Raw genomic sequence first — 288,358 nt, 5'->3', positions numbered from 1 at the left:
ACTTTTCAGATAAGAAATTGACTTTTGAAAGAGTTAAAGACTCAAGGTCCCAAGAATTGTGAAGGGTAGAGCTGGGTAAGAATTCAGGTCACCTGACTTCCAACCGAAGAATGTTTACTCACAAATGTAGAGGGTTCTCGGGAGAAGATACAGTGAGTGGCTCAATGAGGGGAAGCAGATCATAGAAGGAAGGAGACTTGAAGTGTAGCTCAAAGAAGGAAAGAGGAGGTAGGTTCCCTGCCTGGCTCCTCTTCCCTGCTGCCAAGCCAGGCTAATGCCTCTGTTTTCTTTCAGTCACCTCTTTATTACTGTAGAAGTCATATGGGCTCATGGTAAGTAATTCAGTCTGAACAGAAGGGTAGCTGGTAACATGTCAAACTCCTCTGCTCCAACCCATCTCAAGAATCCTCTCAGAATGTCTCAACTAGTGTCTGGTTTAATGTTGCCATCCTTTCCATGGTCCCTGACATGGGTCATGTACTCTTGAAATGTTTGTGAAGATACTGAGGTCCATCCCACATATCCTATACTTCAATTTCGGGTGGGATTTTAGGTCATAGTATGTGTCTCTTATCCATCCTGGGCTTCATTCAGCTATTAATGGAAGTGGGAACCACTTCCATATATACTTAGCATCACATGTGTAAGAGTGCACAAGTAGATGTCACCTGGAATAAACATTGCAGAAGGAAATTGCAACCCATTCTTGCTTGGAGAATCCCAGGGACGGGGGAGCCTGGTGGGCTGCCGTCTATGGGGTCGCACAGAGTCGGACACGACTGAAGCGACTTAGCAGCAGCAGCAGTTCTGAAAATTGGGGAAGAGCTTCCTATTCCCTCTTTTCTAAACTGAAGGTAATTGAGACTGCAGAACCTACACATTTCCCTTCCTCCTGCAGTTCCAGGCAGACAAAACAGGATGGTTGACCAGAAGGACAGTCAAGCCTGAGGTAGGGAGTAGAAGAAGGAGTTGAGCCCAGACTCTCACCTGTTACAAAATACGGTCACTCTACCCACCCGTGGCCACAAGGCTCAAGAACGCCCTAGGCTTTGGACAACTCCTCGTCCCTCAGGAAGTACTCATAATGTGCTATTTCCTCCTTATGGGCAAAAGTGAATGTATGAGTAAAGTAATAGAAATATCCTTGTTTTACATATAACTGAAATTTCTCCTGTTTGGGAAAAATGACACTTCTTATTTAGAGCACAATAGCCTCTACTTAAATGTACAAACACCCTTTGAGCAGAATATATAAATACCTACTGTGTTAGAGATTGGGAATCAGAGATGACACCTGCTCTCAAGGAGCTTGCAATCCAGAATGGGAAACAGACACCCACCCAACTTTTGAAATAAGTGTAATAATAGCAAGGACAATAGCTAAGTGTCCATGGAATAATTACTCTGTATAAGTCACGATTTATCTTGTTTAGTCTTCAATGCAATCTTAACTAAGGTAATTTTAGTAGTGCCAGATTTCAGATGAGGGAGCTGAGGCTTAAAGAGGTTAAGAGCTTGCCCAAGGCCACACGGACAACAAGAGGCAGAGCCTGGAGTCGCGCTGAGTTCTGACTAACATCTCTGTATACGAGCGCTTCATCATGTTCTTACAAGACAGGAACACGGGAGCTCCTGGAACCCAGGGAAAGGCGGCCACCCTGACTGCTGAGGTCAGGAGAGGATCTCAGAGGAGCTCACACACCATTCTGGGAGTGCTTGAGCACCTCTCAGGGACTAGCCAGGCAAATGAGGGCAGAAAGAGGGAGCATTAGTAGGTCAAGTCTACACAGGACACCTCAGTGGGAGAGGGAGGGGAGGACGACGCTGAAAGGGGCAAGAGCGGAGTGGAAAGGGGTGATAAGAAGGCTAAACTTCACAAGTATGTATCATTAAGCTCATTCACCTCAAGGTTAATCCAGAAATGTTCAGTAATGACCGCTATTGAGGCGGGCTGACAGAAAAATATTTATCCCTGAGGAGAACACAAATGAAAATATCTAGGAGAGGAGGGAGGGGGAGGCATCAGGGCATCAGGAGCCGGAATCTCAACCATCTGGAATCCTACTGAGATTTGGCGGCCCACTCCAGAGTCTCAGGTATCTTGCCAAATTATTTTTTAAAGGAGAAAAAAACAATAATGTTGCCTGCTATAATAATGCACCGGAAACTCCTCACATTGACATTTACAGATTTCCTGCCAGTGGCCTGGAGAGCACATAATGGATGGATAGCAAAGACAGCAAGAGAGAAAGAAGCAACTGAGTGATTGAGCTGTGCCTCCTTGGGTTTTTTTAATTATCATTGCTGCCTTTAGCCATATGCTTTTCAAAGGCACTGACAAGCCTGGACCGATTTCAAAGGAATTCCTAAATCTCGATTTCAAAATCATCATTGCATCTCCGAATTGTCAGTGCTCTGTACAGGAAACACAAATTTATTTAAGTTCTGAAATGTTTCTCTATAAATGTTGATTAGCCTCTTCTGTCATTATACGAGATGCCTTGGATGTTGAAATAGATGCTAATAAATTGCCAATCCAGCTTATTGATTGCCAAGTAATGAAAAGCATTTCTCTTCCTTGGAATAGGATGTCTTACCATTTGAGTGGCTTCCAGAAGCTGCATTAAAAAAAGGGAATAAGATGGTTTCTTTTTTAGTCTGTCTGGTTGTTCCTTACCACTCCCACCCCCACTGCCACTTTTTAAAACAAAATGAAAACAGATTCAATCTGCTGGGAACGCTGGTATTTAAGTACAGGATGGACTCTATCTGTGCTACAGCTGTCATCCAAGACTTTTGTCATTCTTTGCCACCGCTGGATATCCCATGTGTATAATTCTCTGCTCACTTCAGTTCTTTCTCTATCCATTTTTCTTGGCCCCCTTCTCCATGCCAATCTTGTTCCATCTTACAAATAGACCAATTAAACCAGAGGCTGATAAGTTAGGTGGCTGATGAGTCAGGAACAGAGTCTGGGAGAACCGACAACCAAGTGGGACTCGAACTCTTCAGTGTTCCTGGCTCCATCTCCAGCCCAAAGAACAGCATGCTGCTTTGCAAGAATGGTGTCATACTAAAGGCTCTGGAGAGCTAGAAGCCACAAGTACCCTGGATATTTCTGTAAAATTTGTGTGAACAGAGCAAAGCAAAGAGATAAATCCTGTGAAAATACAGAAGTCTTTTACTTTAGAGAAATTCTTGGACGGAGTATGCAGAAATCTGGAATATTTTGGTATATTCCATCCAAAGTGAAAGACAAGTTTCTCTACTGTGTGCTTCATCCCTAAGAAGAAGACCAATGTTTCAAATACACCCTTGAATTTTGGGGGCCGAATAATAATATATTTAGCTCTTTATTCCATACCACTAATTGGATAACACAGAATACTCCCTGGGAACCAATACAAAATCATGTTCAGCACCTTGAGATGAAAGTGAAAAGTGAAAGTGAAATGAAGTCGCTCAGTTGTGTCCGACTCTTTGCGACCCTGTGGACTGTAGCTCACCAGGCTCCTCTGTCCATGGGATTCTCCAGGCAAGAATACCGGAGTGGGGTGCCATTTAGATGAAAGCATGGGACTATTAAATTCTTTTCTTGAGCCCATACTGTGAGTCATGTATTTTTTTTTTCAAGTACTTTATACATGTAGTCCTCATAGGGCACATAGATTGCATGGCAGAGTGAGTATTTAGACCCAAGTGTGTGGTTCCCAAGTCCATTGTTCTTAACCACCATGTTCTCCTGTTTTCATTTTCAGAGCTGCTAGTTAATCTTCGACACTGCAGTTTCCAAGTGATGCCCATTCCTCATCTAGTCTACCATAATTCCAGGATCCTCTGACCTAGGAAATGAATGATAAATTTAACTACCGCCTACACACCCACTTAGAATAGTGAGAGGTAGAAATGAGTAAGAGGAAGAAATTGCCATAACTAGTATTTTAAAGAAGGGGAAAGGAGAAAGTAATTGTTCAGTCTTCAAGTACTCAAGAAGTAATACAGAAGTATGCAGTTAATTAAGAATATGGTAATTGACACATATTTGTTCCCCTTTTCTTCACTACCACAACTGGGGAAGCATATAATCTCCAGAATTTGGGTATGAATCCAAAAACGGATACCTTCTAAAACACTGTTTTTTCAGCATTTTCCCTTCAGAAATCTAACTTCAGATAAAGCAGTGCTTCTTGTGCGTGTCTCACATGGCCTTGAGTACTTTAAAGCTCTGGTGAGATTCTTCCTCTGGCTGCACTTCCATCCTCCCCATGTGAGAACACACTTTGCTCTCAGCCTACAGCTACCTCCTCAACTTCCCCTTCTACTCATCAGTAAATGGAGGGTCCCCAAAGTCAAAATTCAAGGCTTATTCCGTAGAACTCTCAAATGTGGTAGAACAAAAATTTCCTATTATTTTTAAATCTCCCACTGCCTCTAGATATGATGGGATCTTTTGTTTGCTAAGTCCTAATGATGTCATCATCCTTAGTATAACAAGTATATTAACAATATCTATTATAAATTATATTAATATAATATAATAACATATTATCTTAACAAGTATATTATACTTAGTATAACAAGGATACACATATATACTTGTACAGTCTTGAAGATAGAATGTAAATCCTGGGAGGGGTATATGTACTTTTTCATTGCAATTGAGATAACTGTAGATTCACATGGAGAAGGCAATGGCACCCCACTCCAGTACTCTTGCCTGGAAAATCCCATGGACAGAGGAGCCTGGTAGGCTGCAGTCTATGGGGTCTCAAAGAGTCGGACATGACTGAGCGACTTCACTTTCACTTTTCACTTTTATGCATTGGAGAAGGAAATGGCAACCCACTCTAGTGTTCTTGCCTGGAGAATCCCAGGGATGGGGTCACACAGAGTCGGACACGACTGAAGTGACTTAGCAGCAGCAGCAGCAGTAGATTCACATGCACTTGAAATAATCCAGAGAAATCTCATGTACCCCTGACCCCATCTCCCTCAATCGTAATGTTTTCAAGCCTAGTGAAATATCACAGCCAGGACATTGTCACCAGTACAACCACCAATCTTAATCAGCTTTCCTCAGTTGTTTGAATGTGTGTTCCTTCTAATAATTTGGAAATTAGACATTTTTATTCTAGTTTTTAGCTTTAATTTTAAATAACTATCTTCAAAAAATTGATATGTAATCAACATGCAATGTTGTTTTAGTTGTACCACATGATGGTTTGATACTTGTATATATTGCAAAATGATTATCTAAATCAGTTTAGTTTAGTTAACATCCATCACCCCACGTAGTTACAAAATTTTTTTCCTGTGATGAGAACTTTTTAAGACCTATTTTCTTAGCAACTTTTAAATATCCAGTATAGCGTTGCTAGCTGTGGTCACCACGGTGTACATCACATCTGCATGACTTATAACTCAAGTTGATACCTTTTAACTACCTTCACCCATTTTGCTCACCCCACACTGCTACACCCACCTCTGGCAACCATTAATCTGTTCTCTGTAAATGTGAATTCAGTTTTTTTAATTGCTTTATATTTTAAATAAATTTTTTGGCTGCACCACACAGCTTTTGGATCTCAGTTCTTCTGCCAGGGATTGAACACGGGCCACAGGAGTGAAAGCCTGGAATCCTAATCACTAGGCCACCAGGGAACTCCTAATTCAGTCTTTTAAGATTTCACATATGTGAAATCATACAGTATTTGTCCTTCTCTCTGTCTGAATTTCTGACTCATTTTGCCTTCAAGGTCCATTCAAGTTGTAGCATGTGGCAGGATTTCTTCTTTTTTATGGCTGAGTAATCTTCCGTTTTGCATATCTTTATTCATTTATCCACTGATGGACACTTAGTTTACTTCCATGTCTCCATTATTGTAATTAATGTTGCAATGAGCATGGAGGTGCAGATGGCTTTTCAACATAATGATTTTACTCCAAATCAGATCAAATTTAGTGAAGGGAAGTCCACATTGTTGAGTCATCCCCACCATTAGGGCCAATTTGTTCAGGTGCCCATGCTCTGGACTGCATTCTAGGCACCTGCTACCATAGAAATTTTCTGCTTCTCCACTAGTTCCATGAGCTACTACTTTCCTCTCCCGAAGTATTAATTGGAATCTCACTACCTTTTGCCTTATATTGGTCTGATGATCAACTCCAAATACCCCACATGTCATCAAAGGCCTTTTGCTTGGAACATGCTGTCAGGTAACAATTTCTGTACCAGTTGGTGTTCTTTGATTATAAACAATGAAATGACTAGTCAACTTAATTAAAAGAGAAATTTATTGAAAAGATATAGTTTAGCTCACATAATACATGAAGCAAAACTATCCAGTCAACTCACAGAACTGTGAAAGGCAATAAACTGCTGTTTTAAGCCATTGACATTTAAAAATTTTTTTTTTTATCTTTTGGCCACGCCACATGGCATGGGGATCTTAGTTTTTCTGATCAGGGGACCATGCTCCATGCTGCATTGGAAGCATGGAGTCTTAACCAGTGGACCTCCAGAGAAGTCCCTAAATTATTAAATTTTGAGGTTGTTTGTTACCCAGCATCAGATAACAAGCATTCACCTTATAAAAAATAGTAAAGAAAAATACAAGGAAAATTAAGATGTATAACTCTAAATAGATATTTATTCACATATATATAATTACATATGCTGCTGCTGCTGCTAAGTCGCTTCAGTCATGTCCAACTCTCTGCGACCCCATAGACGGCAGCCCACCAGGCTCCCTTGTCCCTGGAATTCTCCAGGCAAGAACACTGGAGTGGGTTGCCATTTCCTTCTCCAATGCATGAAAGGAAAAGTGAAAGTCGTGTCCGACTCTTAGCGACCCCATGGACTGCAGCCTACCAGGCTCCTCCGTCCATGGGATTTTCCAGGTGAGAGTACTGGAGTGGGTTGCCATTGCCTTCTCCATAATTACATATGCATATACATAATTTGCTGGATAGGGGCATGGCACCCCACTCCAGTATTCTTGACTGGAGAATCCCATGGATAGAGGAGTCTGGCGGGCTACAGTCCAGGGAGTCACAAAGAGTCAGAAACGAATGAAGTAACTGAGCATGCATGCATGCATGCATAATGTGAGGAAGATAAGATGACTCAGTGTCTTCATTTCTGTAGCTGGGCACAAGTTACCCAGCACTATAATGATTTGATAATGTCTATTTCATGTTCCCTTTCAGTGGGCATCTCAGCCAGCTGGATTTTTTACTCTTGGGGTGACCCCAATCACCATTTCTGAGGAGTCTTTCCCTCAGAGTTTGCTATAAGTTTGCTATAATCTTCCACTGAATTTTATTACAGCATATGTCATTGTTCGCAAGTGTTCCAGACATATCCTTCCCTCACCCAGTGTTGTGGCAGTGTTCCTATTTCTCTTTGGTAATCTGCAGCCAAATAGTAACCTCCTTTTTGTCCTATTAATCCAGGTGTATAAAGAGCACAAAATTGTCAGGTGAGTTTGGACTTTCAGTTCACTGGAACCCTTGTTTCGTCTACAGTGGTAACACTCATTCTTTGGGTACTAAGACCTCTAAACCAATAGAGCCAAAAATGGAAGGAACAGGAAGCAAACATTTAAATACGATACTAAAGAGTAACACTACAACTTTCAAGCCTTTGACTCTCAGATCCATGTATTCTGTCCATAGGAGAAAGCCCTGTGTATTAGTTACTAGTTTAGAGCAAGTATGGCACCCACCCCTTTCCCCTGACTGGTTCAATAACTGAGTCTTAATTGGTCAGTTAACTGTTCTATAAGCTCAGATGTTTCTGAGTGATGAGTACATGATAAGACCACCAATTTCTGTATGATTAAGCCTGTTGCCTTCTTTGCTAGCTAGAAACAATGTTGTGCAGAATACCATGACCAGGAATAAGGCATCCAGTGATTTCAAGGATGGTGTTTGTAGCAGAGGCTTGATAAGTAAGAAAGACAAGTCTATGTCTTTTAAAATAAATGTCTATTCTAGTATGGACACTGCCCTGGCAGGGACCCGACAAAATCAATCTGCTATAGTTAACTGACTGGTCTGCTCAGGTTATGTTACTCTATTGCATGCTTGCCATTGGTTGGTTTGGTTGGTTGGTTTTGTTCTTTATTCCCCTAACTTTATTGAAATATTACTGACATATAACATTGTGTAGGTTTAGGTGTACGCCATGATGATTTGATACACATATACTGTAAAATGATTACCACAATAAAGTTAGTTAACAAATTTATCACCTCATATACCTATCACTTTTTATATATGTATATAACATTTCTTTATCTGTTCATTCATCAGTGACACTTAGGTTATTTCCATGTCTTGCTATTGTGAATAATGCTGCAATAGAACACTGGGGTGCAGATATCTCTTCAAGATAGTGGTTTCATTTCCTTCAAATTTATACCCAGAAGTGGAGTTGCTGGATCATACAGTAGTTCTACTTTTAATTTGTTGAGGCGCCTTCATCTCCATACTGTTTTCCATAGTGGTTACGGCAATTTACATTCCCATCAACAGGGCCCAGGGATTCTGTTTATTCCACATTCTTGCTGCATTTGTCATTTCTTGTCTTTTTTATATTTATATAACTATCTTAATTTTCTATTTTTCTAAATAGAGTATTAATTCCACACTATGAGCAATGGTGAAATTAGAATATTTCTACTTCCCATTTCCTCTACTCCCCTCTCCTCCCTCCTAAATGTGAATTGATAGTTTTATTTTTATAGAGTTAAATTTTCTATTGTTAATATACTTCTCTCACTTGATTTGGTAGCTTTGTAGCCCAAGCTATTAAAGATGAAAAAACACATTTATGCTGCAATGTATTTATACCTCAACCTACCTTTGTATACCCTTCTCAACAGAGCTTTTGTCAGTTAGATCATTTCCAGATCATTTCTAATCTCTTCTTCAGCCATATTCACTGCATGTGTTTTGTCTTGGTCTTTGGTGACACACAGGCTTCCCCGGTGGCTCAGTCGTAAAGAATCTGCCTGCCAATGCAGGGACACAGGAGATGCGGGTTTGATCCCTGGATCGGGAAAATGTCCTGTGGTAGGAAATAGCAACAAACCCACTCCAATATTCTTGCTTGGAAAATCCCATGGACAGAGGAGCTTGGCGGGCTGCCGTTTGCAGGGTTGCAGAATTGGCACACACACCCAGTGATATACATTCAATATTCTCTGCCAGATCTTTTGTTGCAGCTTTCTCATCATCTCTTGGTAGATCCGAGTTTACACTCCCATAGAATCCTTCATTTGAACTGATAGAAATTCTCAGAATTCCTTTATGTTCGAATCTGTTACCTACGTATTTGAACAGCAGTCTGGCTTGGAATAAGATGTCATGTTTATTTTGCTTGAGGCTTTCCTGATTCTTTCTTGTCTTACAGCATTTAAAAAGTTGCAGTGAAAGCAAATAATTAATGAAAATCAAGTTATTATCTTCAAGGAGAGAGGGAAAAGAGAGGAGAAAAGAAGGCTGGAAAAAAGTAAAAGAGGTTATTTAATAAAATGAATAAAGAAAAAGATGCCATTAAAAGAACGAAACAAAAGTTGAACAATACTGTAAAGCAATTATCCTTCAATTAAATAAATAATTTTAAAAAAAAGAAAGCTGAGTAGCAATCTTAGTGTCTGATGAAATAGATTCCTAGATAAAAATAATAATAAGAGACAAAGAGTATCATCATATGCTGGGAAAAAGAACCACAGGACAAAAACATATAGCCTTCATGAACATGTATGCAGCAACATATGAAATATTTAAAATAACAACTGACAAAACACTGAGAGAAATAGATTATCAATTATCATCAGTGATTTTAACTACAAGTTGATAGATCATCAAGCAAAAAATTATCAGAAATGTAGAAAATCTGAATGCCATTAATATCTAGCTGCTAAATGTATATTGAACTCTACATTAAACAGAATATATTCTTTTATAGTATATGTGTAATATTTATAAAACTTTACCATATACTAGACAACAAAGTAAACCTTAAAAAATTCCATAAAATCAATATCATACAGACTATTTTCTATAAAGGACAGATAGTACTAAACATTTTTGTCTTTGCAGGCCAGATGGTGTATGTCTTAACTACTCAACTTTGCAGCTGTAGCACAAAAACAGCCATAGATAAGCGAATTGATGTGCTCCAGTATCTTTTTTTTTTAAGGAACTGGATGAATATGATGCATGGACTTTGGTTTCCTGACCCCTGGTGTAGGCTAATATGGACATTCTAGAGAGTAATTATATAATCTGGGGTTTAGTGATCCTGTACGTGCGTGTGAGCTCAGCTGTGTCCAACTCTTTGCAACCCCATGGACTGTAGCCCACCAGGCACCTCTGTCCATGGAATTTTCCAAGCAAGAATACTGGAGTGGGTTGTCATTTCCTCCTCCAGGAGATCTCCCCAACCCAGGGATCGAACCCACGTCTCCTGTGTCTCCTGAATTGGCAGGCAGATTCTTTACTGTTGAGTCAGCTGTATGTCACAAAAAATTCTCACATGGACTCATAAGAAGGGGGCATATCTGGAAATTTCAATCCTCTTTGCAGGGATCTGGGGGTAATCTAAGGTGGATTTCTCGGGAGTTGGATAAGTAAAATGTACTGGACATGCCCCAGGGAAGACTATGTAGCATGTAGAAGAAAGAGATTGAATGTGCTCAAGCAGTGTGAATATATACTAATATTAGAGTGCTAAGTCAAAGACATGAGAAATAGGGGACTTCCTTGGTGGTCCAGTGGTTACAATGCCATGCTTCCAACGCAGGGGACACAGGTTCAGTCCCTGGTTGGGGAACTAAGATAGCACATGCCATGCAGTGCAACCAATAAATAAATAAATATTTTTTTTTTTAAATGAGAAATAGAATGAATCCTAAAGCATATAATTTTTAAAATTTCAAAAAATTAGGAATATGGGATTAACAGATACAAACTGTATAAAATAGATAAGCAACAGAGATATTCTGTATTGCATAGAGAACTACATCCAATAGCTTATAATAATCGATAATGGAAAATAATCTGAAAAATATATATAACTGAATCACCTGAAACTAGCACGATATTGTAAATCAACTATTCTTCAATAAAAAAATACACAAAACAAAAAATGTATGTTCTGTGAGACATGTATACAAAATGTATGTTATACATGTGTATAGGTTAAACACTTGTTTGTGTTATACATACTTTATACAGGCATGTTATATACAATGTACATTTTTAAAAATTTATTTATTTATTTTAATTGGAGGCTAATTACTTTACAATATTGTGGTGGTTTTTGCCATACACTGACATGAGTCAGCAATGAGTGTACATGTGTCCCACCATCCTGAACCGCCCTCCCCACTCCCTCTGGTTGTCCCAGAGCACCAGCTTTGGATGCCCTGTTTGATACATTGAATTTGCACTGGCCATCTATTTTACATATGGTAATATACATGTTTCAATGCTATTCTCTCATATTGTCCCACTCTTGCCTTCTCCCACATAGTCCAAAATCTGTTCTTTACATCTGTGTCTCTTTTGCTGTATTGCATATAAGGTCGTTGTTACCATCTTTCTAAATTCCATATATATGTGTTAATATACTGTATTGCTGTTTCTCTTTCTGGTTTACTTCACTCTGTATAATAAGGCTCCAGTTTCATCCTCTTCATTAGAACTGACTCAAATGCATTCTTTTTTTCTAGCTGAGTAGTATTCCATTGTGTATATGTACCACAACTTCCTTATGTGTTATATATAACTTATTTCTCTCTGTGTAGGAAGGATATATTATAATCTTATTAGAATACTTGCCTATGTGTGTATATGGATGGGGGTTGGGGATAGATAGGCTTTGGCGAATAAACATTAAAAAAAGAAAAAATTAGAAAATACTTTGCCTAGAACAAGCATTATAATGGCCATGAACTGATGGGAATTATTAATTCTGCATCTGAGGTCCAGAATGTTACAGATCAGTTGTAAAGGTAGAGTGTTTTCAGCTACTTACACTCATTTGTCTTTGAATGCATTGCTGTTTCACTGTCTGCCCATTTAGCAATTATAGTTTGATAATTACAATTGGGACAATGTTATAATGTAATTTATCTTTTGATAATGTTTTGCAAATAGCTAGTTTTGCAAAAGCATTACTTGTTTATGACTTGTATCTGGTTAGAGCCACATAATCAATTGCTCTGTTACACTGCAATCCAGGAAATATTGCCCCAAATATGAACAGCCCCATGAACAATGTGAAACAAAAGTGTTCAAATTTTAAAACTTGGATATACACTTTAAATACCTTACACTTTTATTTGTCAATTATACCTCAATAAAGTTGAAAAAAACTTGATAAAAATCTTACCGTCAATCTCAAATTGTACTTTCAACATTATTGTATGTATTTGTTTTTGTTGTATTCAATGACTAAAATATATAAGCTACTATTAAAGTCCTTGAAATAAATATTACCATCCATAGCAATTGTTCCTGAGAATTCTTTTAAAAACAGATTTGGCTTGAGAGTTGAACCTATTTCCTATCCCAGTCTAGGGGAAGGGATCTCACATTTACAGAGCAACTACCATAAGCCAAGCATGAAACATGTCATTTCAATTAATCCTCACAGCAAGTCTCTAAAGCAGGCAATATAATCCCATTTTACAAATGGAGAAAATCAGGTTCAGATAAATCAAGTAATTTTCCCAAGGTCTCATAGCTGGTAGGTGGTGATGTTAGTATCTAAATTGAATAAACACAAGTTTTAGATCAGTATTCAAAGTTTAAAACCTCATGACAGGTTTGAATTTTACCATGGTGGTATATACAACCCATCTCTCCTGCTAGACGAAACACAAAAAACCATTACCTGAAACCATTATCTGAAAATTTAAAAAAAAAAAAATTTTTTTTTTAATTGAAAAGGCAGGCAGATTGTGGAGGAGAGTAAAAATTAGAGAGGCAGCAACCATGGAGATAAGCTGCCCTTTGTTTTCCCTCTTTTTCTTTTCTGGCCTTGCTCTGTGGCTGAGCCCTGGTTGTGGAGAAGTAAAAAGGTACCTATGGCTAAAACGTGAGCAGAAACATAGTGTTTATGGCCCAAAAAAAAACCAGGAAAAGGCGACCCTACCTGCCTGAGACTGGGGAGCAGAATCCTACATGAGAGAGACCTAAAGAAAGAGATCGATTAATTCTGTGTACAAACCCACATAAGTCTTAGCACAAGCCCAGAGCTATGAATGTGTGGACAGATGCCAAGGTTTTAACCACATGATCAAATATCAGAGAATCCAACCACTGAAGAGCACTTGTGCAAAACAAACGCGAACAAAGGTGACGAAAGCGTGGACAAAAGCAGGACTTGGGCCACCTGACCCACTTTCAGAGGAATCTCTGTGTTGCTGCTGAACGGGTCAGAGCCAAAGCAGTGTTACAGAGGCTTAGAGAACCGAACTGAGAGGCTCTAAGCCTCTATCACAGGAGGCGACGCAGAAAGGCTGACTGCCTGCTAAAACAGAAATGAGCATTCTTCAGAGGACTTTAATAGAATCCGGAGTCTGTCTAACACGGCAGTCACAGTTTCAAGGTACAATACAGGGAGGGGGGTTCAGGATGGAGGGGACACATGTATACCTATGGCCAATTCATATTGATGTATGCCAAAAACCATCACAATGGTGTAGTTATCCTCCAATTAAAATAAATAAAATTTAAAAATGCAGTACAAAGTTCATCACCATAATTAACAATTAGGAAATATAAATAATTCTTGAGATAAAATATAGTCAAAAGATGCCAACCACAAGATAACCTGGATGGTCAGAAATTTTTTAAAAGTTATTACAATAAATATATAAGTATATAAAATAAAATTATAATAATCTGTATATGTGCATATATAAAAACAATTATCTAACTATTATAACTTGAAGTAAAGAAAAATATACTCTAAGTGAAAGAAATAAATAGAAAAGAAAATAGAAAGCATAAAAAAGAACCTAATGAAAGGTGCACAGCTGAAAAATGCAACCCCTGAAATGAGAAACTCACTGGAAGGGCTCAGTAGCAGAACAGAGATGATAGAGGAAAAGACAGTGAAAGAAATGTTGAAAGAAATGTTACCAGAGAGAAATTTGGTTCTTTAGAAATGAAGAACCACAGAAATGATAAATAGCTATGTAAAATTAGCTGACCACCCTTTTTCCTCTATGGTGGGGTTTTCAATGGATGTAGGTATTATGATAACTATATCATGTAGGTCAATGGTGAGGGGGTTCTAAATGGACCTATATAGCTGCAAGTTTCCTATATTCTATATGAAGTGGTACAAGGTTAACTTTGAACCCTTAAAATGATTAAAATGGTATAGTTTATGTATATTATATCACATTTAAAGATTAAGCATTGACTTATCATATGACCCAGCAACTCCACTTGTAGATTCTACATAAGGAAAATGAAAGCATATATCCACATAAAACCTGTAAATGAATATTTATAGCAGCACTATGCAGGATAGCTAAAAAGCTGAAATAGCCCAAATGTCCATCAACGAATAAATGGGTAAACAGAATATGGTATATCTATACATTAGAATATTGTTTGACAATAAAAAGGAATGAAGTATTGATACATGCTACAACATGGGTGAGCCTTGAAAACATTATGCTAAGTGAAAGTAAACCAATCACAAAAGATCATGTATTGTAAGATTCCATTTATCTGGTATGTCCAGAATAGTATTAGCTAATCCATGCACAGCCCAACTAAAAGACATTAATTCATGGGTTCACATCTCTCATTTTATTTTATTTTATTTTTTTCACATCTCTCATTTTAAAAAGACCCCTCCACTTGAATGCACTTTGACCCCTGTTTCTAGCACCTAGCTTCAACTAAGCCAAGCATTACCAAGCAAGGATAATATGACGATAGTAGGAGACAGCTGACCCAAGAGTCAGACCAGACCTGTAAGACCCATCCTACAAGTTCAAACATAGTGTTTCCCAAATGTCTGTCTCTCTATCAAAATTGAAAGTTACTGTTTTATTTATATCTATGTTTTTGCCTCAGTGAAAACTCATTCTAACAATATCACAAAGTATAACTACTGGGAGCAATTTAACTGACTGTTGGATTTGTTATCAAATTCCTTGGTCAATACAAGGCCAATATAAGCCCTTCATAATTCTTGTCACTGACTTTTTGGATGTTCCTACAATCTATAAAACGCTTCCTCATCAGCATATACCTCCATGTTTATTTACTACATTCAATATATTATTTACCATATTCAATATATTCATTTCTGAGTGTATATATTGAATGTAGTAAATAAACATTTCTGAAGCTCCTATGATGAGAAAGTGATCTTGTAAAACCAAATGGTTCCTGATTTTTAAAACTACTTTGCAGAGGGAAACTTATGCTATAATTCAGACAATGTTGCGCTTTCATATCAGATGACTCCTCTAATATAACCATCTAACGATGCACATATCAAACAAATTTATGCATTGAAGGGTCCCCTTTTCTAATCTAAATAAAATCTTGACTCAGTTCTGGGGATTCATGGCTTCTGATTTTGTTATTGTTGGCGATTTTGATTGTGTTCTATATCATTTATAGAAAAATAATCTCTTCTGCTTCAGTGTATATTCAACTAAAATAATGGTTTCTGAATGACTTGAAATTATTGATCATTTCTATAGTTCTGTATAAAATAATGAGCATGCACAATGCACATACAGGATAAAATCTGTATCCTATTGGGCAACCTAGAATTGACTGTCAGTCCTTGCCAAGCATTCTACTAGACTAACCTCCTAAAAGAAAAGAAAGAAGTAGGCTGTTAAGACCTGGCATAGAGGGACATGATAGATCCAGGTAAACAGCCACCCTGGCATCAGGGACACCAAATATTTTATTTTCTTTCTATTGAAAGATTAATGATCAAAAGGGGAGAAATGATGAAATAAAATTTATATTTTAAGATAGGACAAGAAAAAATAAACAATTTTTTTTCTCTCTTCTGATGCTAGCAATGTAACTTCTTAAAAGAACAGCATTCTTTCCCAGCTCTGTAGGGGGTTGCTGTGACTTGCTGCTCACTTTGTAGGTGCTTAACTCGACTACGTATCCTTGGTGAATTTTATGTGAAGTATCAGTATGTCATTTTGATGTATAATTCGATCCTGTCTCACATGACTATGCCTTCAACTTCTAACAGGCATAACAGTGCTCAGAGCTTTCTGAGACTCTGCTTTCTGGGTTATAATTCTAAATTTGGCTTGAATAAAATTCTCTTTTCTCTTCTTTAAAAAAAATGCATTTATTTATTTGGCTGTGTTGGGCCTTAGTAGGAGCACATGAGACCTTTCATTGCAGCACATGGACTCTAGTTGGGGTGCAAAGGCTCCAGAGTGTGGGCTTCTGTAGCTGTGGCATGCAGGCTTAGTTATTCCGAAGCATGTGGGATCTTAGTTCCCTGACCAGGGACTGAATCTGTATACTCTGAATTGCAAGGCAGATTCTTTTTTTTTTTTGCAAGGCAGATTCTTAACCACTGGATCACCAGCAATGCCCTCCTTTTTTCTTCTTTACTTGGTAGTTAATGGAATTTTCGTCAACAGTAGGCAAATCTATAGAGAGAAAGTAGATTAATGTTTGTCAGAGGCTGGGGATGGGGGAAAATGAGAAGTGACTGCTAATGAGTATTGGGTTTTGGGATGATGAAAATGCTTTAAAATTAGTGGTGTTGATTGCAAAATTCTGTGAAAATACTAAAATTGGCTGGATTTGTACAAAGTGTACAAAAATAAATTTTATGGCCTGTGAATTATATCTCCATAAAACACATATTCGTAGAAATGTATCTAGAATGACAGGCACCAAATGTGTGCAATTTTAGGTGATTTGCTGCTTTTATATATCACTTATATTTAAAAATGAGGGACATCAATGCATTTTTATGAAAATAAGCCACTGATTTCCAAGAAGTAATGGGGCAAGTGAACCCAGACTATAGAGGTCTCAGAAACTGAAGGAAGGGGAGTGATTATTCAGTGGTAAGAGGGGTAGATTTTGGAGAGAAGAATCTTGTGTTCCAGTGGCTGTTATCTGCTGTGCCTGTGCTTGCTGAAGAGATGCAAACTCCATTAGTGTGATTACAATTAGTAACATAAGTTTATTTTTATGCTCTCTTAAACTGAGCAATTTTCAAATAAAAAGAACTCCTCATGATGCAATTTTACCAAACTCAAAGAGGGTCTGTTGAGACAGAAATTTGCTGACTGAAAAGTCATTTTCAAAGAGCAAGAACAGAAATATCTCTTTTCCATGGTGTGCCATTGATTTAATCATGGAAAGTGTGCTGGCAAACATTATCTCAGCAGGTTAACCCATAATTAGAGCTCTAATTTTCCTCCTGGCTTTCTTCTCGTTTGTCAAAGGGACCCAATGAAGGGTATCTATAAAACCAGGAGAATGCTTCTAAGCATGTTCAGTGCCAGCACTGCTACAGAGCTTGTGTGTGGGAAGTGGGAAGTTGCATGGCGCTATGGGAGAAAAGCGACTATATGACCAGTAGGCTTGCATCCAAATTCCTCCCTCTCTGAAAGGTTATAACTGATCCCCTGTAAACATTTTCTCTGAAGATGCTTTCCTTAGAGGTGCCCACCCTGGATAAAGATTGCCTTAGTCACCAGAGAGTCCAGAACAAAATGAAGATAATCTGTAAAACCAAAAGTTTGGGAAACTTCCTCTGCTGAAAGTACAATAAAAGTAATCAATGGCAGGTCAAAAACGAGTATTTTAGACATCTGTCACCATTGGTTTCTGTACATCTCCAATATCTTGATTTCAGGCATCCCTTTCTTTGACTACTATCTCTTATCCTTCCAGTGTACTTGCTTTCATGAATCCATTCCAGGAATTCTCTTTAAAAAATATTTGTTTATTTATGACTGCTTCAGGTCTTGGCTGTGGAATGTGGGGTCTTTGTTGTGACCCGAGAGCTCCAGAGCACACGGGTTCTGTAGTTGTGGCACATTGGTTTAGTTACCTCGCTGCATACGGCGTCTTAGTCTGAACTCACATGCCCTACACTGGAAGGCAGATTCTGAACCACTGGACCACCGGGAAGTCCCCCAGCAATTCTTAGCCACACTGAGATCATAATCCACTGATTTTTCACTATCCGTCAATCCCTTCACAACCTCATTCAGTTCTTATCCAGCCTGGGCATGTAAGACAGGGAAATTATGAACCTACATGTTTATTTACTTTTAGTTGATTCTTTACTATTTACCTACTTCCCGAAACAGTTTGAGATAGATTGAAATAGGAAAAACACTTAGAACAGAATACAGATTCAGAAAGATAAATAAAATTATTTAAACTGTCAATCAAGAGAGAATTGGTTATGTAATTAGAAGAGGAAACACCCTTTCTCTCTCACTGTTGGAGAGTCAAGGAAAGGTAGGCCTTGGCTAATAATTTAATTTGACTGATGGTTAAGAGAAAGGGCAATTCCAAAGACAGTTCTTTGTGTAGCTAACCAGTAGTTATTAAAAGATACATAGTTTAATAATGAGCCCTGATCTTGGGCCCAGAACACTACAGATTTGAAGGGAATAAAGAAAGGTTGAGGGAGTAAGATGAATAAGAGGAATTCACAGTGTTTTGCCTAATTTCAAGTACTCTCAGGTAGGGGTTGTCATTAAATTTATGTGATTCTAAGGAAAAACTTTTTCTTCTGCAATATAAATTTAGACTGTGCTATCTTCAAGAAACCAGTATTTGTTTTGGGGAACTAAGTGTGATTCTGTGTGTGTGTATTTGATCAATAGCTAATACCTGTTGACTATCAGGAAGACAAAAAGGAATAGCTATAGCCCACTCCCTATGGTGGACGGATGCCAAGGTGGCTCCTATAATTTCTGCCTCCTGGTGTCCACACTTTTGGTAATCCCCTCCCTTCAGTGCAGGCAGGACCTATGACTTCTAACCAATATAATATGGTAAAGATGATGGGAATATCACACTTGCAATTACATTTGTTGTTGTTTTTCAGTCACTAAGTCATGTCTGACTCTTTGCGACCCCACGGACTGCAGCATGACGGGCTTCCCTGTCTTTCACTATCTCCTGGATTTTTAAGGAATCTCTATACTGTTCTCCGTAGTGGCTGTACCAGTTTACATTCCCACCAACAGTGCAAGAGTGTTCTCTTTTCTCCATATCCTCTTCAGCATTTATTGCTTGTCGATTTTTTGATGATGGCCATCCTGACTGGTGTGAGATGATACCTCATTGTAGTTTTTTAAAATATAATTCGATTGATTTATGGCAGTGCTGGGGCTTCATTGCTGCATGAGCTTTTCTCTAATTGTGGTGAGTGGGGCTACTCTCTAATTGTGATGTGCAGGCTTCCATTGTGGTGGCTTCTCGTTGCAAATCATGGGCTCTAGGGTGCACGAGTTTCAGTAGCTGCAGCACATGGGCTCAGTAGCTGAGGCTCCAGGACTCCAGAGCACAAGGTCAGTAGCTGTGGCGCATGGGCTTAATTGCTCCACTGCATGTGGGATCTTCCCGGATCAGGGATTGAACCCATGTCTCCTGCATTGGCAGGCAGATTCTTCACCACTGAGCCACCAGGGAAGCCTCCCTCACTGTAGCTTTGATTTTCATTTCTCTAATAATGAGCTATGTTACACATCTTTTCATGTGTTTGTTGGACATCTGTATGTCTTCTTTGTAGAAATGTCTGTTTAGGTCTTCTACCCATTTTTTTATTGGGTTGTTTGTTTTTTGGGTGTTGAGTTATACGAGATGTTTATATTTGTTGGATATTAATCTCTTATTGGTCTTATCAGTTGCAAATATTTTCTCAGTACGTTGTCTTTTCCTTTGTTGATGGTTTCCTTTGTTGTACAGAAGCATTTAAGTTTAATTCGTTCCCATTTGTTCATTTTTGCTTTTGTTTCCTTTGCTTTATGAGACAGATCCAGAAACTTTCCTGGTGGTCCAGTGGCTAAGACTCTGCACTCCCAATGAAAGCGGCCTAGGTTCAATCCCTGGTCAGTGAACAAGATCCCACATGCTGAAACTAAAGGGTTTGCCTGCTGCAACTAAAAGATCCCACATGCCTTAACAGAGATCAAAAATCTTTTGTGCTGCAACTAAGACCCAGCACAGCCAAATAATAATAAGTGAATAAACATTTAGGACACAGATCCTAAAAACATTGCTGTGAGTTATGTCAGACAGCATTCTGCCTATGTTTTCCTATAGAAGTTTTATAGTATCCACTCTTACATTTAGATCTCTAGTGAATGCAGAGTTTATTTTTTACATGATGAATATTAGAGAATGTTCTTTTTTCATTCTTTTACAAGTAGTTGTCCAGTTTCCCAGCGTCACTTATTAAAGACTGTCTTTTCTTCATTTTATATTGTTACCTCCTTTGTCATAAGTTAATTGACCATAGTTTGGTAAATTTATTTCTGGGCTTTCTATTCTGTTCCACTGATCTATGCGTCTGCTTTTGCACCAGTGCCACACCGTTTTGATTACTGTAGTTGTGTAGTATAGTCTGAAGTCAGGGAACACAATTCCTCCAGATCTGTTCTTTCTCAAGTTTGGCCATTTGGGGTGTTTTGTACTTCCATACACATTTTAAAAATATTTGTTCTAGTTTTGCAAAAAAATGCCATTGGTTTTCTATAGGGATTGCATTGAATCTGCAGATTGTCTTGTGTAGTATGGTCATTTGAACAATATAGATTTTCCAAACAAGAACATGGTATATATTTCCATCTGTTTGTTGTATTCAGTTTCTTTCATTAGTGTCCAATAGTCTTTGGAGTATAGGTCTTTTGCCTCCTTATGTAGGTTTATTCCTAGGTATTTAATTGTTTTTGATGTGATGACAAATAGGATTGTTCTCTTAATTTTTCTTTCTGATTTTTTGTTGTTAATGTATAGAAATGCTACAAATTTCTAAGTGTTCATTTTGTATCCTGCAACTTTACCAAATTCATTGATAAGCTCTAATAATTTCCTGGTAGCACCTTTAGGATATTCTACATGTAGAATCACATCATTTGCAAACAGTGAGTTTTACTTCTTCCTTTCCAGTTTCGATTCCTTTTATTTCTTTTTTTCCTCTGGTTGCTGTGATTGGGACTTCCAAAATTATATTAAATAAAAGTGGTGAGAGTGGGCATTTTGTTTTGTTCCTGATCTTAGGCAAAATGCTTTCAGTTTTCACTGTTGAATATGATGCTAGCTGTGGGTTTGTCAGCAGTTCAATTCAGTCGCTCGGTCGTGTCCAACGCTTTGCGACCCCATGAACTGCAGCACACCAGGCCTCCCTGTCCATCACCAACACCCGGAGTTTTCTCAAACTCATGTCCATTGAGTTGGTGATGCCCTCCAACCATCTCATCCTCTGCCGACCCCTTCTCCTCCTGCCTTCAATCTTCCCCAGCAACAAATGAGTCAGTTGTTCACATCAGGTGGCCAAAATATTGGAGTTTCAGCTTCAATATCAGTCCTTCCAGTGAACATTCAGGACTGATTTCCTTTAGGATGGACTGGTTGGATCTCTTTGCAGTCTAAGGGACTCTCAAGAGTCTTCTCCAACACCACAGTTCAAAAGCATGAAATCTTCGGCGTTTAGCTTTCTTTATAGTCCAACTCTCACATCCATACATGACTACTGGAAAAACCATAGCATTGACTAGACAGACCTTTGTTGGCAAAGTAACGTCTCTGGTTTTTAATATGCTATCTAGGTTGGTCATAACTTTCTTCCAAGAAGTAATCTTCTTTTTATTTCATGGCTGCAGTCACCATCTGCAGTGATTTTGGAGCCCAAATAAATAAAGTCTGCCACTGTTTCCACTGTTTCCCCATCTATTTGCCATGAAGTGATGGGACCAGATGCCATGATCTTTGTTTTCTGAATGTTGAGCTTTAAGCCGACCTTCTCACTCTCCTCTTTCATTTTTATCAAGAGGTTCTTTAGTTCTTCTTCACTTTCTGCCATAAAGGTGATATCATCTGCATATCTGAGGTTATTGATATTTCTCTCGGCAAACTTGATTCCAGCTTGTGCTTCATCCAGCCCAGCATTTCTCATGATGTACTCTGCATATAAATTAAATAAGCAGGGTGACAATATACAGCCTTCACATACTCCTTTTCCTATTTGGAACCAGTCTGTTATTCCATGTCCAGTTCTACCTGTTGCTTCCTGACCTGCATACAGGTTTCTCAAGAGGCAGGTCAAGTGGTCTGGTATTCCCATCTCTTTCAGAATTTTCCACAGTTTATTGTGATCCACACAGTCAAAGGCTTTGGCATAGTCAATAAAGCAGAAATAGATATTTTTCTGGAACTCTCTTGCTTTTGTGATGATCCCGTGAATGTTGGCAATTTGATCTCTGGTTCCTGTTCCTTTTCTAAAACCAGCTTGAACATCTGGAAGTTCACAGTTCTCGTATTGCTGAAGCCTGGCTTGGAGAATTTTGAGCATTACTTTGCTAGCGTATGATATGAGTGCAACTGTGTGGCAGTTTGAGCATTCTTTGGCGTATATGGTTTGTCATATATGGCCTTTATTATGTCGAGGTGTGTTCCCTCTATGCCTGCTTCCTGGAGAGTTTTTTCTTTTGTAAATGTGTATTATTTTAAGGCATCAAGTTTGTGGTAATATGTTATGTAGCAATAGAAAGCTAATACCCTGGAAATGGTGGTGCATTTTGGGAAACAGAAAGCACTGGGAAGAAAGACTAGAGACATAGTCATGTCTTAAAGGTTATGTTTCAGCCATGTTAAATTTTAGCTTCTTATTAGATATCAGAGTGAGATGTCAAACAGGCAATTAGCTATATAAACTTGAAACCTAAAGAAGAGCCAGAATCATAATATAATTTGGGGAGCCATCAGAAGATAACATTAAAGTTATGAAACTGAATGAGCTCTCTACAGAGAAAGTGGAGAGAAAAAGGAGAAGAGGATCCAGAGTGATCACTAGAATATACCAGCGCTTGGTTGTTGGATAGAGGAGGAGGAGGAGAAGTCAAAGGAGAGAAAAAGGTAGGGAAGTTAAAGAGAAATGAGGAGACTGTGGGATCCTGATACCAAGAAAGAAGGAATAATTATGTGTGTTCAGTGTTGCCAAGAGAGTGAATAAAATGAGTATAGAGAAGTGACCATTGCATTTGGCTGTATGGATGACACTGGTGACCTTGATAAAATCAGTTTCAACAGAATAAAGGAATGAAATAAGACAGATGAGAAGGGAATAGAGGATGAAGGGCCAGGATAGTTGAGTATAGGCAAATTGAGAAGTTTTGCTGGGAAGAGAGACAGAGAAATGGGACAATAGTTGGAGGAAGATGTATGGACAAAGGTGGGTTTTTTTAGTGATGAATGATCCTATGACATGCTTATAATCAATGGGAATAATATACTAAAGAGTTGGACACGACTGAGCGACTTCACTGAAGGAGAAATAAATGATAGAAGAGAACATAGAAATGGTTGCAGGTACAAGATCTTAAGGCAGAATGCAATGGGATGCAAAGCTTAATGGAAGAACTGAACTTAGGATTGGGAATCCATCCACTGTGAGAGGAGAAAAAGACTGACTGGATATAGATACAAGGCAGTGGATCCTATGGTGGGAAGAGCGACTGTTCCTACCTGGCTGTCACTGTGACTAGTGACATTGGACATAAAGGCTTCTGCTGAGAAAGTGGGTAGAAAGGGTGTTGGAGGTTTGAGGAGAAATAGGAAGAAGCTTTAAAACAGACTTCTTTTGTACACTCATCTTGGTAGAGAAATGTAGGATTGCCAGGGAATACGGATTTGTGATCCCACACTAAATTTACAACCAATAATTTGAAGTGAAACCATTTTTTTTTGGAGGATATTATGCTAAGAGAAATAAGTCAGACAGAGAAAGACAAAAATTGTATATCATTTATATGTGTAATCTAAAAAATAAAACAAATGAGGAATATAACAGCAAAAAGAAACAGATTTATAGATATAGAGAACAAACTAGTGGATACTGGTGGGAAGAAGGAAGAGTGGAGCAGTAAGACGGGGTAAGGGCTTAAGAGGTACAAAGTACTGTGTATAAAATAAATAAGCTTTGAGGATATATAGTACAACATGAGGAATATGGCCAATATTTTATAATAGCTATAAATAGAATATAACCTTTAAGAATTATTGTACACTTGAAGCTTATATAATATTACACATCAACTATGCCTCAATTAAAAATAATTGAAAAAATAAAGTGAAACCAGTCCAAATAGTAATACAGGAAACACTGGGGAGAAAATAATGTTCAACTCTTCAGGTACTTAAGTAGGCACATTGTTGAGCCTGATCAAGCAAGTGTATTGGAAGAAGAGAGGATCAAGGAATCAAGGTTGTTTGCAAACAAATCTGTAGTGAAGGACCATTAGGAGGAGTCTGTGTACACAGGATACTGAGAGAAGGGGAAGAGAAAATGAGAAAGGGCAATCACTGGTTTGGATAATTGCCTCGTGTGGGGGTACTAGAATTAATAGACAAGGAAGATTGGGTGGTGGTCAGAGAGATGCTTGAAATGGAAATTTTTGGAGGCAGCACATGGATTGATAATGATAGCTGTTTGGATACTTGTCCTTTGCTTTCATCACTACCTGAATCCTTGAAATCTTACTTTCATGATTCACACAGACCACAGTCTCTAATTGTTTAAGCTCACTCTTGCTCTTATTCCTAAAATAGTGAAATCACATCATTCATGTTTTAAACTTATTTAAATTTGGTTCTACTGCCTGAGGGGAAAGTGAGAAAAAGAAAGAACAATTTAAATAGCACAGTTGCTTCAAGGCCTTTCCTTTCACTGAGTGTGTGCCAATAAGTGAGGATAAGGTGTGAGCCAAGATTCTGCTACTTTGCAGATTGACCTCAGTTCCTTTTTATCTCTTATTGTGGGAACACCTTGTTGCCTTCACTGTGATTCTAGTGGTCAAAGAACACTCCCTATTTTTGTCAATATGGCCTCTGAAAACATGCCAACTACTTATACGCTGCTCAACCGAAGAGAGTTCTAGGCCAGTGCTGACTTGCTGAAAAATAGTGTGCCAGCATGTCAATGCAAACTATGTTTTAAGGCCAATTTAAGGAATTTCCAAAGGAAAATTTGACCTTATGAAATTTACGTCCTAAGTGCTGCCTTTAGAATCTGATCCCTTCTGTGATGCGACTCTCTATACTACCATTTTGGTCACAATTTGACAGTAGGTCCCTTGTTTATTCAATTTTTTCCCAATGAAATCAGCATCCTCATGCCATCACTTGTTTCCTATTGAATCTATACCATTTTATCCTTTTTATTTCCCTAGACCTTTTTGACCTTTGGTATGCCAGTGTACTTGACCTACAGAACCACAAACCTCAGTTAATCCAAGCATTCAATTGCTCAGCTTAGCATTGCTAAAGAAATTTGCATGAGTGCTTTCCAGTCAAGTCACCAATTTCATGTGGGTCTTTATACCTGCTTATCAGTTCCTTTTTGTATTAGAAATTATGCCTCTTTTCATCTCTTTAGCACTTAATTCAGCTTGTTTGCTCTTTCCTAAAATCTCTTTCCCCATTATCTTCCTCTGTGCTAAGGACTTTGCCTGTTCCATTGGGAAAATTGAGGCCATTAGGCAAAAACTCTTTCAACTTCTTTCCTAACCACCTGCAAATTAAACTCCCTCTCGACCTGTCCTGTTTCCTTCCCTCTTACCTCAGGAAAAGTGGTTTCTCCCTCCACCATGCTTGGAATCCCTCTCACTTTCTCAGGAACTTGCTCACTGACAAACAAATCTCTCCCTTGTCTCTTCAATCTCTTCTCCACTCACAGTGCTTTTCCTTAAGCACCTGCTCAAGTCAAATCCTCAATATCCTACTAGCCTATAATTTCACCATTTCACAGCCAGGGTATTTTTAAAAATTGCCTACAAGTATTGTTGTTAATGTTTCACTTAAAACCACTGTAGCCATGCTTTTGTCCCCATCACTCCATTGAGACTTTTCTCCCTGAGGTCGCTGATGACTTCCTGAATGCCAAATCCAATGGACCATTGCCTTTTCTTATCTTATGTAACTTCTCACTTTATTCCTCCTTGAAATTCTCATTACTTGATTTCTGTGATAGCACACAGTCCTGGTTTTCCTCTACCCTGTCTGAAACAAACTGGAATCAAGACTGCCAGGTTGAGAAATATCAACAACCTCAGATATGCAGATGATACCACCCTAAACACAGAAAGTAAAGAGAAACTAAAGAGCCTCTTGATGAAGGTGAAAGAGGAGAGTGAGAAAGCTGACTTAAAACTCAACATTCAAAAAACTATGATCATGGCATCACTTCATGACAAATATATGGGGAAAAAATGGACACAGTGATGGACTATTTTCTTGGACTCCAAAATCACTGCAGATGGTAATTGCAGCTATGAAATTAAAAGATGCTTGCTCCTTGGAAGAAAAGCTATGACAAATTTAGACAGTGTATTAAAAAGCAGAGACATCACTTTGCTGAAAAAGGTCTGTATAGTCAAAGCTATGGTTTTTCTAGGAGTCCTGTATGGATGTGAGAGTTGGACCAGAAAGAAGGCTGAGTGACAAAGAATTGATGCTTCTGAACTTTGGTGTTGGTGAAGACTCTTGAGAGTCCCTTGGACTACAAGGAGATCAAACCAGTCAATCCTAAAGGAAATCAACCATGAATATTTATTGGACGGGATGATGCTGAAGCTCTAGTATTTTGGATGCCTGATGCAAAGGGCTGACTCATTGGAAAAGACCCTGATGCTCGGAAAGATTGAAGGCAGGAGGAGAAGTGAGCAACAGAGGATGAGATGGTTGGATGACATCACTGACTCAATGGACATGAATTTGAGCAAATTCCAGGAGATGGTGAAGGACAGGCAAGTCTGGTATGCTGCAGACTTTCAAAGAGTCAGACAGTTTAGAGACTGAACACCACCACTCTGGCCATGAAACAATGAACTGCCATTACAAACTAAAAATCTATACGACTATGATCTATTATACCAATTCCTTAGGCCAATGGTTCTCGAAGTATGGTCCTGGACCTTAGCATCACCTGGGAACTTGTTAAAAATGCAAATTCTTGGGCCCTGCCCCAGATTTACTCAATCAGTAACTTGGGAATGGAGTCCAGCAAACAGTTTCAATGAGTCCTCCTAGTCCTTCTGAAACAGGCTGAAGTTTGAGAACCATTATTTTAAGCCTCTGACACTCAGTTTTCCACCCCAATTAAAATGTCTTCATTTATGTGTTTATATCTGGAGGGATACTTTCAACTATTAGCTGGAAAGTGACGATTAGAAGACAACCTTAGCCATTTTGGCTTTGCATGATGCCTGTACGTTTAGGCAGAACTGTGAAAATTTTTTGGCACCTAATAGTCAGCATCTTGAATGTCCACAATGAAAAGGAGCAAGAATTTATAGGAAAGGGAAAACCATAGTAGGAAAGGCACATATATAAAAGAATTGGAGATCACTTAAATAAGCCAGTACATAGATTAAAAAACAATAAAAAAATTTATGTAAAAGTGATTGTAACTGCAAGTGAGAAGGCAATGGCAACCCACTTCAGTATTCTTGCCTGGAGAATCCCCATGGACAGAGGAGCCTGGTGGGATAAAGTCCACGGGGTCGCAAAGAGTCGGATATGACGGAATGACTTACACTTTTCACTTTCAACAGCAAAAGAATAAGTACGAAGACATAAAATAGGACCTCAAAATCACAAAATATAGGGGAGAGAAATATAAAAATACAGATCTCTTAAAATGTGTTTGAACTTGTATGATTCTCAGTTTGAATGTCCACAGTACTCTGGATACTACGCTGATGCATTTCCCCAAAGTGATATCTCAGTAGTCAATGTGTTCCAGGCAGTCCTCACTGCCTGTTAAGTGCTTCCTCTGGAAAAACATGGGGAAGTGGAGGCCTGGCAGTTCAAGATAGAGTTTCCAGGGTCTTGTTCTGTCCAGCTAAGGGGTGGACACACTTACCAAAAAGAGGCCTTTTATGTGGAGTGGGGCCTCTGGTATCACAAAACCAGGGTCTCCTGAGATTACCAGATTTTCCTGATAATTCACTCCTGCAATTTTCACCCTCTATATTTTGATATCAGATTTCCATAGGAAGGAACCCTGGAGTGGTGAAGATTTGTACAGCCAAGGTACTTATACAAGGCTCTCTCCTGGACACTTTTATGGGGCTGCTCTCCTCCATGGCCCTTCCCTGATTTTGAATCCTGGCTTTGCCATTTATTAACCAGGTGACCTCGGCCAAGTCATTTAACCTGTTTGAGCTTTAGTTTCTTCTTATATCTACCTGTAAGATATATATAAAGATACCTATCTCTTGGGGTTGTGAGGATTAATTAATGTTAAGCTTTTAGCACTGTGTCAAATAATAGTAAGCATTTCATATATGAAATCTAGTATGAATTTTTTTTTTTAATAAGCCACCTACCATGGTTTATGTCTGGAGATTTTGTGGCTCAGTCTTGTGTAAACAGAAAAAAAAATCCAAGCACTGAGAAAATATATAGAGAAACAGAATGGCTTTAAAATCCAAGTTCCAGCAGGATACTGGGAACAGAATATTAGGTTCAAAGAGATCAAATGAGAGAAACAAGATTACACAACAGGAAAGCTCTAACTGAAGCCATTTCAGATTTCAATTTAATGATTTGCATAGTGAGTTAATTTTGCTTTCTGCCTGATTCAGATAGATACCATGGGGAGAATAAAAGACTACTTTGGTTGAATCAGGGAACATATAGAAGAGAATTTTTTTTTTAAATAGTAGTTAATGGAATGCCAACAAAGCTCTGAATAGAGTCTGTCTCTCTCTCTTTTAACATTTAAAAAATATAAGTAGAACATCAAGTTTATGATAGAAAAATCAAATGATTCAGAAAGGCAAAAAGGGAAGAAACCTGTAATCACTACTCAGAGACAACTATTATTAATATTTGGGAGTGAATCCTTCCAGTTAATTTATTTGAATACACACCCACATACACACACCCAAGAAACATATGCCATATATATATACATATATATATGCCACATATATTAAAAAATATATATACATATTTTAATGGACTTGCACTGGATATACTATTTTGTAACCTGCTTTTTCCACTGAGTAAAAAGTTGGCTTAAAGCTTAACATTCAGAAAACTAAGATCATGGCATCTGGTCCCATCACCTCATGGGAAATAGACGGGGAGACAGTGGAAACAGTGTCAGACTTTATTTTTTGGGTCTCCAAAATCACTGCAGATGGTGACTGCAGTCATGAAATTAAAAGACGTTTACTCCTTGGAAGGAAAGTTGTGACCAACCTAGATAGCACATTAAAAAGCAGAGACGTTATTTTGCCAACAAAGGTCCGTCTGGTCAAGGCTATGGTTTTTCCAGTGGTCATGTATGGATGTGAGAGTTGGACTGTGAAGAAAGCTGAGTGCCGAAAAATTGATAACTTTTGAACTATGGTGTTGGAGAAGACTCTTGAGAGTCCCTTGGGCTGCAAGGAGATCCAACCAGTCCATCCTGAAGGAGATAAGTCCTGGGTGTTCCTTGGAAGGACTGATGTTGAAGCTGAAACTCTAGTACTTTGGCCACCTGATGCGAAGAGTTGACTCATTGGAAAAGACCCTGATGCTGGGAGGGATTGGGGGCAGGAGGAGAAGGGGACGACAGAGGACAAGATGGCTGGATGGCGTCACCGACTCAATGGGCATGAGTTTGAGTAAACTCTGGGAGTTTGTGATGGACAGAGAGGCCTGATGTGCTGCGATTCATGGGGTCGCAAAGAGTCGGACATGACTGAGCGACTGAACTGAACTGAACTGAAAATGTTCTTAAAGTTTTCCATGGTTGTTATTTTAAATGACAACAAAGTATTTAATTTCATGGATGTGCCTCAATTTATTTAACTAACTCTGTAATGAGTCCAGTGACGTTATAGACACTGCAATGAGGAACACTATTGTATATACATATTTTTCATTAATAAAATGTAACTGAGGTGTAACATACATACAAAAATGCAGAAATTATATGTGCACAGCTTGATAAATCATCAAAAAATAAATATACCCAAGAAACTCCCAGCTCAAGAATAAGAACTATAAAAAAACAAAAACTATACCTGCATCCCAGAAGTCCGCCATTGTGTCCTCCTAATCACTACTCTTTTCTCATTCCCAAATCTCAACCATTACTTTGATTTCAAGCACCATAGAATGTTGTTGCCTGTTTTTGCACTTTGTATATGTAAAATCCTACAATATGCATTATTTTGTGTATGGCTCCAATGTTATAAATATGAGATTGATTTAGCATTGGTTTGCTCATATTCATCACTCTATATTATTCCATTGCATGAGTGTACCATTATTTATTTAGTTATTTTTGGCCACACCCTCTGGTATGTGGGATCTTAGCTCTCTGAGCAGGGATCGATTAAAGTTGGGCCCTCAGGAGTGAAAGCATGAAATGCAAATCACTGGACTGTCAGGGAACTAACTGCAGACCATAACTGATTGATTAATATTATTGTTAATGGACACTTGAGTTGTTTCCATTCTTATCTGTTAAGAAAAATATTGTCCCTAAACATTCTTATGCATGTCTTTTTGAACACAAATGTATACATTTCTGAACTATAGGAGGAGTAGAACTGCTGAGTCATAGTATATTATTCAACTTCAGTTTATTTTTACTTCCAAGGGGTTGCATCCGTTTGTACGTGTGGGAGGGCTCACTGCTCTGTATTCTCTCCAACACTATATTGACGGTCATTTTAATTTTAACCATGCTGGTAAGTGTGAGGTAATATCTCATTGCTGTAGTATTTTTCATGTGGTTGTGCCCTTTTTAATATGTTTATTGACTATTTGGTTATTTTCTTTTGTGAAATATCCATTCAAGTCTTCGGATGATTTTTTTCCATTTGTTTGCTAACTTTTTAATTCTAAGAGTTCTTTCTGCAGTCTGGAAAAGAGCCATTTTTCAGTTTCATGTGTATTGTGGCCTAAATGTTTTTGTCCCCCACAAATTCACGTTAAAATCCTAGCCCACAATGTGATGATATTAGGAGGTGGGGCATTGAGGATGTGATTATGTCATAAAGGTAGAACCATTATGAATGGCATTAGTACCTTTATAAAAGAGACCCCAGGGATCCCTGGTGGTCCAGTGGTTAAGAATCCACCTTGCAATGCAGTGGACATGGGTTCAATCCCTGGCTGGAGAACTAATATTCCACCTACTGTGGGGCACCTAAGCCCGCGTAACACAACTACTAAGCCAGTGTGCCACAATGAAAGATCCTATGTGCTGCAACTAAGACCTGGTGCAGTCAAATAAACAGATTAATTAATTGAAAAAGAGAGACCCCAGAGAGATCTCATACCCTTCTGTCGTGTCAGCACACAGAAAGGAGATAACTCTGTGTGAATCAGAAAGCAGATCCTCACCAGACACTAAATCTGCAGATGTCTTGATCTGGGACTTGCCATTCTCCAGACTGTGAGAAATAAATGTTTATTGTTTGTCACCCAGTCTATGATATTTTTGTTATAATAGCTCGAACTGAGTAAGACAATGTGCTACAAATATCTTTGCCAGTATGCAGATTTTAGTCCTGTACTCTTATGATGTCCTTTGGTGAGCAACAGTCCCTGATCCTAATGGAATCAAATTTATTAAACTTTACCATCTTTAGCTAAGCATTTCGTGTCATGTTTAAGAAAAATTTGCCCTACCCCAAGGTCATGAAGATATTCTCCCAAGCTTTCTTCTAAATCTTTCTTGCTTCACCTTTTACATTTAGCTCTGCAATCCACCTGCAAATGTTTCTTAAGTATGGTGTAAAGGATGGTCATGTCTGATTTTTTAAGTAAGTATATTCCCTTGATTCAGTACCATCTACTGAAAAGACTATGTTTTTCATAACTGCTGTACAATGTTGGGCTCTTTCTGGATTCTATTCTTCTCCATTAGTTTATATATCCACTTTTTCACCCAGATCACAGTCTTTTTTATTTTTTAAGTTTATTTTCTTAATTGAAGGAAAATTGCTTTACGGAATTGTGTTGGTTTCTGTCAAACATCAACATAGTCAGCCATGAAGTGAAGTGAAGTCGCTCAGTCGTGTCTGACTCTTTGTGACCCCATGGAATGTAGCCTACCAGGCTCCTCCGTTCATGGGATTTTCCAGGCAAGGGTACTGGAGTGGGATGCCATTTCCTTCTCCAGGAGTCAGCCATAGGTATACATATGTCAAATAGGACCTTCTGAGATCATGAATTCTTCAGTAGTGTCTCATCTGCTCTTTAACTCATCTGTTGAGCTTTTTTTTTTTTTTACTTAAAAAAATTAATTTATTTATTTTAATTTGAGGCTAATTACTTTACAAATTGTAGTGGTTTTTGCCAAACATCAACATGAATCAGCCACGGGTGCCCATGTGTTCCCCATCCAGAACCCCCCTCTCACTTCCTTCCCCATTCCATTCTCCAGGGTCATCCCAGTGCACCAGCCCTGAGCACCCTGTCTCATGCATCAAACCTGGACTGGCGATCTGTTTCACATATGATAATAAACACATTTCAATGCTACCCTCTCAAATCATCCCACCCTCGCCTTCTCCCACAGAGTCCAAAAGACTTCTTTACATCTGTTTCTCTTTTGCTGTCTCGCATATAGGGTCATTGGTACCATCTTTCTAAATTCCATATATATGCATTAGTATACTGTTTTGGTGGTGTTTTTCTTTCTGACTTACTTCACTCTGTATGATAGGCTCCAGTTGTATCCACTTCATTAGAACTGATTCAAATGAATTCTTTTTAATGGCTGAGTAAGATTTGATTGTGCATATGTACCACAGCTTTCTTATCCATTCGCCTGCCAATGGACATCTAGGTTGCTTCCATGTCCTGGCTATTGTAAACAGTGCTACAATGAACACTGGGGTACACATGTCTCTTTCAATTCTGGTTTCCTCAGTGTGTATGCCCAGCAGTGGGATTGCTGGGTTGTATAGCAGTTGTGAAAAGAAGAGAAGCAAAAAGCAAAGGAGAAAAGGAAAGATATTCCCATCTGAATGCAGAGTTCCAAAGAATATCAAGGAGAGATTAAAAAAAAAAGGCTTCCTTAGTGATAAATGCAAAGAAATAGAGGAAAACAACAGAATGGGAAAGACTAGAGATCTCTTCAAGAAAATTAGAGATACCAAGGGAACATTTCATGCAAAGATGGGCTCAATAAAAGACCGAAATGGTATGGACCTAACAGAAGCAGAAGATATTAACAAGAGGTGGCAAGAATACACAGAAGAACTGTACAAAAAAGAAATTCACGACCCAGATAATCACAATAGTGTGATCACTCATCTAGAGCCAGACATCCTGGAATGTGAAGTCAAGTGGGCCTTAGAAAGCATCCCTATGAACAAAGCTAGTGGAGGTGATGGAATTCCAGCTGAGCTATTTCAAATCCTGAAAGATGATTCTGTGAAAGTGCTGCACTCAATATGCCAGCAAATTTGGAAAACTCAGCAGAAGCCACAGGACTGGAAAATGTCTGTTTTCATTCCAATCCCAAAGAAAGGCAATGCCAAAGAAAGCTCGAACTACCGCACAATTGCACTCATCTCACATGCTAGTAGAGTAATGCTCAAGATTCTTCAAGCCATGCTTCAGCAATATGTGAACTGTGAACTTCAAGATGTTCAAGCTAGTTTTAGAAAAGGCAGAGGAACCAGAGATCAAACTGCCAATATCCACTGGATCATCAAAAAAGCAAGAGAGTTCCAGAAAAACATCTATTTCTGCTTTATTGACTATGCCAAAGCCTTTGACTGTGTGGGTCACATTAAACTGTGTAAAATTCTGAAAGAGATGGGAATACCAGACCATCTGACCTGTCTCTTGAGAAACCTGTATGCAGGTCAGGAAAAAACAGTTAGAACTGGACATGGAACAACAGACTGGTTCCAAATAGAAAAAGGAGTATGTAAAGGCTGTATATTGTCACTGAGCTTATTTAACTTATATGCAGAGTACATCAAGAGAAACGCTGGGCTGGAAGAAGCACAAGCTGGAATCAAGATTGCCAGGAGAAATATCAATAACCTCAGATATGCAGATGACACCACCCTTATGGCAGAAAGTGAAGAGGAACTAAAAAGTCTCTTGATGAAAGTGAAGGAGGAGAGTGGAAAAAGTTGGCTTAAAGCTCAACATTCAGAAAACAAAGATCATGGCATCTGGTTCCATCACTTCATAGCAAATAGATGGGGAAACAGTGGAAACAGTGTCAGACTTTGTTTTTTTGGGGCTCCAAAATCACTGCGGATGGTGATTGCAGCCATGAAATTAAGAGATGCTTACTCCTTGGAAGGAAAGTTATGAACAACCTAGATTGCATATTTAAAAGCAGAGACATTATTTTGCCAACAAAGGTCCATCTAGTCAAGGCTATGGTTTTTCCAGTAGTCATGTATGGATGTGAGAGTTGGATGGTGAAGAAAGCTGAGCGCCAAAGAATTGATGCTTTTGAACTGTGGTGTTGGAGAAGACTCTTGAGAGTCCCTTGGACTGCAAGAAGATCCAACCAGTCCATCCTGAAGGACATCAGTCCTGGGTGTTCATTGGAAGGACTGATGTTGAAGCTGACACTCCAATACTTTGGCCACCTCATGCAAAGACTTGACTCATTGGAAAAGACCCTGATGCTGGGAGGGATTGGGGGCAGGAGGAGAAGGGGACAACAGAGGATGAGCTGGCTGGATGGCATCACTGACTCGAGGGACAAGGGTTTGTGTAGACTCCGGGCATTGTTGATGGACAGGGAGACCTGGCGTGTTGCAATTGATGGGGTTGCAAAGAGTCAGACACAACTGAGTGACTGAATTTAACTGAACTGATGGCAGTTCTATTTCCAGTTTTTCAAGAAATCTCCACACTGTTTTCCATAGTTGCTGTACTAGTTTGCATTCCCAGAAACAGTGTAAGAGGGTTCCTTTTTCTCTGCACCCTCTCCAGCATTCGTTGTTTGTAGACTTTTTGATAGCAGCCATTCTGACTGGTGTGAGATGGTACCTCGTTGTGGTTTTGATTTGCATTTCTCTGATAATGAGTGGTGTTGAGCATCTTTCCATGGGTTTGTTAGCCATCTGTATGTCTTCTTTGGAGAAATGTCTGTTTAGCTCTTTGGTTCATTTTTTGATTAGGCTGCTTATTTTTCTGGAATTGAACTGCAGGAGCTGCTTGTCTCTTTTTGAGATTAATTCTTTTACAGTTGCTTCATTTGCTATTATCTTCTCCCATTCTGAAGGCTGCCTTTTCAACTTCCTTACCGTTTCCTTCTTTGTACAAAAGCTTTTAAGTTTGATTAGGTCCTATTTGTTTATTTTTGCTTTTATTTCCATTACTCTGGGAGGTGTGTCATAGAGGATCCTGCTGTGATTTATGTTAGAGAGTGTTTTGCCTATGTTTCCCCCTAAGAGTTTTATAGTTTCTGGTCTTACATTTAGATCTTTAATACATTTTGAGTTTATTTTTGTGTATGGTGTTAGAAAGTGTTCTAGTTTCATTCTTTTACAAGTGGTTGACCAGCTTTCCCAGAACAACTTGTTAAAGAGATGGTCTTTTCTCCATTGTATATTCGTGCCTCCTCTGTCAAAGATAAGGTGTCCATAGGTGCTTGGATTTATCTCTGGGCTTTCTATTTTGTTCCATTGATCTATATTTCTGTCTTTGTGCCAGTACCATACTGTCTTGATGACTGTGGCTTTGTAGTAGAGTCTGAAGTCAGGCAGGTTGATACCTCCAGTTCCATTCTTCTTTCTCAAGATTGCATTGGCTACTCAAGGCTTTTTGTATTTCCATACAAATTGTGAAATTATTTGTTCTAGTTCTCTGAAAAACACCATTGGTAGCTTGATAGGGATTGTATTGAATCTATAGATTGCTTTGGGTAGTATACTCCTTTTCACTCTATTCATTCTTCTGATCCATGAACATGGCATATTTCTCCATCTGTCTGTGTCATCTTTGATTTCTTTCATCAGTGTTTTATAGTTTTCTACATGTAGGTCTTTTGTTTCTCTCAGTTCAGTTCAGTTCAGTTGCTCAGTCGTGTTCTACTCTTTGTGATCCCATGAATTGCAGCATGCCAGGCCTCCCTGTCCATCAACAACTCCCGGAGTCTACACAAACCCATGTCCATCAAGTCAGTGATGCCATCCAGACATCTCATCCTCTGTCGTCCCCTTCTCCTCCTGCCCCCAATCCTTCCAGCATTAGGGTCTTTTCCAGTGAGTCAACTCTTCGCACGAGGTGGTCAAAGTATTGGAGTGTCAGCTTCAACAACAGTCCTTCCAATGAACACCCAGGACTGATCGTCTTTAGGATGGACTGGTTGGATCTTCTTGCAGTTTGTTTCTTTAGGTAGATTTATTCATAAGTATTTTATTCTTTTCGTTGCAATGGTGAATGGAATTGTTTCCTTAATTTCTCTGTTTTCTCATTATTAGTGTATAGGAATACAAGGGATTTCTGTGTGTTAATTTTATATCCTGCAACTTTATTTTATTTGTTGATTAGCTCTAGTAATTTTCTGCTGGAGTCTTTAAGGTTTTCTATGTAGAGGATCATGTCATCTGCAAACAGTGAGAGTTTTACTTCTTCTTTTCCAATCTGGATTCCTTTTATTTTTTTCTTCTCTGATTGCTGTGGCTAAAACTTCCAAAACTATGTTGGATAGTAGTGGTGAGAGTGGGCACCCTTGTCTTTTTCCTGACTTTAGGGGAAATGCTTTCACTTTTTAACCATTGAGGATAATGTTTGCTGTCGTTTTATCATATATGGTTTTTTATGTTAATGTATGTTCCTTCTATGCCTGCTTTCTGGAGGGCTTTTATCATAAATGAATGTTGAAGTTTGTCAAAGGCTTTCTCAGCATCTATTGAGATAATCATATGGTTTTTATCTTTCAATTTGTTAATGTGGTATATCACATTGATTGATTTGCAGATATTAAAGAATCCTTGCATCCCTGGGACAAAGCCCACTTGGTCATGATGTATGATCTTTTTAATATGTTGTTGGATTCTGTTTGCTAGAATTTTGTTAAGGATTTTTGCATCTATATTCATCAGTGATGTTGGCCTGTAGTTTTCTTTTTTTGTGGCATCTTTGTCTGGTTTTGGTATTAGGGTGATGGTGGCCTCATAGAATACGTTTGGAAGTTTACCTTCTTCTGCAATTTTCTGGAAGAGTTTGAGTAGGATAGGTGTTAGCTCTTCTTTAAATTTTTGGTAGAATTCAGCTGTGAAGCTGTCTGGTCCTGGGCTTTCATTAGCTGGAAGATTTCTGATTATAGTTTTGATTTCCGTGCTTGTGATGGGTCTGTTAAGATTTTCTATTTCTTCCTGGTTCAGTTTTGGAAACTTATACTTTTGTAAGAGTTTGTCCATTTCTTTCAAGTTGTCCATTTTATTGGCATATAGTTGCTGATAGTAGTCTTGTGTGTTGTCTGTTGTGATTTTTCCATTTTCATTTCTAATTTTGTTGATTTGATCCTCCTCCCTTTTTTTCTTGATGAGTCTGGCTAATGGTTTGTCTATTTTAATTATCTTCTTGAAGAACCAGCTTTTAGCTTTGTTGATTTTGCTATGGTCTCCTTTGTTTATTTTTCATTTATTTCTGCCCTAATTTTCATTGTTTCTTTCCTTCTACTAACCCTGGGGTTCTTCATTTCTTCCTTTTCTAGTTGCTTTAGGTGTAGAGTTAGGTTATTTACTTTGACTTTTCTCTTGTTTCTTGAGGTAAGCTTGTATTGCTATGAACCTTCCCCTTAGAACAACTTTTACTGAGTCCCATAGGTTTTGGGTTGTTGTGCTTTCATTTTCATTTGTTTCTATGCATATTTTGATTTCTTTTTTTATTTCTTCTGTGATTTGTTGGTTATTCAGAAGCATGTTGTTTAGCCTCCATATGTTTGTATTTTTAATAGGTTTTTTCCTGTAGTTGACATCTAATCTTACCACACAGATCACAGTCTTAATTACTTAGTTTTACAATGTATTCTTATATGAATGTGTAGGTCCTTCCACTTTGCCTGTCTCCTTTGGCAACTGTTAATGAGACTATGGAGCAAGAGGAAGTCTTGCTGTTAGAGAATGTAAATTGGTACATGCACTTTGGAAAACGGTTGGCAATACATGCTGAAGAATCATATATGCTATCACCTAGCAATCCCCTTCCTATATATATAACCCAACAGAAGTGTATACAGATGTTTACAAGAAAGCAAGTACAATAATATTCTTAGCAACATTATTTAGGAGAACAAAAATCTTTGAATAACCCAAATGTGCATGAATGGATAAATGTATTGTGGTATAGTCATCTACAAAAATATACAAATGAACGGCTCCACAGTGAGTGACCATGTCCTTCTGCAACTCCTATCAGGTGAGTTGTAGTTGTAGCTCAACCTTCTCCATAGCTCCAGGTCTTGCGGGAAATCACCTCTTGTTCTTCAGACTTCTAGGGGTAATGGTTCTCACTGTTGTCAGTCTATAAAAGTACAGTAATCCTGTCCACATGTCTGTGTCTAACTCCTTCATTATGTCTCTTTATTAAGCCATATATAATGAATTATTTTCTCACTAGGCACTGAATGACATACAGAAAAAAAAACACAAAAAAATCTTTTCATGTGGATGCATAAATGTGATCATATACATATACATAATAATATATGTACTATATATTATACATATAATATATGTATAACATATGTTATATAACATTTGTTGCATAAAGTGTATGAGGTTTCATACAATTCACTGTTCTAATACAATCTCTACTTTAAAAAAAAGATTATCAGATTCTGGAACCAAGAGGAATTTAAAAAATCAACCTAAACAATGCCAACTTTGGGTAGGTAAACTGTTTTCACCATGTAACATATGGGTCGCTGTGACCCAGAACAGTTAAAACCCTACTTCAGGTCACACAGGTGTATTGCTGGCTATTTGAAGACTCAAACCCAGACCCCTGATACTGAGCCAGAGATTCTGCCTACACAGTGGTTCTTAAACTGACTGCACTTTGGAATCACTGCTGCTGCTGCTGCTGTAGCTTCAGTCGAGTCCGACTCTGTGCAGCCCCATTGACGGCAGCCCACCAGGCTCCCCCGTCCCTGGGATTCTCCAGGCAAGAACACTGGAGTGGGTTGCCATTTCCTTTTCCATTGGAATCACTAGGGAACTTTAAAGCATACTCATGCTTCAGTCTCACTTCGAGAGAACTTAATTGGCCAGGGTGTGACTGGATATAGGAAAGTTAAGTACATATATTTCTGTTATAAAATAAAACACCATTGCAGAACACCACACAAATAAAACATGTGGCTTAATGAATTATTTTAAGGTGGACACCATCTAAGCCAAAAAAAGGGAACTAAGGCAGGCATTCCAGAAGTTCTTCCATGCACCCAGCAATTCCACTCCTAGGTATCTACCTAAGAGAAATTAAAACACAAAAAATGTGTGCACACAAAAACTTGTATAGTTTACTCTTCAACAACTGCTGGACTTGGGGTGCCTAGTTCCCAGCAGTAGAAAATCAATATATAACTTTGTAGTCTGCCCTCCAGACCTGCGGTTCCATATCTGGGGAATTAACCAACCACAAATCAAGTAATACTACAGTATTTGTAGAAAAAAATGCATATCTAAGTGGACTTGAGGGCAGTTCAAACCTGTGTTGTTCAAGAGTCAGCTATACAGTCATTTATAGCAGTACTTTCCTTTTTTAAAGTTGATTTTTATTGGAGTACAGTGACTTTACAATGTTGTGTTAGTTTCTGCTGTATGGCAAAGTGAATCATGTTATATATACACTCTTTTTCAGATTTCCTTCACATTTACAGCACCACAGAGCACTGCGTAGCATTCGCTGAGCATTCGTGCCTGCTCAGTTGCTCAACTGTGTCCCACTCTTGACAGTCTTACAGAGAGTAGCCTGCCAGGCTCCTCTGTCCATGGAATTTTCCAGCTAAGAGTACTGGAATGGGTTGCCACTTCCTCCAAGGGATCTTCCTGACTCGGGGATCAAATCCGCCTCTTCGGTGTCTCCTGCTTTGTTGTACAGTAGGTTCTCATTAGTTACCTACTTTACATATAATGGTGTATCTATGTCAATCCCAATCTCTGTTTTACATATAACAGTGTATCTATGTCAATCCCAATCTCTGTTTTACATATAACGGTGTATCTATGTCAATCCCAATCTCTATTTTACATATAACGGTGTATCTATGTCAGTCCCAATCTCTACTTTACATCTAACGGTGTATCTATGTCAATCCCAATCTCTGTTTTACATATAACGGTGTATCTATGTCAATCCCAATCTCTATTTTACATATAACGGTGTATCTATGTCAATTCCAATCTCTACTTTACATCTAATGGTGTATCTATGTCAATCCCAATCTCTACTTTACATCTAATGGTGTATCTATGTCAATCCCAATCTCTACTTTACATCTAATGGTGTATCTATGTCAATCCCAATCTCTACTTTACATCTAATGGTGTATCTATGTCAATCCCAATCTCCACTTTACATCTAATGGTGTTATCTATGTCAATCCCAATCTCCTGGTCCATCCCACCTTTCCTTCCCCCCTTGGTAACCATGAGTTTGTCTTCTACATCCATGGCTCTGTTTTTATTTTGTAAATAAGTCTGTCTGTACCATTTGTCTAGACTCCACACATGAGCAGTATTATATAATATTTGTCTTCTCTGTCTGACTTGCTTTACTCTGTATGCCAGTCCATCCATGTTGCTAGAAATGGTGTTATTTTCTGGGCCCTTTTTATGACTGAATAATATTCTAGATTATAATGGCAGGTTTAGGAAGTAACAGGGATCTCTTTGGGGGATAATGAAATATTCTAAATTTGATTGTGGTGATGGATGCACAACTCTGTAGATATTCTAAAATCCATTAAATTGTACACTTTAAATGGATGAGCTATATGGCATATTAATCATAACTCAATAAAGCTGTTTTTAAAAGTAAAAAATAAATGAGACACTTCTGCCATATTTACAGTTAGAATGCATATTTATATATAATACTCTATATTTTAATTTTCATTTATTCATAGTTCTACAGGTAATACACTTTGAGTGTTTAATATCTGCCCTTATATCAATGAGTCTCTAGTTATTCTGGTGGTCTGAAGCTCTTTCTCTAATAGATTTTTCCAGGAAGGGCTCCTGAGAATAATAGTCTCTGGTCTTCACATGTTGATAATAGTTTGTCTATGTCCTTTATATCTGAAAGTTATTTTGAAGTGATATAAAACCCTTGTTTCACACTTTCTTTCCTTGAGTGTCTTATATTACTCCTTTTCTCTCTCTCTTTTTTTCTGGCACACAGCATTGTTAAAGTGATTCTGATAATCTAATTTCCTTTTCCTTAAAAATCACATGCTTTTTATTCCAGATGTTCAGAGAATTTTTATTTTTCTTTACAGTCCAGTAGTTTATGTTGTGGCATTGTTTGTTCTGGCTCAATAATCTCAAGTGTGTGGTATGCTCTTTTACATGTGCAGTTTCCAATCTTTTCCATATTCAGGAAAGATTTGTTGTTGTTTGTTTCATTTTTTAATTTATAGGATGTAGCTTTTGTTCTATGCCCTTGCATTAGTTTTCTCCTTTAGGAATCCCTATTCCCAAAGGAATGTGTGTTTGATCTCCTTTGTTTTTCTCTCTGTTTCTTTTTGATTTAAAAAAAAGTCCTATTTTCACTTTCTATTTCTTTTCAATATTTCCTTCCTTCCTCTCCTTATTCTTTCTTGAGTTCTGTCAGCTCATTTCTGAGTTTTTCCGATTTATGTAGTTTTTTTGTGTGTGTTTTCTATAATTTTCTTAATATTTATTTTGAAACATATGTTACAACTTTTGTGAGCATATCTTTTTGACATGCTTTTGTTGTCTTTTGGGATGTCTTATGCTTCTTATTCCTTTTTTCTTTTAATAATTTTGTGTAGGATTTGACTTTGATACTAATTGGTTTCTCATTTTCATGTGAAATTAGCTTTCCTGAACTTATAAAGAAATAAGATGGAGTTCAGGAAAGCTTTTCTAATTTCATAGAGCTCCCTCTTCTGTTGCTTTTGTGTAGTATGCAGAAATATGGTGGTTTGCTTTCTGGGATTTTCTGGTTCTATTCCCTTCCCCCATTTAGATCTAGCATTTCTATTTCCATGCAGTATTCGGAACCTACTTATACTAAAAACTTATTCATTATTTACCTGACATGTGAATTTAACTGGGCAGCCTGTATTTTTATTTGTTAACTCTGGCTATCCTAGTTGTAAATATTTCTCATGCACATTGGTTTTGCTGTCTAGTTGTTCTGCTGCTGTTACGTGGAGATTTGTAGAGGTTGAAAGACTCTGCTGGGGCTGCCACTGCCACCTTCAAGGAATTCATCACGTCATTTTCAAATGTGATCTCCTTTCTTTTCTTCTTTCTCCCTTGATATTGTTTTCACTTCTCTCACACATATATCTCCTCAGATAACTTATGTTCTAAACATGGTGTCTGTTTTTCTATAGTTTTTATTGCATTCATATAATCATATACATTATGCATTATATATGGTTTCATTTTAATTTTTTTGACAGAAACAAGATCCTGTGTACTTTTTTCCATCTTACCTTTCTGTCAACAATATCTTAAGGACATTGCTCCATGTCACCTCATAGAACTCTATTTCCTTCTTTTTAATGATAGCATTCAGAAATGCACATGGATTGTACTTAATTCAACCGTGTTTCTAGTGTTGGGCCTTCACTTCATTTATGGATTTTTATTGCTATAAAAGCATCTGTAATAGACACCCTTACATAAATTCTTATATGTGAGCTCTTTTGTTTCCTAAAGGTAGATTCTCAGGAGTATATTTACTGGGCTACAAGTGTTTCTGATTGTTGCAGGAATGAAGACTGGGTCATTCAATATCCATTGCATCCCTCTTCTAGCACGCTTTCCCATAGAAGCAAGGATGGAAAACTAAAACAAAATCTCAGACTCCAATTAGTTCATCCAAGTTAATACACCCGTGCAGGATAAGTTGTTATAAGTGAGCTATGTGAGAACTGGTTTTGCATATCACGGTAGAAGCATTTGATTCTTTTGGGGGAGCTTGTTGGAGTCCCTCTCTTCTGTCTTTCTCCAAAGTAGTGGTAGCAGTGGAATTCCCACCGGGACTTTTCACAGTGAGGTTGAGTGTTTCTCCTGGCTGCATTAGCACCCCAAATTTCCTGGAAATTCTTAAGACAATATTATATAACAAAGCTCTCTTCATTAAAACATGCTAGAGTAGATTCTGTTGGCTAAAGCAAATAATCCTGACCAGTAGCAGCTGTGCCTGCAGACAATTCTATGGCAGTGAAATGGGAAAATGGGATTGGCTATTTGACCTGGTTGTCTAACATCAGAGAATGGGTTGCTAAAATGGTGCATCATACAGTGTTGAACAATCACTTCAACTATCATATGTGGTTATCTGAAGTGAAAAGGACATATTGAAGACAATACATTAGTGATCAAAGTGGTGGTTGCTGTGACAGACCATGTCAAGGACATAGGAATACAAAGATTGCAACTTGGATTGGCTTTTGCAAACCATGCTTAAAGAAAGAAAATTAAGTCTCTGGGTTTTAAGTTCTTACCTCAAGGCATAGTTGCATCTTCCCCTGGTAGCTCAGTTGGTAAAGAATCTGCCTACAGTGCAGGAGACCCAGGTTTGATCCCTGGGTTGGGAAGATTCCCTGGAGAAGGAAATGGCAAACTACTCCAGCGTCCTTGCCTAGAAAATCCCATGGACAGAGGAGCCTGATGGGCTGCAGTCCTTGGGGTTGCAAAGAGTCGGGCACGACTGAGTGACTAACTCTTTCCGTTTCACACTTTCAAGGCATAGTTAGAGAACCAGGGAGTTCTTATATCTGTCCTAAAAGAATCTCTTCATGTAGTCACAAATGGCTGAGTGGGTTAACATAGGCTGAACCTATAGTCTTGTCTAATCTTTTAGGCAAAAGTTAGGGCATCAACCAGGTGGTATTATGAGATTGGAATGAGGAAGCTGGAGGATCTGGCTGATACCAAGTACATTAGATTCCACTGAGCTTCTCTTGATGGCAGAAGGAGCCCTCTTCCTTGCTTTTTTCTGATGCGCTGACTCCTGCCCCGGTTGAAAAACCTTTCATATTACTTTACCTGAGATAGTTTTCTGGCAAGTGAATGGAATTCTGCACACACTCCTTCTATCCCCCTCTAATTACATTCAGGCAAATAAGTCATATTGTCCCATGTCCCAGGGGACCAATTAAAAGTCCAAGATTACTTAGCAAGATAATTGCAATATTTTGCTAATTTATTTCTACACAAAATGGATAATACATATGAACACAGAGTTCAACAGATTAGGGACATAATTCTACATTGGCCTAAATTTATTTAATTTTAGAGGATTTAACTGCTTGGTTGGTTGATTAAAACCTAGGGTGGCTTATGCTACACGAAGCTGAGATACCAGAAACTCTTCAGTATGACATAGAAAAATCCAAAGACTTTGGTATTTGGTACTCTAGAGTGGATTTATTTAATGTGGGTTTATCATTCACTCATCTAATTAAGACGGCTGAGCACCGAAGTACTGATGCTTTCGAATTGTGGTGCTGGAGAAGACTGCTGAGAGTCTCTTGGACAGCAAGGAGATTAAACCATTCAATCCTAAAGGAAATAAACTCTGAATATTCATTGGAAGGACCGATGCTGAAGCTGAAGCTCCAATACTTTGGCCGCCTGATGCTGACTCTTTGAAAAAGACTTGATGCTGGGAAAGATTGAGGGCAAGAGGAGAAGGGGGCAACAGAGGATGAGATTGTTGGATGACATCACCAACTCAATGGACATGAGTTTGAGCAAACTCAGGGAGATAGTGAAGAACAGGGAAGCCTGGCGTGCTGCAGTTCATGGGGTTGCAAAGGGCTGGACTTGACGTAGTGACTGAACAACAATAACACCACTTAATTAAATCACTCAAGAAGTCTCAGAGGACATTCCCTTCATTACGGCATAGAAAAATACACTGATGTGGAGAGCCCCATATCTTTAAAAGAAACCATAGTAGCTGTCCTCTGTAAGCTGTGGATGAAATGAGATATTCTGCTATTGAAATGCATTTCTTGATTTCAGTAGAGATAATCATATCTCAGAATGGCAGAGCCTATAGAGTGGCACTTGACCAACAGAAAAGGATGAACACGGCTACCATAACAGGCAGCAGGGCTAGAGTGGTCATCAGAACAGTCTGACCCACAGAAAACTTTAGTAATGCCTAACACAGGGTATTCAATGCCAAAACAGACAGCCCAATAAAGTTCTACTTAAATTAACAGGAAACAAACAACCAAAACTTTAGGTATATGAAGAGAGTCCTGCCACAAGCCATCACAATGAAGATTTGTGGCCTCTTATCCATTTTCCATTTCTGAATCTGTTCAAAGTCCCAGGACCCCTTGAATGAAGGAAAAATCAGGGACCCTCGTGGAAGGACCATGTAATAACGTAGATACACACAGAGCTCTTTTTCTTAGTCTTCCTAAAAGGGACTCAAGCTTCTTCACCATGGCAACCGTAGCTAGGGAAAGAGAAATACCCAGACCTCTTTGGGAATTATTAGTTACTGGCTCAGAGCCAGAGTTAAACCCTAAGGAACCAGTTACCCTGTGGTCTACCCCAGTCAGGGTGTGGCTTGTGAGAGCTATGTGATGTAGTTTGCTTATCATTCTTCTCACAAAGGCCCACTGGGTCTTCAAGTCCACCTGTTCTTTCTGTTTTGATGGCAAAATATTTTAATTTTACATAAGACTATTTCCTGCACCCTGTAGACACAAGACGGAAAAGAATCTGCATGCATGTGTTCTGGCAGACCAGGAGAATGAGGTGTGCATACACATATATGCATATACACACACGTGCATTTTAATGATGAGATCCATACTTTCAGAGGAGAAAATGGCACTCCCCTCCAGTGACCAAAACCATTCCAAAGAAAAGGAAATGCAAGAAGGTTGCAAAGTGGTTGTCTGCAGCTACTTCACAAATAATTGAGGAAAGAAGAGAAGCAAAAGGGAAGGGAGAAAAAAAAAGATATACCCAACTGAATGCAGAGTTCCAGAGAACAGCAAGGAGAGCTAAGAAGGCCTTCTTGGATGAACAATGCAAACAAATAGAGGAAAACAATAGAATGGGAAAGACTATAGATCTGTTCTAGAAAATTGGAAATACCAAGGGAACATTTCACACAAAGATGAGCATGATAAAGGATAGAAATGGTAAGGACTGAATAGAGGCAGGAGAGATTAAGAAGAGGTGGCAAGAATACACAGAAGAACTATATAAAACCAATCTTAATGACCCAGATAACCATGATGGTGTGGTGACTCACCTAGAGTTGGACATTCTGGAATGTGAAGTCAAGTGGGCCTTAGGAAGCATTACTATGAGCAAAGCTAGTGGAGGTGGCAGAATTCCAGCTGAGCTATTTAAACTTCTTAAAGATGGTGCTGTTAAATGCTGCACTCAATATGTTAGCAAATTTGGAAAATTCAGCAGTGGTGACAGGACTGGAAAAGGTCAGTTTTCATTCCCATCCTGAAGAAGGGCAATGCCAAAGAATGTTCCAACTATCATACAATTGCACTCATTTCACACGCTAGCAAGGTTATGCTCAAAATCCTGGGCTTCAGCAGTACATGAACTGAGAACTTCCAGATGTAAAAGCTGGATTCAGAAAAGGCAGAGGAACCAGAGATCAAATTGCCAATATTCATTGGATCATGGAGAAAGCAAAGAAATTCCAGAAAACCATCTACTTCTGCTTCACTGAGTATACCAAAGTCTTTGACTGTGTGGATCACAACAAATTGTGGAAAATTCTTTTTTTTTTTTTAAATTCTTAAAGAGATGGGAGTACCAGACCACTGTGCCTGTGTCCTGTGAAATTTGCATGCAGGTCAAGAAGCAACAGTTACAACCAGACATGAGCAACTAGCTGGTTCAAAATTGGGACAGAAGTACAATAAGACTGTATATTGTCACCCTGCTAATTTAACTACTATGCATAGTGCATCATGCAAAATGCTAGGCTGTGTGAGTCATAAGCTGGAATTAAGATTTCAGGAGAAATACAACAATCTCAGATATGCAGATGATACCACTCTAAAGGCAAAAACCAAAGAGGAACTAAAGAGCCTCTTGATGAAAGGGAAAAAGGAGAGTGAAAAAGCTGGCTCAACATTCAAAAAACTAAGATCATGGCATCTGGTCCCATCACTTCATGGCAAATAGAAGGGGAAAAATGAAAAAAGTGACATATTTTATTTTCTTGGGCTCCAAAATCACTGTGGATGGTGACTATAACCATGAAATTAAAAGACACTTGCTCCTTGGAAGAAAAGCTATGACAAACCTAGACAGCATATTAAAAAGCAGAGACTACACTTTGTTAACAAGAATTCATATAGTCAAAGCGGTGGCTTTTCCAGTAGTCATGTACAGATGAGAGCTGGACCGTAAAGAAGACTGAGCACTGAAGTATTGATGTTTTCAAATTCTTGATGGTGCTGAAGACTCTAGAGAGTCCGTTGGACTCCAAGGAGATCAAACTAGTCAATCCTAAAGGAAATCAACCCTGAGTACTTATTGAAAGGACTGATGCTGAAGCTGAACCTCCAATACTTTGGCTACCTGATGCAGAGCAGAGAACTAACTCACTGGAAAAGACCCTGATGCTGGGAAAGATTGAAGGCAAAAGGACATGGGGCAGCAGAGAATTAGATATTTAGATAGCATCACTGATTCAATGGACATGAATCTGACCAACTCTGGGAGACAGTGGAGGACAGAGGAGCCTCGCATGCTGTGGTTCATGAGATCACAAAGAGTCAGACATGACTTTGTGACTGAACAACACCACCATCAAATATTTGTCATATTTCTTATTATCATTCATTCCATCAATTCTTTTTTTAAAAAACATGTTTAAAAGTAGTTCATCTAGTTCTCTACTTGCATATTATACCCAACTATGGCTCAACGCATACATTTGGCCTCTTGCTTCTGCTACAAACATCATCCTAGAAATTACTGGATGCCTTATGCTTGGTCATGGTATTCTGCACAATGTTGTCTCTAGCTAAGAAAGAAGAAGACAGTGACCTAGTGCTATAGAAACTGGTGGTCTTATTATGTATCTCATTGCCCAGAAACAGCTAAGCTTATAGAATAGTTACCTGGTCAATTAAAACTCAGTAACTGGTGGTCCAGTGGTTAAGAATCTGCTTTGCAATGCTGGGGACCAAGTTCGATCCCTGGTTGGGAACTAAGATCCCACATGCCATGGACCAACTAAGCCTGCATGTCACAACTAGAGAGTCCGTGTGATACAACAAAGATATCGCATGCTACAACTAAGACCTGACATAGCTAAGTAAAATTTTTTAAAAAGACCTCAGTTAGTGAACCAGCTGGCAAACAACTGGGGCAGTCAAGAGAAAGCGTGTAATATACATGCTCTGAACTAGTAACTAATATTTAATACTCTCTTTTCTACAGTCAAAATACATGTGTTACTTCTCAAAAGTACATCTAAATTGTTTCCTGTTCTTCCATTATTGGCTCTATTGGTTTAGTGGTCTTAGTATCCAAGGAATGAGCATCACACCATTGGACAAACAAGGGTTCCACTGAATTGAAAGTCAAAACTGTCACCCGACGATTTTGTGCTCTTTATACACCTGGATTAACAGGTCAAAAAGGAGGTTACTGTTCAACTGCTTATTACCAAAGGGAAATAATATTATCAGAGAGAACTAGGGACACTGCCACAAGACTGAGTGACAACAGAATATGTCTGGAACACAAGTGATCCTCTGGAACACTTCCTAACAATGACATACGCTGCAATAAAAGGCAGTGGAAGATTATAACAACCTTATATGGGAAGGACCCCTCAGAAATGGTGGTTTGGGTCACCCCAAGGGTAAAAAGCCCAGCTGGCTGAGATGCGCACTGAAAGGGAACACAAAATAGACATTATAGAATCATTATAGTGCTGCGTGACTTGTGCTCAGCGACAAGAGTGAGGGTACTAGGAGTCATCCTGTTTTCCTCGAATTATGTATGTGTGTGTGTATGTTAGTTGCTCAGTCAGGTCTGATTCTGCGACCCCATGGACTGTAGCCTGCCAGGCTCTTCTGTCCATGGAATTCTCCAGGCAAGAATACTGGAGTGGGTAGACATTCCCTTCTCCAGGGGATCTTCCTGACCCAGGGATCAAACCTGGGAATCTGCGTTGCAGGCAGATTCTTTACTGTCTGAGACACCAGGGATGCCCTCACATTATGCACATGCATATGTAATTACTTATGTGTGAATAAATATCTTTTTAGAGCTATCCATCTTAATTTTCCTTGTATCTTTCCCCTACTATTTTATATAACACAAATGCTTTGTTATCTGATGCTGGGTAACAAACCAACTCAAAGTTTAATGGCTTAAAACAAAAAGTTTATTACCTTCCACAATTCTATGAGTTGACTGGGTTGTTCTAACTCATGTAATATGTGAGCTAGACTATATATTTTCAATAATTAAGTTGACCAGAGTCATTTCTATTGCTGATATTCAAGAAACACCAATTGGAACAGAAATTGTTACTTGAGAGTGTGTTCCAAGCAAAAGGCCCTTCGTGAAATACGGTGTATTTGGAATAGATCATCTGACCAAGATAAGACAAAAGTCAGTGAGACTCCAATTAATATTGGGGGAGAAGAAAGTAGTAGCTCATGGAACTCAGTGGAGAAACAGAAAATTTCTATGGTAGCAGGTGCCTAGAATGAAGTCCAGAGCATGGGCACCTGAACTAAGTGGTCTTAGCGGTGGAGATGGATACTATTAATAAGTAGGAACTCAACAATATGGACTTCCTCTTACTAAATTTGATCTGCCTACCACCATTGTTATGCATTTAAATGCTGATAGTAGCATCTAGATGTGATCCAGTAGTATGGTAACAACCCTCAAGCAGATCAGTAGGTTGAGATGGTAATTTTGTACTTACAAAATTAGGAATAGAAACTTTTTGCATAGTCTATGTTATCCTCATTGATTTATCATATACTAAAATTATTACATATATATATATACATATATTCACAGGGAGACACATGTATACATGTATAAAACAAAATTTCTCTGTCTATATGCCACATTTAAACTTTTAAAATTTGTTTAACTGATTATGAAAATGAAGCTATCAGTGGATTAAGTTAGCCATCAATGGAAATGACTCATCCTAAGGGAGAGTTTGCCACCAGGAGTCAACTACAGTTTGGGATCATCTTCCCCTCCGCCCACTCAAGCACCTGAGATGCACTCCACTTTCTGCTCACCTAATACCCCCAGGAGCCAGCTGGGAGAGGAAATGAAAGGTTCCCTAGTAGCCAGATATCTTTATCAACTTCGGTCAAACCAAACTTATTCTGAAGTTCTATTCAGAAACTTTTGACCAGCTACCTCAATTCAGTCTCCATTTATTTCATTCAACAATGCAAAACAGACAAAATTCCTTCTCTCATGGAGCTTGTATCCTACTCGCAGGAGTGAGTTGGGGTGTGAATAAATAAGACATCAACAAACAGATTTTGGGTGGTGATAAGCACTAAGAAGATAAATAAAACATGGGTAAGGTGTGGGTGTATTGGGTTACTACAGAAGGCCTCTCTGATAAAATGAGCAGAGACTTTGTGGTTGTGTGTTCCAGCAGTGGGAATAGCGGGTGCAAGGGCCCTGAGGCAGGTGTGGACTTTGCGTACTGTGCAACAGTGAGGAGGCCAGTGTGACTGGAGTGGTGTAAGCAAAAAGGATGGGCAGAAGTTTAGATCTGGAGATATCCAGGTGGGAGCTAGATCTTGTAGGCTCTTTTAGGCCTTGGTTAGGACTTTGAATTTTATTCTGAGTGAAGTTGAAAGCCCTTGTGGGGCTTGAATAGAGACATGAAATGGTTAGATTAAAGACTTGACTAGACCACCCTTGTTCCCCTGTAGAGAATGGTCTTTGATGGAAACTAGTTCTACACCTCTAAATTTCTTCACTTCCAGCCACATCTACAAAGGAGAGCTCCTCCCATTTCCTCTTGCTGCAGGGCTTTCCTCTGCTTATTTCTGCAAACCTTCTTAGCTTTTCTTCCTGCTGACCTCCTTCTTCCAAACCTGTCCCACAGTTGTTGAAAATCTTCCCTTGCCCCCATTGCTCCTCACCTCATTCTATCCTTAACTGATACCCAGTTTGCTTCTGTGGACACATCTGTCTTTGTCATCTCTGCAGGGAAGGTTGACCCATGTTCTACTTACAACTGAGCTAGGAGTTGGGGTGTGTCTGCTTCTCCTGGCCCACTGGAAGCTTCTATATCATAAGGTTAAACAGGAAGGGGCATAGACTGTATAGTCAGACTGGACTTGGAGCCATACTTCACCCTCTCTTACTGACTCGGTTATATTGGGCAAATCGTTTAACTTATTGACTTTAGTTTCCTCATCTATAAACTACTTTGCCAAATTGTGAAGATTAAAGGAGGCAATGATTGTAAAATACTCATCATAGTGCCTGGCACTCAAAAATCCTTAGATTTCCCTTCCCCCATGTCCCTTGGAACATATTGCCCTCCTTGTCACTCATCTGGGTGGTGAGCAGGGAGAATGTGGTTATCTGATCAGTCTCCTCTCTAATTCTGCTTCTGTCTCCATCCTAGGAGGTTTTAATGAGCACATAAGGAGACCTGTTTTAGGAGCGCACTATTATACCACACCTGAAGCTTTTTCAATGTCTGTGGCCATACCCTGGACTTTTGAAACACCAATAACTTGGTCTCCAGTCAAAACCTCCTCTTTCTCCACTCACCCCTTCACGCCATCTCACCATCATGTGCACTCAGTCTTCAAGTGCTTCTCTCCAAGTCTGACAGCTGCATCCTGGGAGGCCACCTTCTCCCCGATTTGGCTTAGATTTCCTCCTGTGGATCAGTCAGTGAGAGTTTTTGGTTTCAGACAAAAGAAGCTGGCTCTAGCTAGCTGCGGAAGAAAAGGAACCTCCTAGAGAGATTGTGTAGGGTTCTCAGAACTAGTGGGAAAGCTGAAAGACAGGTTTAGAAAAGGGATGGTATCATATATTAGGTTTATCATTCAATAAATATCTAGCACTTCTCCTCCATCAACCTCCATGGGAGAAATATGAAGTGGATGGGCCCATGTGATTTGCTTTGGTCAATAAAGAAGAAGGATTGGTATTTCCACTCATCTCTGACAGCTTCCGACCTCCACTGGAAGGAGCATACTTTGGGCAACTTGCTATTTTCAATGTCTTTCTTTCCTTTGGGTCAGTTTTCTCAGCATACCAATATACTCTCCCATATTAAAAACTCCAAAGTCCCATATTTCTTTTCCTGCCCTACCTACTATCTCATCAATTTCCTTTCCTGTCATGGCCAGATTCCTCCTTTCTATATTCAATATTTCACCTTCCTCACCCCCAATCATTTCTCAGCTGCTGGATCTGGAGTTTCCTCTCACCATCCCATCAAAATAATTTCTTATGCAAGTTACCAATAAATGTCTTAATGCCAATTTCAATAGACACTTTTCAGTCCTTATTTTATCTTTCTGCTGCATTTGATCCTGTTGGTTTCTCCAGTCTTAAAACTCTTTGATGTCCCATTTTCCATGGTATCAGTCTTTTTCTGTTTTCTTCCTATCTCCCTGGCAGTTCCTTCTTAGTCTGCGTTCTCTTTTTCTTCTTTTGGGGATGTGTATATTGGCACATGTACTTGAGTTATGACTTCCTTTAACATATATACACTCCTTGACAGTAGCACACACCTCCCTCTTTCTTGAGTACTAGATCTGTATATACAACTGCTAACTGAACATCCTTCCTGGGTATCTCTCAGGCAACTAAAACTCCATACGCTCATAATCGAACACATGATTTTCCCCTTCAGGCCTGCATCTTCCTACTTATACACTTGATCTTACCCAAAAGGCCGAGAAATGATGCATCTTCCTACTTCTATCATCAACTCAGTTACCCAAACCAAAATCTGGGATTTAGCTTTACTGTTTCCTTTCCATCTCTCTTCCCCACATCCAGTCACTAGATACTATTGATGTTGCTCCTTACATAGCTTTTGCATCTGTTTTCTCCTCTCCTTTTCTACACCACTGTGTTCTTTCAATTATCATCTAAAGTACTGTTGTAATATCCTTAGGGGATCTCCTTTTTTTACCAGGCTTTTCATCACATCATCAGATGCTTTTATTTCTAAGGATAATGGGTGAAAAGATATAGGGACATATTTGTATAACTCAAAGATGCAACCATTTGTTTTTTTTTTTGTTTTTTTTGTTTTTTTTGCTCTGAAATTATACTTTTATTTATTTATTTATTTATTTTACATTTTTTAGAACAGTTTTATATGCATAGCAAAACTGAACAATAGATATGGAGATGTCCCACGTACCTTCTGCCCTCACACATGTTTAGCCTCCTCTTTTTTTTTTTTCTTTTTTTTTTTCCATTTATTTTTATTAGTTGGAGGCTAATTACTTTACATCATTACAGTAGTTTTTGTTATACATTGAAATGAATTAGCCATGGATTTACATGTATTCCCCATCCCAGTCACCCCTCCCACCTCCCTCTCCACCCGATCCCTCTGGGTCTTCCCAGTGCACCAGGCCCGAGCACTTGTCTCATGTACCCAACCTGGGCTGGTTATCTGTTTCACCCTAGATAATATACATGTTTCAATGCTGTTCTCTTGAAACATCCCACCCTCGCCTTCTCCCAGAGTCCACAAGTCTGTTCTATACATCTGAGTCTCTTTTTCTGTTTTGCATATAGGGTTATCGTTACCATCTTTCTAAAGTCCATATATATGTGTTAGTATACTGTAATGGTCTTTATCTTTCTGGCTTACTTCGCCCTGTATAATGGGCTCCAGTTTCATCCATCTCATTAGAACTGATTCAAATGAATTCTTTTTAATGGCTGAGTAATATTCCATGGTGTATATGTACCACAGCTTCCTCATCCATTCGTCTGCTGATGGGCATCTGGGTTGCTTCCATGTCCTGGCTATTATAAACAGTGCTGCGATGAACATTGGGGTGCACGTGTCTCTTTCAGATCTGGTTTCCTTGGTGTGTATGCCCAGAAGTGGGATTGCTGGGTCATATGGCAGTTCTTTTTCCAGCTTTTTAAGAAATCTCCACACTGTTTTCCATAGTGGCTGTACTAGTTTGCATTCCCACCAACAGTGTAAGAGGGTTCCCTTTTCTCCACACCCTCTCCAGCATTTATTGCTTGTAGACTTTTGGATAGCAGCCATCCTGACTGGCGTATAATGGTACCTCATTGTGGTTTTGATTTGCATTTCTCTGATAATGAGTGATGTTGAGCATCTTTTCATGTGTTTGTTAGCCATCTGTATGTCTTCCTTGGAGAAATGTCTGTTTAGTTCTTTGGCCCATTTTTTGATTGGGTCATTTATTTTTCTGGAGTTGAGCTGGAGGAGTTGCTTGTATATTTTTGAGATTAATCCTTTGTCTGTTGCTTCGTTTGCTATTATTTTCTCCCAATCTGAGGGCTGTCTTTTCACCTTGCTTATAGTTTCCTTTGTTGTGCAAAAGCTTTTAAGTTTCATTAGGTCCCATTTGTTTATTTTTGCTTTGGGGGGTTTCTAAAATTCTGGGATGTGGGTCATAGAGGATCCTGCTGTGATTTATGTCGGAGAGTGTTTTGCCTATGTTCTCCTCTAGGAGTTTGATAGTTTCTGGTCTCACATTTAGATCTTTAATCCATTTTGAGTTTATTTTTGTGTATGGTGTTAGAAAGTGTTCTAGTTTCATTCTTTTACAGGTGGTTGACCAGTTTTCCCAGCACCACTTGTTAAAGAGGTTACCTTTTTTCCATTGTATATCCTTGCCTCCTTTGTCGAAGATAAGGTGACCATAGGTTCGTGGATTTATCTCTGGGCTTTCTATTCTGTTCCATTGATCTATATTTCTGTCTTTGTGCCAGTACCATACTGTCTTGATGACTGTGGCTTTGTAGTAGAGTCTGAAGTCAGGCAGATTGATTCCTCCAGTTCCATTCTTCTTTCTCAGGATTACTTTGGCTATTCGAGGTTTTTTGTATTTCCATACAAATTGTGAAATTATTTGTTCTAGTTCTGTGAAAAATACCGTTGGTAGTTTGATAGGGATTGCATTGAATCTATAGATTGCTTTGGGTAGTATAACCATTTTGACAATATTGATTCTTCCAATCCATGAACACGGTATATTTCTCCATCTGTTTGTGTCCTCTTTGATTTCTTTCATCAGTGTTTTATAGTTTTCTATGTATAGGTCTTTTGTTTCTTTAGGTAGATATACTCCTAAGTATTTTATTCTTTTTGTTGCAATGGTGAATGGTATTGTTTCCTTAATTTCTCTTTCTGTTTTCTCATTGTTAGTGTATAGGAATGCAAGAGATTTCTGTGTGTTAATTTTATATCCTGCAACTTTACTGTATTCATTGATTAGCTCTAGTAATTTTCTGGTAGAGTCTTTAGGGTTTTCTATGTAGAGGATCATGTCATCTGCAAACAGAGAGAGTTTCACCACTTCTTTTCCTATCTGGATTCCTTTTACTTCTTTTTCTGCCCTGATTGCTGTGGCCAAAACTTCCAAAACTATGTTGAATAATAGTGGTGAGAGTGGGCACCCTTGTCTTGTTCCTGATTTCAGGGGAAATGCTTTCAATTTTTCACCATTGAGGGTGATGCTTGCTGTGGGTTTGTCATATATAGCTTTTATTATGTTGAGGTATATTCCTTCTATTCCTGCTTTCTGGAGAGTTTTAATCATAAATGGATGTTGAATTTTGTCAAAGGCTTTTTCTGCATCTATTGAGATAATCATATGGTTTTTATCTTTCAATTTGTTAATGTGGTGTATTACATTGATTGACTTGCGGATATTAAAGAATCCTTGCATTCCTGGGATAAAGCCCACTTGGTCATGATGAATGATTTTTTTAATATGTTGTTGGATTCTGTTTGCTAGAATTTTGTTAAGGATTTTTGCATCTATGTTCATCAGTGATATTGGCCTGTAGTTTTCTTTTTTTGTGGCATCTTTGTCTGGTTTTGGAATTAGGGTGATGGTGGCCTCATAGAATGAGTTTGGAAGTTTACCTTCTTCTGCAATTTTCTGGAAGAGTTTGAGTAAGATAGGTGTTAGCTCTTCTCTAAATTTTTGGTAGAATTCAGCTGTGAAGCCATCTGGTCCTGGGCTTTTGTTTGCTGGAAGATTTCTGATTACAGTTTCGATTTCCTTGCTTGTGATGGTTTTGTTAAGATCTTCTATTTCTTCCTGGTTCAGTTTTGGAAAGTTATACTTCTCTAAGAACTTGTCCATTTCTTCCAAGTTGTCCATTTTATTGGCATAGAGCTGTTGGTAGTAGTCTCTTATGATCCTTTGTATTTCAGTGTTGTCTGTTGTGATCTCTCCATTTTCATTTCTAATTTTGTTAATTTGGTTCTTCTCCCTTTGTTTCTTAATGAGTCTTGCTAATGGTTTGTCAATTTTGTTTATTTTTTCAAAAAACCAGCTTTTAGCTTTGTTAATTTTTGCTATGATCTCTTTAGTTTCTTTTGCATTTATTTCTGCCCTAATTTTTAAGATTTCTTTCCTTCTACTAACCCTGGGGTTCTTCATTTCTTCTTCCTCTAATTGCTTTAGGTGTAGAGTTAGGTTATTTATTTGACTTTTTTCTTGTTTCTTGAGGTAGGCCTGTAATGCTATGAATCTTCCCCTTAGCACTGCTTTTACAGTGTCCCATAGGTTTTGGGTTGTTGTGATTTCATTTTCATTCATTTCTATGCATATTTTGATTTCTTTTTTGATTTCTTCTATGATTTGTTGGTTATTCAGAAGCGTGTTGTTTAGCCTCCATATGTTTGAATTTTTAATAATTTTTTTCCTGTAATTGAGATCTAATCTTACTGCACTGTGGTCAGAAAAGATGACTGGAATGATTTCAATCTTTTTGAATTTACCAAGACTAGATTTATGGCCCAGGATGTGATCTATTCTGGAGAAGGTTCCGTGTGCACTTGAGAAAAAGGTGAAGTTGATTGTTTTGGGGTGAAACGTCCTATAGATGTCAATTAGGTCTAGCTGGTCCATTGTGTCCGTTAAAGTTTGTGTTTCCTTGTTCATTTTCTGTTTAGTTGATCTATCCATAGTTGTGAGTGGGGTATTAAAGTCTCCTACTATTATTGTGTTACTATTAATTTCCTCTTTCATACTCGTTAACGTTTGCCTTACATATTGCGGTGCTCCTATGTTGGGTGCATATATATTTATAATTGTTATATCTTCTTCTTGGATTGATCCTTTGATCATTATGTAGTGTCCATCTTTGTCTCTTTTCACAGACTTAATTTGAAAGTCTATTTTATCTGATATGAGTATTGCGACTCCTGCTTTCTTTTGGTCTCCGTTTGCGTGGAATATTTTTTTCCAGACCTTCACTTTTAGTCTGTATGTGTCCCTTGCTTTGAGGTGGGTCTCTTGTAGACAGCATATACAGGGGTCTTGCTTTTGTATCCATTCAGCCAGCCTTTGTCTTTTGGTTGGGGCATTCAACCCATTTACATTTAAGGTAATTATTGATAGGTATGGTCCCGTTGCCATTTATTTTGTTGTTTGGGGTTCACGTTTATACCACCTTTCTGTGTTTCCTGTCTAGAGAAGATCCTTTAGTATTTGTTGAAGAGCTGGTTTGGTGGTGGTGAATTCTCTCAGCTTTTGCTTGTCTGTAAAGCTTTTGAGTTCTCCTTCATATCTGAATGAGATCCTTGCTGGGTAGAGTAATCTAGGTTGTAGGTTATTCCCTTTCATTACTTTAAGTATGTCCTGCCATTCCCTTCTGGCCTGAAGGGTTTCTATTGATAGATCAGCTGTTATCCTTATGGGAATCCCTTTGTGTGTTATTTGTTGTTTCTCCCTTGCTGCTTTTAATATTTGTTCTTTGTGTTTGATCTTTGTTAATTTGATTAATATGTGTCTTGGGGTGTTTCGCCTAGGGTTTATCCTGTTTGGGACTCTCTGGGTTTCTTGGACTTGGTTGGCTATTTCCTTCCCCATTTTAGGGAAGTTTTCAGCTATTATCTCCTCGAGTATCTTCTCATGGCCTTTCTTTTTGTCTTCTTCTTCTGGGACTCCTATGATTCGAATGTTGGGGCGTTTCACATTGTCCCAGAGGTCCCTGAGGTTGTCCTCATTTCTTTTGATTCTTTTTTCTTTTTTCCTCTCTGCTTCATTTATTTCCACCATTTTATCTTCTAACTCACTTATCCTATCTTCTGTCTCTGTTATTCTACTCATGGTTCCCTCCAGAGTGTTTTTTATCTCATTTATTTCATTATTAATTTTTAATTGATTTTTTTTTTTATTTCTTCTAGGTCCTTGTTAAACATTTCTTGCATCTTCTCAATCTTTGTCTCCAGGCTATTTATTTGTAACTCCATTTTGTTTTCAAGATTTTGGATCATTTTTATTATCATTATTCTAAATTCTTTTTCAGGTAGATTCCCTATTTCCTCCTCTTTTGTTTGACTTGGTGGGCTTTTTTCATGTTCCTTTAGCTGTTGGGTATTTCTCTGCCTTTTCATCATGTTTAGATTGCTGTGTCTGGAGTGGGCTTTCTGTATTCTTGTGGTCTGAGGTTCCTTTTTATTGTGGAGGTTTCACCCAGTGGGTGGGGTTGGACGATTGGTTTGTCAAGGTTTCCTGGTTAGGGAAGCTTGTGTCAGCGTTCTGGTGCGTGGAATTGGATTTCTTCTCTCTGGAGTGCAATGGAGTGTCCAGTAATGAGTTTTGCGATGGGTCTATGTGTTAGGTGTGACTTTGGACAGCCTGTATGTTGACACTCAGGCCTATGTTCCTGCGTTGCTAAAGAATTTGCGTGGTATGTCTTGTACTGGAGCTTATTGGCTCTTGGGTGGTGGTTGGTTTTGGTGTAGGTATGGAAGCTTTTGGATGGTCTCTTATTCCTTAATGTTCCGTGTAGTCAGGAGTTTTCTGGTTTTCTCAGGATTTGGGCTCAAGTCTCCTGCCTCTGGATTTCAGTTTTATTCTTCCAATAGTCTCAAGGCTTCTCCAACTATACAGCACTGATAATAAAACTTCTAGGTTAATGGTGAAAAGATTCTCCGCCGTGAGAGACAACCAGAGAGGTTCACAGAGTTACATGAAGAATAGGAGAGGGAGGAAGGAGATAGAGGTGAGCAGGAGGAGAAAAAGGGGACTCAAGAGGAGAGAGACAGATCTACGCAGTTATCTGTTCCCAAAGTGTTCTCCGTAGCCCAGACACCCACAAAGATTCACAGAGTTGGATTGGGAAGAGAAGGGGAATGGAGGAAATAGAGGTGTTCTGAGGTAGAAAACAGAGAGTCAAAAGTGGGAGAGTATCACCACACTCCTGAATAGAAATGGGAACTGAATATTGGATTCTTAAATGACCAAAATTTATATCACATACTACTGAAAAACAAAGATTGAAAATCTAGTGTAGAGGTTAGACTCTTTGAAATACAATATTTAAAAACAAAAACACACAAAAAAATTAGAACTGTATATGAAGTTCAGTTTAAAAATAGGGTTTCTCTCTCTCGCTTTTTTTTTTTTTTTTGGCAAGGTTATAGTGAAATGAAAATGAAAGTTAAGGAATAATAGAGGAGTATTAGAGGACTCTAAAAGGAAATAGGAGAGAAAAACAAGAAAAAGAAAAAAAAAAAAGAAAAAAAAATTTTTTTTTCCCCTAATTAAAAAAATCGTAAAAATATATGAAAATGAAAGTTGAGGAGTAATGGGGGAGTAATAGGGAATTATAAAAGAAAATAAAAGAGAAAAAATAAAAAATAAAAAAAAGGAAAGGAAAAAAAAATTTTTTTTTAAATTAAAAAAAAATATGTACATATATATCAAGGAATTTCTCTGAGGTTGTTGCGGTCAGCGTAGGTTCAGTTCAATTTCAGATAGCTCCTCTTTCCAGCTTACACTTCTCGATATCTGTAGGCCCCTTCCTGTGTAGTCGGTGTTACCTTCAGGGATTTTAATCTGTTGCACGGGTCCTTTCTAAAGCGGTTCCCTTTGTTTATTTGGCTTCTGTTTGCCCTCTCTTCGGTGTCTAATTTCCGCCCTGACACAGGCGGGCGGAGGTGATTTAGGTTCGCTAGTTCAGTTCAGTCCTGCTACGGGGAGGGCGGGGCGCTGCAGACAGACACCGCTCTGTGTGGATAGCACTCACGGGCCACACTGGGTTTGCCTCGCTCACGGGTGTCTGTGCTTTCGCCTTCTACACTGCTCAGGCTCCCGGCTGCTCTATATGGAGCGGGCCCTGCGTTGAGTGCGGTTCCAGTTTTCGGGTACTCCACAAAAGCGCAGATTCGGTTGCTCCTGCGTTTTGTGCCTTCCCCGGCCTGAGCGGTTCAGGCAGCCAGAGGCTTGGGCGTACTCTCCCGGGTGCAGCACGCCTTTTCCCTCCGCGGCGAGCGGCTCAGGCAGCCAGAGGCTTGGGCGCAATCTCCCTGGGTACGGCGCGCTTTTTCCCTCCGCGGCCCCAGCACGCATCGCCAGTCGGGTCTCAGGAAGTCTTTAGCTAGAACCCGGAGGCCTGTTTGCCGCTAACATTTGTTTAAAGGATACTGTAGTTGAAGGATGACTTCAGCTTATTCTCTGAAAATCTCAGACTCAGGTTTGTCTTTCAGACTGTCCACTTGGAATGTGAAAACTGCTGGATAGGCTTAAACATTTCAGATGTAGACATTGGGATAGCTTGCCACCAGTTAATAGATCTACCAGTAATTACTTTCTCACTTACACATAACTTTATACATTCTTGATGAGGCATCTCTGGAGAAAGTCAGCCACTGTATACAATCATAGCAGAAGGAGTCAGTGAGAACTCTGCTATACTGACCAGTTGGTTCAAACACTATAGATAGCAACAGCAATTAAAGTGACTTAAAAAAAAATTGTGGTAAAAATCACAGAACCCAAAACCTAACCTCTTAAAATTTAAGTACAGTATGTTATGGTTAACTCTATTACAAGAATTACTGAAGTTCCTCAATTCATAATTTTATTACTGGTTTCATGAAAATTATCCCATGATTGAGTCCAGGGATGTTTTGGAAGTGAAATAGAAGCAAGCCTGGACATTGATTTCAAAGGGGCAAGTCTGGCTAAGTGGCCCTATTGACTGTAACTCCTCTGAAGGCAGAGAAAGTGTCATTTAGTCTCTGTTACTCTGATATTTGGCAAAGTGGTTGGCATTTAGTACTTGGTCAATAACTATTTGTGGAGTACATGCCATCGGAGACTTGGGGCTGATCCAGAGCCACCAGTGTGATAAGGCTCAGCTTCAGGACTGACAGGGAGCTAGAGAGGGATGTAATTTGATTGGCTATGTTGTACCCTGACTATCTGGGGGTAATCTGCTTATGTATACTTTTTCCCAATATAAAAACAAAAGCTTGAACTTTTAAAGGCTTCGGTTTGAAAAGTGAATCCTTTGATGGGAGAAAGTCAGCTGACCCTGCAATTTGAAGTAGCCCCCTAAGTTTCATCTTTCACAGGAAGTAGGCTCAGTTTAATGACTCCTGTCACTGCCATACTGCCTACATGCTTCAAATGTTCTGTCTCAATGGTCGTTGGAGACTCTTCATGGATTTCCTTTAGCACAGCTCTGGCAAGCTGGAGATTCATGATAGTTTTACAAACTAAAACTTCACCAGCCTCTGGCTCCAGGTAAGTCCAAGTTAATGGTAATCTCCCAATTCAGTTCTGTTCCTTCTTCAAATATTCCCTCATCTCCCCTTTGTCCTCAGATGGTGGTGATATTAAAAGTATTTCAACAACTGGAATGGTGAGGACATAAGCCAATCAAACCAGAAGCTTATATAGAAGATATAATAGGCATTAATCCTTTAGTTTTTCCATCCTGGGAAAGTAGGTCTGGGGTAGCAGAAGGTAATGGGAATGCAAATGAGAAGGGTGCTTGAAGCCCTGGCTAATTACCAGTGAACATGGAAATATCTCAATATTCTAACAACCAATATAGCTGTACCTGTACACATCAGAAGAGTATCAGCCCTGCTTCCAGATTTTCCTGGAAGTTGTCAGTCTGTCATTCATGACTTTCCCAAGAAGTCCAGCTAGCTGTCATGTGATGGGTGCAGGGCATTGCTGCCACCAGCAAGGGTGAGTCTCTCCCACGGTTACACTGCCTTCTCTGGGCATGGCTGTAGTTTCTCCTAGGTTGTTCATCTCTGGAACGCTAACTCCTCCACTAGACACTATAATTGTTTCTGCTATTGCCTGATAGGCCCCGTGGTCTTCAGTGGGCATAAAAGCTGCCGTGAGCATTTCTGGACCTCACCACCAAAGTCTGGAAGCCCTCATATCTGATTTCCCAGATATTTATAGTATAATAGGTGAGGATGTGTCTTGCTCCTTTTAAATTCCTTTTGTGAGAGGATTGCCAAAGTAGCATTCATTTATTCACTCACTGGACAAATATTAAGGGCAACTATGTAGCAGGCATAATTCCTAGTGTTAAGGTTGTGAAAAATATAGGGTCTCTGCTTTCATGAAGTTTATATTCTAGTGGGTAGAAACAGAAAACAGGCAAACATATACAATGTTAGCTAATGACTGATGTATTAATAAACAGGAAAATAAAGCAGAGTGATAACTTAAGAGAATGAAGGAGGAGGTGGGGATACAGATGCCATCTTAAAGGATCAAAAAAGACCTCTGATGTCTGAGGTCTTTTACTTTTAATAAAGTAAAACAGTCTGCAATAGGGGATATCTGGGGGGATAGCAAATGCAAAGACCTTGTTGTATAGTTTGCATGTGATCGAGTGTTTTGTGGTTTTAATGAATCCAATGTTTTTCATTTTTTACTGAATTCTGCATTTTTCTCTACATTTGAACTTCAAAAACCCAATTAAGATTTCCTTCCTCCCTAGTAGACAACTTTTTGCTTTTTTCACCTCTGTTTATCCAGAAAAGGAGAAAAAGAAAGGAGGTGGAGGAGCGTGAGGCAACAACAATGAATATGGGAGGGGAAGGGAGGTCTTGATGCCCTTAACCCTGTTTCACTGCTTCCTGGCTCCTAGATGAAGGAGTGGGCATGACCTATGAGTGGGCAGGTCTAGTCTAAGCAGACTCTCAATCTTGTGGGCACATTAGACATATGTTGTAGGAATCCAAACCATTTATAATTGGCAAACTCCAATGTTTTATGCACTCATTTGTGTAGTCCGGCTATAGGAAGTGTTAGCCAGGAACATGAGCTGTCAGTCTCAGCTGTCAGCCCCTCTGTTCAAGGTGTATGAGTAGCTCTCACCTTCCCCATAGGTCTCCACCTGTCTTTTTCCATTCTTTGGAACCATGCCTCAACAGATGGCTATCACAGATAATAATGACTTTTTTTTTTAGTACAATATCAGTATCTAATTTACACTTAACATTTTTAGCTAAGACCTTTTGCCACAATCTCAGGCAGTATGTAAGGTAAACTTACTATGTATCTATGTAATTAATCATAAACAATATTTGCACAGCACTCTTAGCCAGAACTGGAGTCACTACAATGTATTATGGCTGATAAAAGTGTGTGTGTCTATGGTTTCTTTTGTTTTTTAAAAAATATTTATTTGTTTTTGGCTGCACTGAGTCTTTGTTGCTGCTCACAGGCTTCCTCTCCTTGTGGCAAGCAGGGGCTACTCTCCAGATTCTCCAGTTGTGGTGAGCAGGCTCCTCATTGTCGTGACTTCTCTTGGGGAGCACACGCTCCAGGTGCATGGGCTTCAGTAGTTGGGCTGCATAGGCTTAGTTGCCTCTTGGTATGTGGAATCCCCCCCGACCAGAGATGGAACCTGAATGCCCCGCATTGGCAGGCGGACTCTCAACCACTGGACACCAGGGAAGCCACGTGTATGTGGTTTCTGATGTCTCCAAACTTCTCTGTACTCTCTCTCTTCTATAAGACCTAAACATCTGTCTAAGGCGGCTATGGCGGGAGATGAAACTAGGACTTGGGAGGCACAATGTGAATAGAATCGTCACTCTCTTTTTGTGACTAAAGCCCTCTGCTTTTGCATTGACTGCATTCTTATCTAGTTTCTTCTTTCCCAGAGAAACAGGAAGCTCTGAATTTTTATTTGAGCAAAAGTTGAATTCCCTAAAGAGATAACAGCTGGGAAGTAGTATGGAGAACGTAGGGAAGAGGAAGATTCTGAATGATGAGGCTTGGGTTTTAATCTTACCATGGTGGGGGCCAGGTTTCTCTGTGCTTTCAGGGAAAAAGCATTCTCAGCTCCAGCCCTGTCTTCTTATGGCAGCACCACCTTTAACACCAGCTACTACTACTGCTAGAAGGAAACATCAACAGGGGTGCTTGCTTAGCCATAGAAGGATTGATGACAGGAGATGGCATTCCTACTTTCTAGCACAGTGCCTCAAACCTACAAAGCAATCAATCTTTGATCGAGAGATTTCTGCTTCCGAGCAGAAACCAGAATTCTAGCAACTGGGAATGCTCCCCACTCATAAGTTTAAAATCAGAAGAAAAAAAATCTGCATAGAACTTACATAGTTTCTTTCTTTTTTTTTTTTCCCCATAGTTTCTTTAGTTTAATATTTCAGTGCTCTACAGCCAGTGATCCCTGGAAACACACCTATAGTTAAAACAAAGTTGGATTTATTATTTGCTGCACCAAGGGAGAACACACATCATGTGAAATTAAAGAGTACCTCAGTAAGAAGATGTAAGGATCTTTAGAATTTGGGCTTGTGTCAAGTGATTTTGAGGAAGGTTCATAGAAGCAGGGCTTTACTCTGAATCAGAAGATGTTAGTACAAGGGAATAATTCTATGACTGAGTACATTAATGAATCTTATCTAGAAGAATGGAGTGAGGCTAGAGCTATAATTGTCACCCAAATTAGTTGGGAAAGACAGATGTTTAGTATGTTTACGGCTTGCATAGTAACAGTGTTTCTGTCTGTGCTTAGACAAGTGGTCTTGTTTTTTGTATCACCTCATCACAGTCATAGAGTGACCTTGTGTGATGCTGGTGTTATAAGAAATTGATTATGCTCAATAGGAAAGTATCATGGCATAGCTTCAACTGACAGGCCAGCTCCTAACAGCACTGAGGCTTAGTGATTAGTGTCAGACCAGTTTCCTGACCCAGAGGTTTGCTTTCTTAGTGCCCCTTCCCAACAATCTGAGTCAGAGGAAAAGTTAGCCCATGGATGTTAATACATTATATTCCGATTTCTTTTCTTTTTACTGTTGCTGAGATTCTGCTGAGTCAGAAAATGGGCTGTAGTTGGACTAGGGTTAATCTCTCCCCATACTCCTATTGTAGGATAAGTTATTGAATCACATGCTATGACAATGACTATGTCATAACATTAGTACTCTGGACAGGATATAGTGAACAACTGCAAAAAAAAGCAGTTACCAGAAACAAAATGCTTATTCACATTCGTTGTAAGTCTGGAAGTCAGAGGCCCAGATTATAAAACCCTGGCAATGAAAACAAAGCCCAGAATAATTCAGCTGACTCTGTTTTAGGTTTTATCTTTTAGCCATGTTCTACTACCCTGAAGGATACCGATGCAGGAATAAGTATTGCTGAGCACAAACTCCCCTGTGGCTAGCTATGAGGAAATCAAGGCCTATATGACTCTCCATAAAAACTCTGGCTAATGTATCCACATTTAATTGGTTGAGCTTCTAAAGTAGAAGTTTGGTCATTTATAATGTCTGCTAAAGTCATGGGAAATGCCAGGGTGGATGAATCACAAACTGGAATCAAGATTGTCCAGAGAAATATCAGCAACCTCAGATACCACACTAATGGCACAAAGTGAAGAGGAAACTAAAGAGCCTCTTGATGAAGGTTAAAGACGTGAGTAAAAAAGTTGTCTTGCTTAAAACTCAGCATTCAAAAACTAAGATCATGGCATCTGGTCCCATCACTTCATGGCAAATAGATGGGGAAACAATGTAAACAGTGATAGATTTTCATTTTCTTGGGCTCCAAAATCACTGTGGACAGTGACTACAGCTATGAAATTAATGATGGCTTGCTCCTTAGAAGAAAAGCTGTGATCAACCTAGATAGCATAGTAAAAGGCAGAGACATCACTTTGATGAAAAAATGTCCATCTGGTTAAAGCAATGGTTTTTCCAGTAGTCATGTATGGATGTGAGAGTTGGACCATAAAGAAGGCTGAGCGCCGAAGAATTGATGCTTTTGAACTGTGGTGCTGGAGAAGACTCTCGAGTTCCCTGGACTGCAAGATCAAACCAGTCCATCCTAAAGGAAATCAGTCCTGAATATTCATTAAAAGGACTGATGCTGAAGCTGAAGCTCTAATACTTTGGCCACCTGATGTGAAGAGCTGATTCACTGGAAGAGACCCTGATGCTGGGAAAGATTGAGGGAAGGAGGAGAAGGGGGCAACAGAGGATGAGATGGTTGGATGGCATCACTGACTCAATGGACATGAGTTTGAATAAACTCCGGGAGATAGTGAAGAACAGGGAAGCCTGGCGTGCTGCAGTTCATGTGGTTGCAAAGAGTCAGACATGACTTTTCAGTCACTAAGTCTGAATGACAAAGTCAGAGAAAAATGTTTGCAGCATATTTTTCAGTTGTATTAATTTTGCTGTGGGAATTTCATTCACTGAGGACATACACAGAGGAAGTCAGCTTTCCCTCCTGGGAGTTCTCCCAAGAAGTCTGTGAGTCTCTGCTTGCCTCATTTGCTTGGTTTCTGGGTATCTTTCTCAGGGAAATATGAGCCACTGGAGGACTGGTAATTTTAAGCACCTGAAAACCTCTAACAATTAGATTCAATACACGGGGTAAGTTAGTAGGAGTGTATAAGCCTGCTGTTCATGTAAGAAGCAGTACTGTAGTGGGGGTACAGACTATACTGGGAGTATAAGTGTTAAGTATATCAGGAGCAAGCCAGTAGTTTGTCCCTCAAGATGGGCAGGTTTCTTGGTTAAGTAAAATAGGTTTCTGCAAAGTGGGCTGCAGTGTTTCTGAAGAGAACAAACTATTGGAGCAAGGATGGCCCCAATATTAGTTGCCATTCCTGAAGAGCTAGATTTTTCTAATAAGGTTGTAATACCCTCAGAGAAGCCCAGCAGGTTACAGTACATGGGGTCGCAAAGAGCTGGACATGACTGAATGAACTTCACCCTCAGAGAAACGTTTTGTTGAGATGTGGATCAAGGTCTAATTTTTACAAGATTGAAGTTTGGGATTAATTACATGAGAAAAGCTTAAGAACCAGAAGGGGCCTATAGAAGAAAATCTACACTATGAAGTGTTTAAAAGTACAGCTACTGAATTTTGTCAACATCCAGTTTAATTAAGAGCATAGCTATGGTTTGAGAAATATATACCACAAGTATTGCTTTTCTTAAGCAGTAGAAAAGTACAGGGTGTCAAAAGTAAAAAGATGCAGATAAGGTAGATCATATTGAGAAATCATTTTGTTAGTTGTCAAAGTATAATAATAGGCAAGATTGTGGTAGGGTGAAGGATGCTGAAGAATCAGAAAATTAATCTTGTTTTGTTGTCATGGGCACAAGCTGTCCACTTCTATAATCAGCAGATTCTGGAGAATTCCCAAGAATCTTCAGTTTGAGGTCTTCTAATGGAATAGACGTCCTGTAGTCAGGAAAAAATGATGCTTTTTTTTTGGCTGGGAAACATGAACCCAAGATCAATGCCTTGGAATATCACTGCTGGTCCACTTGTTAGCAGTATCTAATACGGTCTTTTCCATTGAGGTTCAAGGGAAGCTTTCTTCTGATATTTTTTCAGAAAGATCAAATTTCCAGGTTTCAGGTCATGCAAAAGTTACTTAGGTAGATGCTTTGGAAATGCAGATTCTACCTATAGTTGATAAAGCAGGAATTATTATGTGGGCTCCAGGAGCAAGTAGTCATATCAGATTGTATCAAGGTAGAATTTAGTATTGAAAGTAGTTCCTAAATACAGGAGGCAGCCTATCGTTAATTCAGAAGGAGATGCATATATCCTAGAGAGGTTCATTTTATTGCTATCAAGGTAAATAGTTCTTCTTTGGGCCTTGGAAGTTTGAAGATTTCTGAGAGATTCGATAATTAGTTTTATAATTCCACTAGTTCCCTTTATTTTTCCTGACATTTGTGGATGATAAATAAGGACAGTGGGGTTTCTAGGTAAATGGTAAAGTTTTACAGAATTACTTAATAACAGATTCAGCAAAATGTGTGATCCTATTACTGAAGAGGTACATTGAGATTTCTCAAGTCAAAATATAAAATAAAGCAATTTTTTCCCTATGATTACAGCCATAGCTCTCCAGCAAGGAAAAGCCCGAACCCACCATAAGAATAATTGTACTTATATGTACTCAAAGTTCATTTAGAGGTATTCCAAGGAGTCCTGAGGCTTTTGGCCTCCATATTCTATCTTTATAATTTCCCCAGGATTGTGTCATTGGCAGATAGGACCTTCATTCTTGGCAAAGCCCCTAAATTATGCCACCACTGTCGGTTGTGCCCTGCCCCTTCTCCTCCTGTTACAATACCGTGAAGAATTTTTGCTGGACTTCACTTTAATTGTGTCTGTCTCCTTAGATAATAACAAGGGATCTCAAGAGTCTTTAATTTGCCATTCATTTTATAGGTGTTCTTAAGGGATAGGGAAATCTTTGTTTTCAAAGCATTTTAAAATCATTGACTAACCCCCAAACATATGTATTATCAGTATAAGTATTTCTACTTTATTCTTTATTAGCTGTAGGTCTGGGCAAAGGCAATTACTAGACTTACAGAAGACCTGGGATGGCATAAGCTAAGAGACTTTGGCCAAGTTACTCTTCTCAGCCTTAGATTCTTAAAATACAAAATGGTTATAACACTTGTCTCACAAATCTGCAAGCATTTAATGTTACTATTCAGTAGTCAACAAATAATACCTACCACTACCGCTTCACATGTTATCTCCCTTAATTATCACAACCATCCTGTGCAAGGGCCTATTATTCTCATTTCAAAGAGGGTTAGTCTCACTGCTGTTAGCGGCCATGTTAGGATTCAAGCTCCCATCTTTGTGATACCAGAGTCCAGTTCTTAACCCCTCCACTGCCTCTGACACTTTTCCACTGTTGGGTTCAAGTGCCCATAATACAGCCTGTCATACATTGAAAACTTTGAAAAATTTATAATTTGCAGGTTTGACTATTTTGGGTTTGTCCCAGAGTCTGATTGCCCCTCGGGGCAGGGGAAAATTCAGTTTTGGCCCGGCCCAGTCGAGGACTAGATTCTTCCCTATTCCGACAGGAGCCCTGTCTGGGTTTATTGTGAGCTTACAGTACTGTGAGCAAGACCCCAGCCCGTGACGGGGGCTAGGCGTCGGCTTAGCCAGCCCGCAGCTCAGCGCCGCGCGCCTTCCCGCCAGCCCCTTCGCGGCGTCCTTAGCAACGCGCGCTCACTCCAGGCCCCGCCCTGTCCGCCCAACACCCGGCCCGGCGCCAGGCGTCGGCGGTCTCTGCGCCTGCGCGCAGCGCAAACCGCCAGTCGTCTCTTTTCCCCTCCCTCCCTCCTTCCCTCCCCTCTCCTCCTCCTCCTCCACCTCCTACTGCGAGACGCCAATATGGAGCCTGAGGACCTACCATGGCCCGGAGAGCTCGAGGAGGAGGAGGAGGAGGAGGAGGAGGCGGAGAACTTGGACGAGGACGAGGTGGTGATGGTGGAGGAGATGGAGGAAGAGGAGAGACGGGAGCCGGAAGCGGATTTTAACTACGAGAGCCCGCGTCGGGAGAGTACGGACGACGAGGACGACGAGGAGGCCAAAGCCTGGCTGCAAGCGCACCCCGGCGCCACTTTGCCTCAGGCTTCTCTCCCGAGGCACCGCTATTCGGAGAACGAGCTGACCAGCCCCGGGAAGGTGAGCTGGGCCGGGGATAGGTATGGGCCGCCGGCGGGCAGGGTAACGGGTGGTCCCTGAGCGCTTTGCCTGTTCCCTGCCGTCGGCCTCCTGCTCGCCGCCCGTCACGGTGCCTGGTACATCTGCTTTTGAAGGCTTTTAGGGGCCTTGTCGCTTCCTGGGCCCCAACTCTTGCCGAGTACTCCAAGTCTCCCGCCCTTTGAGGCAAAGATCTCTCTTGTTACCCCGTCCCAGGCCCCGGGCTTTTTGAATTACACCAGATGTTCAGAGGAGTCAGTATCGTGGTTTAAGAAACGCTGTTGGGAGGAGGTGGGGCTTATCCCCTGAGGGAGAGGAAAAGAGCGGTGTAGGAAAGGAGAGAATGGTTGCCCAGGGACTCTGTTGTTGGGGAGACCGGAGATTATCTGCCTGAAGGGCGGGACTCCGCTTGAGGGAGCAGTGTCGATTCTGTACGACTGTTAGTTCAGTCGCTCAGTCGTGTCCGACTCTGCGACCCCATGGACTGCTGCACGCTTCCCTGTCCATTAGCAACTCCCGGAGCTTGCTCAAATTCATGTCCATTGAGTCAGTGGTGCCATCCAACCATCTCATCCTCTTGTCGTCCCCTTCTGCATTCAGTCTTGCCCAGCATCAGGGTCTTTTCTAAGGAGTCAGTACTTCGCATCGGGTGGCCAAAGTGTTGGAGCTTCAGCATCAGTCCTTCCAATGAATATTCAGGACTGATTTCCTTTAGGATTGACTGGTTTGATTTCCTTGCAGTCCAAGGGGCTCTCAAGAGTCTTCAACACCACAGTTCGAAAGCATCAGTCCTTCGGCGCTCAGCTTTCTTTATAGCCCACCTCTCACATCCCTACATGACTGCTGGAAAAACCATAAGTTTGACTAGACAGATCTTTTTCGTCAGAGTGATGTCTCTGCCTTTTACTATGCTGTCTAGGTTGGTCATAGCTTTTCTTCCAAGGAGCAAACATCTTTAAATTTCATGGCTGCAGTCACCATCTGCAGTGATTTTGAAACCCAAGAAAATAAAGTTTGTCACTGTTTTCATTGTTTCCCCATTCAGTACCTACCCGAATAGTAATCTCCAGAGACTTCTGGCCAATTGTGCTTCTTCAGCTTCTTTGTAGCCTTAAAGAGGTCCCCAGCAGGTAGGAGGGGCTTAGAAATGCAGGAGACTTATTATGCTGCAGCTCCCAATAGTCTGGAAAACTAGAAAGAGCTGATTTTATGGCTGGCTCTTGAAGGTCATTTTGAAAATAACTGCATTTAATTGATTATTTTTCAGGGAGAAAGGAAAGGTATACAATTCAAACATCTAGTCATCAGACATTAAGTTTCTATTCTGTGAGAGGAACATTGTGGGGACAAAAAGAAGTCTAGGGTTTATTGTTCAAGACTGCTCCTTAGATAAGGTGTCAGTGGGGTAGAGTGAAACAAGATGCAGCAATTGAAAAGGCAGAGAAGACTATATAGACCTGTGCTGTTTATTATTTTTTTTTCCATTTATTTTTATTAGTTGGAGGCTAATTACTTTACAATATTGTAGTGGTTTTTGCCATACATTGCCATGAGTCAGCCATGGATTTACATGTGTTCCCCATCCCAGTCCCCCCTCCTACTTCCCTCCCCATCCCGTCCCTCTGGGTGTTCCCAGCGCACCAGCCTTGAGCACTTGTCTCATGCATCCAACCTGGGCTGGTGATCTGTTTCACCCTTGATAGTATACTTGTTTCGATGCTGTTCTCTCTAAACATCCCACCCTCACCTTCTCCCACAGAGTCCCAGAGTCTGTTCTGTACATCTGTGTCTCTTTTTCTGTATTGCATATAGGGTTATCGTTACCATCTTTTAAAATTCCATATATATGCGTTAGTATACTGTATTGGTCTTTATCTTTCAGGCTTACTTCACTCTGTATAATGGGCTCCAGTTTCATCCATCTCATTAGAACAGATTCAAATGAATTCTTTTTAATGGCTGAGTAATATTCCATTGTGTATATGTACCATAGCTTCCTTATCCATTCATCTGCTGATGGGCATCTATGTTGCTTCCATGTCCTGGCTATTATAAACAGTGCTGTGATGAACACTGGGGTGCTCGTGTCTCTCTCTCTCTCTTTTTTTTTTAAACGTGTCTCTTTCAGATCTGGTTTCCTCGCTGTGTATGCCCAGGAGTGGGATTGCCGGGTCATATGGCAGTTCTGTTTCCAGTTTTTTAAGGAATCTCCACGCTGTTCTCCATAGTGGCTGTACTAGTTTGTATTCCCACCAACAGTATAAGAGGGTTCCCTTTTCTCCACACCCTCTCCAGCGTTTATTGCTTGTAGACTTTTGGATAGCAGCCATTCTGACTGGCGTGTAATGGTACCTCATTGAGGTTTTGATTTGCATTTCTCTGATAATGAGTGATGCTGAGCATCTTTTCATGTGTTTGTTAGCCATCTGTATGTCTTCTTTGGAGAAATGCCTGTTTAGATCTTTGGCCCATTTTTTGATTGGGTCATTTATTTTTCTGGAATTGAGCTGCAGGAGTTGCTTGTATATTTTTGAGATTAATCCTTTGTTTCTTCATTTGCTATTATTTTCTCCAATTCTGAAGGCTGTCTTTTCACCTTGCTTATAGTTTCCTTTGTTGTGCAAAAGCTTTTAAGTTTCATTAGGTCCCATTTGTTTATTTTTGCTTTTATTTCCAATATTGTGGGAGGTGGGTCATAGAGGATCTTGCTGTGATTTGTGTCAGAGAGTGTTTTGCCTATGTTCTTCTCTAGGAGTTTTATAGTTTCTGGTCTTACATTTAGATCTTTAATCCATTTTGAGTTTATTTTTGTGTATGGTGTTTAGAGAGTGTTCTAGTTTCATTCTTTTACAAGTGGTTGACCAGTTTTCCCAGCACCACTTGTTAAAGAGGTTGTCTTTTTTCCATTGTATATCCTTGCCTCCTTTGTCGAAGATAAGGTGTCCATAGGTACGTGGATTTATCTCTGGGCTTTCTATTTTGTTCCATTGATCTATATTTCTGTCTTTGTGCCAGTGCCATACTGTCTTGATGACTGTGGCTTTGTAGTAGAGTCTGAAGTCAGGCAGGTTGATTCCTCCAGTTCGACCTGTGCTGTTTAATAACAGTAGTCATAACAATATTTGACTTTTTACATCTTAATTTGTTAAAATCAAATAAAAGTAAAAATTCAGTGCCTCTGTTGTACCAACCACTTTTCAAAGTGCTCGTAGCCATGCTTGATTAGTGGCTATGTAATTGTACAGTGCAGATGTAGAATAATTTCATCCTTACAGAAAGTTCTACTGGACATTATTGCTGTAGGCTATTGATCATTAAAGAATAAATAGTTGTTTTTGCTTGGTAAATATTCCTGTCGGTACTCAGTTCGTTGAGCATGTATTGAGCATTCATCATGAGCCACACATTATGGTTTATGCTGTGGAATCTTGATGAACGGAAGATTGTTCTTCTGTTCTTGTTTATTTTTTTCTAGTGTATGCACTTTAAAGAGGGAGGCAGACAAAATTCCGTTGGTCCAAGAAAGAAAAGTAAAAATGGTATGTCCTAACATGCTTTGGAAACATTTAGTAAGGGAATCTGTTTTGTCAGGAAATCTGTTCTGTCCATGAAGTTGGGGAAGGCTTCCCTGAGGAAGTTACGACAAGCTGAGATCTGAAGACAGATCACAATTGACTAGTTAAAGGGAAAAGAAGCTTTCCAGCTGAGGGAAAGGCACATGGAAAGGTACTGTAGGTAAGAGAGTATGGCATTTTCAAGGAACCTGGAGCCAGTATGGGTTGATGACAAACTTCAAGGCTCTCTGTTCTATGTCACGGATTTGGAAGCTTTATCCATGGAAATCATTGAAATGTTTTTAAACAAAGAAATATAGGATAAGATTTGTGTTTCAGGAAGATCACTTTGTAGCAGAGTAGAGAACAGCTTTGATAACTGGGTGGGGGTGTGGAGCAGCAATGTCAAGGATGCTGATTAATTAGGAGGTCATTGCAGTATTGCTGGGAGCTGATGATATTTTGGAAGAGGGACATGTTGGTGGATGTAGAAAAGTAGACTGATTGAAGAGGTATTTAAGAAGTAAAATAATCACAGTGGTACACTAATTTTACATTATTATTACACTAATAGTGGATTAGATGTGGAACACGAGGGCAAGGAGGTGTCAGGTTATTGGATAAATGGATGTACCAAATATTGAAAAATGGCCAAGTTTATGGTAGAAGTGGTGGCCGTGGGGTAGGGTGATGAGATGGTTGGGATGGGTATTAAGATTATGGGTTTGGCTTTGGAGATCAGAGGAGGGATCTGGGCTAGACATTTCAAATTGTAAGTTATCTATATACGTATGGACCAGAACTAAAGCCACACTTGTGGATGAGCTCTCCTAACTTTAATTTTGTTCTATGACTTCTTGTTTGAATAACTGTTAATATTTAAATTTAATACTCCTTGAAGGTTTTAATTAAGCCCTTTTACCTCTTTACAGCCAATGTGACAAGATCTACCTGTGTAATAGAAGATACTGCCTTTTAGAGCCCAGAGTATTTTTTCTGTAGAGGTTTTTTTTTTTTTTTTTTTTTTTTGAGAGAAATTGGATGGTCTCTTGTTTACTTTGGAGGGTTTATGAAGGTGTGGGTGATGTGCTGTATTAAAGGTAGTTTTAAAATGATATAAAATGTATTAAGATAATTTTTTTGCTCACTAATATACTAAGATTTATTTACTAATATATTAAGATTTACTGGCATAAATTGGAAAATGTTTAAAGGAGAAACTTTTATGTTTCTTGCTAGAAATTTATGAACTGTAAGTTTTTGAAGATGAGTTTGTTGTGTAGTATTTAATTCAGTGTCTTCAAAGGATGGGGTTTCCCAGGTAACTCAGTAGTAAAGAATCCACCTGCCAAGCAGGAGATGTGGGTTCCATCCTTGGTTTGGGACGATCCCGTGAGGAAGGAAATGGCAACCCACTCCAGTATTCTTGCCTGGTAAATTCCATGGACTGAGGAGCCCGGTAGGTTACAGTCCGTGCGGCTGCAAAGAATCAGACATGAAATAGTGACTAAACAGCAGCAGCATTCAAAGGAAGAGACCAACTGATGGGAGATGTTAATTTCATTCAGGATAGCCTCAAGTTAAATGACAAAATAGTAATATTTGATTCACTCTCATATGTCTCTGACAATAAGGATGTTCTAGCGGTGATTTGTAAGGTACTGATTAAGTTTGCAAGTCCAGTTAATGACACTGAGCTACGGTGTGGAACTGTTTTAAGTTCAGTACAAAATGTGACCTGCCTTACAACCAAGTCTTTAAAAAAAATTAATTATTTATTTTTAGCGGAGTTGGGTCTTTGTTGCTGTGGGAGGGCTTTCTCTAGCGGTGGTGAGTGAGGGCTAATCTTCATTGCAGCATGCCAGCTTCTCATCGCAGTGGCTTTTCTTACTATGGAGCACAGGCTCAGAGGTGGGAGCTTCAGTAGCTGTGGTGCACTGGCTTAGTTGCCTCTTGGCATATGGGATCTTCCGGAACCGGGAATTGAACCCATGTACCCTGCATTGGCAAGCAGATTCCTAACCACTGGACCACCAGGAAAGTCCCACAACCAAGTCTTTTTAAGATTTTAGGGAAGTGAGTGATTCAGAGCCTTTACTTTGTTGGTCTTATGCCAGTTCTACAGACCATTCAACATGAACCATTTCAGGCATCTCTACTTTGTAATTCCTAAACCTAAATTTCTGAACTGTGCTAGGGAAAATAATTCAATTCTGTGAATTCGTATCATAGAAGTTCTTGATCTTCAACTTTTTTTGTTTTTAGTTTTATTATTTATTTACAATAGTCTTTTCTTCCAACTATATTGAGATATAATTGACATGAAGCACTTAGAAGCTTAAGGTATATAGCATAATTTGACTTACATACATCATAAAATAATTATCACAAGTTGTCATCTCATATGGCTTAGAAACATAAAGAAATAGAAAATAATTTTTTCCTGGTGTTGAGAACTCAGAATTTACTCTTAGCAATTTTCATTTATAGCATATAGTGGTGTTAATTATATTTGTCATGTTGTGCATTATATACCTAGTACTTATTTATCTTATTATTGGAAGTTTGTACCTTTTGACCACTTGGTCTCCAGCTTTTAACTGGATCATCAAGAGTTCTTGGAAATATTTTTATGTTTCCTTCTTCAGATTCTTCTGCATTTTTACTCTTATCCTCTGGCCTTCATCTAGTGTTCAGCATTCTCCTATTATCCTCTGGCCTTCATCTAGTGTTCAGCATTCTCCTATCAGCAGGTTATCATTTCTTAGAAGGAGAGAAGCTTAGGCCTGAACTCCTTCACCTTCCTAGTCCCCATCTCCAAATTTATCTACAACTCTTAATCTTTTTTTGACCTATTAGTACAGATTTTGTTCTTAGTATTAATCATTTCTTGTGCTTGGGGATGAAAGCTGTGTTTCATGATGATAGTATGTTTCTCTCTTAAGGAAGTACTGGATTTTATTTTTAGATATTTGATAAATGATAATGCTGCTGCTGCTGCTAAGTCACTTCAGTCATGTCTGACTCTGTGCGACCCCATAGATGGCAGCCCACCAGGCTCCGCCTTTCCTGGGATTCTCCAGGCAAGAACACTGGAGTGGGTTTCCATTTCCTTCTCCAATGCATAAAAGTGAAAAGTCAAAGTGAAGTCGCTCAGTCATGTCCGACCTTTAGCGATCCCATGGACTGCAGCCTACCGGGCTCCTCTGTCCATGGGATTTTCTAGGCAAGAGTACTGGAGTGGGTTGCCATTGCCTTCTCCAGATAAATGATAATAGTTTTAAGTTAAATTGTTTTCTTGACATTTTTTGGTCAAATTTGAAATCGGAATTATGATGTTTTTATGTGAGGTACTGGGAAGATTTTTTAATGTCTTGGAACAGTTTATATAAGACTTTCTTGCATGTTGGAAAAATAGTCACTTGTGAAGCTACTGTGCCTATGGATTCCTTTTAGGGTTATAATTTGTATATGCTGTCTCACTTTTTTGGGGTTGAAACTGTTAGTTGCTCAGTTGTGTCTGGCTCTTTGCGACCCCATGGACTGTAGCCCTCCAGGCTCCTCTGTCCATGGGATTGCTATTCCCTTCTCCAGGGGATCTTCCTGACCCAGGGATCGAACTTGGGTCTCTGGCATTCCAGGCAGATTCATTAACATCTTACCCACCGGGTAAGCCCCTTTTTTGGTGTGTGTGTGTGGGGGGGCAGTTAATTTTGATAATTTATGATTTTCCTGGAAAATCATTTCAATAAGGATTTTTAGTTAATTATAATGAAGTGTTACATAGTATTCTTTATTTTTTCCATTGCATTTGTGATTATTTCCATTTCACATTCCTAATTTTATATATTTTATTTTCCTCTTGATCTGAATAACTATAGATATGTCTTGTTAATTTTTTTGATCCAAGGAAACCGCTCTTTAAGTTTAATTTTGTTGACTTTTTCACCATTTAGTTCATTAATTTCAGCTCTTGTCTTTTACTGTTTCCGTAGGTTTATTTTGATCTATGTGCTGAATGCACAACTGGCTTATTTAAAAACATTTTAAACAGTTTTGTTGTGATATAATTTAAATACCATACAATTTACTCTGTATTTTACTGCACAGTTCAGTGGTTTTCAGTATGTTAATAGATGTGTAGCCATCACCACAATTTTAAAACAATTTTTTCGTTACCTCAAAAAGAAACCCTGTACACTTTAGCTGTCACCCCTCTTGCTTCCATTCCTCTAAGCAACTATTAATCTACTTTCCCTCTCTGTAGAGTTGCCTGTTCTGGTCATTTAATGTAAATGGAATCATATAATATATGGTACATGCCACATGGATTCCTGGATCTTAGTTCCCCCACCAGGGTTCAAACCCTGGCAGTGAGAGCACTGAGTCCTAGCCCCTGGACCACCAGGGAATTCCAATATGTGGTCTTCTATGACTGGCTTCTTTCACTTAGCATAATGTTTTTAGGAATCCATGTATATAACATCAATTTTTCATTCCTTTCTATGACTTAATAGTATTCCATTGTATGGATATACTACATCTGTTTATCCATTATCAGTTGATGGACATTGAGTTGTTTTCTGCCTGTTGTCTATCAAAATATTTGAAAATTCTCTTTGTGATTTCTTTTTTTTTTTATTGGTTGTTTAGGAGTCTGTTGCTTAATTTCCACATATTTGTGAATTTCTTTAACTTCCTTCTGTTACAGATTTCTAATTTCATTCCATTTTGGCTGGAGAATATACTTTCCATGATTTAAATTTTTTTTAAAATTTGAGGCTTGTGTTTATAACCGAATCACTGTGCTGGACAGCAGAAGTTAACACAACATTGTAAATTGCCTACACGTCAATACAATAAATTTTTTTAAAAATTGAGGCTTGTTTTGTAACCTAATATATTGTCTATCCTGGAGATGTTCCGTGTATCTGAGAAGAATGTATATTCTGCTGCTCTAGGATGGAATATTCTATAATGTAGTTTGTTTATGGTGTTCACATCTTGTGTTTCCTTGTTGATCTTCTCACAGGTGGCTATCCTTTTTTTTTTAATTATCACTACTGTTTTTTGGCTGCCCCGGGGTCTTTGTGGCTGCCCTTAGGCTTTCTCTGGTTGTGGTGAGTAGCGCCTGCTCTTTGCTTGGTCCTCAGGCTTCTCGTCGTGGTGGCTCCTCCTGTGGCAGAGCGTGGGCTCGAGGTGTGTGGGCCTCAGTAGCTGTGGTGCCTGGGCTTAGTTGCCTCTCGGCATGTGGTATCTTCCCAGACCGAGGATGGAACCTGTGTCCTCTGCATTGGCAGATGGATTCTTAACCACTGGACCACTAGGGAAGTCCCAATAGGCTTTATTGGGAGCAGTTTTATGTTTAGCGAAAAGGTCAGAATTCCCATGTACCTCTTTTCCCTCCCTGGTTTTCTCTGTTATTAACATCTTGTGTTAGGCTGGCATATTTGTTACAATTGGTAAGCCAATATTGATACATTGCTATTAATTATAAGTGTATGTTTTTATTAGAGTCCACGTTTTTGTACATTCTTTGGATTTTGACAAATGTATAATGACATATACCCACTATTACAGTATCACGCAGAATAGTTTCACTGCCTAAAAAAAAATCCCTGTGTTCTGCTTATTTGTCCCTTCCCTCCTTCCTCTGAAACCCTGGCAGCTGCTGCTGCTTTTATTGTCTTTGTAGCTTAGCATTTTCCAGAAAGTCATGTAGTTAGAATCATACAGTATGTAGCCTTTTAGAATGGCTTCTTTCACTTAGGAATATGAATTTAAGGTTCTTCCATGTCTTTTCATGGTTTGGTGGCTCGTTTCTTTTTTTCTACCATGATTTCTTTTTCTTTTCTTAAAAATTGTGGTAAGATATACATATACCATAAAATTTACTAGTTTAACCTTTCTAAAAATTTATTTTGGCTGAGCCTTGCAGCTTGCAGGATCTTAGTTCCACAACCAGGGATTAAACGTGGGGCCCTGGCAGTGAAAGCACTGAGCCCTAAACGCTGGGCCACCAGGGAATTTCCCCATTTTAACCAGTTTTAAGTGACATTAAATACATTCACATTGTTTTATAATCTTTACCACCATCTGTCTCCAGAACTTTTGCATATTTACAAACTGAACCTCCAACATCTCTGCCTTATCTGAGTCTGATTCTGATCCTTGCTGTCTCTTTAAGCTGCTTTTGTTTTTGTCTTTTATTATGTTTGTAATTTGTGTATGTGTGTGTGGAAAACCAGGCATGTACTGAATGAATATGATATGATAGGAACTGAAGTAAGTAGACTTTTACTGTGAGATTTCATAAGTTTATCTAGTTAGAGGTGATTTTGTGTTTGTTTCCTGTAGCAGTAGGTGTCAAAGGCTAACATTTCCTCTGATGACTTTGTTTTTGTTCCCCCTGTTTTCTTTGGATTTCTCTAAGGACTTCTTAAAGAAGGTCTGAATGTGCTGTTCTTTCATTCATATACCATTATCATCATCAGGAGCCCTGTTCATGTGGTTAGTGGTAAGGTATGGGTAGAGGGAAAGTGTTCTGTAGTCACATTATTAGGTCTCAGTCTTTCTCTGGGCTGTGAGCTTCACTAGGGTTTCTCATTGTTTTCTCCTGAAATGAGATAAGAAAGCTAGGATGGGGCTTGGAGTTGAATATTTCCCTTCCCCTACATCACTTAGTCTCTGGTAAAACCCCAGTCTCTGGTAAAATAGTTTCTTTTGTGGGCAGGTTTTAAGGACAGAATGCTCTAGGCTTATTTCAAAATGACTACTTTTCCCTCTTCTCCTGCCAGAGCAAGAGATTTTTCTCTAATCTTAACTGTGAAACCTGGTGCAGGTCCTGGAAGTAAAACTCCGAAAGTGTGGGGGCCCCTCTAAGACTTCCCTGGGGTTTTTAAATCTCAGAGTTCTCTATCCTGAGCCTCTGATAATTTGTCAGTTACAATTTAGGCTGTCCTTCCCTTTCCTTGGTGGTATCTGCTCTGGAATTCTGTCCTGTTAGTTGTGATTGTCTGTATCTGTTTGTCTGTCTCTGATTTGGGGGACTGTAGTTTGCCCTTAATTTCAGTTCTCTGGTGGATGTGAGAAGAGTTGTTGATTTTCAGTTTGTTTAGGTTTTTTCTTTTTGTAAGGATGGGAGGGATGACTTCCTAACTCCTTGCCTGCTGGACCAGAGCTCTGTTTTAGTTGTTGTTCAGCAGACTGTGGTTTTGCTTGTTTGTTTTTACCATGCTCCATATCTTGGCTTCCCTAGTAGCTCAGTTGTTAAAGAATTTGCCTTCAATGCAGGAGACCCTGGTTCAATTCCTGGGTCAGGAAGATCCGCTGGAGAATGGATAGGCTGCCCACTCCAGTATTCTTGGGCTTCCCTTGTGGCTCAGCTGGTAAAGAATCCTCCTGCAATGCCGGAGACCTGGGTTTGATGCCTGGCTTGGGAAGATCCCCTGGAGAAGGGAACAGCTGCCCACTCCAGTATTCTAGCCTGGAGAATTACATGGACTGTATAGTCCATGGGGTCACAAAGTGACTTCCACTTTCACTTTCATAGCTTGTGGGATCTTAGTTCCCCCACAAGGGACTGCACTTGTGCCCTGGGCAGTGAAAGCATGGTGTCCTAACGATTGGGCCACCAGGGAATTTCCTCAACAGATCATTTTTTAGAGCAATTGTAGGTTTAAAAAAAAAAAAAAAAATTGGACAATACAGAGATTTCCCATCTACCTCCCGCTACTACACATGCACAGCGTCCTCCACTGTCAATATCCCACGTCAGAGTGTAATACATTTGTTATGATGAAACTTCATTGATATCCAAAGCCAGAGTTTATATTAGGGCTCACTTTTGGTATTGTACATTCTATGGTTTTTGACAAACGTATAATGGCATGTATCCACCAATATAGTTTCTCCGTGTCTTTTCATGACTTAGTGGCTCATTTCTTTTTAGCTTTGAATAATATTATTATCTAAACGAACCACAGTTTATTTTATCCATTCATTTACTAAAGGATATTTTAGTTGGACTCCTTGATGAGTCAGACAGTAACGAATCTACCTGCAATGCAGAAGACCTGGGTTCAATCCCTGTGTTGGGAAGACCCCCTGGAGAAGGGAATGGCTACCCACTCCAGTATTCTTGCCTGGAAAATTCCATGACAGAGGAGCCTGGTGGGCTGTAGTGTGTGAGGCTGCAAAGAATCAGACACAACTGAGAGACTAACCATCTTTTCAGTCCATTTGGGTCAGTACCAAGCAGTCTGATAATTAGCTGCATGTGTGCTCAGTAGTATATTCTGGTTAACAGTCCTTATCAGGTTATGTCTTTTAGAAATATCTTCTAGTCCGTGACTTGTCTTCTCATTCTCTTGACATTGTCTTTTATGGAACAAAAGTTTTTAATTTTGATGAGTCCAACTTATCAATATTTCCTTCAAGGGTTGTGCCTTTGGTGTTGTACCAAAAAAGTGATCACCACAGCCAAGGTCATCTAGGTTTTCTCCTCTATTATCTTCTAGGTGCTTCACAGTTTTTACAGTTTTTTATTCCCTATTTACATCTATGATTCATTTTGGATTAAATTTTGTGAAAGGTGTAAGATCTGTGTCGATTCACTTTTTGCATGTGTATGTCCCTTTGTTCCAGCATCATTTGTTGAAAAGACTGTCTTTGCTCCATTATGTTGCCTTTGTCAAGGATCAGTGGTCTTTATTTCTGTCTATTTCTGGACTTCGTTGTGTTACAGTCATCTGTTTGTCTGGTCTTTCACCAGTGCCACATTGTCTTGATTGCTGTAGCTTTATAGTAAGTCTAAGTCATATAGTGGCAGTCTTCCCACTTTGGCTTCAATTTTGTGTTGTTTTTTTGGTTTTCCTGGGTCTTTTGATTTTCCACATACACTCTGTTTTTTAAAGGTAAATTACTTTTTTCCCCCATTGTTGTGTTGGTTTCTGCCGTACAACAATGCACATCAGCCATAATTATACGTACACCCCCTCCCTCCCTAGCCTCTCTCCCCACCACTCATCCCATCCCTCCACGTCATCACAGGGCACTAGACTGGCTTCCACGTGCCGCACAACTTCTCAGCACCTATCCAGCTTACACTGGACAATGTATATATATTGATGCTGCGTTCTCCATTTGTCCCACTCCCTCCCGCCCCCATGGGGTCCATAAGTCCATTCTTTACATCTTTGTCTTCATTCCTTCCCTGCAAATATCTCCATCAATATAATTTTTCTAAATTCTGTATATATGTGTTAATTACTATATTTTTTTTGGTCTTTCTGACTTACTTCACTGTATATAATAACAGGCTCTAGCTTCATCCATCTCATGAAAACTGACTCAAAATTCATTCTTTTGGTGACTGAGTAATATTCTGTTGTAGGTATATGTACCACATCTTTTTTATTCATTCATCTGTTGATGGACATCTCGGTTGTCTCCATGTCCGGGCTATTATAAGCAGTGCTGCTGTGAACACTGGGTACATGTGTCTTGAATTTTGATTATGGTTTTCTCAGGGCCCAGTAGTGGGGTGGCTGGGTCATATGAAGATTTATTCCTAGTATTTGAAGCAATCTTTATACTGTTCTCCATAATGACTATATCAGTTTGTATTCCCACCAACGGTGTAGGGTTCCCTTTTCTCTACATCCTCTCCAACTTTTATTGTTTATAAATTTTTTGATGATGGCCATTCTGACTGGTGTGAGGTGATACCTCATTGAAGTTTTGATTTGCATTTCTCTAATAATTAGCGACATTGAGCATCTTTTCATCTGTTTATTGGCCCTCTGTATATCTTCTTTGGAGAAATATCTGTTTAGGTCTTCTACCCATTTTTTTTTTTTTTTAATTTTTCTTCAGCATCTTCCCTTTATTTTATTTTATTTTTTTCCATTTATTTTTATTAGTTGGAGGCTAATTACTTTACATCATTACAGTAGTTTTTGTCATACATTGAAATGAATTAGCCATGGATTTACATGTATTCCCCATCCCGGTCCCCCCTCCCACCTTCCTCTCTACCTGATCCCTCTGGGTCTTCCCAGTGCACCAGGCCCGAGCACTTGTCTCATGCACCCAACCTGGGCTGGTGATCTGTTTCACCCTAGATAATATACATGTTTCAATGCTGTTCTCTTGAAACATCCCACCCTCGCCTTCTCCCAGAGTCCACAAGTCTGTTCTATACATCTGAGTCTCTTTTTCTGTTTTGCATATAGGGTTATCGTTACCATCTTTCTAAATTCCATATATATGTGTTAGTACACTGTAATGGTTTTTATCTTTCTGGCTTACTTCACTCTGTATAATGGGCTCCAGTTTCATCCATCTCATTAGAACTGATTCAAATGAATTCTTTTTAATGGCTGAGTAATATTCCATGGTGTATATGTACCACAGCTTCCTCATCCATTCATCTGCTGATGGGCATCTAGGTTGCTTCCATGTCCTGGCTATTATAAACAGTGCTGCGATGAACATTGGGGTGCACGTGTCTCTTTCAGATCTGGTTTCCTCGGTGTGTATGCCCAGAAGTGGGATTGCTGGGTCATATGGCAGTTCTATTTCCAGCTTTTTAAGAAATCTCCACACTGTTTTCCATAGTGGCTGTACTAATTTGCATTCCCACCAACAGTGTAAGAGGGTTCCCTTTTCTCCACACCCTCTCCAGCATTTATTGCTTGTAGACTTTTGGATAGCAGCCATCCTGACTGGCGTATAATGCTACCTCATTGTTCTACCCATTTTTTGATTGGGCTGTTTGTTTTCCTAATATTGAGCTGCTTATATATTCTAGAGATTAATCCTTTGTCAGTTGTTTCATTTGCAATTTTCTCCCATTCTGAGGGTTGTCTTTTAATCTTGTTTATTGTTTCCTTTGTTGTGAAAAAACTTTTAAGTTTAATTAGGTCTTATTTGTTTATTTTTATTTCCATTACTCTGGGAGGTGGGTCATAGAGGATCTTGTTGTGGTTTATATCAAGGAGTATTCTGCCTGTGTTTTCCCCTAAGAGCTTTATACTTTCTGACCTTACATTTAAGTCTAATCCAGTTTGACTTTATTTTTGAGTCTGATGTTAGGAAGTCTTCTAGTGTCATTCTTTAGCATGTAGCTGTCCAGTTTTCCCAGAACTACTTGCTGAAGAGGCTGTCTTTTCTCCATTGTATATTCTTGCATCCTTTGTCAAAGACAAGCTGTCCATAGGTGTGTAAATTTATCTCTGGGCTTTCTGTCTTGTTCCCTTGATCTGTATTTGTTTTTGTGCTTGTACCATACTATCTTGATGACTGTAGCTTTGTAGTATAGTCTGAAGTTAGGAAGGTTGATTCCTCCAGCTCTGTTTTTCTTTGTTAAGATTGCTTTGGCTATTTGGGGCCTTTGTGTTTCCATGCAAATCGTGAAATTTTTTGTTCTAGTTCTGTAGAAAAATACCATTGGTAATTTGATAAGGATTGCATTGCATCTGTAGATTGCTTTGGGTAGTATAGTCATTTTCACAATATTGATTTCTCCAATTCTAGATCATGGTATATCTCTGCATCTGTTTGTGACATCTTTGATTTCTTTCATCAGTGTCCTATAGTTTTCTGCATAGGGTCTTTTTTCTTTTAGGTAGGTTTCTTCCTAGGTATTTTATCCTTTTTGCTGCAGTGGTGAATGGGATTGTTTCCTTAATCTCTTGATTTTTCATTGTTAGTGTATAGGAATGCAAGGATTTCTGTGTATTGATTTTATATCCTGTGACTTTACTATATATTCATTGATTAGCTCTAGTAATTTTCTGGCAGAATCTTTAGATTTTTCTATGTATAGTATCATGTCATTTGCAAACAGCAAAAGTTTTATCTTCGTTTTCAGTCTGGATTCCTTTTATTTCTTTTTCTTCTCTGATTGCTGTGGCTAGGACTTCCAACACTATGTTGGATAATAGTGATGAGAGTGGGCACCGTTCTCTTGTTCCTGGTCTTAGAGGAATTGCTTTCAGTTTTCACCATTGAGAATATTTGCTTTGGATTTGTCATATATGGCCTTTATTATGTTGATGTAGGTTCCTTCTATGCTTACTTTCTGGAGAATTTTTATCATAAATGAGTGTTGAATTTTGTTAGATGCTTTCTTTGAATCTACTGAGATGATCATTGGTTTTTATCTTTCAGTTTTTTGATACTGTATCACATTGATTTTTTGGCATATATTGAGGAATCCATGCATCCCTGGGATAAATCCCACTTGATCGTGATGTATGATCCTTTTAATATGTTATTGCCTTCTTTTTGCTAGAATTTTGTTGAGGATTTTTATATTGGCCTGGAATTTTCTTTTTTGGTGATATCTTTGTCTGGTTTTTGGTGATGGTGGCCTCTTAGAATGAGTTTGGGGGTTTTCCTTCCTCTGCAGTTTTCTGGAATAGTTTTAGCAGGTTTGGTGTTAGTTCTCTAAACTTTATGTGGGATTCGCCTGTGAAGCCATCTGGCCCTGGTCTTTTGTTTGTTGAAGATTTTTGATCACAGTTTGGATTTCAGTGCTTGTAATTGGTCCATTCATGATTTCTGTTTCTTTCTGCTTCAGTTTTGGAAGGTTTTTCTAAGAACTTGTCCATTTCTTCCAGGTTGTCCATTTTATTGACACATAGTTGCTTGTCATTGACTCTTAAGATCCTTTGTATTTCTGTGTTGTCTCTTGTAAGTTATTTTTCATTTCTAATTTTATTGATTTGAGTCCTCTCCCTTTTTACCTTGGTGAGTCTGGCTAGTGGTTTGTCAATTTTGTTTATCTTCTCAAAGAACTAACTTTTAGTTTTATTGATCTTTGCTGTTGTTTCCTTCATTTATTTTTGCTCTGATCTTTCTAATTTCTTCCCTTCTGCTAACTTCAGGGATTTTGTTCTTTTTCTAGTTGCTTTAGTTGTAAAGTCAGGTGGTTGATTTTTTTGGTTGTTGTTGTTTTTTTGAGATAGGCTTGTATTGCTAGAAACTTCCCTCTGAGAACTGATTTTGCTGCATCCCACAGGTTTTGGGTCATTGTGTTTTCATTGTCTTTTTGTTTTAGGTAAAATAACCTTTTTGATGTCTTCAGTGACTTGTTGGTTATTTAGAAGTGTGTTGTTTAACCTCCATGTGTTTGTGATTTTTACAGTTTTTTTTTTTCCTTTTCCTGTAATTGATATCAAGTTGCATAGCATTGTGGTCAGAAAAGACGCTTGATACAATTTTAGTTTTCTTAAATTTTCTGATGCTTGATTGGTGACCCAAGATGTAATCCATCCTGGAGAATGTTCGATGTTCAGTTGAGAAAAAAGTATATTCTGCTGTTTTGGGATGGAATGTCCTGAAGATATCAGTTAGCTCCATTTGGGCTAGTATGTGATTTAAGGCTCGTGTTTCCTTATAAATTTTCTGTCTGGATGATCTGTCCATTGGTGTAATTGGGGTGTTAAAGTCTCCTTCTATTACTATATTACTGTCAGTTTCCCCTTTTGTGGTCGTTAGTATTTGCCTTATGTATTGAGGTGCTTCTATGTTGGGTGAATTATTATTTATAATTGTTATATCTTCTTGAATTGGTCCCTTTTTCATTATGTCGTGTCCTTCCTTTTTTTTGTAACAGTTTTTATTTTAACATCTATTTTGTCTGATACAAGTATTGCTACTCCCACTTTGGATTCCCACTCGCATGGAATATCTTTTTCCATCCCTCAACTTTCCGTCTGTATGGGTCCTTAGGTCTGAAGTAGGCAGCATGTACACAGGTCTTGTTTCTGTATCCATTCAGCCAGTTTGTGTCTTTTGATTTGAGCATTTAATCCATTTACATTTAAGGTAGTTATATATATGTTCCTAATGCCGTTTTCTTAATTGTTTAGGATTTATTTTTGTGAGTCTGTTTCTTGTGTTTCCTGCTAGAGAAGTTCCTTTAGCATTTGTTGTATAGCTGGTTTGCTAGTGCTGAATTCACTGAACTTTTGCTTGTCCGTAAAGCTTTTGATTTCTTCTTTGAATCTGAATGAGATCCTTGCTGGGTAGAGTACTCTTGGATGTACGCTTTTATCCTTCATCACTTTAAATATATCCTGCCTCTCTCTGGCCTGCAGAGTTTCTGCTGAAAAATCAGCTGTTAATCTTATGGGGATTGCTTTGTATGTTATTTTTTGCTTTTCCTTTGCTGCTTTTAGTGTTTTTTGTGTTTAATTTTTTTTTGGTGTGATTAATGTGTGTGTTGTTGTATTTCTCTTTGGGTTTATACTGTGTGGGACTCTCTGGGCTTCCTGGACTTGGGTGCTTATTTCCTTTCCTATAGTAGGAAAGTTTTCCACTATAATCTCCTCACATATTTTATCATACCCTTTGTATCTCTTCTGGAACACTAATAATTTGAATTTTGGTGCATTTATTATTGTCCCAGAGTTCTTTGAGACTGTCCTCAATTCTTTTATTTCTTTTTTCTTTTTTTCTCCTCCTTGGCAGTTATTTCTGTCATTCTGTCTTCTAGCTCACTTATCCTTTCTTCTGCCTCAGTTATTCTACTGTTGATTCCTTTTGGATTATTTTTAATTTCAGTGATTGTGTTGTCCATCTCTGTTTATTTTTATTTCTTCTAGGTCTTTAGTAAATGTGTTAAATGATTCTTGTATTTTTTTCTATTCTATTTCTGATATTTTGAAACTTCTTTACTATCATTACTCAATTCTTTTTCACATAGGTTGCCTATTTCCTCTTCATTTATTTAGTCTTGTAGTTTTTAACTTGCTCCTTCATCTGTAACATATTTTTTTGTCGTTTCTTTTTTTTTTTGTTTTTTGATGGTTGGGACTACGTTCCTGTCTCACAAGTTGTTTAGCCTGTTTCCAGCAGTGGAGTTTTCAGGTAGTTGGGTAGAGCTGGGTCTTTGTTTTGAGATGTGGACCTCTGGGAAACATCACTCTGATTAATATTCCCTGGCCCCTGAAGTTTTTTCTGTTACTCTAGCCATTCGGACTCAGCACTCCTGCCTCCTGGGGCTTAGTCCTGATCTCTGGCCCGTGAACTGGGATTCCACAAGCTATGGTTGTGGAAAAGAAAAATATAGAAAAGGAATAAAAAGGGAAAAAAAAGGCAGAACAATAACAAAGAATAAAAAATAACCTCTGAAGGGTGAAATTGGACTCCAGTAGCAAAGTGAGAGAAGAAAAAAAAAATTATATCTATAAAAATAAAAAATAAGAAAAAAACCAGAGGGGGCAGAATAATAATGAAGATTAAAAAATAATAACATAAAATTTGAAAACTAACAAATAGTAGAAAAAATAAGAATATGTATGAACGAGCCACTGGAGGGTAAAACCGAACTCCGCTGGTAAATAGTAAAAAAAAAAAGTATTAAAAAATAAAAACATAAAATTTGAAAACTAACAAATAGTAGAAAAAATAAGAATATGTATGAACCAACCACTGGAGGGTAAAACCGAACTCCGCTGGTAAGTAGTAAAAAAAAAAGTATCAGAAAAAAACCCTCAAAAACAGAAAAAACTTTGAATGTGAAAGGCTGTGCTTAGGTGGGGATGACTTACGTGGTGTTGTTTGGGTGGAGGTGGAATTTAGTGGGGCTGGGATGGGGGGCGGTCCTGATTCAGGACCTAAGCCTCCAGAAATGACCCTAGAGAGGGGGCTGTCCCCAAACTGAGAAGGCCTCTGCAGTGTCTCTGTGTAGGGCATGGCAGGTGTCCTGGGCTCCACCCAAGTTTCTGCAGTGCTTCTGGCTTCAGGGTGGGGAGGGTAAGACCTGGGTCTCCAGGAGGCTCCCTGGGGCTGAGGGGGTAGGGGAACACCGGATGGATGCCCTCTCCTCCCTCAGGATGGGGAGGCTTTGTCTTCCCTCCCTTCTGCACTCGCAGGACCTACGTGGGCAGTGGGTGCCCTTGGAGGCGGCCCTGGAGGGAGAGGGGTCCTGAAGGATAGAGGGGGGGCCCCTGGAAGGAGGAGGGAGCCAGAGGGTAGAGCAGGGGTCCCCGATGGTGGAGGGCCCAGTCCAGAGGGCAGACAGAGCCCCTGGTTGGGGGATGAGGGGGCCCACAGAGGACAAGGACCTTGGAGGGGAGAGGAAACTGGAGAACAGAGGGGGACCCTGAAGGGTGGGGGGCCACCCTGGATGGCCGAGGACTTGGCCTGGAAGGAGGAATGAGCCCTGGAGGGAGGAGAGGGGCTGGAGGGGGGCCCCCTGGAGGGTGGAGGGGGTCCTGGAGGTGGTGGTCTGGGGAGGCTCTCCAGGGCCGAGTGGGCAGGGGGACACTAGGCAGTTCCCTGCTACTGGAACCCTGCAGGTGCCTCCCCACGCTGGGTGGCCTTCTCTCCCTGCAGGAGCCTCCGTCTTCTCTTTCACATCCACAGGACCCATCCAGGTGGATGAGTCCCTGAAGAGCAAAAGGTACCCTGGAAGGCAAAGAGCTCCGCAGGAGAGTTGAGAGGGTCCCGGAGGGCAGAATCCCAGGCCCTTGGGCCCCATAAAGACTCCCTGGGGCCAAGTGAAGGGGGAACCCCAGGGCTTCCTTCCCCAGTGGGACTTCTTATCCCCTCAGAGGTAGAGCAGGTACGCCACTCCCAGCACCCAAAGGCATCCAGATTGTCCGTGGCATCCAAACTGCTTCTGATGCCAAAACTGCTACCCCTCCCCCTGCAGCCCCTCAGTCTCTGGAAAGTGAAAGGGGTACCCCAGGGGCTTTTCCCAGTGGATCCTCTGATTCCCCAGGATCCCCACCCCTCCCAGGCAAGCAGGCATACAGCCTCTAGCCCCCAAAGGTGCCCAGACTGCCCTGGGCACCCAGACCACTTCTGGTTCCAAAACCGCTCCCTCTCCCCCCGCAGCCCCCCAGTCACTGGTTCCCAGGCCTGCGCTCTCCCCTGCTTGGCGCTGCCTGGTACCTGGTCTCCCCCGGGGCTCCTCCCTTCAGCCTGTCCACAGGAAGTCCCCACCATTGCCTGGTGAACATCCTAGGGGTGGGGGGTCACAGACTGCATGCCTTCTCTCACCGCCACCTTGGCTCCCCGCCATATAAACTTTAGAACCAGTTTATTGATACCCACAGAATAGCTTGCTTGGATTTCATTGGAATTGTATTGAATATATATATCAAGTTGGGAAGAACTAACATGTTGACAGTATTGAGTCTTGCTAACAATGAAGATGAACTATCTGTCCATTTAATTAGTTCTGTTTTGATTTCTTTCACCAGAGTTTTATAGTTGCCCTCATGTAGATTTTGTACATATCTGTTTAGATTTATACCTATTTCATTTTTTGGGTGCTAATGTAAATGGGTTTTTTTTCCCCCCTGTGCATCATGTGGGATCTTAGTTCCCTGACCACATACCAAACCCACACTTCCTGCAGTGGAAGCACACGGAGTGTTACCCACTAGACTTCCAGGGAAGTCCCAATGGTATTTTTTTAATTTCAAATTCTAATCGTTCATTGCCGGTATGTAGGAAACCCATTGACTTTGCTCTGGTTTTGTTGTTGTTTGTTTTTTTTTTTAACTGTTTAAGTATCACCAAAAAATATCCATCTGCTACTTTGGGAAACAGGGATATTGAATTATAATTATTGTTGGATTGTCTCTTTTTTACTTCAGTTCTGTTAGTTTTTCCTTAAGGCATTTTGGAGCTCTGATGCGAAGTGAATATATATTTTGAATTATTAGATTATTCTTGGTGGATTGACCCTTTTATCATTCTGAAATGTCCCTCTTTATTTTTAGTAACCTTTTTTATTTTAATACATTTTTATATTACAATAGCCACTCTACATGTTTTATGATTATAAATCTGCTTTTCATCCTTTTACTTTCACCCTGTTTGTATTTTCAGCCTAAAGTGTGTCTCCTGTAGAGGGCATATAGTTGAATCTTGTTTTTCATATAGTCTAACACAACTACATATCTTTGATTGGATTGTTTAATTCACTCACATTAAATGCTATTGATATGTTTGGATTTATATTTACTGTTTAATTTTTTGTTTTCTATATATCTGTGTCTTTTTGTTCTTTTAGACCTTCTTGTATTGCCATTTTTGGTTTTAAGTAGATATTTTTTTCTTGTGTTGTTTTAACTCTAATGATTTTTAAAATTATAATTACTGAGTTATTTTCCAGGCCTTACAGTATACACTGTTAATTTATCAGAATCTGCTTCAGATTCATTAGGACTAAATTTCAGTGGAATATAGAAGGTTTATGCCAATATAACCCCATTTCTTACCCTGCCCCTTTAAAGTTATTACTGTTAAACATATGTCTACATATGTTACAGATATATGTTACATACCAAGTGATTTATTGTAAGTTAATACTTTTTGTAATAGGTTTTTTGAAGAGTCTGAGAGAAGGGAGAATAACAAGCAGATGTTTTGTAGTTATATGAAATTTCTTTTGTCTTCTTTTTTTGTACTCATTTCTTCCTTTCTTTTGAGTTATCATCTGGTATTATTTCCTTATTTCAGCACAGTTCAGTTCCTGTTCATCTCCGCTGTGCTGTCATTGTCAAATACATTTCTGTAGGTTTATGTGCCCAACAGTACAATTAGATATATATTGTTTCATAAATTGTTTTTTTTTTTGAAATAGGGAAAATTTCACTTTATTGTTACACTGAATTTTAGTACTTTACCTTTTTCCCCTTTGCTGCCTGCCTTCCCTCCTTCTGCTGTCAGGGCAGCTGCGGCGTGCGGGATCTTTTGTTGCAACACAGACTCTAGTTGTGGCGTACAGGCTCGGTAGTGTGGCGCGCAGGCTTGGTTGCTCTGTGGCATGTGGGATCCTAGTTCCCAGACCAGGGATTGAACCTGTGTCCGCTGCCTTGCAAGGCGAATTCCCAATCATTGGCTCACCAGGGAAGACACTGAATTTTAGTACTTCTCAGTACAAGAGAAAAATAAACTGAGTCATGGTCATGAGTTCAGGATTATATATGTTACATTTTGCCTTGTTATAATACAGTTGTGGCTTTATGATAAATGAAAATTGAAGACATAGCTTGTATTCCAAAGCTAATTGGCATAACTGTCACGAGGGAAAAAAGCATTAAATGCATTTCTGAAATAAGTATTTTCATTTAATTCAGAATCTCAAGACAGCATTAGACATTGGCCTTGTTTCAAAAATGTTTAAATGCTAAGCTAGCTAAGTAACCTTCTTGAGAGATTTAAACACAGTTGATAAAGAAAATGTTTTCCCTCTAATCTCGATCTTACATTGAAGGGAAAAATGTAGACAATTTCTTTAGTGTATATGGCTAAGTACATCAGCCTCCTTAAACTGTAGTGTCCATTACTGACTTCATTAAAACAAACTGGGCAAATATCAAAAGTTATCCACTTTATAAACCAAAGACAGCAATTTTAGGGTTACGGTAAGTAAAAAAATTTTGAAACACTTCAAAAACATTTGACATTAGAGAAATCATCTCTTCATTATAAGAAAGAAAGGCATAACAGAAGGTAAAAGACATTTAAACTAAACTGATTTTTAGTCTTTGAACAAAAGAAATAGAAAATAGTGGTTGATTACTAAACTTTGTGCTTTAATCAAACTAATTAATTACAGTGATTTTAAATGGCAACTGCCCATCTGACTAGGTGGTGAGCTTGACAGTTTTGAGTATTTTTGTGATGAGTGTTTTTTAAAACACAAAGACACTAAATGATCTGGTCATGCAGTGTTTATCTTAATGCATTCTGCATTTCTTTGCCAGTCTTGTAGTTAAGGATCTTGTTCCAGTCAATCTTAGTGTGAGTAATTGGGAACCGTCGAGGTAAGGCTTTGAAAGTTGTGTCTGACATTGTCTGATAATTTTCACTGATGACAGTTTGATATTCATTCTTTTTAGCCTCTACAATCTTTATATAAATTCATTTGCTGTTTGTACCTCATTAGACACTGTTAGGGAATCTTGTATATCTTTATGACTCATAGCTGAACCTTACCATTTTCATAATAATGAACCTGAATTCAAGATGCCAGCCACCTGAGTAGTTGAAGGAATGATTTAAACGTCCACTCTGACCTCCAATGACCATTCCAAGAGGCTTTTGGTTGAAATTAATGGCTTTCTATGCATGCAGTAACTGCTGTCCATCTGTTTTTTTTAACCATATATAGTACTGGCACCATTCAGATAACGTTTTTTTATATAAGCCCAGAGAGCAATTATTACTGAAGTTTGCCATGGTTCAGTTGCATTTTCTGCTTCATGTGGTGGTGGATCAGTTGTGTCCTCTTTTAAGTGATAAAATTTTTTGGTTCCAAAAACTTTCCATTTCCCAGGTTACCATGTTCTGTTTTCAATACCTGATCTTTATAACCTTCAGTTTTTACTGAGGTAAACTGGTATGCATGGGTTGCCCCTTCCCTCAGAAGAGTGTCATTGTTAAGCAATAACAGAGCATCATTAAACACCTCGTAAACTTCTCCAGGAGGGGCATGAATGATGAATTTTGCTGCTATGCATACCTTCTCATAAGACAACTGCTCCTCCAGATCTGCCATTTTCCTTTCAGTGGCAAACTAGGGTGCCCGCGTTGATGGTGGCAGTGACAGCCTGCCTTACCCCTTTCCGCCCGGTCTTCCGTGCTGTGCATCCTGCCAGTGAAGGCCTTTTAGATCATCAGAGGGAAGGAGAAGAAATACGCAGTTATACTGTCTTTTGCAGTTACCTGTGTAATTGCTTTAATTAATTCTCTGTTATTTTCTGTAAATTTCAGTTACTCTGAATATCATCCTGAAGCACTTCCCTTAGTATTTCTTGTAAAAGAAATAAAGAAATTTTCTGTTTGGGTTTATCTGGGGATTGAAAAAATTCTTAAAGAATTTTAATTGTGATAAAATACACATAGTATCTTAACCATCTTAACCATTTTAAAGTGTATAGTTTGATATTGTTAAAAACATTAACCCTGTTGTACAACCGGTGTCCAGAACGCTTTTCATTTTGCAAAACTGAAACTCTGCACCATAAACAACTCCCCATTTCCCCTCATCTCAGTTCCTAGCAACCATGTTTCTGGTTTGTGTTTCTATGAATTTGGTTACTCCAGATACCTGTTTTAAGTGGAACCATACAGTATCTGTCTTTTGTGACTGTCTTATTTTCACTTTCATCCTCAAGATTCGTCCATGTTGTAGTAGTGACCAGATTACCTCCCTTTTAAGTCTGAATAACATTCCGTTGTATGTGTGTACGTTTTGTTTACCCCTTATCAGTTGATGAGACACTTGGATTGCTTCTGCCTGTTGGCAGTTCTTTTGGATATATACACAGAAGTGGGATTGCTCGAACATGGTGGTAGTTGTTTTTTAGTTTTCTGAGGCGCCTCCCTACTGTTTTCCATAGTAGTTGTACCATTTAATAGTTTAACCGACACTACACAAGGGTCCTAGTTTCCCCACATCTTTGCCAACGTTTGTTATTTTCTCTCTCTCTTTTTTTTTTTTGATAGTAGCCATCCTGATGAGTGGGCTTCCCTCATAGCTCAGTTGGTAAAGAATCTGCCTGCAATGCAGGAGACCCTGGTTCGATTCCTGGGTTGGGAAGATCCCCTGGAGAAGGGATGGGCTACCCTCTCCAGTACTCTTGGGCTTCCCTTGTGACTCAGCTAGTAAAGAATCTGCCTGCAATGTGGGAGACCTGGCTTCAATCTCTGGGTTGGGAAGATCCCCTGGAGAAGGGAAAGGCTACCCACTCCAGTATTCTGACCTGGAGAATCCCATGGGTACAGTCCATGGGGTCACAATGAGTCGGACATGACTGAGTGACTTTCACTTTCACTGCCCTGATGAGTGTGAGGTGATGTCTTACTGTTTGGTTTGATTAGTGATGCTGAACATCTTTCCCTGTACTTAGTGGCTGTCTGTATATGTTTGGAGAAATGGCTCTGCAAGTTCTTTGCCTATTTGATAATAGGTTAATTGGGTGGGGTTTTTTTTTTTTTTTTTTTTGCTTTTGAGTTTTGCTGCTGCTGCTGCTGCTAAGTCGCGACAGTTGTGTCCGACTCTGTGCAACCCCGTAGATGGCAGCCCACCAGGCTCTGCCGTCCCTGGGATTCTCCAGGCAAGAACACTAGATTAGGTTGCTGTTTCCTTCTCCAATGCGTGAAAGTGAAGTCGCTCAGTCACGTCTCTTAGCGACCCGATGGACTGCAGCCTACCAGGCTCTCTGTCCATGGGATTTTCCAGCCAAGAATACTGGAGTGGGTTGCCATTGCCTGCTCCATTTTGAGTTTTAAGAGTTCTTTGTATATTATGGCTGTTAATCCCATATCAGATATGTGATTTGCAAATATTTTCCCCCATTTCGTGGTTTGCCTTTTTACTCTGTTGGTGGTGTCTTCTGATATACAGAATTTTAGTTTTCATGAAGTCCAGTTTGTTGTTCCATTTGTTGCTTGTGCCTTTGGTATCATGTCCAAGAAATCATTGCCAAACTTACTACTGTGCAACTTTTGCTCTGAGTTTTCTTCTAAGAGTTTTATAGTTTAGGTCTTTAAGTCTTTGATCTGTTCAGAGTTGACTTTTTTATATGGTGTTAGGTGAGCATGTAACTTCATTCTTTTGAATGTGAACAGCCAGTTTTTCCAGCAGCATTTGTTGAAAAGACCATCCTTTTCCCATTGAATGAACTTGATACTTCTATTGAAAATTATTTGACCATATATATGTGAGAATTTATTCTTGGGATCTCTTTGCTCTGGCTGATACTCCCAATACTGTGTTCATTAGAAATGGCAAGAGTAGGCATTCTTGCCTTCTCCCTGGTCTTAGAGGAAAAAATTTCAGTTTGATACCATTGAGTATGATATAAGTTAGTTGTGGGTCCTCATAAGGGGCCTAGGTCAGGTTTGACTGTTTGCAACCCTGTGGACTATAGCCCACCAGGCTCCTCTTTCCATGGGAGTCTCCCCGCGAGAATACTGCAGTGGATTTCATGCCCTCTTTCAGGGGATCTTCCTGATTCAGGGATTGAACCTGTGTCTCCAGCATTGCAGGTAGATTCTTTACCTACTAAGCCACCTGGGAAGCCCCATTATATTGATTAGTTTCCTTCTGTTCCTAATTTGTTGAGTGCTTTTATCATGCAAGAGTATTGAGTATTCAGGTGCTTTTTCTGTATCAGTAAAGATGATCAGTGGTTTTGTCCTTCATTCTGTCATTGTGAAGTTTTGATTGATTTTTATGAGTTAAATCGTCCTTGCACTCCATGGTTAATCCCCACGTGATGATGGTGTATACTTCCTTTAATGTGTTGTGAATTCTGTGTGTGAACATTTTTGAGGGTGATTGAAGCCATTTGGTCCTTGGCTTTTCTGTGTTGGCAAGTTTTTGATTACTGATTCAATCTCCTTGCTAGTTACACATTTCAGATTCTCTATTTTTTCATTGTTCAGTCTTAGTAGGTTGTATCTTTCTAGAGATTAATGTGTGTCCTGTTTGTTAGTGTGCAGTTTTTCATAATGTTCTCTTACGATCCTTATTTTGTGGCATTGGTTGTAATATTCCCTCTTGCATTTCTGATTTTATTATTTGAGTCTTTTTTTTCCTTAGTCTAGCTAAGGGGTTGTCAATTTTGTCAGTTTTCTGAAAAAATCACTGTAAGTTTCATTTTTGTTCCCTGTTGACCATTTCACTTATCTGTGCTCCAATTTTTGTTATTTCCTTCTTTCTGCCAGCCTTAACTTTTAGTTTTTCTTTTAGTTCCTTGAGGTACAAGTTAGATTGTTACTTGAAATCTTGCCTTTTTTTAAGGCATGCCATTTGTAGCTTAAACTTCCTTCTTAGTACTTCTTCAACTGCTTCCATAAATTTTTTTGGTATTTTGCATTTTCATTTGTGTCAAGGTATTTTCTGATTTCCTGTATGACTTCTTGTTGTTTAAAAGTGTAGTGTTTAATTTCCACATATTGTAATAAAATTTCCAGTTTTTTCTTAGCCTGTTTATTTCTAGTTTCATTACATTGTGATTGGAAACGGTACTGTGTATTATTTTGGTCTTCTTGAATTTATTCAGACTAGTTTTATGGCTAGACATGTGTTCTGTCCTAAAGAATGTTTCATGTGTAATTGAGAAAATGTATTCTGCTGTTTATGGATAGAGTATTCTATATATGTTAGGTTTGATTGGTCTACAGTGTTGTTCAATTTCTGTATTTTCTTATTCTTCTGACTGGTTGTTCTATGCATTACTGAAAGAACATTATTCATTATGTTGTTGTGTATTTCTCCCTTCAGTTCTTTCAACATCTGCCTCATTAATTTAGGAGCTCTGAGGTTTGATGCAGAAATACTTACACTTTTTATATCTTCTTGGTGAATTGACCCTTTTATCATTATATGATATACTTATTTGTCCATTGTAACAGTTTTTGACTTACAAGTCCATTTTGTCTGAAATTAATACTGCTGCTCCTGTGTTATTTTGGTTACTGTTGCATGAAATATCTTTTTTTATCCTTTTAATTGATATGCATCCTTAGAGCTAAAATGTTTCTTTGATAGGTAGCATGTGGTTGGAAGACCACTAAAGACCACAAACTTTTAATATTAAAAACTAATCAGGGAAGGACTCTGAAGCTGTTTGTTTATACCAGAAGGCATTTAACCTCAGATCAGAGTTGCTGATGACATCTGCTTAGTCATCAGCAGGTGAGATTTTAAAGCACTCATCTTAAGAATTCTCTTTCAAGTATTCGGGTTATACCAATATCTGAGGCAACTGTGGGAAAACTGATCAAATATACGGGAATGTATTAGAAATTAATTTCCTTAATGAAGTCTATAAACCGTCGGGTAGGTAATAAAAATAAGTTTTGGGAAATGTATTTTTTTTAGTTTAATATAAATTTATTTATTTTAATTGAAGGCCAATTACTTTACAATATTGTAGTGGTTTTGCCATACATTGACATGAATCCGCCACGGGTGTACATGTGTTCCCCATCCTGAACCCCCCTCCCACCTCCCTCCCCATTCCATCCCTCTGGGTCATCCCAGAGCACCAGCCCTGAGCACCATGTATCTTGTATCGAACCTGGATTGGTGATTTGTTTTGCATATGATAATATACATGTTTAAGTGCCATTCTCCCAAATCATCCCACCCTCTCCCTCTCCCCCAGAGTCCAAAAGACTGTTCTATACATCTGTGTCTCTTTTGCTGTCTCACATATAGGGTTATCATTACCATCTTTCTAAGAAATGTATTTTTCAATAAGAACTTTTCCAGTGAGCTGGCTCACTGGAAAGACCCCGATGCTGGGAAAGATTGAGGGCAGGAGAAGGGGGCGACAGAGGATGAGATGGTTGGCTGTCATCATGGACTCAGTGGACATGAGTTTGAACAAACTCTGGGAGATAGTGAAGGATAGGACAGCCTGGCATGCTGCAGTCCATGGAGTCACAAAGAATTGGATGAAGGACAGTAAGAACTTTTAACATTTAATTTTAACTTTTAAGGATTTTTTAGCTAATAAAAGTGAGAGTGTGTTCTTTTTTCTCACACACTGGGTTAGTTGTCAAAGTGTTGGTTTCATAATATTGTATCATTAGTGTTCTACAAATATCCTAGGGAATTGTACTCTCTTTTTGTAAGCTGATGTGCATCAGCTATTTTCAAAGGCAAGACCCTGTGCTGTACACCCAACATTACATAGTTACAGTGAATAGCCTTTATGAACACTCATTTTGGCATTCTTCTTTCCTGGAGAGCTCAAGGAATACTAACTGTGCTAAAACATTGGCTCTATTTTTATTTATTTAGGGGTTTCAAATTGCCAAAATGAATTTGCGAAATGCCTTTCTTTGCTTTTTGTTCTTTACTCCTCAGAAAATGCCATTGAAGCAAGGTGGGTGTGCCCCATGACGTTCTACCTTTTGAGGAAAACCTCTTGAAAGAGTCTATACCATAGAAATCTCTTTAGTTATTGAATAGATTTTTGAGTTAAGCTTGCCTTTCGCCTCCAAAGCACATTGTTGTATGTGTTCTGTAAAAATGTTTTGTTAGTGTAGTAACTTTTAATTCTGGGGGAAAAAAATTACCTTATGATCTTGAGTTTCCTTCAGAGGTTCTTTGACATTTGTGGTTTTGTGAGCGTGTATCTTTTCTTGACTCATGGCTGCCTGTTTTATTTTTATCAATCTCTTCTTTTTTTATGGACATTATGTCTTTTTAAAAAGTCTCTTTAAGAGTCTGAGGTATTCTCATTTTGGAGTCTTTTGAAATACCTTTGAAAGTATAGTTTGTAATTTCATTTTTAGCAAGAGAGTTAGTTTGTTTTGTCTTTTGGTACATTCTTCTCTACCCAGCGTTTTTGTGGTTGTCTCCACCTTGCCCCTTGCATCTCCTTTAAAACGAGGTTTTACATTGGAAGCTTTGGGTTCTTACTCTCCAAGAATGTTGGGGAAAATCTCAGTAACCCATCCTGAACCAGTAGGTGACCTGACGTGACGGAAGTCATTTTTGTTTGATTGCCTCTGATCTTTTCCATGTGCATTGCTTCAGTTTTTATTGCCTTCTTTCACAAATAGGGGAGCCCTACTTCAACCTCTGATTATGCAAAATGAGCCCAAGTTTGTCCCCATTTTCCATGCTCTTGGATGATTTTAGTTCCTGTTATTAGGGTTAATTTCTTAGATGTCTCAAGTAGTAAGATTGTGAAATAGGTAACTTGCTTGTTTCTACTTGCTTCTTTTACTTCTACAAGCATGTGTGCGAAGTCACTTCAGTAGTGTCCGACTCTTTGCGACCCCATGGACTGTAGCCCACCAGGCTCCCGTGTCCATGAGATTTTCCAGGCAAGAATACTGGAGTGGATTGCCATTACCTTCTCCAGGTACAAGCATAGGAGGATAAAGAACTGGTGTGATTTGTTGGAATATGTCAAGTCCATGCTTGTAACCAAAGTCCATACTGTGTAACCAGAATCACTATTTCCTTATTTTTTTTAAAAATTAATTAATTAAAAAATAACTAATTAATTTTGGCTGCACTGAGTTTTTATTGCTGTGCGTAGGCTTCTCTAGTTGTGGTGAGTGACGGCTACTGTCTAGTTGGGTTGCGCAGGCTTCTCTTTGTGGTGGCTTCTCTCTCGTTGTAGAGCATGGCTCCAGGGCGGGCCAGCTTCAGTAGTTGTGACACAGTGGCTCTAGAGCTCGGGCTTAGTAATTGCGGTACATGGGCTTAGTTGCCCTCTGGTATGTGGGATTTCCTTGGACTAAGGATCAAACTCACGTCTCCTGCATTGGCATGCAGATTCTTAACTACTGGACCACCAGGGAAGTCCTCTGTTTCCTTAATTTTAAGTGAAGATAGTATGTTGGACAGTGATTATGAAGTCTAAATGTTATATTTGTGAAAGTGCTTTATAAACTGACAAACATAGTTTACATGTTAAATTTGTTTGTTGTTTAGTCATAGGGATTGTGTTATTACTCTGTTTAAATCTGCCTTTGATTTTCAGGTTGTTCCATTGACCTGTCATCTATGGCAACAGCCATTATATCAAAACGATAGTGGAACACAGATTTATGATACTAATGTGGCCTCTTTGGAAAATATAGCTCTATGGGGTTCTGGGGATGATCAGGTATGTCTTGTGTAACTGGAAAACTGTCTTTATTTTGATAAGCAGCATGAGAAATTCTGATTTAGCTATGAAGAGTGGAAAGAGGTGAATCAGTTTAATATTCCACTTTTCTAGTAGATCTTTGGCAGCCTTAATTATATAAAATAGCAGTTTACTTTTTTTTGGTCTCAGGATTCCTTTACATTTTTCAAAAGTGTTTTAAAGAGTTTTTGTTTATAAGGGTTGTCTATATCAATATTAACTTATTAAAATTAAATAATTCTAAGTATTTATTAAATAACAAATCCATTATATATTAACATAAAAATATGTTTTAAAATGAAAAATTACTGTTTTCCAAAGCAAAAAAAATTGGTTGAAAGGATGGCATTGTTTTACATTTTTGCACATCTCTTAATGTTAGCCTTACTAGAAGACAGTTGTGGTATTAGACAGGGTTCTCCAGGAAAACAGAACCAAGAGGAGATAATACATATGTGTTTGCAACAGTGTCAGTTGCCTAGTTGTGTGCAGCTCTTTGCAACCCCATAGCCTGTAGCCCGCCGGCTCCTCTGTCCATGGGATTCTTTAGGCAAGAGTATTGCAGTGGGTAGCCATTTTCTTCTCCAGGGGGTCTTCCTGACCCAGGGATCAACCCGAGGCCTCCTGCATTGCAGTCAGATTCTTTACCGTCTGAGCCACCAGGAAAGCCCACATATATACAGTGTGTGTGTATGTATATATATATATGTGTGTGTCTGTGTGTGTTTTATAAGGAATTTGTTGCAGGAGTGGGGACCCCTTCTATGGCCCAAAAGTGGGCTCTTGTCTCAATACTTGGATATTAATTATCCAAGGAGACACACATGCAGACAAAGCAAGAGATTTTGTTGGGGAAAATCACCCAGGTGGTGAGCAGGAGGGTAAGGGAACCTAAGAGAATACTCTGCCGTGAGGCTTGCAATCTCTGGTTTTATGGTGATGGGGTTTAGTTTCTGGGTTGATCATTCTGTCTCAGGGTCCTTCCTGGTGGTGTGTGCATAGCTCAGCCAAGAGAAAGATTCTGGAAGGTTGGTAGGATGTTCGGGCTGGTGTCTCCTCTCTCCTTTTGACCTTTCCCAAATTCTTCCTGATGGTGGTAGCTTGTTACTTCCGCATTACTTACCGGGACCTCCTATTGTTAAGATAACTCATGCAAGTGGCTGGCCACTTGCCTGGTCATGGCAGGCAGTTTCAGTCAGCGTTTCCCTCAGCAGATTGGCTCATGTGATTATGGAGGCTGAGAAATCCCAAGATCTATAATGTGGGGACCCAGGAGCACTGATAGTTTAATTCCAGTCTGGACCTAGGAGCTGACTGACGGTATATGTTCTAACCCAAGTCTAAAGGCTCGATGACAGGCCAGCAGATGGTGTAAGTTCTATGCCAAGTGTGATTCCAAAGGCAGAAGACTGATGTCCCAGCTTGAAGACCATCAGACAGAGAGAGCGAATTACCTTTTGTCTAGCCTTTTGTTCTATTCAGGCCTTTAATAGATTAGGTGAGGCCTGCCCACATCAGGAAGGGCAGTCTGCTTTACTAAGTCTGTGGATCAGATGTTAATCTCATCCAGACATGCTCTCACAGTGCCCAGATTGTTTAACCAAATACCTGGGCACCCTGTGGCCCAGCCGAGTTGACACATAAAATTAATTGTCATAACTGAACTTTCAGATTTCCTTTCTGCATTTAGTCCTTTGGGATATATTGTTTTGCTTAAATTATGTGAAGAAAATCTAACCATATATAGGTACATAGTTAAAAAATGGAGGCCCATGTAACTTCCCTGAAAGGATGTCAGTGACCCCTAGGGATCTTCGGACCAAATTTTGGGAACCACTAATCTGGAACATAGTAATAAACTTAGAGGAAATGGAAAAATTGTGAACAGATAGGAAAAACCTCATATATGTTTGTAGGAGGAAAAAAATACAGTCTTATAATGATAAATTTTTAAAGTTGATCATGTAATAACTTAGGAATCAGATTTCTTCTGGGTCCTTCAGTTTTCTCTGAATTGCAGTTACTATCCATTGAATGCAAGATATAGAGGAAGGAGATTTACTGTCACCAAGCAAAAAGGGTTACGAGAAACCCTAATATGAAAAAGCACGATAATCTGTGACCATTAAATGGAAGGGAGATTGTTATTTGTTGGATTGTGTCCCCTCAACTTACGTACCTACACACATTTGAGTTTTTGACTTCTGTTTGATGTGTTGGAATATTTTGATTCTCATGTAGATCCAGGGCTTTAAATATACCTGTATACTTAAAGATTGCATATTTGTATCTTCAGCCTTTACTTCTTCAAAATTTGTTTGTATTTATTTTATTGTTTGTCATCCCTCTTCCTATCAATCAAAAATATTTAGAGGTTTGAGGGCCTTTTTATATTAATTGAAAGGATATAACACACAGGATCATAGCAAAATAAGCAGAAAGAAAAGAATGGTCAACAAATTTTTTAAAGTTTTATTTTATGATGGGAAATTATTGGAGTATGTTTGCATGAAGAGAGGAATCGTTCAGTAGGAAGGGAAAATGTGTGAAGGAAAGCAGGAAATCACGTATAGGAAAGAAATTATTAGAAAAAAAGGAATGAGATGGGAAAGCCTTTGATAGGTAGAGGGAGAGACAGCTTAAGTCATAAAATGAAAATCTGGGTTAGGTAATGGGGCTGTAGATCTTGGTAACAGGAGCTCCATCTCCTGCTCTTTGCTTACTAAAGTGGGAAATGAGGTCATCAGTTGAAAATGAGGAAGGAGAGTTCAGTAGTTCTGAGGAAAGGGTAAAGTAATCATTTTGGCCAGTCAGCTTGGCAGGAAATTATAGTAGAATTTCCAGGCAGGGCTGAGTGCCTTTGAGGTTTAGTGTTACCAATTAAAGCAAATGTTGTATGTTAATGCATATATATGAAATCTAGAAAAACTGGTATAGATGATCTTATTCACAGAGCAGAAATAGAGACACAGACATAGAGAACAAACATATGCATACCAAGGAAGAAGGGAGAGTGGTGAAATGAATTGGGAAATTGGGACTGATGTGTATATACTGTTGCTAAGTATAAAGTAAGCAACTAATGAGAACCTACTGTATAGCACAGGGAACTCGACTCAGTGCTCAGTGGAGACAATGCTCAGCACAGCATTGTAAGTCAGCCGTTCACCTGCGCTGTGCTCAGCCACGTCTGACTCCTTGTGACCCCACGGACTGCAGCCCACCAGGCTCCTCTGTCCTTGGGATTTCCCAGGCAATGAAACTGCAGTGGGTTGCCATTTCCTCCTCCAGGGGATCTTTCCAACCCAGGGATTGAACCTGTGTCTTTTGTGTCTCCTGCATTGACAGGCGGGGTTTTTTTTTTTTTTTTTTTTACCACCACTGTTGCCACCTGGGAAGCCAGATTTTTAAAATAAAAAAAAATCAACTATCCTCCAGTAAAAATTAATTTTAAAAAAATCTAAAGGAAATCTAGTCTGAGTGTGTGTTTTCTTCAGCAGTGTGCTATTGCTTGGATTAAGACAAGGAGAGGTTCAACTAGAACTCAGCTTTTGCCAGGCAGATAGGATGGTGGGGGGGGGAAGGGTAAGAAAGTCAGAAATGTTTGTGAAACAACGTTTTTAAAGATGACTGTGCACACTCATACTGTTCATGGGGTTCTCTTAGGCAAGAATACTGAAGTGGTTTGCCAGTCCCTTCTCCAGTGGACCACATTTTGTCAGAAGTCTCCACCATGACCTGTCTGTCTTGGGTAGTTTAATTGTCTTAGACAAGGCTGTGGTCCATGTGATCAGTTTGGTTAGTTTTCTGTGACTGTGGTTTTCAGTCTATCTGCCCTCTGATGGATAAGGATAAGAGGCTTATTGAAGCTTCCTGATGGGAGAGACTGACTGAGGGGGAAACTGTGTCTTGTTCTGATGGGTGGGGCCTTGCTCAGTGAATCTTTAATCCAGTTTTCTGTTGATGGGGGGCGCTGAATTCCCTGTTGTTTGACCTGAGGTGAAACTATGGTGGAGGCAATGAAGATAATGGCAACCTCCTTCAGAAGGTGCGTGCCCGCACTGCTGCAGTCAGTGCCCCCACCCTGCAGCAGGCCACCGCAGACCCACGCCTCTGCTGGAGACTCCTGGAGCTCATGGACAAGTCTGGGTCAGTCTCTTGTGGGGTCGCTGTTCAGTGGTGACTATGGCTCAGATCATGAGCTTAGTATTGCAAAATTCAGACTTAAATTGAAGAAAGTAGGGAAATACTAGACCATTCAAGTATGACCTAAATCAGATCCCTTACAATTATACAGTGGAAGTGACAAGTAGATTCAAGGGATTAAATCTGATAGAGTGCCTGAAGAACTATGGATGGACTGACAGAGGTTCATGACATTGTCCAGGAGGCAGTGATCAAGAGCATCCCCAAGAAAAAGAAGTGCAAACGGCAAAATGGTTGTCTGAGGAGGGGCTTACAAATAGCTGAGAAAAGAAGAAAAGTGAAAGGCAAAGGAGAAAAGGAAAGATATTCGCATCTGAATGCAGAGTTCCAGAGAATAGCAAGGAGAAATAAGAAAGCCTTCCTCAGTGATCAGTGCAAAGAAATAGAGGAAAACAACAGAATGGGAAAGACTAGAGCTCTCTTCAAGAAAAGTAGGGATACCAAGGGAACTTTTCATGTAAACATGGGCTCAATAAAGGACAGAAATGGTATGGACCTAACAGAAGCAGAAGATACTAAGAATAGGTGGCAAGAATACACAGAAGAACTGTATGAAAAGATCTTTATGACCCAGATAATCACGATGGTGTGATCACTCACACTCACCTAGAGCCAGACATCCTGGAATGTGAAGTCAAGTGGGCCATAGGAAGCATCACTACGAACAAAGCTAGTGGAGGTGATGGAATTCCAGTTGAGCTATTTCAAATCTTAAAAGATGATGCTGTGAAAGTGCTGCACTCAATATGTCAGCAAATTTGGAAAACTCAGCAGAAGCCACAGGACTGGAAAAGGTCAGTTTTCATTCCAATCCCAAAGAAGGGCAATGCCAAAGACTGTTCAAATTACTGCACAATTGCATTCACCTCACATGCTAGCAAAGTAATGCCCAAAATTCTCCAAGAGAGTTTTCAGCAATACGTGAACTGTGAACTTCCAGATGTTCAAGCTGGTTTTAGAAAAGGCAGAGGAACCAGAGATCAATTTGCCAACATCAGTTGGATCATCGAAAAAGCAAGAGAGTTCCAGAAAAACATCTATTTCTGCTTATTGACTATGCCAAAGCCTTTGACTGTGTGGATCACAACAAACTATAGAAAATTCTTCAAGAGATGGAAATACCAGACCACCTTACCTGCCTCCTGAGAAATCTGTATGCAGGTCAAGAAGCAACAGTTAGAACTGGACATGGAATAACAGACTGGTTCCAAATCGGGAAAGGAACACATCAAGGCTGTAAATTGTCACCCTGCTTATTTAACTTATATACAGAGTACATCATGTGAAATGCTGGGCTGGAGGAAGCACAAGCTGGAATCAAGATTGCCGGGAGAAATATCAGTAACCTCAGATATGCAGATAATATCACCTTTATGACAGGAAGCAAAGAAGAGCTAAAGAGTCTCTTGATGAAAGTGAAAGAGGAGAGTGAAAAGTTGGCTTAAAATTCAACATTCAGAAAACTAAGATCATGGTATCTGGTCCCATCACTTTATGGCAAATAGTTGGGGAAACAATGGAAACAGTGGCAAACTAATTTTGGGGGCTTCAAAATCACTGCAGATGGTGACGGCATCCTTGAAATTAAAAGATGATTGCTCCTTGGAAGAAAAGCTATGACAAACCTAGACAGCATATTAAAAAGCAGAGACATTACTTTGCTGACAAAGGTCCATCTAGTCAAAGCTATGGTCTTTCCTTTTGTCATTAAGGGATGTGAGTGTTAGACCATAAAGAAGGCTGAATGCCAAAGAATTGATGCTTTTGAACTGTGGCGCTGGCGAAGACTCTTGAGAGTCAGTCCCTTGGACTGCAAGGAGATCCAACCAGTCTGTCCTAAAGGAGATCAGTCCTGAATATTCATTGGAAGGACTGATGCTGAAGGTGAAACTCCAATACTTTGGCCACCTGCTGCGAAGAACTGACTCACTGGAAAAGACCCTGATGCTGGGAAAAATTGAAGGCGGGAGGAGAAGGGGATGACAGAGGATGAGATGGCTGGATGGCATCACCGACTTGATGGACATGAGTTTAAGTAAGCTCCGGGAGTTGGTGATGGACAGAGAAGCCTGGCGTGCTGCAGTCCATGGGGTTGCAAAGAGTTGGACATGACTGAGTGACTGAACTGAACTGATGAACACTTAAGAGTAGTGAAGAGGAAAATGCAGTTAATAAGTGTTACTCAGTCATGTCCACCAGGCTCCTCTGTCCATGGAATTTTTCCAGGCAAGAATACTGGTGTGGGTTGCCATTTGCTTCTCCAGGGGATCATCCTGACCTTGGGATCGATCCTGGGTCTCTTGCATTGCGGGCAGATCTTTACCAACTGGGCTACCAGGGAAGTGTAAATGTGATAGGATAATTGTCTTCTTAAGGTTGCACAATTATTGCAGTTTAGGAGCTAGAGTGATCTGTGGAGGTCAGAGTATGGACAGGAGAGCAAATGAATACATCTTTCATCTGTAGTGAGGAATAAACTATGGGACAAGGCTCAAACCCTGGTGGTCAGAGGGGCTAAGAGTTGAGCTGGGGACCCGAAATTTTGTTGTAGTGAGAATCCCAAGATGACTGCAGTTCCCTTGCTTTCAAACCTACTCATTGGCCCACTATCCCCTATTGAATTGAGTGCCCTCAAAAGAAAAAAAAAACATTCTCACATTCCTTTTTATTTTTCAAGTATGAAAAATGTATAAAGCATGTTTCCAATAGCAATTTGATGTTATGAATTTTACTAATTTATCTGACATGGATGGGATTGGTATATTTTGGAGTGTCAAAGGTCTGTTATCCGGTAAGCCATAGATGGATAGTGTTAATATTTTAGAATATTATTCTCCAATATTATTTTTCTCTGTATATTTATTTTTTTATAGCTGATATTAGGTAGTGGATAGTTGTGTATCCTTTTTTTTTTTTTTTAACGCTTACTCTTAAGTTTGTTTAGAGAATTTTAACTAATGGAAATAATCCTTTAAAGTTTTGTTGAAATTGTGAAATCTTCCTAAATTATAATATATATTTTTATATGTGGGTCATTTGGAAATTAAAAAAATTTGATTTGGTTGAGGAAGAAAATAAATATCAGTACATTATATATCTAAGCCTGTTGATAGCCATCAATATAATGTTATTGTCTCATTTTTTAAAACAGGTTAAAATCATTGTTTAACAAAAAATTTTGTTTGTATAATTAATGAAAAACTGCAAGTAGAAGAAACACAGTAAAGAGAAAAGCAGAAATAAGTTAGAAAGTAGAATTGTTACACTGAAGATAGAAAAAATGTATACATTCCTAACAAATCCAGTCAAGAAAAAAAAAACACATTAATGAAATAGACTTCATACAAACCTGTCAAAGCTTATGGAGTTGAACTGGAACTAAGAGGAAATCAAGCATGTTACAATAGTACCAACTATCAAAAAGGTTTCTGGATCTAATGAATTCACTGATGAAGTCTTTCATATTCATAAGGAAAATAAAATTTCCTTGTATAAAAAATATAGAACAAGGTTAGAGAACAAAAGCATTTAAAACTACTGATTAATCTTAATGAGTGAAAATGTTAAAGACTGCTATCAAATCTAATTAAAGGTCTCATCTACCATCTGCCTACTACTGTGAAGCTGTTACATTATGAAGAAATTTATTGCTGTATTTTATCAGATGTAACTGGGGAAAAATGATGCTCTAATGCTATTTGATCAAATTTCATTCCCATTCCTAATCAAATTATTTTAAAATGAAAATAAAGGAATACTTTAATAGCATGACAGGAAGAACATTCTTAATTATTAGCTAATACTAAATTTGTTTTTTAAATAACCAGATTTAAACAGAAAACGCCTATAAAACTTGTTACCATTAGTCTTTAGTTCAACTTTAGTTCAACGTTGCTACTTGGTGTGGTTTGTGTATTGGTGCCAGTCCATGAATTGCCTGTAGCTGTCAAGAAATAAAAAGAATTGAGAGGAAATGTTTAGAAACTTTTATAGCAAGTTGATGTTTTTTAGTACCAGAAAATGACACTTAGACATGTGTTTTGTATTTTGGGCTTATATACCTTTTCAGTTTCATTTTCCTAGTTGTTGTTTTTTTTTTTTTTTTTTTAACTAGTTTGTAAATTTATTTATTTTTTATTTACTTGTTACCTATTAATTTTTATTAGTATTTTAATAAAATGTTATTCTGTAATGAGTTGAAAGTAGGAAGAACTGATCCTTCCCATAGATATTTTGAGAGACATTGTTCTGAATTATGCCACTAATATAAGAGTTAACATTTGAAAGAGACAAATGTACCACTCACGACTCGTGAAACCACATGATGTTTTGCACCAAGAAGTCCACTAGAAACTAGTATTGCAAATAAGAGTTAGTAAAGTGGTCACATGTAGAGAATATTGTAGCTTTAGATTTGGAAATTTTTTTTCAGTTTTATTATCATATTGAAGGATTCGTCATGAAGAACCAAATTTATTGTTTTAATGATGAGAAGTAATATTAAAGAGTAGCAGAAATGCCAGTGGTTCAACATGTTAAAAGATGTGTAATAATGGGAAAAGGTAAAAAATCTTATTAATATTGTGAAAAATAGAGAACAGCTTTGATTTTTTAAAAATTTTGGTGAAAATGTGAAATAGGAAGCTATATGCTAATGTTAATGGACATTTTAATCTAAATGTTAATATGTATGGTAACTCAGTTAATGATTTAGCATATTTTCCTTTAAAATTCTTGTTTTAGAGAACAGAATCTTGGCATTGTCTTCCTCAAGAAATGGACTCATCCTACACCTTGAATACAGCCCAGACTGGGTTTAATGTGAGAGAGAAAGGGACTGAAGTAACTGACTTTGCCTCTTTGGAGGAAGGTATATTGACCCAATCAGAAAATAAAGGAAAGGATCCCAACAGAGACCTCTTATGTTCTCCATTGCTAGGTAATACCTCTCTATTTTTAGCTAGTAGTAATACCTCACATTTACAACATACATATGGGGGACTGCAAATCTTGCATCTAAATCCTTGAGTTGAGCTCTGTAGAACTGTACTCAAATGTATTAGCTTATTTCTGGTTTTTCACACTGGTCAGCTGGTCTCGTTTTGTTAAATATGCAATTGCTCCTCGTTTTATCATTCCCTATTGCTCTCAGAAGGCATAAAAAACTTTCTCTAATGGATATGCCCCCTCAGTCCTGACTTTGTGGAGTTTTTCTTGGGGGTAGCCATATGTTATCCTTTGACTACTTTTCTCAGCAATGGAGGCTCCATGGTGTATAAAAGCCAAACAAAAAACAAATATTCATGCTTACCTAATTAGATTCTTAAAACTAGTTAAGGCATATATTATTATCCGAAGTTTTTAGATCCAAACATTGAGATAAAGAGGTTAAATGACTTGTCTGAGGCAGATCTTCCTGCTTTCCTCTGTTTAATATGGAACTAATTTATTAGCTCTTTACAAAAGATAAACTTTAAGTCCTTTTCAAATCATTACTTTTGATTGTTACACATATATGGGAATGCTTAGGCAATATGGTAATTTCAATTTTTTTATGCCTAAATCGTAATTCAAATGTTTTGTTTTTCTTTCTGTTTTCTTCAGATTTTTATTTTCAAAAATTGAAGAAAATGCAACCACCACAGATTTTACAGTTAACCTTTGTCAAGGGTGTGGGATTCACCATGGAGGTGTCTTAACAGAATTTTGTAGAGGAGCATGAATTAGCAGTTAATCCAACAACTTCTTTTCAAATACAAATGCTATCCAAGTAAAAAGTGTCAGTGCCAATATATTCAATGATGTAGATCATCAAAGTCAATTTTAGTTTTTTATTTAAAGAAAGATGTTGACTAGAGTTAGAGTTCCCTTGTAAGAGGAGGTAACATTGATAGCATATGAAAGAAAAGACTTTGCTATGATCGGATATTTGAAGGACTGTCATGCTAAAGATGAAGCAACTTATTTTTCATTTATTCATTTATTTAGCAAATATCTAAGTGCCTATTGTGTGTTATATGCTAGGAATATATACAGGAAAGCTATGTTGTCTTTTGGAAAGACAGTACAATAAAAGGAAAATGATAGTACCATAGGATGAGTTGGATAATGGTCTAGAGCAGGGGTCTGCAAGCTACTAGTCACAGGCTGAAGCCTGATTTTGTACTGTCTGTGGGCTAAAAAAAGGTTTTACCATCTTTATAGGATTGTAAAAAACAAGTGAACAAAAGAATTACATGGGACAGAGACACCATGTGTGATCAACAAAGCCTGAAATATTTACTCGCTGACCTTTTATAGGAAATGTTTGCCAATTCCTAGTCTAGAGTTGAAAATGAGAGTACAAAACTTATAGGGAGGCTGTTTTCAACTAGTAGAGCCATTTAATAATGGAATATATTTAATAATAGCTAATAATGTTATATAGCTATATAACCAAAAAAAGTGAGCATTATGTCACAGCAAATAAGTGAAGTTCTCTAATAGAATAGTTTCAGCATTGGGTTGGAGATTCTGCTACATGGTTTGAGTTTTATAGCTCCAGTTTCTCAGTTACCATAGGTAAAATAGAACATTTTAATAATTAGATCAGATCCTGGGATCTGATGACCAAAGGAAATTTCATCATCGTGACTTTGTTAGGCTTGAATCCAGTCGTTGTAGAGTGAATCTCACCAGTGGCAAATGTCATGATGATGACTGGGGCCAGAACGGTTAGATATTTCAAAAAAGAGTATCCAGGCCATCAACAGTTGCCCAAGTGTGAGGAAATGTGGGGTCTTTGTTTAAAAATCTTCACAGTTCTTAGAGGAATGAAAGATTTCTGTTATGAAGGTTTAACACTGAGCCAGAGCCAAGGAAGAATTGTACCAATTAGTCCTTGGTGGTAAATGTTACTGTTATCGTTCAGTTTCTCATTTTTGATTAATCCATTTAATAAATAAATAATTGTATTCTGAGTGCCTACTAAGTGTAGGAGGTACTTTGTAGCAGGTATTTTGCTAAGCACTGAGGATATAGCTCTGAATAAAGCAGACATGGAATTGGTTATCTAAGTGGGAAGCAGACAGACTGAAGATTAAAACAAGAGTGTGACAGTTATGATAGGGAAGGAATGCAGTATTATTATAGGCATTGTGAAATCAAGAAGGTATCCTGTAGTCACAGTATTACATTCATATTTAAAGAACATTTCAGTTTTAGCAAAACATCACTTGTCTAGTTAAATTAATATGAAATAGAAAACTATTGGTTTTATAGATTTGTTTCTGCTAGTGTTTAATTTTTTGTTTTTGTAATTGTATAAATACTATAAGGAATAAGGAGTTTATACCTAGTTGTACATATTTAGGGATGTTAGAACTTATTTAAGGGGACATTCAGGTATTCACAAGCATTTTTTTCCCCTTGGCCATAGGATTTCCTTGACACACTTTAAAATTACTGAGAGCTTTTGTTGATGTGGCTTATTGATGTTTTCCAATATTTGAAATTATTAAAACTGAAAAACTTTAAAAATGAGTTTATCAATTCATTCAAAAGTAGCAACTCCGTTGATGTTATTAATTAATGTGGTTTATTAGAAAAATAACTGTTTCCAAATCAAAAATATTTAGAAGACTAATGTTATTTTCCTTAAAAATATGTAATATTAGAAGACTGACTTATTAGAAGACAAACAGGTTCTGATATCTGCTTCTGCCTTCAGTATGTTGCTCTATCATATGTGATGTAGCTTCTGGGAAATTCCATGGTATCCTTATGAGATAATGAGAGTGAATAAAGCAAATGATATGTTAATATTATTTTGATTATCACTTTGACCCAGGCATCTTCTGGGAGTACTTTAAGGATGTCTGGGAGCCTGTGAACCACACTTCGATGTAAGATGGAAAGAAACAATCATAATTGTCAGGAGCATTTGCTAAAAAATCTAGTGTTTCGGTCTAGGTTGTACTCTGGCATATAAGCTATTTGAATGTGAACAGATTACTTAATATTTTTTAAGTTTTATGATCATGTTTCCTCATCTATAAGATGACTATAATAATACCTATACTTCAAGGTTGTGATGAGGATTAAATAAAATATTGTATGTTAAGTGCCTACATCTTGTTGTTGTTTAGTCGCTCAGTTGTGTCTGATTCTTTGCGACCCCATAGACTGTAGACAGACTGTAGTTCTTCTGTCCATGGTATTTTCCCGGTAAGATTGCTGGAGTGGGTAGCCATTTTCTTCTCCAAGCTTGGATCTTAATAAATGGTATTTGCTGCTCTTGTTACATTATCATACTAATGCTTGTAGAAACTTCTAGATGGCAACATTTAGGTTCTTTAAAATATTATATAAGCTAAGCAGTTAATTATCAGCATTCCCAACATTTTTATATTTGAAACTTTGCAGTCCTACAGGACAATTTTGCTTCTCCTGATTTGCCTTTGCTGACATGTTTGACAGAACGTCAAGAGTTTGGGCCTGATTCCTTATTTCATCAAAGCGAACTAGATTTTGCACCTCTGAGGTAGGATAATTTTTTTTGTACTTGCCTATAACCTTTTTACTCTTTCTTTTCTTGTTGTAAGTTGTTACTAAATTAATGACTTCTAGTGAGACTTTGGGGTGATGTTCTCAGTACACACTCTGAAGGTAACAAGGCCTTAAGACAATGTACATGTTAATTTGGCAGAATAACATGTGGAAAGATGAGGCAGGGGAGTGTAGTTTATTTAAAAATAATTTCTAATGTATTCTAGCACATTAGGCATATTTTAGTTTAGAAAGCACCCTCGATTTTCTTTTTTTTTTTTTTCTACCTCATAAGACATTTTTTAATGTCTTTATATGTTTATTGGTCATTTTTAAATGTATTTATTTTTTTTTTGTTTTTTTTTTTTGTTTTTTTTTGTTTTTTTTTTCCATTTATTTTTATTAGTTGGAGGCTAATTACTTTACATCATTACAGTAGTTTTTGTCATACATTGAAATGAATTAGCCATGGACCTCGATTTTCTTCTTTACATATCTGCTGATTTGCTGTCCATCAGTCCACTCCCATTCTGTAAAAAGTATTCATTTCATGGTCACTAGCTTGTTTGGCATTTTCATTTTTGTCAGCCAATATTGAGTGAACCTAGTTATCTCTCTTTCCTGTGTAGGAGGTGCAGATAGTAAGTAATAAAGTAGCATGATTTTTCTAATAGATGTATCTAAAGTTATTCCAAATGAATGTCTTTTAGTCATCATGAGAGATAAGTCTCGAATTCTTCAAATCGTGTTTGGAATTATCCAAGAATAAAAGACAACATAAATGAAAAACTATAAGTGTTTACAGAGTTAAAAACCTCTGCCCTTATGCTGTGTTTTACTTTAAAATTACTTTGATGAAAAGTGTTCTGTACACAGTAGTTAGCCAATGATTAGGTTATGTTTTGTTTGAAGAGTAGATCACTTAAATGGTTTTTAAGAACATAATAACTAGTAAAAGAATTAATGCGTGTTAAATGAGTATTAAATTATGATAGTTAATAAACTGCATATTTTTAAATGGTAAAGTTTGAAATTTTCATTTAAAGAATCATCTTTGGGGCATAGTATTGTTTTGAGAGAAGCCTGAGAAAATATCAGGTCATAGGATGGTAGTTCACCTTCTGTCTACAAAAAATTTGCTGTATTCAATCATCAGACACTCTAAAGGAATTTGAAATTAGAACTTTTTTCAACGTACTTTTCAAATAACCTCAATTTTAGTAACATCAGTTTTGCATTTTTTTCATTTTAGTATTTAAAATAAAATGTTTTTAATGTGTTATTTATTTATTTTTAACTGTATATTTTCAGGGGAATTCCTGGTAAGTCTGAAGACACTGAATGGTTTTCTCGACCGTCGGAAGTTAGTGAAGCTTTATTCCAGGCAGCCTCAGAAGTAGCTTCAGACTTAGTTAACAGTTGCTTTAGTCTATCTCAGCACCCACTTAGAGGTAGTACAGCTGTTAAGTCTCAGCACTCTTTATTCACTCCTGGACAAGGGACTAAAGAAGAGACTGTTTCATCTAATACACTTGATGATCTGAAAACCTGCAAAGACTCTGGTAATTATGGTGCTGTTTATTCATATATGTCATGGGAGACACAAGAAGTTATGCAGGAGCCAACAACCAATTTAGCTGATAAAGATCAAGTTTCTTTTTCAACTGCATCTGATATAAGTGATGAATACATAAATCCTAAAGGAAGTGACAGTTTTGATGCTTCTTATTTGTATGCACAGTATGGGAACCAAGGAACTTTACAACAATCAGAAAAATATTTAGCCAGTAAGGACCATGATTCTTATTCAGATTCATCTGACACAATTGATAGAAATAAAATTCCTAAGGAAAGTGACAATTTCTCTTTTTCAAATATGCCACCGAGCAAGCAGGGAGCTTCACACCATCCAGAAATATGTCTGATCAGTAAGGATCATGTTTCTTTTCCACATGAAGTTGCTCCTCATTTTAATAATAAAACGCCACATTCTTTCTGGCGTTGTTTGTTGGGATCAGGAGGAAGCGAGGTTCCCTCGATGTCTGATAGTCATTATTTTGAGAGTGTGTGTTTAAGGGGTCCTGTTGAGAATGAGGTGAAACAAAAGGTGGATTCTTTGGAGAGTTATAAAAGAAATGAAGAGGATCTGGGGAAAGGATTATCTCAATGTTTTGAATTAAAGGAGAATAGAAATACTTTAGTGTTTTCAGGGGTGCATCCCAGATCTTCAGGAATACAATATATTGAGAATGTTGTAGTTCCTGATAATTCTGTAGAAGTTTCAGAAGCACATATACTCTCCCGGGGGCTTGATACCTCTACGATGGAGATTTCTGCTGGTCCTCTTCAGACTGTTAAATCCAACTCAAATGAGACATCAGAACAACTGTATTTTCAAGAAGAAAGAAACCAAGAGGCAACTTCTGTTTTTGGTGGGAAAAATGTTGATGCTACGGAAAATGTAGCTTTTCAGGCAGTTATTGCCTCTATTGAACCTTCCAAGAAAGAGAGTACAGTAAATGAAATCCAAACTGACATCAGCAAATCTTTAACAAATGACCGCCAAGAAAGTGAACCAAAAAGTCCAGATCCTTCCCTGTTAAATTATGATGAAAACCTTTCCTTTGATAAAGTTAATCATCCACGCTATCAGTCTACTCCTGGGGTGTTTGAATCAGGAGCTTCAGAACCATTGTATAAAGAAGATGATGGTGCTAGCTCCCTGTACTGGCGTCAGAATTTAAAGTCGGTCCCCAGTGCTCCACAGGAAGTAGTCATTGAGCCACTTCCTCTTAGCCCAGAGCTTAAGTCATCATCTTCTTTAAGTGGGAAATCTCTCAGACAGGCTGTTGGTCTTGGCAAAACATGGTCAACTTTATTTCAGTATGGTATAGACAATGAACAGTTTCTTCCCATTGGGAAGATAAAGTCTGTTTCTGCTCTTGACCTTGCAGAGAAGTTAGGATCTTCAAACATTATTTACCCAATGAAAGTATGGACTTCAGATTCTTTGGTTTCACAAGATTTAAAGCAGCACACCTTTGAAGAAGTTGCAGATTCCTCAAACTGTGTTTTGGGTAAGAATGTAAACTCTAGTTACATCACTGAAGGTCCATCTGCAGCTGTAGGAAGCAGCTTTTCAGCAAACTTGGTGGCATGTGATGCAAAGTCACAAGGTGCTTTACCAATGGTCAGTAATGCACCATTAATTGCAGTTGGCCAAAAGACATTGCTGAAAGCTGATACAGGCCAAGGTGAAATTCCTCGGCCTTTGGGAGCCAAGTCCAGGTTTACTATACATACAATTATGCAAAATGACTCCTATTTTGTAGAGGGCCTGCAGGGGAAGGCTGAATCTGACACCTGTACTCTGGATGATGATACTGAATGCTGTAGCGTAGATGAAAATGCTGTTGTATGCAGTAAAAGACAAGAGGTGAGACAATAAAATGAGTACTGGGGAGAGACATGGTCTTTTTCATTATTGTTTTAGAAAACAGTATTGTTTGTTTTTATTTTTACTTTTTACTGTTTCCCAGATATGTGACCAAGGTGACTTGACTGGTGAGTGCGTTGAGGTAGCAGGTTTAGAAAATTTGCTTGATGATCTAGAGATTTGTGACAGCTCCCTGCACTGGCAGTCTACTGTACAGCTACTATCTAAGGAAGACAGCAGTTTTGAAGATTCTGTAAGTCTTTCTGTTTGACATTTCTTATATGGTGGGGAAAGAAATTTTAGTTGAAAAACGGGGATGAGAATAAAGGGCTACTTATATCCTCTGATACCAAATTGCGATGTGTAATCTAGTTTTCATCTGATATCCAGGAGTATGCTACATTAATTTATTAGAGGTTGGCATAAAAGAAATGTTTGTGTTTTGTAGACCATGAGATTCAGTAAGTTCTATGGTGTTTTGGGAAAATAGGCCAGCCTTTGGAGCATCCAGGCCTTTCATCTTGAAATGTCTTAACTCTCTCAAATTGTGCCAGCAAGAACCTCTGGGGTGGTGTTAAGAGTAAACACATTCATGGAGATACTCAACTGTGCTTTTTTCACCCACTGGCCTTCAGTGTAACCGCCCTTGGAATAGGCCCTGAAATATTCGGGTATTTCTCTTTAGAAGCCCCTGAAAGATTTTAATTTCAGAGATATCTTAAAGTCAAAATTTTGTTTTATACAAGGCTTGATTTGCTTGGATCCTTGAATCTTTTGGCTTTAATGGTTCTCTGGTCCCATTGCCCATCTGGTTTTGTCTGATACTGTCAGTCCCACCCTGAGTCCTGTTACCTGATAATGTATCCTTACATTCTATTGGTCATTAAATATAGTTAGGTCATACATATGGTGCACTTAATGTTATTTTTGTTTTCCTGTTTTCCCATGTAATATGTCATTGGAAAGCTGCTAGTTAGAGTTGCAATTATATTTTGACCTGTAGGTTTGGGTACTTAAAAAGAAAAAAATGAACAATAATATTGTGATGAGCTTTTCCTTTTATTTCAGTTTATTGAATTTATTTACAGATAGTAGAATTTATTTATAGGTAGTTTTATTTTCTTCAACATTCTAGACATTGTTTACTTCTAATTTTCAATTTAATAACAATGGGGATGAAAATGATAGCTAACATTTTGTGCTCAAATAACTGTGCTAAGAGGTTTACTTTATATCTGATACCTCAATTCATTTAATCCTTTGGTCAGTCCTATCAGGTAGGATTATAGAGATACCAAGGGAACATTTCCCTTGATACCAAAGATGGGCCAATACCAAAGATGGGCTCAATAAAGGACAGAAATGGTATGGACCTAATAGAAGCAGAAGATACTAAGAAGAGGTGGCAAGAATATACAGAAGAACTGTACAAAAAGATCTTTATGACCCAGATAATCACGATAGTGTGATCACTCACACTCACCTAGAGCCAGACGTCCTGGAATGTGAAGTCAAGTGGGCCATAGGAAGCATCACTACGAACAAAGCTAGTGGGGGTGATGGAATTCCAGTTGAGCTATTTCAGATCTTAAAAGATGATGCTGTGAAAGTGCTGCACTCAATATGTCAGCAAATTTGGAAAACTCAGCAGAAGCCACAGGACTGGAAAAGGTCAGTTTTCATTCCAATCCCAAAGAAAGGCAATGCCAAAGAATGCTCAAACTACTGCAGTTACACTTACCTCACACGCTAGTAAAGAAATGCTCAAAATTCTTCAAGCCAGGCTGCAACAATACGTGAACTGTGAACTTCCAGATGTTCAAGCTGGTTTTAGAAAAGGCAGAGGAACCAGAGATCAATTTGCTAACATCCACTGGATCATCAAAAAAGCAAGAGAGTTCCAGAAAAACATCTATTTCTGCTTTATTGACTATGCCAAAGCCTTTGACTGTGTGGATCACAACAAACTATAGAAAATTCTTCAAGAGATGGAAATACCAGACCACCTTACCTGCCTCCTGAGAAATCTGTATGCAGGTCAAGAAGCAACAGTTAGAACTGGACATGGAACAACAGACTGGGTCCAAATAGGAAAAGGAGTACATCAAGGCTGTAAATTGTCACCCTGCTTATTTAACTTATATGCAGAGTACATCATGAGTAACACTGGGCTGGAAGAAGCACAAGCTGGAATCGAGATTGCTGGGAGAAATAGCAATAACCTCAGATATGCAGATGACACCACCCTTATGGCAGAAAGCGAAGAAGAACTAAAGAGCCTCTTGATGAAAGTCTCTTGATGAGAGTGAAAAGTTGGCTTAAAACTCAACATTCAGAAAACTAAGATCATGGCATCTGGTACCATCACTTCATGGCAAGTAGATGGGGAAACAGTGGCTGACTTTATTTTTCTGGGCTCCAAAATCACTGCAGATTGTGACTGCAGCCATGAAATTAAAAGACGCTTACTCCTTGGAAGGAAAGTTATGACTAACCTGGACAGCATATCAAAAAGCAGAGACATTACTTTGTCAACAAAGGTCCATCTAGTTAAGGCTATGGTTTTTCCAGTGGTCATGTATGGATGTGAGAGTTGGACTATAAAGAAAGCTGAGCTCCGAGGAATTGATGCTTTTGAACTGTGGTGTTGGAGAAGACTCTTGAGAGTCCCTTGGACTGCAAGAAGATCCAGCCTGTCCATCCTAAAGGAGATAAGTCCTGGGTGTTCATTGGAAGGACTGATGCTGAAGCTGAAACTTCAATACTTTCGCCACCTGATACGACGAGCTGACTCATTTGAAAAGACCCTGATGCTGGAAAAGATTGAGGGCAGGAGGAAAAGAGGATGACAGAGGATGAGGTGGTTGGATGGCATCACCGACTCGATGGACATGGGTTTGGGTGGATTTCAGTAGTTGGTGATGAACAGGGAGGCCTGGCAGTTTATGGGGTTGCAAAGAGTCCGACATGACTGAGTGAATGAAAACTGAACTGATTATCATCCCCATTTTACGATTGATATTTAGAGGGTTAAGGAACTTGCTGATAAATCATTTAGCAAGTAGGGGAACTAGTATTTGAAACTAACCTGTATGTATACTTAATGAATATACCATAAACTGCCTCCCTGTTTAACTGTTCTTCAGTGACACCAAAGCCAAGATTTTGCATTATTTTGGCAAGAATGAAGGTCAAAGTTAGTTTTAATAAGAATGAGAAGCAAAATATCAATTTTAAACTTAGAGTTTCTTTTTGTTCTTTTTCTTTCAGTTTTATTGAGGTATAATAAGTTTAAGGGATACAGTGTAATGACTTGACTTATATACGTCATGAAATGATTACCACGGTAGTTTAGTGAACACCCATCATTTCATAAAGATAAAAAATTAAAGAAATAGAAAAAATTTTTTTCCTATTATTAGAAATCTTAGGATTTACTCTTTTAAAATAGCACTGTTAATTATATTTAAACTTGAGTTTTATATATAAAACTTGAATTTTTTTTATTAGAACTACTTTTGTAATTTATGTCAACTTTTCACATAGATAAAGTCTATTTGAAGACATACGATATATATTTATTTAGTTAATAGTGATGTGCTGAGATTAACTCTGACACAATACCAAATTTTATTTGCCCTTAACTGTAACTTGAAGTATATATTTTTTAGTCCAGGGAGGGTGCTCTTTTCTATGTTGACTTTCATTCTTAGGTCTCTACTATGGTCTGGGACTTATATAATGCTAAATATTAGAGAAGCAATGAGTAATGGTAATCATCTTTCTACGTGGCTCGACTTGCTCTCAGTAGGTTTGCCTACTTTTTAGTTTCTTCCTTATTCTCATCTATGTCTCAGAAGAGTCGTTCATACTTGTTTGTCTCACTTTGATACCTATCCATCATTCTCTGAATGACTATTTGGGTATCCACTTATGTATGATGTAGGTTGGGGCTATGAAGAGAGTGTGGAGAATTGTAGTGAGATTGTAGTGACTTGTTCACTACATCCATGTTCAGTTACTTTGTTAGCCTTGTACCTTGGTCAAATGATTTTGGAGGATCATTCTCCTTCCTTGTCTACATAAAGAAATAAGCAGTAATAATCAACCTCAAATATTGTTATATTGAATGGGGTAAGGTATATATTATGTATATAGTGTCTGGCTGGTAGTTCCCTTTAATTTAGTGAAATCAGATCAGGCTATTACCAGGAGTTGCCTATTCTAATTTGTTGTTTTGTTCTTTCTCTTGCCTTGTTCCTAGAAGCATATTGCATTCTTTTAGCCTCTATAATAAAATACTGTTTTAGTATTCCTTATTTCAGCCATATTAACTCTTAACTATTACTTAAGGTTGACTCCTTAGATCTCTTTCCTTTTTGTCTTGTTGGTTCCCTATCCATCCCATGGACTTCCCTGTTAGCTCAGAAGGTAAAGAATCTGCCTACAGTGCAGGAAACTGGGTTCGATTGCTGGGTGGGGAAAATCCCCTGGAGAAGGAAATGGCAACCCACTCCATTAGTCTTACCTGGAGAATCCCATGGACCGAGGAGCCTAGTGTGCCACAGTTCATGGGGTCACAAAGAGTCTGACAAAACTGAATGACTAACATTTATCTTAATCTTAAATTAAGATTTAAATGCTTTTCTCTGTGTGAATGGTTATCACATCCATTTTTAGACCCTAATATTTTGCCTACATAGACCCATATACTATACTGTATGACATTTTGTTGTGAATATTCCCATCATCTCAAATTTACCTTGCCCAAATCAGAATAACTTATCTTTTTTCTAAAGTCAGAGTGACTTACAGATTTTCTGTTCTTCTAGAGGTGTTAACATTTCTTGGTTTCTTTATTGTCATTGATTCTATCTTCATTGTTGATTATAAACTAGGAAATAAACCAATCTTGATTTTTTTCCCTCCTAACTCCCCTATTTTTAGTGATAAATATCTGTTGATCTCTTAAATATGTCCCATCTTTTTCATTCTACATTTTCTTTTTTATTACCTACTCTAATATCCATATATTTTGAAGCTTTGAAATTTGAAGTCAAAATTGGGATAGAAATCGTTTTCCCTGTGTTTAGAAGCTTTAGGGGGAAACTGCTATTAAACACAGTGTGCACACACTTGTATTCATCTATCACATATGTGATATATACAGTTGACCTTGAACAAGGTGTGAATTAGGGGCACTGAAAATCCATAGTTGGCCTCCTGTATCCCCAATTCCACCAAATCCAGGATTCTTCCACAGCCACAGATTCATCCAATCTTGGATCATGTGTAGTACTGTAGTATTTACTGTTGAAAAAAAAAATCCGAAGATGGTGGCGGCGGCCCGCTTGGGCTGGGGAGCTGCTGCCTCGGGGCTGCGGAGGCAATTCTGTCATGTGACGGATCCATATACAATTAAGAAACAGCTTCTGCATCAGTTTGTCCAAAGACCGCTTTTCCCACTCCCTGCAACCTTATGTAACACAGTGAGATACGTTTATTCAAACACAAGATACCCCAAATCCCAACAGTTTAAAGTTTATTCCAGGAAAACCAGTTCTTGAGACAAGAACCATGGATTTTCCCACACCAGCTACGGCATTTCCCTCCCCTCTGGCTAGGCAGTTATTTAGGATTGAGGGAGTAAAAAATGTCTTTTTTGGACCAGATTTCATCACTGTCACAAAGGAGAATGAAGAATTAGACTGGAATTTACTGAAACCAGATATCTATGCTACTATTATGGATTTCTTTGCATCTGGCTTACCTTTAGTTACTGAGGAAACACCTTCAGGAGAAGCAGGACCTGAAGATGATGATGAAGTTGTGGCAATGATTAAGGGATTGTTAGATACTAGAATACGGCCAACTGTGCAGGAAGATGGAGATGTAATCTATAAAGGCTTTGAAGATGGCATCGTACAGCTGAAACTCCAAGGTTCTTGTACCAGCTGCCCCAGTTCAATCATTACTCTGAAAAATGGAATTCAGAACATGCTGCAGTTTTATATTCCAGAAGTAGAAGGCGTAGAGCAGGTTATGGATGATGAATCAGATGAAAAAGAAGCAAACTCACCTTAAACTCATTTGAGTTTTCTGTGGGCCCATCATATGTACTAAGCTTTTATTATTAATCTGCTAAGCAATTTAGGATTAATAAAATATGTCCCTTCTTCAGAGAATGATAAAAAAAAAGAAAGAAAAAAAAAATCCATGTATAAGTGGACCAGTACAGTTTAAACCTATGCTGTTCAAGGGTCAACTGTACATTAGTGAGCTGTGTGTCTCCTTCAGCAGTAGGAGAGTTGTAAACTAAGAACTTTGTGTTATGTTTAGAGCAGGATTTCTCCACGTTATTGGTTTGGGGTTGGCTAATTCTTTGTTGTGTGGGGCTGTTCTGTGCATTTTAGTATGTTTAGTAACATCCCTGGCCTCTTATGTGCTGAATGTCAGTAGCATTACCTCCACTAAAGTTCGGACAGAGAAAAATGTCTCCAGGCATTGCCACATGTTCCTTAGTGGGGGAGGTGAGGGAGTATAAAATCTTCCCCAGTTGAGAACCATGGGTCTAGAGAAACGATATAGGCAGTAAAAGTAGAATTATTTATTTTCATGTTTGCAAACTTCATAAGAATGTTTGTTACTACACAATGAAAAAAACTTTCATAAAGAGGATAGAAAAATTTCAGACTCCATCCTGGGAGGACAGCACTGAAATAATATTTTAGGAAAATAAACCTAAAAGTGGTATGTTGTTTTTATATGAGAGTATATGTATACTCATATATTAATATATGGCAGTATATTTTGTGAAGAGTTGTATATATTTATGTACCAACATCACTAATAATAGTTTCTAATTTCTTTTTTAGCAAGGACTTGCTGGAATGCCATGAAACTTCAGGAACTTCTTTTTCAGCATTTAACTTTTATTTCATCAATTTATATTTCCTACTTTCTTTGTTTCAAGAAATTTGAGGACTTATGTTTTTTGGTAACTGATCACAGATCCAGTTCTTTGGTGCTTTTATTTTTCTTCTAAACATTTGTGGATTTCTTGAAAATATTTCTGTTCTCACTTCTTTCCTTACCCTAGCATATCTTTCCTACTTAAGGGGAAAAAAAATCCTTGAGCTTGTCAAGAATATTACAATATTCAAATCCTGCAGTGTTCATACAATTATTGTTAGGATCAAACTTCTGAGTGATAGAACACTATTACGTCTCTTATCTGTAATATTCAGTACAGGTTGACTTGAAAACCCTCAATAATTTGTAGAGCCTTCTTGGAATTAACCAAATAAGATATGACAATATATATGAATTCAAGAGAATTAAGAGTATGATCTTAAGGAACTGGTATAACTGTTTAGCATTCATTTTCATAAAAATGAGGTTTATTTTTTAGTAGATGAAGTCTGAAATTAATCTTCCTCTTTTTTCATAGGTATGTCCTTCTAATACGGACATTAATGAATCTTTTTCATCTCTGTTGCCTCCGTTTGTTTCTCATGAGCCAGCTAGAGATTTGGAGTATCACTCTTCAAATCTCAGAATGTTAAGGGTATCTCCTGACACTGTGTCAAGGACTCTCAAACCTTTAACAGGTACGTAGAGAAGGATATATTGTGTCTTTATAACTAGCTTGCTATGCCTAATTTTTAACTTTTGAACTGCAATGATGTTAACTTTGGATTAGGTATATTTATAAATCCTCAGATATTTTTTTAGATGAACCATTTAATTTTTCATTGAGTTCTTCATGACAGTGTTTAGAACTGAATTACACGGAGGAATCTGATATTAAAGTGAGTTTGTTTCTATATTCCTTTTTGTGACTTGAAGGAAAAAGGGAGTTGAATGAACACAGGAGCAGATGCAAGTTTATAGAGAGGAGACTGAGAAATTAATTTTGAGGTAGAAAGCAAGATTGTCTGAAGAGGGAGGTGGAGAGTTGTGGAGGTGGGTGAGGGGATTTGAGGACAATGGCTTGGTGAAGGCTTAGAATTTATGTTAAAGTGAGTAGGGGAACTGACCAAGGTTAAAAAAATGGATTGGCAGGTAGTTCTAAGAGGTGAGGTTGATGACTATCCTGGACATTTTCATGTAAGTGAAATCATACAATATGAGATCTTTTGTGGCCAGTTTCTTTTTACTGGGTACATTTTCAAGATTTATCTATGTTACAGCATATATCAGAACCATTTTTATTGCCAAATAATAGTTCATAGTGTAGATATATCACATTTTGTTTGCCTGTTCATCAGTTAATGGACATTTGGGTTGTTTCCACTTTACGATCGTTAAGAATAATGCTGATGCTATATGAACATTCATCTACAGGGCTTTGTGTATTTTTATTTCTGTTTGGTGTGTATCTATGAGTGGGAATTTCTGGTTCATGGTAACCATGTTTAAAATTTTGAATATCTGCTAAACAGTTTTCCAGAGAATGAGCACCATATCACCTTCCCAACAGCATTATGAGGGTTGTGACTTCTTTACATCCTCAGCGACACTTGCATTTCTGCCTATTTTGTTATAGCCCTCCTGGTAGGTATGAAGTAGTATCTGTGGTTTTGGTTTATGTTTCCCTAATGGCTAATGGTATTGAGCATCTTTTGTTGTGTTCATTGGACAATTATATATCTTCTTTGGAGAAATGTCTGTTAAAATCCTCACTCACATTTTAATTGGGTTATTAACTTTTTGTTACTGCATTTTAAGAGTTCTTTATGTCTTGTAGATACAGGTCCCTTATTAGATATGTTATTTGTAAAAATTCTCCCACTCTTGTTGGGTTATCTGTTCACTTACTTGATGGTATTGACTTCACAAAATTTTTAATTTTGATAAAGTCTTATTTTATCTGTTTTTCTTCTTTTTTAAAGTTAGTTTTAAATAGTGGTAAAATACTGATAATGTTTCATCTTAGCTATTTTTACATATATAGTTCATTGGCGTTAATTAAGTACATTGACATTGTCATGTAAACAATGTCATGCATTCACAAAGCTCCTTCATCTTATAAAACTGGAACTCTGTATCTAAATATTAAATGGTAACTCCCCATTCCCTCCTACTTCTGCATCCACCATGGTTCTACTTTTCACCTCTGCTGTGAATTTGACTACTCTAGGTACCTCATATAAGTGTTTGTCTTTCTGTGACTGATTCATTTCACTTAGAAGAATGTTTTTTAAGTTTTATTCATGGTGTAGCAGGTGTCAGATTTCTTTGAATTTGTAGATTTTTTTGAGAATATTGCCATATTAATAACTGCATATTTTGATCTGTGAACATGGAATTTCTTTTTGTTTATTTAGGTCTTCATTTCTTTCAACAGTATTTTGTAGTTTTCGCATACAACTCTTGTATGTGCTTGTTAAATTCAAGTATTGAAATTTTTTTGATGTTACTATACATGGAAATGTTTTCTTAATTTAATTTTTGGAATAGTCACTGCTAGTGTATAGAAATAAAGTTCAATTTTGTATGTTCATCTTGTAGCTGGCAACCTTACTGACCTACCTCTTTGTTATTCCTAATAATTTTTTGTGTGGTTTTCTTATTTTTGTATACGAGCTAATGTCATCTGCAAATAGAGATGTCTTCTTCCTTTCTAGAATGTATTCTTTTTTGTATATTTCCCCAGTTTCCTTGACAAGAACCTTGAGTACTGTGTTGCCTATAAGTGGCAAGGGCAGTCTTCCTTGTCTTGTGCAGGTCTTTGTGGGAACGTCTTTTATCATGTTAGCTGAGGGGTTTTTGTAGATGCCCTTTATCAGGTTGAGGAAATTCTTTTTTATTTGTAGTTTCTAGAGTGCATTTATCATGTAAAGGATGTTAGATTTTGTCAGATGCTTTTTCTGTATTTTTTAAATGATGGTTGTATGATTTTTGTTCTTTATTCTAATATTATGACATATTATTAATTAATTTTCAGATGTTGAGTCAACCTTGCTTTCTTTGTTATAAACACTACTCAGTTATGGTGTATCCTTGTGTGTGCTGTTGGACTGATTTTACCAGTGATTTTTTGGGGGGGAATTTTGTGATTCATAATAGATACTGATGTGCAATTTCTTGCCCTTTTTTTGGGGTTAGGTTTTGGTACAAAAGTAACACTAGTGTCATAAGTTGAGTTAGAAATAATTTGAGTTTTCTTTCTCTTTCTCTTTTTGTGAGTCTAGCTAAATTTTGTCCCTATTGTTGATCTTTTCAAAGAAATTTTTATTTCTCCTCTTTTTCTAATCTCTATTTTTTCTACTTCTTAAGTCTCTACTTGCATTTTAGTTTCCTTTTGTTTCCTTTCTTTAATTTGCTTCAGTTTTAGTTTGTGCTTTTTATTGTTTCTTATGATGAAAAGTTAGGTTATTGATTGGAGGTTTTTTGTTTTAATATAGGTATTTATGTTGATAGATTTCTAAAGACTAACTGCATGCCTTAACTTTTGGTTTGTTGTGTTTTTGTTTTAATTCATCTAAACTGTTTCCTAATATAATTGTAGGAGTTCTTTTAAACTTTATTGAGGCATGTTTTACGTCCTACCATATGGTTTATCCTTTAGAATGTATGGTTTGCCCTTGAGAAGAATGTGCATTCTGTTGTTGTTAGGTGGTGTGTTCTATGCATGTGTCTTAGTTCCAGTGGGTTGATAGTGTTCAAGTCTGCATCTTGTTGATCTTCTGCTAATTTTCTCCATTTTTGAAAGTAGGGTATTGAAATCTCCAACTATTATTATTTATTTCTCCCTTTTCTGTCAGAACTGCTTCATATATTTTGATATTATATTTTGATACTTAGTGAATTTATGTTTCTAATTGTTATATAGTCCTGATGAATTGGGCTTTTTGTTGTATGTTGTCCCTCTTTAATTCTAGAAACATTTTGTTTTGTTTTAAAGTCTATTTTGTCTTATATCAATGTTGACATCCCACTTCTTATGGTTGCTGTTTGAATGTCATATCTTTACTCATCCCTTTTAGCCTAGTTATGTTTTTGAAGCTCAGGTTTATATCTTATAAGTAACTTAAATCTATATCTTTATTTCTTAATTCCGGAATGATAGTCTTTGCCTTTTAATGTGATTGTTTAATCCCTTCACATTTAATGTAATTATTGATAAGGTTGGGTTTATATTTGCTGATTTCCTTTTTGTTTTCCATCTGTCTCATGTCTTTTTTTTTCTTTTTTCTCTTACTGGCTTTCATTGCATTGTGAATATTTTCTAGTATTTTAATTTCTTTAATAGTTTTCTAGCTAATTGTTAAAGTTATATTATTAGTGGTTGTTCTAGGACTTAACAAAATTTATTTTAACTTACCAGACTATGCCCCAAATTTATACTAACTGCATTCTAGTGTGATAAAGAGGTGTTTCTGCTATGTAGATGTGTTCACTCTGTATTTGCTGCTATTTTGATATATAATAGACCTATATGTTACAAACCAAGGAGTACATTATTACATTTTCATAATTGTTTATATAATTTTATGGCTTTTAAAGAAACTATAGAGAAGTAGAGCAAACATTTATTAGGGCTTATTGCATTTGTATTTGAATTTACCATGTTTTATTCTGTGTTTGTTCACGTGGACTTGTTATCATCCAGCGTCATTTCCTTAGTGTACTCTAACTTTGTTCTCATTTACCTCCTTTTGTTATTGTCAAATATGTCACGTTTCTGTGTGTTATAGCTCCAATAATACAATTAGATATGTTGCTTTATGTAAACTTTCTTTTAAAATTTGTTGGAAGAAAGGAAAATATGCAAGTATCCTGTTTTTTTGTAATTACATAATATAATTATCTTTACTAGCACTATTTGTTTTGTTATGTATGTTCATATTACTGTTTGGTGTCACTTGCTTTCAACCTAAAGAACTTCCTTTTGTATTTCTTGTAAGATGGGCCTGCTACCAACAATTTCTCTCAGTTTTTATATATCTGGAAATATGTTTATATTTTTAGAAGAGTTTTGCTGGGTTTTGAATTCTTAGTTCTTTCAGCACTTTAAATATGTCTTTCCACTGTATTCTTCCTTTATTTATTGTTTCTGATGAGAAATCAGCTGTTACTCTTATTAATGTTCCATTGTATGTGACTTGGTTTTTCTTACTGTTTTCAGAATATCCTGTTTGTCTTTCAACATTTTGATTATGATGTGTCTGTTTATCTTACATTGAGTTCACTTGGATTGTCAAATACATAGGATGTTTTTCATCAAATTTGGGAAGTTTTAACATTATTTCCTTTGAGTCTTTTTCTGCTCTTTTCTGCCTCAGATAATCCCTCATTATACATGTGTCAGTGTACTTAATCTTGTTTAATAGCTCTTTGAGCCTTTGTTCATGTTCATTTATTCTTTTTGGGGGGCTAACCTTCATCTTGTATAGTCTCTTTTTTATTTTTTTTTATTTTTTTTTATTTTTTTAATTTTTTTTTAATTTTTTTTTTTTAATTTTTATTAGTTGGAGGCTAATTACTTTACATCATTACAGTAGTTTTTGTTATACATTGATATGAATTAGCCATGGATTTACATGTACTCCCCATCCCAGTCCCCCCTCCCACCTCCCTCTCCACCCGATCCCTCTGGGTCTTCCCAGTGCACCAGGCCCGAGCACTTGTCTCATGCACCCAACCTAGGCTGGTGATCTGTTTCACCCTAGATAATAACATGTTTCAATGCTGTTCTCCTGAAACATCCCACCCTCGCCTTCTCCCAGAGTCCACAAGTCTGTTCCATACATCTGAGTCTCTTTTTCTGTTTTGCATATAGGGTTATCGTTACCATCTTTCTAAAGTCCATATATATGTGTTAGTATACTGTAATGGTCTTTATCTTTCTGGCTTACTTCGCTCTGTATAATGGGCTCCAGTTTCATCCATCTCATTAGAACTGATTCAAATGAATTCTTTTTAATGGCTGAGTAATATTCCATGGTGTATATGTACCACAGCTTCCTCATCCATTCGTCTGCTGATGGGCATCTGGGTTGCTTCCATGTCCTGGCTATTATAAACAGTGCTGCGATGAACATTGGGGTGCATGTGTCTCTTTCAGATCTGGTTTCCTTGGTGTGTATGCCCAGAAGTGGGATTGCTGGGTCATACGGCAGTTCTATTTCCAGCTTTTTAAGAAATCTCCACACTGTTTTCCATAGTGGCTGTACTAATTTGCACTCCCACCAACAGTGTAAGAGGGTTCCCTTTTCTCCACACCCTCTCCAGCATTTATTGCTTGTAGACTTTTGGATAGCAGCCATCCTGACTGGCGTATAATGGTACCTCATTGTGGTTTTGATTTGCATTTCTCTGATAATGAGTGATGTTGAGCATCTTTTCATGTGTTTGTTAGCCATCTGTATGTCTTCCTTGGAGAAATGTCTGTTGAGTTCTTTGGCCCATTTTTGGATTGGGTCATTTATTTTTCTGGAGTTGAGCTGGAGGAGTTGCTTGTATATTTTTGAGATTAATCCTTTGTTGCTTCGTTTGCTATTATTTTCTCCCAATCTGAGGGCTGTCTTTTCACCTTGCTTATAGTTTCCTTTGTTGTGCAAAAGCTTTTAAGTTTCATTAGGTCCCATTTGTTTATTTTTGCTTTTATTTCTGAAATTCTGGGATGTGGGTCATAGAGGATCCTGCTGTGATTTATGTCGGAGAGTGTTTTGCCTATGTTCTCCTCTAGGAGTTTGATAGTTTCTGGTCTTACATTTAGATCTTTAATCCATTTTGAGTTTATTTTTGTGTATGGTGTTAGAAAGTGTTCTAGTTTCATTCTTTTACAGGTGGTTGACCAGTTTTCCCAGCACCACTTGTTAAAGAGGTTGTCTTTTTTCCATTGTATATCCTTGCCTCCTTTGTCGAAGATAAGGTGACCATAGGTTCGTGGACTTATCTCTGGGCTTTCTATTCTGTTCCATTGATCTATATTTCTGTCTTTGTGCCAGTACCATACTGTCTTGATGACTGTGGCTTTGTAGTAGAGTCTGAAGTCAGGCAGATTGATTCCTCCAGTTCCATTCTTCTTTCTCAGGATTACTTTGGCTATTCGAGGTTTTTTGTATTTCCATACAAATTGTGAAATTATTTGTTCTAGTTCTGTGAAAAATACCGTTGGTAGTTTGATAGGGATTGCATTGAATCTATAGATTACTTTGGGTAGTATAGCCATTTTGACAATATTGATTCTTCCAATCCATGAACACGGTATATTTCTCCATCTGTTTGTGTCCTCTTTGATTTCTTTCATCAGTGTTTTATAGTTTTCTGTGTATAGGTCTTTTGTTTCTTTAGGTAGATATACTCCTAAGTATTTTATTCTTTTTGTTGCAATGGTGAATGGTATTGTTTCCTTAATTTCTCTTTCTGTTTTCTCATTGTTAGTGTATAGGAATGCAAGAGATTTCTGTGTGTTAATTTTATATCCTGCAACTTGACTGTATTCGTTGATTAGCTCTAGTAATTTTCTGGTAGAGTCTTTAGGGTTTTCTATGTAGAGGATCATGTCATCTGCAAACAGCGAGAGTTTCACTTCTTCTTTTCCTATCTGGATTCCTTTTACTTCTTTTTCTGCCCTGATTGCTGTGGCCAAAACTTCCAAAACTATGTTGAATAGTAGTGGTGAGAGTGGGCACCCTTGTCTTGTTCCTGATTTCAGGGGAAATGCTTTCAATTTTTCACCATTGAGGGTGATGCTTGCTGTGGGTTTGTCATATATAGCTTTTATTATGTTGAGGTATGTTCCTTCTATTCCTGCTTTCTGGAGAGTTTTAATCATAAATGGATGTTGAATTTTGTCGAAGGCTTTTTCTGCATCTATTGAGATAATCATATGGTTTTTATCTTTCAATTTGTTAATGTGGTGTATTACATTGATTGATTTGCGGATATTAAAGAATCCTTGCATTCCTGGGATAAAGCCCACTTGGTCATGATGAATGATTTTTTTAATATGTTGTTGGATTCTGTTTGCTAGAATTTTGTTAAGGATTTTTGCATCTATGTTCATCAGTGATATTGGCCTGTAGTTTTCTTTTTTTGTGGCATCTTTGTCTGGTTTTGGAATTAGGGTGATGGTGGCCTCATAGAATGAGTTTGGAAGTTTACCTTCTTCTGCAATTTTCTGGAAGAGTTTGAGTAAGATAGGTGTTAGCTCTTCTCTAAATTTTTGGTAGAATTCAGCTGTGAAGCCATCTGGTCCTGGGCTTTTGTTTGCTGGAAGATTTCTGATTACAGTTTCGATTTCCTTGCTTGTGATGGTTTTGTTAAGATCTTCTATTTCTTCCTGGTTCAGTTTTGGAAAGTTATACTTCCCTAAGAACTTGTCCATTTCTTCCAAGTTGTCCATTTTATTGGCATAGAGCTGCTGGTAGTAGTCTCTTATGATCCTTTGTATTTCAGTGTTGTCTGTTGTGATCTCTCCATTTTCATTTCTAATTTTGTTAATTTGGTTCTTCTCCCTTTGTTTCTTAATGAGTCTTGCTAATGGTTTGTCAATTTTGTTAATTTTTTCAAAAAACCAGCTTTTAGCTTTGTTAATTTTTGCTATGGTCTCTTTAGTTTCTTTTGCATTTATTTCTGCCCTAATTTTTAAGATTTCTTTCCTTCTACTAACCCTGGGGTTCTTCATTTCTTCTTCCTCTAGTTGCTTTAGGTGTAGAGTTAGGTTATTTATTTGACTTTTTTCTTGTTTCTTGAGGTAGGCCTGTAATGCTATGAATCTTCCCCTTAGCACTGCTTTTACAGTGTCCCATAGGTTTTGGGTTGTTGTGTTATCATTTTCATTCATTTCTATGCATATTTTGATTTCTTTTTTGATTTCTTCTATGATTTGTTGGTTATTCAGAAGCGTGTTGTTTAGCCTCCATATGTTTGAATTTTTAATAATTTTTTTCCTGTAATTGAGATCTAATCTTACTGCACTGTGGTCAGAAAAGATGACTGGAATGATTTCAATCTTTTTGAATTTACCAAGACTAGATTTATGGCCCAGGATGTGATCTATTCTGGAGAAGGTTCCGTGTGCACTTGAGAAAAAGGTGAAGTTGATTGTTTTGGGGTGAAATGTCCTATAGATGTCAATTAGGTCTAGCTGGTCCATTGTGTCCGTTAAAGTTTGTGTTTCCTTGTTCATTTTCTGTTTAGTTGATCTATCCATAGTTGTGAGTGGGGTATTAAAGTCTCCTACTATTATTGTGTTAGTATTAATTTCCTCTTTCATACTCGTTAGCGTTTGCCTTACATATTGCGGTGCTCCTATGTTGGGTGCATATATATTTATAATTGTTATATCTTCTTCTTGGATTGATCCTTTGATCATTATGTAGTGTCCATCTTTGTCTCTTTTCACAGACTTAATTTGAAAGTCTATTTTATCTGATATGAGTATTGCGACTCCTGCTTTCTTTTGGTCTCCGTTTGCGTGGAATATTTTTTTCCAGACCTTCACTTTTAGTCTGTATGTGTCCCTTGCTTTGAGGTGGGTCTCTTGTAGACAGCATATATAGGGGTCTTGCTTTTGTATCCATTCAGCCAGCCTTTGTCTTTTGGTTGGGGCATTCAACCCATTTACATTTAAGGTAATTATTGATAGGTATGGTCCTGTTGCCATTTATTTTGTTGTTTGGGGTTCACTTTTATACCACCTTTCTGCGTTTCCTGTCTAGAGAAGATCCTTTAGTATTTGTTGAAGAGCTGGTTTGGTGGTGGTGAATTCTCTCAGCTTTTGCTTGTCTGTAAAGCTTTTGAGTTCTCCTTCATACCTGAATGAGATCCTTGCTGGGTAGAGTAATCTAGGTTGTAGGTTATTCTCTTTCATTACTTTAAGTATGTCCTGCCATTCCCTTCTGGCCTGAAGGGTTTCTATTGATAGATCAGCTGTTATCCTTATGGGAATCCCTTTGTGCGTTATTTGTTGTTTCTCCCTTGCTGCTTTTAATATTTGTTCTTTGTGTTTGATCTTTGTTAATTTGATTAATATGTGTCTTGGGGTGTTTCGCCTTGGGTTTATCCTGTTTGGGACTCTCTGGGTTTCTTGAACTTGGTTGGCTATTTCCTTCCCCATTTTAGGGAAGTTTTCAGCAATTATCTCCTCGAGTATCTTCTCATGGCCTTTCTTTTTGTCTTCTTCTTCTGGGACTCCTATGATTCGAATGTTGGGGCGTTTCACATAGTCCCAGAGGTCCCTGAGGTTGTCCTCATTTTTTTTGATTCTTTTTTCTTTTTTCCTCTCTGCTTCATTTATTTCCACCATTTTATCTTCTAGCTCACTTATCCTGTCTTCTGTCTCTGTTATTCTACTCATGGTTCCCTCCAGAGTGTTTTTGATCTCATTTATTTCATTATTAATTTTTAATTGATTTTTTTTTATTTCTTCTAGGTCCTTGTTAAACATTTCTTGCATCTTCTCAATCTTTGTCTCCAGGCTATTTATTTGTAACTCCATTTTGTTTTCAAGATTTTGGATCATTTTTATTATCATTATTCTAAATTCTTTTTCAGGTAGATTCCCTATTTCCTCCTCTTTTGTTTGACTTGGTGGGCTTTTTTCATGTTCCTTTAGCTGTTGGGTATTTCTCTGCCTTTTCATCATGTTTAGATTGCTGTGTCTGGAGTGGGCTTTCTGTATTCTTGTGGTCCGAGGTTCCTTTTTATTGTGGAGGTTTCACCCAGTGGGTGGGGTTGGACGATTGGTTTGTCAAGGTTTCCTGGTTAGGGAAGCTTGTGTCAGCGTTCTGGTGCGTGGAATTGGATTTCTTCTCTCTGGAGTGCCAATGGAGTGTCCAGTAATGAGCTTTGCGATGGGTCTCTGTGTTAGGTGTGACTTTGGAGAGCCTGTATGTTGACACTCAGGTCTATGTTCCTGCGTTGCTAAAGAATTTGCGTGGTATGTCTTGTACTGGAGCTTATTGGCTCTTGGGTGGTGGTTGGTTTTGGTGTAGGTATGGAAGCTTTTGGATGGTCTCTTATTCCTTAATGTTCCGTGTGGTCAGGAGTTTTCTGGTTTTCTCAGGATTTGGGCTCAAGTCTCCTGCCTCTGGATTTCAGTTTTATTCTTCTAATAGTCTCAAGGCTTCTCCAACTATACAGTACTGATAATAAAACTTCTAGGTTAATGGTGAAAAGATTCTCCACCGTGAGAGACAACCAGAGAGGTTCACAGAGTTACATGAAGGATAGGAGAGGGAGGAAGGAGATAGAGGTGAGCAGGAGGAGAAAAAGGGGACTCAAGAGGAGAGAGACAGATCTACGCAGTTATCTGTTCCCAAAGTGTTCTCTGTAGCCCAGACACCCACAAAGATTCACAGAGTTGGATTGGGAAGAGAAGGGGAATGGAGGAAGTAGAGGTGTTCTGAGGGAGAATAACAAAGATTGAAAATCTAGTGTAGAGGTTAGACTCTTTGAAATACAATATTTAAAAACAAAAACACACAAAAAAATTTAGAACTGTATATGAAGTTCAGTTTTAAAATAGGGTTTCTCTCTCTCTTTTTTTTTTTTTGTGGCTATAGTGAAATGAAAGTGAAAGTTAAGGAATAATAGAGGAGTATTAGAGGACTCTAAAAGTAAATAGGAGAGAAAAACAAGAAAAAGAAAAAAAAAAAAAGAAAAGAAAAAAAAAAATTTTTTTTTTTCCCAAATAAAAAAATCGTAAAAATATATGAAAATGAAAGTTGAGGAGTAATGGGGGAGTAATAGGGAATTATAAAAGAAAATGAAAGAGAAAAAATAAAAAATTTAAAAAAAAAAAAAAAGGGAAAGAAAAAAAATTTTTTTTTTAAAAAAATTAAAAAAAAAAATGTACATATATATCTAGGAATTTCTCTGAGGTTGTTGCGGTCAGCGTAGGTTCAGTTCAATTTCAGATAGCTCCTCTTTCCAGCTTACACTTCTCGATATCTGTAGGCCCCTTCCCGTGTATTCGGTGTTACCTTCAGGGATTTTAATCTGTTGCACCGGTCCTTTCTGAAGCGGTTCCCTTTGTTTATTTGGCTTCTGTTTGCTGTCTCTTTGGTGTCTAATTTCCGCCCTGACACAGGCGGGCGGAGGTGATCTCTTATTTAGGTTCTCTAGTTCAGTTCAGTCCTGCTACGGGGAGGGCGGGGCGCTGCAGACAGACACCGCTCTGTGTGGATAGCGCTCACCGTGTTCCGGCCACACTGGGTTTGCCCCGCTCACGGGTGTCTGTGCTTTCGCCGTCTACACTGCTCAGGCTCCCGGCTGCTCTATATGGAGCGGGCCCTGCGTTGAGTGCGGTTCCAGTTTTCGGGTACTCCACAAAAGCGCAGATTCGGTTGCTCCTGCGTTTTGTGCCTTCCCCGGCCTGAGCGGTTCAGGCAGCCAGAGGCTTGGGCGTATTCTCCCTAGGTGCGGCGCGCCTTTTCCCTCCGCGGCGAGCGGCCCAGGCAGCCAGAGGCTTGGGCGTACTCTCCCGGGTGCGGCGCGCCTTTTCCCTCCGCGGCGAGCGGCCCAGGCAGCCAGAGGCTTGGGCGCCCTCTCTCCCCGGGTACGGCGCGCTTTTTCCCTCCGCGGTCCCAGCACACACCGCCAGTCGGGACTCAGGAAGTCTTTAGCTAGAACCCGGAGGCCTGTTTGCAGTGTGGGAGGGGGTGGCTTCTCAGGGGCTGAGTTTGCCCTTTTCCCCTCCCCCCCCTGCCTCCTACCTCCAGCGGGGATGGGCCAGCTCTTCTCTGGAGATTCTCAGTCCCTTTGTTTTGCGAACCGCCGGCAGTGTGTTCGGACCGGTTAATTTTGTCCCTTGCTATCCCACAGTTTAAAAAAGCTCCCTCCGATTGCTCTCAGGGTCTTCGGGCCGGACCTCACCCTAAGCAATGCCGCCCGGTCCTCTCCGTTCCGCCCTGCTTGTTCTTGGCGGGTACGGGCGTCTGGGGTACTTTTCTGCTGGGAGTTGCTTTTAGGCACGTAATCTGTGGGCCTTGTTTAATTTTTCCTCCCAGTTACAGTGCCGAAAACTTCCCCCAGTCCCGCCAGTGAGAGGGTTTCCTGGTGATTGGAAACTTCCTCTATTAAGACTCCCTTCCCGGGACGGGTCTCCGTCCGTAGCTCTTTTGACTCCCTTATTATCGTTTATATTTTGTCCTAACTCCCTTCGAAGGCAATGGGCTGCTTTTCTGGGCGCCTGATGTCCTCTGCTAGCGATCAGAAGTTCTTTTGTGAAATTTGCTCAGCATTCAAATGTTCTTTCGAAGAATTTGTAGGAGAGAAAGTGGTCTCTCCGTCCTATTCCTCCGCCATCTTCTTGTATAGTCTCTTATCATTATGTTCACTGATTCTTCTGTCTGTCCCTGTTTACTGTTGAGCCTCTAGGAAATTTTTCATTTCAGTTGTACTTTTCAGCCCCAGAACTTCCATTTGGTTCATTTATAAGTTCTATAACCTTACTTTTATTTGATGAGACATTGCAATTACCTTCTTTTAGTTTTTTAAGCATGATTTTCTTTTCTTCTTTGAGCATATTTATAATAACTGCTTTGAAGTCTTTGCTGGCTAAATCCAACACGTGGGTCTCCTTAAAGGCAGTTTGTATTGCTTGCTTATTTTTTTCCTATAAATAGTTCACTTTTTCTTTGTATGTCTCAATATTTTTATAAACTGGACATTTTAGATAATATATTGTTGCAGCCCTGGATACTAATTGCTTCTCTGGTGCTGAAATATTTGTTATTATTTTGCTTGTCTGATTATTAAAATTTTTCTTAAAAATTTGTTTATTTATTTTTGGCTATGCTAGGTTTTTGTGGGTGCACGTGGGCTTGTCTCTAGTTGTGGCGTGTAGGCTTCTCATTGCGGTGACTTCTATAGCTGTAGAGCGCTGCCTCTGGGACATGTGGGCTCAGTAACTGTAATTCAAGGGCTCAGTAGTTGTGGAGACTGGGCTCAGTTGCCACGTGACATGTGGAATCTTCCCCAACCAGGGATTCAACCCTGTGTCCCCTGCATTGGCAGGCAGATTCTTAACAACTGGACCACCAGGGAAGTTCTGTCTAGTAATTTAAATAAATCTAAATGTTTTTCCTGCGGTATGGACCTTCTGAATTCACTGGAAACCAGAGGCTTTGGTGTGTGTAGAGCCTCCCTTACTGTGATCTCCATCCATTCTCCCCTCCTCTGCCTATGGTTTTAACTCATTTCTCTTTCACTGTCTCCTCTTTTCATCTTCTTGTTCAGTTCAGTTGCTCAGTTGTGTCCATCTCTTGGTAACCCCATGCTCTGCAGCATGCCAGGCTTCCCTCTCAGTCACCAAATCGTGGAGCTTGCTCAAACTCATGTCCATCCAGTCGATGATGCCATCCAACCGTCTCATCCTCTGTCATCCCCTTCTCCTCCTGCCTTCAGTTTTTCCCAGCATCAGGGTCTTTTCCAGTGAGTCAATACTTTCCATCAGGTGACCAAAGTATTGGAGCTTCAGCTTCAACATCAGTCCTTCCTGAATATTCAGGACTGATTTACTTTAGGATGGACTGGTTTGATCTCCTTGCTGTCCAGCAGACTCTCAAAGAGTCTTCTCCAACACCACAGTTCAAAAGCATCAATTCTTTGGCCCTCAGCCTTTTTTATGGTCCAACTCATATCCATACATGACTGCTGCAAAAACCATAGCTTTGACTAGACAGACTTCTATTGGCAAAGGAATATCTCTGCTTTTTAATATGCTGTCTAGGTTTGTCATAGCTTTTCTTCCAAGGTGCAAGCGTCTTTTAATTTCATGGCTGCAGTCACCATCTGCAGTGATTTTGGAGCCCCCAAAAATAGTCTTTTACTGTTGCCATTGTTTCCCCAACTATTTGCCATGAAGTGATGGGATTGGATGCCATGATCTTGCTGTTTTGAATGTTGAGTTTTAAGTCAGCTTTTTCACTTGCCTCTTTCATCAAGAGGCTCTTTAGTTCTTCTTCGCTTTCTGCCAAAGGGTGGTGTCATGTGCATATCTGAGGTTATTGATATTTCTCCCAGCAATCTTGATTCTAGCTTGTGCTTCATCCAGCCCAGCATTTCGCATGATGTACTCTGCATGTAAGTTAAATAAGCAGCGTGATGATGTACATACTTGATGTACTCCTTTCCCAATTTGGGACCAGTCTGTTGTTCCATGTCTGGTTCTAACTGTTGCTTCTTCACCTGCATTCAGATTTCCCAGGAGGCAGGTAAGGTGGTCTGGTATTCCCATCCCTTGAAGAATTTTCCACAGTTTGTTGTTGTTGATCCACACAGTCAAAGGCTTTGGCATAGTCAGTAAAGCAGAGGTAGATGTTTTTCTGGAACTCTCTTGCTTTTTTGATGATCTGACGGATGTTAGCAATTTAGTTCTTTACCTTGCAGTCATTAGTCATTAACTCAACCTGTTTAATCACATATTCAGCTACTTTTTTTGGTTTTAAAACTCATTAATGGTTTTAGAATGGCATTTTGTTTTGAACTCCTTTCAAGTTCAGAATTTAGAGTTAGAATTAAAAGGTTAAAGGGCCTGTTTTTGTCAATTAATGTACAATTATTCAAAATGTAACCTGACGATCAATAGTATTGTGCATTATTAGGGAGCTTGTTAGAAATGCAGAATTTTAGCTTTCATCCCAGAACTACTTACTCAGTCAGAATCTACAAGTTAAGATCTTCTCAGTGAAAAGCACTGTTGCTTCATCATCTTTGGAAACTTACTTTCCCTCTGTGTAAGGTGCAGATCATGTTTGCTGTATATATTAATCATCTCATCACCATCTGACATTCCAAGTTTTAATAACTTATTGTCTGCTTTCTTCTGGTAGAATGTAAGCTCTGTGAGGCAGCATTGGAATGCAAGCTTTGTTTGGTGCTCTATTTCCTATATCTAGAACAGTGGCTAGAATAGAGTAAACATTCATTTTTTTGAATCACCAAATGAATGTCAAATCTTGTTATTTTTATTGTAGTTATTTATTTTTTCACTGCTACTCAGATCTACTTTCATTTAGTTTACTCTCTTAGGTAATACCGTATCAGAATTTGCCTGCAATGTAGGCGACCCCACTTTGATTCCTGGGTCAGAAGATCCCCTGGAGAAGGGATAGGCAACCCACTCCAGCGATGTTGGGCTTCCCTGGTGACTTAGATGGGAAAGAATCCACCTGCTGTACAGGAGACCTGGGTTTGATCCCTGGGTTGAGAAGATTTCCTGGAGGAGAGCATGACAACCCACTCCAGTATTCTGGCCTGGAGAACCCCTTACAGAGAAGCCTGGTGGGCTACAGTCCATGGGGTCACAAAAAGTCAGACGTGACTGATTGACTAAGCACAGCACATTAGATAATACAAATATAGCGTGTTTCCGTTGTTGCAGAAAGCTCTTTTAGATACTACTGCTTACCCTTTTATTCCTTCCACTCATCCTGAATCTGTTTTTGCAGTATTGATCAGATCAGTCAACAACTCCCCATGTCATATAGAATTAATTTCAAACTTTTCAGTGTAACCTTTAGAGTCTTTAGAGTTTCATGTAGTTAAAAAATACGTATTTTATTCACGGTGTGTTTATTAGGAGAATCATTAAATCCATGCATGTATAGCATCCATCGGGGCTATATTGCTTTGCCCTCATATGACTTAGGGGAAAGGGAATTTCATGAAAATAAGTTGATGTTCCTTTACTATCCCATGGAATAAAGTATTTTGTCTTTGATTGAGGAGTCTTATGTCTTCTGACAACATACATGACACAGTAACAGGCTAACTTATTAGCTTATAAGTAGCATGAAACCAGATGCCATAGTAGATATGATTTGTTCATCATAATGAAAATTCTTTAAAATCTAAATTTTAAGCTCTATATAATATTCCATAAAATATATATACTGCTATTTTTAAAAAATTACTCTCATTGAATATTTCCACATTAGTTTGCTGTTATAAATCACTTTGTAATTAACATCTTTATCTGTAAATCTTTATTTCTTCTGACGGTGAGTTATTTCTTTTGGAGTCCTTTCTGGTAGCATAAAGGCCAAGAGAAGAAAAGCTTGCTTGACTTCTTTTAGTGCATAAAAGTAATACATTTTAATTCTATATATATAAGTGTGTTTGTGTGTGTATTTATATATAATATTAAAAATATTAACAAATCCCTTTTTCTTTAGGGGATACTTCCAAAGGAGGCTTAGCTGAAATTCCTCAATCCACCTTTAAACCAGACATCACTACCTTTCCTGAAGATTCAGACACTGTATCTCCTTTATCCTTGTCCCCTGAGGACTTTCCTCAATTGGCTGGAAGGTCTTCTCAAGTGAAGAATATTGGTGAATATACTGATACTCTCAACCAGCAGACATTAGCGGACAGTCGTCTAACTGAAGAGACTTTAAAAATTTCAGCTATTCCTGGCCTAGCTGACCAGAAGACTGGAATAGCAGCAGTGTCCTCTAGTTCCTACTCACAAAGAGGGAAGCCAAATATCTTCTACCCACAGGCCTTGCCAAACAGTCATCTAACTGAAGAGGCTGTAAAAGTTGGAGCTGTTCCTGGACTTGGTGACCAGAAGACAGGTGTATCTGCAGTTCCTCCAAGCTCCTCCTCACCTGGAGAGAAGCACAGTGTTTTCTCCCCACAGGCATTGCCAGACGCTCATCAAACTGAAGAGTCTCTGAGTGTTTCTGTTCTTCCTGGACTAGCTGATCAAAAGACTGGAAAGCCGATAGTACCTGCTAGTTCTTACTCAGTTGGAGAGGAACCTGGTATTTTCTACCATCAAGTCTTGCCAGACAGTCAGCTACCTGAAGAAGCTCTGAAAGTTTTGGCTTCTCCTAGACCGGTTGATCAAAAGAGTGGGTTGCCTACTCTATCCTCTACTTACTCATATGGAGAGAAGCCTCATATTTTCTATCAACAGAGATTGCCAGATAGTCATCCAACTGAGCAGACTCTGAAAGTTTCAGCTGCTCTTGGATTGGCTGAGCAGAAGACTGGGGTTCCTACTGTAACCTCTACTTCTTACCCAAATAAAGAGAAGCCCAGTATTTTCTACCTACCAGAATTGCCAAACAGACATCGAATTCAAGAGGTTCATCAAGTTTCAGCTGCTCCTGGATTGGTTGAGCAGAAGGCTGGGATATCGATAGTACCCTCTACTTCCTATTCACATAGAGAGAAGCCTAGTGTTGTGTACGAACAAGAGTTTCCAGACAGTCATCTAATTCAAGAGGTTCAGCAAGTTTCAGCTGCTCCTGGATTGGCTGAGCAGAAGACTGGGATTCCTACAATACCCTCTACTTCCTATTCACATAGAGAAAAGCCGAGTATTGTATACCAGCAAGAATTGTCAGACAGCCATCTAACTCAAGAGGTTCAGCAAGTTTCAGCTGCTCCTGGACTGGCTGAGCAGAAGACTGGGATTCCTACAATACCCTCTGCTTCCTATTCACATAGAGAAAAGTCCAGTATTTTCTACCAACAAGAATTGCCAGATGGCCATCTAACTCAGGAAGTTCAGCAAGTTTCAACTGCTGCTGGACCCCTTGAACAGAAGACTGGGATTCCTACTGTACCCTCTACTTCCTATTCACATAAAGAGAAACCTCTTATTTTCTACCAACAGGAGTTGCCAGAGAGTCGTCTAACTGAACAGGCTCAGAAAGTTTCATCTGTTCCTGGATTGGCTGAGCAGAAGACTGGGATATCAACAGTAGCCTCTACTTCCTATTCGCATAGAGAGAAGCCCAGTATTTTGTACCAGCAAGAGTTGCCAGACATTCATGTAATTCACGAGGTTCCACAAGTTTCATCTGTTCCTGGATTGGCTGAGCAGAAGGCTAGGATTCCTGTCATACCCTCTACTTCTTACTCACATAGAGAGAAACCCAGTATTTTGTACCAACAAGAATTGTCAGACAGTCATCTAACTGAACACGTACAGAAAGCTTCCACTGCTCCTGGACCCTCTGAGCAGAAGACTGGGATTCCTGTAATAACTTCTGCTTCTTATTCACATAGAGAGAAGCCCATTATTTTCTACCAACAGGATTTGCCAGACAGTCATCTAACTAAAGAGACTCAGAAAGTTCCAGCTGTTTCTGGACTAGCTCACCAGAAGAGTGGAATACCGATAGCGCCCCCTGCTTTCTACTCACAGAGAGGGAAGACCAGTCTTTTCTATCAGCAGGAGTTGCCAGACAGTCATCTAAGTGATCAGACTCAGAAAATTTCAGCTATTCCTAGACCAGTAGACCAGAACACTGGGATACAGACAGTACCCTCTAGTTCCTACTCATATAGGGAGAAGCCCATTACTTTTTACCAGCAGGAGTTGCCAGGCAGGCTTCTAACTGAAGAGGCTCTAAAAGTTTCAGCTCTTCCTAGAACAGCTGACCAGAAGAACACTGGGATAATAACAGGGTCCTCTCAGTCTTATTTATTTGGAGAGAAGCCAAGTGGTCTTTTCTATCAGCAGGTGTTACCAGATGACAGTCTAACTGAAGAAGCTCTGAAAGTTTCACTTGCGTCTAGACCAAGTGACCAGAAGACTGGGATCCTCCTACTACCTGCTAGTTCCTACTCACATAGGGAGAAGCCCGGTATCTTCTACCCACAGGCGTTGCCCAGCAGTCATTTATCTGAAGAGACTCTGAAAGATTCAGCTGTTCTTGGACCAACTGACCAGAAGACTGGGACACCAGAACCTTCTGGTTCCTATTCACATAGAGAGAAATCCAGTATTTTCTACCAACAGGAGTTGCCAGATAGCCATATAACCGGAGAGGGTCTGAAAATTTCAGGTGTTTCTGGAACAGGTGACCAGAAAACTGGGATACCTATAGTAACCTCTCCTTCCTACTCACAGAAAGAGAAGCCCATTGTTTTCTACCAGCCGGTTTTACCAGATACATACCTTACTGAAGAGGCTCTGAATGTTTCAGATGCTCCTGCACAGGCTGACCAGAAGACGGGGATACCCATAGTAACCTCTCCTTCCTACTCTTACAACGAAAAACCCATTATTTTCTACCAACAGGCCTTGCCTGACAGTCAACTGACTGTGGAGGCTCTGAAGGCTTCAGATGTTCCTGGACCATCTGACCAGAAGACTGGGATACCTACAGTACCACCTAGTTCCTATTCATATAGAGAGAAGCCCAGCATTTCCTACCAGCAAGAGGTGCCAGATCTTACTCGGGTGGCTTTGAAAGTTTTTGAGGTTCCTGAACCAGCTGACCAGAAGATTGGGATACCACCAGTAACCTCTACTTCTTACTCATATGGAGAAAAGCCCATCATTTCTTACCAACAAGAGTTGCCAGATGCTAATGAAGATGCTTTAAAAGGTTTAAGGGTTCCTAGACAAGCAGACCAGACCATTGGTGTGCGAATTGTGCCCCCTGCTTCCTATTCACATAGAGAGAGTCCCATCTTTTCTTACCAGCAGGAGTTACCAGATCTTACTGAGGAAGCTTTGAAAGTTTTTGCTCTTTCTGCACCAGCTGATCAGAATGCTGAGATACCAATAGGACCTTCTAGTTCTTACTCACATAAAGAGAAACTCAAGATTTTACCAGACGATCAAAAGACTGAGTTACCATCAACTCCCTCTGGTTCCTACTCACATAGAGAGAAGCCCAAGACTTCACCTGTGATTGGACCAGCTGACCAAAAGACTCCATTGACAGGTTATCCTAATTCTTATTCTCAGAGAGTAAAGCCTAGTATTTTCTTTCAACAGCAGTTAGGAGATAGACATCAAAGTGGCGATATTCTGAAGATTTCACCTGTTGCTGAGCCCACTGATGTGAATTCTCGGATACCAATACCTCTTTCTAGTTCCTATTCACACAGAGAGAAATCTAATATTTTCTACCCACAGGAACTGCCAGACAAACATCTAAGTGAAGATTCACTGAAGGTTTCAACAGTTCCTGGACCAGCTGACAAAAAAACTGTGTTACCAGCAGTTCCTCCTAGTTTGTTTTCACATAGAGAGAAACCAGCTATATTATACCATCAGGATTTCCCAGAAAGACATCTAATGGAAGATAACCTGAAGTTCTCAAGCAGTCTTGGGCAAGCTGATCAGATTAATGGGTTATCAACAGTTCCCCCTGGTACTTACTCACATAGTGAGAAGCACAAACTTGTTTCAGATCATGTCCAAAGGCTAACAGATAATTTGGATTCTTCTCACACCAGTGTTATCTCAAGCAGTATGCCTTTAAAGTCTCAGGCTGATGGTAGAGTTGTAATAAATAAGCCAGAATCTTCTGGTTTTGAAGATGTTGGCTCTGAGGATCAGGATACAGAAAACAGTTCCAAAACTCTTAAAGAAATTCAGACACTTTTAATGGAAGCGGAAAATATAGCACTAAGACGATACAATTTTCCTGCTCCCCTTGTCCCTTTCAGAGATGTTTCATTTATACAGTCTAAGAAGATGGTTTGCTTCAAAGAACCCCTCACAACTGATGAATCTGGTGGTGATTTGTCTCAGAGACAGCCATTCACAGAAGAAAGCCCAAGCAACAAGTGCATACAGAAGGATATTAGCACACAGACGAATCTGAAATGCCAGAGAGGCATTGAAAATTGGGAGTTTATTAGTTCAACTACAGTTAGAAGTCCTTTACAGGAAGCAGAAGGCAAAGCCAGGGTGGCATTTGATGAAACCCTTAAACAATATAAAGCAGCCAGATCTGTAATGAGATCTGAACCTGAAGAGTATAGTAGAACCATTGGGAATAAGATTGTTTTCCCTATGATGACTATCATTAAAAGTGATTCAAGTAGTGATGCAAGTTCTTGCTCATGGGACAGTAATTCCTTAGAGTCAGTTTCTGATGTGCTTCTAAATTTCTTCCCATATTCTTCACCCAAGACAAGCATGACAGATAGCAGAGAGGAAGAGGGGATGTTAGAGAGTGATGATGGTGGTGGAAGCAGTGTAGATTCACTGGCTGCACATGTGAAAAACCTTCTGAAATGTGAATCCTCATTGAACCATGCTAAACAAATACTCAAAAATGCAGAGGAAGAGGAATCTCGGGTACGAGCACGAGGTAGGAAAAGATAATTTGTTATAAAGGCAGGTCAAACTCAAACACTATAGTTTAATAATTTGCTTAAAGTTAAATATTTGACACTCTAGATTAATTTTCTTGTAGAACTGTTAAAATGATTGCATTATCTACTGGCAACCCAGAATAAACTCATTTAACCAATAGTGAAGTCACAGTATTAATAGTGCTAGTTTGAGGTCTTAAGGAAGTATAAGTTCTGGTGTCTGAAGAAAAGTAAGAAAATTTGGGTTTCCAAATTCCTTAAGCTTGAATTTTTTCCTAATCTTTTCATTGTACTGTCCTCATTGTGGAGGCAATAAAATACTCATTAGAGTATTTGACTTAGAGAAGTCACTGTGTTTCATAAAACTTATGTATATTTTCTATCCCCTTCTGTAAAAAGATTCTTAAAGCAGATCTTAGATAGACATTAGAAAATACTGAATCAAAGTATTTAACACTAAAACTTGGGTTAGAGTTAAATTCCATTAATCTCTAAATTGTAGAATTCCATTAAAAAAGAAAAAAAAATCTTTAAGGTAACGTGGCAAATAAATATGTTTTAGAAGGCAACTTTTAAGCAGTTCAGGCCTACCTGGAAATTTCTTGAGGTCAACTTACCTATACCATTCCTTTGATCACTTGTGCTTATTTTGATTCTCCAGAAACTCCCAGGTTTTATATATTATTTTAAAATATTAACAACTGTGGAAGTGGCAAAGACTAATAGGGGAGCTAATAGGGGAGACAAAGGGACTCTTGATGGGAAGGAAAATTAAGATGAAATTGGCTAAATACCATATTTCAAGTGGCCTCATTGGAGAAATATCTGTAGAATATGTTTTTGTTTTTAAATCTGACTTTTCAGTGAAACTATTTCTCTCAAGAACCTCTAATAGTCTGTTATAAAATTGAGTGCACACTAAGCACTGTGGTAGGCATTAAATTGGCTATATTGATGATCTTCTCTGCTCTTGTAATCACTGATAGTTTTGCACTGTATTATCTCGAATGCTTTTATCTTTTCTCTCCAGCCTGGAATCTGAAGTTTAATATGGCTCATGAATATGGCTACTCCATTTCAGAATTAAATGAAGATGACAGGAGGAAAGTAGAAGAGATCAAAGCAAAGTTGTTTGGTCAAGGGAGAACAACTGACTTGTCCAAGGTATAAAAGAAATCTAAAAATTAAGAGACAAAACGTGACAGAAAGGGTGTGTAATTTGAATCTCTTACCTGGGCATTGATGACTCCTGCTGTCACTGATAGTCTTTGGCTAAAGTGTTGGGAGTCTTAAGTCTTCAAAAGTTAAGTTTTAAGAATTTGATTCTATAGGTATTGATTAATTCCAAATTAATCTATTTAAAATTTTTGTCTTAGAAAAATAGGAATGGATTTGCTTGTTTTATCAGTTATTTTTTATCACTTTCATTTTCTCTTGAGGGTGGTATCTTGAGATACAGATTCAGTTCACCTATTTTCAGATACATATTCTCTGCTTAAGAGCACACAGCTATCATATCTTATGTATAAGGGACTTTTGTTTTTGGCTGTCCCCCCACTCGTTGTGGGGGGTGGGCTGTTTCTAGTGTCATGGGCTTCTATAGTTAACATTGCATGGGCTTAGTTGCCCTGGCATGTTGGATCTTAGTTCTCTAACCAGGGATTGAACCTGAATCCCCTGCGCTGGAAGGTAGATTCTTAACCAGTGGATCACCAGGAAAGTCCCTCAGTGACTTTCTTTTTCATAGTACTAATTTTCCATTGATAGTGAACTGTTTCATGCATGGCAAAGAGTATATATGAAACATGAATTAAAAAAAAGAAATAATTCGTGTTTATTGGCCATCCAGCTTGAGAAGTAGAACATTACCAAAGATCACTTGTGTGTCCTCTTTCCCAGTGATGTCATTTTTACTTCTTATCCTGACATGTATTGGTTTTCCTGATGCTCAGTATGGTTTTGAACTGTATAGTAGATGGATTAAAGATGTTATATTTTCTTCTGAGAATTGCAGTTTACACACAGTCTTTGGCTTTTGAGGTTCTTCTAGGTGTTTGTATTAATGCATTCCTTTTTATTGTTATAAGTATTGCAATGTATAAATACATCATAGTTTATCCATTTCTGTTGTGCATGGGGCATTTGTCTGCTATTATGAATAGTAATGGGACATATCTCTCTTACAGGGTTTTGCTATGGCTTACATGAGATAATGCCTATAAAGTGTTGGGGTGTGTGATATCTAGGTAGTGCTCAATAATTGACAACTGTCACTATTTTAACTTTTAATTTTATATTGAAGTATAGCCAGTTAACAATGGTGTGTACATGTATCCATCCTCCCCCAAATTCCCCTCCCATCCAGGCTGCCACATAACATTGAGTAGAGTTCCCTGTGCTATACAGTAGGACCTGTTGGTTATCTATTTTAAATTGATAACTACTATTATTAATTCTATAAAAATTGGTATAGCTATCAGATATGTACACTTAATGGCTTAATTCATACAGTGTCTTAGAAAATTCTCAGTGATATAGCATAATTATTTGGCTCATCATTTTGGAAAGGTTATCAGTTTTTGAAACTATGAATTGGATTGGATTTTAGTTTTACGTAGCTCATCAGTTTTGGAAAAGGTTGTCAGTTTTTTAAAGTATAAATTAGATTGGATTTTAATTTTACATGTTGATATATTTCCTCTATGTTGTACATTTCATCCCCATGACTCATTTATTTATTGTTGTACATTTCATCCCCATTACTCATTTATTTTGTACATCTTAGCTTTCCTTACCTATTTTGCTCTTCCCTCCTGTCTACCTCCCCTGTGGCAACCACGCGTTTGTTCTGTCCATGAGACTATTTCTGTTTTGTTACGTCTATCCATTTGTTTTTTAGATTCCCCATGTAAGTGAAATCATACAGTATTAGTCTGTCTTTGACTTATTTTACTTACTGTAGTATCCTCTTAAGTCCATCCATGTTGTTCCACATGGCAAGATTTCATTCTTTTTTATGGTCTATTAACCATGGGGAGACTGTGGAAACAGTGTCAGACTTTATTTTTTGGGGCTCCAAAATCACTGCAGATGGTGACTGCAGCCATGAAATTAAAAGACGCTTACTCCTTGGAAGGAAAGTTATGACCAACCTAGATAGCATATTAAAAAGCAGAGACATTACTTTGCCAACAAAGGTCCGTCTGGTCAAGGCTATGGTTTTTCCAGTGGTCATGTATGGATGTGAGAGTTGGACTGTGAAGAAAGCTGAATGCCGAAAAATTGATGCTTTTGAACTGTGGTGTTGGAGAGGACTCTTAATTAAGAGTCCCTTGGACTGCAAGGAGATCCAACCAGTCCATCCTGAAGGAGATCAGTCCTGGGTGTTCATTGGAAGGACTGATGCTGAAGCTGACACTCCAATACTTTGGCCACCTGATGCAAAGAGCTGACTCATTGGAAAAGACCCTGATGCTGGGAGGGATTGGGGGCAGGAGGAGAAGGAGATGACAGAGGATGAGATGGCTGGATGGCATCACCGACTCGATGGACATGAGTTTGAGTAAACTCTGGGAGTTGGTGATAGACAGGGAGGCCTGGCGTGCTGCGATTCATGGGGTCGCAAAGAGTCGGACACGACTGAGCGACTGAACTGAACTGAACTGAACTGAACCATGTGGTGTATATGTATGTACATACTTAGATTACTTCATATCTTGACTATTAGAAATAATGATGGAATGGATATAGGGGTGCATATATCTTTTTGAATTAGTGTTTCATTTTCTTTGGAAAAATACAGATAAGTTAATTGATGGATCATGTGATAGTTACAGTTTTAATTTTGTGGGGAACCCTTCATACTGTTTTTCACAGTGGTTGCACCACTGTGAAATTTACAATTTACATTCTCAACAACAGTGCACAAGTGTTCCTTTTTCTTCATATCCTCACCAACACATCTTATACGTTGTCTTCTTCATAACCATTCTAACAAATTGATATTTTAGTGGCTTTTTAAAATTTGCACTTCCCTGATGATTAGTGATGTTGAGCATTGTTTTGTGTGTCTGTTAGCTGTCTATGTGTCTTTTTACGAAAATGTCATTCATATCCTTTGCCCATTTTTACACTGGGTTGTCTGAATTTTTTATTTGAGTTGTATGAATTCTTTGTATATGTTGGGTATTAATCCCTTGTTAGATACATTCATTGTTTGCAGATATCTTCTAGTCAGTAGGCTGCCTTTTTGTTTTGTTGGTAATTCCCTTTGCTGTGTGGTAGCTTTTTAGTTTGATGCAGTCTGTTTGCTTATCTTTGCTTTTGTTTCCCTTGTCTAAGGAGATAATATATGTTGCTAAGACTGATCTCAGTGTACTGCCAATGTTTTCTTTTAAAAGTTTTATGGTTTCAGGTCTTCCATTTAAGTCTTTAATTCATTTTGAGTTTATTTTCATATTTGGTGTAAGAAGGTGCTCCAGTTTGATTCTTTTGCCTTTAGCTGTTCAGTTTCCCCAGCACCATTTATTGAAAAAAATATCTTTTTCCTATTGTTCATTTTTGCCTCATTGGTCATATATTAATTGACAATATAAGTGTGGGTTTAAAAAAAAAAAAAGTGTGGGTTTATTTCTGGGTCTCTTTTTCTGTTTCATTGTTCTATAGATGTATTTTTGTGCCAGTGCCATACTGTTTTGATATCTGTAGCTTTATGGTATAGTTTGAAATCAAGACTACCAGTACTTCCAGCTTTGTTCTTCTTTCTCAAGACTGTTTAGGCTGTTTGAAATTGTGTTTCCATATAGATTTTAAATTTATTTTTTTCTATTTTAGTGAAAAATGCCACTGGTATTTTGGTGGGGATTGCATTGAATCTGTAGATTGCTTTGGGGAATATGGTCAGTTTAACAATATTAATCTTCCAATCCATGAGCAGGGTATATCTTTGATTATTTTTGTTCAAATGTAAGTGTTTAAATTCTTTGTTCAAATTTAAGTGTTTAACATTCTACAACTTGTATTTTTAAAGATTTATTTTTTAAAGCTGTAAGTTCACAACAAAACTGCAAGGAAGGTACAGAGATTTCCCATTTGTCTCCTACCCCATCACATGCATTTCTTCCACCATTATCAACATCCTCCAACAGAGTGGTATATTTCTTTGGTGTGTCTTAAGCACCCTAAGTTCAAAGTTTACATTAGGGTTCATAACTAGTGTTGCGTATTCTGTATGTATGGATGTGTATAGTGACATGTACCCATCATTATAATATAGAGACTATTTTCACCACCCTAAAGTTACTCTGTACTCCATCTGTGCAAGCCTGCAACCCCCACTGCAACCACTGATCTTTTTACTGTCTCCATGCTTTACTGTTTTCCACATTGTCTTATGGTTGGAATCATGTATTTTGTAGACTTCAAAGAGAGACTTTGGCTCTCTTAATTAGTAATATACATTTAAGATTCTTCCATGTTTTGTCATGGCTCGATAGCTCATTTCTTTTTAGCAGTGAATAATATTCTACTGTCTGCGTGTACCACAGTTTATCTATTTGTCTACTTAATAGAATTTATCTCTGCATCTACTGAAAGATATCTTGGTTCCATCTATGTTTTCACAGTTATTGATAAGTCTGCTATAAATGTCCAGATGCAGGTTTTTCTGTGAACATAAGTGTTCAGCTCTGTTGGATAAATATCAAGGAAAAATACAAATGCCAATAGTAAGAGTATGCTTAGTTTTGTAAGAAACTGCTAAACCATCTTTTTAAGTGAGTGTATCATCTTCTGTTCCTACCAACAGTAAATTTGAGCTTCTGTGGCTCCATATCCTCACCAGCATTTGTAGTGAAGGTTTTCTCATTGTGGCCATTCTAATAGGTATATAGTGATGTCTTACTGTTATTTTAGTTTGCACTTCCTTGATAATGTAATGTGGGGCATCTTTTCATATACTTATTTTCCATCTGTATATCTTTTTTGGTGAGGTATCTGTTAATGTCTTTGGCCCATTTTTATATAGGGTCATTTGTTATTTTGTTATTGATGATTTTTAAGAGTTCTTTGTATATTTTGAATAACACCTTTTAAAAAAAAATCAGATATGTCTTTTGCCAATACTTTTCTCCCATTCTAATTCTCTTGACATTGTTTTTCATAGAAGAGAAGTTTTTTATTTTTGTGAGTCAAGCTTATCAATTATTTCTCTTAAGGATCATACCTCTGATGTTATATGTTAAAAGTTATCACCATATCCAAGGTCATCTAGAATTTCTCCTGCATTGGTTTCTAGCAGTTTTGCATTTTACATTTAGATCTAATATCTATTTTGATTTAATTTCTGTGAAGGGTTTAAAGTCTGTTTCTAGATTCACTTTTTCCGTGTTGATGTTCAGACATTCTCATACCATTTGTTGAAAGCACTATTTTTGCTCAATTGTATTATCTTTGTTGCTTTATCAGAGATCAGTTGACTGTTTACGTGGGTCTGTTTCTGGGTTTTGTTCTCTTATAGTGATATGTTTGTTTATTTCACCATTAAAACTGTCTTGATTACTGTAGCTTTATAGTAAGTCTCAAAGTCAGATAGTGTCAGTCCTCCAACTTTGTTCTCCTTGCTTATCATGTTGGCTTTTCTGGGTCTTTTGCCTCGCCATATAAACCTTAGAATCAATTTTCCAGTATTCACAAAATAACTTGTTGGCATTATAATTGAAGTTGCACTGACTCTATACATCAATTTGGAAGAAACTGAGGGTTTTGAAAATGTTGAGTCTTCCTGTCTGTAAACATGGAATATCTTTCTGTTTAATTAATTCTTCTTTGATTTCAATCATCAAGAATTTATAATTTTCCTATATAGATCTTATATATATTTTATTAAGTTTATATGAAATATTTCATTTTTATAGGGTGCTAATGTAAATGATATTGTGTTTTTAATTGCTAATTTCACTTATTCATAGCTGATACATAGGAAAACAATTGACTTGTATATTTATCTTGTATTTGACAACTTACTGTAATTGCTTATTAGTTCCAAGGGTTTTTTGTTGGTTCTTTCAGATTTTCTACATGGGTGATCATGTTTTCTGAAAACACAGAGTTTTATTTCTTCCATCTCCAACTGTATACTTTTTAGTTCCTTTACTTTGTCTTAAATGCTGGGAGAAATGTCAACAACCTCAGATATGCAGATGATACCACTCTAATGGCAGAAAGTGAAGAGGAACCAAACAGCCTCTTGATGAGGGTGAAAGAAGAGAGCGAAAAAACTGGCTTGAAACTCAACATTAAAAAAACTTAAGATCATGGCAGTTAGTTCAATCACTGCATGACAAATAGAAGTGGAGAGAGTGGAAGCAGTGACAGATTTTATTTTCCCAGGCTCTAAAATCACTGAGAATGGTGACTGCAGCCATGAAATGAAAAGATACTTGCTCCTTGAAAGGAAAGCTATGAGAAACATAGACAGTGTATTAAAAAGCAGAGATATACTTTGCCAACAAAGATAGTTAAAGCTATGGTTTTTCCAGTAGTCATGTACAGATGTGAGAGTTGAACCATAAAGATGGCTGAGCAGTGAGGAACTGATGCTTTCGAACTGTGGTGTTGGAGCTGACTCTTGAGAGTCCCTTGGACTGCAAGGAAATCCAACCAGTCAATCCTAAAGGAAATCAACCCTGAATATTCATTGGAAGGACTGATGCTAAAGCTGAAACTCCAGTACTTTGGCCATCTAATGCAAAGAGCTAACTCATTGGAAAAGATCCTGATGCTGGAAAAGATTGAGGCAAGAGCCGAAGGGTGAGACAGAGGGTGAGATGGTTGGATGGCATCACTGACTCAGTGGACATGACTTTGAGTGAGCTCTGGGAGACTGAGCACATGCATGCTGGGCGATAGTGGAAGACAGAGAGCCTGATGTGCTGTAGTCTGTGGAGTTGCAGGGAGTCGAACATGACTTAGCCACTGAACAACAGCAGAAACTGGGCATCCTGAGCTAGTTTCTAATAAAAGGATAGTTTCTCACCATTAAATATGATAAGGAAGGTTTCCTCTATTTTTATTTTACTGATGTTTTTTTTTTTTTTAATATTTGACTGTGCTGGGCCTTAGTTGCAGCACGAGGGATCATCAGTTCTTTGTGGCATGCAAACTCTTTTTTGCAGCGTTGTCTAGTTTCCTGACCAGAGATTGAACCTGCACCCCTTGCATCGGAAACTCAGGGTCTTAGCCACTAGAGCACCAGAGAAGTCCCTACTGATAGTTTTATCACGAATGGGTGTTGAATTTTTTCAAATATACTTTTTGCATCTATTGATATAATCATGTGATTTTTCTCTTTTAGGTTTTTGGTGTGATGGATTACGTTATTTGGCATTATTTGGCCTAAATCCCACTTGGTCATTGCTTATAATTATACTTTGTTGGATTCCATTTGTCAGTCCTTTTTAAAAATTATTTTAATTGGAGGATAATTGCTTTATAATATTGTGATGCTTTATTGATGATTTTTGCAACTATATTCATGAGAAGATATATTGGTGTGTAGTTTTTTTCCATTGAAGTGTCTTTCGTTGTTTTATTAGGGTAGTGCTGTCTTCATAAAATTAATTAGGAAGAGATATTTCTTCTGCTTTTATTCTCTGAAATATATGAATAGGAAGTTGGTATAATTTCTTCCTTAAATGTTTGGTAGTATTTACCAGTGAACCCACCTGGACCTAGTGCTTTCTTTTTTAAAGGTTGTTAAATTACTGATTCGGTTTCTTAAACTGGTGCCTATTCAGAATGTCTTTTTCTTCTCATTTGAGTCTTGACACGTTGAATCTTTCAAGGTGTTGGTCCATTTCATCTAGGTTATCAAATTTGTGGGCATTTGACTTGTTCATAGTATTCCTTTATTTTCCTTTTAATGTCCATGGGATCTGTAGTGATATCTACCCTTACATTATTTGTAGTAGTACTTTGTGCTCATTCTCTTAGTTTGCCTGGCTAGAGGCTTATTAGTTTATTTATTTATCTTACTTTAGAGTTAATTCGCTTTTCTTTTTGTAATTTTCTGAGGTAGAAATTTAGATTATGTATTTTAGGTCTTTTTTATTTTCTAATATATGCAGTCAGTGCTATAAATTTCCTTCTATGTACTGCTTTCACTGCATTCCACAAATTTTCACAAGTTGTATTTTTATTTTCCTTTGTTATTACGTTTTTTCTTTGATTTATATTTTATTTAGAAGTATGTTGTTTAAACTCCACATATTTGGGAGTTTTCCAGCTGACTTAGTGTCATTTCTAGTTTAATTCCATTCTGATTTAAGAGCAGCCATTGTATTACTTTCTAAAAATTTTGTTAAGGTGTCTTTTATGACCCAGTACGTGGCCTCTTATGGTTAATGTTTCATGTGAGCTTGAGAAGGATATATAGTCTGCTGTTTTTGGCTGAAGTAGTTTATAGATGTCCAGTATATCCCAGTTTATTGATGATTTTGCTGAAGTCAAGTATAAATCTTGACTAATTTAATCAGGTATAAGTCTTACTGATTTGCTGCCTAATGAATTTGTTCATTTCTTTTCTTTTTTTATTTTTCATTTATTTTTTTTACTGAAGGATAATTGCTTTACAGAATTTTGTTGTTTTTTGTCAGACCTCAACATGAATCAGCCATCGTGTGTATGTTAGTCACTCAGTCGTGCCTGACTCTTTGTGATGCCATGGACTGCAGCCCACCAGGCTCCTCTGTCCATGAGACTTTCCAGGCAAGGATCCTGGAGTGGGATGCCATATTTACTACCTTCTGATGGAAGGGTGTTGAAGTCTCCAACTGTAGTGTTTCTTTTTGCAATTCTCTTTTGCATGTTTTGTCTCATGTAGTTTGATAATCTTGTTAGCTGCGTGAAGAAACTACTACCCCTTTACCATTATGTTATGCCCTTTGTTGTCTATTATAACTTCCCTTGTTTTGAATTCTGTTATAAAATTAAAAGACACTTGCCCTTTGGAAGAAAAGCTGTGACAAACTTCAACAGCATATTAAAAAGCAGAGACATTACTTTGCTGACAAAGGTCCATCTAGTCAAAGCTATGGTTTTTCCAGTAGTCGTCTATGGATGTGAGAGTTGGGCCATAAAGCTGAGCACTGAAGAATTGATGCTTTTGAACTGTGGTATTGGAGTCAACTCTTGAGAGTCCCTTAGACTTCAAGGAGATCAAACCAGTCCATCCTAAAGGAAATGAGTCCTGAATATTCATTGGAAGGACTGATGCTGAAGCTGAAACTCCAATACTTCGGCCACATGATGCGAAGAGCTGACTCAGTGGAAGCTGATTCTTCCACTCGAAAAACATCATATATCTTTCCATCTGTTTGTGTCATCTTCAGTTTCTTTGATCAATGTGTTATTTTCAGAGTACATGTCTTTTGTCTCCTTATGTTGGTTTATTCCTAGGTATTTAGTTCTTTGTGATGTGATGGTAATTGGGATTGTTTCATTAATTGCTCTTTCTGATCTTCCGTTATTAGTATATAGAAATGCAACAGATTTCTGTGTATTAAGTTTGTAACCTATAACTATACCAAATTCACTGATGAGCTCTAGCAGTTTTCTGGTAACGTCTTTAGGATTTTCTATGTATAGTGTCATGTCATCTTGCAAGAAATGACATTTTAACTTCTTCCTTTCCAGTTTCGATTCCTTTTTTTTTTTAATTCTCTGATTACTATAGCTAGGATTTCCAAACCTATGTTGAATAAAAGCAGTGAGAGTGAACATCTTTGTCTTAGAGGAGATGCTGTCATATTTACACCATTGAGTATGATATTAGCTGTAGATTTGTCATGTATGGCCTTTGTTATGTTGAGATGGGTATCCTCAATGCCTACTTTCTAGTCTGGAGAGTATTTTTTCATAAATGGGTACTGAATTTTGTAAAAAGGTTTTTTTGCATGTATTGAGATGATCATATAGCTTTTATTCTTCAATTTATTTTTGTTGTGTATCATACTGATTAAGTTGTGATATTGAAAAAAATCATTGTATCTCTGGGATGAATCCCACTTGATCATGATGCATGATCCTTTTAATCTGTTACTAAGTTTGGATTTCTGGTATTCTGGTGAGGATTTTAGCGTCTGTGTTCAATAGTTATATTGACCTATAATTTTCTCTCTCCCTTTTTTTGGTATCTTTGTCTGGTTTTGATATCAGAGTGATGGTGACCTCATAGAATGAGTTTGGGAATTTTCCTTCCTCTGCAGTTTTTTGGAACACTTTTGAAAGGATAGATGTTAACTCTTCTCTAAATGTTTGATACAATTTGCCTGTGAAGACTTTTCATCCTGGACTTTTGTTTGTTGGGAGTCTTCAAAACCACTGTTTAAATTCCAATACTTGTGATTTCTCTGTTTATATTTTCTATTTCTTCCTGGTTTGCTCTTGGGAGATTGTACCTTTCTAAGAATTTGTCCATTTCTTCCAGGTTGTCCATTTTAATTGTATACAGTTGCTGGTAAAAGTCTCTTGTGATCCTTTGTATATCTGTGGTGTCATTTGTAACATCCTTTTTTATCTCTAATTTTATTGATTTGAGTCCTCTCTGTTTTTTAACTGATGAGTCTAGTAAAGGTTAATCGATTTTGTTTATCTTTTCAGAGAACTAGCTTTTAGCTTCATGTATCTTTGCTGCTGTTTCCTTTGTCTCCATTTCATTCATTTCTGCTCTGATCTCTGATTTCTTTCCTCCTAATTTTATGTTTTGTTTCTTCTTTCTCTATTTGTTTCAGGTGTGAGGTTAGGTTATTTCAGATTTTTTGTTTTTTTTAAGATAAGATTGTATTGCGTTCCCTCTTAAAACTCCTTTTGCTGCATTGCACAGATTTTGGGTTGCAGCGCTTTCATTTTCACTTGTCTCTAGGTATTTTTTGAGTTCCTCTTTTAAAAAAAGTTACTTATTTTGGTGGACTGGGTCTTTGTCGCTGAGTGCAGGCTTTCACTAGTTGCCGCAAGCGAGGGCCGCTCTTGGTTGCAGTGTGGTGGCTGCTCGTCTAGTTGCCGCAAGCGAGGGCCGCTCTTGGTTGCAGTGTGGTGGTTCTCGCCGCAGAGTGGTAGTTGCAGCTCGTGGGCTGAGTGGTTCCTGTGTGTGGGCTCTGGAGTGCAGACTCACTAATTGTGGTGAACAGGCTTGTTGCTCTGCATCATGTGGCATCTTCCTGGGCCAGGGATCAAACCCACATCCCTTGCATTGGCAGAAAGATTTGCAACAACTGGACCACCAGGGAAGCTGTTGAGTTCCTCTTTGATTTCTTCACTGATCCATTGGCTGTTTATTAGCAAATTGTTTAGCCTCCACCTGTTTGTGTTGTTTTATAGTTTTTTTCTTCTTGTAGTTTATTTTTAATCTCAGTTGTAGTTAGAAAAGATGCTTGATATAACTTCAGTCATCTTAAATTTACCCATGGCTCCCTTTGTGGCACAGCATGTGATCATTACTGAGGCTATTCTGTGTGGACATGAGAGGAATGCTTATTCTGCTTCTTTTGGATGGAATGCTGTGTAATTATCAATTAAATCCATCTGATTCCATGTGTCATTTTAGGGTTATGTTTCCTTATTGATTTCTCTGTGGATGGTCTGTGCATTGATGAAAGTGGGGTGTTATACAGTCTCCCACTATTGTTGTGTTACTGTTGATTTCTCCCCTTATGGCTGTTAGTATTTGCCATATATTTTGAGGTGCTCCTGTATTGGATGCATATATGTTTATAATTGTTATATCTTAAGTCTTGCATTGGTCCCTTGATGATTATGTAGTGACCTTTGTTTTAGTAGTCCTTGTTTCAAAGTCCGTTTTGTCTGATAAGAGCATTGCAGTTCCACCCTTCTTTAGATTTCCGTTGGCCTGGAATATGTTTTTCCTTCCCCTCACTTGCAGTGTGTACATATCCCTATGTCTGAAGTGAGGTCTCTTTTTAAAAAAAAAACAAAATTATCTATTTTTGGCTGTGCTGGGTCTTTGTTGCTGCACACAGGCTTTGTCTAGTTGTAGAGTGGAGGCTGCTCTCACTGCAGAGCGCAGGCTTCAGTAGTTGTGGCACCAGGCTTAGCTGCTCCTTGGCATGTGGGATATTCCTGGGTGAGGGACTGAACCTGTGTCCCCTGCGCTGGCAGGCAGAGTCTTATCTAATGTGCCAGCAAGGAGTCCCTGAAGTGGGTTTCTTACAGACAGCTTTTATAGGGGTCTTACTTTTGTATCTGTTTAGGCAGACTGTGTCTTTTGGTTGGAGCATTTAATCTATTTACATTTGATATAGTTATTGGTATATATATTCCTATTGCCATTTTGTTGAGTGTCTTGGGTTTTTTTTTTTTGGAGGTCTTTTTTCTTCCCTTCCTCTTTTGTTCCTGCCTCTTGTTTAAGCACCATCTTTAGTGTTACGCTTGGGTTGCTCTTTCTTTTTCGTGTGTGTATGTGTTGTAGTTTTTGGCTTTGCTGTTCACCATAAGGTTTTGGTATAGCAGTCTGTATAATGTACAAGGTTGTTTTAAGTTTCTGGTCACCCGCCCCGCCCCCCACAGAGAAGTTCCTTTATCATTTGTTGCAAAGCTGGTCTGGTGGTGTTGAATTCTCTTAGCTTTTGCTTCTAGGTAAAGCTTTTGATTTCTCCATCAAGTCTATGTGAGAGCCTCACTGGGTAGAGCATTCTTGGTTGTAATTTCTTCCCTTTCATCACTTTAAATATATTGTACCACTTTCATCACTTAAATATATATATTGAGTTTAATATATACTAAACTCTGCCTGCAGAGTTTCAGCTGATAATGGTAATTCTCTTGTATATTATTTGTTGTTATTCCCTTGTTGCTTTAAGTATTTTTTCTTTGTCTTTTCAGCTATTATCTCTTCAAATATCTTCTCAGCACCTTTCTCTTCTCTTTCTGGGACTCCTATAATGTGAACATTGGTGCATTTAATGTTATCCCAGAGGTCCCTTTGACTGTCTTCACTTCTTTTCATTTTTTCTTTTTTTCTTTATTCTTTTCTGAGGAGTGATTTCTGCTGTTCTGTCTTCCAGTTCACATATCCATTTTTTCTGCCTCATTTTCTCTGCTGTTGATTCCTTGTAGTGTATTTTTCATTTCAGTTATTGTATTGTTCATCTCTGTTTGTTTGTTCTTCAGTTTTTAAGGTCTTTGTTAAACATTTCTTGCATCTTCTCAGTCTTTGCATCCATTGTTTTCCTGAAATCTTGGATGATCTTTACTCTCATTATTCTGAATCCTTTCTCCGGTAGACTGGCTGTTTCCACTTAGTTGTTTTTCTGGGACATCATCCAGTTCCTTCATCTGGGACAAATTCCTTTGCCATCTCGTTTTTACTAAGTTTCTGTTGTTGCAGTCTGTGTTCCATAGGCTTCAGGATTGTAGTTTTTACTTGTGCTGTCTGCATCCATCTCTGGTGGATGCCTTTCAAGATTTTAGTTGAGCATCTATGTGATTACAGTTTCTCTCATTTCTTAGCATATATGTTACAGGTTTTTCGTAAAAAAATTTTTTTTGTACTTTTCCTAGAATTTGTGAAATATATTTGTACCCAGTTCAGGTATACTTTCAAATAACACTACAGCATTTCACAGGTAGTATGAGTACCTTCTAATAACAGAACAACCCCAATTCTTTTGTTTTATTTCTTTTATCATTGCTACCATTTTTCTTCCCATCTCCAAAACAGTTTTAAAGTTTACTTAATTATTTATAGTAGTATATAATGAAGTTTGGTTCAGTTCAGTTGCTTAGTCGTGTCTGACTCAGATATAATGAAGACATACTTTTATTTTTTTAATGTGGCTGTGTTCTTATAAAACTTTATTGACAAAAGCAGGAAAAAATAAATAGGCAGTTGACTGGATTCAGCCCACAGACCATACATAGTTTGAGCTACAGTGTAGTATAGTATCTCATAGATATAACTTCATTTACTTGTTTTCTTATTTATGGGCATTTTTTTAATTTATTAGAAAAATTTTTGGGAATTCTAGTTAACTTAGAATACTGTGTTAGTTTCAGGTGTACTGCAAAATAATTCATATATCTTCATTATACTTTCCCATCATGGAATCTTTTTCAGACTCGTTCCTATTGTAGTTTATTATAAGATACTGAATATAATTCCCTATACTATACAGTAAACCCTTGTTTTTTATATACTTTATATATAGTGATGTGTTAATCCCATACTCTTATTTTATCCCTCCTCTCCTCCTTTCCCCTTTGATAACTGTAGGTTTGTCTTCTATGTCTTTGAGTCTGTTTCTGTTTTGTATGTTCATTTCTGTTATTTCTTAGATTTAACATGTAAGTTATACCATATGATATTTGTCTCTCTCGTCTGACTTACTTCACTTAGTATGGTAGTCTTTAGGTTTATTCATGTTGCTTAAAAAGACAATATTTCATTCTTTTTGGTGGTCAAGTAATATTTCCGTGTGTGTGTGTGTGCGCGCACCACATCTTTATCCATTCATCTGTCTGTGGACACTTAGGTTGCTTCCATATATTGTAAATAGTGCTGCTATGAAAATTGAGGTTCATGTGTCTTGTTGAATTAGAGTTTTCATCTTTCTGGACATATACCAAGCGAGGGGTTGTTGGATCATATGGTAACTCTGTTTTTAAAGGAAAGTCCTTGCTGTTTTCCATAGTGGCCGCACCAATTTAAGTTCTCAGGACCAGTGGAGGAGGGTTCCCTTTTCTCTACACCTTCTGTGGTATTTATTGCTTGTAAAACTTTTGGTGATGGCCATTCTGACTGTTGTGAGGTCACTATAGTTTTGATTTGCATTTCTCTAATTAGGATGTTGAGTATATTTTCATATGCCTCTGGCCATGTGTATGTCTTTATAGAAATGTCTATTTAAGTCTTCTCTCAGTGTTTTTGATTGGTTTGTTTGTTTGATACTGATTTTTATTACCTGTATGTTTTAGAAATTAAACTCTTTTTTGATGCATCATTTGTAGATATTTTCTCCCTGTCCATAGGTTATTTTCATTTCGGTTATGGTCTCTTTGCTATGGAAAAGCTTATAAATTTGAGTAGGCCCTGTTTGTTTAAATTTGCTTTTATTTATTTTGCCTTGCAAGCCTGATCTAAGAAAATGTTGCTATGATTTTTTTTTTTCAGGGAATGTTCTCTTCTAGAAGTTAAGCCTTTAAGTCATTTTGGGTTTATTTTTGTGTATGGTGTGATGGACTGTTCTAACTTTATTGATTGACATGAGGCTGTCCCTCTTTCCCAACACTACTTGCTGAAAAGACTGTCTTTTCTCCATTGTAGCTTTCAGCCTCCTCTTTTGAAGGCTAATTGAGTTTCTCTGTTTATTTCTAGGCTTTCTTTTCTGTTCTGTTGATCTATATGTCTGATTTTGTCCCAATACCACTCTTGTTTGATTTCTAAACCTTATTTTCTTTGATTCAGTTTGGAATAGGATTCCATTTTTACTTTCACTCTAGCATCATAGTTAGTGTAAAATAATGCAGCAGATTTGTGTGTGTGTGTGTGTGTGTGTGTGTATAAATCTTGTATTCTGCTGACTTGCTGAGTTCATTTATTAGTTCTAATAGTTTTTTTGTGGACTCTTTAGGGTATTCTGTATAGAGTATCATTTCATCTTCATCTAATGACAATTTTGCCTCTTACTTTTCAATTTGGAAACCTTTTATTTCTTTTTCTGGTCTGATTGCTGTATCTAGGATTTCTAATACTGTGTTGAATAGAAGTGGTGAGAGTAGGCATCCTTGTTTTGTTCCAGAATTTAGCAAGAGGCTTTCAGGTTTTCACTGTTGAGCATTATGTTGGCTGTGGGTTTGTCATAAATGGCTTTTATTATGTTGATGTATGTTCCCTTTATACTCACTTTGGTGAGAGTTTGTATCATAAATGGATGTTGAAGTTTTTGCATCTGTTTAGCATGAGGTTTTTGTCTTCTTTTGTTGATATGGTATATCACTTTGATTTGCATATGTTGAACCATCCTTGTGACCCTGGTATTAATCCAACTTGGTCATGATGTATGATCCTTTTTATGTGTTGCTGAATTTGGTTTGCTGATATTTTGTTGAGGATTTTTACATCTATAATTATAAAAGATATTGGCCTATATTTTTCTTTTTTGGTAGTGTGTTTGTCTGGTTTTAATATTAGGGTGATGGTGGTGGTTTCATAAAATGATTTTGGGAGTCTTCCTTCCCCTTTAATCTTTTCGAAGAGTTTCAGTAGTGCGGGTTTAAGTTCTTTTCTTCTTTGTTGTTTGGTAGAATTCCCCAGTGAAGTCATTTGGTCCTTACTTTTGTTTGTAGGGAATTTTTTTTTTTTCCCCAGTTAAAGATTCTACTTCACTTCTAGTGACTGGTCTGTTCAGATTATCTGTTTTTTCTTAATTCAGTTTTGGCAAGCTCTATATCCAGTAACTTGTCCATTTCTTCAAGGTTGTCCATCTTGTCTTAAAGTATTATAGTTGTACATAGTATATTCTTATGATTTTTGTATTTCTGTGATTCCCCCCCTTTTATTTTTCATTTTATTTTGTCCTCTTTTATTCTTGGTGAGCTTTTCTAGAGGTTTTTTGCTTTTATCCTTTGAAAAACCCAGCTGTTGCTTTTATTGATTTTTTTTTTTTTAATCTCTATTTTCATCCTCTGATCTTTATCAGTTCCTTCCTTTGATGACTTTAGGTTTTGAATGTTCTTCTTTTTCTGTTTTTTTATTGGTTTATTTGAGATTTTTCTTGTTTTTTGAATGAGGCCTATATTGCTATAAACATCTCTCTTCAGACTGCTTTTGCTGCATCCTGTAGATTTTGTGTAGTTATATTTTTGTTGTCATTTGCTTCAAGGTATTTTTTATTTCCTTTTTGATTTAATTGTTGACTCATGAAAGATTTTTTTGTAGCATGTTGTTTAGGCTCCGTGTAGTAGTTTTTATCTTCTGTTTTTCTTTCTGTGGTTGATTTCTAGTTTCATGTCATTGTGGTTAAAGAAGATGCACAAGAAATTTGTTGAGTAAGCTATTGATACCAATTAAGGATGAGGAAAGGATTTTTTTTTTTTAATCCTTTGCTTATTTCCTCTTTGATGATCTTACTATCTTTATGTAGATATGAGTTTCTGAACTATATTTTCTCTTCTTGAGTACTTCTGTTAAGTTATTATATGGCAGTCCTACAGGTAACAAATTCCCTCGAGTTTTGTTTTTCTGAGAATGTATTTCTTTATCAATTTGAAGGATAATTTCATAGGGAGAGTTTAGAAGTCTAAGTTGGTGCAGTTTGTCTCTTAACATTTTTAATATTTCAGTCTGTTTTCTTGTTAACATGGTTTTGTGGGAAAGTGGGAAGTAATTCTCTGCTTCTCTTTAGATTTTTCTGTCTCTGGCTTCTTTCAGGATTTTTTCTTTATCTTTGATTTTCTGTACTTTGAAAATGTTACTTTATCCTTAGGCATAGTGATTTTTTTCTTCACATTTACTCTGCCTGATGTTCTTTGAACTTCATGAATCTGCAGTTTGGTGTCTGACATTAATTTAGGGGAAATTCTTAGTCATTGTTGTGTCAGTGATTTTTTCTGTCTTTTCTTTGTCCAGTATTTTCATTCTCATATGTTAAACCTTTTGTAGTTTTCCTAGAGTTCTTTGATATTCTGTCGTCCTTTTCCTGCTCAGTCTTTGTTCTCTTTGTTTTGTGTTTTCAGAGGTTTTTGTTGAGATATTCTTTTTTTTAAATTATTTATTTTAATTGGAGGATGATTACTCTCCAATATTGTGATATTTTTGCCATACATCAACATGAATTAGCCACAGATGCACAGGTGTCCCCCCATCCTGAACCCCCCTCCCACCTCCCTCCCCACCCCATCCCTCTGGGTCGTCCCAGAGCGCTGGCTTTGAGTGCCCTGCTTCATGCATCAAACTTGCACTGGCCATCTGTTTACATATGGTAATATATATGTTTCAATGCTAAGTCTCGGGTTTCTTGTCTTGAATCCTGTGCAATCTAATAATTCCATCAAAGGTTTTCTTCATTTCTGCTACAGTGTTTTTGATCTCTAGCATCTGTTTTTTATTCTTTCTTCAGATCTTCATCTTTCTGCTTATATTGTCCCTTTATTCTTGACGAATGCTTTCCACTTTATTCATTAGAACCTTTAGCATATTAATCATAGTTGTTTTAAATTTCTGGTCTCAATCTCAGCATCTTCGCCATATCTGGATTTGATACTTGCTCTGTCACTTCATGTAATTCGCTTGTAAATATGTTCTGTTGTGGGGGCTATAACTTCTGTATTAAATTAAGAATACTCCCACTATAACTGGATGAATTATTAGGCACAAGCCTTTCACATGGGGTTGACATATAGCTCTGTTAGCACCTGAGCTTTCACTTTGAGGAAGTGTAAACACTTGGTCATTTTGATTGAAGACACAATGGCACTACACTCTACAAGGGAGTAAAGTCACAAGTTTATTCTTACAGATCGCAAAAAGGGGGATGGGGTGTCCAGTAGCCTAGGAAAGGCAGTCTTCTGTCCCAGGTCACAGTGAGCAGAAGATAGAGATCAGGGTAGCAAGCACGTATTAGTTGAAAAGCATTTGGGGGGAGATTTTGCTACCTTTTTGTGAATTCAACTCTGTGTGGTTGTTTTGAAAGGAGCTCTGAGAAAAAGGAAGCAGGAACTTGTCACAGGAGTCCTAAGCTCAGGTCCTTATCTGTCTAGGCTCTGGGTGTGAGCAGGGTTGTCATACTGTAAAATGCTTGTGTAGCAGCTCAGAATAGCTGTTTTCTCATCACAATTGACCCTGTGATGCCTAGGCATTAGTCTTTAGGGAAAATCATGGGCACTGTCTAGATGGTGGAGATACTAAAAGCTGCTGGCAGGATTTTGGTCACCCAGCAGATGAAACATCTAAGCAAAGCAAAATGTCACTCAGCAATATAAATAGACAAATGGTGGTTTGAAATCCTGTCTGTAACCATCTCCTCCCATTTTGGGGGGTTCAGCTCACAAAATAAAGCTCATGGATAAGATTAAGGTAGGTGTTTGATTTAAAACTTGGGTGAGATTATGAAATACTTGTACCTGTTGGGATATCATTTGTAAATGTCTACGTTTGTCCAGAATTATTAATATACATGCAACAAGATGTACCCTTTGCAGTTTCCCCTTCCTTGGCCAATAGTAACCTAAAGGTAAATGGTTGTCCAACACCATCTACACTAAAGCATTGTACTGTTACTGCATTAAGGCTGGGCTTTGGTGTAACAGCCCAGTGTTTTTAGCCAGGGTAGTTGAAAGTTTGGTGTCTGCTTTACTAATTTAATTTAATACTTTGTTGTTGCTTGCCTGTTGTGGTGCCTGACTCAGTTCCCATGAAGTAGCAGACCTATTCCCAACATGATGGGGATGGGTACTGAATGTTTTTGATGTGAGGTGGTTTTAAAAGAGATATTTTGGGGATCCTAATCAGTGATTTGTAGGGGTAGTCCCAGGGAGACTTAACTAACTTGGTGTGAACAGACAGGACTTACCAGGGAGTTGGCAAGGAGGCAGATGCATTGGTGGAAGAGGAAGGGAGAAATGCATATATGAGGAACCATGTATATATGTTTGCTCCTGGGTACTAAACCCACAGTGGACACCAACTGTTATACTGGGTATATCCAAATAAGTTGGGGTTCCCCTGGGGAGGCTGAACCATGGGACTCAAGACCATGGGAATTGTGTTCTTTGGGATGAGAGGCATAGGTCGTATTCAACCATGTGGTGTCACAGGTGGGGTGTGTTAGTGCGTGGACAGACATGGTGGGTTATAAAGGGCATGTGGGGCTCCTGCCAAATGCCACATACTGTATTGCAAAGTGTTGCATGGGAACAGTTGATCACCATAGGGAGGAGCTGGGTAAGCCATGGAGATGCATGAGATGGCTTCCATTGGGAAAATGGGGGCAGGGTCAAGAAATTAGCTAAGTAGGCCACTGACTCAGGAAAGAAGCCTTTGTTGAGTTTGATAGTGTGTTCAGCAATTACAGCAGCTCAGGGGGAAAAAAAATCACTGGTTTCTGCCCATTGTATAAAAATGTTAGGGCTGTGGGAGGACTTGAATGAGAAGATTGTGGAACCCTGAGTGGTGACAGTGGGAAAAGATTCCCTTGATGTCGTGTAGGGAGATGACCCTGTGGCTGCAGTTTCGGAGAGTGTATGCAGGGGAGTGATGAGGGAGTCCTATGGTGATTGTAGCATCTATACCCAGGGAGGAGTCCTCTCAACAGAATTAGATTTACTAGCCCTCAATTAGGTCACATAATGTGAATCAATCTAATAATGTGTGGTGAGGGTAAGCAATTATATGAAGCATTTAATCAGACATTTAAAAAGTTTAAAGATTTGACACATACCTTAACCTATCAAAATTTAAAGGTGTAGTGGGGAGCAGCCTGCAGTCAAAGTGCCACCTCACATCTCAGCAGCAAGTGTAGTAAGCAAGGAGAACTTGGGGTAACTCTACAAAATGCCACGAAAATGGGTCATCAGCTGGGAATTTAGATAACTAGGCATTCAATTTGGCAACCAAGTTCTGGGAAGTGCTTGCCATCATCAGCCACTGTGCTTTCCTGGGTGTCACCTCTTCCATAGTGGAAAATTGTGGAGGCGGTATTCATGATGAAGTCATGTCCCATGCTGTCATCTGCTGAGACATTGTCGTCTCAGATCAGCATGTTTGGCATTATTATGGAGTTGGGCATTATCAAGTGCTATTGCAGGTGAAGGGAGCTGTTCTTGAGTAGTTCGCTCTCCAGTCAGTGAGGAAGGGAATTGAAGGCCCATAGGGTCTAACAGGGTTGCATAGAGTTGGGATATTCTGATTAAGGTTTGCTTGCACCTTTGGGAATGTCTGTTGCTAACTCAAATTCTTGGTAAATTTTGAGGATTTCTGGGGGTGAATCTTGCAAAAGATTAAGCGGTGCCCTTCTTCAAGGCATAGGAGGTCACCATTGTAAATAGTAAAGGTGAGAGGCACGTGTGTACCCTTGGTTTAAAGAAAATTTAGTTATACGCTTCTGACAATTTAATCTTTAGTCTTGTATCACCAGAGATGGGTTTGAACTGTATAATCCTATCAGCCAGTTAAGGGTGAAATTAGGGCAGCGTAAGGCTGGTGGCCTTGAAGCATTTGTGCTTTGGTCCAATTTAAGACAGAGTGCTTGAATCGCTCAGTTAGCATACCTGGTGGCATTTTGGGCCCAGACCTTCTTGGGCTGACTTCCAACATATGCCATCCCTGCATCCTGGGGTTCAGTTGTGAGTGAGTGCTCTGGTCTTGCAATCATTTTCTGGTGTTGTCTCCTGGGGCCGTGGAGAAAGCCCCGTGAACCAGAGGGCATGAAAGTCACAGAGTAGGGACAACAGTAGCAGGCATCTGCATTTTATTGGTTTGTGCTTGCCCTCTGAGTGCCCCCTGTGATAACTGGTTATTGGGCTGTTGTGGGTCAGTGTCTCATTGGTGGCTTCCTCCAAAGTGAGACAGGGCCAGGCATGATTGTATCACCATGATGTCGTCATCTGATGTTGCTGGTGTCATCCTGAGTGCCTCTTCTCCCCTTTTAGATTTCCACCCACACCATCCTTTCACTGGATCCAGGGTTAATTATTTCTACTTCCTAGTAGGAGGTATGGTTGGGAGAAATGAACTGTCCACTGAAGGCACTCACTGTGCATTGGAATCTCAGTTGAAATGTGCATCTCAGGTTACTTGGTTAAGTGCAGTCCAGCAGCCTCCTAGTGGGTCTGTGTTCCTCTAATGGGCCAGAACTCTCTCTGATCAAAGGGCTTCATAGTTAAAGTACCCATCAGGTCCCAGGTGAGTGTTAGAAGGCAAGATGATTGACATTTTAAAATCTGTAAAGGGACTCAAAAATGTTGGGGAAAATGTAATTTATATTGTCCCGTGAGATAAAAGCATCAGATTTCCTTCTGATAGTAATCTGTCATCTTCTTGTGATTTATAAAAATTTTTTTTTTTAGGTATATGCTTTAACTGGGTTTCCCTGGTGGTTTATAGGAAAGAATCCACCTGCCAGTGCAGGAGATGCAGGTTTGATCCCTGGGGCGGGACTATCCTCTGGAGAAGGAAATGGTGACCCACTCCAGTGTTCTTGCCTGGAGAATCCCATGGACAGAGGAGCCTGGGGGCTACAGTCCATGGAGTCGCAAAGAGCTGGACACGACTGTGTGACTAAACAACAACAGTGATTTCCTTTAGGATGGACTGGTTAGAGCTCCTTGCAGTCCAAGGGACTCTCATGAGTCTTCTCCAACACCGCAGTTCAAAAGCATCAGTTCTTTGGCGCTTAGCTTTCTTTGTAGTCCAACTCTCACATCCCTGCATGACTACTGGGAAGACCATAGCTTTGACTAGATGGACCTTTGCTGGCAAAGTAATGCCTCTGCTTTTTAATATGCTGTCTAGGTTGGGCGTAGCTTTCCTTATGGCTGCTATCAAAATGCCAGACAAGGGTTGGAAAGGATGTGAAAAAACTGAAGCCCTTGTGCATTGTTGGAGGAAATATAAAATTGTGCAGCCACTATAGTAAACAGTGTAGAGGTTTTTCAAAAAGTTAAAAATAGAATCACTATATGATCCACATCCCTGCTTTGGGTAGATACCTAAAAGAATTGAAATTAGGATCTCAAAGAGATATCTGCACTCCCATGTTCTTTGCAAGATTTCATAGTAGTTAAGATATGGAAATAACCTATATGTTTATTGATGGATGAGCAGTAAACATATAGTGCAGTGGGTAGCCTTTCCCTTCTCCAGGGGTTCTAAACCCAGGGATCGAACCCAGGTCTCCCGTATTGCAGGCAGGTTTTTTATGGTCTGAGCCACCAGGGAAGCAGCATGCTGCTGAGTCGCATCAGTCGTGTCCGACTCTGTGCGACCCCACAGACGGCAGCCCACCAGGCTCCCCCATCCCTGGGATTCTCCAGGCAAGACACTGGAGTGGGCTGCCATTTCCTCCTCCAATGCATGAAAGTGAAAAGTGAAAGTGAAGTCGCTCAGTCATGTCCAACTGGTAGCAACCCAATGGACTGCAGCCTACCAGGCTCCTCCATCCATGGGATTTTCCAGGCAAGAGTACAGGAGTGGGGTGCCACTGCCTTCTCCAAGGGAAGCAGTATATTGATGGATAAATAAAATGGTAAATACATAGCCATTAAAAAGAAGGAAATCCTGCCATATGTGTCACCATGAATTAATGTGGATGACATTATGCTAAGTGAAATAAGCCAGGTACAGAAGGACAACTGTATGATTGCATATATGGGATTTCCAAAATGGTCAAACTCATAAAAACAGAGTAGATTGGTGGTTGTCAGGGCTGTGGGGAATAAGTAGGAAGTTGGTGTTCAGTGGGCATATAGTTTCAATTATGTAAAATAAATCCTAGAGAGATACCTACTCTGCAATATGGTACTTATAGTTAATAATACTCCTTTTTGCACTTAAAAAAGAGATGTACTCTGTCAACAGGGTGGGTCTTGTATTCAGTGTTCTTAACACAATATATGTTATATATTAAAAAAAGAATCTAATGTGAGAAATAGATGAAAAATATTTAAAATAAATATTAATATTTGGTATTCTGTATTGATAATATCTCATGAAGAAGTAGAGCTTAAGCCAGCAAAGCAGATAGTTCAGTCTTAGGAAATTTATAAACATGTTTTACATAACAGGAAAACTGTAGTTATTTCACTGTGTTCCAAAAAGATAGTTGGGAATAAAAATAAAAAGTAAAAATCTGTTCCCAATTAAAAATGTTTCTCGAGCATAGGCCAGTAATGCCTCAATATGATTTTTTTAAAAAAGTATTTGAAATTAGCAGTCAGCATAATCAAAGATCTTATACTCTTTTTTTATACATATGAAACATTTGTAAATGATGTTGCCATAGGTCAAGTAGGGAACTCCAAGGCTCCATTTCTGCACAAAAATAACAATCTAGCAAAATCTATCAGAACCAATTTTTGTAGATCTCTGGAATCTAGTCAGAACTTAAAAAACTAGGGAATGATTACTGAAGTAAAGAGCAATTTTTCTATGGGAGAACACTACTGAGGCTTCTTAAATCACCTGCCTAACCATCCCCCATCTACAGTAGCTTTGAAGATGACAGACGATACTCCTAATGCGGGTTAACAGTTACAGAGGGTGCACTACAAATCTTACTCTTAAAAAATTATTACTAGGTGTTTCAGCCTGTCTTACAACTCCCTGAAGGATCAGTGTGGCGGCTTTCAGTCAGTCAAGAGCTTTTCTGGGATGCAACAACTTCCCTGCCCGTGTTTGGCTGGAGTATTGACTGTAGCAGACTGGGTCTCAGGATAACAGGATAAACAAGAGGAACATTGTAAAACTTGGGGAGAAAGCAGTTGAAAAATGAGACACATGGGGAATAGGACTTTTTAAAGGTCCTGCTTATACTGGGGAGTTGAGGCCATGTGCGTGCCCAAAGCTGGACTCATTCTCAGAAAAGGCCCAAGAAGACCTTAAGCTTTCATCTCTGGTTAAACTTTCAGACTTGCATTACACAGCCTGTAAGTGAAAGTATAGAGCTGGCTAACTGTTGGAATGCTTCAACATAGAGAGAGAAAGAACAGACTGGGGAAAGTTGTTTTCTTTTTTCTTTTTGGCTGTGGATGTTTATGGAAACTCTATCAAGATGATAGCTGACAGTTAAGCAAAGCTAACAAGACTTCAGTGCCACACACCAAGAGTGTACAGAACAATTACCCACAACAAACAGCAACACCAAATTCCAGCTATGGGGGAGAATCTGGTATCCAGGGTTGCCACACTGTATTTGTTATGTCCAATTGTCAACAAATCATGATGTGCTTAAAGAAACAGAATATGGCTGTTGTCAGGGGGAAAATACATTTTACAGTAACACTATGCAGGGATTAATTCCCATATAACTTTACTCAGTTTTCCATTTCTGTGATTTTTTTTTTTTTACCCCATCTGTGGATTCAACCACAGACCATGATGTACTTTTAGTATTGATATTTACTGTTGCAAAATAATCATAGAAATGTACCCTCACAGTTCAAATCCAAGTTGTTCAAAAGTCAACAGTAATTAATAAAAACTGTCCCGAAGGAAGCCCAGGAATTATAAAAAAAGATTTTAAATGTGCTCAAAGAGCTAAAGAAGCTATGGTCAACAAACTGAAGACAACCAGGAAAAAGCTCTCCCACCAAAGAGAGGTGTCAGAAAAGGGGTAACAGTTACAAAAAGGATCCAAATTGAAGTTCTGGAGCTGAAAATATAATAACTGAAAGGAAGAATCCACTAGCAGGTTTTAGTTGCACATTTGAGCAGGCAAACAGAGAACCAGTGAATTTGAAAATGCATCAGTTGAGATTGTCAACTTTGAAAACCCAGAAAGAGAAAAGAATGAAAAAAATGACCAGAGCCGTGAGATGCCACCAGCATACTAACATATGTGTATAATGGAAGTCCCAGGGGGAGAGAAAAGAAAAAAGGCACAGAAATAATATTTAATGAATTGTTGAAAACTTGCCAAATTGATAGAAAGCGTACATCCAAGAAGCTTAATTAACTTTGAGCAGGGTAAACTGAAAAATTTCCCTGAGACACAGTACAATTGCTCCTTGAACAATACGGAGGTTAGGGAGTCTGACCCGGCTCCATTCAGCTGAAAATTCACATGTAATTTCACAGTTGTCTTTCTGCATCCACGGGTTTAAGCAGATGCAGATTGTTTAGTGCTGTTGTTGTTGTTCAGTCTTCTCTGACTTTTTGTGACCCCGTGGACGGCAGCACGCCAGACTTCGCTGTCCTTCATGTTATCCTGGAGGATATCCTCAACTTCATGTCCACTGAGTCAGTGACTTCTCTTGTTACTGAGCACTGGCTCTAGGGTGTGCTCCAGAGCATCAGTTCAGTTGCCCTGCAGCAGGTGGAATTTTCCTGAATCAAGGATCAATCAGTGTCCCCTGCATAGGGAGACATTCTTAAACACTGGACTACCAAGAAAGTCCAGTTTTATTTGTTTGTTTGTTTGTCTGCACCATGTGGCTTGTGGAATCTCAGTTCCCTGAACAAGATTTGAACCTTGGCCCTTAGCAGTGAGACCACAGAGTCCTAACCACTGGACTGTGAGGAAATTTCCTCAGGGGAGTTTTGCATGAAATAGTAATCCATGTTTCATTTGTTTGTAGATAGTAGATTTTTTACTTTTAGTGCTAGATGACTGTGTTTGCATGGCTCTGTGTGTGTGTGTGTGTGTGTGTGTGTGTGTACATATGTGTATGTTTGTGTTTAGTTTTGTTTGTTTTATGTGACAGGGAGGAACTATTATTTTCTTTCTGGTTTGTTACATGAGGTCTGTGATTTGTGATATTAAACTGAACAATAAGAATAATCTGATAAAACTCAAATAGCTCTGTTAGGTAGAAATTTTAATTGAGAAATAGTCTCTGGAAATTCATAAAAGACATACATTAGCTAAACTGTACTTTAAAAAAAAACTTTAACTTTGTATTGGGGTATAACCAATTAATAATGTTGTGATAGTTTGAGGTGGATAGTACAGGGACTCAGCCATATGTATACATGAATCCATTCTTCCCCTAACTCCCCTCCAACCCTGAGCAGAGTTCCATGTGTGTTGGTTTTCCATTTTAAACATAGCAGTGAGTACATGTCCATCCCAAACTCCCTAACCACCCTTCCCCACCCAGCAACCGTGTGTGTGTGTGTATGTGTATGAATGTATATATGTATGTATGTATCATTTACATGTAATAGAGTCTTACTCAGCCATTAAAATGAATGAAATAATACTATTTGCAACAACATGGATGACCTAGGTATTACCATACTGAGTGAAGTAAGTCAGACAAAGAAGAAATATCATATGACATCTCTTATATGTGGAATCTAAAAAGAAATAATACAAATGAACTTACAAAACAGAGGCTCAGAGAGAATAAACTACTTTTTAACAACTTATCTCACTATTATATATACACAGTAATAATCACTCATTTAAAATATATAATTCAGTGGTTTTTTCCTTTATTTACAGAATTATCTGATAGCTAAATTTTAGAACTTTTTTTTTTTTACCATTCTACCCCCATTCCTCTATTCCTAGAACCAATAATCTACTATCTTTCCTTATGGATTTGCCTGTTCTGGATATTTCATATAAATGGAGTCCCATAATACATGGTCTTTTGTGACTGCTTTCTTTTACTTAGCATAACATTTTTGAGATTCCTGCATGTTGCATAGTAGCGTGAATCAGTACTTAAGTACTTTTAATTGCCGAATAATATACCACTATAGATATATTTTATTTATCCATTCAATAGTTGATAGACATTTGGTTCCACTTTTGGCTGTTGTGAATGGTGCTGGTATAAACATAGGTGAAGAGGTTTTGATTGGACATGTTTTTTTTTAATTTATTTATTTTAATTGGAGGCTAATTACTTTATAATATTGTAGTGGTTTTTGCCATACATTGACATGAATTAGCCATGGGTGTACGTGTGTTCCCATCCTGAACGCCCCTCCCACCTCCCTCCCCATCCCATCCTCTGGGTCATCCCAGTGCACCAGCCCTGAGCACTTGTCTCATGCACTGAACCTGGCCTGGCGATCTGTTTCACATATGATAATATACATGTTTCAATGCTGTTCGCTCAGATCATCCTACCCTCGCCTTCTCCCACAGAGTCCAAAAGACCGTTCTATACATCTGTGTCTCTCTTGCTGTTTCACATGTAGGGTTATCAGTACCATCTTTCTAAATTCCATATATATGCATTAGTATACTGTATTGGTGTTTTTCTTTCTGACTTACTTCACTCTGTATAATGGGCTCCAGTTTCATCCATCTCATTAGAACTGATTCAAATAAATTCTTTTTAATGGCTGAGTAATATTCCATAGTGTATATGTACCACAGTTTCCTTATCCATTTGTCTGCTGATGGGCATCTGGGTTGCTTCCATGTCCTGGCTATTATAAACAGTGCTCCAATGAATATTGGAGTACACGTGTCTCTTTCAGATCTGGTTTCCAGTTCTGTTATAAACAGTTCTGTGATGAAAATTGGGGTACACGTGCCTCATACCTCTTGGCTATATACCTAGGAGTGGAATTGCCAGGACATGTGATAACTCTGTTTAACGTCTTAAGGAACTAATAAAGTGTTTTTCACAGTAACCGTACTATTTTACATTCCTGCCAGCAGTATATGAGTATTTTAGTTTATCCATATCCTTTTAAACATAAATATTTTGTCTTTTTGATTATAGTTATTCTCATGAGTATGAAGTGGTATCATCATGTTTTTTATTTTCCTAATAATTAATGATATTGGATATCTTTTCATGTGCTTATCATTTGTTTATCTTCTTTGCAGAAACATCTCTATTCAGATCTTTTGACCATTTTAAAATTTAATTATCTTTACTGTTGAATTCCCTCTTTACTGTGGGCTTCCTTCATAGCTCAGTCGGTAAATCATCTGCCTGCAATGCAGGAGACACCAGTTCGATTCCTGGGTCCAGAAGATGCCCTGGAGAAGGAAATGGCAACCCACTCCAGTATTCTTACCTGGAGAATCCCATGGACAGAGGAGCCTGGCGGGCTACAGTCCATGGTGTAGCAAGAGTCAGACATGGCTTGGTGACTAAACCACCACTGCCACCGCTGTTGAATTGTATATTCTGATGTTAGATTCTTATCAGATATATTGTTTGCATGTATTTTCTCTCATTCTGTATGCTGTCATTTCACTTTCTTGGTTGGGACCTTCAAAGCACAAGTTTTTTGACAAAGTCTGACTTATAATTCTCTCTTATTGCTTGTGCTTTTGGTGTCATATTAGGAAATCATGGCATAACTGAGAGTCACAAAAGGTTTAACATTATCTTCAAAGAGATTTAGTTTTAATTATGTCCAGGTCCATGATCCCCCTTTGAGGCAGTTTTAAATTATTTTTGTTTTTAAAAATTGTGCTGAAATATACATAACAAAATTTATTATCTTAACCGTTTTTAACCGGGCAGTTGACTATATTTAACTGTATTAACATTTTTGTCCAAGAATCCTCAGAGCTGCTCTTATAAAACTGAAACTCTATATTCATTAAACCATAATCCCCTATTACCTTCTCCCTTTTTCTCCAACCCCTGGCAGTCCCCATTATAATTTGTCTCTGAATTTCACTCCTTTAGGTAGCTCCATAAAAGTGGGATCATATAGTAATTGTCTTTCTTTGACATTTGTGTCCTCAGAATTCATCCATTTTGTATCATGTGTCACAATATCTTTCCTTTTTAGGCCCAATAGTATTTCATTGTATGTATGTACCACATTTGTTTATTCATTCATTCATCCATGGACACTTGAGTTGTTTCCATGTTTTGACTGTTGTGAATAGAGCTGCTATGAATATGAACATACAAAAATATCTCCTTGAGATCCTTCTTTTAAGTATTGCGGTACAGACCCAGAAGTGGAATTGCTAGATCATGTGGTCACTCTACTTTTATGTTTTTGTGGAACTGCCATACAGTTTTCTTTAGTAGCCATTTTACATTAACATCAATAATGCACAAAGATTTAAATTTTTTCACATTCTCAGCAACACTTATTATTTTCTGAGTTTTTTTTTTTCTCATAATGGCCATGTTGCAGATATAAAGTGATACCTTATTGTGCTTTTGAGTTGCATTTTGCTGATGATTATTGATTTGAATATCTTTTCATGGACTTGTTGGCCAGTTGTATATCTTCTTTGGAGAAATGTCCGTTCAAGACCTATACCCATTTTTGGATTGGGTTGTTTTTTTGTTTGTTTGTTTTAAGTTGTAAGAATTCTTTATATATTCTAGATGTGTGTATTAGTAGCTCAGTCATGTCCGATTCTATAACCCCACAGACTGTAACCTGCTAGGCTTCTCTGTCCATGGGATTCTCCAGGCAAGAATACTGGAGTGGATTGCCATTCCCTTCTCCAGAGGTTCTTCCCTATCCAGGGATCGAACCCAGGTCCCCTGCACTGCAGGCATATTCTTTACCATTTGAGCTACAGGGATGTCCCAATATTCTGGATAGTAACCCATCATCAATATACATGATTTGCAAATGCTTGTGCTCTCTATAGGTTGCCTTTTAGCTCTCTTGATTGTGTACTTTGATACACTTTTAAATTTTGATTTAACACTCTTGGAGTTTTTACTTTTCCTACTAAAGTAAATCAAAAGAGTTAATTTGAGTTTCTGTAAAACACTTCACCATTGAAAGTTGTGATTGATTTAAACTGAAATTTGTACACTTCTTTGTTGTTAAAACTAAAATATGAATGATTATATGTGAAAGATTCAAATTGTTCCTCTCAATCTTAATCTAGCGATTAGAGAAATCAAAGTTTTTCTCTTTACAAAAAACAACAGAAGTATTAACATTAGTTTTCTTTGAGGAGAAGGGTCTTTCAACTGATAATGTGAAAGAAAGTGTTAGTCACTCAGTCATGTCCAACAGTAAGTAGCCCACCAGGCTCCTCTGTCCATGGGGTTCTCCAGGCAAGAATACTGGAGTGGGTTGCCTTTCCTTCTCTAAGGGGTCTTCTTGACCCAGGGATTGAACCCAGATCTCCCGCGTTGCAGGCAGATTCTTTACCGTCTGAGACACCCTGGAAGCCTTCACTTATAATTGCACCAGTATTTTTTTAATTTGGGGTGTATTTCTTCAAATTAGTTTTTGTTGGCATATAGTTGGCTTACTATGTTGTGTTAGTTTCTTGCTTTACAGCAAAGTGAGTCAGTCATACATATATCCACTCTGTCGTAGGTTTCCTTCCCGTTCAGGTCACCACAGAGCAGTGAGCAGAGTCCCCTCTGCTCTACAGTAGGTCCTCGTTGGTTATCCGTTTTATGCATGGCAGTATGTTTGTGTTAGTCCCAATCTCCCAATTCATCCCACCACTCATTTACCCCCTTGGGCTCCAAAATCACTGCAGGTGGTGACTGCAGCCATGAAATTAAAAGACGCTTGCTGCTTGAAAGAAAAGTTATGACCAACCTAGACAGCATATTAAAAAGCAGAGACATTCCTTTGCCAACAAAGGTATGTCTAATCAAAGCTATGGTTTTTCTAGTAGTCATGTATGGCTGTGAGAGTTGGACTATAAAGAAAGCTGAGCACCAGAGAGTTGATGCTTTTGAACTGTGGTGTTGGAGAAGACTCTTGAGAGTCCCTTGAACTGCAAGGAGATCAACCAGTCCATCCTAAAGGAAATCAGTCCTGAATATTCTTTAGAAGTACTGATGTTAAAGCTGAAACTCCAATACTTTGACCACCTGATGTGAAGAATTGACTCATTGGAAAAGACCCTGATGCTGGGAAAGATTGAAGGCAGGAGGAGAAGGGGACAACAGAGGATGAGATGGTTGGATGGCATCACCAACTCAATGGACATGTGTTTGAGTAGACCCCAGGAGTTGGTGATGGACAGGGAGGCCTGGCATGCTGCAGTTCTCGGGGTCGCAAAGAGTCGGACATGACTGAGCGACTGAACTGAACCATAACTTTTTTCCCTATGTCTGTGACAGTCTCTGATTGTGAATAAGCATTTTTGAGTTTATTTTTGTGTGTAGTGTTAGGGAGTATTCTGATTCACTGCCAACCCTATCATTATCAAGGGCATTTTTCAGAGAATTAGAACAAAATTTTTTATACTTCATATGGAATCACAGGAAAATCCTGAATAGTGAAAGCAATCTTGAGAAAGAATAATGGACCTGGAGAAATCAGGCTCCCTTCAGACTATACTGCAAAGCTACAGTAAGCTATATGTACTGGCACAAGAACAGAAATATAGATTAGTGGAACAGGATAGAAAGTCTAGAGACAAACTCATGCACCTGTGGTCATTTATTGTAATCTGTGACAAAAGAGACAAGAATATACAATGGAGAAAAGACAGTGTCTTCAATAAGTGGTGCTGGGGAAACTAGACAACTGCATGCATATATTTTTACTTTTGTTGCCTGTCCGCTTAGAAGCATTATTTATTTATTTATTTTAGAAAAATAATGGATTTATAAAGAACTGGAAAACACTTATGAAAAAGTTAGGTTATTGGCAACCCACTCCAACACTCTTCTCTGGAAAATTCCATGGACAGAGCAGCCTGGTAGGCTACAGGTCATGGGATCTCAAGGAGTCGCACTCAGCCAAGAAACTTCACTTCTCATGAATCAGGCTGCTTGCCACTTCTTTAAAAAAAAAAAATGTTAGGTTATACCAACATCTCCTATTTTATGTACCAAAGTATTGAAACTTTAAATATAAAAATAATCCATATATGTAGTAGCTGAAATGGCATTCATTTATATATATGGAGTACATATTCATTATTTTACACATAGATATTTAGTTGTCCTCGCACTGTTTTTTTGAAAGACTTTTTCCCCCATGAATTTTCTAGCCTACTTGTCAATTTATCATAAATGTTAGGGTCAATTTTTACAAAGAAGAGAAGCCAGCTGACATTTTGTTGAGAATTCCCTTGAATCTATAGATCAGTATGGGAAGTATTGCCATCTTAACAATATTAAAGTCTTCCAATTCATTGGGCCAGTTTTCCATTTATTTTGATCTTTTATAATTTGTTTCAATAGTGTTCTGTGGTGTAGTCTTCATTTTTTTGATAAATATATTCTTAAGTATTTTATTTTTATGCTATTGTAGATGGAATTGTTTGATTTCATTTTTGGATTGTTCACCGTGTGTTGAAATGTAGTTGACTGCTGTCTGTCAAACTCATATCTTAAATTTTAAGGAATTTGTTTATTAGTCCTAGTTGGTTTTCTTATGGTTTCCTTGGTATTTTCTGTGTAGAAGATCATGTCATCTGCAAGCAGAGATGGTTTTACTTCTTCCTCTCCTTTCTTGATTTCTTTTAATTGGTTTCCAGATTGCTCTGGCTAGACCCTCCAGTATTATAAGAGGAAGTATGTACATACTATGCTGTTCTTATCCTAAGGGAAAGGCATCTGATCTTTTACCATTTACTATAATGTTAGCTGTGCATCTTCTGTAAATGCTGTTCATCTGGTTGAGAAATTCCCTTTCATTTATAGTTTGCTGAATGATTTTATCATTAAAGAAGGTTGTGAGGGAAACGGCAGCCTTTTGGGGGCTAGTGTGCTGTGCCCGGTCTTAGTTGTGGCATGCAGGATATCTAGTTGCAGCATGTGGGATCAGTTCCCTGACCAGGGATTGAATCTGGGTCCCCCACATTGGAAGTGCATTTATTTTAGCCATTTTCTGTTAGGTATATCTTAACCACTGGATCACCAGGGAAGTCCACATTTAAGAGCCTATTCCATATCAAGGGATACATTGTTGGGATGTAATATAAATTCTTATGGCTATATCTGGAGAAGGTTGTATGAAAATACTAGAATTGATTTGCCCAATACCAAAGCTGTAAAAAATTTTTAAATGGAAAAGTTATTATGAAAAGCTGTTTATAATTATTATAAAGCCTGAAAGAGGTGATGGATGGTTGTGGGGTTTGGAGTATTCTAAAAAATTTTAAGATGTGGATTGTTGGGAAGAAAAAAGAAATGTCTTTGGGGATGAATATAAATCTAATCATGTGCAGTTTAAAGAAGCTGGACTAAGTTTATTCTTCTCAAATTGGAGCATTTATTTCCCAATGATATGTGTGGCAATGTCAGGATAGTAAGAAGCCATGGAATTAAAATCACATTTTAAAAATGTTTTGTCCTGTGGTATTTAGTTTATTGACTTTTTAAAAATTTAAACATTTTATTTTGAAATAATCGTAGATTGACATAAAGTAGTAAGAAATAATATAGAAAGATTGCCTCTACCCTTTACCCAGTTTCCAAAAATGAAGATGTCTTGCAAATATGTAATAATATATTACAACCAGGATAATGACATTGATAGAGTCAGGATACTTAATGTTTTCACCACCCCAAGGGTCCCTTTTGTCTCCCTGTAATAACTATATCCACTTCTGTCTTATTCCCACTATTCTTAACCCCTGGCAACCATTAATCTAGTTTCTATTTCTATAATTTTGTCCTTTAAGGATATCATATAAATGAAATAATACTGTATGCAATCTTTTAGTGTTGGCTTTTTCTAACTCAGCATAATTCTCTGGACAATATTCAATATCAATAGTCTGTTCATTTTTTACTGATGTGTAGTATTTCATGGTATGAATGTACCGCAGTTTGTTTAAATATATACTGATTGAATGAGGTAACTTTGTTGTTTTCCAGTTGTTGGCTATTACAAATAAAGCTGATATAAACATTCCTGTGTAGATTTTTGATGAACGTCAGTCTTTACTGCTTTGCTGGGTCATATGGTAGTTGTATAATTTTTTGACCGTCTCTAATACCACGTTGGCCTGGCTGTTGGGATTCTGCATTAGAGTTTTTGAAGGAGGGAACTTTAGGCTTCTCACTTGGCCTTTGCTGGTGTGGGTATGGGTGAAGCCATAGATTTTTTCTGTGATGTTTGGCTGGAAGAGAGAAGTTATTGTCTAAAAGTTTTCTGTCTTGCTGAACTTTACCTTTACTTGTTTTTTAACTCATGAGAGCAGGTTTTTGTTAGAGCTCTTTGTATTCTTCTGTGCTCTTTGTTCATGGTTGCTGTCTTTAACTCAAAGTCTGGGATATTTGAAGTAAAAAGAAAACCCAGGGATCACTCCCTTGTTATTCTCTGATCCCAAAGTCCCTAGCCAGTCTGCCTTTTTTTCTCTTTACCTTTCAGATTCTTCTTAACTTTGTTCTGTATATAATGTCCAGGATTTTTAGTTGTACTTAGCAGGAGGAATAGGGAAAAGAACATCTCCATTATGTGAGAAATGGCAATGCAATTTAAAATATTTTTATATGAAATCACATGTGGCACTAAAATAGAATGCCAGGTTATAAATTTAGAGGTAAAACAGAGAAATCTCAAAGAAGTGTTAAATATTTATGGTATTTAGGCACTGATCCTATACCTTAGTTCAGTTCAGTTCAGTTCAGTCACTCAGTCATGTCCGACTCTTTGCGACCCCATGAATTGCAGCATGCCAGGCCTCCCTTCACCAACTCCCGGAGTTTACTCAAACTCATGTCTGTTGAGTCAGTGATGCCATCCAGCCATCTCATCCTCTGTCGTCCCCTTTTCCTCATGACCCCAGTCCCTCCCAGCATCAGGGTCTTTTCCAATGAGTCAGCTCTTTGCATGAGGTGGCCAAAGTACTGGAGTTTCAGCTTCAGCATCAGTCCTTCCAGTGAACACCCAGGACTGATCTCCTTGAGGATGGACTGGTTGGATCTCCTTGCAGTCCAAGGGACTCGCAAGAGTCTTCTCCAACACCACAGTTCAAAAGCATCAATTTTTTGGCGCTCAGCTTTCTTCACAGTCCAACTCTCACATCCATACATGACTACTGGAGAAACCATAGCCTTGACTAGATGGACCTTTGTTGGCAAAGTAATGTCTCTGCTTTTTAATATGCTGTCTAGGTTGGTCATAACTTTCCTTCCAAGGAGTAAGCGTCTTTTAATTTCATGGCTGTAATCGCCATCTGCAGCGATTTTGGAGCCCCCAAAAATAAAGTCTGACACTGTTTCCACTGTTTCCCCATCTATTTCCCATGAGGTGATGGGACCAGATGCCCTAGTAAGAAGTACTAATTCTTTTTTCCTGTTTTTATTGGTAAATATTAGGTTGTAGGCCATGTTTCTGTAACAGAGAGACCCAAATACAATGGCTTAGGTAAGGTAGAATTGTATTTCTCTTTCAGGTCCAGGGTAAGAAAGTAACTTTGCTTCTTGAAATCTTCTGAGGAGCCAAGCTGGGTGGGCAGTTGAGCCACCGTTACCTGTGGCCTCCCACGGTTGTTGTAGACATCACCATTTTCATGTGGCAGGAGTAGTGGGAATGGGTTGTTATACAGCAGAAACAGCGTGGTAAGGCAGTTACACTCCAATTAAAAAGAGAGAGGAACAGCAATGGTAATGATTGAAGGTGGTAGTAGGAGAAAATAGAGGTCAAGAACTTGATTTTTTAAGGACAGGAGCCAGAAGTTGTACTTACTGCTTTTGCTCACCTCCCATTGGCTTGTAGCTAGTCATGTGATCATATCTGGCTGCAAAAGAAGAGTGTCTGCTTGGTAGTCATGTGACCAACAGAATTTGGGTAAGATACCCCTATTACTAAAACAAAAAATGTGAGCAAAAGTCTTTGCTTTTGTAACTTAAGTGAAAACTTTTAAAAGAAGTTAACTGTGTGATCTTAGTTATCATGAGCCATTTTATTCTGTAGTTAACTATCTTTTTCTTGCTGTGTTTTTATAATTATTCAGACTACTTCAAGTAAGAACTTGTTTATATCTTCTAGGATTTACAGAGTCCACGGGGAATAGGATGCAAGCCAGAAGCTGTTTGTAGTCACATTATTATCGAGAGCCATGAAAAAGGATGTTTCAGAACTCTACCAGCTGAACGACCCCGATTGGACAGCCACCCTTGTGTTTTTAGATCTGCTGAACCCTCAGAAATAGTCAGAGGACAATGGAGCCCATCATCATGGAGAACTAGGCACATCAACCTTTCCAAGTCACTGGACCAGAACAACTCCCAATTCAAAGTTTGGAATTCCTTGCAGTTACAAAGTCATTCCCCATTTCAAAACTTTATCAGTGATGACTTGGAAATTAGCAAGGGCCTTCGAATGCCATTTCATGAAAAGTTGGACCCTTGGCTGTCAGAATTAGTAGAACCTGCTTGTATGCCACCTGAAGAAATGGATTGTCATTCTTCATCACAAATGCTGCCCCCAGAACCCATGAAAAAGTTTACTACCTCCATCACTTTCGCATCTCACCGACATTCTAAATGCTTTTCAGATTCCTCTTTTCTTAAGGTTGGTGTTACTGAAGGTAGCCAGTGTTCTGGACCATCTGTGGGGGTAGTTAATTCTCATTTCACTGAAGAGCAGACTCCTCCTAGAGATCTAAAACAGAGAACCTCTTCCCCTTCGTCACTTAAAGTCATTAGTCAGTCACCAGATAAAGCCGTGACTATTTTAGCAGAAAATAGTAGCCAAGGCCAAAAATTATCTGTTGAACATTCTTACCAAGAAGAAAAACCCTTAGAAAGATCAGATTTTAAAAGCAGTCTTCCTAAGCCCGCTGCCAGTGCAAATGATAGCAATTTCAAAGAAGTTCATTTTTCCGATAATCATACTCTCATTAGCATGGGCAGACCAAATTCCACACTAGAAGTAAAAGAGAAGAATGTAACTATTACTGCAGATCTTCCTTCACACATTTTTATTGAAAAAGAGGTCTTTGAACAAAGCAAAGCCCCACATGCAGATCACCATGTGAGAAAACACCATTCTCCCCCTCCTCAACATCAGGATTCTGTAGCTCCAAATCTTCCTTGTCATATTTTTCTTGAAAAGCGAGAACTCTTTAAACAGAGCAAAGCCCCACATGTAGATCAGTTAAGAGAAAACCACTCTCCCCTTCCTCAGAGTCAGGATTATATAGCTTCAGACCTTCCTTCTTCCATTTTTCTTGAGCAGCGTCAACTCTTTGAACAAAGCAAAGCCCCAAATGTAGATCACCACCTGAGAAAAGTCCATTCCCCCCTTCCTCAAAGTCAGGATTGTGTAGTAGAAAAGAATAATGAACATAAGCCTAAATTACACATTTCTGATGTGATAGATATTGAAGCCAAATTCAGTGATGTGGTCTCCCCATCAGTCCCAAGTCAATGTACAGTAGTAACATCTGCATCTACTCCACCTTCAAATAGAAAAGCACTTTCTTGTATTCGTATAACTCTTTGTCCCAAGACTCCTTCCAAGTTGGATAGTGGAAACTTAGATAAAAGATATCATTCATTGGATCCTGCCACTAAAACAAGGATGAATAGTGAGTTTAACTCTGACCTACAAACTATATCTTCAAGATCATTGGAACCAACCTCCAAATTATTGATCAGTAAACCTGTAGCACAGAATCAAGAATCTTTAGGTTTTCTAGGACCTAAATCTTCATCGGACTTTCAAGTCGTACAGTCTCCTCTTCCAGATAGTAATGTTATTACTCAGGACTTGAAAACCATACCTTTTCAGAATAGCCAGATAGTAACATCAAGGCAAACACAAGTGAACAGTTCAGATTTGGAAGAATATTCCAATCCAGAAGGGACTCCGGTATCTGCAGATCGGTGAGTCTCATTGTGATGACAAGCAAGCTGATGAAATTTATGATAAAGGGTTTAAAATACTTAAGCAAGTGTAAGTTCTTGGGGGAGAGGCAGATAATTTCTCTTAGGGGAGGTTGTCATCTGCCTAATCTAGAAACCTTTCAAGGAATGAACACACCTAAGTAAGAGAAAACATCTGAATGTAATATAATGTATTTATACTTGGAAAACAACTTGACATCAAGTATTTTAAAACATTACTCAGAAGAATCTTTGATCACCAAGTGGTACAATTTAGTAATTCCTTGTTTATTACATTGGAAATATGCTGAAGACCAGGCTTTGGAAGGGGATGCAGCATGTATGTGCTCCTTCTCCCCCTCTCTCTTTGTTTCTGTTTCATGTTTCCTCTCTAAATGAATATCAAAGTGGTGATTTCTCCGTGAAAATTCCTGGCAGACATCACTTTAACCAAGATATCAAGGTTAATATCACGAGTAGTGTATGTCAAGATAATGTGGTCCCTAATGTGATACCATATTTCACAATGATTGTAGGAATGAAAACCGGTTTAGGGATAAATGCATTAGATTTATACTGTTCAGACTGATTTTAAGACTATCATTAATTCACTTTTACATTAATGAGTCCTTTACTATATGACTAAACACTTACCCTCTGTGTGTAATGTTTCCACTTTATAGTTGAGAAGGTAGTAGATCATAATGGCGAGCCTTGAAAAGAAGGGAAAGAATGTTTAATCAACATCCACATGTGGTAGTCATGGCAATGAGGGACTTACATATGTTACCTGATTTAATGCTTGTTAACCCTTTAAGGTAGGTGATGGTAGCCTCATTTGCCCTCTGGAAAACTGAGATACTGACTTGCTGCTTTTTCAGCAAGCAACAGTTATTTCAAATAATGCAGTCTGTTCAATGGAAGCAAGTGCTTCTTTACCACATTACCATGTCTCACAAGTCCTGAGCCATACTTAAACTATCCTATCAACTGTGCTCTTGGACAAGTCATTTAATATCTTTGGCACTCATACACAGATGATTGGTGGGGAGAAATAGATGATTGGTGGGAAACTTGAAGGTCCATTATAGCTCTGAAAGTTAGTGACTGAGAATTGGATTGGGGCAGATAAAAACAAGGTCAATCTCTAATTTCCGTAGTATTATAAATAGATCCTTTTTGGGTGTGAAAAGTGTTTAGAAATTAAAAGATTGACAAGTTTGCATATAATACTGAAACACATAAGTGATAAAGTGTCAAGTTAATGGAGCTGAATTCTTTGAATGAGAAAGAAAATTATAGCTGATTATAAATATGAACTAATAACAATGCTGTTTGTTCCAGAATGTACTAAATGCTAGGCACTGTAGTTGATGTTTATATCATTTTATACTTAGTATAATCATCATAGGTAGGTACTATTACCTCAATTTATAGGTTTTACAAACCTTAGATTAAATGATTTGCCCCAGATTATATGACCATTAAGTGTTAAAAATGACATTTGAACCTAGTTTGTCTGACTCCAGAATCTGTAAATAATATACACACTCATCTGTATATGTGTGTATATATACATAAAATGTTTAAGAATATTTAACTTTATTTCGAGATTAAATTTAGACTTAGAGGAGCTGCAAAAATAGTAGAGTTCCTGTGTCATCTATTGCAGTGTAACCTATTACCCTGAAATGTAGAAGCTTAAAACAGTAAATATTACCCCAAAGTTTCTGTGGGTCAGAGATCCAGGCATGGCTTAGCTAGGTGCTTCTGGCTTTGGGTCTCTCACAGGGTTCAAACAAGGTATTGGCTGCAGCTGTGGTCTCATCCCAAGACTTGACTAAGACTGATGTCCTTTTAAACTTACTCACATGGTTATTGGCCAGAAACAGCTTCTTCCTTCCATAAGGCAGCTATGACAGTTAAGCTTTTCTCAAGTGAGCAAGTGAGAGTTCAGATGTGCCCAAGACAAAACAGTCTTTACTGTGTAACCTAACCTTGGAAGTGAATCTCACCACCTCTGCACATTCTAATACTAGAAAGAAATGAATCAGTATTTCCGGCCAATCCTCAAGGATTAGGGATTACTCAAATGCATGAATACCAGGAAGCAGAGATCACCTGGAGGGGTTTGTTTGTAAGTTTCCAGACTACTCCCTGCATTGGAGGCATGGAGCCACCAGGGAAGTTCCATTGGGGGAATATTTTAGAGGTTGCCAATATACCCTTTGCTAAACCTCCCCTTATGTTAACATCTTATCCTAACATCACAACCATAAAACACTTACGAAAACTAAAAAATTCTCCACCATACAAAATTATAATTAAATGTGTAGACCAATTTGGATTTCACCTGGTTTTTCCAAAAATGAACCTTTTCTGTTTCAGATCCATCCCACCATCTCACTTTGCATTTAGTTGTTCTCTCTAGTTAATCTCTTCCAGTTCTGTCTCCTTAATCTTTTGGAGAAACTGAAGGCAGTTTCTCAGACTTCCTTATTTTTCATGACCTTTGAAGAGAATTAGTTATTTTGGTTTCGAATTGGCTTTGTCTGATGTTGTCTCAACAGTTAAATTGAGGTTATCCATTTTCAGTGCATTTCATCAGGAAGCACATTAAGTTGATATACAACTACTGATGATGTTAACCTTGATTACTTGACAGAAGTGGTATCTACCAAGATTCTCCACTGTAAAGAGAGTAAATCATTTCCTTCATTCCTTCTACATTTATTAATTGAAATTCTTCTCTAAGCAAGAGCTATTATTCCTCCCATTTATTTATTCCTTTATTTTTTCATGTACATTAATATGGACTCAAGGGCGTTTATTTCATTCTTTGGATTATAATCCAGTACTACTCAAATTGATTCAGTTTTAGCAATTAAAAACATGATTGGCTACTGTACCCTGTCACAGCCCTGAAATCAATCATTTCCCCAAAGAATACTTATTTCTTTTTTGGAGTATAGGATATCCCCCCTAGCTTTGTTGAGATAAAATTGATATGCAACCTTATTTAAAGTTTATAGTGTGTTGATTTGATACACTTACATTGCAGAAATAATTACTGTGATAGTGTTAGCTAACACTTGCATCACATCACATAATTATCATTACTATTTTTGTGGTGAGAAAATTTAAGATATACTCTAAAATAACTTTCAACTGTATTAATACATTATTGTTAACTATCATCACAATACTGTGCATAGATCCCCAAAACTTACTCATCTTCTAACTGGAAGTTTGTACTCTTGGAAGTTTGCATCTCCCCATTTCTCTTGCCCTCCAGCTTCTGGTAAACAGCATTCTACTCTGTGTCCTCTCTTTTTAGGTTCCACATGTAAGTGATATATGGTATTTCTCTTTCCCTGTCTGGTTTATTTCACTTGGCATAATGCTGCAAAAGTCCATCAGTGTAGGTTGCCTTTTCATTTTGTTGACTGTTTTTTTGCTGTACAGAAAATCTGGAGTTTGATGTAGCTGCATACTGACTTCTGCTTTTGTAGCTTGTGCTGTTGGTGTTACATCCAAAAAACCACTGGCAAGACCTACGTCAAGGAGTTTTTCCTTGTGTTTTTTACTAGGAGCTTATGTTTTCAGGTCTTATGTTTAAATCTTTAACCCATTTCAAGTTAATTTGTTAGTATTAAAATAGGAGTCCAATTTAATTTTTTTGGCATGTGATTGTCTAATTTTTCCAGCACCTTTTATTGAAGAGATTGTTTTTCCTCTACTGAGTATTCTTGGCTCCCTTGTAAAATACTAGTTGAATGCATATGTGGGGGTTTATTTACAGTTCTCTGTTCTGTTCCACTGATCTATGTGGCTGTTTTTTGTGCCAGTACCATGCTGTTTTGATTATTGTAGCTTTGTGTTATAGATTGGAATCAGGAAGTGTTCTTTCTCAGAATTGCTTGTGCAATTCAGGGTCTTTTGTGACTCCATACAGATTTTAGAATTGTTTTTCCTCTTTCTATGAAAAATGGCATTGATTGCATTGAATGTATATTGATGGCTTTGAGGAATATGGATGTTTAAACAATATTTTTCTGGTTCATGAACACATTTCATGTGTCTTCCTCAATTTCCTTCATCAAAGTCTTTTAGTTTTCAGTGAACAGATCTTTTACCTCCTTGGTTAAATTTATTTCTAGGTATTTATTGATTTGTTACTATTGTGAAAGGGATTTTCTTCAGTTCTTTTCAGATATTTTGTTGTTAGTGTACAACTGATTTTTCTATGTTGATTTTGCATCTTGTGACTTTACTGAATTCGTTGATTATTTCTAACATTTTTTTTCATGAAGTCTCTAGGGTTTTCTGTTAGATGTTAGATCATATCATGTGCAGAGAAAGACAGCTTACTTCTTCCTCTGTGATTGGATGCCTTTTATTTCTTTTTCTTGCCTAATCGTTCTGGTTAGGACTTCCAGTGCTGTGTTGAGTAAAAGTGCTAGCAGTGGGCACTCTTATCTTATTCCTGATACTAGAGGGAAAGCTTCATCCTTTCACCATTGAGTTTGATGTTAGCTGAGAGTTTGTCATACATGACCTTTGTTATGTTGGGATGTTTCTTCTATACCCAGTTTGTTGAGAGTTTTTATCAAGAAAAATGTATTTTGTCAAATGCTTTTTCTGCATCTACTGAAATAATCATATGATTTTTATATTTTATTCTATTAAAATGGCACATTTATTGATTTTTATATGTTGAACTATCCTTACGCCTCACGGGTAAATCCCAGTTGATCTTGATGTATAATTCTAATGCACTGTTTAATTCATTTTGCTAATATTTTGTTGAGAAGTTTTATGTCTGTATTCATCAGATATTGGTTTGTAGTTTTCTATATCTTCACCTATCTTTGGGTCATCAGGGTAATGCTGGCCTTGTAAAATGAGTTTGCAAATGGTCTTCTCTCTTCAATTTTTGGACAAGTTTGAGAAGGATTGGTATTATTTCTTTTTGAAACATTTGGTAGAATTTACCACTTAAGCCGTCTGTTGGGAAGATTTGATTGCTGATTTTATTTCCTTACTCCATTCATCTGTTTATATTTTCTATTCATGAATCAGTCTTGGTAAATTGTATGTATATTATGGATAATGGAAATTATCCATTTCTGCTAGGTTATCCTATTTGTTGGCATATAACTGTTCATAATAATCTTTTATGATCCTGTGAATCAATTGTCATGTCTTCTCTTCATTTCTGATTGAGTCCTTTTTCCTTATTCTAGCTAAAGCTTTGTCATTTTTGTCTAACATCAAAAATTAGGTTCTTCATCTTGATGTTTTCTATTTTTCTGATCTCTGATCCTTTTTTTTTCCTTTGATCTTTCTTATTTCTTGATCTTTCTTATATCCTTTCTTTGTGTGCTTTGGGCTAGTCTGTTCTTTTTCTAATTCCTTGAGGTGTGAGATTATTTGAGGCCTTTCTTTTTTCTTAATGAAGGCATTTATCATTATAAATGTCCTTAGAACTGCTTTTGTCTCATAGGTTTTGATATGTTTTGTTCACAGTTTCATTTGTTTCAAGATATTTTTTGCTTTCTGTTTTGATTTTTTTAAGACATAGTAGGATGACACTGCTTCTTGCCCCGCTGAGTGAATGAAGCTAAAAATTATAGGCATTAACTCACACATGTGTCTACATCTATGGTCATTTCATCTTGATTGTAATGTGTGTATGTATTATGTGTGTGTATTTTTTTAAAAATCACAGGTCAGTGTTGATACCTCCAACTAGTCCAGAACCATGGGGTTGATTCTAGCTTTTTTTTAATATATAAACTTCTTTCTCCAATGGTGATAAACATGGCTCTGATTATCTACAGTATATTTACCCTAGTATATGTAGTTTCAGAATTCTTATCCCATACCCAGGTGAGAAACGAATTCTCCAACTATGTACAGGTTTTTTATGTATAGTATTCAATCCAGACATTGTTGCTGTTTCCCAGGTTAGCTGTTTTCTTCCCTAAATGCTTTAGCATGATGGTATGATTCATTTATAATACTGTTAGATTCATTTCTTACATCCTATATTCCATCTTGCCCCAATAACTTGGTTAATTTTTTAAAAATTTACATACTGTCAAGTTCACTTTTTGTTTTAAAAGGTTAGTTCTATCAGTTTTGATTAATCCACATCACAGTTCCATACGAAGCATTTCTCTCAGTCCAAGTTTTGCCTTTCCAGAGTGTCATGTAAATGAAATCATAAAATATAGAATAGCCTTTTAGGTTTGGCATCTTTTACAAAGTGTATTTAAGATTTGTCCATCTTGTTTTGTGAATCAATAGTTTTTTACTTTTTAATTACTTTTTTACTTTTTACAAGCATAAAGCAGTAAGAAGTTAAAAAAAAACACCACAGTTTATCTATATACATTGACTCCTTAAAGAATATTATTTGGGTTGTTTCCAGTTTTAGCTGATTATAGTTAGAGCTGCTAAAAAAATAAGAATATATGTGTGTGTGTGTGTGTATATATATATGTGTGTGTGTGTAGTTAGAGCTGCTGAGTCATCTGGTATGTGTGTGTATTTAACTTTACAAGAACTGGTTAGAACTAAACTATGCTATTTTTCCAGAGTAGCTGTATCTTTGTATTCCCACTAGCAGTGTACAAATGTTTCAGTTACTCTCCATCCTCACCACCTTGTGGTACTGTCCGTATTTATTAACTATTATAATAGATGCTTTCCTTTATGTGTTTCACCCTGAGCTCCCCTTTTCAGGTCCTCAGAACAGAATGCAGGGGCTTAACTCAGCCCTTTCTTCCGTGTGTTTTTTGTGTGCTTCCTGTGACTGTGTCAGTGCCAAGTGGTTCAGTACAGAGAAAAAAAAAATCATCACAGATTTGCCTTACCCTCTTGAGACCACACCTCCTCTAGTGGAAGAGGAGGGTGTCCTTCCGTCAGAATTTTAAACTTCCTGTTACTGCTGTATTGCTGCCACCATGTAATCACTTGATTGCTTGAGATTACTAGAAAGAAAAGAAAAGGGAGGATTTTCACACTATTTCCAATTCCACTTCTCATGCCTGAATAGAAGGCTTCTTCTGGAGGTCTTTCTGTCTGTACTGATGTCCACTTCTAAGTGTCAAACTCTATTGAGTTCAGGTCATTGGATACCAAAGGGAACAGTGATAAACTTCTCTGTTTTACTGGTACTTCAGATGTACCAGTAAATCAAATTGCCAGCTCCTATTATGTCTCAAAAGTCTTCTAATAACTGCTCTATGTACTCTGTCTCAGTTTTATAGCTTCACTTAGTAGAAGAAACAGAATGGGTTATGATTGATTATCCGAAACTGGAACCGACTGTATCATTTTTTGTTCTCAGTAACAGCATATGCAAATTCCATTGCCAGCACTTGGTATTTCCAGTTATTTTTTATTTTGGCCATTCTAAATGTGGATGTGAAATGATATGTTACTGTGGTTTTAATTTGTTTTTCCCCAATGACACATGATGCTGAGTATTGTTTCTGTGCTGCTTGGCCATTTTTATATCTTTATGAAGTATCTGTTCACTCTTATCCATTGGATTGTGTCATGATTTTAAGAATTTTTAATATATTCAAGATAACAGACCCTCTGTGTATTGCAAATATTTCCTCACAGAATGTGGTTTGATTTTCATTTTCTTACTGGTGGCTTCATGAAGAAAAAGTTTTAAGTTTTATGAAATCAAGTTTGTTAATTTTTCTTTTTCTATTATAGTTGATGTATAATACTGTATAAGTTACAAGTGTACAGTATAATGATTCACCATTTTAAAGGTTATACTTCATTTATTATAGTTATTATAAAATATTAACCATATTCCTTGTGTTGTACATTATATCCTTATAGCTTATTTTATGCATAATAATTTGTACCACTTTATCCTCTACTCCTATATTGCCCTTCCCCTCCCCAGTGGTAACTACTAGATTGTTTTCTGTATCTGTTAGTCTGTTTCTTTTTTGTTATATTCACTGCTGCTGCTAAGTCGCTTCAGTTGTGTCCGACTCTGTGCGACCCCATAGACGCAGCCCACCAGGCTCCCCCGTCCCTGGGATTCTCCAGGCAAGAACACTGGAGTGGGTTGCCATTTCCTTCTCCAGCGCATGAAAGTGAAAAGTGAAAGTGAAGTCGCTCAGTCATGTCTGACTCTTAGCGACCCCATGGACTGCAGCCCACCAGGCTCCTCCGTCCGTGGGGTTTTCCAGGCAAGAGTACTGGAGTGGGGTGCCATTGCCTTCTCCGGTTATATTCACTAGTTTGTTGTATTTTTTAGATTCCACATATAATTGATATCATGTGACATTTTTTTCTCTCAGTCTCTTATTTCACTTAATATCGTAGCCTCCAGTCCATCCATGTTGTTGAAAGTGGCAAAATTTCATTCTGTTTTTATGGCTGAGTATTTTATTGTATATATAAATGTATATACAATATCTTCTGTATCCATTCATCTGTTGATGGACACCCAGTTTCTCTTTTATGGTTGGTACTTTTCTGTGTCTTGTCTAAGAATGATGCCTAAGCCAGTGTTATGAAATTTTCTCCTACATTTTCTTCTAGAAATGAAAACAGTTTTAGCTTTATTTTTTATGTCTTTCATGTGTATCAAATTAATTTCTGTACATACTGTAGTTTACATAATTCAGGACCATTTTCTTTTACTGGATATTTCAGCAGCATCATTGAAATAGTTATTTATTTCCTTATTGAATTAGTTGGCACCTTTGTCAAAAATCAATTGACCTTTTATATGGGGGTTTATTTTTAAGTTTCTGCTCTGTTCCTTGGAACTATTTATCTATCTTTGCAACAATACCATGATGTTTTTATTATTGTAGCTTTATATTGTCTTGAAATCAGATTATGTCCTCTAACCTTATTTTATTTTCAACATTATTTTTTTCTATTTTAGGTTCTGTGCATTTCTGTATAAATTTTAGAATAGTCTTCTCAGTTTCTTCAAAAATCCTCCTGGGATTTTGTTCAATATTGCATCAAATCTATAGTCATTTTGAGAATGATTGACATCTTAGTAATACTGGAGTCCTCCTCAAGCCTGAACATGTTCTCCCCTTCCTCCCTCCCCGCCACTTACTTGATGTCCCTGAGTAAGATGTAATTTTCATTGCATAGACTTTCACATTTTTCATTCAGTTTATTCCTCAGTATTTTAGTTTATGATAATTTTGTATATGGTATTTTAGATTTTCTATTTTTTCGTTATTTGTTGCTTGTGTATACATATGCTGTTAATCCAATTTGTCGGTGCCAACCAATTAATTTTAATTTTAATTTCTTACTAATTGGGTTAAAGCCTCTTTACTTACTCTGGGATAATTTAGGCTGAGCTTTCCAAATTTAGTGGCATATTGAGTGCAGTACTTTAACAATATTGTCTTTCCAGATTTGAAATAGCTTACCTGGAATTCTATCACCTCCACTAACTTTGTTCATAGTAATGCTTTCTAAGGCCCAGTTGACTTCAAACTGTAGGATGTCTGACTCTAGGTGCATGACCACACCATCGTGGTTATCCAGGTCATTAAGACCTTTTTTTTTTTTAACAGTTCTGTGTATTCTTGCCACCTCTTCTTAATATCTTATGCTTCTGTTAGGTCCATACTGTTTCTGTCCTTAATTCTGCCCACCTTTGCATGAAATGTTCCTTTGGTATCTCTAATTTTCTTGAAGGAGGTCTCTAGTCTTTCCCATTCTGTTTTTTCCCTCTATTTCTTTGCATTGTTCACTAAAGAAGGCTTTCTTATCTCTCCTTGCTATTCTTTGGAACTCTGCATTCAGATGAGTATATCTTTCCCTTTCTCCTTTGCCTTTCTCTTCTCTTCATTTCTCAGCTACTTGTAAGGCCTCCTCAGACAACCATTTTGCCTTGTTGCGTTTCTTTTCTTGGGGATGGTTTTGGTCGCCACCTACATACAATGTTACGAACCTCCATTATAGTTCCTCAGGCATTCTGTCTATCAGATCTAATCCCTTGAATCTATTTGTCACTTCTACTGTATAATCATAAGGGATTTGATTTAGATTATACATGAATGGCCTAATGGTTTTCCCTCCTTATGTTTAAGTCTGAATTTTGTAAAAGGAGCTCATGATCTGAGCCACAGTCATCTCCTGGTCTTGGATTTGTCACTTCTGAAATGTCTTTCTCTCAAGTATTAGTTGTTTAGCTTCCTGTCCTATGTAGATTCAAAAACTGGCAAATGTCTTGTGGAGGAGGCCTAATGTTTGTCACAAGCCCCTTTATCTAGTGGGATTTCTATTCATTAGTTCTATGACTGTGCAGGAAATTTCACTCTGCTTTCTTGACTCAGTCCCCCATCAGCTTGACTTTCTTTTCTGCTAGATTTTACTCCATTGTGCCAGCAAATGAGTTCAGCAAAAGCTCTGGTAGTTTCTCTTTCCAGAGGAGTATGTCTTCCTACACCAAAACCTTCCCCCGCCTTAACTCTCTAAATGTCCCTTCTAGCATATTAGTTGATGTTGTTTCTTGATTGCTTCTGTAGCTCTATGATATTTTTAAACTATAATGTTTATATAATTTATTCAATTTTGTTTACTTGTTGCAACAGGAGTGATTTTCTGTGGCCACCTAGTGCAGACATAGAGATACGGGTTTGGTCCCAGACCATTACAATAAAGAGAATATGTTAGTAAAGCAAGTCATGTGAATTTTTTCATTTCCCAGTGCATGTAAAAGTTGTGTTTACTCTATACTGTAGTCTACTAAGTGTACAATAGCATTATGTATAAATAATGTACATATGTTAATTACAAGTAGACCTTAAAAATGCTAACCATCATCTGAACCTTTGTAATCTTTATGCAATAGTAACATCAAAGATCACTGATCATGGATCATGTAGCAAGTATAATAATGAAAAGGTTTGAAATATTGTGAGAATTACCAAATTATGACATAGAGCCAGAAAGTAAGCAAATGCTGTTGGGACAATGGCACCAGGAGACTTACTTGACACAAGATTGCCACAGTTTTTCCTATTGTTAACCTCTTTACCATAGTATATTTTTAAAAATTAAAAAGCCAACATTTACATATTATTATTAACTATATATTACTATTACTACTAACTAAACTTCAATTTGTTTTTTAAAAAAAGCAATATCTGCAAGGTACAATAAAGTTAAGTGCAATAGAATGAGGTGTACCTATGTCATAAATGGAAGTGGAAATCCTTTAATTTCTCTCTGTGATTTATCAATAGTTTTCTGTTTAATGTTCTTATATCTTTTTTATACTTAGGTATTTGACATTTTGATGATAATGTACATTGCATATCTTTTTGTTTTTAATTGCATAACTTTTCAGATACCAAAGAATATAGGGGAATTTTTAAAAGTTTGTTCTCTTATCTAGTAACTCTTCTGAAAACGTAACATATTTTATAAGTTATCTATAGATTGTTTTGATTTTCTGTATCCCTAATTATATCAAATGTGAAAAATGACAGTATTATTTCTTCCTTTCTTATCCTTATATCTCTGATTTCTTTTTCCTGCCTTACTGCTAATGCCATTTAAGACTTTTACTAACATACTGAATAGTGAAGGTAAGAGTTGGCGTCCTTATTTTGTTCCTAATGCTACAGTGGACATTCCTCACATTTCACTATAAATAGGATCGTGGCTCTAAATTTTTTTGTAATTTCCCTTTGCTACAAGTTTTTAATCATATGTAATTATTGAATTTCATCAAATGTTTTATCTGACTATGTTGATATGATCCTACAAATTTTTTCCTTTTGATATGGTGAATCATATTCGTTGATATTTGAATGTTAACTTACCTTGCACTTCTGGAGTAAACCAGCTTGTTAGAAATTCATTCACACATGCACAGACATTCATTGACTTACTGTATATTTGATTATCTAACATTTTAAGATTTTTGCTTCTATATACACAAGGGAGATGGGCCTACTTCATTTCTCATAATTGTCCTTTTAATTAGTGGCTAGTAGACAAAGGATAGAGAGTTAAAAGCTCTTCTGGTTTTGTGATACAGCTGTTACATCAGTATGATACAATACAGCATTACTCTTTCTTTTTTTTTTTTGCTGTGCTGGGTCTCTGTTTCTGTGTGGGGCCTTTCTCTCATTTGGTGCTTGGGCTTGTCATTGCAGTGACTTCTTTTGTGGGCTCACTAGTTGTGGCTTGCGGGCTCCCGAGTACAGGCTCAATAGCTGTGGCATGGGCCCAGTCACCCCACTCTGCGGATTCCTCCCAGTTCAAGGATTGAACACATGTCCCCTGAAGTGGCAGGGGGATTCTTAACCACTGGCCCACCAGGGATATCCAGTATTACTCCATTTTTTAAAAGTAAATATTTTTTATTTTCAAATAATTTAAAATTTGTAGAGAAGATGCAAACATAACAGTTAACTCCTCTTCTAGTTTTTCCTACTGTTAACCCCTTTACCATAGTATGTTTTTTAAAATTAAAAAGCCAACATTTATATATTACTGTTAACTAAACTTCTTTTTAGATTTCACCAGTGTTCCCCATTGATGACCTTTTCCTGTTCCCAGTATACTGGACCCAATCCAGTGTATCACATTGTATTTAGTTAGTCCTCATGTCTCCTTAGTCTTCTCTGGTCTATGACAGTTCCTCATTCCTTCCATGTTTTTCATGATTTTGACAGTCTTGAGGAATATTGGTCTGACATTTTGTGAAGTTTTTCTCAATCTGAATTTGGCTGATGTTTTTCTCATGATTGGACTGGAGTTCTGGGATGTGGCAAAGAATACCATAGGTGAATTCTCACCACATCATAACAGAGAATATGTAATGTCCACGTGATATCAACTGGTGATGTGAACCATCATCACTTGGATAACATGGTGTTTGCCAGGTTTCTCCACTGTAAAGTTACTTTTTCTCCCATTTTTGCTCTCTTCTTTGGAACTCAGTGAACTCAGGACTGGACTTAAGGAGAAGATTAAGCTTCACCTCCTTGGGGAGGAGGTTAATGGCAAGAGGGGCTTACCTACATATGGGGTTCTTCTATTGGCATGATTTGTCTTCTCCCTCCTATTATTTACTTGTTTATACAGTCATTTATTTATTATGTCTTAATATGTATTCTTTATAATCTTTATACATAATTGAAACCTTAAAAACCTCTAGTTCCCCCACTGATATGTAAATTTTTTGAGGAAAGATTTTTATTTCTTGTTTGTTTTTGTACACTCTATATGTTTAGCATACTCTCCTAATTTATAGTGTACTTCCAGTAATTTTATTTTTGAATGGATATATTTTCACTTCAACTGAAAAGGACCTTGTCGTTATTAAATAGAACTGTGAATTGAAAATAAAAGTCAGTTTTAAAATAAATTTGATCACATTGTAATAAGTATCTAAAAAAAGCAAAGGGTACTGCAGAATTAACTTAACCATTGGAGTCTGATGTCTCTCCACAAAATATTGCAGTGATGTTTGGAAAGAAATAACAATTTGTGTTAAGCCAAGGATGTGACCTGCTGTGTCCTTTCTTTTTTTTCAGATCACCAGAGGAGATTAAGACGCTGTCTTCTCCCTTCTCTGGAAAATTATCATCCGATGCAGTCACTCAGATAACAACAGAAAGTCCAGGTAAAGCCACATTTTCATCTGAAATTTTTGTCAATGCTGAAGATCGTGGACATGAAATTCCAGAGCTCAATATACAGAAGTCTGGCAATGTTCCTGTCAAGTTTGCTTCATCATCTTCAGTTCAGCAGATTACTCATGGTACAGATGGTAAGAGAATATGATTGCGTTTTAGGTCATATTACCAACTTTTGTGTGTAATTAAGAAATTTCTTAGTTGAGTCTTTCTAGTTAGAAAATCTGACTTTAATTTTAATCACTAGGCTGTACATGATTGTATCGTTTGTTTTTCATAGCTATGAGGAGAATATAGTTTATTATGTTTTTATTTCTATTCTATTGGAGTTAACAACCTATGTGAAATGCATGCTACTTGTGGTTAACATATTTTCATCTCATAATAACTTGTCATAAGAGTGCAAGTAGTTCATGAAAACTGAAAAACTGTAGAGGTTCAATTTAAGAGAGGCAGGTGACTGATTTGACTTTTTTTTTTTAACTATCATTTTGAATAATATATTAAACAGATTTTGCAAACACAATACCAGTCTATTTCTTGCTGTGAAACATTGACCAGGGACCCAGGTTGGCTATGACCCTGCTGTCTTTAAAATGTGGAGCCTTGGATTCACCGTCAGAGTCGTCTGCAAGGGATGAAAACCATGGAGGTGCACATGTGGGAGGCCCTTATGGGCTGGGCCTGGGAGTGGCCCAGATCACTTTCCACTGACTAGGGCTAGTTTACCTGTGCTTTCCAGGATGAAGAAGAAATGCGATTTGGTGAACAGCTAGCAGTCTCTACCATACGGTCTACATTTAGGGTGTTTGTATGCTGTCTTGACAGTGATATTTTGATAGTGCTTTTACTATGTAACATTCAGAACTATAGCAAGCTATTTTCTTTTTCAGACCAGTAACTGGAAAATTAAGTTCCCATTCTTTCTCTAAATAAAAGTGGAAGCTTTAAATTACTAATTTTAAAGTATCCAGTAACTTATACAAATCTATTCAAAATAAATTTTAAGTTTTCCTGCTAATGCAAAAAGTTTATGTGTCTGTAGGTAAAGATGGGATATACTTTATTTATTTATTTATTTTTGCTCTATTTCTTTTTGCTCTTTTGGGGGGGATATACTTTAAATGTATAAAGAAAATTGCTTTGTTCTGAATTTAAATTGCACTGAATTTAATTTGAATAAATACGTTTATATGTTGAGACAGTTATATTTCTCATACATTTTTATTGTAGTATAAAAATAAACCCCCAAAATGTATAGTCTAATAAATCTTTAATGTGTTAGTTCCCTATTGCCATCATTATACCATGTAAGAACCTCAAAAATCTCAGAGCTTTACAGCAAACATTTGCTCTTCTCACTCATGGGCTTACTAGTCAATTGAAGTTTGGCATCAGGATACAAAAATACTTTGGGTCTGTTCTACATGCCTTGTTCTGAAAGCCAGCCTACTCTTGGCTCTGTGTTCTTATGTTGGTGGCAGAAGCACAAGAGAGGAAATGCAACTATGAAAGTGTATTTTATACCTCTTCTGACATCATATGGATCAGTCTGTATAGAGGCCATAGTTTATATAGTTTTACCTTTACATACAGGTACTTGGAGAAAAGACTACTTTAAGAGGTTTACCAATAAAAGATTAACTGTGGTTTAAACATAAAATTTTCAAAAATATTTTAAAATATACAGAATAATAAGTTAAATTTATGATTGGGTGTCCACTGCTCTGAATTAAATTAAGGGTAATATGCTGTTATGTCTATATTTAGTTCCATTTTCAGGTTTTTTGAAGAAGCAGATTTTATGGTTGAACTTTCTTCTTTACCATTCTCCAGTCCTTTTTTTCTCTTCCAGGAACAATTATTATTTGCTGTATAGTGGCTTCTTCCCCCATAGATAGGCAGTTCACACTTTTAAGACTTCTGCATCCATACATGTAAACTTGTTGACAATTCAAAAGCTCAGGTGTCTCTCTCAGAATGTTCCACCTTCACATGAAAGCCATTCTTGCTCTCGGTCCACTCTAATTCTGCCCAAATGTTACTGTCCATTTTCTGCAAACTTTGAGCAAAATTTACATACACCGACAGAAGAAGAAAACTAATAAATCAATATTCTAACAAAGATGACTCCAGCATGTCCAAATAGAAGGGAAGGCTATAGCGTGTGTTTTTCTATTATTTAAATTCTTCCATCCTCTGTACATCTCTTTGTTCCCCTTGAATTCAGCCAGGTTCTCATTAGCTGGGTTTTTATTTGCTGCAGTGGTACAAGTATTTTTAAGTAGGCAAAGACTGCACTAGCCCTACACATCTAAGTTTAAAATAGTTTTTTGTTAATTTCTATGACCAAGCTTGGTAAAGTGGTCCCCTTGTTATTAGCCAGACTCCTTTTGACTGTCTTTTTTTAAAGGTAACCTTATTTCTCCTTGATAGTTAAGGTCAGTCATGGTTTAGTCAACATTGTGACCCCCTATTGCCTGCACTGTTTCAGTGATGTAAAGAATGTAAAATGACTAGATGGCTCCTGTCTCTTGATAGAATTGCCCCTCCCTTATTTCTAAGATCTTCCATCTAACAAAGCACAGTCACAGAGATGGAAAGAAAAAGCTTTTAAAGACGCCGACCTTTTTTCCTGACTACGTGCATTCTGTCTGTGGGATAGAAGTATCAGAACCATATATGGTTCTGAGCATGTGCCATATTCTGTAAGCTAGCATTCCAGCCTCAGAAAGTGATACCCACCAGCTTGTGCCACAACAGTTTTCAGTGAATTGTTCACTCATTTTTTTCTTTTTTTTTTCAGTTTACCATAGTTGTAGGTGATCAGACTTGTGATGAGAACAGTGAATTCCTTTAGGTGTCAGCCTTTTGTCTCCTTTCCTTCACTCTGAAGTCAGTTCCTCTGTTGGAAGCAGGGTACTAGTAATAGGGATTTCATATCAAATCATCAGAATGATGGAGTGGTAATTCCAAGTAGTATAAAAGTTGTTGTGTCCAGAGTGAGGGAGTTCTCATTCCTGGGGCTATCAGACTCTGTCTTGAGTATCACTTCTTGGCCTTTTGGCTAAGATCAAGTGATTTTTATAAACTAGACATGTGTAACTAGGAGTCCATCTAGAGGTAATGACAGGGTACAAGGGAGAATCATGGTCTCTAAGGATAAACTGAAGAAGCTGGTCTGTTTGATCAGAGGTGATAGCTGTCTACAAAATTCTGTTCAGATATGTGATACAACCACATAAAATATTCAGAAATAACCTGAACAAGAATTTTTATAGGACTTTTGTGTAGGGATGGGGCTTCCCTGATAGTTCAGTGAGTAAAGAATCCACCTGCAATGCAGGAGGCCCTGATTCGATTCCTGGGTCGGGAAGATCGGCTGAAGAAGGGATAGGCTACCCACTCCAGTATTCTTGGGCTCCCATTGTGGCTTGTTTGGTAAAGAATCTGCCTGCAACGCTGGAGACCTGGGTTTGATCCCTGGGTTGGGAAGATCCCCTGAAGAAGTGAAAGGCTACCCACTCCAGTATTCTGGCCTGGAGAATTCCATGGACTGTGTAGTCCATGGAGTCGCGAAGAGTTGGACACAACTGAGTGACTTTGACTTTCACGTTCACTTTCACTGTGTAGGGATAGAAAAGAAATGACCAGTAGACTAAAAGAAGGGATGAAATATTTCTGAATAGTAAAACTGAATATTGTAAAGATGTCATTTGTTCCCAAATGAATTTATACTCTTAACATAATTGTACTCAAATTCTAGCAAAATTGTTGTTTTGTACTTGTTTAATTGATCTTAAATTTTATAATGGAGACTAACAAAGAAAATTCTGAAAAAGAAGAGTAATGAAGAGGATAAATTTTAGCAATAGCTGATGGAGTGTTTTAATGGGATGCCTAGGCATACCAGACCACCTGACCTGCCTCTTGAAAACCTATATGCAGGTCAGGAAGCAACAGTTAGAACGGGACATGGAACACCAGACTGGTTCCAAATAGGCAAAGGAGTACGTGAAGGCTGTATATTGTCACCCTGCTTATTTAACTTATATGCAGAGTACATGATGAGAAACACTGGGCTGGAAGAAACACAAGCTGGAATCGAGATTGCTGGGAGAAATATCAATAACCTCAGATACGCAGACGACACCACCCTTATGGCAGAAAGCGAAGAAGAACTAAAGAGCCTCTTAATGAAAGTCTCTTGATGAGAGTGAAAAGTTGGCTTAAAACTCAACATTCAGAAAACTAAGATCATGGCATCTGGTCCCATCACTTCATGGCAAATAGATGGGGAAATAGATTTTGGGCTCCAAAATGACTGCAGATGGTGATTGCAGCCATGAAATTATAAGACGTTTACTCCTTGGAAGGAAAGTTATGACCAACCTAGATAGCATATTAAAAAGCAGAGATATTACTTTGCCAACAAAGGTCCGTCAAGTCAAGGCTATGGTTTTTCCAGTGGTCATGTATGGGTGTGAGAGTTGGACTGTGAAGAAAGCTGAGCACCGAAAAATTGGTGCTTTTGAACTGTGGTGTTGGAGAAGACTCTTGAGAGTCCCTTGGACTGCAAGGAGATCCAACCAGTCCATGCTAAAGGAGATCAGTCCTGGGTGTTCATTGGAACATTTGACGCTGAAACTGAAACTCCAATGCTTTGGCCACCTCATGTGAAGAGTTGACTCATTGGAAAAGACCCTGATGCTGGGAGGGATTAGGGGCAGGAGGAGAAGGCAACAACAGAGGATGAGTTGGCGGGATGGCATCACCAACTCGATGGACATGAGTTTGAGTAAACTCTGGACTTTGTGATGGACAGGGAGGCCTGGCGTGCTGCGATTCATGGGGTCACAAAGAGTCGGACACGACTGAGCAGCTGAACTGAACTGAGAAGTTGCCATATTATTCTCACTCTTGACTTATGGGCCCAGACTTAGTCATATGTCCATACATGGCTGCAGGGGAGATTGGGAAATATAATGTACAGGTGGACAGTATGTACCCAGCCTAATATTAAGATCCTGTTACAGAGGGGACTTCCCAGGCGTTGCAGTGGTAAAGAATTTGCCTACAATGCAGGAGATGGTGGGGGGAGTGGGGGGTGTGGGTTCAGTCCCTAGATCAGGAAGATCTTGGGGGAAGGAAGTGGCAACCCACTCCAGTATGCTTGCCTGGACAGTCCCATGTACATAGGAACTTGATGGGCTACAGTCAGTGGAGTTACAAAGAGTTGGATGTGACTGACCACATATGCATGCTGTTGTAGAGGACTTCTGTGGTTCTCCAGCGGTTGAGAGTTTACCTGCTGATACAGGGGACATGGGTCTGATCCCCAATCTGGGAAGACCCCACATGTCTCAGGGCATCTAAGCCCATGAGCCGCAACTAGTGAGGCCAGATGCCTAGAGCTCATGCACCACGGTGAAAAAGTAGCCTCCATTCATTGCAACTAGAGAAAGCCTGTGAGTAGCAACAAAGACCCAGCATAGCCACTAATTAATTGATTAATTTTTAAAAAGATGCTGTTATAGACTGTTTCTACCACATCATGAAAGAAAAGTATATAGGAAAAGACTTCATCCTCTATAATAATCAAATTATTATACTGTCACAGACATTTTAGAAAGAATTTCAACAGTTGATAATAAAACAACTTTATAAATGACATAATTTTTAACTCTGAAATCATAAAATCTATGTTATATGGGACAGCAGGGGAAAATAGGTGTGCTATAAACAGGAAGTCTTTTTTCACAGAATTCTCAATTATTGAAAATGTAGTTCACCCCTACTTTTTAACATTAGGAGAAGGGTTAAATACACTTAATTTGTAGTATAATGATTTTTTTAAAATGTGAAGCTGTGAAATAAAATGAAAATTGTATTAATGTAAAATGGAAAAACTGAAGTCCAAGTTATATATACTGTACACAACTATGTAAACAAATACAGAGGAAAGCCATGTAGGAAATACATTAAAATGTTAATAATAACTATCTTTGATAGTAGAACTTTTTGTTTTTTACTTTTGCATATTTTTTTAATATTGAGAATTTATACTTTTATAATAGAAAACTTATTTTGAAAATCTGCCACATATAATAGATTTATTTTCTATGACTCTAGTGGCAGAACCTCCAAAGTTCAGTTGTAGGAGTTAAGAGTGACCAGGTTTGGATTCAGTGTAAGGTAAAGTATTTCTTAGAGAAATACATTTGAATAGATTGCTATATATTGGAATAGATGCTAAAACCACTCTATTTAAACCTCATGCTGCTGCAATTTCTGCAGTACTTCCTATCTTCCTCAGCATTTTCTAATTTTTTATATCACAAATTTATGAAAATACTAGATGGTTTACTTATTTAGTGTGCTAATTGTTTGCTGTTTATCTCCTTTAGAATGCTAGTTCATGAATATGTCCCAGGAATCTTGAAGGGTACTTAATATTTATTCAGTTAGTTAATAAATGTTTTCTTAATAATTATTCTGATCTTTATCTCCTTAGGCCAGCCTTTACTATTGCCATATAAGCCTTCCGGTAGTTCGAAGATGTACTATGTTCCACAATTAACACAGATTCCCTCGTCTGTGGATTCCAAATCAGACACCACCATTGAGAGCTCACACTCAGGTATGACATATCAAAGCTCATTGCTATTTGGTTTTTAAGTGAAATATGGAACTATTTTTGATCAGTCTCTGGTTCAGATAGGTGAGTTAGCTGGTCAGATATATTGTGTACACTCAAACATTTAATAAATATTTCAAGAAAATTGTGTGAACAGTTACATGTTTTGGTTAGTGGATTCCATCTAGGACAAAGGTTTCCAAGTTTTCTCTGTTCACAGTGACCTTAGCTTTTGGTTGGGGGATCTTTTTCCCCATCATCATGTGGATATGGGTCATTAGGAGCATAGAATTACAAGAAGTATTTTTTTCAAATACTAAGCTATTGTGTTATTAGACGTAAAAATACTGTTTTGATCTAGCAATTTAATAAGCAAAAATATTAGGTTTTTTTTTGGTTTTGTGTTTGAAAGAAAATATTTTACTATTTTCATAAATACCATAATTACTTACTGATGAGATGTGCAGCTATTGGGCACTGTAAGCTATCTCAAACCATGAGATAAAATGGGACACAACCACTCTTGTTTACTATTTTTGTTACAGAAACAGTCAAAAACCCAACTCTGCAAAGATACAACAGCGTTGAAAGGAATGTAGCAGTATCTAATGTTAAAACATTTAGGTGCTAGTTTTTGTAGTGTATTTGCTATGTGTGCTGAGTCACTTGTGACCCTTTGGACTGTAGCCTGCCAGGCTCCTCTGTCCATGGGATTTGGTTATTTGTAGTGTACACCAGATATTAAGTATCACTATTTCCCTAGGATTTTAAAATATCCCACAGCACCTGTATGAGATCACCACAAGAGAACTGTAGATTTAGAAAGTGAATAGCACCCCATGGAGGAGCTCAATAAACATTTTTTGGGGAAAATTACAAGATACGTATACTGAGTTGGTAGGATGTGGGGTTTTGATTGTTGGGATAACATATTGATTGGTCCATAGGAGATGATTTGATTCAGTTTAAATATGAGTTGTTCATGATTAGTCAGTACACATCATTATGTGTGTAGAAATTAAAAGGAAAGTAGTTGTCCCGGGTGTTACACAGATTTGATTTTAAGAAAACCAAACTAGTATCTAACAGTAACTGAGGTAAAAACCCCTGTTACTGCTGCTTCTGACTTCCCACCATGATGCCAATGTTAGGATTGATTGTTAAGCCTATAACCAAGATCCAGAAAGAATTTTTCACTACCTGCATGGCTATGATTTTAAAAAGACACTTAATGGCTACCAGAAATAAAATAAGCTCACTTAATTGATTGTAGTTAGGAAAATCTTTAATCTCAGTCTCACTTTCAGCCAGCCCTCTAATTCAGAAGACAGAAATGTACCAGTAGAAATCTGATCAAGTGTTCCAGTATTTTTGAGGTCTCCTGTGTACTTCTATTCATTTACATCCCTAACTCTTCCCTCTGGAGACATTAACGTTGAGAAAAATGGGACAGTAGTGGGAAGAGAAAGTGACTCAGGAATGGTACATTGTATCATGAGAAATATTGTCCCTATAAGTAAGGTACTGAATTCATCAATTAGACAAGAAGAGATCTGTTAGCTATATACTTGAGGTTGTTATTTTTTCATGTTCTTCCATCTGTTCTAAGAGTAGATGGAATTAACAATAGAAAATAACACTTTCTTATACCAGTAGAGCTACCCTAGATGAAAGCCTTGAAACTCTTCTGTCTAAAGAGTATTTTGTGTTTCCATAGATATATATATGGAAGATCCAACTAGAGTTTGGGGCTGAGGGCAAGTCATAAACCACTGCAAATATTTGGGCCAAAAAATTTCTCAATTGAGAATGAGTAAGCTGTTGAACTCATAAAAATCCTTTTAAAAACAAAAACACAAAGCAAAGGTAATCTCACAGAGAAAGAGATTTGCTATTGTTGTTCAGTCACTCAGTTGTGTCTGACTCTTTGTGTCCCCATGGGACCCCGTGGACTGCAGCACACCAGGCTTCTCTGTCCTTCACCATCTCCCAGAACTTGCTGAAACTCATGTCCATTGAATTGGTGATGCCATCCAACCATCTTTCCCAGCATCAGGATCTTTTCTAATGAGTCAGCTCTTTACATCAGGTGGCCAAAGTATTGGAGTTTCAGCTTCACCATGAGTTCTTCCCATGAATATTCTGAGTTGATTTTCTTTAGGATTGACTGGTTTGATCTCCTTGCAGTCAGGAACTCTCAAGAGTCTTCTCCAACACCACAGTTCTAAAGCATCAATTCTTCAGCACTCAACCTTCTTTATGGTCCAACTCTTACATCCATACACGACTACTGGAAAAACCACACAGCCTTGACTAGATGGACCTTTGTTGGCAAAGTAATGTCTCTGCTTTTTAATATGCTGTCTAGGTTGGTCATAGCTTTTCTTCCAAGGAGCAAGTGTCTTTTAATTTCATGGCTTCAGTCACCATCTGCAGTGATTTTGGAGCCCAAGAAAATAAAGTCTGTCACTGTTTCCATTGTTTCCCCATTTATTTGCCATAAAGTGATGGGAACGGATGCCATTATCTTAAGTTTTTTGAATCTTGAGTTTTAAGTTGGCTTTTCACTCCTCTTTCACATTCATCAAGAGTCTGTTTAGTTCTTCGCTTTTTGCCGTTAGAGTGGTATCATTTGCATATCTGAGACTTTTGACATTTCTCGTGGCAATCTTGATTCCAGCTTGTGCTACATCCAGCCCAGCATGTCACATGATGTACTCTGCATATAAGTTAAATAAGCAGGGTGACAATATTCCCTGAAATGAAAGAAAGAAATAGATGTTAGAAATACATTCTTTGGGTCTTAGTAACACTGTGAAATAGTAACAAGGTTCCAGTTATATTTGAGAGTAAGTTCTGTGAAGATAGGTACCATGTATGTTTTTAAAGACATTTATACCTCATACCAATATAAAGTATAGATGTTATTTTTACATTCATTTAGAGACATTTAAATAATGTACATACTACTAATACTTAACTGTCAATAGGAGCAAAAAGCCATGGGGGAGAGAACTGGCTGGAATTTTTTTAAAAAGATGAGAAGTTACAGCCTAAAAATGGCAGAGAAAAATTATAGCAGAAAAAAATGGTAGCATGAAAAATTTTGCCCTGTGATAAAAGCAACAGAGTTTTGGCAAAACTTTATAGAAAACTTTTCCAAAACTCTGGAAATAAACCAAAGTCTAGTAGCCTTTGTAGTTAGTATTTATTGAAGAAAAATGTCTGAACCTTGATAAAGAATAGTAAGTTTGTGGCATTTTAACTTACTCTGTTCTCATCCCTACACTCATCTCAATGAGAATCTTGAAAAATATCAGCCTATAGTTCCAGTACTGGAGGAAGTAGGACAGAACTAGTCCTCTTTCAAGACTCCACTCAAAAGACTTGTCTATATTTGACCATACTCGGAGCTATCCAGTGTGTATGAGCCTCCTTTAAAGGAAAAACTGAAGATGAGATATCCATAGATATTTTGAAAAGCATTGGCATATTCCTAGGACTCTAGAAGACTTACACATGTGCGCAGGCCTGTGTGCATGCTTAGGAAAGACCTGAAACCTTTAACCATTGCCTGCCCTTAAGGCTCTGGAGAAGAAGGAAGGAAAGGCTAAGGCAGAATTTTTAACTCCCTACCCTCAGTGTTGAAGGCTCTGTGCACATAATCCCTTGGCAAAGACTGAGAGATTTATTGTTTATAGATGTTTAAGGATAGCTATATCTTAGCTTACCACTAAGCTCGTTGAGTGGGAACTTCAGTAGAGTTTACAGAATAAGTTTAGAAAAGTTACTTTTAAAAAATAGCATAAAAAATATCCCCCGCTCGCCACAACTAGTGAAAAACCCACACAGCAAGGAGGACCCAGCATAGCCACAAATAAATAAACAAAAATTTAACAAAGAATTAAAACAAGCTATAAGAACAGTGTTTTACCAAATAGAGAATATCAGTAAAAGAAATAGAAATTGTAAAGATCATCAAATAGAAATTCTGGAGTTGAAAAGTACAAAAGCTGAGATAAAAAAATTCACTAGAGAAAACTCAATGTCAGATTTGAACCAGCAGAAGAATGAATCAGTGACTTGGTGAAGATAGGTCAGTTGAGATTATCCAGTGTGAGAAACAGAATTAAAAAAAAGAATGAAGAGAGGTCAACAGAATCTCAGAGTCCTATGGATTACCCTCAAGCGATCTGTTATACACATAATGAGATGGAGAGAGAGAAAAAGACTGAAAAAGTATTTGGAGAAATAATGGCCCCAAACTAGCAAATTTAAGGACTCCTGTTAAACTGCATCTGAAAAACTCAAGGAAGTCCAAGCATGATAAAGAGATCCATGTCTAGATACATCATAAGCGATCAAAAGACAAAGAATGTTGAAGCAGCTAGCACGAGTTATATACAAAGTCTCTTCAATAAGACTAATAGCTGATTTCTCCTCAGAAGCCATATAAACCAGAAGGCATTACAATGGCATATTCAAAGGCTAAGGGAAAAAACCTGCCTACCAAGTATTCTGTACCCTGCAAAACTTCAAAAATAAAGGAGAGATTAAGACATTCTCAGATACTCAGATAAACAAAAATTGAGACTGCATTGCTAACAAACTAACTCACAGAAAATACTAAAGAGATTTTTCAAGATGAAGTAATAATAACTCAAATAACCTAAATAGTAAGTCAAATCCACATGAAAAAATAGAGTAATAAAAGTAACTACGTAAGTTAATACAAAGACAGTAGAAAGGTATTTTTATTTGTAGTTCCCTTTTCCTTCTATATGACATAAAAGACATGCATAAAACAATAATTATAAATTTATGTTATTGGACACAAGATGTGTAATGATATAACTTGTGAAAATAGTGTAAAGAGGGGAGGGGACAGTTATAAAGGAGAGAAGTTTATATATACTATTAAAGTTGGTATTTGACTTCCCTGGTGGCTCAGATGGTAAAGTTGGTATTAATTTAGAGTGTTGATTTATATTTATATTAACATGTGAATGTTAATTCCCAGGACAATCACTAAGAAAATAACTTTATATGTAGTAAAAGTCATCATAGGAATTAAAATGATATATGTATAAATACCTATTTGACACAAAAGGGACATAGTACAGAAATCCAGGAGCAAAAAAAAGCATAAAACATTGAAAACAATAGAAAAATAGCAGATTTAAATCCTACAGTTTTAGTAGCTACATTAAATGTAAATGGATTATACTTTGATAGAAAGGCAGAGATTTACAGATTGGCTAAAAAGGCATAATTTAACTGTATGCTGTCTGCAGAAGCCTCACTTTATTTTTTATTGAAGTATAGTTTATTTACAATATTGTATTAGTTTCAAATGTTTATCTAAGTGATTCAGTTTTAGCTATATATTTTTTTTCAGATTATTTTCCATTATAGTTATTATAAGATACTGAATACAGTTCCCTGTGCTATACAGTAGGCCAGTAGGCCCTTGTTTTTTTATCTTTATATATAGTAGTGTGTATCTGTTAATCCCAAACTCCTAATTTACCCCCTGTCCCCAGGTATTCCCTTTGATAACCATAAGTTTGTTTTTTTACATCTACGAGTCTATTTCTGTTTTGTAAATTAGTTCACTTGTATCATTGTTTTTAGATTCCACAGATAAGTGATACCATATTGTGTTTGTCTTTCTCTGAAAAAGACCCTATTTTGGTAATTCCCTGGTAGTTCAGTGGTTAAGACTCAGCACTTTCACTGCCATGAACCCAGGTTCAATCCTTAGTCAGGAAACTGAGATCCCACAAGTCGTTCAATGAGGCCAAAAGAAAGAGACTCACTTGAGATTCAAAGATAAATTAAAGGATGGACTAGGATATGCTCTGTAAATAATAGCAAAGAAGGGCTAGATTGTGTATTAGGAGACAAATTAAACTTCAAAACAAAAATTGTTAATAATGACAGTGTCATTTTATAATGATAAAAGAGTCAATCGATCAAGAAAATATAACAATTATAAAATGTATATGCACCTAACAGCAGAGTGCCAAATATATAAATCAAAATTAACAGAACTGAAAAAAAAAATACATTATTAAAGGAAGAAATATTTCAAGCCAATAGCAAAAGATCATATATTGTATAATTCATTTACATGAAATTCCCAGAATAAGCAAATCCTTATAGACAGAAAGTAGATTAGTGGATGCCAAGGGAATGGTAGGGAATGGGAAAATAGGGAGTAACTGCTACCATATGTAAGGTTTCTTTGTGGGGGCAAAAATGGTCTAGAATTAGATATCAGTATTGGTTGTGAAAGTACCAAGAACTACTGAATTGTACACTTATTTTAATTGGTTAATTTTCTGTTTTGTCTAGTTTAGATAAAAAGGGGTCAGCAATGATATGAAGAAAAAGACTGTGTAAAGCTGTAAAGATTTGGTAGCAGGTATAAAATATTATTGTTTAGGCAAGAAAGGATGGAATTAGCATGGCAGACATTAAATTAGTGATGTGGACAAATCTGAGAAAGTCTCTAAAATTACAGAGGAAAAAGAAGAAAGTGAAAATGGCTGTGAGGGACTTCCTGGTGGTACAGTGGTTAAGAATCTGCCTGCCAGTGCAGTGGATGTGGATTTGATCCCTGATGTGGGAAGATTCCACATGCTGCTGAAGCAGCTAAGCCCATGTGCCACAACTACTGAAGCCTGCACACCCTCGAGCTAGCACGTTGCACCAACTGGAGCCCATGTGCCTGGAGCCTGTGCTCTGCAACAAGAGAAGCCTGCGCACTGCAAGGCAGAGTAGTCCCCTCTTGCTACAACTAGAGAAAGCTGCCCTACAACAACGAAGACCCAGCATGACCAAATACAAATAAGAAAATGCTGCAAAAGATGATGAGAGACTTAAGAATCATAGCTAAGTAAACCAAGCCAAGAATTTTATCTGTAGCTGAGGGAAAAGGTAATATTCAAAGACTTAACTGAGGAAAACATCCCTCTTCTAAAAAAGGGAACACTGTATGCAGATTGAAAGTTATCATAAAAATCCAGGCAAAAATCAGTAGAAAGAGACTGAGATACATACCAGAAAAAGATTTTTGAGTATTTAAATAAAAGGGAAAAAATCCTATAAATGTACAGTCGAAAAAAGAGAACAAAATTAAATCTCACATCAGGCTTATTTGAAATGCTGAATGTAAAAATAATGGAACCAAGTCTATGTTTATTGGTAAAATTATATAATTCAAGGATTTATAGACCCAGTGCATATTGATTAAGCAGTATAACAGTGAAAAGACATTTTCACAAATATACAGGAGCTAGAAAGTATATTCAGCCTCTGTACCTTCTTGAAAAATTTACTTGAAGACTCATCCAGCTGAAGAGATGAATCAAAATGAAGAATTCATTACAGAGAAATGAAGCTGAAAGTGACTGGTGTTGAACTTTGAAGTCAGTTTAACGCAACATTCATCTAAATAGAAAATTTAGTTCCACGGTGGGGGGAAAATGTCAGAAGTTAATTTTGGAAGGAAAGGCCCAAAAAGAATAAACAATTGTACTTTTTTTGTCTTTAATATAAGAGACTAAACTAAAAAGATTTCGTTTTATTCAAGACTTGGTTTTCCTACAACTAATGATACTAAAAGCATAGCCAAAAAAAGAAAAAAGAAATTGGACTTTAATAACATAACTTTTGCTCCCCCCCCCCCAAAATTATCAGCATTGTAAAAAGTTTGCTCACAAAGTTGAGAAAAAAATTTGCAGTTCAGATATATCTGCTAAGAGACTAATATCCATAATGTCTGAAGAACTCTTATAGCTCAACAACAAAAAAGCAATCTCATTTTTAAATGCGCACAGCATCTGAAGAGACATTTCTCCAGGAAAGATATACAGATGGCCAAAAAGAATGTGAAAAGATGTTTTACATCATTAGTCATAAAGGAAATGCAAGTGAAAACTATGAAGAGATAGCCAGTAGGATGGCCGTTATGAAATAAAAAAGAACAAGGATTGTAGGAATATGGAAAATTGAAATTCTTTGGGTATTGCTTTAAGATCATGGCATCTGGTCCCATCACCTCATGGGAAATAGATAGGGAGACAGTGGAAACAGTGTCAGACTTTATTTTTGGGGGCTCCAAAATCACTGCAGATGGTGACTGCAGCCATGAAATTAAAAGACTCTTACTCCTTGGAAGGAAAGTTATGACTAACCTAGATAGCATGTTAAAAAGCAGAGACATTACTTTGCCAACAAAGATCCGTCTAGTCAAGGCTATGGTTTTTCCAGTGGTCATGTATGGATGTGAGAGTTGGACTGTGAAGAAAGCTGAATGCCGAAAAATTGATGTTTTTGAACTGTGGTGTTGGAGAAGACTCTTGAGAGTCCCTTGGACTCCAAGGAGATCCAACCAGTCCATCCTAAAGGAGATCAGTCCTGGGTGTTCATTGGGAGGACTGATGTTGAAGCTGAAACTCCAATACTTTGGCCACCTCATGTGAAGAGCTGACTCATTGGAAAAGACCCTGATGCTGGGAGGGACTGGGGGCAGGAGGAGAAGGGGACGACAGAGGATGAGATGGCTGGATGGCATCACCGACTCGATGGGCATGAATTTGAGTAAACTACGGGAGTTTGATGGACAGGGAGGCCTGGCATGCTGCGATTCATGGGGTCACAAAGAGTTCAACACGACTGAGCAACTGAACTGAACTGAATGGTATTGATGTAGCAACTATGGAAAACTGTATAGCGGTTCCTCAAAAAATTAAACATAGAATTATTATGTGATCTAACAATTTTAAGTATCGACCCAGTATTCCTGACAGATACTATACTAGGTGCTACATTCATAGGGTTGCGCAAAATAAACATGTCCCCTCTGATTATGTTCAAGTGGGGAGTTAGATATGAACAAATAGAAACAATTAAGTACATAAATTGCAAATCATGCATTAAGAAAATAAGAGAATAAGAAGATCCAGTTAAATTTTAGGAGCTCATGAAGACCTTGCTAAAGAAGAAACTGTAGAACTGAGATCTAGAAGATATAGGTCAATTGGGCAGACAGAGTGAGGAGTGAAAGTGCTCTGGCCGGAGGGAACAATATGGGCTGAGCTCCAGAAACGGGGAAGTTTGATGCATTTGACAAATGAGAAGAAGGCATTGTGGGTAAAGCAGAGCTGTGGCTAGATTTGGTTAAACATAGCTAGGCTCAAGATGAGGCAGGATTGTGTAAACTATATCAAGGCATTTGAACTTTCTTCCAGTTGGCAATTACCATTTGATTTACATTTGTAATTTTTTCAGTCTGCTACGTGGAGGATGGCTTATGAATGAAAAGTAGGAAGTTCAGGTGAGAGTCAAGAAGTGGAAATGAGGATACTAGTTACCTAAAGGCTGTTGCAATAGTCAGTATCAGAGAGTGTAGCATCTAGGATTAGAGGGATGATGACAGAGATGGAGAGAAATGGAAACATTCAAGTTATTTTTAGGAAATAGTTCCTCCTGGACTTGGTAATAAAATATGGAGAGTGAGGGAGAGGAGGTTAAAAAAAAAGAATGCTTTCTAGTTTTCTAGAATCAGCAACTAGGTTAAAAAAAGGTGACATTTACTGAGATGGAGAAGCCTGAGGAAGAAGCAGATTTGGGAAAGATGGTCAAGATACCTGCTTTGGACATATTAAAAGTGATACTTCTACATCCATGTGGAGATGTTAAATCTGCAGTTGAATTTAGACAGAGTTGGTTTACGGATGTGTTTGTATACAAGTGCACTATGTAGAATATGGCACATCATAAACATATGCTATTTTTTATGAAAATATCCAGGTGGGTGTAAAGATTCCAAATCTCCTGTTAAGAGTTCTGGGCTTTCTTCCTGTCCCAACCATTAATCTGTACTTATTTTGATACATTTTACAGCTGAACACAGATGTAGGAAAATAAGTATGCATACATATTGTGTGGCTGCATTCTCTTTCAACCGCCTCTTGGCTCCAATGAGGTTGATTCTCTTATATATACCTACTGCTCTCAGGAACTTTATTCTTCCCCACCTCTGAACCTGACATAATCACCTCTCTTGGAAAATAAAGGGAAGTGGTGAAGAAAACCTCATGTACAGTTGTTTGTGTTGTTCCATAATACATAAAAACAATTTTTTTTAATGAGGAAAGGAAGTCTTTTTCTAATTTTGTTGCCAAATTCTTGGCTTTCTGTGCCTTGATGCCCAACAGAAATACAGAGACAATTTTGGAGGAGGAGAGAGATGGCTTTATTCTTTCATTGTGCAGCAAAGGGGAAAATACAACAGGCTAGTGTCTCAAGAACTATGCCCCTTTTCTTTGGGTAGTAGGGAGAGAATCACAATGAAGGTCTTGCATTTTAAAAAAACTTATCTGTTTGCTTTTGTCTGCATCTTAGATGCACTGTGTGGGCTTCTATCTAGTTGCGGCGCGTGGGCTCAGTGGTTTGCGGCCCAAGGGACCAGTTGCCTCAAGGTACACCACTTCCCTGTGGCTCAGACAGTAAAGAATCTGCCTGCAGTACGGAGACCTGAGTTTGATCCTTGGGTGGGAAAGATTCCCTGGAGAAGGGAATAGCCACACACTCCAGTATTTGTGCCTAGGGAATTTCATGAACAGAGGAGCTTGGTGGGCTGAAGTCCCTGGGGTCATAGGGTCAGACTTGACTGAGTGACTTACACTTTCACTTTCATGTGGGATCTTAGTTTCTGGACCACATCACCTGCATTGGAAAGTGACTTCTTAACCACTGGACTACCAGGGGTGTCCCTTGCATTTTTTTTTTTTCCTTTGCAAAATTTCAAAAAGGGCCACAGCTGGCATCAGGCAGCTCAGCAGCTGGGCCTGCCTCTCCCTCAAGTTATTGATCCTAACCTTCTTTTTAGAATACAGAATGCTACTGAGAGAGTGTAGGGGGAGAAGAATGCCAGGTGCAGAGTAATTCATATGGAGTCAAAGAGTCATTAGCTTTGTTTGGCTTTGTGAAGGACAAGTCTAGCTACATTTGTTAGTAGTAACACTAAAGAGTAAGCCAAGATTGCTTAACTCTTTCAGGCCTGTTTATGTTGTTTCCCCAGCCTGTTCGCTCCTTATTTTCCTTGTTTATCAGAAAACTCTAATTTTTATTTGAGAAAAGTGTCATTTCTGTTTTTGCTACAACAGTTTCTCCCCCAGATGCTGTAGAGGCTAGTTGTGTCCCAAGTACTAGAATCTGAAGCTCAGAAGAAAGGTTCCAGCTAGAGATATATATTTGTTGGTCATCAACATAGAGTTCTATACATTGGTGATTGTTGAGTTCGTCCAGGAAGAGAAGAGAACCCAGTTCTGACCCCTTCAGGAACTCCAGCATTGAGAGTTTTAGTTGAAGAAAGAACAGTGAGGATTTACCTGAAGGATAGGAAGCAAATAAAAGAAAGTGATGCCACAGAAGCAAAGAAAAGCTCAATGGACATATGACCCAGAGGGCTTCATAGGATTCTTGCAGTCTGTCCTGAAATATTCCTCATGGCATATTTATACTATACTAATGGACTCATACTTGTGGTGGTGGTGATTTAATCCCTAAGTCATGTCTGACTCTTTTGCGTCCCCAGGGACTGTAGCCCGTGAGGCTCTTCCAGGCAAGAATTGTAGTGGGTTGCCATTTCCTTCTCCAGGGAATTGTCCCACCCAGGGATTGAACCCGCATGTCCTGCTTGTCAGGCAGATTCTTTACCACTGAACCACCTGGACTGATACTTACTCAGCTTTTTTGGCCATATACCTTTTCAGTGCTTACAAAGTGCGTGAGATATGGAGTATCAGATAAGAAGGAAAAAAAAAAACATTTTTGTAGAAGATAATTCTATAGTTACTACAAACTCTTACATATCCAGAGATGTTCTTTTGCCTCTTCTTTGTGACATGGGTAAACTTCTTATCAGTTCCTATATTAGTGGACTTTTTTTTTTTTTCCTTTTTATTAGTTGGAGACTAATTACTTTACAGTGTTATAGTGGTTTTTGCCATACATTGACTTGAATCTGAAATGTATTTTTTAAAAAAATCTTATATTCACATCTTATATTTATCACATAAAATTTTCCTTATAATATTTTGTATTATTATCAGATTAACCTTCCTAAAATGTGACTGATTGTATTTCCCTTTATTATTACCCCCTTTAGTTGGGACTCTATGCCCCACTGAATTTTGTCCCAGTTACTTTTTAATATCTCCCACCACTCTCTTTAATGTGTGACCACAGAAGTATCTGATTTTCTTATTTACAGTTTTCCTTGTCTTTGCTAATGCCATAACCTCTACCTAAAGTGCTTTTCTTTCTTCCTTCCCCTTCGTATTTCAAAAAGTCCCTACCTGCAATCTGTTTCTCCTCTTCTGAAAACATTCCTGAGCTAGAATTTGATCTCCCTTCCGAACTGATATTCTGCTTTATATGTCTCCTCTTATGTCATTTGCTTCTCCACTATACTGTTGCAATATTGTACATTTCTCACAGCTTCGGTCTGACTGATGTCTCCTAATTACCCTATAACACTCCCTTGGTAGTGCCTTTTTTATGGAAGTGGTTTAAGAGGTAATTTTTTTTCTTTAAATTCACATCTGTACTTACATTAACTGTACTACTTTCCCATTTTTCTGTAGGATCCAATGATGCCATTGCTCCAGATTTCCCGGCTCAGGTGCTGGGCACAAGGGATGATGACCTGGCAGACACTGTTAACATTAAACATAAAGAGGGCATCTACAGTAAGAGGGCGGTAACTAAGGCATCCTTGTTAATGGGGAAAAAACCCTTTCAGAAAGATAATGCAGGTGACTGGAGTGGCTTTGTGTGTTTTGTGACCTTTTTTTTTTTTCTCATATTTGTCCTAAGTGGGAGTATTATCCTTTCTTTTTTTTCTACTTCATTAATGCGAACTTTTCTCCTAGGTGTTTTATTGGGTATGTACAAGAAGGAAAATATAAAATCTTTTTAAATGCTTCAAATTTTTGAAAACAATAAACTTTAGTTCCACTATGGAAACGATATTGCAGCTTTTGAAATGAAATTATATCCAATTAAATGTTTTAAAGACTAAAATCCATAGAAAGTCTTGATTAAAATGCTTCATGAATTTATCTGTCAGATGGTATAAATATCTCATCAATTGGATTCAGCAGGAAAATCTGTGGCTTACATGTTGTTTTGAATTTTTTTTTAATTTTGCTGCCAGCATTTAAAAATAAGATTTTGGGCTTCCTTTGAAAAGTCAGACTATCTGGTTGCATTCAGCTTGTGTTCCTTCTTGGCAATTATCAGTGAACCCTGAGGCATGACTGTCTTCTGCAGAAAGGATATACATTCTTCTGTCTGCGTCAGTCCGCGTGAGTCTCAGACTCAGTCTGCTTCATTCACTGATCTTGGGTCTTCATTCTTATTCCCAGATAAAGGCCCCAATGTTTTATAAAAGCTTTTTTGTGTGTGATTAAATTTTTTATTTAATAAATTGCAAAGGTTAATAGCTTTCACATCAGCCAACTAGAAATTTCTGATCAGGTGAACATATGAGTGGTTCAAAGTCAATGGAGCAATGAATATATTATAAAATCAAACTTTAGGAATCTCCTTGATTTTTTTTTCCCCTCTGCATTACTGATATTGTGCTTCTTTAATTGATACACAATAGTTTTTATTAAATGAAAATTCCAGGAGCCACCAAAAACTCTACATGTGTACTTACATATGTTACTTTGTTACATTTACAGTTTTTTATTCATGTTCATAGCTATTAGCCAGATAGGAGGTACTAATCCTGGGGCAATATTCAAACAAGGGTTGCTGGCTCTATGTTCTAGTTTTGGCATAGTGTTAATGACTTCATGTGATGGTGTTAGTACTTTAATGAGGAAACCAAATGAAAGGCTGCTTGCTAAAGTGCAGACATTCTTCCAGATAACTTTTTGTTGCACTCAAAAGCATTCTGAGGTCTTTTGAAATGAAATAAGCTCATCTGCCAGTTAGCACTGAGGCTGCCAAGTAAATAAAAAGGCAAATATTTTTTCAAAATGTAGTTCATAAATGAAAACTCTCATATGCTAGCTATATACTAGTGGCAGTTTGGTTCATATAGGTAACCCTGTGATCCCACTGTTAGACACTTGTGAAGAAGGTGGGTATGCAAAAATTGACAGGAAGCAAAAAGTGATAGATTAAGGGAACTCCATTAGAAGTCTCCATAATAACTTACCTCGAGGTTGCATTTGGTAAGGATGTTGTATTTGAAATAAAGTTGGGCTTTGTTACCTGAGGGACCCCTGTAACTTCCCACTTCCTATAGGGATCTACTGTTACTATTATTGTTGGTCTACTTCAGACTTTACATCCTAAGGGAAAGCCCTCCTGATTAACCATGGCAGAAGCCCAGCCTTAAAACCTCTCACTTTAAAGGATTAAGAAGGATAGGGAGAAGATACCTGCTGGGGAAAACTGAATAGTTACTTTTGTATACCAGCTAAGTGAACCCATTAAATGTATCAGAAATTAAAATCTCAGAAGGATTGGAATATAAAAGTAAGAGAATCTGATAGGAAATAGAACGTAAAAAGAGGGGAAAAGAAAAAAAAAAAACCATGAAAAGGCAATTCAAGATTGACTCCAAAGGGTCATCATCAAAAGACAGGTGTTCCATACAGAAGATAGAGAAGGTAAAAAAGAAGGAGTCAAAGGACTAGTATAGAAATAGATCCCAAAAGTGAAGGATATGAATTTTCGTATTAATAGGAACTATTATGTACATAAAAATCCACATCAAGGCACATGACTGTTTGAAATTTTGGTACACTGGCAAGAGGAGATTCTAAAAGCTTCCAAAAAGAAAACAAGTACCCTATAAAGAAATGGATATTAGACTGACGTTAAACTTTTTAAAAATAATACATGCACTATTGATACTATCTATAAAATAGATAAGTAATGAGTACCTACTATATAGCACAGGGAACTCTATTCAGTGGTCTGTGGTGACCTAAATGAGAAGGAAATCCCCAAACAGGGGGATATATGTATACGTTTAGCTTATTCATTTTGCTGTATAGTAGAAACTTAATACAACACTGTAAACTGACTGTACTCCAGTTAAAAAAGAAAAGTAATACACAGGACTGGAAACTAAAGGAATAATGCCTTGAAATTCTGAGGGAAAATTATTTCATTCAAATTAAAGATTTAGTTTTTTTAAAGGACAACATAGAATGAAGAAAATGAGGTCAACATAGGAGAGCGGGGAAAGTAATTGCCGCTGCAGCAGTGGTGCAGGAGGTCTGGAGTAAGTTCCCGCAGAGGCTGTGCGGAGGGCCAGGCCGAGGGCCTGCCTGACGCGGCTGCCTGCGTTTGGGAGGGGTTTTCGGTTCTGTTTCCATTCATAAGGGTGATGGAGGGATGGTATAGAGAAACTTAAATGTAAAAACAGGCATTGTTAACTCCTCAGGAAAAGCAAAGCATTGTAAAAGAAAACAAATATGATTACAGTATTCTAGTTGGTTTAACTGTAAATAATAGAAACATAACACAATCACATAGAAACTGAATATTGATTAAATCATGACTCTTATTTACATAATATATAAACACTGAACATTAGTATAGGGTTAAAACTTCAAAAGGTAGAATGAGGGAATATGGGTGTGACAGGAAAGTTTTCTAAAAGGTAATTCCTTGTTGATCATAGAAGAAAATAAAAAATTTTCTGGAACTAAAAAGGATACAACAATATGAAACATGTTATTTGGAAACAAGGCTAGTGATACTGGAAGAAATGACTAAATGAATTGGTGGTATTTGAAAACTGTTGATTTCTGTTATAAGCTTAATGAAACTATTTGACTTTCAAAACCATTTGTCTGATATTTTTATTAGATTACTGTTTATTTTGCGTTACCTCCCAAAACATAAAAGAGATGGAAAAAGATATATTTGGCAAATAGTAACCAAAGAAAATGTAGCGAGCAGTGCTAATATTGACAAAATAAAATTCGAGGCCAAAAAATTATATATATATTATATATATATATGTACTCCTATATGTATATATAGGAATAGGAATACTCCTACTAATAATATATATTAATTATAAGATATAGTATGTAACATAATTATATTTTATATATTATATAATTATGTATAATTATGAAACTATAATTTATATATAATTATGAATTTTATATACACACACACACACATGCCTATATCTATATATAGGAGTAGGAAATGGCAACTCTAGTATTCTTGCCTGGAGAATCCCATTGACAGAGGAACCTGGCAGGCTCCCATCCATGGGGTCACAAAGAGTCAGACATGACTAGGCGACAGAGCGCGCACACATGCATGCACACACGAGTTTCCCTTGCAGTAAAAAAAGGCTCAAATATACCAACCAGCAAGGTAAAGTTTGAACTTATTTTCATGTACTCAAACTTGTATGCAGGAAAAATGACAGGAAGATATAGGTAAACCCAACAGTTCATATCCATCAGAAACTGAGAGATGCAGAAAAGAGGATTAAAGTGTATGTGCTTGGCTGAGAAGCCAGTTGGACAAAGCTACCATCTGTGAGATTTAAGACTGTACACCTCTAGAATCCTGCTGAGGTAGAACCATAAGGCAGCACCATGGAAGCCTTGGTGGGTTCAGATAGCTGGTCCCCCTCTGGCAGGCTGCTGCCCACATCCCCGGGGGTGTGGTGTGGCATGCCTAGCTTGGTTTTGGACAGTGCAGTATAGCCAGAAAGGCAGCCACCCCCTCACCTGTCAGGTTCTAGACCATTCATAGATAACCTGCTTCTGGGTGGGTTTCCTAAGAAGCAGAGAAGCTCCCTTCTTGAGTTCTGTTTAATGGCAGCCCTCCACACAAGGGTTTTAATAATAAAAGGGGAAAAAATAAAAACAGAAAAATTAAAGTTAGAGAAGATTTAGACAATGGAATTTTAAAATTTGATTTATTGAGAACTTTGCATTTTTTTAAAGAACAGGTTAAACACTTAGAAAAATTGATGAAGTTGTTGCTTTTAAAGAATGGATGTTCAAACAGAACAGCTTCTTTGACTGTACTATAGCCAAATTAGAAATCAACAATAAAAACTTGTAATAACAAAACAAAAATCTGTGTGTTATGGGTTGAATAGTATTCCCCCAAAATTCATGTTCACTGAGAACTTCAGTATGTCATGTTACTTGCAGATGTCATTAGTTAAAGATCTTTAGGTTAAATCATCCTGGATTTAGAGTGAACCTTAAATCCAGTGATTCGTGTACTTAGTGAATAGGAGAGGAAGCTGTGTAAAGACAAAAGCAAAGATTGGAGTTGTGCTGCCTTAAGCCAGGGCGCACTAGGGATCATTAGGAGCTGGAAGAGACAAGGATGAGTTCTCCCAGATAGCCTTTTGAGAGAGCGTGTTCCTGCTGTCACTTGACTCCAGATATGTGGGAGAATAAATGTATTTTGTTTTAAGCCACTAAGTTGGTAATAATTTACTGTGGCAGCCCTAGGAAACTAATATACAAATATATAAATATTATATACATATACTAATACAATAACCATGTATTTGAAAATTTAAAATTGTAATTCTAAGTAACTCAGAAGTTAAAGTAATACTGAAAGTTGCAATATATTTAAAACTCTGATATCAAAATGTATAGAAGATAGCCAAAGTGATACTTAGGGTAAAGTTATACCCTTGAATATAAATAATAAAAAATTGAAATAGAACATATCTAGAGGATTTACACTGCCAAGTATTAAAACTTATTACAAAGCTGTAGTAATCAAGACAGTGTGATGTTGGCACAAGGATAAACAGACTGACCAGAGTAGAGAATACTCCAGAAACAGATTCACATATATGCGGACACCCGATTGATGATAAAGCTACCACTGCAGTACCGTGGGGAAAAGATGATTTTTTAGTAAAATTCTGTTAGGTAAATTGGATATTAGGGAGGAAAAAAAAAGAACACTGACCCCCCCCCCCCCACTTCACTACACATCAAAATCAATTCCATATACTTCATAGATTTAAATATTGAATGCATAGGTAGATGAAATAGGTCAGTTTTCTGCAAGAAAATACAGAGGAGTATGTCTTCATAATCTTGGAATGGGAAAAGATTTATTAAATCGAATCCCCAGCCCCTAAAAATAGTAACCACAAAAGAAAATATTGACAAATATATCACATGAAATTAAGGTATTCTATTAATTAACCACCAAATGAGAGAGTAAAAGGCAAGCCACAGAGTGGGGAAGATGTTTTCAATATGTATCTCACAGAGGACTTCTATCCAGAGTATAAAATGAACTGATACAAATCAATGTGAAAAAGGTAGGCAATCCAATTTTTGAAAAGGACAAAAGTACTTGAATAGGTACTATATAAAAGAGAATATCAAATAGCCAATGAACATATGCAAAAATACTCAACCTGATTGTCAGCAGGGATTTGCAAATTAGGATCACAATAAGATCTCTCTGCATACCCATTAGAATGGCTGAAATAAAAAAGTCAGTACTGTGCTGGTAAGAATATAAAACAAGCAGTATTTATTCACTACTGGTGAGAATGTAAATTGGTAGAGTGACCTTGGGAAGCAATTTGCCATTATCTACTAAGTTATACAAGAGCATAATCGAGCAATTCTGATCCTAATTATATACTCCACCGAAGAGGATGTGCATGAGCACCAGGAGAGACACGTGAATATTCTTTACAGCAGTTCTTATAATAGCTTCAAACTGGAAATTACCAAATGCACATTATTTTTCCAGTAGTATGGATGAATTGTATTAACATTGTTGAATACTAACCAGAAAATGAGACTAAGTAAAGGACAAATATGTTTTAACACTTAATGGATCTTACAAATACAACATGAGAGAAGAAGACATAAGGCTATGTGCTCTTTTTTCTATTTACAGCAAGTTCAGAAATACAAGTAGTTCGTTGCATTTAAAATGGGCTGTTAATTATCAGCCTGGGGGAGATTGGAAGAAAGAATGAGGGGAGCATGTATACTTCTAGCCAGGTTTTTTTTTAAAACCCTGGTACATGTTCACTTTTTTAACAATTCACTGAATTCTCTGTGCAATATTTGGTATGTGTCTTCTGAGACATAACACAGAAGGTATTTTTAAGATATGTTTTTTAAAAACAACAAAAAATAAGTACTTAGAAATGACTAACAAAGGACATAGAAAATGATTAAGCTTCACTGAATTACAGTAAGGAACGCTAAGTAAACTCAATGCATCACTACTCAAAATTCCAGTAGAATTTTTCGTGGGACTTGACAGGCTGATTCCAAGTTTTTTCAAAATCAAGAAGTACATTTAAAGAATAAGGTAGGGAACTTGCCATACCAGATATCAAGAGACTTACTGTGTGCATATGTGTGTGTATGTATAAAACATATTTAAGACCTAATATGTAGTAATAAACAAAAGTGGAGCAATGTGTTGACCAGAAACACACCCATGAATGTGTAAACTTACTATATGCCACAGATGACATATCCTGGAGAGGGGGTGAACTAGTCAATAGTGTTTTGGCCACTGATTATATGTGTAAGAGAAAATAAGAGCTGATAGATCCCTGTGTAGTGTGTGCTTAGTCACTCATTGGTGTCCAACTCTGGGACCCTAGGGACTGTAACCAGCCAGGTTCCTCTGTCCCTGGGGATTCTCCAGGCAAGAACACTGGAGTGGGTTGCCATGCCCTCCTCCAGGGGATCTTCCCAACCCAGGGATCAAACAAACCCAGGTCTCCCACATTGCAGGCAGGTTCTTTACCATCTGAGCCAGCAAGGAAGCCCTACTCCTAACTAAACAAAAGCGTAGTCCAAGTGATATTAAATGTAAAAAGGAAAACGGTAAGCTTTTAGAATTTAGATGACTCTGTTTTTACCATGAAATACTGGTTTATTAAATGACACCTGCAAAGCACAGACCATGAAAGTAAAATAAATATGATATTATTTAAAAATTTTGTACACCAAAAGACATCCTAACAAAGACAAGACACAGACTGAGAGGATATTTGCAGTTCGTGCATCCTACAAAGAAAGTTTACAACTGTCCTCACTGTAATGCTTTTTTTTTTTTTTTTTCATTTATTTTTATTAGTTGGAGGCTAATTACTTTACAACATTGCAGTGGTTTTTGTCATACATTGAAATGAATTAGCCATGGATTTACATGTATTCCCCATCCCGGTCCCCCCTCCCACCTCCCTGTCTACCCGATCCCTCTGGGTCACTGTAATGCTTTTTAATATTAAAGAAATAGAAATAGCCTAAAGTTTATCAACAGATGACTTGATACACTAATTGAATAGAATTCTGTGTAACATTGAGAATGAATTAATTATAGTCATTATGAGTAAATCCTCCAATCATAATTTGGAGTGTAAAATACAAGTTACTTAAATGTGCTCAGAGTATTACAACCTTTATATAAAGTTTAAAGAAAGACATGCAAAACAATACATTAAATTCAAAAACATCCTTGAAATGGGCAGATTCTAAATTGAGCTTAAGGTTGCTGCTGAAAATGGTATTATTGAGCCTTCACATAGAGTATCTTTATCACTATATCACTCTATCTGTAATGTTTTATTTTTTAAGCTCTATGATAGACACATTGGTGTCCATTATGGTATTTTTAGTAAGCTCTGTTACCTTTCTGTTGCTTTCTTTAAAAATATCTGTTCTTAGAGATAGAAAATTAATCTCTTGTCAATCCATTGTTTAAAAAAATATATATATAACCATTATTAACTGCTTGGTAACTGTATCCTAGTTGTTGTATTGGTGATTTTTAATTTATTTACCAACATAATTTTGCACTTCTCATACACTTTCTCATACACACAAAAAAACTGACTTTAAAAGACAAATAAAGTAGATAAATCTCTAGCAAATATGACCAAGAAAAAGGGAATAGAAAGTATTAGACAAATTTAACTTCAGATTTTTAAAAATTACATGAGTACTGTATATAAAATCTAGGTGATATAAATTTTTTCTAGTAATATATGAAATGTCAGAATTTGCCCCCTAAGTGACAAAAACTTTGAATAGGCCACAGAACTTGAAAGGTTGTTCAGACCTACTTTTCTACTTTGAAAGATACCTGATCTGGACCCCCCCCCCCCTTTTTTTCCTTACTGTTGCATCAAATCAGCAAAGAGCAGATTTTATTTAAAATGATTGTACACAGAAAAATATGGGAAGTTTTCCAAACTCCCCAAAACTGTCATAAGGTCGTCAGAACTGCCACAGGTTTTATGTGGTTGAGCCTGTGAGATGCTTTTTTCTCTGGTGTATAAAGAGGTTTTGTTTTGGGGGAGAATGGTGTATTATGTTCTGGTGTTACCTTTTCCTTCTCCATGGGATCAAATTACATCATTATTCCAGATGCTCAAGTTCAAGTTCTCATCACTGGGGATGAGGACCTCTCAGACAAAAACCGAGAAAAGGAGATCTACACTGAAAAGGCAGTGACCAAGACTGCTGGCTCTGAAGAAAAAGAATCCTTGCAGAAAGATACCACAGGTAGAGGAACTGAATTATCTGCCTTTTATTTTCTTCTGGCCTTCTAAAATGAATATATCAATAAATAGAAAAGTGTTATCCAGTTGTCTTCAACCCTCCTCCATCTTGTTCTTCTGAAATAGAATATTAGCTGCAACCTTTGGTATGCACTGGCAGGTGAAATTAACATTTTTAAAGCTCTTTGAGATATTTTTGGAGAATTCTGTGTATATTGTACACAAATTAATCTGATTGCCATAAATTCACATAATGGCTTTTTAAAAATACTACTGATAAAAATATTTGTTGCCATGAGATGCTGCCTCTTTAATAACATTGTCATACATAGGCTTTTGTTCTTCAGGAATTTAGCTTGTTTACTTCCTAACTACCTACTCAATTAAAACACTTCAGTAGGACTGTACTAATTAAAAATGCCTCTTCAAGTGTGTTTAAGTTAGGATTAGCTTTAGCTCTCAGAGATCAAAACAAAACAAAAAAGACATTGGCTTAAAGAAGATAGACTACCAGGTAGAAAGCTCTTTCTCTCCTGTTGCTTCAACGTTTTAGCCTCCATTCTCATACTGTAGCCATCAGACCCATATTCCAGCCAGTAGAAAGGAAAACAGGAAGAGAAAAAAGTATACTTCTTCCTTTAAATACTTGTCAAAATTTAATTGTATCATTCCCCTCCCATCCTGTTGGCCAGAGTTATTCATATGGTCACACCAACCTGTGATGCCACGGAGGCTGGGAAATATAATCTCTATTCTTGTAAACATATGCCCAGCTAAGTCAGGTTCTATTTTACAGGCAGAGGAAAATCAATTTCAGAAGACAGCTGGTAGTTTCTGCCACAGTTATAAATATTGAAACATATTTTGTAATATAATTAGCCACTTCTCTTTTTTTGTGTGTATTGCTTCTTTTTCAGAACTTATATGTATTCTGGGCAAAACTTGAAAAATTTACCCCCTTTTTTGCTGTAGCTAAATCAGTGCTTCAAAATAAGTTTTGATCATGTTAATCTCCACATCAAAAAGTTTTCATTGCCTTTAAAAATAAAAAATAAACGTGTTTAGACTAGTCTTTTAGAATAGTAGAATTGGCTCCCAAACAACTTTTCAGTGCTTACAAATTCTGTAATCAAATAAATTATATAATTGTTCTGTTTCTTAGGTGTTGAGTTGCTTTCCTGATTCCGTTTTTTTCATATGTAGTCACCTTTCCCCAAGATGTCTTTCTCTTTCACTCTCAGTGTTTATCCATCTTAACTGTCTTCTCACGCTAGTGAAAGTGGAAAGTGAAAGTCGCTCAGTCGTGTCTGACTCTTTGTGACCCCATGGACTGTAGAGTCCATGGAGTTCTCTAGGCCAGAATACTGGAATGGGTAGCCTTTCCCTTCTCCAGGGGATCTTCCCAACCCAGGGTAGATGTTTGAAAGGTATTTTAAAATAAATTTTGTCAACTTACAGTCTTCTTTTTCCTCTCTTAGGTTCCAGTACTGCTGCTGCTTCACAGCACTCAACTCAACTACAAGACACTAAAGCCATTAAACAGAAAGAGGAGGTCCATAGTAAGAGGAAGGTTCCTAAGGAAGCCTGGTCAGAAGAAAAGAAATCCTTACAGATAGATATTGCAGGTAATGGGACTGGGTGGTGGGATAGGGGCTATAAGAGAGAGCGTTAGAGCATGTGTGCCCCCAAGCACCAGTGTCCACATGTTTCCACTTAATTCTGGTGAGCATTGTTGTTCAGTCACTAAGTCTTGTCTGACTTCGCAGCCTTGTGGACTACAGCACGCCGGGCACCCCTGTCCTTCACTACCTCCTGGAGTTTGCTTGAATCATGTCCATTTATTTGGTGATGCTGTCTAACCATCACACCCTCTGCTGCCCCCTTCTCCTTTTGCCTTCAGTCTTTCCCAGCATCAGGGTCTTTTCCAGTGAGTTGACTCTGCATATCAAGTGGCCAAAGTATTGGAGTTTCAGCTTCAACATCAATACTTCAGTGAATATTCAGGGTTGATTTTGTTTAGGGTTGACTGGGTTGATCATCTTGCAGTTCAAAGGACTCTCAAGTTCTCCAGCATTACAGTCGAAAGCATCAATTTTTCAGTGCTCAGCCTTCTTTATGGTCCAGGTCTTACATCCGTGCATGTATGTTAGTTGCTCAGTCATGTCCGACTCTTCATGACCCCATGGACTGTTGCCTGCCAGATTCTTGTGTCCATAGAATTCCTCAGGCAAGACTACGGGAGTGGGTTGCCGTTCCCTTCTCCAGGGTATCTTCCTGGGATCGAACCTGGGTCTCTGCATCACAAACTGGTTCATTACAATCTGAACCACCAGGGAAGCCCCACATCCATACATGACTATTGGAAAAACCATAGCTTTGACTAGAAGGACCTTTGTGGCCAAAGCAATGCCTCTGGGTTTTAATATGCTGTCTGGGATTGTCATAGCTTTTCTTCCAAGGAGCAAGTGTCTTCACTCAACTCTTTCACCCTCATCACGAGGCTCTTTAGTTCTTCTTCACTTTTCTGCCATTAGAGTGGTATCATCTGTGTGGAGGGAGGGGTGAAGATATTTCACAAAAAAGGAATTTTCCTGGGCTGTAAAACATGTAACGAGTTAGCATTTTTGAAAATATTATCCATTTAATTACTGATGATAAAAATGAAGTCTCAGGTTTCTTTGCTGAAAATGAGGTTAGTAATACCTCTCTATAAATTTTATGAGAGAAAAAAACAGGTAGAGCATATCTTATAATCAGTGATAGATAACAGCTGCTGTTACAATCCCAATAACCAGAGTGCCCTCTGCAAGGTCGTATAGCCAGTTTGTGGCAGAATCCAGCCCAGAACCTGGGTCTTTTGACCCCGAGTCTCTTGAAGTACTACCATGCCGGTGTGGGCACGAGGCACACAGCATGAATCCTTTGTACAGGCAGTGAATTTTCTGAGTCTTTATATAAACCATTCTTTTTTCTTTTTATGGAAAGGAAAGTTTGCTTTCTTTTGGAGGCTAGCAGACCAGGGGGAGGGTGGGTGAGACTTATGTCCAAAGGCTGACTGCCCCACTGATAACCAGTGGGTAAGAGGTTTCAGGGTATATACATGGAAGGAGGGGACTACATGCAGAAACTGCAGTCAGCTCTGACAGCCGTCTTGAAATTGGTTATGCAGTGGTTTGATCAGCATCATCTTGACTTTTAAGTATAGTTAGTCTTCAATTCCAGGGTCAGTTTGTTCCCATTTCTTTGAGGCCAGTTCTCAGAATTGTGGCAGCTTATTTCATGGATACAGTCTGGTCATCATGGAGTTAACTTTTCACCTTCCCTTTGCTGCGGAAAGGGAGGCTAAGCTGATGGCCTCGTAGTCCAGGAAAGGGTCGAGGGCTGCCCACTCTTGCCTAACTGCATCCCTGACCTATAGAAACCGTTATTTCCTTCAGTCTTTGTTTTGTATATAAAGAATTAAATGTGAATACTATTTCTAAATGGAATGCAGATATTTTGAAAGTACTTCAAAATCTTTGTTTCTTTTTTCCTCCTTTTCAGAATCCAGATGTCATTCGGAATTTGAAAATACTACCCATTCGGTATTCAGATCAGCTAAGTTTTATTTTCATCACCCAGTGCACCTATCAAGTGATCATGATTTTTGCCATGAATCCTTAGGAAGAAGTGTTTTCATGAGGCATTCTTGGAAAGATTTCTTTCAACATCATCCAGACAAACAAAGAGAATACACATGTCTTCCTTCCCCTTGTCAAAATACGGAAAAGACAAAGACAGATTATACCAGAATAGAGAGCCTCAGTATCAATGTAAACTTGGAAAACAAGGAATTGAAGCATGCTACTAAAAGTCAGGCTAGAGATTTTCCAAAATCTGCCAAACAAATTAATGATGTAAAAAGGGATCCTAAGGCCACCACAGAGCTAACATCCGAGCACACTGTGACTTTGAATGAGCTCTGGAACAAATATCAGGAACGACAGAAGCAACAGAAACCTCAGTTCAGTGCCAAGAAGGAGCTTTCCTTGGTGGAGCGACTTGATCGTTTGGCTAAACTTCTTCAGCACCCCATCACACATTCTCTCCAGCCCTCAGAAAGTACGCAGGATGACAGCAGAGGGGAGCAAGATGTTAAGGAATGGAGTGATAAACAGCAACAGCAGAGAAACAAGCTTCAGAAAAAGAAACGGTATAAAAGCCTGGAGAAATGCCATAAAAACACAGGTGATCTTAAAAAAAGTAAGAGTCTTTCTACTCATCAAGCTGGGAGGTCCAATCAAATTAAAATTGAACAGTTTAAGTTTGATAAATACATCCTGAGAAAACAGCCAGGTTTTCATTATATAAATAACACTTCTTCAGATTCTAGACACTCAGAGGATAGTGAGCTGCTCACGGATACAGCCACCAACATCCTTTCTACCACCACTTCTCCTGTGGAATCAGATATATTGACCCAAACAGATAAGGAAATAACTTTGCATGAGAGGAGCAGCTCAATTTCCACCATTGACACTGCCCGATTGATCCATGCTTTTGGCCATGAAAGAGTTTGTTTGTCACCCAGGCGAATTAAATTATACAGCAGTATCACCGACCATCAGAGGAGATACCTTGAGAAGCGGAGCAAGAAAAACAAGAAAGCGTTGAATACAGGTTATCCTCAAATTACTTCAGAGCACACCAGAAGGAAACACATCCAGGTACACGGCTACAAATTCCATCTGGCAATGTGACTGTCTTTTTCATGGACTTCTTTCGTTAAGCTTTGCACACAGGTGAAAAAAAGCCAATTGCCCTTTCCTCCCTATAATATTTCTTACCAACTGGAAAAGAGTGAGAAAGTGTAGTACAGTGCTATTGTGAGTTGTCATTCTTTTCATCAACACTCATTTACAAATTACCCTTTGGATGAAAGGCTTTGCTGCTAAATGCTTCAGAATCTGCAAAGTGTATACCCTTGGTACAGGGGAATTTCAGGGTTAGAATGACCTTCATTCTGAACAATATTGCCTGCTTTCTCTTTGCCTGTTGATTTTGTTTATTCATTCCTCCCTATCTTTTAAGAAATTTTGAGGTTCTTTTAAGCACACATATACATTCACACATACATATATAAGTAATATGATTTTCTTAAGTAGATGAAGAATTGGAATGATAGAAAGTTAGATTGAAGCCAGGGTGGAGTGAGCTACAACGTGATGTTTAAAACAAATGAGTGAATAAATAAGAGTAATGGGAAGACAAGTTGATACCTTGTGGATATGCTTCCTAAAAGTGAGTCACAAATTTTGCTTTATGTTTTCTGCCAGTTAATATTGGTAGAATTTTGTGATCAATTACATAACTCTAATAGAAAAACAAAATTTTCAAGAGCAGTACAGATATCTCTGGTTCTAAAGACTTAAGAGAAATTTCATCTGTCCTCAAAAAGGCATTGTGGTGTAACAAAATCCTCAACGGAGTCCTTAAAATATGTTCTCAGTAACAGTAGTCATATGAGGCTAATATGGCCTTCATTTAGAGAATTCCATAAAGGCAGATTTTACAGGGTCAGTAGATGGAGACCATCACTTTAACCCAAGATAGAATTTATTTGGAGAAGTGCTCTCCAAATAAGGATACTTGCAAAATGGTTCATTGGAATATGAACCTTTTAAAGTTTCTATTTTGTCTGTGTTTTACAATATATAAATACAGCAATAATACATAATTTATAAGTAATAATTTCTGCTCAGAAATATTTAATCAGTAGAACTCCATAATTAAAACAATTTTGAGACCACTCGTCTAGTGGGAAGAAGGCACAAAACATTCATACATTTACCATAAATTATTTCTCATAATTGAGTTTTTGGTAGGTATTTAATGACAATACTTACATGTATAAATAGTACAGTAAGATTTTTTTTTTAAGTAAGCAAAGAACAGAGAAAGACAGGATTGAGGCATTTTGTTCCATAGAGGAGATAGGGGAAAGGATGCAGATAGAGCATTTTTGGGAGGGGGGGAGTGTAGTAAAATATACAGCATAAAGTTTACAGTTTTATCATTTTGAAGTGTACAATTCCATGGTACTAAATATATTCACAGTGTTTTACAGCTGTCACCACGTCTAGTTCCAGAACTTTTCATCACCCTAGGAGAAACCTCGTTAAGCAGTCACTCTCTTCTCCTTCCTCCCAGTCCCTGACAACCACAGGAGTCTACTTCGTGTTTCTGTGAACTTTTCTACTTAGGTTATTTCATTTAATTGGAATCACATCATATGTGATCTTTCTCTCAGGCTTCTTTGACTTATAGGATAATCTTCTGAGATTTCTTCATGTCCTAGCATCTGTCAGTAGTTCATTGCCTTTTATGGCTGAATAATAATATTTGTTTAGACCACATTTTATTTATCTATTCATCTATTCATGGACATTTGAGTTGTTTCCACCTTTTGGCTATTGTGAATAGACCCAACATGAACATTTGTGTACAAGTTTTTAAACACCTACATATAGTTCTTGTGGGTATATACGTAGGAGTTGGAAATACTACTGGGTCATATGGTACTGGGTTTTCCAAAAAGTTCATTCAGGTTTTTCCATAAGAGGTTATGGAAGAACTTGAATTTTCTGGCCAACCCAGTAATTCTAAGCTTATTCAGAAACCTTCAAACTGTTTTCCACAGTGGCTACCTCATTTGACATACCCACCAACAATTTCTAATGGTTCCAGCTTCTCCACATTCACCAACACTCTACCTTTTTTTTTTTTTTGCCATCCCAGTAGATACAAAGTTGTATCTCATATTCACCATTATTTTCATTGTGGTTTGTTTTGCCTTTCCCTTTCCATAATGACTAATGGTGTTAAAGTACCTTTTTATGTACTCGATCATTTTTATATCTTCCTTAGAAAAACATCTGTTCAGGTCTTTGTCCACTTTTTAATTGTTTGTCCTTAATGTTTTTGAGTTGTAAGAGTTCTTTATATATTCTGGATTGTGGAATCTTATCAGATGTGTAATCTGCAAATATGTGTTTTCCACTCACTATTCTTTGCTGCATAGCATTTTATGTTTAATGAAGCCCCAGTGTGCCTATCTTTTCTTTTGTTGCTTGTGCTTTTGGTGTCATCTTTAAGAAACCATTGCCAAATCCAGAGTCATGAGGATTTGTCCATTTATTTTTTTCAAGAATTTTATACTTTTAGTTCTCTTACTTGCATCTTAGATGTGTACTGAGTTAATTTATCTATATGGTGTGAGGTAGGGGTCAAACAGACTTCCCTGGTAGCTCAACTGGTAAAGAATCCGCCTGCAATGCAGGAGACCCTGATTAGACTCCTCGGTCAGACAGTTCCCCTGGAGAAGGGGTAGGCTACCCACTCCAGTATTCTTGGGCTTCCCTCGTGGCTCAGATGGTAAAGAATCTGCCTGCATTGCAGGAGACCTGGATTTGATCCCTAGGTTGGGAAGATCCTCTGGAGGAGGGCATGGCAACCCACTCTAGTATTCTTGCCTGGAGAATCCCCAGTAACAGAGGAGCCTGGCGGGCTATGGTCCATAGGGTTGCAAAGAGTCGGACATGACTGAGTGGCTCAGCACAGCACAGCACAGAAGTCAAACATCATTCCTTTCCACATTGATATCCGGTTGTCCCAGCACCAGTTGTTGAGACTGTTCTTTCCTTTTGAATGGTCCTGACACCATTGACCACAGATGTGAGGGTTTATTTCTAGGCTCTAAATTCTGTTCCTTTGATCTACATGCATATCTATATGCCATTACTACACTGATTTGATTGCTGTAGTTTTGGTAGTAAGTTTTGGGGTTTTTTAAAAATATTTATTTATTTGTTTTTATTTGGCTGCCTTGGGTCTTAGTTGTGGCAAGCAGGATCTTCGTTGTGTCATGCAGGGCCCTTTGTTGTAGAGCACAGGCATCAGTAGTTTTGGTGCTTAAGTTGCTTCACAGCATGTGGGATCTTTGTTCCCTGACCAGGGGTTGAACCCACATTCCCTATATTGCAAGGCTGATTCTCAACCACTGGACTACCAGTAAATTTTAAAACTGAGAAGTGTTAGCCTTACAATTTTTTTTTTTTTTTTTAAAGACACTTTGGGCCAGTCGGGGTCTTATGTCTCCATATGAGTTTTAGGATCAGCTTTTTCATTTCTGCTGAAAATGTCATTGGAATTTTGATATTAATTGCATTTAATAGGTAGTTTGCTTTAGGGCTTAATGCCATCCTAATGATACTATCTTCCAGTCCATGAACACAGCATGTCTTTTAATTTATTTAGATGTTTAATGTCTTCCAGCAGTGTTTTGTAGTTGTCAATGTACAAGTGTTATAAGTTATTTTTCTTCCAGTTTGATTGAGATATAATTGACATGTCTGTTTGAGTACAGCATAATGATTTGTCTTTTATTGTTCTTCAGTTGCTAAGTCATGTCTGACTCTCTGTGATCCTGTGGACTGCAACAGGCCAGGCTCCTCTGTCCTCCACTGTCTCCTGGAGTTTGCTCATATTTCCATCCATTGAGTCAGTGATTCTTTCTAGCCATCTCATCCTCTGCTCTCCTTTTCTGTTGCCTTCAGTCTTTCCCAATATCACGGTTTTTTCCAATGAGTCAGCTCTACACATCAAGTGGCCAAATTAGAGCTTCAGCACCAGTCCTTCCAGTGAATATTCAGGTTTCCTTTGGATTAACTGATTGATCTCCTTGCAGTCCAAGGGACTCTCAAGAGTCTTCTCCAACATCTCAGTTCCAATTCTTCAGCACTCATCATTCTTTATAGCCCAATTCTCACATCCATACATGACTACTGGAAAAACCATAGCTTTGACTATATGGACCTTTGTAGGCAAAATGATGGCTCTGTTTTATAATACACTGTTTAGGTTTGTCATAGATTTTCTTCCAAGGAGCAATTGTCTTTTAATTTCATGGCTGCAGTCACCATCCGCAGTGATTTTGGAGCCAAGAAAATGTCACTGTTGCCACTTTTTCCCCTTCTATTGGCCATGAAGTAATCAGATGCCATGATCGTAGTTTTTTGAATGTTGAGTTTTAAGCCAGCCTTTAAACTCTCCTCTTTAACCTTCATCAAGAGGCTCTTTAGTTCTTCTTCTATTTCTGCCGTTAGGGTGTTCTCATCTGCATATCTGAGGTTGTTGTTACTTCTGGCAATTTTGATTCTAGCTTGTGATTCATCCAGCCTGGCATTTCACACGATGTATAAATCATGAAATGATTATCACAGTAAGTTTAGTGAACATCCATCATCTCATATAGATACAAAGTTAAAGAAATAGAAAAAAATATTTTCCTTGTGATAAGAATTCTTATGCTTCCATATCTTGGCTATTGTAAATAATGCTCCAGTGAATATAGTAGTGGATTTATCTCTTTAAATTATAGTGTTTTTGTTTTCTTTTAAAAGTACCCATAAGTTAATTGTTGGGTCATGTGGTAGTTCTGTTTTTAATTTTGTGGGGAACCTCCATGTTTTCCCTAACGGCTGCACCAGTTTACATTCCCACCAATAGCGCATGAGCATCCTGTTTTCTCTACATCATTGTCAACATTGTTATTTGTTGTATTTTGCTGTCATTCTGACATGTGTTAGATGATATCCCATTATACTTTTGCTTTTTATTTTACTGATGATTAGTGATGTTGAGCATCTTTTCATGTGCTTCTTGGCCATCTGCATGTCTTCTTTGCAAAAATGTCTATTCAGATCCTTTGCCTATTTTGGGTACTAACCCCTTCTCCAGTAAATTGCTTGCAGTTATCTTCTCCATCCAGTAGATGGCCTTTGCTTTTTCTTGATGGTTCCCTTTGCTGTGGAAAAGCTCTTTAATTTGATGTAGTCTCATTTGTTTATTTTTGGTTTTGTTTCCCATGCCTGAGAAGATACATCCAAAAAAAAGTACTGAGACCAGCGTCATATAGCTCACTGCCTATGTTTTCTTCAGGAAGTTTTGTCTTTTTGGTTGTAGTTTCAGTTCCTACATTTGTCTTTAATCCACTTTGAATTTATTTTTGTGCATGGTATAGTTCAGTGATATTAAATATATACCACCTTGTGCTGCACCCTTAACCAACCACTGTTCTACTTTCAGTATCTTAAGAATCTGACGACACTAGTCACCTCATCTAGGTGGGATACAGGATTTATCCTTAAGTAGCAGGTTTATATCCCTCAACATTTCCTCAGGGACCATCAGTGTTGTACCATCTGACAGGATTGTCTTTTTAAAAAAAAAAACAAAAACTGAATAATACTGCAATGTGTGTGTATACCACATTTTGTTTATTCATCCATCAGTAGATATTTGTGTTGCTTCTACCTTTAGACTGTTGTGAATAATGATGCTGTGAACATGAGTGTACTAATATCCGTTCAAGATCCTGCTTTCAGTTTTTGTGGATGTACATCCAGAAGTGGAATGGTTCTGTTACATGGTAATTCTGTTTTTAACTATTTGAGGAACTACTATACTTGTTTTCCACAGTGGCTGCACCATTTTAGATCCCCACTAACAAGACAGAACGGTTCCACTTTCTCCACATCTTTGCCAACACTTGTTATTTTCTGTTTTTTTTAATAGTGGCATCCTAATATGTGTGAAGTGATATCTTACAGTTTTGCTTTGCACTTCTTTCATGATTACCTGTATTGAACATCTTTTTACATGCTTCTTGACCATTCATATATCATCTTTGGAAAAACGTCTTTGGAAAAACATCTGTCCAAATACTTTGCCCGTTCTTGAATCATGTTATTTATTTTTTGGTCACTGAGTTGTAGAAGTTCTTTATGTATTCTGAGTATTAACCTTTTATCACATACATGATTTATAAATTTTTCTCCCAATCAGTGAGTTACCTTTTCACCTTTTTTGATTGTGTTCTTTGATGCACAGAAATTTTTAATGTTGATGCAATGCCAGCTGTTGACTGTTACTTTGGCTTCCTATGCTTTTGAAATCATTACCAAGTCCAGTGCCATGAAGCTTTCCCCTAATGTGTTCTCCCAAGAATTTTATGGTTTTAGGTCTTTAATTTGTTTCAAGGTAATTTTTGTATATGCTATAAAGTAAGGTTCCAGCTTCATTCTTTTTAAGAGTGTGTGGATATCCAGTTTTCCCAGCACTGTTTGTTAAGAAAATTACTCTTTTCCCATTGAGTGATCTTGGTCCCTTGTCCAGAGTCAGAGATCCTTTGATCGTAGATCATCTGACCACATGACACAAAGGTTTATTTCTGTCTGTCTGTTCTAGTCTGTTGATTTACTTGTCTTTATGCCCGTATTTCACTGTTGTATTACTGTTTTGAAATTGGGAAGTGCGGATCCTCCAACCTTGTTGTTCTTTTCCAAAATTGTCTTAGTTCTTCAGTGTTTCTTATCTTTTAAAAGAATCACTTTTAGTGATTTCTTACAGTTTTCAATTTTTTTCATTGGTATAAGATTTCTTTGAGGTTTTTTTTTTTGCTAATTTAGCAGCTGTGTAACTAACAAATATGCTTAAGCCACTATCTCAAATGTATCACTGTCAGAAATGAAGTTAGTATCTATTGACTCCACTATTACAGAAAGAATTCAGAAGTTGGTTGTGCTTGCCCTACTTCTCCCCACATACAACATACTTCCCCCAGTGTACCAGTATTTATTTTGAGATTATCATTCTGTCACCTTTGTATAGGAATAACAACTTGTTTGGCTATAAACCTTTTGAACAGTTTTTTAGAATATGTATTTATTTATTTGGCTGTCTCAGCTCTTAGTTGCAGCACACGGATCTTCATTGTACAGTGCCGGATCTTTCATTGCGGCAGATGGACTCTAGATGTGGCATTCAGGCTTAGTTGCTATGTAGCATGTGGGATCTTAGTTCCCTCCCAGGAATCGAACCCTTGCGTTGCAAGGCAGATTCTTAACCACTGGACCACCGGGGAAGTCCCAGTAATAATCTTTAATTCAGAACTCAGTTAATTTTGCTCCTCCTTTTCTGGGTGCTTACGTGTAATATATCTGTGCCAGATGCAACCATGATTTTTTTTTCCCTATGTTGGATCCTGGATTGTTCTCAGGTTTTTAAAATTTGTTTTCTTACTTTCCCAGGGTATGTCTCATTGTTTGTCAAAAAATAAAATTTACGTACCTTACAATTCATTCTTTTTTTAAATTAATTATGTTTTTATCTCTGCTGGGTCTCCGTTGCTGCACGGGCTTTTCTCTAGCTGTGGCGAGTTGAGAGTTACTCTCTAGTTGCCGTGCATGGGCTTCTCTCTTTGATAGTTTCACTTGTGGAGCACAGGCTCTTGGCCTCATGGGTTTCAGTAGCTGCAGCACATGGGCTCAGTATTTGTATCTCCTGGGCTCTAGAGCACAGGATTCTGTAATTACGGGGCACAGGCTTAGTTGCTCTGAGGCCTGTGGGTTCTTCCTGGACCAGGGATCAAACCAGTGTCCCTGCATTGGCAGGCGGACTCTTCACCATTGAGCTACCGGGGAAGCGCTACAATTCATTCTTTTAAAGTACAACCATCACCACTAATTCCAGAACCACCTTCTCATACCAGAATGAAATTCCATGCTCATTAGCAGTCGTTTCCTAGCCTCTCCTTAATTTTTTCAAGGTTCATTTTGTAGCATGAGTCAGTTGTTGTTTATTATGGCCGAACATACAGTATTTCATATGCATGTACAACATGTTTATTCATGAGTTGTTGGACACGTTTGGATTGTTTCTGCTCTTTTAGCCATTATGAAAAATGCTGCAGTGAACATTAATGTACAAATTTTTGTGTCAACCTCTTTCCTCGATTTTCTTAGGTGTGTATATACCTAGGTATAGAATTGCTAAATCATGTAGTAACTCTGTTTAAGCTTTTGAGTAACTGCCAAAGTGTTTTTGAAAGTGGCTGCACCATTTTGCTTCTGCATCTAGTGGCTGCACCTAGATCATATTCCAGTTTTTCTACATCTTCATCAACACTTGTTTTCTGTCATTTGATAATAGCCATCTTATGGATGTGAAGAGTTATGTCACTGTGATTTTAATTTGCATTTCCCTAACAGCTACTGATATTGAGCATTTTTTCATATGCCTGATGGCCATTTGTATATTTTCTTTAGAGAAATATCTATGCAGATTCCTTGGCCCATTTTAAACTTGAGTTATTTGTCATTTTATTACTGTTTCTTTGTCTATTCTGAATATAAGTCCCTTATGTTTTCTTACATTCTGTGACTTGCTTTTCACTTTCTTGATGATATTACTTGTGGTACAAAAGTTTTAGTTTTGACAAAAACGTTCAATTTATCTGTTATTTCTTTTGTCCCTTCTTTTTGTATAATATCTAAAACTGTTATCTAACCCATGGTTATAAAAGATTTACTCTTTTTTGTTTCTTCTAAAAGTTTCATAACTTTAGTTCTTACTTTTAGTTTGACGAACATTTTTTAGTTAATTTTTGTATGTGGTGTTGAGATAGTACAATTCCATTCTTTTGCCTGTAGATATCCAGTTAGTACCATTTGTTGCAAAGACTATTCTTTCCTCCATTGAATTCTCTGGGCACCCTTGGCAAAAACCAGTTGATCATAAAAGAAAAAAAAATTTTTTTTTAATTTTTTTAATGATAAAGTTATAAATGTAAGGGTTTATTTCTAACCACTAACCTATGTCTCTCTCTATTCCACTACAACACTGTCTAATTAGTGTGAATCCTCCAACTTTGTTTTTTCCTTTTCAAGCTTATTATTTTTCGGTCATAGGAATTTTCAGATCAGCTTGTCAGTTTCTGCCCCAAAGAAAAAACTAGACAACTTGAATCTTGGGGAGGGATTGCATTGAAACTGTAGAAGAATTTAGGGAATATTATTACTCTAATGATATTAAATATTCTAATCCAAGAACATGGGATGTCTTTCTGCTTACTTAGGTCATCTTTAATTTCTTTCAATGATGTTTGTAGTTTCCACTTCTTTGTAGTTTGGTACTTCTTTTGTTAAAAGTATATTGAGTATTTTATTCTTTATTCTTTTTAATAACCAACATAACTAGTTTTCTGAAGTTCAGTTTGGGACTTTTCCTTGTTAATGTAGACGAACAAGTGTAACAAGCAAAAGAACTGACTCATTGGAAGTGACCCTGATGCTGGGAAAGATTGAAGGCAGGAGGAGAGGGGAATGACAGAGGATGAGATGGTTGGATGGTATCACCAACTAAATGGACATGAGTTTGAGCAAGCTCCAGGAGTTGGTGATGGACAGGGAAGCCTGGCATGCTGCAGTCCATGGGGTCACCCAGAGTCAAACATGACTGAGCAGCTAAACTGAACTGTACAGGAATCTACTGATTTTTTTCATATTTATTTTGGTCACTGCAGCTTTGTTGAACTTGCTTATTGGTCACTGCAGCTTTGTTGAACTTGTTTATAAGTTTGAGTATGTTTGAGTTACCTGTGTTCATGTAGAATATTGTGTCATCTGCAAATAGAGATTGTTTTCCTTTCCAATATCATGTCATTTATCTGTTTTTGTTGCCTAGTTTCCCTTGCTAGAACCTCCAGTGTAATCTTGAATAGAAATGGCAAGAATGAGTATCCTTGTCTTATGCCTGATTTTAGGGAGAAATCTTTCTGCTCATTAAGGATGATGTTTACTCTGCTGAGATTTTTATAAATGCTCTGTCAGATTGAGGGAATTCTCTTCTATTCCTATTTTGTTTATTTTTCTTTTTTTTTTCATTTTTTTACTTTTTGGCCACACTACAGAGCATGCCTGATCTTAGTTCTCCAGCTAGTCTAATCTGTACCTCCTGCAGTAAAAGGGCAGAGTCTTAACCACTGGACCACCAGGGAAGTCCCTGTTGAGTGTTTTTATTATGGAAGGGTTTTGGTTTTTGCCATATGTTTTATCTATGTATAATGAAATGATAATATGTTTTCTTTCTTTATTAATATTGTGTATTACATTGACTGATAATCATATATGAAACCAACCCTGCCTTCCCTAGATAAATCCCTTTTAATTTTGATGTATAATTCTTCTGTGTTGCTGGATTCAGTTTCCTAGTATTTTGTTGAAGATTTTCCTTCTTTACTGATAAGGGGTACTGGTCTGTAGTTTTATTATATCTTAGCCTTTTTTTCTCAAGGTAATACTGTCCTCGTAGGATGAATTGGGAAGTGACCCTCCTTGTTTTTTCTTCTTTTTGGCTGTGCTGGGTCTTCAGGGCCGCGCAGGGTTTTCTCTCGTTGTGGCAGGCAGGGGCTACCCTCTAGCTGCAGTACGTGGGCTTCTCATTGCAGTGGCTTCTCGTTGCAGAGCACACGGCCTTGAGCGTGTGTCCTTCAGTAGCTGGGACGCATGGGCTCAGCAGTTTTGGTTCCCGGCCTCTAGGACACAGGCTCGATAGTTGTGACACATGGGCTTAGTAGCTCCACAACGTGTGGGATGTTCCTAGATCAGGAATCAATCCTGTGTCTCCTGCATTAGCAGTCAGATTCTTTACCCCTGAGTCACCAAGGAAGCCCTCTTGTTGAAGTTGTTGTTTTTTAAGTTTGTGAGTACTTATTGTTAATTCTTCTATAAATGGTTTTTTTAGAATTTACCAGTGAAATACAAGCTTGGGCTTTTCTTTGTTGGATGTTTTCTGATTACTGACTCAGTCTCTTTCCTTATTATAGTTTAGATTTTCTGTTTTTGCTTGAGTCAGTTTGGGTAGGTTGTTTTTAAGAAATTGTCTGTTTTATCGAGGTTATCTAATTTGTTGACATAAAATTGTTCATAATATTCCCTTATGATCCTTTTTAATTTCTGTGTGATTGATAGTAACACCCCCTGGTTCATTCTTAATTTATAATGATTTACATTTTCCCTTTTTTTCCCCTTGGTGAGTCTAGCTAAAATTTGTCTAGTTTTTGGATCTATTCAAAGAACAAACTTTTGATTTCTTTTATTTTCTCTCTTTTTTTTTTTTGATTCTCTGATTCATATATTTTCATTCTAATCTACATAATTTCCTTCATTTTGCCTGCTTTGGATTTTATTTGCTCTTCATTTTCTGGCTTCTTAAGGTGGAAGATGAGGTTATAGATTTGAAATCTTGCTTTTTTTAATATATACATTTAGAGGTACAAATTTCTATAAGCTCTGCCTTCACTGCATCCCATAAGTTTGGTTACATTTTGCTTTCATTTTCATTCATCTCAAAGTATTTTCTAATTGCCCTTGTGATTTTGTCTTTAAGCATTGGCAGTTAAGAGTGTGTTGTTTAATTTCTATTATTTCTGAAATTTTCAGAGTTCCTTGTTGATTTCTAATTTCATTCCATTGTGATCAGAGAACATAGTAATACTGTGTATGATTTGTAAATGTAATGTGACTATTTTGACCTAGCATATGGTCTCTTCTGGAGAACATTACATATGCCCTCAAGAAGAATGTGTATCCTGCCTCCATAGGTTGGAGTATTAGGTATATGTCTCTAGATCTACTTGATTTATAGTGTTATTCAAGCCTTCAATTTCCTTATTGGCTGGTCAAATTTTTCTATGCGTTTTGAAAGTGTTACATTGCAGTCTCTAGCTATTACTGTTGAATTGTCTTTGTCTCCCTGTATTTCTGTCACTTTTGCTTTATGTATTCTGGATATTAATTTTTTTTCTGGTACCAAGTAACTCTGTATCCCTTGTATATTCAGATTTACTTTTAATTTCAGCAAAAACTTTTAAAAAATTGTATCCTAGAATGTTTTTTCCCTTTCCTCTCAACCTGTTTTCTCTCTTACAAGTGAGTATTGGGACCAGTGCCACATATATAATCCTCTTCTTGCATTCTAATTATTTCCATTCCCTTCATCTTTTTCTCTACATTTCAGGAGACCTTTTTAAACTGTACTCTGCTGCACTGGCTAAGTTTTCTTTATTTTTTTTTTAAATCAAATTTCTGTTTTATCTTGCATAAACTAATTCTGCAGTGATATAATGACATAATTACAGTTTTCAGTTTTTTCCTTTGATGCCTGGCATTGGTTTTCCAGCATATGGCATCTATTCATTAACTTTTTAATGAATTGTGTTAATTTTGTCAACAACCTGTTAATCTCCCCCTGTTTTCCCAGCTTATCTTGGATCTATTTCATTAAGTCCATATTCTTTTTAAATTTTCTCTAAAGTGAAAACACAAATTCTTTTTCTTTTCTTTCTTTCTTTATTTTTGATTGCACTGGGTCTTTGTTTGCTGGGCAGCCACACTCCGTAGTTGCAGCAAGTGGGAACTTACTCTGCGTTGCGATACACTGGCTTGTGATGGCTTCTCTCATTGTGGAGCACAGTCTCCAGGTGCAGGGGCTCAGTAGTTGTGAACTGTGGGGACGTGTCTCCACTTGGGAGACCTGTTATTTCTCCTGGGCCGCTTATTATAATCAGTCCCTTTTCTGAGATACCAGTGGGATATTTTGAATTCAGGTGACTCACCTTTTACCTTTCTGTATGATCCTTTGTGTAGGAAGAGCTTTGTGGTGGCTTCCTAAATTTATTCCCAAGTTGTTTTTTCAGAAATCATTTCTGGAATTTTGTGGCATGAGTTGAGTCTGTTCCCTAGATTCTGAATACTTTTTTCACTTTTTGATGGTTTTTGTTTGTGTATTTCAGTTATGAAAGAGGTTCATTAAGCCTGTCTCTGTGCTATCATATTTTCCAAAATTCATTATCTGTTTTCTTAGGATTTTTTTTTCTTCTTTCTTTCATATTCACCTCTTTTTCTGTAGGCTTCTTCTCAGCTAAAACTGTGCTTATCATGGACTGTAGTGGAGGACTTGCCTGTCATGATAGCTTTTGTTGATGTCAACCACTTTACATCTTTCTCTTCTGTTTAGTAACACCTATTTTTGTCAAAAAAGATATTATTTTATTACTTTTTAATATAAAAGTGGAAAGATAACTAAATATAAAGAGTTTAATACATAAAATATGAAGACCTTGGAAATCACTCATAATTCTCACCATCCTGAAATAGTCATGATTAACATTTTCGTAAATAAGCTTCCAGGTTTATATTTTATGTTGCACACACCTACTGCTTACCCTGGATCTGCTTGGTCGGCATTCTAATGAAGCTAAATATCAAATGAAGAAACCTCTGTGACAGCATAAATGAGACCTTTATTACTGTCCAATTAAATGTTTATCAGTGTTTCTTACATTTTTATAAAACCGGCTGATTTCATATTAGTCTTCACAATCATTTTCTTATATGGAGAGAAACAATGGTCCCAAAAAAAATGAAATCATACTATGTATATTGTTTTGAAACTCTACATTTAACATATAGACATCTTTCTATGCCAATAAAGATTTATTAGTCATTTTTAATAGCTTTATGAGTTCCATTGTATAAATACAATAGTTAGTTAGTTTTAAGGTTTTTTTTGCACTTTATCATAATTTACACTTTGGTGGGTAGTCTTGGTACATCTTTATGAATTTTTCTTTCCTAGAGATACATTTCTAAACATAGAATTTTGGGGTTACCAAGTACTTACATGAACAATGTTTAATCCACACTACTAAATTATCCTCTTAAAATGTTGATTCAATACCTGCCAGTAGCATTCTTGTTAATATTTGCCACATAGGCCAGAAATACGGTATCTATCCTGATTGATCACACCTACTGAGTTTTCATTTTCTTTTCTGTATTTCTTTTTTGAATTGCCTATCTTATCTTTAACCCAGGTGTCCTTAGATATGCTAATGCTTTTTTCCCCTGGACATGTGTACCCAGGACGTGTACCTGTGAGGGCTTGAGACTCAGTAGAAGGAATAACTACCAGTGCCTGCTTTTCTTCCCGTCTTCCTTTGACCACGCCTGCTCTTTCTTTGACTCTCTCCCTCTGCCTGTCTTTGCTGGGCCTGTGCAGACTCCCCCCACGCTCTGGAATTCATGCTCTTTCTTGGGACAGTATCTCTGCACTCTGTCTGTGTCGGTGTTCTTTCTGCCTCTCTGCGCCCACGTTCTGTTCACTTGTGCTCCCTTCCGCCCCACTTCATGCTGTCTGTTGTCTCGCTGTCTCTGCTGCTACTTTCCTTCTCACTCTCTTTCAGGTTCTGGCTCTGCTTGTCTGCTCTCTCCCTCTCTGTTTTTCTTTTCCCCTCTCTCACTGTCGGGTTGTATACTGGGTCAAAGGAAAGGAATAGTTTACTACTGTCAGTACAAAAGAAGTCACATTCAGTTTTTGTTTATGAAGAAAAGCTAAAGATGAATGCTTTTTCTGTGTTTTTGACCTCTCATTATTTCCAGTTGCCCATGTTACCAGCGGTTGGGCAAATGAACAACATTAACTACAAAGGAGACATCCATGAGAGAATAAAATGATAGCTTTAGTAGTGCTTAAATGTTTACTGGTGTTTCTTACATTTTTATAAAACAGTCTAATATCATATCACTCTTCACAGTCACACATATATGGAGAGAAACAACAGTCAAAGGCAGTATATTTGAACCCAAGAATAAATTTCATTATATGTTAAGAGATAAAAAGCAAGCTGTAACATACACATGTATTTATATAACTGGAACAAAAAATTAGCGGGTTATTTTAAGATTGTGGGTTTATACATTTTTTTCTTTTTAATTTTTCATGTTTTTTTTAAACAAGAATTAAGTATTTTCTAATATGAAAACATAAAAAAAATTTTGTGGCACTAACTAAAAAGTGACCTCAGCCAGACTGAGCAAACAAACAAAACATTAGTTAAGAGCTGGGAAACAGAGTTCTTAAGCTTCTCATTGTGTTCTAGTTTCTGCCTAAAGTGCCTATTTGAATTCCAATCTAGACATCATAAATCCTTCAAGAAGCAGAGTAATAGAATAGAATTAGAAAAGTACTATACACAGTTTTTATGCCAAAATAAAATAAATTTTTAACTTCAGCTGCCAAGGATTGAGTTAAGTATACTCCTAGGTTCATGGCGTTTCTTTTAAAAACTTGATTCCCACATCCCATCCTCATTCCTCTCCTATATGCAACTGGCCTATGTAAATATCTTTTGACTTAGAAGTGAAGTGAAGTCGCTCAGTCGTGTCCGACTCTTTGCAACCCCATGGACTGTAGCCCACCAGGCTTCTCCGTCCATGGGATTTTCCAGGCAAGAATACTGGAGTGGGTTGCCATTTCCTTCTCCAGGGGATCTTTCCAACCCAGGGATCAAACCCAGGTCTCCCGCATTGCAGGCAGATGCTTTAACTCTCTGAGCCACTGACTTAGAAGAGTTCTTAGAAAATGTATATTCTTTGGTTATCATGTATTTTCAGCTTATATAAAATGTATATCATTATTTTTGTTATTTTCACTAAGTATTGTATTTTTAAGATGCATCTATATTACTATTCATACATCTAATTCAGGTTTCTGATCATTGCACAGTCCTCTATTGAGTGCCTCTATCAGTTTACCTTTCCCTGTAATTAACACCCAGGTTGTTGTCAATGCCTGACAATGCAAAACACCAGCGGTGCACATCCTTGTTCATACTGCCTTATGGACCTTGTGAGGCTATCTTTGGCATGTAAATCCAGAAGTGGAATTCTTGGATCATAAGTTATATATATATACATAATTTTCTGCATTAATACCAAATTACTTTCTAGCCTGTATTTCTACCTCAGTGCATGAAAATTCCTTTATTTTGATTTTTCAGTCAATAATTTATAGTTTTGCTGGATTAGAAATACAAGTTTTTATACCATTGAAAGGTTAGGGGTTTTTTGGTCATTTTTAATTAAATGTTACTTTTTGTGAGAATCTACCCCATCTCCTCTCTGTAATTTCCAAGGGAAGAAAGAGTCTGTCAGAGACTGCCAAAATTTGTGCTGTGCTTACAACCAGAATGCATTTATATGTTCATTCAAATATAATATGGAATGTGACAAAAGTACAAGGATGGAATATTTTAATTGTTTATCAGATTTTGATATAACAGATAAAATAGTTTTTAATAGCAGTATTAACAGTGCTGATTTAAGATATCTATATAAAACTTTATTCCTAAAACACAGCATTCACAGTTATTCCAAATGCCCTTGGAATATTTACAAAGATTAACTGTACACTTAGGCAAAATGTTGATAAATCCCCAAAGTATATTACTAACTAAGCTTATATTCTCTAACCACAATACAGTAAGGTTGGTATTTAATGGCTGTAATTTTTTTAAAATTTTTTTTAAAGAAACATTAAAATATTCTAAACTTTTGGGCTATAGGATAACTAAAAATTGAGATTGTAGAATTTTTTTTTTCATTAATGAGAGTAAAAGCAATATCGAAATCTTACAGAATGTGACTAAACCTATATTTAGAGGAAAATGTAGAACCTTTCATATTTTAGTTGAGCAAATTCAACTAGGAAATAATTTTTAAAAAGTAAGGATTCTAAAAATCAGTCCCCTAGATTGATCAATATAACCAAGATCTTCCTCTTAAAAAAAAAAAAGACCAAATCTTTAGTTATTGTGACTATAGGAAAAGGGTCAGTGTTGGAAGGTCAGGTTGGAAGGATATAACTCCAGTCAAAGATGTGGTTTTCTTAAAGAAGATTACTATGTGCAACTTTAGGCTGATATATTTTAAAACCTAAATTAGATGGATGATTTTCTAAGAAAATATCTAAGTAGATCATTAACAACAAAAATTTAAACGACCATCAGTAAATCTATAGACCTTCCCACCCCTAACTATGTGCCCTCCAGAAAGTTTGTACACATATATGTGCCCACCAACAAAGGAATGTGCCCAGAAACAAAGGAATGTTTCTTCAGTCCTTTGACAGGTTTGAGTAGTATCAGTCCTTCTAATATTTGTGAATCTGATGTGTGAAAAAACTCATTGCTTTAAATTACATTTTTAAATATTAGATTTTAGAGGTTGCTTGTTACATTTCTTATTTTGAGAATTAACTTCCTATATACTTTGCACATTTTTCTCTGAAGAATTTTTATTAATTGTTGAGCGTTAATTATATGATATCAGTCAAGAGTATGGTAACCCACTGCAGTATTCTTGCCTGGGAAATTCCATGGACAGAGTAGCCTGGCGGGCTATATACAGTCCATAGAGTCGCAAAGAATCTAACATGACTGAGCACGCACTGTCTAAAACCATCTAATGGTGTAATAGCATTGTTGTATACCCAACTTTATTTGTCACATGCTAAGAAAGGTCTCTCCATCCTCAAGATTATAAGAAAGCATTCTCCTTGGGGTTTTTTTGTTGTTGTTTTATCATGTTTAGGGTAGAAGACAATGTACTTAAATCCTTAATCCACATGGAATTTATTTTGGTGTGTCTAGGTATAATTTTATTACCTAATATTTAGCTAATTGTCAGATTTTTAAATAAGATAGTGATATTAACAAGTTAATTTATGAGAAAAATTAATATTGTTTTTAAGCTGAGCTTTTATCAGTTGGATTTGGTAATTAACTAGCCATGGTTCTTTTGAAATTTCTGCCCAAAGCAACTCAAATTCTGTGTGATAAGGTAATCAAAATGGAGCTATAAGAAGAGGAAACTAATTCTGACTTATGAAATATGGAATTTTATTTATTAAACTTGAAGTTGGATCAGGGCATCCAAGTGAAAATGTCTAAAACCATAGATATATAAGACCTCATGAGTGGAATACAGATTTCAGAGCCATCCATGTAAAGGTGATCATAATCCTTATAAATACTAAAGCCAAGAGGAAAGATCTGAGAGAATGCCGAGAAGAAAAAAAGTGAGAGGACCACTTCCAGACCATAATTTTTGAAACTCATGTCATCTAGCTCTACCACCCTCTATAAAATTTTAATGATCATTTTCTAACCTTCTAGTTTTTCCCATATGTTAATTGAAGTCTTCAGCTCTTGGTTTTCTTTCTTCTCTACCCCAAACCCAACCATTATCTGGAAAACTTTACGGTCCTGTTAAGAGATTTTTTAACCTCAGTTTTGATGACAAGTACTGCTGCTGCATTTTAACATTACAGTCTCATGGCCTTACTTTGAATTTTGGCATTATCCAGATTCATTACATCTCTGCCATCTTTATTCATTTTTGTATGAAAAGACATTTTTGAGGACCTTTCTGCAGCCACAATACATTTTTAATTTAGGAGGCAGGATATTTTATAGTTATCGTCTACCATACTTGCAGAAATAATTGACCTGTTCTGATTTTCTAGTGGTGAGTAATAGTTCTCACCTGAGTTCTGCTTAAGATTTAATCTTGCCTCTCAGAATTAAATCTATGTCAAAATGTTATTTTGAGGGCACAGACTTTGTGATTGTGTCATCTTTTACTGGTTAGTAAGTTTTAGTATTGAATCTACAGTTGCCAGTTTGAGCTGCACATATCTAAAAACTTCACAAGAAAGACTGTCTTTGGGTGCTGTTGACTATATTTCTGATTTTTACTCTGCTTTATCAATGTGTATCTCTGGTACTAAACTTCAGTAGTTATAAATGAATTAGCATAAATCCATCATTCTGAAAGAAAAGTATCTCTCAGCAGGCACCTTGCTGGCAGAAGGTCAACAGTAACAATCTTCATACATGAAGAATAGCCATATGAAGTCATGTAAGAAAACATAGACTTTTTCCTACATTTGGTATGTTTTCCTAAGCTCAGTTTCCACCTGAAAAACAAGTATTTGAAAACCTTTTTTTCTGGGTCTGTCTGATGGTGTGTCTGATCAATGAATATGGGAATGAATTTCACCTAGATTTTAATTAAGAAGTACAACAAAAAACCTGAAACATCTCTGAGATGGTGGAAGTTACCTTTTTCCCAGTTGTAATCAGGCATCAACAGGTGAGTTCACTCTCACAATAATAGAAATTAAAACAGAAGAAGTCAGCCAGTATGTATCTCTTTTCAACTCTGCAGCAGAAAGCTTAAAAACCACGGTAGCTGGTAATGTCATTTGACTTGTAGTCACTTAAATCTTTATGTGTAAGCCCAACTGCAGAGAACTGAGTGGGCTGATTCACCTCCAGGCCATGAGGGATGCTGAGATCACTATAGGAGATGCCTAAGACTCTCCCTTGCACTAAGGGAGGTGGATTATTGTGGTTACCAACAGCATCTGTAAATGAATTCAGCAAAAATTACCTTCTATCCCCTGTTGGGATAGAAGATTGTCAGACACAGTGCAAGGCTGTAAATTGTGATTATTATTTGAATCTGAGAAAGTCAACATAGCATGACTGCATCATTGTAACCATTTGCACTTAGCTCTCGCCATAGTGTGTATACAGTGCTACCATATGTACAATATCCAGTGCCCACATTTTTGTTAGGACTGTTCACTATTATATGAAAATGACATTGTTGGTACCTTCCTTTGTTCTTGTATCCCTGGTTCGGTAACAGAAGATATAAGACCACCAAGCATGAGCAGCATTTTTTCTCCAAATGAAGACTTCATAATCTGCTTGTATTTCAGTTTGCATACATGAATATACACATTTTATAGCTTTCTTGAGGTGTTTCACACACCATAAAATTCAGCTATTTTAAGTGTACAGTTCAGTGGGTTTTAGTATATTCACAGTGATGTGCAACCATCATCCCAATTTAATTTTAAGGTGTTTTCAATACCTACCACAAACACCATATACACATTACCAGTCATTTCTTCCAATTTCTTGCCCCTTCCCTGGCTGTGTTACTAATCTGCTTTTTTTTCCTCTCTCTCTTGAGTTCTTTATTCTAAACATTTTGTGTAAATGGACATAATATGTGATCTTTTGTGACTGGCTTCTTTCACTTAATATTTTCAAAGGTCATCTATAATGTAGCATGTATCCATTCCTTTGTATGACCAAATAATATTCCATTGTATGAATATACATTTTTTACTTAGCTATTCATTAGTTAATGGACATTGAGATTTCTTCCACTGTGGGGCTCCTATTAACAGCTGCTGTGAACATCCATGTACAAGTTTCTATGTGGACAGAGCTTATATTTCTTTGGGGCATATGCCTACAAGTGGATAGACTATGGATCATATGGTAAGTCTATATTTAACCATCTGAGGGACTCTACCGGATTGTTATGCAAAATATTGTTTACTATTTTGCATTCCAAGCATCAATATGTGAAGGTTCTCATTTCTCCATATCCTTGAAAACACTTGTTTTTGTCTGGCCTTTTGATTTTCACCATACTAGAGGGTTAACTAGATATATCTGGTTGAGCAAGAATTTATTTTTAGACTATTTTCTATTTTTAAATATTTACCTTTTTACAGGCAGGAATGAACTTAATCAGAAAGATTTAAACTGGAAGCAGAAACATGCATACCAAGACTCCTCATTTAATCAGATGTAGACGTGTGTTCTTTCACACCCAGTGGTGCATACCATGACCAGTTGTGTACTTTGGAAGTGCAGGAGGTCCTCAGACTTGTTTTTGGAAAGGACCATCCACACTGCTGCCTCTGCCCCATGAGGTGCTCCAGCCTCTGCTTCAACAGCTCCACCACTCACTCACTGCTCACTGGCATCTCATTTCATTTGTCTAGGCACTAGTTGGCAAAGGTTTTGATATTTTAAAAAGATCCAAAATCTGCCTGTTATTAGATTTCCTGACTCTGTTCCCAGTTCTGCCCTCTGAAGGCACAGAAAAGAGATCTAATCTACATCTCAGGCCCCCACTTCCATCCCTGAAGTATTTTCTCTCAGGCCTTCACTCATTGAACCACTTCTCACAGGTCATCCTTTATACTCCACTTTCCTAAGTTGGGAGCTTCTGGGTCTATTTGTTGATACCCTCTTTTTAAACATGTCCCTTTGAATTACATATGCTGTGCCTTAGATAGTGACAGCAGATTTATCATTCTCCTTTCTGTAAACTAAACTGGTAAAGCATCTGCCTGCAATGCAAGAGACCCAAGCTCAGTCCCTGGATTGGGAAGATCCCCTGGAGAAGGAAATGGCAACCCACTCCAGTATTCTTGCCTGGAGAATCCCACGGACAGAGGAGTGTGGTAGGCTACAGTCCATGGGGTTGCAAAGAGTCGGACAGGACTGAGCGACTTCACTTTTCACTTTCTGTAAACTAGAACACTTCTATGGCATAAAACATAAAACATGTTTTACTCCTATTGAACTCATCAAAGCCATTAAACCTTTATTGCCACACTTCCTTATTTTTGTTTTATTTATTCTCATTTTTTAAACTGATAATACAATTACATGGTACAAAATTTAAAATATATAAGTATTTGATAAAGTATCTTCCCTCTCCTGTTCCCTAGGCACCCATCTTTTCAGAGTTACTCAGTATTACTAGTTCTTGCATATCTTTAGAGATTTTTAAACAGCTTTATTGAAGTAAGTTTACAGAGCCATGTAGTCATCACCACAATTCAGTTTTAGAACACTTTTGTCACCCAGAAAAGTCTCATACCTGTTTATAACCAATTCACATTCCCAGCCCAAGACAAACTGTCATGTTCCTTTTTTCTGCATATTTCATATAAATGGAGTTATATAATAGCTAGTCTTTTGTATCTAGCTTTTTAGGGATATTTTCAAGATTCACCCTTATAGTATGTATCAGTGCTCCTTTTTATTGCTGATTAGTATTGTGTGGCTCTACCACATTTTGTTTATCTGACTGCCAGTTGTTGGAAACTTGGATTGTTTGACTGGGGGGGTGGAATAATATGAATAATACTGCTATGAATGTTTGTGTAGACGTTTTTGTGTGGACACAAAAAATTTTATGTGGAATCATTTCTTTTGAGTATATACCTAGGAGTGGAATTGCTGGGTCATATGATAAGTTTGTGTTTAGTTTTTAAGAAAATTCCAAAGTGTCTTCCAAAGCAGCTGTATCATTTTGCGTTCTCAACAGCAGGTTGTGAAGGTTCCAGCTTCTCCACTTCGCTGCCAACACTCAGCACTGCACATCTTTCTGGTCACAGCCATCCTCGTGGGTGTAAGGTGGCATCTCACTGTGACTTCAGTTCGTTTCCCTCGTGACTGATAGTGTTGAAATCTTCTCATATGTTTATTGGCCACTTTTATATCATCTTTGGTAAAATATCCATTCAAGTCTTTTGTCCATTCCACATACATGGAATATCTCACAACTTATTTAGACCTTTAATTTCTCCCGCCAGTGTTTTATAGTTTTCATTGTACAAGCCTTGCTCTTCTGTTAAATTTATTCCCTGATATTTCATTCTTGTTGTTGCTACTGTGAGTGGTTTGTTTCCTTAATTTTATTTTCAGATTGCACCTTGCTAGAATATAGAAATACAATTGATTTTTTATCTTGTTGACCTTATATTCTACAATCTGGCTAAACTTTTTTGTTTTAATACTTTGTAGATTCCTTAGTGTTTTCTACAGATAGCATCGTGTCATCTGCAAATAAAAAGTTTTACTTCTTCCTTCCCAATCTGGGTTCTTTTTTTTCATAGATATTCTGTACATAAAAGGCAAGTAACTGTATATATTGCATATATTTTCTTCCCTTTTCACAGAAATGGCAGCCAACTTTGCCTTTTGTATTTGACAATTTATATTGAAAGTCCATTTTAGTATGTAAATTATTCTCCCCTTTTTAAAAAAACAGCTGCAGAAAAATTATAGTGTATTACCAGTCAGTCAAATCTGCCTCACCACACTTTCATACATATTGGTTTAACATGATCTTTGTCTCCTAATTTTGTATTAGCTTTTTACATTTTTTTTGTGTCTAAATCATTTGTTCTTTGTAACATTTCCGTAATTTCAGGAATGCAGCTGTTCCCTTTTCTAGATGGGGAAACTGGCAACAGAGATTATGGCTTGCTCAAGTAGAGACAGCTAGTAAAGGGAAGATCTGAGACTGGTTTAGGTATTTGGACTCCAGACTCACAGCTTTTTCTACTGTATCAAAGTTATTGCCATTCTTCCTGCCTGATGCGTAAGGCTTTACAATTATCCCTTGTTTGATTTAGCCTATCATTCCTATTATTATTAGGGATCCTGACAGCTGTTTAGGCCCTTCTGGATGTTTTATATGGGAAAGCTGGTTCCATCAACTTATCCTTCAGCCCCTGTAACTCCATCTTGCCCTCAAGTATGCTATGAGAAGTTTTGTTGTTTTATTCAAATCTAGTTATCTGCTATATAGTCTGGTCTACCAGTTAAATGACCATGTCTACTAGGAAAAACAAGGCTAAACTGGCAGGGTTTTATTCTGCCTGCTTTAGTGAACCTTGGCTAAAATTTGCTGATCTTTTTTTTTTTTTTAACCTGGATATGCTTGCAAATTATACAGTTTGTGATCCATTCTAGACTTTTACACATCATCATTTTTAAAGCCTGCAGTTTGCTATGCTTATCTTTTGAAACATTAATTTTCTGTCTCCAGACATTTAACATAGCTCCTCTGCTGCTGGATCTGTTGCAAGTTCCCTGAAGGTCCTGAAATGTAGTTTGTCTAGTTCAGGGAAGGAGACACTCTGTTTCCTTTCCTGACTTGGGCTTCAATTTACTATACCAAACGTCCTTAATCAGACAGGCACCTGGCATTTATTCAAAATGTAGATTCCCAGACCCCTCACTTATAACCTCCAATTCATTGTTCTGGGTTAGGATCCTTCCTCAGGAGAGTGTTGTGATGAACCAGTTTAAGAAATACCATTTTATATTAATTTTTTTTTTTTACTATATTTTGGTAATCTTTTGCTTATTCACAAACATTCCACCATCAGCTCCCTTCATTGCTCTACTTGCTCTGAATATAACTAAAAAACCTTTGGGGCTCAAATATTCAAGTGCTTTTTGCTATATTCCTCACATTTAGGACTTCTCATAGGGCCTTTAAGCTTTTTGGCATTTATCCTTGAATAAATGCCTAAGTTGGATCTTACTGGAAAGCACTCTCTGCAGTTCACCACTCAGCCTCTTTAGTTATCCTCTGCCCTCTTTCTTATCAGTTCTGTGGTAGTGTCACTTCAGAATTTCATTCTCAAGACACACCAGGCTAATCTTTGTCTAGCACCCACTTCAGAGTCTTTTCAAGTCCTGGGAACATACCCAGTCTTGTCTTAGCTTCTTGAAACAGCTTGAGCCCGTATGTAACTACAGCTACCACCTCTCTATCACAAAATACGTAGTAGCATGTTCACATTGCTGCAAGCTTCCTGGCAATGTCATCTCAACCATTTGAACTGGATTAGAAAGGGCTCTTGGTGACTTGTATATTTTCTTATTCTGTAGGTAACTAGGCCATTGACCACAAGTAATGGTAACAGGATCTCTCTTGTTTTTCCAGGTGACAGACCATGTCTCTTCTGACTCTGTTTCATCTTCTACCAGTAGTTTCTGGAGCTCGAACTCTACCCTTTGCAACAAGCAAAATGCACATATGTTAAATAAGGGCATACAAGCAGGTAAATTAAACATTTTCATTGAAATATTAATATAAGTAGCTCTTTAACCTGTGATAAGACACTCACGTCACTCACAACAAAAGAAATGAAGATAAAAATATACTCGAGTATGTTCTCTGGTGGTCCAGTGGTTAAGAATCTGCCTTGCCGTGCAGGGAACATGGGTTTAGTCGCTGGCCGGGGGTCTGAGATCCCACATGCTGCAGGGCAACTATTGAGCTGGCGCACCACAATTAAAACCTGGAACAGCCAAAAAGAAATAAATAAGTAAATTTTTTTAATTAATAAAAAATATATATTCAGGCCATTTGTCACCTGTCAGATAGACAAAAATTTAAGTTTGATAGCAAGTTTGTGGGCAAGCATGTAAGGAAATAGGTACATTCTAGTTGGCGTGTAAGTTGGGAGTGCAGCCCTTATGACTAACAACTTGGCAGTTTCTATCAAAATTACTTTGACCCAGCACTTTTACTTTTGGAGTTTAGCCTATAGATATATGGTGCATATGTGTGAAATGACAAATGGTTAATGACAGAACTAACCTCTGAAATATTGTTTTATTATAAGCAGAAAAGTAAAAGCAACTTAGATGTCCATCAGTAGCTAAATTGTTAAATAAATTATTGTATATCTATATAATTAAGTCTTTGGAGAAGGAAATGGCAGCCCACTCCAGTGCTCTTGTCTGGAGAATCCCATGGACCAAGTAGCCTGGTGGGCTACAGTCCATGGGGTTGCAAAAGAGTCGGACACAACTGGGCGACTAACACACATAATGAAGTCCTACATAGTATGAAGTAGCTTTTGCTACTAATGTGTCAAGATCCCCAAGATACATAATTAAAAAGAAAAGGCAAAGTACAAACTAGTATGTAGCATGCTACTACATGTATTTGAAAAATGAAGAGAATTGCGTGAATGTGTGCAGAAATTCTCTGGAATCACAGGGTTATAAACTAATGGAGAACAGGAATGGGAAGGAGGCTTCTCACTTTATGACTTCCTATATGTTTTGCTTTTATAAAACAGAAGTGAACCTGCCCCTTGATTATTTTTCCCTTCAAGTCATGTCTTTACGTCTGTTAACCTCTTCCTCACCTTGGTGACTGTGTTTACCGTCCTTCTTACTTGGGATCAGAACTGAAATCTTTTTCCCAGCGACTCCGTATTAGTAGTGCTTTCCGTCTAATATCTAAGCCGACAGAAGTGAGATCCTCCCACAGACACACACATCTCCATCTCTCTGCCCTCGTATTCCTTGTCTTCTCACTCTCTTCTCTTCTCTTCACCCCACCGAAGAGGAGGCAGTAGCCTGCGGTTCTCAAACCTTAAAATTTTTTTAATTTACTGAAGTGGAATAAAAAAAAAAATAGTGGTAATAGTTTAGGCAGCAGTGAAACTACCATTGTTTATGCAGACATCATAATAAGAAAAACGTGTATATCACTTATCATAGTTTAGGATTCTTTCTGATGGCAATAAGAGAAAATACAACTCAAATTTGTTCTTAAAAATGAGATATCTCACATATCTGAAATTACAATAAAATTTTGAAGATGCTTGATGTAGTAAATCAAATAATGTGATTCCAAAACGGTTTATATCATCTTTCAACTCTGCTTGCATTGTCTTTCTGCTTATATTCATTCAGAGCACTATCTTCAACAAATATTTTTACATGATAATACTTGTTAAAAATGTGTCTCAATGATTGTTTTGAATATTTTACCAGATTTATTTATTTATTTACTTTTTCTTTTGGCCACGCTGCACAACATGTGGGATCTTAGTTCCTTGACCAGGAATCAAACCTGTGCCCACTGTAGTGGAAGCATTGAACCCTAACCCCTGGCCCACTAGGGAATTCCCTATTTTACTAGATGTAGTTATGAAGATTATAGATCTCAATTCTTTTTCTTTACAGAATAGAAAATAAATGATTAATTCTTTTTAAGTTTTCATTTACTGACTTAAATGCACCTGCCAACTAAATCTCAAGGCTTTTCTCAGAGAAGTCTGTGATCTTTACCCTCAGGTAACTTGGAGATTGTGAGTGGTGTCAGAGAAAACACTCGAGATGTTGGAATGACTTTCCCAACTCCAAGTTCTAGTGAGGCTAGAGTAGAAGAGGACAGTGATGTGACTTCTTGGTCAGAAGAAAAAGTAGAAGAGAAGAGGCTCCTTACCAATTATCTTGGGGACAAAAAGTTAAAGAAGAACAAGAAGAGCTGCTGTGAAGGTCAGTTTCTAAGTCCTGCTTTCTCAGTAGAAGAACTTGTGAATTTCCGTTCTCTTGCAGTGCTAGGATTCTTTGTTTCTAAACAACTTAATGTTGACTCCATCTTCCCCCAGCACCACCTTGGCCCATTTTCAAAGTACAGTCATCTCTGTATATCTGGTGGGGCTTGGATTGAGAACCCTTCCTGAACACCAAAGGCTATGGATGCTCAAGTCTTTTATATAAAATGACGTAGCACTGTCCCTCAAATGCAGGGATTCTACATGCATGTATACAGAGGGCTGACTGTATTTAACGCTACAGTTAGAGTCTATATACCTGCAGTAAGCAGACTCTAGGGCATTTTGCTGGCCCCTGACAGCTGATTCCCTGAGAGCCTATATTATGCATATGTTTCTGATGAGAAAAATGAAAAATCTTTTTTCTTTCTTAAAAATATTTCCTATAGGAGTTTCATGGTTTGTTCCTGTGGAAAATATGAAGTCTGGTCCAAAGAAGGAAAACATGCCCAAGCTTCATGGCCCTGGTGTCTCCTGGTTTGCACCAATAACCAACACCAAACCTTGGAGAGAGCCACTGCGGGAACAGAACTGGCAGGGACAGCACATGGACAGTCCCAGTTCACTAGCCGGCCCAGGCAAAGATCCACTGAAGCCATTTGTGAGAGCAACCCTCCAGGTACAGTGAGATTGAATTAATTTTAGCTGTATGTTTAAGGAGGAAGAAAGGGTAAACCTGTGACTTGGCATGCTGAAGTGTAGTCATGTGACCCTTGTTTCTGGCACCTCCACAGTTAATCTGTTCTCACACTCATTAATCAGAGGCTGCCTTACTGTTAGTGTTATAAATCACGTATCACCCTCAGTATCTGAGCAGGGCAAGGCAATAGCAGGGAAGATGTTGTGCAGCTGCTCATTGGGTTTGTAGGTAGATATCTGCACGTGGAGTGTAGTAGAGGCCTGATGTTTGCATCAGTCTTATATTTGTTCCTCCATTTATATAACTCCTATTTCTACTTAGCACAGGGTCTCTTTTTTATAAGTACTTGGGAGTCAAAGAAAATGTTATTTAATGATGTATTTCTTTGAAGGGAAATTTAAAATCGCACAGTGAGCCAAGCTTTATCCCATCCACATTGGGGAGAGTTGTAATCGCCATAATCTTAGTTCTTGACTTATTCCAAAGGCATTTCTTTGATCCCTCTGATTTTCCTACTGGAACTCTCCTACTCAGGGAGTTGTTAGATCATCCTTCAGCTCTAAGTATTTTCTGTAAGTTACAAACAGGCTTTCCAAACCTGCTGGGCAGGTATGGTTTTTCTAGTCCCTTGAAGAAAAGCCTGCATCATTAATATGAGGTTGGGGGCTTTTTCTTCTCCTCAGGAATCACTTCAGCTTCACAGACCGGACTTCATCTCCCGCTCTGGGGAACGGATAAAGCGCCTGAAGTTAATAGTCCAGGAGAGGAAGCTGCAGAATATGCTACAGAGTGAGCGGGAGGCACTCTTCAACACTGTGCAAGAATGGCAGGGCTACCGGGACCCCGTGCACCTGCTCCATAGGAGAGGTACACTCTTGCCTGTGCACTTTCTGGTTACTTGGTGGAGAGGGCAAGGTCTGCTTCATGCAAGGTGGCACTGCTCAATGCCAGACCAGTTACAGTTCAGAAAGAGACTTGTGCTTGTTGAGACTCAAATCTCCTTAGATAGCAGAACCTGCCTAATTAAGCTCTCAGCACTTCCATGATCCAGAAAAGCATAGTTAATCTTGCCCTGTCACTACATCTTAAAAATGAGAGTGTGCGATGAGAATGGGCACTTGGCTTGCAGAATCTTAGTTCCCTGACCGGGGATTGAACCCAGGTTCTCGGCAGTGAAAATGTGGGGTCCTAACCAGTGTACCACCAGGGAATTTCTGAGAATGGTGTTTTTAAAAACCAGCTCTGTCACCATGAGCAAGTTAGTTCCAAAAGAATAATGTTTTGATGGGGCTTGCTTCCCTCAAAGGGTAATAATAATAATAATAAATACTTATATAGCTCTTAGGTTTTGCTCAGACATTATTCTTTTTAATGCTTGTAACACTTCTCTGGGGTGGATACTATTAATATCCCTGTTTCACAAATGAGAAAACTGAGGCAAAGAGAGATTAAGTACCTTGCCCAAACGGATTTGAACCCCAGTGGGCTGGTGCTAGACTCTGTGCTCATAACAATTATGCTAGATGTAATTTCTCAATAAAATAATATGTGAAAGCTATGAAAACTGTGAAGTGCTCCCTAATGCTTTAATCACTGCCTTACCTGTAAACAGGTCAGTGTTTCGGTTCACACTGTCTAGTCTGTGCCAGTGTCCTGTCTTCAGGAGCCCTAGGCTGCTGTCATGGTCATCATCGTCTGACCCTGGCTGTGGCCGCTGCCCACCAGCCTGCACTGCCAGCTCAGGGTGGGGGCACAAAGTCCTAGCTGCTCCCTGTCACAGTTCTTGAGCAACACACCCTTCCTTCTTCAGACACAACCCTCTGTTACCAATCCCCTAAGGGTCAGGATCACCTCAGTGGGTCCTTTGCCCAGAGTCACAGTTGTCAATTGAATGAGACCAGGTTCAGCATAGCAGAACATTAGCTTTATACACTGATCACGGAATGGAGAAAGGAGAGCTCATGGTTTTTTTGTTTTCTTCCTTTAAAGATTTTTTCGATGTGAACCATTTTTAAAATCTTTATTGAATTCATTATAATATTCCTTCTGTTTTACGTTTTGGTTTTTTGGCCGAGAGGCATGTGGGATCTTAGCTCCCCGACCAGAGATTGCACCCTCACCCTGTGCCCTGGAACTGGGCTGCCCGGGAAGTCCCAGTAGAGCTCATGTCCAAAGAGGAGCGGAGTAAGGGAACTGAAGGGTTAGGGAGCAGATAGGTTGATTAGGGCTTGAGGAAAGGGGCAGAGATTTTCAGGGGCAGCCAGGGCATGCACAATCCTCCGTGGTCCTTTGCACATGGTAAAGATTGTGCCTCAGTTCAGTTGACTTCAGTCGCTCCATCGTGTCCGACTCTTTGTGACCCCATGAACCGCAGCATGCCAGGCCTCCCTGTCCGTCAACAACTCCCCGAGCCTTCCCAAACTCATGTCCATTTAGTCGGTGATGCCATCCAACCATCTCATCCTCTGTCATCCCTTTCTCCTCCTGCCCTCAATCTTTCCCAACATCAGGGTCTTTTCAAACGAGTCAGCTCTTCGCATCAGGTGGCCAAAGTATTGGAGTTTCAGCTTCAACATCAGTCTTTCCAATGAACACCCAGGACTGATCTCCTTTAGCATGGACTGGTTGGATCTCCTTGCAGTCCAAGGGACTCTCAAGAGTCTTATCCAACACCACAGTTCAAAAGCATCAATTCTTTGGCACTCAGCTTTCTTTATAGTCCAACTCTCACAACCATACATGACCACTGGAAAAACCATAGCCTTGACTAGACAGACCTTTGTTGGCAAAGTAATGTCTCTGCTTTTTAACATGCTGTCTAGGTTGATCATAACTTTCCTTCCAAGGAGTAAACGTCTTTTAACTTCATGGCCACAGTCACCATCTGCAGTGATTTTGGAGCCCGAAAAAATAAAAGTCAGCCACTGTTTCCACTGTTTCCCCATCTATTTCCCATGAAGTGATGGGACTGGATGCCATGATCTTAGTTTTCTGAATGTTGAGCTTTTAGCCAACTTTTTCACTCTCTTCTTTCACTTTCATCAATAGGCTTTTTAGTTCCTCTTCACTTTCTGCCATAAGGGTGGTGTCATCTGCATATATGAGGTTATTGGTATTTCTCCCGGCAATCTTGATTCCAGCTTGTGCTACTTCCAGCCCAGCGTTTCTCATGATGTACTCTGCATATAAGTTAAATAAGCAGGGTGATACTTTACAGCCTTGATGTACTCTTTTTCCTGTTTGGAACCAGTCTATTGTTCCATGTCCAGTTCTAACTGTTATTTCCTGACCTGCATACAGATTTCTCAAGAGCCAGGTCAGGTGGTCTGGTATTCCCATCTCTTTCAGAATTTTCCACAGTTTATTGTGATCCACACAGTCAAAGGCTTTGGCATAATCAATAAAGCAGAAGTAGATGTTTTTCTGGAACTCTCTTGCTTTTTTGATGATCCAGTGGATGTTGGCAATTCGATCTCTGGTTCCTCTGCCTTTTCTAAAACCAGCTTGAACATCTGGAAGTTCACGGTTCACGTATTGCTGAAGCCTGGCTCGGAGAATTTTGAGCATTACTTTGCTAGTGTGTGAGATGAGTCAATTGTGCGGTAGTTTGAACATTCTTTGGGATTGCCTTTCTTTGGGATTGGAATGAAAACTGACCTTTCCAGTCCTGTGGCCACTGCTGTTTTCCAAATTTGCTGACATATTGAGTGCAGCACTTTCACAGCATCATCTTTTAGGATTTGAAATAGCTCAACTGGAATTCCATCACCTCCACTAGCTTTGTTTGTAGCGATGCTTCCTAAGGCCCACTTGACTTCACATTCCAGGATGTCTGGCTCTAGGTGAGTGATCACACCATTGTGATTAACTGGATCGTGAAGATCTTTTTTGTATAGTTCTCCTATGTATTCTTGCCACCTCTTCTTAATATCTTCTGCATCTGTTAGGTCCATACCATTTCTGTCCTTTATTGAGCCCATCTTTGCAAGAAATGTTCCCTTGGTATCTCTACTTTTCTTGAAGAGATCTCTAGTCTTTCCCATTCTATTGTTTTCCTCTGTTTCTTTGCATTGATTGCTGAGGAAGGCTTTCTTATCTTTCCTTGCTATTCTTTGGAACTTTGTACCTAGCAGAGTACAAATGCACCCTTCGGACAGAGACCTTAGCTTGTTAATGAAGCAAAAGTCAGTTTTGGACACTTCCTGGTTGCATCTACACAGGCTCGTTCTTGTGTCCAAGTCAGAACTGGTTTGGGGCAGTTGACCTCTATATACCTCTCAAAGCATGTATCTCAAAGTCCAGCTGTGAAACATCTCTGCCAAATGCCAGGTACTTTTGAAATGAATACAGAGATAAATCAGGGCAAATGTCCAGCTCTCAGGGTCTGGTATGGAAACATAAGTCACAGGTCCACAGTTTTTAGGGGCTGATATGGTGACACCACTTGATACTCAACCATAAAAAAGAATCAAATTTTGCCATTTGGAACAACATGGATTAATCTGGAGGTTATTATGCTTAGTAAAATAAGTCAGACGAAGATAAACACTGTATTATATCACTTATATGTGGAATCTAAAAAATACAACAAACAAAAGTCCATCTAGTCAAGGCTATGGTTTTTCCAGTGGTTAGGTATGGATGTGAGAGTTAGACTGTGAAGAAAGCTGAGCACCAAAAAATTGATGCTTTTGAACTATGGTGTTGGAGAAGATTCTTGAGAGTCCCTTGGACTGCAGGGAGATCCAACCAGCTAATCCTAAAGGAGATCAGTTCTGGGTGTTCATTGGAAGGACTGATGCTGAAGCTGAAACTCCAATACTTTGGCCACCTCATGAGAAGAGTTGACTTATTGGAAAAGACCTTGATGCTGGAAGGGCTTGGGGGCAGGAGGAGAAGGGGACAACAGAGGATGAGATGGCTGGATGGTATCACCGACTCGATGGACATGAGTTTGAATAAACTCCGGTAATTGGTGATGGACAGGAAGGCCTGGCGTGCTGCGATTCATGGGGTCGCAAAGAGTCGGACACGACTGAGCGACTGAACTGAACTGAACTGAAAGAATATAAGAAAAAAGAAACAGTCTCACAGATATTGAGAACAAACTAGTGGTTATACTAGTGGGGAAAGGGAAGAGGAGAGGGTCAAGATAGGGATTGGAGATTCAGACATAAGTAAGCTGCAAATATGTATTGTACAGCACAGAGGATAGAACCAATATTTTATAACTATAAATGGGGTATAGCTTTTAAAAATTGTGAATAAATATGTTGTACACCTAAAACTTACAGAATATTGTAAATCAACTATACTTTACTTCAAAGAAAAAATGGCACAATCCACTAAAAAATCTCTTCTCTTGCTTAGGCTTCCTGGCAGCCCAAAAGAAAAGGCCTGTTGGAAAGAAGGAAATGATTCAGAGGTCTAAACGGTAAGGCCAAAAGAATAAGTAGCTATAAATGTATAAATCAGGCCACCAAATGGTCAGGAGCTATAGCTTGGCCCAGAATAAAGGCATTATGCTCTAGTTAAAACATTACGAGAAAATTAGCTATAAAAATAGTTTCTCACTTATGGTTCTAAAAAGGAAATGAAAATTAGCAGATCATGGTATGGATGCCTCATATATAAAAAATACAAAGAATTGCCAGGAATTTTTATGCTTTGGTCAGGCTTGTTTTTGTTAGAAACTTAAATATAAATAAAAATATTTTGAAATAAAAGTAAATACTTATTTGGGGCTCTATATATAGGCAATCCTTTTTCTAGGAATTGTATCCAATATAATAAGAGATAAGGAAATAATCTCAAAGATACAATACATTAAGCTTGTATCTAAGTAAAGTTTGAAACTTGAAATAAAGTTTCAGAATCATGTGTACACCATTTGTAGTTTTTTAAAAAAGTATTAGTGCTTATATAGATGCATATAGTGGGTTGGCAAAAATTCAGTATTTTCCAGAAGATGGCTCTAGTAGAACTTACTTGTCTTTAACTTCTTTCAAAACAATTTTGTTAGGTTGTATTGTGACAGCTGTCTGTCATATCAGAATGCATTTTAAAACTTACCAAATTGGTGAATTTTTATGTATCCATTTTAATATTGAAGATGGAAGAAAAAGAGCAAATTTTCAGTATATTATACTTTACTATTTCAAGAGCAATAAAAACACAACTGAAATGCAAAAAAAGATTTGTGCAATATATGGAGAAGGTGCTGCGACTTATCAAATGTATCAAAAGTGGATTACAGTGTTTCATTTCATGCTGGAGATTTCTTGCTGGAAAATCGGGTTGATCAGTTGAAGTTGATAGCGATCAAATTGAGATATTGAGAACAATCAGTGTTATGCCTCATGAGAGACAGCCAATGTACTCAGTATATCCAAATCAAATGTTGAATCTTTAAAAACCACTTGCACCAACTTGGTTATGTTAATCACTTTGATATTTAGGTTCCACATAAGTTAAGCGAAAAAAACCTTCTTGACCATATTTCTGCATGTGATTCTCTATTAAACATAACGAAAACATTCTGTTTTTTAAAACAAACTGTGATGGGTGATCAAAAGTGGATACTGTACAATAACATGGAAAGGAAGTGATCATGGGGCAAGCAAAATGAACCACCAGCCACACCAAAGTGTAATCTTCATCCAGAGAAGGTGATGTTGTATATATGGTGGGATTGGAAGGAGTTCTCTATTGTGAGCTGCTTCTGGAAAACCAAATAATTAATTCCAACAAGTGCTGCTCCCAATTAAACCAACTGAAAGCAACACTCGACAAAAAGTGAGCCAGACTAATTCTGTTGAATCAGTCAACACAAAACACATCATCTTTCATCAAGATAACGCAAGACTGCATGTTTGTTGACCAAGAAAAAACTGTTACAGTTTGGCTGGGAAGTTCTGATTCATCTGCAGTATTCACCAGATATTGCACCTTCAGTTTTATGTTTATTCTTGTCTTTATAATATTAATGGGAAATTTTTCAATTCCCTGGAAGACTGTGAAAGGCACCTGAAACAGTTCTTTGCTCAAAAAGATAAAAAGTTTGGGAGAATGGAATTATGAAGTTGCCTGGAAAATGGCAGAAGAGGTAGTGGAACAAAACAGTGAATACACTGTTCAATGAAGTTCTTAGTGAAAATGAAAAACATGTCTTTTATTCTCACTTTAAAACTGAAGGAACTTTTTGGCCAATGCAATGCTTCTTTTTCCCCAAATGGTTGATCATACTATATATAGAAGTTTGTAGCCTGTTTTATTTTGCTTAACACTGTATTTTGAGTATTGCGAATGTTTTCCCGTATCATAAAAGCTCTTTGAAACATTTTGTGCTTTGTGATAATTTTATTGTAGTCCATAATTTGTTTTCTTGTTGGAAATTTAGATAATTTCCAATTAAAGTGTATGTATCAAATGCATCTTTGATCATGTTCCTCAAAACATGTTTCTTTAAAATCAGTGGCATCCAATCCGTGATGGACAGAGCCCAAGGTTTTCACATGACTATGAGACCTTCACCCCCTCTGTTTCCCCTACACTCTCTCCATGAAACCTTGTCTCCGTTCTTAATGACACTCCCTTCCCCTCCCATCTCCTTTCTACTCCTAACTTCTTCAGGACCGACCTCAAACTTAATCTATTTGGTCTTTGTTGACCTCCTTCTGTCAGAATAAGTTTTTTTCATTTCCTGTAACTCTGTGTAGCATTTTGTAGATATGACCCATTCTACTTTTTTTGCATTATTTTTCGTCTTTAGAAGTATAGTAGTAATACGTAGTCATTATCTTATATTGAAACCATACATTTTTACATATAGAGTGCCAAGGAGTTCATCCGCACCCTTTATTCCACTACTTTCGCTGAAGTGACCACTGTCAGCAGGGTTTTATTATGTTTTTGTTTATCTGTATCTCTTTCCAGGTCTTGAACACTCTAGCCAGGGTTCTTTATGTCCAAGTGTCTAACAGGAAGCTGGGCCCACAACAGGCCCACAGTCTGTGTGAGGGAATGAGTGCCTAGAGAGCAGTAGAGCTTAGGAGGCATGGGGAGAAGTGATCGTGTGCCCCTGTGGTCAGTAACCTCACTGCTTTCTGTCTTTCCACCATCACCATTTCTAAGGATTTATGAACAGCTTCCCGAAGTACAGAAAAAGAGACAAGAAGAAAAGAGGAGATCAGAATATAAGTCATACCGTCTGCGAGCCCAGCTGTATAAAAAGGTCGGTCAGTCGTAAAGCAGGATTGATGAGGTTTACCAGGGGAAAGAGAAATCAAGACCTGTTTGAATTAACCGTATTTGGAGAGTGAACTTAAGCTAATAAGTACATTGTACCAATGCTGAAATTTAGAAGACAAAAGCACCTGTAACTAGATTTCAAATCTGAAAATCTAAAAAGGCAAATCAAATGGACTTCCCTGGTGGCCCAGATGGTGAGGTCTGCCTACAATGCGGGAGACCCAGGTTCGATCCCTGAGTCGGGAAGATCCTCTGGAGAAGGAAATGGCAACCCACTCCAGCACTCTTGCCTGGAAAATCCCCTGGACGGAGGAGACTGGTAGGCTACAGTCCATGGGGTCGCAAAGAGTCAGACACGACTGAGCAACTTCACTTTCTTTCAGGGACTTCACCAGAGGTCCAGTGTGTTGAGACTCTACTCCCACTGTAGGGGCACAGGTTCAATCCCTGGTTGGGAACTAAGATCACACATGCTGCATGGTGTGGCCAAAATTTTTTTTTCTTTAATTTTTAAAAATTATTCAATAAATAAGTCACCTTCCAGGCACCTTTGGAGTGAAACCAAGTTTCATAGTTAGGTGTCAGTTTAGATGCCATGCTGGAAATCCCCACATCCTTCAGGATTGTTGGGCTTTCATTTGAGTCCCAAATGGTGGTTTTATGTCCCTTATAGGTAAATCATATACCACTAGAACTTTTCAAATAAATTGGAAAATGCCCAAGTGTAGCATACAAGTTGGTAGTTTGGGGACTCAGGACCTTGAAGTCACCACCATTTCCTACCCATGGCCCCAGTAGAATTAATGGTGCTACAAGTCCCAGAACCTCACAGGCCAGGGGACTTGCTGCCAATTAATTCCTTGAGAAAGCAGGTGGACCTGAAGGTCTAGATCCTTCACTGTTCTCATTTCTTTCCCAACCCCCTTGTTTCACCCTCAGAGGACTCTGAAAGTCAGGAACCAAGAGACGAGTTCATACGAGACCCATGTGGGATTGGAGAATTGCTCCTGGAGTGTGCACCGCGGCTCGGGCTGGGCTCCCTCAAGTGGGGTGTGTGGTGCGTCAGCATCTCAAGGCCAGGCTTCTCTTGGGCTTGTGTGTTTGTGAACTGACAGACAGATTAGTCTGTTAGGATTATATTAATATAATGTTTCTGTGTAGACTATAATAGACTGTAGATCATCTTTCCCAAACACTTGAGGAAGTACTTTTTCTACTATAATTACCATATTTTCTGAAGCTGGGGAAGATAAGATTTGGGAGAACCACACTGGTCTCTTCAGCAGCACATCTAGGGTGAGGAGCGGCTGTCTGCCTCTGATGGCAAGAATATCTAACTTCTTTCCTCCCTTTCTTTTCTTCCACAGAAAGTGACCAATCAACTCTTGGGGAGAAAAGTTCCTTGGGACTGAAATAAAGAGTATTTTCCTCAGCGCCTTGGAATTATATTTTATCAGCTTGGAGGAACACAATCCTTACTTTTTTGAGTCTGGTTGAATAAAACTTGTTGTCCATGTGTAATGTAGAAGTAGTTACCTTCTAAAGAGTCTTGGGTAGAATGATGACTAAGATTATTAATGGTTTAGGAGCAGTATTTCTCCACAGTGGCCTTACCCACAAGGATATTTGTTACAGTTACCTTAATTTGTTACCTTGTTACCTTAATTCTAGCCAAGAGTAAGTCCCTTTTTGTATGTGTTTTTATAGAAAATAAATAACTTCTGATTGACTCATAGTAAAGCAAGCAGCAGAAGGTTTTTTATTTTCCATCTGGAGAGGTGCCGGGAGCTATGCAGTGTTTCCCAGGGATGTGTGGGAGCCTTCAATCTAAAAGTGCCAGTCAAGGGAAATGGGCTGTTAAATAAAATGTGGTCTTTCTTTAGAAATGCCATGTGATGTAGTGAGAGCCCTTTTGCTGATTCCATGGAGACGGTGTCTTCTTGGCAGCCACTGAGTGGGTCCAGGGACTCGCGGCAGACACAGGCACCGTGGGCCCAGAGCCACGTCCTCGCCTCACACCAGCTTCCCTCAGGGCCGCTAGCCTTGAGTAGACACAACTCAGGAGACAGCAGTAGCTGGATTTAAATCATGACCTGGTCCTGGCCAGAGAGATGCAGGTAGTGCCACTTCTGGGTCTAGTCCTGTCCCTGGCTGCCTTCTCCCCTTCAGCAAAGACCTTGGGAACCATAACAGATTGATGGCATCATTGGCCCCAGTCCTTCTCACGTGGATTCTTCTCACACGCCTTCTCCATGCCCTCTTCATATGATTTTGCATTTCCGTTCACTGAAAGTGGGGAGGGTCCCCGGCATGACACCTGGACACCAAAGGGGCGACCCAGCCTAAGCTGCTGACCCACAGACTCATGAGCCAAAGAAAAAGGTTTATTATTGTTTTGTGGTAGTTTTTCATGCAACAACCTCTTGGCATTAGATAAATGAAACAGTAGCAATCCCAAGAGACTTGAGTGGAGCAGAGCCACCCCACCCCCAGCACCACTACGCAAAGCCATAAGCTTTTACCCGGCCGTCACACTGAGACGTCAGGGGCTGCCTATTTCTGCAGCAGAGCCGATTCCTCCTGACTAATCCGCTAGAAAGCAGATCACAGGCCCCCTCCCTGCTCCAGTGCCTGAGAGACCTGAGCAGAGGGGAGGCAGTAGGTAAATTGAATTTGAGAGAGAGAAATTAGCCTCCATTTTTTGAATAAGAAAAACTGTCTCGTCTTCTGGAAGCCAAGGCGCTGGTAAAGGGCCAGGGCAGAGTGCTGCAGCATGCTGGTGATCAGGACCACTTCGCCGTAGCCCCGGTCTCGTGCAAACGTGAGGACAGTCCTGACCAGGGCTTTTGCTATCCCGTGACCTCGGTGCTCAGGGGCCACGCACAGGTGAAGCAGCTCCAGCTGCTGCTTCTGCAGGGTGGGCTGCTCAACAGGCAGTGCTCCCACCATGCCCACCACCTGCCCCTTAGACTCAGCCACCCAGAAGCCCGAGCCACACTCACTGAGGTAAGATTTAGTGATGTCAGACATGTCTGTGCGCAAAGACATGGCTACAAACTGCTTCCAGGGGTATTTGGCAAGGAACCTTAGGGCAGCAAGGAGGGCGAGGCTGGCCACAAAGGCCAGAACCCAGGAGCCAGAGACTAGGATTACGGCAAGGGGTCCCCCAAGCAAGAGCACAATGGTTTGGGGCAGCTTCAGGATGTGGCGGAAGGTGGCAGGAATGTGCTCGGCCTGCGCCATAGAGAACAAATCTATGACCCGTTTGCGGTCATTTTCCTGGTATTTGCGGATGTGATAGGGAGCCATAGAAGACTTCTGGTTGTCTGGATCTCGAAGTTCAAGAGAGAGCTAAGTGTCTCCTTATGCTTGCCCAGCAGCCCTGGGGAAGAAAGAGGAAGCCATGTGAGTGGCCCACCTACCAGAACCAGGAAGACCCTGCTCAAAGATGTGTCTCTCTGCTTCTACCCAAGAGGAAGTAGGCCACAGCCGCTGGGAGAAGGCGTAGAGCCCGAAAGACCTGCATTTGATCATGGCTTCATGCATGACCTTGGGCATGTTATATGATCTCTAAGAATCTGCCTTCTGAAGTTGCTCAGAGGATTTAATGAAATAGCATAAACAAAGCTCTGATTATGAAGTACCCTCCCCGTCTTTCCCCATTCCCTAGCCCTCAGTTTCTCCATACACTGGCGCTCCATGCAGCAGCCACGCATGTGTCCTCCTCCTTTTGGTCCCTCTCTTCAGGGCCCATACACTAGGGGAAGCCTGTTTTTCCAAGTACAAAGACTTGGAAACAGCAAATGTTCCTTCCCCCTTGATTGCAGATTTTCAGGCTGCTGAGAGCCCAACACCAAAAGTGATCCAGCCTTGAAGGCTGGGCAAGTCCGGAGCTCCAGGCCACACCTGAGAGCACTGTCCTTCCACCCATGTCCTCTCACCTGCTATCACAAGAGCCTGGAGTGTCCAGGGCTCCCTCGGCCTGGCGTCTGTCCTCAGCGTCCGACTGGCATCCAGGAGAGACTGTGCAGGGCCTGTTCTATTTCTGGGGCCCAGGTCCTGGATGGCACCTCATTGGCTGACTTCTGAGTATTTGTTAATCATAAAGCTCAAGGGGCTGGGCTCTGATAGAGCAGGAAGCCCATCCTTTGTTCTCTGAACTCCAGGGCATTAGCTTGGAGGGGTCACATGGTTTGGAACAGCTCAGGGGCTCTTGCCCTTGTGGCCGGCCTACACCCCCAACCACGGCAGTTCACCTGGCACCGTGGTGTGGAGTATTCGCCCCTCACCCTGTGCTCTGTCATCACAGGCCAGAGTCCAGTTCTGCTGGCTCAGTACACACAGTCCTCCACAGCTGGGTGAGGGCAGCAGGGCCCTGCCCATGCGGGGCATCTCATCCAGGTTACGAAGTTTGGGCTCTAAGAACATCAGGAGCCCACTGCTGTTCTTTTAGCTGGGACGTAATAACCAGAGGTAGCGGTGGGTTGTGTGGGATGTGTGTGTGATTCTGGTGACCTGTGGAAAATGGACTGAAAGGGCCTGGAATGGAAGTCTATATCCCCCTGCCCCCCAGAGGCTAGTGCAGTGGTCCAAGCACAAGGGCCTCTGGATACAGATAGATACGCAGATGCTCACTTTACAAGATCACCTTGTCAAGGAAGGCTTGTGGGAACTAAAATCCACGAGCCCTGGCACAGAGCTGAGTCTGACCAAAAAAAGGCATCTTTTTCTTATTTTGCTCAAAGGTGTCACTGCCCACTGAACTGCGTGTCCAGCAGGTTGTGTTGGTGTTGAAGGGGGTGACTTGTTCTATGTTCGCAAAGGAGCCATCTAGGCTAGCGGGGATCCTACAAGAGAAAGCGGTAACTTGGACCAGAATGGGGCCATGGATGTAAACTGGCCCTCTTAGTGTTTTTTAGGAACAGAAATGACAAATTCATGCTAATCTGAGGATGAAGAACGGGTCAGAGATGACAGCTAGGTTTCTGGCAAGAGCAACTAGGAGGATGCTTCAGAGACCAGACTTGTGAAAGAGATCACCGCAAAGGTGCCATTTTTAACATTTCAACGTTAAGCAAAATTTGAACAAGGAACCAAAAGAGAATGTATACTCCAAAGTATAGCTGAGTAACTCTAATGAGTCTCTCATATTCACCAATCAGAAACCTAGTGGTCAAGCTGGGGGGCCAGATGTCCCGTCTGTCCCCACCCTCTTTCCTGTATTCTCACCAACTTCTGTGGCTTCTTCAGCCCAGTGACCTTGGTTCACATTTAGGCTTTTTAACCTTCCTCATAAGTCATGAATAGTGATCATGAGGATTTATTGACATGAAAAATAACTGTCAAGCTATAAAAGGTTATAAAACAGTATGTTTTCATTCATTTTTGAAAAAATATAACAATAATAATTTATATTCACAAGCATGCAGAGAGAAAAGTCTTGAATGGTTACACCAAAGATTGGCAGCATTTATCTCTGGATAGAGGAATTACGGGTAATTCTCTGTGTAAGAGATGCAAGTCTAGAAGTCTCGGCACATTACAGGCTCTTGACCCTGCTTTCAAATGATGAAACTGAGGCTTGGGAATCTGTCTCTGCCTCAGCCAACTCCTTTTTAAAAAAAATTTATTGAATGATAGTTGATTTACAATGTATTAATTTCTGCTGCAAAGCAAAGTGACTCAGTTATACATATACAGTCTTTTTCGTATTCCCCATTATGGTTTGTCACAGGATATTGAATATAGTTCCCTGTACTATACGGTAGGACCTTGTTGTTTATCCATTCTGTGTATAACAATTTGCATCTGCTGAACAAATTGCACCTGCTAAATTCCCACTCCTTCCCTCTCCCACATAGCAACCACAAGTTTATTCTCTGAGTCTGTTTCTGTTCTGTGGATGAGTTCATTTGTGTCCTATTTTAGATTCCACATACAAGCGGTCTCACATGGTATTTGTATTTGTCCTTCTCTGACTTTCTTCACTTAGCATGATATTCTATATTGCTGCAAATGTACTTCAGCCAACTCTTAAAGAGTCAATCTAAAGAGACCCATTAAAAGATTGTGAATTCTTGAAGGTAAGGCAGGTGTGTTATTCTGTTATTTTTAATTAACCATTCAAATGTGTACAACTCAGTGGCACTTAGTATATTCACAATGTTGTATAACCATCTGTCTTGTTCTGAAGCATTTTCATCACCCCAAAATGAAACCCCTTAGTTGGTAGGTAGTCACTCCATTTCCACCGCTCCTGCACCCACGGCAACCACTAGCCTGATGTGTCTTTGGATTTACCTATTCTGGATGTTTCATTTAAATGGAATCACACAATATGTGAACTTTTATGTTTAGTTTTTCACTTTGGTTCTCAAAGTTCACCCATGTCCTAGCAGGTATCAGCACTTCATTGCTTTTTATAGCTGAATAATGTTCCATCAAAAGGACAGACCGCATTTGTTTATCCAGTCATCCACTGATGGACACTTGTTTCCACATTCTGGCTATTGTGAATAGTGTTGCTATGAATATTCTGTGCAGGTGGTTGTTTCAACACCTGTTTTCAATTCCGTTGGTATATATCTAGGAGTGGAATTGCTGGGTCATATGGTAACTATTTTAACAGCTTGAGGCACTGCCAAACCGTTGTCCTAAGTTTTACTTTCCCACCAGCAGTGAGTCTTACTTTACTGTATGCCTCAGTATTATGCCTGGTACATACAGACAGCTGTTATTTGCTAAGATATTAGATACCCGGCACTGTGAGAAAAGCACTTTTCCTGTGCTGTACTATTTGACATTCACAACCATCTAAGAGCTAAGGCTCATATTGCTTCCATTTTACACACATGAAGCCGAGGCTCACAAACCTGAGATATCCTACCCATGAGAGTGGCACCCGAGCCTTGGCAGTTTTGACTCAAAGGCCTGAACATTTTGCTTTTTAGTACCACATGCTGACCCCAAAAGGCAGGTATCTGACAAGTGTTTGAATTATTAATTAGTATAAAGCACTGTATGCCAACAGAACCAGCGGTCTCCTGCGATGCAAGCTTCATCTCTAAGCCTCATCACGGCCCTGTGTTCAGGCCATACTTGACCAAGATCCAGTATGTGACTAAGGCTCAATGTCCAGTTCAGTGCTACCTTCTCCATCAAGATTTCTGACACCTGCCAACCAGATGGATCTTGTATCTGCTCCCTCCTTTGAAGACTTTGCACTTCTCATTCAGCACTTATATTGCTGTTGTTACTTGCTAAAAACTGTTAACTTAGTAACAGTTAAACAGGTACTAGTAACCTGATAAATTATTTTATTTTTCTATTTACCCGTAGGAACCTGATTATAATAGGTAGTTATATTTTTGGAATCACTATTATTCCCAGAGTTGTGGGACATGAGAGCAGCACGTCAATGAAATCCCATGCTTGCATTTATGAAGAACACCTGCATACTAGACCAGCTAAGCCCAGAAATGGGTCAGTGAACTGGAAAGAACATCATCTCCCCTGATCTCTCATCAGGGTTCCCAGTAAGCCAGCTTCAGGTCAGTGCCCTGGATTCCCACTGAGCACTCATAACTTAAAGGACATGAGTGAGACGAAGTAACAGCAAATTGTTTCGAGAGGAAAGAAGGTGCTCCATAGGTCACTCCTTGGCAAGATTATCAGAAATACTGGAACAGTGACTGTAGCTCTATAGAAATACTTCTAATCTAACCTTTTAACAAAAGGGAGGCGTTATCAGGCCCCAACACTCAAATTAGGATAACCCAAGCTCATTTTATATAAATCACCAAAAGGCCCAATTATGAAGGTGTGGTGGGTAAAGGGGAACAAGGTATGTTAATGCTGAAGAGGCCTGAAGTGAGGCAGGGGGGTGAGGGGACAGGAACCTGACCCAGAAGTTGAGTAGGTCCAAGGCCTGAGAGGTCCTGAGAGGTCCAAGGCCAAAGCCAGCCTAGGGATCCTTGCAGCGAGGGGCCAGGAAAATAAATACCTTTGGCCTCATTCTCCTGCTAGCCTCCCCACTCCACACACTGGCCAAACCCAAGCAGAAGCCAAGGGGAAGGAAGGACCTCTGGCTGTGTACATGGTAAGTCAGCCTCCAGGGCAGAGAGGAGAGGATGAAGAGTGAGCTGGCGGGAACAATGGCAGGTAACAGGCACAGAGGACTATGAAAATACAAACTTGTCTCATTCTGAGACCAATCACCTAGAGAGCTGTGCCTTACCCAGTTTTGTACCACGGAGTGCCGATAGCACATCAGTCAGCAAAGCAAAACCAGGTGCAGAGAAGCAGCCGCAACCCTAGCACAGGTCCCAGGTTTCCAGACAAGCAGAAAGGTCACCAAAGAGAAAGCAAAAATGAGAAAGGCAGCAGGTGGCCTGAAACAGCCTGTGAGCCCCAGGACTCCTTCTAAAAAGAAGGCACAGTGCTTAGGAGCATTCTTGTAGTTTTCCTGAGTGTGAGGTGGGGAGATGGGCAGGGGATTAAAGATTCTGACACTGTAGGGGCAGCTTACATTGTTCCCAAGACTGGGGAGATGGGGAGCAACGATTGCCTGGGTGTCAGAGCCTCTTTCCCTCACGTTATCCTAGCGACAGCTGGCTTTTTGCCTTAGTATCCCTTATTAATCCTGTAACCCTTGACCAAGGAGCCAAATGAGGGTGGCCTGCCAAACTGCATCCCTTCTCTTCCAGCATCAAAGGCCCTATAATCACTGGTTGCTTTTGCTGGGGGAGCGTTTAGGCTCTGAAGCAAACTGGTTAATTTAAGAACAAAGAACATTATTCCTAAATTGGCTCAACTTCTTTAAGAGGAAAAGCTTGTGGACCTTATGTTAACTTCTTTCCCAGGAAATGGCATTACTTCTTTTGCCTTCTTCACCCAAAGGCTCATAGAGTTAAAAAAAAAAAAATCTATATGGTTACAGGTATAAACCCTTTCAAAACTCTTCATAACAAATAAACATAGTTCAACTTCACCAGTAGTCTGACATTTCAAAATGGTGAAAATGGTGAGAAGTTTAAAGGCATTGTTGGTGAGTCTGCTGAGATTGGCACACTTGTGCACTGCTATTACAAGTGTGAAGTGGCACCTTTCTGGTATTAAAAATTCACATCCTCTTCCCCAGTAATTCCACTTCAGGGGCTCTATCCTACAGAAAAAGACGTGTACAGAGATTTACTTGCAAAAGCAAAATGAAAAATTGAAAGCAATGTTAATTATAAAAATAGAATTACATTATGTGAAGCTTCACTTTGACAAAGAACATGTTTGATAGTGATGGCTGTGTGGAGTCATTAGGAGCATAGAATCAGGGGTCACTTGGAGTTTTAATCCTGACCACAGGCACTTTGAGCTTTAGGGCAGCTTTGACTTCTCCCTAAGCTTCAGGAGAAAAGATGCCTTCATAATGGAGAAGTCTGGGGTACCACCTTAACGAAGCGACCAAATATATCATCAGTGAAGAGGCCAAGTGATGGTATGTGCCTCCCAACGATGTAAAATTGGAAGGACACAAAATCTACCTATCATTCTCCAAAATATTTAAACTGACTTGCATCACAAACAAACTCATTCTAAAATTCTGAAAGACATCTGGGGTATTCTTCAAAAAATATCAACATCACCTTTTTAAAAAAAAAGATAGTTCTAGAAAAGAGACATGACTGTTGATATAAGACAGAAACCAACAAAATTCTGTAAAGCAATTCTCCTTCAATTAAAAAATAATTGAGAGAGATATGACAACAATGGAGGGTGAAGTGCCCCAAGGTCTGGAATTTACTTTCAAATATTTCAGAAAAGAAGTGTTTGCCCATGCATAGAAAAGACTAAGAACCAGCAAACTTAGCAAAACATTAACACAGGGCCTGTAACCTACTCTATCTTGACTGACACAATCATATTTTAAGTTAAAATATGAAAAAAAAAAAATCCCAAACCATTTATAAAACATGATTTTTAGCTGTATGACCTTGCGCACATTATTATTTGTACAACCTTTTAATGCGAGTAATCTACTTCATATGATGCTGTGATAATTAAATGAATTCCTGCATACAAAAAGTTGGAACCAGGAGGCTTGGAACGGTGACGCTGGAGTAGCCAGAATTAAGTGTTAAGAGTATGAGTTGATGGATATAAAGTCATTTAGATAAGAACCTAGTATACTGTAGACATTCAATAAACGTCTGCAATTATTCCAATTATATAAAAACAAAATATATTTGGACAGAAACAGAAGACAACAGTATCCGTGATTATATTTTAAAATATGAAGAGGATGGAGAAGGAAATGGCAACCCACTCCAGTATTCTTGCCTTGAAAAATCCATGGACAGAGGAGCCTGGCGGGCTGAAGTCCATGGGATTACATGACTGAGCGTGTGTGCACGAGGGTGGAGGGAGATGGGTTGGTAGCAATAAACTGGTAGAAATAAATAAATTAAGAAAAAAAAAATATGAAGAGGTACAACCAGGAGTGGTTTTTTTTTCTTTGTTACCATTCTGTGTTTTAAAACTTTCTACAACACAACATAATAGATTTTATGATCTAGAAAAAACAATGTTTTTTACAAAAGCTGAAAATTTTTTAATATTTCTGTCATTTCACAAAACATCTTTTGTTGACATTCTACAAATTATACCATCCAATAATGTTCCAATACTTTCTTCTTGTGAAGATAGTTTATATACCTGTAAGCATAAAAGACAGATTATGACATGCTGACATATTCATGCACTACTAATTTTCATTAAACACATATATGTGACCTAATTTATTACTCAATTATTGGTATAATGGAATGGAATCACAATGTGATTAAGGTATGCAAAGTAGACAGCAACTCATCACTTATGTCAAAAGTTTCAACTGAAGTTATAGTGGTAACTCTCTAAACATCAAAACATTTGTACCAATTTTAAAAGCACACATCTAGACATTAACTTCATACTATATTTTACATTTCAAATGTAAGCTTGATATTTAAAGTTATCCTTTTTAAAAGAATGTCTTTATCAACTAAGTTTCTAATTATATCTTAAATAAATCTGCATTTCTTTGCATCTCTAATCATTTTTCAAGTAATTTTTAATTATATTAACCTTTCTTAAAAGTTAAAACAATATAGAAGCACTGGTGATCAATAAGCAAACAGTATATTATTCCACATCTATCATGCTCTTTCTAAAAATATGGGTTTACAAACCTTTTTGACTTCCGTAATATTTGTTATTTCGGGGAGACTTTTCAGAGGAACCTGATGACCTTCTACCTGAGATATTAGGTATTCTTGATTTATTTGTTTTTCACCCTCTTCAATATAAGCAATCAAAACCGAAGTATCATTTGCTGAGATACCAAATTTTTTCAAGGCCTCTGAAATCTAAGGGGTGAAAAAGACAATAAAAGCAGTAGTGTCAACATCTGAAACCTCTCCCCACTTGCAGCCTTTCCTGGTCAGATTCTTATTTTTCATATCCTACTGGTTCTCTCTGCCTGCAGTTTTGCAACATCCCTTCCTAATCTCTACCACCTCTGCCTCTAGAGTACTCCCTGCTCAAAGCTGCACCTCATTCCCATAGAATCGAGCCTCGACTTTGACTGGATGCACAAATGCCCCTGCCCCTGGACCCAGTGACCCTCTAGCCACGCACTCCTGCCGTCCAGCCAGTGAGGATTGTTTGGGGCTCCCATCCTTTCATGCTGTTCTTGCCTGTGCCCGCACTTTGTCCTCTACCTGGACTGCCTTCATCTTTCAAGGGTCCAGTTCAAACGTCACTCCTTTAGCACTTTCCTCCTTATAGAACGAATTGCTTCTTTGTTCCCACAGATTTGCATTATTATTCCATTATATCAATTATCTTACGGCATTTGAACTTTGTCTTGTTCATCTGCCTTTCTCAGGAACATTTCTGACCCTAGACTGGAACAGGGACAAGCTCAACACATGTTTATGAATTGCAGTCTTTTGAGTTATCTCAGTGATCTCAAAGAAACAATTACCCAGTAATTTTCCCCAAGATACTGGGGAATTCTATTACTACACATTTTATAAATTTTTCAAACATCTGTATTTTAAACCATGCCACAGGTTTCCTAACCTTTCTCTCTATCTCAGCACTTGATTGTGTTTAGTAGTAGTAATAATTAAACTTCATCAGCAAAATTAGTTGGTTTTTTAAAAAATACACCCAGGTGGAATGTTTTTAACTCAAAAACTTTACTAACAGTATCTCAAACACAAACTCTTCCTATGTGCTGCGTGTATGAGCATGTGTTAAGAGCTAGTCTAGGTACCAAGCAGACTTCTGGTAGATGGAAAAGACATGGTTCTATCCTCGAACAGTTTATAGGGGGAATGAAAGATGTGCATGGCAACACACAAATACCCATGCCTCATTTTTTATCATTAGATTTAAATAGCATTTTCCTGACTCTCTATGTCAGGAAGGACAAATAAAACTATCCTCACTTAATTCAGCTAAACTTCACGTGAATGACTCTGAAGCTTACTTGTCTAGTAGGAGGCAATGCTAAACCTCAACTCTCTGTCCAGAACTCACTCTTCGTTTTGGTTTGTTTTGGTTTGTTACCAGCAACAGGCTCCAAGCCAACACTGAGGCACACACAGGCTACTATGACAAGGTCAACAGATATAAAGAAAGTATATATTCCATATTAATTACATTGTTATTTGGGGAAAGATTGAAAATAACTTCAGTGGATAGAGTTCTTGTCTTCATTTTCCCCAGTTTGTAGAGGTGAACTGCTTTGTTTGCGGCCACAATTATCTGAAATGGATCAACAATCTGCCAAAGAGAACAAAAAGAATTACACACAAGAATCCGGAGGACTCTGAAGGATAACGCCCTGTACCACGGTGACTCCAGTGTTAGGCTGTTTCACGTCATCACAATTTCTATATTTTCAAAATCTCAAGGGTCTCGGTGTTTAGAGAAATCACACAATTTTACAGCTGCAGGCAATTAAGATACAAAAAGTTTTGAAACAACTTACTGAGGACCATTATTAGGGGAAAGGCCGTATTCTCAACATTTAAACTTTATTTTCTATTCTACTCAAAACTACCCTATTTGATACCTTTATTATTTTTCATGTGCAATAAATGAGGAAACCAAGGCAAAGAAGCGGTTGGAATTTCAGTTCTGCCACTTACCACCAAGGGAACCTGGGCAAATTCTTTAGCATTTTATCGTTTAGAAGCAGATAATCATCTCACTACCTCAAAGAGCTGTTGTGAAGATTAACTGAGTTAGCAGTATATATAAAGAACCTACCAAATAAGCACTGTATAAAGGTTGGCTCCAACATGCTCAAAGTCATAATAAATGGCATAACTGGGATTTAAGTCCTGGTGATTCTACCACTATGCAATGCCTCCTTTACAGAGATTTTTCTAGGTCAGACAAGAAGATGGATATCTAGGCATCTGCCATCATATCAGAGGGAGACCACCTTTCACGTCTCCGAGGGCAGGGCTCAGCACTTGGCTTCTATTCACTGTTCAGTTGAAGGCTGGCCAAATCTGAATCCACTCTACAGGTTAGACAAGTCCTTTTCACTTGAAGATAACAATTTTGGGCTAACCCATAACACCATGAAAAATCATCAGATTCTTAAAACTCCCCTTAAAGCTCACTCGTTGCCGTGAGTACTTACCACCGCAGGGTTTATTAATGAGCCATCAATGGCGCCTTCCATGGCCTTTTTTCTCAAGCCAGCAGCATTTTTTACATCTTTAAATAAAAGAAGGGTCACCCTGTATTCAGGAAATAGGTCCAGCTGATGTGTTAACTGCATTTCATAGATAAGCAGGATGCTACTGCACAAGACCAAAAGACCAAAAGTTAACAACTGTAAGTCACTAACAAATATCCTTGCTCACAATTAAAGTATTATAACTTTAATAATAAGATGTAGAACTGTTAACCTTGAAAAACCCACCCCCAAACATCTGGCAGCCTCATGACAGACTGTCTTCCTAACCCTGCTCAGCTGTTCTAGCTTCCTTCCTGGGAAAGGATCAAGGGCAACACCGGGTCCCCTGGTTGTACAGGTAAGGCAGGCTCTGGCTGAGGGGGAGCTTCTCAACAGGCAACTAGGAGCAGAATACCAAATGCTGTTCAGACCACAGGTTACTTACAGCATTAAGGAACCTCACTCCAACTTAGTCTTTTTAGCTTTCTAACTGCACCATTTTATTTCTATTTTGGCAGAATCTAGACATAAACATAGGCTTCCCTGGTGGCTCAGAGTTTAAGTTAAAGTGTCTGCCTGCAATCAGGAGACCTGAGTTCGATCCCTCAGTTGGGAAGATCCCCTGGAGAAGGAAATGACCCCACTCCAGTATTCTTGCCTGGAGAATCCCATGGACGGAGCCTAATGGGCTACAGTCCACGGGGTCGCAAAGAGTCAGACACAACTGAGCGACTTAACTAACTAAGACATAAATATAAGGCAGAAAACAATCTTAAAGAAGAAAGTATGACACAACTCAAAGATATTCATTACATACATGGGAATTTAAGCCTAGAGGGTACAATTCTTAAATAATAAAATAGTAACACCCTTTATAGACATAAATTTAACAAGGACAGGGTATATACAAAAATATAAAAGCAGCATAAACAACAAATAACTGGAGAGACATAATCTATCTTTGAACGAAAAAACTAACCACTGCAAAAATATAATCTTTAAAACAATTTCAATTAAAGTCTCAAAGAGATATTTAGGTGAGGCAATTTTATATAGGTTCACTTTATCCTTTTACCTAGGAAGTTTTATTTCCACCATTTTTCTGAAGGAATAAATTGGCAATCTGAAGATTTATGTAGTAAGATGTTTTTCTTATCATCCTAAGAGTAAAAGGTTGAAAACCTACCTAACTAGTAACAGGCCCAACTACAGCGGCTTTATTGATCAACCACTAAAACCTGTAGTCTTGAAGAGAAGTTAAGGCTGCGTAAATATAGTAATAAATAACATTAAATACTTAACATCTGATTGGAAAACAAAACACAAAATGTGGCATAATGTGTGGGTTTTTTAAAATGTACACAAAAAGAAAACTACTGAAAAAAACAACAAAATGTTATCTTTGACTTGCTGGAATTATATCTGATTTTTTCTGTTACAATCTGGAAAAGTAAAATTGTGAATAATGTCTTGGCACAGCAGGGCCACCCAATCTTTATTATCATGATAACAACCAATGGAAAATATATATATACATAGAATGTATACCCAATTCTACAAAAAAAGGGGGGGGGGGCTCAGAAAACAAAAACATAAAGGAAACACACCAAAATATGGCCATCTTGGGTAGCAGAATTACAGATAATTTTCTTTTCTAGAAAAAGTATTTTTGCATGTTCTGAATTTTCTACAGCGAGCACACAAAAGATAACGAGTACATATAACCAGGGAGGAAACCATTTTTTTCTGGTGTTTGTTTTTACAGTACGGGGGAAAGGGCGCCTATCAAACGTCAAAAATGGTTTTGGTTTGTTTTATATAATTCACTCACTTAGGTCAGAAACTTCGAACCATCGCTGGATACTTACCTCCCACTCAAATCCCATCTTGTCAATTTTTAAGTATCATTTTGAAGAGTCCAATTCTCTCCCATACCTACTCTGCCACCGCTGTTGGCCACCTTCTCTCAACAGCGGTGACCTCCTAGAAGAGGTCGCCTCACAATTCCTTCCCTCCTATCATCCAACCTCCACCCGGGAGTCAAAGCGATCTTTTCAAAATGTACACCAAATCTTGCCCTGCTGTAAAGTCCCTTTATGTCACGGAGTCCCAAACTCTGTGATCAGAGACCTTCCTCCCTCTTCCATTTCCTAGCGCACCCCTGCAGACCGCGCTCATTCCCCCACCGCCGCACTGGCCCTTCCAGCTTGTCACCACTCCTAGTCCCTACCCAGCACGCCCCCTCGGACAGGCAGTTACTCTGAATTAATCCTCCCTCCCTTCGGCTGGCCAGTAAGAGCCCATTTACCAGCGCTCCCAGGACCCCAGGACTAGTCTCCTATTCTACGAGCTCCTCTGTTACAACTTTAGGGAGTCTCAGGCTCATCGTCCGCCCTCGAAGGGAGGCTGAGCCGATCACTACCGGGCTGCATCCCAGGACCCGACCTTGGCAAACGCTCCATAAACGAGGGCGCGGGGAATCACAGGTATCATTTGGAAAATCACTGGTCTCCAGTTCCCACCCGACCGGGCCAGCGCTGTGGCGCCAGGAGTACTCACCGCCGCGTACCCGTCCGTCTCGTAATATCTTCCCCACGGAAACAAAGGGCTCGACTTCCGGGAGATCTGCCGCAGCTGCGCTCCTTCTTCGCCCTGCCCGACCCTGCAGCGTCTTTGCAGGTCTGGGTCGGAGGAAGGTTCTCGGCTACCTCCTTACACAGAGTGTTTCGCCGGCGTTAGTCGCGTCTGCTGACCCGAAGGGGAGCAGGAGCTCCGTTCGCCACTTCCGATGAGAGAGGCGGCGAGGCTCCTCCGGCCGGACCGGAAGCTGAGTGTGGGTTTTTTTCCGCGTCCTTAAGCCGCTTGGTCTTGAACGAGACATCCTGTTTCGTCCAGTGAGAAGAAAAGTAATGGCTCCGATGAGCTCTACATATGTCTGCGCTGCTCGAGATTCGACAGTTTTTTTTCGAGGCAAACAGGACTCACTTTTTTCTTGTTCTGGGCGAGGTCTACTTGGCCAGGATCTCCTAGAGCCGAGAGCGCTCGGCGATCTGCCTCGGGTACTTGAGAGAGGTACACCACCTCTTCATCCAGCAGGCTCACAAGTCTGATGCCATCCCTGGTATATCAGCCTCCGAAAGAGGTCATCCGCTAAACGGATGTTTTTCTTCCATGTTATTCTAACTTGTTATTCTTCTGTGTTTTTATGCTTGGGGGCTCATCTGGGTCAATACTTTTCTTTAAACAAAAAGACAGATAAATAGTAAATAGTATAGATATGTTCTGTGGAGAAAAAACTAGAGAGTAGGGGGTAATGTCAGGCCGTGAGTATTAGTATTTAAAATAGGATGGTCAAGAAAGATCTCACCAAAAAGGACCATTTGTGACTGGAGGAGGTCTGGAAGCAGGTTCTGTGTGTATCTGAAGAGCAGCAATTCCAGGGAACAGAGAGAGTTTTTAAAAGACTGAGAACAGATGTGGTCTCATTTAAGACAGAGCACAGAGAACCGTGGTGGCTTGAGCCCAGTGGGAATATATATGAAATTATATATTCTGAGGAAAGACTGGTATCCAGATTATACAACCAACTCCAATTCGAAAATAGAGACACAACCTGATTAAGGATAGATGACACAATTGAACACATTTTAGGAAAGATACATGAAAGGCCAATAAGAACATGAAAAGATGCTCATCATTAGTCATCAGAGAAATAGATACAAATTGAAAACATAATGAGTTATTACTACATACCCATAAGAATGCTAAAATTTGAAGGACCTTAAAAATTTTAAATATCAAGTGTTGTCAAACATCCAGAACTGGAACCTTCACATATTGCTAGTCCGAGTATAAAATAAAAATAGTGTAACCACTTTGGAAGAGTTTGGCAGTTTCTTTAAAAATTAAATGCATGGCGCTAGTGTTAAAGAATCCACCTGCCAATGTAGGTGATGCAAGAGACTGCTGGTTTGATCCCCAGGAGAATCCCCTGGCGAAGGGTATGGCAACCCACTCCAGTATTCTCGCCTAGAGAATCCCACAGACAGAGGAGCCTGGCGGGCTACAGTCGATAGGGTTAAAAAGAGTCAGACACGGTTGAAACAACGAGCACACTCCCTTGCACATGCATACTTACCATATCCAGCAGTTTCACTCCTTGGTATTTAACCAGAAGGAGTGAAAACGTGTCCGCCCAAAGGCTTGAACATGAATGTTTATAGCAACTTTACGCATGATGGCCCCAAACTAGAAACAATCCAATGCCCAATAATACATGAATGGATAAACAAATCGTGGTAAATTCATGTCATGAAATACTATTCAGTAATAAAAGGAATGAACATACTTGCAACATGGGTCAATCTAAAAACATGCTCAGGAAAAAAGCAAAGTAAAATTGTTACTGTACAATTCCATTTCTACAAAACTACAGGAATTGCAAATAGCAAATTTATTCTAGAATGAAAGCAAATTAGTGGTTGTTAGGGATGGGGGAGTGGGAGACACTGAAAAAAATCCCCAAGGGAACCTTTGCGATGAAGCCAATGTTCTAATCCTGATTTTGTGTTAATTACAAGGGAACTAGTGTTAAAATTCATTAAATTCAAATTCAAATTTAATTTTAATAAATTAAAATTCATCATTTTAAACAGTACATTTTATAAAATTTCTCAGTAAAGTCGATTTAAAAATAGACGTAAAAAAAAGTTGTCCAGTTCAAAGTGACTTGTCTGTGACCACCAAAAGACCACCAAAAGCTGGAAATAACCCAAACCCTTGTTAAGTGAATGAACAAATTGTATATCCATACAATGGAACACAACTCAGCAGTAAAAAGGAAATCAACTATTACTACATAAAATAACATGGATAAATTTCAAAGTTATGCTGAAAAAAAAATCAGACATAAAAATAGTGTATCCTGTGATACCATCATTTATATAGAACAGGTCCTACTGTATAGCACAAGAAACTGTATTCAATATTCTGTGATAAACCATAATGGAAGAGAATATTAAAAGGAATAGAATATATGTTCAATATATACGTAGAGCTGATTCACTTTGCTGTATAGCAAAAGCTAACAACATTGTAAGGCAACCACACTTCAATAAAAAAAAACTAGTTTAAATAAAATTGAAATTAAACTTGCTGAATTGCTTCATAAGGAAATAAAAAAATGCCTTGTGTCAGGCTGTTGAAAATGTTCTCTCTTGAACATAATCTCTAACAGATGGAAAGAAGCTGTCTAATGTTTCCATTTCCTATTATCTATCCTTTGACGTCATTAATATTCCCTTATAATCCCTGTGCATGTGGTCACGGTTGGTCTCATGAGGTAGTTCTACTTTACTCTTGATTTCTGAAATCATTGATGTCGATATATTAGCAACCACTACCACCTACTTGTGGGGCAGGAAATGGCAACCCACTTCAGTATTCTTGCCTGGGAAATCCCATGGACAGAAGAGCCTGGTGGGCTATGGTCCATGGGGTTGCAGAGAGTCAGACAGGACTTAGTGACTAAATAACAATTCTGTTGGGGGTATATGAGAACAGAGTGGTGAGGGTGAGGAACAGGCTTCACAGTGAGCCAAAAAGACAAAGGTTGTTTGGTATAGGTTCACTCAGCAGGCTGGTTCTTCTCTGGAAGGCTTGAAAGGAAAAGCCATTCCAAGAGTGTCAGGAATCCTCTGGCCCTTATTAATTCCTGAATATTCAGGAATTGAGAGGCAAGCCTTTCCCGGGGCTGAGGAATCCAGGCATTTCCTTTGTTAGTTTCTCATTATGGTGATAAGTACCCTCTTCTCTCTTGTTTTGTAAGTCTGGAATTTTAATCTTCATC

General features: G+C 38.2%; 3 protein-coding genes and 2 pseudogenes across 15 annotated transcripts; 2 read left to right on the top strand and 3 right to left on the bottom strand.

Annotated features, from left to right (window-relative positions):
* The first annotated feature begins 69,987 nt into the window (after positions 1-69,987).
* Positions 69,988-270,207, top strand: ALMS1 (ALMS1 centrosome and basal body associated protein). Of its 8 annotated transcripts, none has more exons than XM_020883334.2 (24): positions 69,988-70,411; positions 101,478-101,603; positions 110,574-110,769; positions 114,234-114,351; positions 115,668-115,678; positions 117,689-117,792; positions 117,896-118,045; positions 125,243-125,402; positions 141,930-146,828; positions 147,863-147,996; positions 184,379-186,219; positions 199,791-200,026; positions 206,407-206,532; positions 219,189-219,359; positions 227,994-228,131; positions 229,606-229,752; positions 231,671-232,833; positions 257,470-257,587; positions 259,623-259,826; positions 260,275-260,504; positions 261,209-261,392; positions 265,896-265,959; positions 268,659-268,758; positions 270,143-270,207. In XM_020883334.2, exons 1-24 carry the CDS (start codon positions 70,118-70,120, stop codon positions 270,185-270,187), a joined length of 10,959 nt encoding a protein of 3,652 aa, XP_020738993.2. In that variant the 5' UTR covers positions 69,988-70,117; the 3' UTR covers positions 270,188-270,207. The 8 variants fall into 8 exon arrangements, with proteins under 8 accessions (XP_020738993.2, XP_020738992.2, XP_020738989.2 ...); XM_020883333.2 differs by having other exon boundaries at positions 115,668-115,918; XM_020883330.2 differs by having other exon boundaries at positions 115,668-117,433.
* LOC110131024 (F-actin-capping protein subunit alpha-2-like) lies at positions 93,691-94,516 on the bottom strand (annotated as a pseudogene).
* Positions 118,066-125,236, top strand: LOC139038062 (NFU1 iron-sulfur cluster scaffold homolog, mitochondrial pseudogene; annotated as a pseudogene).
* A 304-nt stretch (positions 270,208-270,511) lies between the features above and the next one.
* Positions 270,512-272,900, bottom strand: NAT8 (N-acetyltransferase 8 (putative)). Its single transcript, XM_020883335.2, has 2 exons — positions 272,717-272,900; positions 270,512-272,157 (listed from the first exon to the last, which is right to left on the bottom strand). Exon 2 carries the CDS (start codon positions 272,082-272,084, stop codon positions 271,380-271,382), a length of 705 nt encoding a protein of 234 aa, XP_020738994.2. The 5' UTR covers positions 272,085-272,157; positions 272,717-272,900; the 3' UTR covers positions 270,512-271,379.
* Positions 272,901-278,992: 6,092 nt separating this feature from the next.
* On the bottom strand, positions 278,993-285,730 carry TPRKB (TP53RK binding protein). 6 transcript variants are annotated; one of them, XM_020883353.2, is made up of 5 exons: positions 285,070-285,730; positions 282,472-282,634; positions 281,478-281,600; positions 279,998-280,174; positions 278,993-279,482 (listed from the first exon to the last, which is right to left on the bottom strand). In XM_020883353.2, exons 2-5 carry the CDS (start codon positions 282,610-282,612, stop codon positions 279,396-279,398), a joined length of 528 nt encoding a protein of 175 aa, XP_020739012.1. In that variant the 5' UTR covers positions 282,613-282,634; positions 285,070-285,730; the 3' UTR covers positions 278,993-279,395. The 6 variants fall into 6 exon arrangements, with proteins under 6 accessions (XP_020739012.1, XP_020739015.1, XP_020739008.1 ...); XM_020883356.2 differs by having other exon boundaries at positions 282,472-282,631; positions 285,070-285,721; XM_020883349.2 differs by lacking the exon at positions 285,070-285,730 and adding an exon at positions 284,956-285,063.
* Between the last annotated feature and the right edge of the window lie 2,628 nt (positions 285,731-288,358).

This window comes from Odocoileus virginianus, chromosome 2 (assembly GCF_023699985.2).
Source record: "Odocoileus virginianus isolate 20LAN1187 ecotype Illinois chromosome 2, Ovbor_1.2, whole genome shotgun sequence".
NCBI classification, from domain to species: Eukaryota; Metazoa; Chordata; class Mammalia; order Artiodactyla; family Cervidae; genus Odocoileus; species Odocoileus virginianus.
The sequence above is the reverse complement of the archived record's forward strand: the minus strand, read 5'-3'. Positions and strand labels throughout refer to the sequence as shown.

Excerpts from the sequence above, each read along its gene's own strand:
- ALMS1 (XM_020883325.2), top strand. The coding sequence starts at position 70,118 with ATGGAGCCTGAGGACCTACCATGGCCCGGAGAGCTCGAGGAGGAGGAG. Across the intron at positions 125,403-141,929 it reads GACTCTCAAACCTTTAACAG|GGGATACTTCCAAAGGAGGC; the intron begins GTACGTAGAGAA and ends CTTTTTCTTTAG. Across the intron at positions 259,827-260,274 it reads CAAGAAGAGCTGCTGTGAAG|GAGTTTCATGGTTTGTTCCT; the intron begins GTCAGTTTCTAA and ends TATTTCCTATAG.
- NAT8 (XM_020883335.2), bottom strand. The coding sequence starts at position 272,084 with ATGGCTCCCTATCACATCCGCAAATACCAGGAAAATGACCGCAAACGG.
- TPRKB (XM_020883349.2), bottom strand. Across the intron at positions 281,601-282,471 it reads CATTAATAAACCCTGCGGTG|ATTGTTGATCCATTTCAGAT; the intron begins GTAAGTACTCAC and ends TCTCTTTGGCAG. Across the intron at positions 279,483-279,997 it reads ATATTACGGAAGTCAAAAAG|GTATATAAACTATCTTCACA; the intron begins GTTTGTAAACCC and ends TTATGCTTACAG.